Genomic DNA, 285,195 nt, shown 5'->3' with positions numbered 1-285,195 from the left:
AAATGTCTCTATGTGCTAGACAATATATGCAAAGGCACCAATTATACAGAAATAATAAAATAAGGTTTCTGTATGATAAGGGCTCAGTTTCACTGAGAGAAAATTATATAATAACTAGTGGCCCTGCGCAAGAATCCACGCATGAGTAGCTCGCTGCCCCGCCCTCCTGTAGCTCTCCACCATTTGTAGCTCGCTGCCCCGCCCTCCTGCTGATCAGTCGTTATGTGATGGCGTCCCAACCAATTTGCATATTACCCTATTATAAGTATAGATTATAAGCCAATGTGATAAGTATGTGGACAGAAATGCCAGGCGCATCCCTGGAAAATAGTGATCTGAGTCCAATTTTAGTGATTGCTTTTGCTAAGAGTAATTTTCAAACTACTTTTTTTGTTATTGACTTCAGACTACGGCCCATTCTTCCTCAAAGTTTCTGTGGTAGTGAATGTTCATCTCTTAGAGACAGGTTTGACTTTTGGAAATAATTAAATGTTATTTAAAGCCAAGTCTAGTGAATGAATCAGGCGTTTATCATGCTTTGGGGATTATGATTATGTAATTGGGGTTTGGGGCTCCAAGTGGGACATGATTACAATGTTATCAAGTTATTAAACCAATTTTTATTAAGTGGCTACTTACACTTGATCCCACTTGCTCTGTGTCCTGTAGGGTGGTAGCTTTCAAACTTTTGACCCAATCCAGTGGGAAATATATAGCACAGTGGGAAATAGTTTTTACATCACAACCCGGTAAACACACACACATACAGTTGAAACAAAAGATTTCACGAAACAACATACTCTTACCTGATACAGCACACTCTAGTACAGCGGTTCTCAACCTGTGGGTCACGACCCCTTTGGCGGTCGAACAACCCTTTCACAGGGGTCGCCTAAGACCATCCTGCATATCAGATATTTACATTACGATTCATAACAGTAGCAACATTACAGTTATGAAGTAGCAAACAAAAATAATTTTATGGTTGGGTCACAACATGAGGAACTGTATTTAAAGGGCCAGAAGGTTGAGAACCACTGCTCTAGTATTTTTTAATTCTATTCTATTCCTTTTTTAAAATTGCTGGAGTGACACTAAATTGATTTCATGTGCCACTCATAAGTCATTATGTTTTGATAAACACTACTCTAGATTTCAAATCAACTATCTTTATTAATTTGGCTCAACTGATTTCAAGGAATTCAGGAAAATAAAAGAACCTATTGATTTTAAATTATTTAACTGAATTGATTATTATTGCCACATGAAAGAAATGGATGGAAATTGCAATGACTTGGAAATGCTACCATAATTCCTAAGAGTTCCTTCAATTCCAGGTTTTAGCCTGACTCTCTAAATAGCAGCTTGTGTGGCAAATTAAAGAAGCATTCTAATCTGAATCTAGCATACAATTATCAAGCTGCAATGTATTTACTGATAACCACAGGTAATTATCATGATCTGTATAATTACCTTGTTCTTAAAACATGAGCCATGTGCTCACTCTTGCCTTTATTTTTTTAAAATATTGGTTATTTTGTGTATTTTAAAGCTCTGCAATTGGGTAAAATGTTGGAGAATTTAATAAGTTTTAGTTTATAATAGTAATAATAATAAGAATACAGCCTCTTGTATCCAATCCTATGCTTACATATTATCAAAATGTAAGGAAAATAAGTTAAGAATGTGAAAAGACCTTGTAAATTGTAAGAATGATACTTTTAGTTATCATTTATTCATTCAATGATATGTATTGAGTGCCTACAAATACCAGGTACTGGATAACACACCAAATTTGATTGATTTCTTTTCAGAAATTATCCTTTCCCTGGAGAAAGTAATTGCAACTCAGTAACTTCAAATTTGACATGATAGATACTATGAATAAAGTTCTCTTAATAGCACAGAGGGGTATTTGATTTTGACTTTGGGAAGGTATCATGAGGAGGTTGGTCTTGAAGGACAAGGAATTTTCTAAGATGATAAGGAACATGTACTTAAACAGGAAACAGATAGAAACCCGAAGGCCTCATCAAAGAGGCTGGCCCATGAAATAATAAGCATGGTATTAATTAAAGCTGTGCTACTTTGAGGAGAGTAGCAGGAAGTAAACGAGAAAGGTAGCAGATGTTACTCCGTGTAAGAAGTTGATTTATTTTAAGTCAATACGTTAGTGTGGCATAAAAGGCAATTCCTTAGAGAAAAGAAATATTAGAGGCTCTTAGGCAGGGAAATGACATAATCAGATTTAGATTTTAAAAAATAATTCTAACAATAATGGAGAAAATGAATTTAGCAGGTCTGATGTCAGGGAGACCAGTTGGGAATTCTTTTGAAACAAAGTAAAAGCACTTGAAGGCTTGTACTGGAGTAGAATAGTAAGAAGTGCATCAAGCTTTACACAGGTTACCTAAGCAACCTATGGTATTAAGTGTACAGGGCTTTACATAGGTTGTCTAAGCTTTTATTCTTTCTTTTTGTGGTTGTTGTTTATATTATTTAATTTTAAGTCCTATAATCAACCTGTGATGTAACTAGTACTTACCTGTTTACCAAGGAGGAATCAAGGTAGAGAGGGTAACTTGTCCAGCCACATAGCAGGCAGGGGCCTCTGGATTCCAGAGCAAATCCATCTGATTTTGGAGCCCAGGAATGTGAACTTGTGTAACTGCAGCTGGAGGAGGGGCTGGAGTTGTGAGATTTTTCTGAGAGAAAACAGTAGAGCAAAGTGGAAGCAGAATACAGCGATGGAGAGCGCAGGAGTTAAAATACCTCGATTCAATTCTGTGTGACTGAAGCAAGCTAGGTAAAGCCCGTGAGAGAATTATTCAAATACGCTGAGCCTCAGACGCTTCATCTCTAAAACAGAGATAATAACAGCACTCACAGGCTGTCATTAACGGCTCTTATGAGGATGAGATGAGGTAATGTGTATAAAGGGCTTTTGTAGAGCCCTTAGCTCAAGGGCTGGATAAAAAGGCCGTCATAATAATACTAACAGTAATAATAATAAACGTATTAATTATTTTTCAAAGCCTTGGTGACTTAGTGGATGGCAACACAGAGAGAGAAGAGAAGAATGGGAGCATGGTTTCTAAGATGAGAGGTGGGAGGTAACGCAGCAGCTTAAGTCGGGGACAATTTCAGCAGCTGAGCTTCAAAGTGGGACATCTAGACAACACCCAGTAGACAGTCTAAAACTTGTTAGAGAACCAGGTAGTTAAAGAATGAGACTGGATGAGATCATTCCGACTGAGTGTGTAGACTGAACGAGAAGTCCAAGAAATAGGACCGTAGAGAACATTTAAAGGCCAGCGAGGAAAAAACGTGGGAGGTACAGTCCTTGGCAGTCCTGTTAAGGCTCTGCTTCTACTACTTACGTGCGCAGCCCATGCCAGGTCCAGATGAAAGGTGTGCCTGGCAGACGTCGTTGGATTCCATTGGGTATTGTTCCCTATATATTTTTATTTTCCATGACCTTAGCAGCGTCTCCAGCTCCAAGGCCATGGTGCCCGCTCTATTATCAGTTCTGGCACATCCGATTCTTGGTTTTGGTGTCTTCACAGTATTGACTTTGGTTGTTTTTTTACTTCCTTTTTGGATCAAAAGCTGAACCAACTCACCACTCACAGCTTCCTGCTACTGACCTTGCATTCCATGACACACTGGCTATAAAAGAAACCGAAATCAGAAAGAAAAAATAAGATTGGAAATGAACTAGAAAGAGTAGCTTCCAAGATGCACAGAAGGAAAATGTTTCAAGAAGGAGAATGGTCAAGTTGTCAACACAGCAAAGAGGACAGACAGAATGAGGGCGGAAAGGGGGGCTTGGATTTGGCAGCGAGGAAGCCCCCGGGGCTTTGAATAAGAGCAACTTAAAGAAAATGGTAGGGAATATGTAATTATAGGGAGAACCAAGATGGCGGCATAGGTTAACGCCGGAGTTTGCTGCTTTGAACAACTACTTCAAAAGTGAAACCAAAAAACGGAAGGGACATCACCCAGAACCACAGGAACGCTGCCTGAGTGGAAGTCCTACAACTAGGAGGAAAGAGAAACGCATGCGGACACTAAGAGGAGGCGCAGTGCTGAAGTCAAATTCTGAGGTGCGGAGTGCGCGGAGCGGGCTGGCGGCGGAGGGCGCGGTTGGCGTTTTCAATCGGGAGGGAGTCGCAGACTCTGAGCTCCAGATACAGGCGAGTCTTTAGGGACCCTGACTCAAACGGGAGAAGCGGGACTGTCTGGCTTCGGTCAGAGCGAGTGCAGCTTTCTCTCCGAGCTTTGCAGCGGGTGCTGGGACTCAGAGAGGCAGAGCCCCTGGGGACAGGACTGAGAGCCGCCATAACTGCTCTCTCCGGCCCACCCTGTTGATCCTGTGCGACCCGCCCCGCCCAAGCCCTGCACACAGGCATTTGCCGGATAGCCTCAGGCAAACGCCAGATTAGCACCTCCCTAGAGGACAGAAGTTCTCTCACTGCTGACACAGCTGATTCTCATAGCCACTTGGCCTGGAGGTCAAACCCTCCCTGGAATTAGCTACAACAATCAAGATTTAACTATAAGACTGTGAACAAAGACCACTAGGGGGTGCACCAAGGAAGCATAACAAAATGCGGAGACAAAGAAACAGGACAAAATTGTCAATGGAAGATATAGAGTTCAGAACCACACTTTTAAGGTCTCTCAAGAACTGTTTAGAAGCCGTCGATAAACTTAATGAGATCTACAAGAAAACTAATAAGACCCTCGATCTTATATTGGGGAACCAACTAGAAATTAAGCATACACGGACTGAAATAACGAATATTATACAGACTCCCGACAGCAGACCAGAGGAGCGCAAGAATCAAGTCAATGATTTGAAATGCGAGGAAGCAAAAAACACCCAACCGGAAAAGCAAAATGAAAAAAGAATCCAAAAATGCGAGGATAGTGTAAGGAGCCTCTGGGACAGCCTCAAGCGTACCAACATCAGAATTATAGGGGTGCCAGAAGATGAGAGAGAGCAAGATATTGAAAACCTATTTGAAGAAATAATGACAGAAAACTTCCCCCACCTGGTGAAAGAAATGGACTTACAGGTCCAAGAAGCGCGGAGAACCCCAAACAAAAGGAATCCAAAGAGGACCACACCAAGACACATCATAATTAAAATGCCAAGAGCAAAAGATAAAGAGAGAATCTTAAAAACAGCAAGAGAAAGAAACTCAGTTACCTACAAGGGAATACCCATACGACTGTCAGCTGATTTCTCAACAGAAACTTTGCAGGCCAGAAGGGAGTGGCAAGAAATATTCAAAGTGATGAATACCAAGAACCTACAACCAAGATTACTTTATCCAGCAAAGCTATCATTCAGAATTGAAGGTCAGATAAAGAGCTTCACAGATAAGGAAAAGCTAAAGGAGTTCATCACCACCAAACCAGGATTATATGAAATGCTGAAAGGTATCCTTTAAGAAGGGGAAGAGGAAGAAAAAGGTAAAGATACAAATTATGAACAACAAATATGCATCTATCAACAAGTGAATCTAAGAATCAAGTGAATAAATAATCTGATGAACAGAATGAACTGTTGATTATAATAGAATCAGGGACATAGAAAGGGAATGGACTGACTATTCCTGGGGGGGAAAGGGGTGTGGGAGATGCGGGAAGAGACTGGACAAAAATCGTGCACCTATGGATGAGGACAGTGGGTGGGGAGTGAGGGCGGAGGGTGGGGCGGGAACTGGGAGGAGGGGAGTTATGGGGGGAAAAAAAAGAGGAACAAATGTAATAATCTGAACAATAAAGATTTAATTAAAATAATAAAAAAAAAATAAAATATAAAAAAAAAAAAAAAAAAAACAATTAAAAAAAAAAAAAAAAAAAAAAAAAAAAAAAAAAAGAAAATGGTAGGGACAGAGAGTTCTTTAAAATGAATTGGAGAGATAAACTTTATGCCCTCTCATGTTCCTGTGAAGCAGAAAGATCTATCCTCTGATAGATTTTAACAGGAAATTAAAATTTGCAGTCCACATAAGTAATTCATATATTTATATATACATATAATTCTCACAACCATCAACTGGGAAGGGTATTATTATCCCCGGGTTATACATTAGACAATTGACAGAATAAAGTCATGCAGCTAGCATGAAGCAAATTTAGAACTCAAACCCAGGTCTGTCCCCAAATTTATATTCTCTCTCTCTCTCTCTCTCTCTCTCTCTCTCTCTCTCTCTCTCTATCTATCTATCTATCTTTCTCTCCTGCATTTAGATTTAGAGCAGCCACTGAATGTGAAGTATTGTGTAGCAATAACAGAGGTAGTATTACAAATATTATTACTTAATATTAGTATATCAGAGTGGTAACATGATGAATAAAATGAATCAGATGATAACAAAGGGACGAATGCTTCTGCTGCTTAAAATTTAACTGCAAGAATAGCCTCATCCATAACTTTATGCCGTAAGACACAGCGCCCATGAGCACCTACAACTAATGATGTTACTGAATACATGACTTTTCTTAGTTCCCATTTAGCTGCAAAGCATCATTTATAGACTTTCCTTTGTTGTATTCTACATGTATCTTTAAAATATTTATAAGCTCTGAATGATTCAGATGTATTTTTATTTCTAAAGCTGTGAAAGATAGTCTGAAAGTTGTAAATATGTAAACTACAAACATTTCCCTCGAACCTTGGACTGTACAATACAAAAAGAGTTTTACTTGTTAGATTAGCCCTGCTTCCTGAATTACAGAAGTCTACGAAAGTAGTACCCTTTCTATCAAAAATGTAATTTTTAAAAGTGGTAGCTATAAAGTTATAGAAAAAGCCATGGAGCAGGCAGCATGAGTATCTGAGAGATAATAAAGTATAACCAAGCTATACAGCAGGGAAGTAAATAGTTTTAAATGACAACGTTTTTATGTGGAATGGAGGGACTTGCCATTTAAGCAAATGGCATTTAAAAATCATTTTGTTGAAAATGTTTTTAAAGTACATATTTACTTCATAAAACAAGTGATATTCAACCTGAACAATATTGTAGTGATGAATGCAATCATATGGGGTATATTGAGGATTAGAGAATGACCTCCTCCTACATTAAATGGCTTCATATCTATGCCATCTGCTTTTTATAGATATTTTAGTCTCCTTTCTTGTCAATGTTCATATCTCATGGCAGCCCATGTATTCACACAGACTCATTCATGCCTGTTGTAACACTAAACCAGCCCATCAAACCCAAACACAGGTAAATAAGGTAAAATTTGCACATGCCTGAGCTTATTACACACGTGCTCCTTGGCAGGCATCCAAAGAATGGACACGCGCGGCAATACTGGCCCGCGAAGGTACTCATTGCCAAGGAGGAAGGTTCCTCAGGAATGAAGGTCTGAGTCGCACCACTGGGGTGACAGAGGTGAGAGCTGAAAGGGAGGGTTGTTTAGGAAGGACAGTGGAGGAGCGAGACAATGAATACCAGTTCTGAGACCAGCTGCCGCACCTAGGTGTCTAGCTTCTCCCACTAACTTCTCTCTTCGAAGTTTCCTCGCAGGAAGAGCGGCTCACAGGAACCATGGAAGAGCTGCTCCCCACACATATGTGGCTAAGTGTATCTGAGAGGCACAAAGCGGTGGGCCAGAGCAGCCATGCAGGTGTGCCGCTCAGATCTGCCTTCCAAAGAAATTGCCATGAGGGTGTCCTTGGCTGACCATCTTCAGCTGACCTGGCATAGCATTCATGCTGAGGCCAGTCCCCCCACCTCCCTACATCTAGCTAATCACTAAACACGATGGGGCTGCTAAAGCTGGGCCTTTTCTCCCCAACACTTGACAGCTCCAGCAATCTTTTTTTTTTTTAAATATATTTTATTGATTTTTTTTTTACAGAGAGGAAGGAGAGGGATAGAAAGTTAGAAACATCGATGAGAGAGAAACATCGATCAGCTGCCTCCCGCACACCCCCTACTGGGGATGTGCCCGCATCCAAGGTACATGCCCTTGACTGGAATCAAACCTGGGACCCTTGAGTCCGCAGGCCGATGCTCTATCCACTGAGCCAAACCAGTCAGGGCAGCTCCAGCAATCTTGCTAGGGCCCTTTGCCATTGACCGTACTGCCCTGCAGTCAGAGGCTCTGTCTACAAGACCCTCCTTGCTTTCTTCTCTCCTTTCTCAGGGGTCAGACTTCTATTGTGAACTGAGAGCCCCCCCCCCCCCCCCCCCCCACACACCTACCTATTCCTGCTCCCACCCTCTTTACCCTTCAAAGGCATTTCTGTCAATAAATTTCCTGCCCATCTCATTCCATGTTGATGTTTTGCTTCTTGCAGGACCTGAACTGGGACAAATTGTGTTTTCAAGTTTGATATTTAGGACTCCTTACAAAATTTGATATATGTTTATCTTTCCGTCTTATCCCTCTGCCATCTTATATAATCCGCCTCAGTTTTGTCCCTTTAGTCTTCAGCCTCTGGCACATTTCCATGCTGTGTTTGTCAATCTATACTGGAATCTGGCATTCCAAGCACACTTTTAAGACCGTATCTAATTAGCTCAGTCCTGACAACAGTCTTATCATTGATTAGTAATGGATTATAGTCCTTGGACAATTATTGCTTTTGAAGCCAACTAACAGGTGCTTCGCATAAATTATCTTGTCTAATTTAGCAGAAAGTTAAAAAAACAAACAAAAAACAACAAAAACCAGCATGAAACTTCCCTGCACAGATTCAACATTTCCAAGCCAGCTGAGCTGGGAGTTTTCTAGTTAATTCTTCCCATACCTTCCCAAACATATTGCTGGATCTAAATTCTTAGGATTCTCTAGTTTAAGCCTGAATTTCTTATATAGAATCGTTAGCATTCAGGCTGCCCACTCAAAAGGAGTGTTCCTACAACTGCCTGCTTCCAGCTAATTTTACATCCCTCCGTTTTGCTGTATTCCAGGTCTCTTGCCAGCTCTTCCATTTCTTTTTTTGGGTTGTGATATTCCATTACCCCTTCTGCTTTTGCATTTAGTCATCCATTTACGGGCAGCATTTTGCTTTTATTCATCCAGTAAGAGAAACCAAACCTTTGAAGTTGTACCATTCTAGAATAGTTTTCACATGAGCACAGGTCTTTTTCCTAATATACTTTTCAGCTGGTGCACTTATTTCTAACAGAAAAAAAAGATTCCAAGACAGATCATGGCAAAGAAAACCCGAGGAAAGTAAGTAGGTTAGTGCTAATTCAGTATGCGAACCTGTTGAAGTTTCCCAGGTGTCCATCATTACAGGATCCTGTATCTTTGATGCGAATGCACATGTAGTGCAACTATAAATATTTCACTTTCAGAACGTCCACGCACAAAGTTCACCCGAGTTGTCATTGAATTGAGTCTAACCCAGTACAAGCATGTCTAGCACAGCCTCATAACGACCACCTTAGAGAGCCCTGTGCCCGAAGGAGGCTTAGGAAACCAGCTCTGCTGTATTCTCCTGCCTCCGGGCAGAATTGTTCATAATGCAACCCCGACAGGAGGAAAAGCTTCTCAGGAAGGAGTCTGTAACCTCGCTCTAGAGTTTAACACTGAGCACAGAGAGGAATTTCTCCTTTGAATATAGAAGTCCCTCTGTGAGAGCTCAACTCCATTCTTTTCATTGTAAGTCTGATACAGAGGTTCGAAAATTCTTCTTGTTTCTTGAACACAATGAGCGAGCCTATTCCCCAAGTTGCAACTGTTTACTTCCCAGAGTAGACATTTTCATGTAAATGACCAGATTTCTCTTTGAATCAAAATACGACTTAGTCATTCATTGAAGCAAACCTTTTCTATTTATTACTCTCAAACCCTCTTAGCAATTTTAAAAATCGCTTCTACCTTTTGAAAATCACCACATGCTTGTGGTCACTTGACAGACTCAGTATTTTCCAATTCCTGTGATCCCTGCAAATGTCACCTTTGGCCCAGTGACTAACCTTTCCTGTCTGCGCTGTCTCTAACATTTCAGACACTTAGGAAAACACCTTTTGTTTTTGACAACAACAAGGTGGATTTGGCTCCTCTTGCTCTCTCTTCCACTAAATTCTGGTACCGTGTACCTTCCAAGGAGCCTTAGTTCCTTTACCAAAGAATTTTGTAAGGAGGAAACCTATGAACTCCAGGGGTTCACATATTTCCCCCATGTCTATTAGGGTCGTTTGTTAAGACCTATAGGACAAGTAGGAGTTAGCCAGTGTGTTTTAGGCAAGGGGTGGGGTGGGATGGGGTGGGGTGGGGGTGGGGGTAGGTGGGCATCTAATAAGGCAGGGCAACAATGAACCAAAATAATGTATGCAAGTTGATATGAAAGAGGACTTCAAGGGACAATGGAAGCACATCACAGCAACATCTCACCTGGGAACTGGCAAGTGTGGGTGAGGAAAGGGTAGCTGCATCCTCTATTAAGTTAGGTTGTAGATCCTTAGCAGAACTTCCTGATCTGCACTGTCAAATTTCCACTCTTGGTTTATATCAATGGTGTGGCTGTAAAAATGTAAACGATTTACAGTCTATTTTAGTGCTGTGTTTTTATCAGCCCAAAACCCACTAAGTTAATTCTCCTAAACCCATGAAGTTAATACATCGCATTTCTCTCGATGTAACACAGATAATACACAGAAAAGTTCCAAGTATATTTAACTGCATAATTACAGCTCTTAAAATCCTCTTGACAGCCCAGCTGCCGTGGCTCAGTGGATGAGCGTTGACCTATGAACTAGAACAGTGGTCGGCAAACTCATTAGTCAACAGAGCCAAATATCAACAGTACAACGATTGAAATTTCTTTTGAGAGGCAAATTTTTTAAACTTAAACTATATAGGTAGGTACATTGTTATTAACTTAATTAGGGTACTCCTAAGCTGGCCTTTGCTAAAAATGTTTCATTTTATAATTATAAAGCCACCAACACAAAATAAGTACGATTCTTAAATTGATGACAAAAATACCTGTAGGATTTGCAGCTGGTTGGAAAAATATAGGTAACTTTATGCTTCAAGTAGGTACTTTTGTCACCCGCGTGCGATTTGTGGACGCGACTAGCACTAACCACTGCACAATGAGTCTGCTGACTGGCTCACTCAACTGGTGCATGAATCGCGCGCCTCCCCTGCACTGCGTCTCCCGTCGCCCAACCGACCGACCGACCGACACCCCCCACTTCTTCTAATGCCACTTCTTCAAAATAGACTCGCCTAGGCCGAAAACCGACTTCTGCGCATGGGCCACGAAGTTTTAATCGCACTGTACGTGCGCGCCTGCACGTGGTATTTTGTGGAAGAGCCACACTCAAGGGGTCAAAGAGCTGCATGTGGCTCGGGAGCTGCGGTTTGCCGACCACTGAACTAGAAGGTCAGGGATGGATTCCAGGTCAGGGCATATGCCCGGTTGTGGGCGGGCTCTATTCCCAGTGTGGGGTGTGCAGGAGGCAGCCGATCAATGATTCTCTCTCATCATTGATGTTTCTATCTCTCTCCCTCTCCCTTCCTCTCTGAAACCAATAAAAATATATTTATAAAGAAATAAAATGTACCTTCTTCCCATTAAAATGTAAACTCCATGAGGGCAAGGATGGTTTTGTGTGCTCCTCCTATCCTCAGAGCTTAGCACAGGTCGGGGCACACGGTAGGCATGGCAATACATATTTGCAGAGTGAATTACTCGTAGCTGCAATGAAGAGAACAGATTGGAGTTCGGTGAGACTGGAAGCAGAGACTTCAGATGGAGACCACCGCCGTTCTTCAAATAAGAGATGAGGATGATTCAGACCAATGTAACCACAGGGGGGGATGGCGAGAAATGAACAGATCTGAGACAACTTTAGAAGGCAAAGTAGAAAGGATCTGGCGGTGGATTGGATGTAAGGAGCTATGCGGGAGCAAAAATCAAGATTTTCACCTGGGACAATGGGATGAGAAGGGGAACCCTGAGGAGGAGTGGGTTAGGCAGGCACACAGGTGAATGGTAATGAGTCTAGCTCAGCCGTGGGCAAACTACGGCCCGCGAAATGAATAAGACTAAAAAAAAAAAGACCGTACCCTTTTATGTAATGATGTTTACTTTGAATTTATATTAGTTCACACAAACACTCCATCCATGCTTTTGTTCCGGCCCTCCGGTCCAGTTTAAGAACCCATTGTGGCCCTCGAGTCAAAAAGTTTGCCCACCCCTGGTCTAGCTGGTGTGGATTCCCAGGAGCTATCCAAGTACTAAGGCCCAGTAAGCAATTACGTATATCCAATTCTGTAACTCAGAAGAACGGCCTGGGCTTGAAAAACAGGTTTGGGGGAAAGCACAGCCATAGAAATGCTCAGGCAGTAAACATATGAAAGCATGTGAGAGGAGGACTTAGCGTAAAACCCCGAGGATCGCCCACATTTAAGATTTTCTTTTTTGAGGAATCAGAGCTTGTTTATTGAATTGGTTGGACTTGGCAGGGTGCACAGAAAATGGCTTCATTTCTCTCCCATCACTGTCTTCAAACCATCCACCCTGGATGATATTATGAGCACGTTCTGTTCGTTTTTGTTAACTTCTCAATATTCAAGTCGTCCTATTTTTATACACTAAAACGTTCCCACCAGTCTAAATGAAACTTCCATCTAAGAGCCTCCACCAGTTTATGCTTCCTTCCCTCCTCCAGCTTCAGCCCGACTCGGTTCCCCCAGTCTCGGATTGGAGGAAGGGTGCAGTCTGTTTTTTCAATCTGTTTGTGCCATATTTACCCAATTCCTCCTCTGGCTCTTGGTTTCTTCCAGGCTAATGTAGGAAGGTGGGATAAAAGAAGTGGCAAAAGGCCGGTTGGCTGTCAAATCCCTTTTCCGTGACAGATGTTAATGCTCTTCTGTGGGGGCTTTGTGAGCTCTCTGAGGGCACTTACTTATCCCTCATCCTCCCCTAAACAACTGGGGACTTGTTCGGTTTACTCTTCCTTGACTCAGAAAATCCAGTATCCAACTGACCTCTCACTATTTCCCTCAACCTCCATCGTATTTATTAATGTATTTATGCCTTTATGAGAGAGAGAAAGGAAGGGTTTGGAGGGAAGGGAGGGAAGGAGGGAGGGAGGGAGGGAGGGAGGGAGGGAGGGAGGGAGGGAGGGAGGAGAGAGAGAGAGAGAAGAGAGAAAAGAGAGGAGAGAGAAAGAGAGAGACTTGTTGTTGTTTCACTTATTTATGCATTCATTGGATGTGCCCTGAATGGGGATGTGACCTTGGTGTAATGGCACTCTAACCAACTGAGCTACCCAGCCCATCCTTTTTGTTGTTTTTCTGTTGAAGTAACCACTCCTACACAGCCCACTTCTTGAGCTGGATCCTTGCTAGACGGTGCTGATTACTTGTATTAATCAAGGAAGCCTCAGTTATGCTAGAACAGCTCCTAAATGGACTCAGGCTCTGCATCCATCGCGGGTTAGCAGGGGACTCTGCTTACTTTCAGGAACCTCGTCTGAGAGATTCTCCCTCTTGACTCATGTTTCTGCGCTCACCACGGCAGGTGGAAAACAACAAAAGACACGATGAATTCTGCTGACTCTTCAAGCTCCTACTCAGAAGTGACACATGACACCTCTCTTCTGCCCACATTTCTGGGCCGAAGCAGGGGACATTCCCAACTCTAACTTGAAGGAGAGTGAGGAAGTACAGTCACGTGCTCAGATAAAGAGAACTGGGATATTTTTAAGCAACAGGCCAGTTGGCCTGCAGGAACCATTCCAAACCTTGGTAGTAGAGGCTGCTCCCCCGTCTCTCCCCATCCTCCCCACTCCTTCGCCGACAGGGCCTTTCCAGCCAGCTTCTGTCTTTATCACATAGACCGTTAAACTCTTTGAAGTCCATGTCAGGCTCTCAAAAAGCCGTGCTTGGCTCTGGGACCGGCTGGAAGTGGAACAAGGAGTGTTTGCATGTCAGTGAGCATCCAGCTGGGAGGGAGAAGCCAGTGTTCATTTCTGGAAAGCACTCGCCCTAAATTTCTCTGCGTGTTCACTGACTGCCTCCCTGGCTTGGCTGGAGATGAGGTAGCGTGGCCCTCACCTTCTCTGAGGGAGGAGAGAAAATGCCTCAGCACTCTCAACTTGGCCAGCCATGCTTTTCTAAGAAATCCTCCAGATTCTAGAGGAGTCATGGGGCACAGGACAAGATCTGCCCACTCTTCGCAAGTTAGAAAACAATCTTTTGAACACTGGGGTGCATGCCATTTCTTTTCAGCTTTGGGTTACAGCTGAAACTGGAGACACCAGGGAGAGTCCCATTTGGCATTTATTCCATCTGTTAAGTGGGCCAGGGGCAATCTACCAAAGAAGTAGAAAGAAAACCAGGAGCATATATGGCCTTGGAGCCAGTGAATGTTTCAAAAAGATGGAAGTGTTCAACAGTCTTTTAACCCCTTGAGAGACCAAGAAAAATAAGGACATAAAAGTGTCCATTGGGTTTGGAAGGAAACGTGATGACCTCACCAAGCGGGGGGGGGGGGGGGGGGCGCGGCGGGGAGGAGCCTTGTAACAGGGGCTGAGGAGGGAGAGGGAGGTGAGGAGGTGGGGACAACCGTCCCAGAAAGCACCCAGCAAGAAGTGCAGCTGTGAAGGGAAGAGGGCTCAGGTGGTGCTTGGGGGAGACCTGGGGACAAGAGGAGGGTTTATTTTATTTTTTTATTTTAATCTTTTTAAATATGTTTTATTGATTTTTTACAGAGAGGAATGGAGAAGGATAGAGAGTTAGAAACATCGATGAGAGAGAAACATCGATCAGCCGCCTCCTGCACACTCTCCACTGGAGACATGCCCGCAACCAAGGCACATGCCCTTGACCGGAATCGAACCTGGGACCCCTGAGTCTGCAGACCCACACTCTATCCACTGAGCCAAACCAGTTAGGGCGGGTTTATTTTATTTTTTTTTAATGAAGGACTTGATCATGTGTAAGTGCTAATAAAAAAGGAGCTGGTTGAGAATGAGAGATGAAATGGATGATGAAATGGTTTTCAGTCAGTAACGTTTCGCCTCCAAAGGAATGCATTCTCTGCAGAGGTGCTAAAGGAGTGGGAGCTGCTCGCTGTATGGGTGGGGGGGGGGGGGGGGGAGAAGGGCTGCAGTACTGTCTCTGGGTGAATGACAATGATGCTTGGACAGCTGTGGTTTTCACTCAACAGAACAGGTATGCTCCCGGAGCTCTAAAAACGTAGAATCCTCAAGTGCGTACTTTTATTTTCCCAGTGGTAAATGAGAGTCCCAACCTGTTCTCCTGGTGCTGTTTACCCAGCCCATGAAAGCAAGTTTTGATTTATTTTATTGCTTATCATAGGGAAACCCCTCTAGGCACCAGTTGGCATTTGTGAGGAACCGATCTGCTAAGTGCTATTTGTTTTCCAACTCCCACTCCAGGACTTCGTTGCAGCACCGACCCTCTCTCCCTTCTGGAGGTGGGAGCTTTTTGCACATTTTTAAACTATTTAATTTGGGAGGACGTTTTTAAAAAACCCTGTGCTGTGTGTAAAGAAGAGGTGTTTCCACAGCTCCATTTCAAACTGAGTGATGTGGGTTGCTCACTTCGCTCTTGAAATATTCACAGATCATCATAAAACACCAGGTTAGTATTTTCATTTCAGCCCCTGCCGTGCCCGCCAACGTCCCTCCACGACAACCACCTAACACTGTGCCTAGAAATAGTAGGAATTTAATCAGGGTCAGAGGAAAAGATGAACGAATAAATGGGTAGTGTATGTGCAGCAGATAATACAGAAAGTCTCACTCCACGCCTCTCCTACTCCCTGGTAACGTGCTTTGCTGAGCAGCCAAGCCCGGACAGCTCAGAGCTACCTGTTTCAGACTTCCTTACATCATTCTCCTCACACAACCTCACTCCCACCAAGCAGGGGCATCTAAGTCAAGGTGCAGAGAGAAGCGACCCTTGTGAGGTGAGAGGCAGGCGTCGCCAGTTCCCTCTGGAGGCCTCTGATTTTTCTACCACAGTGGGAGCCGAGGTTCTGGTATCCAGTCCTTAATGCTGAGGGAGGGTATTTGGAAATTGAAAATGTTCCTTGAAAGCCTAAGAAAGAGTGTTTCAAAAACAGTGTTGCTGAGCCCTGGCCGGTGTGGCTCAGTTGGTTGAGCATCGACCCATGTACTGAAAGGTTGCCTGCTTGATTGCCAGATCGATTCCAGGTCAGGGCACATTCCCAGGTTGTGGGCTTGATGCCTGGGGGCGGATGGGGAGATGCAGGAGGCAACCAAACAATGTTAACTCTCACATCAATGTTTCTCTCTCTCTCTCTTCCCTCTCCTTTCCTCTCTCTCTCTCAAACTGAATAAACTATTCTTTAAAAACATAACAAAAAAGCTATGTGCCTGAGGCAGTGTGGTTCTAGAATCACAATCACATCAGAGGCAGCAGCACCTCTGACTGGTCAGCTCAGAGTCATTTGTGGAAGATCAATCTAGATCTCCTTCCTCCAGTCCTTCCATGGTAGGCAATTAGCACTGCTTCCTGGCCCTATGGTAGGACTGCTCTAACCTACCCCCTTGGCGTTGGGTTCAGCTATGAAACTTGCTTGAGCCAATGAAGTGAGAGAAACATCATCTCTCTTTTTCTACCACGGCTAACAGCAATGTTCCGGAAAGCGGTCTCTGTATTAGCTCGGAATGACGATGCCACAGAATAAAATCCCCACTCAACCTATGACGTTCATGAACCACCAGTGAGAAGTAAACCTTTGTGGTTTTCTTTTCTTCTCTTTTGTATCTTTATTGTTGAAAGTATGACTGATGTCCCCTTTGTTTTTTTTAATTTTTTTTCCCATTGACCCCCTCCTCCCTGCACCTTCCCCTCCTAAGCCTTCACCACACTATTATCTGTATCCATGGGCTATGTAAATTGTCCCCTTGGGAGTTCAACTGACTGGGAGTCCAACCACTCGCTATGATGTGTGCTGACCACCAGGGGGTGGCGCAGAATGAAGGCAGGCTGCGGCCAGCAACCAGAAGGCCCTGATCGGCCCTGATCGTCAGCCAGGCCTAGGAACCCTACCCATGCACAGATTTTGTGCACCGGGCCTCTAGTATACATATAAATTCCAGGTTAATCTCTGCCCTCCAGCCCCCTCATGCCCACCTTCCCTCTGAGATTCGACAGTCTGTTCCATGGTTCTATGTCTCTGGATCTATTTTGTTCATCAGTTTATTTTGTTTATTAGATTCCACATATGAGTGAGATCATGTGATACTTATCTTTCTCTGACCGGCTTATTTTGCTTAGCACAATACTCCAGGTCCATCCATGCTGTTGCAAATGGTTTTTAATACTCATCTGAGGATATTATTTTCCACTGATTTTTAGAGACAGTAGAAGGGAGAGGGAGAGACATAGAGAAACACTGATGTGAGAGAAAACATCAATTGGCTGCCTCCCGCATGCCCCCAACCAGGGCTAGGAGCCTGCAACCGAGGTACATGCCCTTGACTGGAATCAAACCCGGGACCCTTCAGTCCACAGGCCAATGCTCTATCACTGAGCCAAACCAGCTAGGGCGATGTACCACGGCTTTTTTATCCACTCATCTACTGATGGGCACTTGGGATTTTTCCAAATTTTAACTATTGTAAATTGTGCTGCTATGAACATAGGGGTGCATATATTTTTTTCTGATTGGTGTTAAAGGTTTCTTAGGATATATTTTTAGAAGTGGGATCATAGGGTTAAATGGGACTTCCATTTTTAATTTTTTGAGGAAACTCCATACTGTTCCCCACAGTGGCTGCACCAGTCTGCATTCCTACCCACAGTGTACTAGGATTCCCTTTTCTCCACATCCTCGCCAGCACTTGTCGTTTGTTGACTTGTTGATGGTAGCCATTCTGACAGGCGATACCTCATTGTCGCTTTAATTTGCATTTCTCAGATGATTAGTGACTTTGAGCATTTTTTCATATGTCTCTTGGCCATCTGTATGTCCGCTTTGGAGAAGTATCTGTTTAGGTCCTTTGCCCATTTTTTAATTGGATTGTTTGTCTTTCTTTTGTTAAGTTGTATGAGCTCCCTATATATGTTGGAAATTAACCCCTCTGCAAGTGGCCCAAAATATTACTCTGCCCTTGGCTGGACAGATTTTATGCAATCCAGTGAGATGGGCTGGAAACCTGGAGTTTCTATCAGCTCTCTCATGTGGGGAAGGTAACAATCTGGCTCCCAGGGATAGTGGGGACTGAAGGTCCCTCCCCCAGTCTGGTCACTGAAGGTCCCGGAGACTGCTCAAACCCATAAATAAGCTTGCTGTCTGCTTTTGTTTCCTTTGAAAAAGTCAAAATGCAGGGTGTGGTGGGCAGGGCTCCTGGGGGTGGGGCAGGGTTTTTTTCTTTACCTGCCCTTTGTCTACTGGGAGCCACTAGCTCCTCTCAGGAAAAATGGCTGTTTTGGTTTGGGTGCCTATGAACGGCCAAATGCAAGATTCCTGGCTGCTGCTCTTCCATGCCTCCCCACACTGCTTCCCACCCCAGGCTCTCCTCAGGCACCCTTAGTCCACATCTCTCTCCCTGCACCAAAGCCCCGATTAGTAGCTGCAGATGAAAACTCCTGTGCTCTGGGTTTAGAGAAACAAAACAAAACAAAACAAAACAAAACAAAACAAAACAAAACAAAACTGCAGCGTTCTCTCTGACCAGCTGTGGTCTATGGGCTCCAGACTCTGCTGTGGCCAGCAGCCCTGCGGCCTTTCACGGCTGGGTGTTACGTGGGCTGTGGGTCTCGGCTCTGGTGCTTGGGCTGTGGGGCCCAGCCTGGGTTCCGGGCCTCTGTCTGCTGAGGGAACAGCCCCTCCCGTAGCCCAGGCTCCCCCCTCACTCTGGGCCTGCAGGCTGGCGGCCCCGGGAGCTGGGTCAGCTCCTCTCTCGACCTCACCTTCCTACCCGTCTCTGGGTGTTTTCTGTCCTTCCTTTCCGTGTCTCCTCCTCAGCTGGACCTTGGTTGGTAATTCCAGGTGAATGTTCTCCAATTTAGTTGTATTTCCGGTCCGGCCCTGGGAGGAGGTGCCCCACAGGCCTGCCAATTCCGCGCCATTTCCCCTCTACCTTTGCTGGTTTATAACCATGAGATTTGGGGGCCGCGGGTTACTCAGCACAGCCCAGGCCCAGGCCTTCCTGTTGGCCCAGCGAGTCAATCCTTTCTTCTTAAACGATCCTGAGTGAATTCTGTCGTCTTCGATTGAGCCCTGAGCAATCACTTCCAGGAACAGGACACTGACACAGTTTAAAGACTGAACTCTGGTAAGCTTATGAGATCATTATTACTCCTCCAATGAGGGGAGTCGTCTCTTACTTCTCTCATTTCCCCCCTGTACCTGGCAGCCAGCAGCAGGCCCACCCACCGGCCTGCACACTCCCGGAAGCATTCTTCACAGTGAAGTGGTGCCCTGAGGAGACAATATTGCAGATGATTCTCCGTCCAGGCAATGCCGAGGCCCCCCTGGGCAGCGTGCTGGAGGCGCAGCAAGAATCAGCTCATTTGTTTGGCCTCACTGGAAGGAAGTTAGGGAGTAAACAAAACCCATAACCATAACATAATGTTTCACTAAATTATTAACTAGATTAATATAGTTATCATGACAATAACTCCCTGAAAGGGAGGACGAGTGATCTGGAACTTTTTATTAAAATGCTCAATACAATTCTTGCTTTTTATCCTGAGGTCTTAAACCTCAAATTCATCACTTGAGAGAGGGCAGATGGTATACTTGCTAGGATTAGGTCCAGCTCCCTGTGGCAAAAGAATCCCAAATAACATTGACCTGTGCAGGACAGAAATTTCTTTCTCTGTTACTCAGAAGTGCAATCGGAGACAGCCCAGGGTCGAGCAGTTTCGTGAAGTTGTCAGGGACCCAGGCTCTTATCCCCTCAACATGTGTCTTCTGTTCTAGTCCGAATGGCTGCTCAAGTGAAGTCACCACGTCTGCATTCAGGAACCAAGGAGGAAGGAAGAGGAAGAAGAGCATGTGCCTTCCCTTGAAGGACTCACTTCACACTTCTGACCAACCAGAGCTTAGTCCCTGATCAGGCTTCCAGCTACAGGACTAGGAAAGGAAGGTGTTTTTGTTTTTGTTTGTTTTTAATATCCTGGACGGCCCTATGGCTAATGAGAAATAGAGGTTTATAATGCAAAGGAAGAAAGAACAATTTGGGGGATATCTATATCACAGACGGCTAGTGTCCCTCCAAAATTTATGTCCACCATTCATTCTTTTTGTGTGTCCACCATTCCTTCTGAACCGCAGAATGCGACCTTATTTGGAAATACAGCCTTTGCAGGTGTAACTAGCTAAGGACCTCAGGATGGAATGATCCTGAACTTAGGACGGGTCCTAAATGCACTGACTGGTGTCCTTATTAGAAGAGGAGAGGACACAGGGGCACAGAGAAAAAAGCCGAGTGAAGACAGAAGCAGAGACTCGAGTTAGGCTGCCACAAGCCAAGGAACACCAGAGGCCACCAGAAGCTGGAAGAGTCCAGAACCTCCCCCCGCCACCTCCCCCCCCCCCCCCCCGCCCGCCTCCTCCCCAGCGCTCTCAGAGGATGGGTGGCCCTTCTGAAACCTTTAGTTCAGACTTTTGGCCTCTGAATTGTGAGAGAGTACATTTCTGTTGTTTTAAGATCACCAAGTTTGTGATATTATGTTACAGCAGACTCAGGAAACTAGTACTGTGCGTTAAATTTTGCTTGTAGCTATTATTGGCCTTGAGGGCTATGAGAGCATAGCTATAATAATAATGGCAGTATTTCATTTTAATGATGATCCCTAGAGCATTCCAGAGCCAGGGTGGCTTTCACTTTGGTAGCGTATCTGTGGTGGAAAATCTGGCCTCTCACTATTCTCACCATAGAACCACGATTTTCAGCTCCACACAGAAGGAAATGGAGATACAGTAAAAGCAGTTTACATGTATTTAGCACCTTCCATGGCAAGCACCCAACATCCATTTCTTACTTAATCCTGACAACTATCCTATATTTTTAGTGTTATACCCATTTAACAGGTGAGGACGTAGGACAATCAAGGTTAAGTATGTGGTGTCCATATGGTCAAGCGCAGAATCAATGCTCATACCCAGTCTGTCTGACTCTCACACACAGGCTCTTTCCCAAAGGGGTGATAAGGCTGGGGAATATCTGACTCACCGACCTAACAGAACGCTTTGTGCCAAAGGCCAGTTGATTTGCAGAGGGGATAAAGCTCTCCAGTGTTTATGTGTTCACGCCTAGGCATGACTCCCATGCCAAAGCAACTCATCTCAAATAAAGTCAGCAAATCTTTTATGTGCTGGGCACTGAAGGGGATATAATGATCAGGACGATAATCCTTCTTCTAAAGTTCTTACCACCTTAGCGGTGGTTAGGGACTAGAAGTCTATAATAGGACTCTGTGGATGTCTCTGTACACGGGCACTTATGATGGTTATACACCAGAATCAGCTGGGCACACTTTTAGAAATTAGGACTCCTAGGCCCCACCCTAGCCTATGGGATCAGAATGTTTGATCCTGGACTCTGCATTTTCAAAAAGCTCCAGGTGATTCTTATCTAGCCACTCTATACCCCATTTTAAGAATAAACAGTTTCCTTATAGAGTATCTTAAATATTAGTGATAAATAAAAATGCTAGCTATAGCCCAGCTGGAGTGGCTCAGTGATTGAGCATTGACCTATGAACCACCAGGTCACAGTTTGATTCCGGGTCAGGGCACATGCCTGGGTTGTGGGCTCGATCCCCAGCAGGGGCGTGCAGGAGGCAGCTGATCGATGATTCTCTCTCATCATTGATGTTTCTCTTTCACTCTCCCTTCCTCTGAAATCAATAAAAATACATTTTTAAAACGCTAGCTATATATGATAAAATATATTATAATTTTTCTTGGTAGTAATTGAATACTACTTATATATCTGAGGAGCTAAGTTTAGGAGCACTCTTTAGACAATTTTTAATGTATTTACAGTGCCCCTCTGAAGAAGGAACAGCATTTCTTATTCCTCTGATAAATACGAAAATAGATTGCAAAGAGGTCGTATGGTCTTATTCACATGCCTCCAACAGCATCAAGCAATAGCCTCACTCTATGCCATCAAGATATTTCACATGGACCAAGCACTGAGGCAATGGCATTTTCCACTTTAAACTAGCCTGTGGTGAATTCTGAATTTGGAGAGACAGAAAGACGGGTACGTCAACTGCTATCATAGTTGGATTCTTCACAAAGACGTTTGAATCACAAAGTTATAATTAGACTTGAAGTTCTTGCCCATGACAATATTATCTATTCACAAAGAATCCAATGGCTATTACTTTCGCTTGAATTATGTGTAACCTCTTCACTCCCCAGGCACTTAGATTGGTTTCCTTTAAAATTCTTTCCCCTTAGCAGTGAATGGAATGCTCTAAAGATGCACTCTATTTAATGGGCACAACAGCTGCCAGACAGGCCTACTGGCAAGCTTATTTAAATTTTTAATCATTGTGGAACACAGAAGAAAAGAGCTATATAAATTCTCTCACTAGTGTAGCAATAAAAATATATAAATAGCACTGAAAAGACCAATTTTAATTTTGTAGAAATAAGTTTTTCTGGGTACATTGCACCACTTTTTTCTCAGTCAGAAACTACTTGTAAGGTGTATATATTCAATTTGGTATTACAGGTTATATATTCAATTTGGTTTATTATTAACAAGAATATCAGTGTTCTCTTAAAAACATTGTTCCATTAATTCAAAAATGATTAAAATAAAGTAAGAATTTGATTTGGGAAAGTAGGTCATTGAGGGAAATACATGAATGATAGGTAAATGCTGGGAAAAATAGAGTATTTTCCCCCCACCAATAAAAAAAAGCAAGGAAATGGTAATGTAGTGAAACAAATCTTTACAGATTTGATCTTTTAAAATTCCACAAATGAAAAAAATCCTATATAATAAAGAGCTAATGTGCTAATTAGACCAGATGGTGGAATGACCTTCCAGAATGACTAGTGGGTAGGGCCGTGAGGCAGCTGGGGCCGCGAAGGTTGAACCCCTTGCACAAATTTCGTGTATCGGGCCTCTAGTTTCTAATAAATTTTTAATATGCTGATGATAGTGCCAAGATGAGGCCATGCCCACCTTCAGCAAATATTGGTCCTGCTACATCTACCCTCTACAGCCTTGTAGGGACTTTGCACCCAGAAAGCATGTGCTTCTGAGAGATGTGGAGAGTAGTCATGAAGACAACAGGTTGTCTGGGTTCCAATGCTGACTCTGCTTCTCAGAGGCTGTGTGACACTAGTCATCATCCTTAACCTTCTGTGCCTCAGCTTCCTCCTTCATACTGAAGACAATGATAGCACCCACCTATAGGGTTGTTATGAGAATTAAATGATCTACTGCACGCGATGCCCTCAGAACAGCATCTAGCCTAGAGTGAGCACCCAATAAATCTTTAGCTGTTATTTCTATCCTAACTTATCTAAGGGTTATTATCTCCTTCCTAGTATACCAGAAGAACAGGGGTCAGCATGAAATTGATGAGTTGCTACGGGACCTGGATAAAATGCACCCTATAATAATGGGGTAATTCAATAATAAATACTATAAGCTGGCACTGTTGTGGACACCCAGAATATATCAGTGAACAAAAATAAAAAGCTCTGCCCTTGTGCGGCTTACTTTCTGATAGGGGCAGATGAAAAATCTCTCTATATATATAAAAGGCTAAGCAACCATCTGACCGTCTGACTGGCCAGTAGGTATGATGTACACTGACCACCAGGGGGTAGACACTCAACACAGGAGCTGCTGAGCTGTGGTGACTTGGCAGCGGCGGTTCTCGGGTCATGCACCCTGGAACCAGAGAGAAGGGAGGCTGATTCTGGAGTGCATCACACGAGAACCACCCTCTCGTAATCCAGGACCCCTTGGGGGACATTGGAGAGCTGGTTTCAGCCCGATCCCTGCAGGCCAGGCCGAGGGACCCCACCTGCTGGAGAGACCCTGCTCACTCCACAGATGCCCTTTGAGCCGCCGCAGCACCGCCCCAGATGCGACCAGCCTGGGAGGGACCCTGGGAGGTTGGCTCCAGGGTGTGTCTGGCCCATCTCACCCAGTCCTGTCCCACCGGCCACCTTCTAATTAATTTCCTTTCAATGTGCATGAATCAGTGCACCAAGGCAATAGTAAATAATAGCAAATAATAAATGAGTAAATTATATCTTATGTTAGAAGATGATAAGTATTTGGTGAACAAAATAGAGCGGGATATAGGGAATTGAGAGTTTAGGTGGAGTAGACCAGCTGCATTGAGGTGACATTTGAGCAAAGGCATGAAAGGGGTAAGAAGAGTTGACATAGAAGGGTATCAGGAGGAAAAGCGTTCAGCAGAGGAACCAACCTGTGTAAAGACCCTAAGAGCACAGAGCAGGCCTGGCATGTCCAAGCCACAGCTCTCTGTCTCAGAGTAAAAGCCAAAGTCCTCCAAATGGGGCACGAGGCTACACACTCTGCCCTCCCTGCACCTCCTACTTCTTACCTCTAACCTTGTCACTCCTCTCAGTTTTTCCCCCTCATTCACTTTACTCTAGCCACACTGCCCTAGCCTTGCTGCTCCTCACAGAGCCACCCAGTATCCCCTCTTAGGGCCGATCATTGGCTATATCTTCTGCCCAGAGGCTCTTCCTTCAGGACCCTTATCTCCTCCAAGTCTTTGCTCAAATCTCACCTTCTCAATGAGGCCTACCCTGACTACCCCATTCCTGAAAATTTCTTTTCCTTAGCACACCTTGTTTTTATATATGTATACTTATGGGTTTTGTGTGTGTATGTGTGTGTGTGTGTGTGTGTGTGTGTGTGTGTGTGTGTGTCTTAATCCTTACCTGAGAATACTTTTTCTATTGATTTTTAGAGAAGGTGGAAGTGGGGGGGAGGGAGAAAGGGAGAAACATTGATGAGAGAAACATTGATCAGTTGCCTCCCACATGCACCCCAACTGGAGCCAGGGATAGAACCTGCAACCCAGGTATGTGCCCTTGGTTGGGAATTGAACCCTTCGGTGTGAGGGCCCACACTCTAGTCACAGAACCATGCCAGTCAGGGCTATATACTTTATATTGTTAAAAAATTTCTTTCACCCAGTCAGTGTTGCTCAGTGGTTAAGCATTGACCTATAAACCAGGAGGTCATGGGTTGATTCCTGGTAAGGGCACATGCCTGGGTTGTGGGCTCAATTCCCAGTGGGAGGAATGGAGGAGGCAGCCAATCCATAATTCTCTCTTATTAGTGATGTTTCTATCGCTCTCTCCCTTCCTCTCTGAAAGTAATAAAAATATATTTTAAAAATTTATCTCTTCCCCGCTAGAATATAAGCTGTACAGTTTTGAGAACTTTGTTTTGTTAGGTTCCTAGCACAGTGCCTGGCACATAGCATGCTCAACAAATGTGTGTGGAATGAATGAGTGCCACATGCTCTAGCTCCATTTTGTATAACGTTTTTACAAGAAAATTGTTTCAGTTTTGCATTCAAAGTATTCATAGTAGTAGACACACTAATATTTCTCTTGGCAGTATTTATCCTGATAATATTTTCTCAGTTTTGATTAATTTATGACAATATGTGAGTTAGGTACTATTTTAATAGGCACCAGGGATTTTGTTTTTATTCAGGTGAAGGCAACAGATCAAGAGATGAGTGCTATTGAAAAGATAGTTGATGGATGTTAACTAAAGTTACTATGGCAGTGATGGCGAACCTTTTGAGCTCGGCGTGTCAGCATTTTGAAAAACGCTAACTTAACTCTGGTGCCGTGTCACATATAGAAATTTTTTTATATTTGCAACCATAGTAAAACAAAGATTTATATTTTTGATATTTATTTTATATATTTAAATGCCATTTAACAAAGAAAAATCAACCAAAAAAATGAGTTCACGTGTCACCTCTGACACGCGTGTCATAGGTTCGCCATCACTGTGCTATGGTAATCATTTTGCAACATATACATATATCAAGTCATCATGTGGTACAACTAAAACTAATGTTATATAATGACTATGTCATATGTCAATTATATGTCAATAAAACTGGGGAAAAATATAGTTTGTTACTCACAGTTGCCAAGAGTGGGGGGCCTGCCACACCATGCAAGGCCACCTGGGGAAACACCAGGGTTGGGTAGGAGGTAGAAGGAATCTTGGGCAGACATGAGCACCAGCCTTTGTTGTGGTTTCTGTGGGAAAGGCAACACAAGGCAGGGTAAGCAGATTTAGGATTGACTAGCTGAGTAATTTCAGCGGGCTCTGGATTACAAGGGTGATTTCTCATTGTACCCGGCCTGAGGGTGGTTTAGGGCAAGGGCATAGTGTCTGGACTGCAGGAGCCTGATAAAAGGAGGCGAGGAACGGTATGGACCCCAGTTTGGTTGGTTTGCAATCTGTAGGAATTAGCAAACCCTGGGAGGGGCAGTCTCCATGGCTCCAAGATGTCACAGCATCATAAAATACAGAAAATAAAAAAACTTGATTAATATAGGTACATATTGAAAACTATAACTCAAGAAGCTTTCTGTTTTATTCAGGACTTCTAATGTGCTCTTCCTTTGCCTGAAACACCCTCTTTTCCCTGTTCACATGACTATTACTCATCCTTCAGATCCTAACTTGAAGGTCATTTATCAGGATGACCACACAAGAGCAGAACTTGTCCTTTTCATTCATCACCACATCACCAGTGCAAAGCACAGTGCCTGGCGTGTGGTGAAGGCTCGGTGGACATCTTCATGATTGGAGAGAAACTTAAAGTATTAACCCTTAAATTATCTGGCTCTGTTTGATGACACGTCTATTTCCCAGAGTTAAAGCTAATGCATTTAAAATATTTGCATGGCTGTGAATCACAGAGTTTTCTTTTTCTTGCTATTGGCCCTGCCAACTTCTCCCTTCAGGTTTATCTACAATAATAAAAGAGAAACAAATTGGTGTCACTCTGATACGCCCACCAGCCAATAAGAGTGACTATGCAAATTAACCCATCAAAGATGGCAGTCAATTTGCATACGCAGGCACGGCGTGAAGACTGAAGGCTCTGGCCGGAGTGAAGACTGAAGGCTGAAGACTGAAGAGGATTGGCTTCTCCACTGCGGCCGGACCAAAGGCCTGGGTCCCAGGTGCCGGAGGAAAACTGGTGCCAGCAGCCAGAGGAAGGAAGGAAGGTCTATTGCGCGAATCTTTGTGCAATGAGCTTCTAGTATAATTATATAAGTGATTGGTGTGTTAGAAGAGTTTTAACTTAGCAGTTGACTTCATCAATTAACAGCCTGACATTGTGATTCCAAGGTAGCACATCACACAATTTCCAGAGCCTTGAAACCTCCTATTTAAATTTAGTAGGTCAGTTAACTTCTTAAGGACTTCACACTGTTAACAACATTCACTGATGCTGTTCGTAATGCAAGTGGTTTCTCAACTTTGAAATATATGCTTCTATTTCCAGAGTAAGATTTTGGAGTTGTTGGAAACTTTAGAAAGTTGACCTAGTTTTATCATTTCAAAAAAACCCAGACTTTTATGTTACCCTACTTATGTACCATAACATTTTGTCCTATTGCCTTGAGAGAAAAGACCCAATTCAAGTGATTCTGCACTTTCTCCCTGTAACTCACCATGGTGTTTAATACAGAGAATGGGCAGGCAGCAAGTGGCACACTGTGGCTGCTCTTGACTGTCTGACAAAGAAATAATTTGTAGAAAGTGCCATTTGATTTATACATTACTTGGCATTTTTTTCCTTGGATGAGAAACTTTCTGTATTTTCCAAATGAAGCTCTTTGCCCAAAGCAGTTACGGAGAGGTTTTCAGCTATGCCCAACCTTTAATTACAAATGAAATTTGAGAGCCAAATCAGTGAAATTTAACAGACGATGACATTTTCCAGGCCACGTATATTGAGTATTTTCCAGTAGAAGGAGAGAGGCTCAGAAATTTTCTTTTCATGACCCCTCATACAATAATTAATTGAGGATGTAGAGCAAGTAAAGCAAAAGCATAGCAATATATCATTCACTACAGGCCCGGTGCATAAAATTCGTGCATGGGTAGGGTCCCTTGGCCTGGCCAGCGATCAGGGCAGATCAAGTTCCCCGCCTCTCCTGCCTCTCCTTCCCTCACTCCCTCAGCGCCCTGCTGCCGCTGGTCATCCACCATGTTCCGCGTTGCTCCCTGGTGGTCAGCACATGTCATAGCAAGAGATCAAACTCCCATTCTCCAGGTTGAACTCTCAAGGGGACATTTTGCATATTAGCCATATATATTCTTCCAGGCTGTCAGACAGTAAGCATGTGTCAAGCACCAACCATATGCCCAACACTGGGCTACATGATAGAAACCTGAGTTGAGAATGTAGTCCTTGTCCTTACAGAGTGGTATCATCTTGAAGCTATTAATAAGCTTGGTTTCACTCCTTATGCTACCAAAGATATTTGTATTAGAGACACCTTTGGGTTTCAAGCAACAGAAGGTAAGTCGATTCAGATTAAGCATAAAAGGGAAATTTCTTATAAGGGGCATGGTTACCTTATGGAATTTCAGGGTAGCACCAAGGACCTCAGGAACGATGGGAAGTGGGGTCGCCTATGTCACGGGAGCCTGGCAACACTTTGTTGTTATCTGTTTCTCCTCTCTGCACATTAACCTGCTTTTCTTTCCTCCTTCGTCCATAAAGCTGAAAAATGATCACGCTCAAGCACTGAAGTTTATATATCTTCCATTAGAAAAGACATTTGACTTGAGAATCCTTTTACTCTCTACATTTTCAGGAAATGTAATCTGATTAACCTCGCTTGCATCAGATGCCTACTTATGGACCCACTGGCTGTAGGTGAGGGGACGGCATCATTTTGTACACGTGGGTCCATGACCTTCTAGACTTAGAGTGGGAGTTTGGGAACACATCTCAGACAAGTTGTCTAGCTAGACAAATAACTTATGTGTCCAAAATAACATTGTAAATTAACTTTTTTAAAAAAGCAATAGTCATTGTGAAAAGTTTGGAAAACAAAGAAAAATGTAAATATTTATAGTTATGACATTAAAAATCCACAGTAAACATTTTAGTATATTTATCTATGCAAACTAATCTCTTTCTCTCTCTCTCTCTCTCTCTCTCTCTCTCTCTCTCTCTCTCTCTCTCTCTATCTATATATATATATATATATATATATATATATATATTAAATCTGGTATTAAACATACAATTTTGTATTCTTTTCACAACTTAACATTACATTTTGTACATTTCCCCATGTAATCATATATTTTTTAAACACAATTATAAATAACTGTAAAGTATTCTGTTGTATAATTTTTAATCAATTCTCTAGTTTCTCATTTCTGATTTTTTACTATTAAAATAATATAATAAATAGCCTTGTAAACTAATCTTCATATACTTCCATAGCTATTACCTTTAGTCATTAAGAAGGGGACAAGAACATAAGAATTTAAGGAGAACTGTAGTCTTAGGGAAGTACACTAAAAACTAAAAGGTCAATTGAACACATAGGCTTACCACCATTCATTAGCAGCATTCCTAATATAGACACGAGGAGTGTAGAATTGTAGAGAATTAATCACCATCTACCAATCATCTCCTTTTTTTCAACCTCTGTTTGTAGACTGTCACTGGTAAGCCATTTCTCCAGCCCTCCCACCTGTGTACTTGCATTACACACGCACTGGGCATTCTCCTCTGATAACAGTTATGACTTGTGTTATAGTTGTTCACATGAGCTGGTGAGTTCCTGGAGGGCAAGGGCTGTGCACTTCTGTCCTTTTTTATCCAGTATCTAGCACAGAGCCTGGTACACAATATATGATCAAGGAATTTGTGAGTCAATAAAGCAACGAGTGAATAAGGAAATAAGTGACTTGGTTGGTTAATTTCCTAACTTCCCAGCAAACACAAGGATCTTCTTTACAGGCGTTTCTTGAATCCCTCCAGTGTTCTAGCCTGTGGGGAAAAGTGATGGAGTGGATGCACGGGCATTTATTCACTTATCCAATAAACATCACCCTGTGTCTATCACATGCCATCTGGACTCTTATTTCTCTCATGACTCGCACACAACACACCTCGCTTTCTGCAGGCACGGAGCTCTGAATAATGCCTATAACCTCTGAACATGTTTTTATTTCTCCCACATAATCCCATACAGACAGTCCTCGGGTTACGTCGGACTCGACATACGTCGTTTCGTGGTGACGACACCATCTCCCATTTATTTATAAAAAAAAAAATTCTGTCATTTTGACGTATGTACATATATGTGCTTTATGTTTTTTATTATTACCACAAGTAAAGGTCAGGAATTGTTATCTTTCTTTTAATTTTTTTTTTACTGTTTCACTTCATTACTGCTGTGTATGTGCTCCATGTGAGTGACATAGGTGCTTATTTAGGTGGGTTCCGACTTGTGAAAATCGCATTATGTCGTGCAGTAGGAACAGATCTCTGACGTAATCCGAGGACCTACTGTATAATTAAAGGCTGATATGCAAATCAATGGAACAGCAGAACGACTGGTCACTATGATGCACACTGACCACCAGGGGGCAGACTTTCAATGCAGGAGGTGGCCCCTGGTGGTCAGTGCACTCCCACAGGGGAAACACCATTCAGCCAGAAGCCCTGAGCTGGGCTCATGGCTGGCGAGTGCAGCAGCTCTGAGGATGTCCGAAGGGGAGCAGGCCTAAGCCGTCAGTTGGATATTCCCCTAGGGCTCCTGGACTGCGAGAGGGGGCAGGCCAGGCTGAGAGACCCCTGTCCCCCCCCCCCCCCCCACCCCTGAGTGTACGAATTTCATGCACTGGGCCTCTAGTGTTTAATAGTAAAACATCTCACATAAAAAAATTTAAATTTTTGGCTTTTCTTTTAAAAATTGGCCATCTGTATGGCAATAATGTTAAAGCTGGCTGCCCTTGTGTTGCTGGGGGGATTTGTTAATTCACATATCCGAGGAGCACCTCGTCAGTGTCTGTCTTGTGCCTGTAGGCCTTCGACATTATGACCTCTGCAAGAGCCTAATTAATCTAGGTAGCTAGAAAGAGATGAAACAGAACAGAGTTTATGATGGACACAATTCCTGGGCGACTGAGCTCGTGATTAGGCATCAAGAAGTGTGGGTTTGCGCTCCAGCTCCACCCTCACCTGGCCCTGTGGCCTGGAATAAAACTTTTATTAGGATCAGTTTCCTTTTCTGTACAAATGAGGTGATGGGAGGTAATCTCGAAGGTCCCTCTAGCTGTCATATTAAATTATGGAATTGTCATTTTGTGAGTCAGGGGAGGCAAAAATCACCAACATATTTGGAGTGATGACAAGTTTTGGAAACAGCAGTGACGGTTGCACAACATTGCTGAGATCCTTAATGCCACTGAATTGTACACTTAAAAATGTTTAAGATGGCAAATTTTATGTTATTTTATCATAATACAAAATTTTTTTATTAAAAAAAGAAAAGTATCCACATAGATTTGGGCCCAGTCCTCCAACACCGAGGACCAGCCAGTTGGTTCCTTAATGGATGAAGTTTAGAAGACAGTGGGGAGGGGAGAGAACCCATAGTGCAGCCTAGGCCTAAAACTTGGCCGGCTCTGTGCAAAGGCGCTCTGGCCTCACGCTTCCCTTGGCTTTCTTGGCTGGATGCTACTGCACTGTCTGCTTCCCACAAGGACTGGTGGGGCCTCCAGGCTGTCTACACCCCCCCCTCTCCAACCAGGGGAGGAAACTACCATCTCCCCTACCAATCTGGACTAAATTGTAAAATTGTTCTTCTTCCTTTTTGCCTTTCCTTCCAGCCGAGATAGGCTGGGTTATAACCTGCAACCTACAATTAACTAAGAAATGTCTGCAAAAAAAGCCAACGTAGTCTGAGTTTTCATTTGCTTCATAGTATTACTGCTCTGGCTGCAGCTGCTACAGCTAGATAACATTTATGACTGCTATTTAATGCCAGGGTTTTTTTCTAATGCAATGATTTATTTAATCCTCGTGCCAACTCCCAATTATTTTACATTTTAAATCTTGTCATTCATTTGGTTGAAAGTTGGAATCCCTGGCTAGGAATCCCAGACATCAGCCTGCGAGGAGAGTATCTGCCCCGATCCGCTCCCCACCCTCCCAGCATAGGTCCCACCTTTGCTGAAATGGCACCTCAGCATCCCAGTTCCTATAAAATATGAAGAAAGGACTTGATCTGAAAGGCCATGGCCCTTTGGAGGCCGGCAAAGAACTCTAAGACTGCGTCTTTCTCTCCAGGCCTGCTGCCCATTTGCTCTGTTTCTTTGCCCTTTCCAACTTTTCCATAATTAAAAGGCTGAGCTGGTGTCCTTTTCCTATTCACTTATGCTGCTTCCCATCTCTGTAAACTGATTCCTGAGCATGAAACACAGGCCGATCAGTTAGCCCAGTAAATGACTACAATTCCTCTCCTTGGTCCCCTTCATGGGACTGGCCATGCAACACAACACACATTCTATGCAGATAAAAACACCAGCCACCCACCTGCAGTTAACACGTGTAACACCTTCCTCTCCTCCGTGCACCATGCTCCTGCGTGTGGCCAGAGTTGCCTGGCCATCGTCCTGGGGGGTCTGGCTGAGCTCGGGTGACATAATCAATGAGAGGATGGCAGAGAAGGGAACTAGAGGCTGCGCATGTTTGAGGAAGGGCTGATTAATTTGGGGCAAAATGAAAATTTAAACGTTGTACCATGACAGAAAACTAGACGCTTATTTTTGTTCATTTTTTGAGGTCAACTTTACATACATTGAAATGGACATACCGCAACTGCCATTTTAACAAGCGGATTTGCCCACATGACCCACCTTTCCATCACCATAGTGCCCCTCACCAGTCTTCCCGCCCTCAGAAGAAACCACAGATTTGATTTTTTTGGATGCAGATTAGTTTTGCCTGTTCTAGAACTTGATCTCCATGGACTTACTCAGAATGCAGTCTCATGTCTGGCTTCTTTGCTTAGCCTATTGTCTGTGAGATTCATCCAGGAAGTTTTGTGCATCAGTAGTTCCATTTCTTTGTATTGCTGTGTAGAGTCTTACTCTGGTGCATCTAATTATAAATTATTTTAATGGTACAAAAACGATAGGATTACATTTTGCCTTGCAAAACTTTTAAACATCATCCATCAGAAGGCTACTATCGTTGGGCCACTCTGCCCTTTATTCTCACCTCCTGGAGATAATTACTGGGATCTGTTGGTGCAGGTCCTTTGAGTCTTTTTCTCCCCTTCCTATGCTCTCACGTACCCACATAAGGCAGGTATCCCATTCTCCATATCGCTCTGCGAATGGTTTATTTTATTTATTTTTTAAATTGACTTCAGGGAGAGGGAGAGATAGAAACATCAATGATGAGAGAGAATCATTGATTGGCTGCCTTCTGCATGCCCCCACACTGGGGATTGAGCCTGCAACCCGGGCATGTGCCCTGACCAGGAATCAAACCGTGACTTCCTGCTTCATGGGTCGATGCCCTACCACTGTGCCACGCAAGCTGGGCTGCAACTGGCTTTTTAAACTCAATAGTATGTCTTTGCAGACACGACTGTGTTTGTGCACAGAGATCCACCTTCTTTTTAGAGCCGCTGCATGATGTTTCATCACATGGATATTCCACATTTTAGTTAGTTAGTCATTATTGAGATAGTATCCAAACCTTCCATTTCAACAACTGCGTCAGTAACCGTATTTGTCATGCTTCCTTGCGCACACAGGCATTTCTGTAGGATACATATGGAGAAGTGAACTTCTGAGTCAGTGTGTTGGGCATTTAAGTTTCCGTAGATTTGCCAAAATACCAATATTAATTTACATGCCCCCACTATTGCTTAGAAGCAGCGGTTCTCAACCTGTGGATCACGACCCCTTTGGCGGTCGAACGACCCTTTCACAGGGGTCGCCTAAGACCATTCTGCATATCAGATACTTACATTACGATTCATAACAGTAGCAACATTACAGTTATGAAGTAGCAACAAAAATAATTTTATGGTTGGGTCACCACATGAGGAACTGTATTTAAAGGGCCAGAAGGTTGAGAACCACTGGCTTAGAGTGTTATAAAACTATGGGGGGGAGGGGAGGAATCTTACCCGTTTTTATTTGTGCTTCGTTAATTCTAGAAAGGTGGAACATTTTTTCATATACTTATTGTCTGTTTGTTGCTTTTTTTTTCACTAAGGAACTCCTGGCCTGATTTTTTTATTGGGTAATTCCTCTTTTACGTGATAGTTTTATTAGGTTATTATTATTAATAGCTTAGTTTTATTATGCATTCTTATTGGCAGTGCCAAGCCTTTGTTCTATTTTTGCAATTAAGTTTTTGTTGGTTATTTTTGTAGTACAGACCAACCTTTGAGTTATGACTTTTGCTTTCTCGGGTTGAAGAAAATCTTCCTTTCTCCAAGGCCATAAGCAGAGGGATTTATTTCCTTCTGGTATTTTTGTAGTCGATGGGCTGATTTTGATGTGCTCATGGGACATTCTGATAAGGAAATCTCAATCTCCTCCTATCTTTTAACAAGTGAACTTATTCCTATCACTTTAGGCATCTTGAATTTTGAACTATTTCCATTTTGGGGGAAGGGTGCTAAATAAAAAATATGAAGTTATCCCATTTTAGTATCTTTTATTCCTTTTTTTAATCCACTTTAAGTGCTGGTCAGAAAACAGTCTATTCACTCAGCAAGTATCTGTAAGTGCCTGCTTGTGGGAGGCACCAGGCGCTGTGTGAGGTAAGACAGAGGCCGGACTGCGAGCTTAGTCTGGCCTGGAAGGCAGACATACAACAAGAACTGAGATGTGACGACAGCAAGCGAGCGAGGTGGTGTCGCCGGCAGCGGTCCTCAACCTTCTGGCCCTTTAAATACAGTTCCGCATGCTGTGACCCAGCCATAAAATTATTTTCGTTGCTACTTCATCACTGTAATGTTGCTACTGTTATGAATCGTAATGTACATATCTGATATGCAGGATGGTCTTAGGCGACCCCTGTGAAAGGGTCCTTCGACTGCCGAAGGGGTCGTGACCCACAGGTTGACAACCGCTGGCCTATAGGGTGCTGCGATGTCAGCGGAGGTCAAGCTGTCTTGGAGATGTCAATAAAATTCGCTTGGAGCTTTCGTCCCATGTCCTGTAGGAAATGCAATGTCCTTCCCAAGATCCCTGGGAATCTCTGGGGGCTCTTGTAACCTGTGGCTGAGTTTTTGTTTCGCTCCTTTGTTGCCTTTGCCTCTCACCTCTGCAACTACTTCCTTCTCTCCTGTCCTGTCCTGTCCTGTCCAACTTGGTTCATTCTCCTCCATTTCCCCTGAAGCCACTCACTGACGCCTATGTCCATGAAACTCCAGTGAAGCTGCGGGGAGAGGGGGTGGAAGTGCAATAGCCAGACTGAAATCTGACACCCTCTGGCCTCCTGCCAGCTGGTGCCTTGTAGGACTTCAGCTAGTCACCTTTCTCTGTGGGGACCAGAGCCTTTACCTTTGGTGTCTTCTTTCTGCCTCAAGACTCCCCAGGTATCTTGCTTTCCTGGTCCTTTTGGAAGCTCCATTTACCCCTGTTTATTATGCAGATCAATTTCACAGACGAGTCTCATCTGTTCTCAGCACAGAAAAACTGGCGGAGGATTCAGAGCTTCCGCCTTTGTCTTCCCTCTGTAAGCCTAAGATGAAGTTTCCCGTTAAGGGTTATGCTGCCCTCTCTGTTAGCAGGCAGCAGCAGCCATAGTCAGTTTTGGGTTTAAATAACTTTTTCCCCTAACAGAGGGATGTAGCTAACACCATGTGGGTAGTCACTGAGGAAGTGGCATCGAGGCTGAGCTCTAAGGAGGACCATGTGAGGGCTGGGCTGGGAGGGGTGGGCTTGGAGAGGAAGTATTCCACGCAGAGTGAGCAGCACATGCAAAGGCCTTGAGGTAGACTAGAACAAGGCTTATTCAAGAAATTAAGAGAAGACAGCAGGAATGAAGAGACTGAGGGTAGCCCAGCTGGCATGGCTCAGTGATTGAGCATCAACCTATGAACCAAGAGGTCATAGGTTTGATTCCCAGTCAGGACACATGCCTGGGTTGCGGGCTCGATCCCCAGTGTGGGGCGTGCAGGAGGCAGCTGATCAGTGATTCTCTCTTATCATTGATGTTTCTATCTCTCTCTCTCTCTCTCCCCCTTCCTCTCTGAAATCAATAAATATATATTTTAAAAGAAGAAAGAGACTGAGGGTAAAATGGGGTTAGGTTGACTTTATCCTAAGGGCAAAGTGAGGGTGAGGGCAATGGCAAAATATTTAAACATGGTAAGAAGTAACAGGTTTTAATTTTACATTTTAAAGAACATTGATCTGTCAGATATAATCCGCACCCATTAGGATGACTATACTTTCTTCTTCTTCTTCTTCTTTTTTTTTTTAAAAAGGAAAATAAGTGTTGGTAATGAAGTAGAGAAATTGGGACTCTTGTACATTGTTGGTGAGAATGCAGAATGGTGCAGCCACTCTAGAAAATAGTCTGGTAGTTATTTTCTTTTTCTTTTAAAAATATTTTTATTGATTTCAGAGAAGAAGGGAGAGGGAGAGATAGAAACATCAATGATGAGAGAGAATCATTGATCAGCTATCCCCTGCACGCTCCACATTGGGGATCAACCCGCAACCCAGGCATGTGCCCTTGACTGGAATCGAACCCAGGACCCTTCAGTCCACAGGCTGACACTCTATCCACTGAGCCAAACCAGCTAGGGCCTGGCAGTTCTTCAAAATGTTAAACATAGAATTATCACATGACCAAGCAATTTAGCTCCTAGCAACATAGCCAAAGAAATTAAAAATTGGCATTCAAATAAATACTTGTACACAAATGCTCAAAGCAACACTATATACACAATTGTCCAAAGGTGGCAATAACCCCAATGTCCATCAAGTGATGAATGGATAAAGAAAATGAGGTATGTGTGTATAATAAAATATTATACAGCCAGAACAAGGAGCCAAGTGCTGAAACGTGCTATAGTATCGATGGTGCTAAGTGAAAGATGCCAGACACAAAATGTCGCATATTGTATTTACATGAAATGTTCAGATCAGGCAAAGCCATAGAAGCTACAGTAAATTTGTGGTTTTTTAGGGGATAGGGAAAAGGGGAGTGACTGCTTTTGGGGCACAGAGGTTCCCTCTGGGGCAGCAAAAATCTTTCGGAACTAAACGGAGGTGATGGTACTATAACATTTTAAATGCACTAAATGTCACTGAATTGCATAGTTAAAAATGGTCAGTTTTTTGGTATGTGACATTGACCTCAATAAAAATAAGGTTATTTGGAGAATGAACGGGAGGCGGCAAGAATGGAGATGGGAGGACAATGGACACGCTGCTGCATCCGTCCAGGTTAGAAATGATAGTGACTCCAGGGACGATGGCACCTCTGGTGCTGGACCACGTGGGAAATGTCCGTATACATTAGGCAGGGGACCAGGATTTTAGGAAAAGGAGAGGGAGCACCGAGAGTCAGGGAGGAGCGCTTCTCCAGCTTGTAGCTAAAGTCACGCAAAGGATGAGCACATGGGGAGGGCAAGCGGCAAGGAGACTGCACGAGGAGGCCAGGATGAGGTCTAGAGGCTTTTAGATTAAAAATGTAAAAAAAAAAAAAAAAAGTTTCAATGTTAAAATATTGATCCAGGACGAGAGAGGAACATCTAACAGTAATCTGAGGGGAAAGCCATGTTTGGGGAGGTTTGTATTGTAGGCGAGGGGATAACTGAGTGCTTTCAGCTCCAAGAGAAGGAGCCACAACTAAGGACAGGTGTATTTGATGCAACTAACAAGACCAGAGTCTACCAGTTGGCTCCAGGGAGGAGGAGGAAGTCAGAGATAGAGGATGTGGGAGCACAATTTTGTCATGTGAGGTACAAGCGTTGTGAGGCTTCTACCCAACCGCGAGGGAGGGATGCGGGCTGGACAATGTAGAAACGTCTGGGAACAGATTTTGAGGAGAATGTACCAGAGAGTAAACTGGGTCTGCATAAAGGCTTGCCAAGGAGTCCTGACAGTCAGGAACATACTTCTGTAGAGGAGCCAAGCTTTTTGTTACGTAACTTATTTATTTTTTCTAAAAGCACCAGGCCAACATAAGAACGAAGACAGTGATCCTGGTGGGTATAGTGTTACATAAAACACTCTAGTCAGGCAGCAAACAGAATGGGAATAGTGTCAAAGAAACACAAGAGGTCTCAGAAGAAGTCAGATTTGAAAACTTTCCACATGTAAGCTCCTTCTTCAAAAGAAATGCTATTTAAAAACTATATTGGACTAGAGGCCCAGTGCATGAAATTCTTGGACTCGGGGGGTGGGGTGGGGGTGTCCCTCAGCCTGGCCTGCGCCCTGTTTCAGTCTGGGAGCTCTTGGGGGATGTCTGACTGCCGGCTTAGGGGAGTGGGCCTAAGCTGTCAGTCGGACATCCTTAGTGCTGCTGCGGAGGTGGGAGAGGCTCCCACCACCATTGCTGTGCTCGCCAGCTGTGAGCTCGGCTTCTGGCTGAGCAGTGCTCCCCCTGTGGAAGCGCACTGACCACCAGGGGGCAGCTCCTGCGTTGAGCGTCTGCCCCCTGGTGGTCAGTGTGTGTCATAGAAACCAGTTGTTTTGCTGTTTGGTCAATTTGCATATTAGCCTTTTATTATATAGGATAAGTAACTACACATTTAAATTAGCCAAGAGGAATTAATTGCTCGCTTAGATGTGTATATGTGTCACTTAAATTGTTATAATAAAATATAGGTAGCCTTTTAAAGGCCTATATACTGAAACTACGTTTTAGGAAGTTGAGAGTTTTTCTATCAGTGGTAACATTAAAAAACTTCCAAACATGTAATATTGTATTAATTGTTAGTACAATATACTAAAAAATTGTTGTACTCAAAAAACAAACAAAACAGTGAGCTCATGGATATAGAGAACAGATTGGTAGTTGCCTGGGGCGGGGAGTGCAGGATGGGCAAAATGGGTAAAGGGGCTCAAAAGGTACAAACTTCCAGTTATAAAGTGCAGAGGGCATGCGGATGTAATGTACACCATGGTGACCATAGTTAAAAAACGGTGTTACATAGCCGAAAGTGGCTAGGAGAACGAATCTTAAAAGTTCCTATCTTGAGAAAAAAATTGTAATTATGTATGGTGATAGATGCTTACTGGACTCATGTGGTGATCATTCTGCAATACATACAAATATTCATATACACATGTATAAACCATTAGGGCGCATGACTGAAAATAGTATGTCAATTATACCTAAATTTTAAAAAGTGTTGCACTAATTGACTAAGCAAGTATTTTGGAAAAATCAATGTGTTTCATCTACTACTCTAAGTACTGTATACATTATTATATGCTGTAACTAATTCATGGCTGCAGTTGACACTCTAGAAATTTAATCTTGCATTACAAAGAACATCTATATATATCAACACACACCTTAGCTATTAAACAGACCTCTCCCTATTTCCCCCACCCCCAGCCGCTGGTAGCCACTTTTCTACTCTCTTTCTGTGAGTTTGGCTTTTTTTTTTTTTTAGATTTCACACATAAGTATGGAATCTATGCAGTTTTGTCTTCCTCTGTCTGGCTTATGTCACTTAGCATAATGTCCTCAAGGTCCATCCCAATCTTTGCAAATGGCAGGATTTCTTTTCTCGTGGCTTTTTGTTCACACTTTTTTTTTAAAAAAATCTACTTATATGTTCTATTCAACTCTTAGGAGATACAACTGCTCCTCTCACCTTAGCAAGTCTCAATTCAAATGAGACTCCATTCTACAGCCAGGCTCCTTAACCCCACTCACCCGTTTGTACTGATAGGAAGTGAGGTCTGGCCCTCCGGTCCTCCGGTGTGCTTACTTATCACCCTATTCATGAGCCTCTAGTTCATATTGGCTTGGACATTGGCTGTATTTTTTTTTATTTTAACTTGAATTTTTTTCAAACACAGTTTACATTCAATATTATTTTGTATTAGTTCCAGGTGTATAGCATAGTGGTTAGACAATCATATACTTTACAAAGTGTTCCCATTGCATTTTCATATCAACTTTAAAAAAATATGCTTTTATTGATTTTAGAGTTAAGAAGGGAGAGGGAGAGAAACACTGATGTGAAAGAGAAACATTGATAGGTTGCTCATGCATATACCCCGACTGGGGACTGAATCCTTAACCTGGGCATATGCCCTGATTGGGAATTGAACCCGAGACCTTTTGGCGTACAGGATGACACTCAACCAACTGAGCCACACCATCCAGGGCTTCACATGAACTCTTTTATAGACTCAGCTAGACTATTTTTCTAAGGGAAAGGACTATTATTGTTCTTATATAGTTATAAATAATAGCCATAGAGATATATTTTTCAACCTGATTCTTTTTCCCCCCTGACAATTTAGAAAAAAATTCTGAATATGGCATTGTATGGTAGCCAGGAAAATCACCACTCCTCTGCTCAGAAACAGACCAAAAGGGATACTGATGAGACTGGGCTGGCCTGTTTTGATTATTCTACCAGATACACATTTTAAACACTGTAATCATTAGAGGAGTCCATTGCCAAACGGAGGCAAGCTTAAGTAATCTTCCAGGACTTCTTCCCACACACACCTGTCACGCTGACATGCAAAATACTGGTAAACCTGTCTGAATACATCTGACAAAGTTTTTCAAAGAAAAATATTAATGAAGTTTAGTTGAGCATTCAAATTAACTCAAGAATAGAGGAGGAAAAACTAATGTAAAATGAATGTATCTGGAAAATAGATAAATATAGACTATGAGAACTAGTATGGGTCTGAACCCTGATTTTTGGGGTCACAAATAGGAAATTTCCTTTTCTTTTTTTAAAATTTAATATATTTTTATTGATTTTTACAGAGAGAGGAAGAAAGAGAGATAGAGAGAGAGAAACACTGATGAGAGAGGAACATCATCAATCGGCTGCCTCCTGCACGGCCCCTACTGGGGCTCAAGCCCACAACCCAGGCATGTGCCCTGACTAGGAATCGAACTGGTGACCTCTTGGCTCCTGGGTCGACGCTCAACTGCTGAGCCACATCACCCGGCCGGAAACTTCCTTTTCTAGCTACATAAAATGACCTGGAACCCCTAGCTCTTGGTGCTTATCAACACTGACAAGCAATGTTGGTTATGGGAATTAGTGAATGAAAAGGCATTCATAAGACCTCCCTCCAGGGTTTCAGGGAAGACTAGTGTGTAACAAAGCCATGGTATTTGGGGGGGGCGGGGAAGAGGGCAGCAAAAAGAAATACAGTGGGCCTTGACTTATGAGTTTAATTCGTTCCGTGACGGAGCTCGTAACTCAAATTACTCCTATGTCAAATCATAAAGTGAACGAGTGAGACATGTGATGCTGGGCTGATGTCACTGTGACGTTCGCTGCTCCAACTAGCGGTGGGGTATCTGAAGCTGGCTCATAACTAGAATTTTAGCTCGCAACTCAAAGCAAAAAATCGGCCGAGAGACGGCTCGTATCTTGAAAAACTCGTTAGTCGGGACACTCATAAGTCAAGGTCCCACTGTAATACTGGTCATCATGAAAAGTTTCCCGAAACACATTATTCCTTTTAAATAACAACAACACAAACAACAAATGATTAAACCACATTATATGCAACCCTTAGGGAAGAAGACAAAAGGTAACCCCAATTCAAACTTCACAGACCTGGTTGTCCTATATTCCACAGGAACTGTAAAACACAGTTATGTTTTCTTACTCAGGTATAAGAATTCAATGGTTTCCCCCCAAAGTTCAGGATAAGGGAGATTCTTATCACAAAAGACACAAATCGCACTTCTGTTATTATGTCTGAGTAGGCTGTACCATTTTTTATTTTTAAGCTCTAAGTCTAGTGATTCTTTTCTTAGAAACACCAAGTTCCCCTCCCCCTCACTCCCCATCAAGAAACTAGTGTCATAACATGAAGGCTCTTCACTTTAGAAAAAACACACAACCCCAGTATTCCAAGGAGAGGTTTAATTTTCCGGGAAGTCAGGAAAGCCATCCATTCTCTCCAGCAGTTCAAGAACAACCATTTATTCATTATTAATGACACTGATTCAGATGCTCAGGAAGGGGAGCTACGTCCCACACACATTAAAACATTGGCTTCTCATTTTATCCCATTGCATTCTTAAAATTTCTTTGCATATTCAAGATGGTTCAGGAGCCCCTGACCTTGACTACAGCCTAGCAAGGAGGCCTGCTTTCAGCCTGGCGACCCATCCGCTAGGGCACAAAGGGGGAACGCACCTTGCCTGGAGGCACGAGCAGTGGTACATGAACAAATCACTATAACCATGAACACTGTCCATTCATACAGTTTATTCCACTAGACTGCCATTTCATACACAGTACGAAGGGATTTCCTGATAGCACATGTAGTTTGCTTCCGGTACTGCGGACGAGCCTTTCTTTCTTTCTTTTTTTTTTTAAAAAAACATTATATCATAATACCCTATCATGAAAACATTATTCAGTGACTTTTTTCCAACTACACATAAACGGAGATTTACCACACACACGGTGCAAGAATGTCTTTATATCATATTGGGATCACAACGGGTGAATCTAAAATACATCACTGTCATTGGAACACTACTTTCAACTCCCAACGCCATGTTCTCGTAGCCCGATCTGGTTCATCTCTGATTATGTCACAAAGCAGCTTGGCGGGCAACTTCCTGCATACCCGGCAGCAGCTTTGAACGATGATGTCAAAAGAAATCTCTCACGCACAATCCAAATTTCCAATTTTAAAAACTTCTTCCTTTATGCATTCAATATTCTCCGAATCGAAATAGGGCATTTTCAAATTTCTCGTCTCTGAAACAAGGAGAATGAAACACAACCTCCCTTCGCCGGAAGGCTGGGGTTGTGTCAGGAGGTTTCCTAGAAACCCAAGAAAAGCATTGCATGGGGAGTGGGAATGTGTTAAAAAGGAATACAATTTTCTTTATAAGTTTCTTGGATTTCTCTGCCCCTCCCCACCTCTGTCAAGCCCAGAGAAAGAATACTGTACTGTACTACAAACCAAGGTATGCGTGTCCATGAAATGATGGTCTAAAGGAAATGGATGTAAACATGTCAGAGAGAAAGATTTCTTCATTTTCCCATTTGCTGGAGTGGGGCGGGGGTGGTGAGATCAGTTAAATAAGAAATAGAACTCCTTAGTCAAAGAACCACTTCATTACACACAACACAGCTAGGGATCACTGCTGGAAACTTCTGTGCTTCCTTCTCTTTCCCCCAAAGTTTGAGAATGTTTGCAAGTTCAATAAATAGTAGAAAAATAATCCTTTGCTTAGAAATCTTGAGATGCATCATTTAGAGCTTCACACGAGTCCCCTACGGCCATCGTGGTGTCTGGGTACCGCCGAGGAGCAAAGCTAAGTCTTCAGCGCACACGCTGCTCCCGGGACAGGCCGTGCCGCGTTCCCCGGGCGCATTTTTCTCTCGCCCGGTCCCATCACATTAAGGAGAGCCGAGTGTTTCTGGCTCCTCAGCACATTCCTCTGGCTCAGCTTAACGAAGGCTCCCAATGTTTCCTGTGTAGGTTCCGTCTCTGTGTTTGGAGGCTTGCCTTCAGTTCCATTCCGTGTGGGTCACGGCCGGCTCGTTTATCAGGCTAATTTCCCCTCCGTGGCAGAACCAGCCGGGCACCTTCCCAAGTGTGACTGGGTCGTTTCTCTCCTTCTCCAATGGATTCGCAGGCAGGACATGAGTTCGATCACTCTGGACCAAGCCCAAAGGCAAGGGGTTTCTTGCTGTGGGTTTTAGGCTGGTTCTTTCCCTCTCCGGAGCGCCCTGCACCTCCCAGCCCCCGTCTTCTCACGGAGGTGCGGGGTGGTTAGCACTCCGCATCCACCGTGTGCACGGTCACCGCCGCCTGGAGGTGGTGGCTGTGATGGAGCGTGGGGTGGGGCAGGCGGTAGTGGTGGAACTTGTTACTTAGTAGGGCCGCGGTCTGCGGCGGGGCGTCCAGGTCCAAGTCCTCATCGTGGTTCCCCACGTCGACCCCTGCAGACAAGGGGTCATTGTTGCACGGAGGGTTTTCACTGTCTTCCTGCGGGCTCATCGTGCTGTAGCCTAGAAAACGAACAAAACAAGTAAGCTGCGGGGAGCTTCCAGACGCAGGGAGGAGATGTCACCTCCGATCGCCAGGGCACAGGAGACGGTCCTACCTTTGTGCTACGCAGGTGCCAACGCTTGCAGGCTGTCAGCAGAGGGCCAGGTGACCCTTTTAAAGAGATCTTGTGTTGACTGTTATTTTCTTAAAACAATTACCCAAGAAATACCTAATCATTTCAGACAACCGAGAAAATCTAGACCAGAAAAAAAAATATGCAAAAACCCTTTCCTTAAATCAACAAAATAAAACCAAAATTATCTCACGCCCCATCTGATCCATAGATAACCGCCAGTGACATTTGTGGAACTCTCCTCCCTCCTACACTTTTCCTTGAGATGAGATGAAGGTTTTTATTTATTTTAAAGGAAGAGAAAAAGAACGGTAGCTTCACCCAGCTGGCATGGCTCAGTGGTTGCGCATCAGCCTATGAACCAGGAGGTCACGGTTTGATGGCCAGTCAGGGCACACGTCTGGGTTGCGGGCTCAATCCCCAGTATGGGGCGTACAGGAGGCAGCCAATCAATGATTCTCTCTCATCATTGATGTTTCTATCGCTCTCTCCCTTCCTGAAATCAATAATATATATATTTAAAAAGGCAGCTTCAAGGAAAAGACCCTAACAGGTCTCAGATCAGCTGGGGACTGGTGGGCAAAGCTGGGCTTCAAAATGCCCGAATGTGATGCAACAGTAAGAACAAAAACAGTTGCCACCGTATCTGCACACCTGCTCCACGGCAGGCACGGATGTCATGTTATTCCTGCATCCCAACAAAGCAGGCATTTTAATATCCATTTTACAGGCGAGGGAAGCAAGGTTCAGAAAGGTTAACGAACCTGCCTGAGGTTCCAGTACCAACTCCACACCCCTACCGGAGCTAGCAAAGGAGTCAACTATTCTCTGTGGGCGCTGGCCCACTGTATTTAAAGATTCATTTCTTCTGGTATTCTAAGTCATACATGTTTCAAAAGAAAATACCCTTGCTGATCAAAGGATTCCAAGAACGCTGGCATGTTTTTAAATATTGCAAAAATCCCCTTTAAAATGTTTGAGAAGTGACAGCTCATTAATATTTCCGCTGCATCTACAGTTAGCATCCATCAGCACTCACCCGTGGGCAGCGCTAGTCACAGTTGTGGCTTTGCAATTGATGTGCCCGCATACGGCCAAGCCGGAATAGTCGGTGGTTGAAAATGTGTGCTTCGTGCAAAAGCGAGAAAGGCAATTCTCTGCCCTCAATGAAACATTTCCCAAATGACAATTAGTTAAGTCAGTCCAATGCCACAAATATTTATTGGGCGCCTACTAGGCCCCTGCTGGAGATACCAAGATGGAAACCTGGTCCCTGTACAAGGAGCTCAAAAGCTAGTGCTTGAGAAATCAAACAAGTATAAACATAACTCAATTCAATTACTCATTCATTGAAGACCACAGTGGGGCTGGAGACTATAAAACATACATAAGAGATGTCTTTTATCCTTAAAGATTTCAGGAGACAGATATTCATGAAGCTAGGCTTATTGCAATGCAGATAATGGTAAGTGCTATCATCGAGGTATAGTTAAAACCCAGAGTAGGGAATGAACTACGTCTGGCTGGGGGAATGAGGAGGTGCCACAGAAGAGCTCATCTTTCAGTTGGGCTTAAATGGATGAACAGGAGTTGGGTAAGTGGATATGAGCAGATGAACAGGTGAGCACAGCCACAGAGGTGTGGAAACCTAAGGATATACCCGTCCCATGTGGCTAGGATGAGTGCCAGCAGGTAGCTGGAGAACAGGGCAGGTAGAAGCTGGGATGGTGAGTTCAAGTCACATCATGAAGGCCATGCCAAAGCACAGAAAACGAAGGGACAATACATGATTTTGAAAAGACCTTAGGATACCCGACTATTGACACTCCAGGTGGCCCTCATGGGACAGGAGGGATTTATTAGGAAAAGGAAGGGGCAGAGGAAATGTGCCACAGAGAGGGAGACGAGCATATGCAGACAGAGCAGCCGGAATGGCCCTAGTGGACTGGCCAGTGGTGAGAAGCCTGGTGTGGGGGAGGACGATGTGGGAGATGCCGCTGGACAGGGAGGCTGGGACCAGATCAGCAAGGCTGGCTGAAGCTACAAGTTAGGATTCAGTAATGGGCAAGGGAGGCAAATGGCAAAGACTTATCGTGTGTTAAGGTGATCCCTGTGGCAATGAGGAGGCTGGACAGAAGGAAAGAGCGATCAGACGCTCAGAAGACGGGGCAGGCGTGTCAGCCCGAGGAGATGGTGAGGACCTGACGTGGGGCAGCCGTGGGCTTCGTGAAACTCTTCAAGTGCAGAGTGGGCTGGATTTGGTGACTAAATGGACTTACCTGGTGTGTGTGACAAAGGAGTTATTACCTCTCGGAGAAGGTCAAGGTTTCTAGGTTCAGAGGCTGGGGAAATTGTGATGCCTTCTCCCAAGACTAAGAGATTGGGAGCCACAGCAAGTTTCTCAGTTTTTCAGCTTTGGCAGTACTGTGTCTAGACTATAAGACTGGATGGCAGAATGAAGACTGGTGCAGCCACTGTGGAAAACAGTATGCAGTTTCCTCAAATAATTAAAAATGGAACTTCCATTTGACCCAGTGATTCCACTTCTGGGAATATATCCCAAGAAACTAGAAACACCAATCAGAAAGGATATATGCACCCCTATGTTCATAGCAGCATTATTTACAACAGCGAACATTCAGAAACAGCCCAAGTGCCCATCAGTAGATGAATGGATAAAAAAGCTGTGGGGCATTTATACTATGGAATACTATGCAGCTATAAAAAAGAGAGACTCTTACCCTTTGGGATAGCATGGATGAACCTGGAAAATAGTACGCTAAGTGAAATAAGCCAAACCAAGAAAGACAAATATCACATGCTCTCACTTATTTGTGGAACCTAATGAACAAAAGGAGCTGACCAACAAAATAAGACCCAAAGCAGGGAGGCATGGAACAGACTGACATACCTCAATGTGGGGTTGAGGGGACGAGAAGAGATAAACCAAAGAACTTACATACTTATATGCATAGCCCATGGACACGGGCAATAGGGTGGTAAAGATGGGGAGGGGGGAGGGACTCGTAGGAGGAGGGGAAGAGGGAGAAAATGGGAAATATCTGTAATACTATCAACAATAAAAAATATATTAAAAAAATAAACTGTGGGGGGAAAAAAGACTGGATGGTAGACTCCCAACCTCAGTTACAAAGTGCTCCATATGCTTACATCACCGTTTGCTCTACATAGAAGGGATGAAGTGGAAAACCTGGTTTTAGTCAAAGTGCAGTGTCTGTGCTGATTATTTCTGGCCAACCTTTAGAGCTACGCTGTCTTCATCTTTCCTCCACAAACTCCTGGGAGCCTTCTGTCTCTGGTCACTGGCACACACCCACAGTAACTGATAATTCACTTTCACATTCATGATATAAAACTCAGGGGGGTCCATCTGCCTGGCTCCCCTTCCCTCCTCTTGCTATTTGCTCCAGGCTTCAGTTTGAGGGTCTTCTCTGGAAGCATCCCCAACCAACACCCCCAGCCCCTAGCCCAGTGTCCCTTCTGTGAGTTTAAACAGCATTCTGTGTACATCACTATCTTAGATTTCACCGTGTTATAATATAGGGCTGTCTTGTCCATTAGCAAATTCTTTCTAAAAAAACACAATAACTTATTTATCTTTGTACTTCTAATATTCAACACAATACTCACACAATTAAAAAAAATCACGTATTATATTCCTAAAACAAAGGCATCAATGATTTTTTTTTCCCAATTATCTGTGGTGACGTTCAACAGTCTTATCTAATAAGGAAGACAATCGAGGATACCCCGGGCCCTGCCCAGGTGTTCTGACTTCGGGTCCAGGGATGCCCTGAACCTGACTGGTCACAGACCCAGGGTGGTGGGGATGGTGCAGGTGTCCCCGAGACAACTTGGGGCACCCCCATTTCTCTTGATGCTTTCTGATGAGAACCCCAGCAGAGGCCCTTTCAAAGTGAACCACTCACTGCGGGGCCATCCTATTTCACTTGCTCAATCCCTCTGTAATGTAGGCTTCCCTTTATCTCAATAATTAATAAAAATCTGCAGGGAGGAAGTAAGTTGTGGACAAGCAGGAGAAAGACAAACACATATTCTCACTTAACAAATTAATTGTTCACTTGGTGCCATGCAACTCCGTTGAGCACAGGGAAGAGTGATGATTAAGACAGACTCAGTCTCTGACTCACGGCGGGAGCCCTATTTAAAACACAGAGGATATTTACCAATACTTTCAAAGGAAAAAATTCTTTACTGTCCAAAGGCGTATGCAGAGAAATGTCTGCAAAGATGATCTCAATCAAGAAAAAGGTTTCAGGAAGGAGGTCAGGTGTCCATTAAGAACAGAAGAGTCAAGATTAAGCTTCTGGTCTTTGGTATCCTGCTTGTATATCTAGCTGATGGTTTCTAAGAAACCTCTCTTGATGGTTAGTTAAGGATGTTAGGTCTCTCCAGGGACTCACTCACCATCTGGTGGCCACAGAGAGTAACTGCAAGACAGTATCTGCACCTAATGGTCTGCTGCACTATACAGGTTTTGATCAGATTTTCAAGGTTCAGCATTTGCCTTTTGAATGTTTTGGAATTTGCTTAACATGGGGAAAATTTCCCTCTTAAAAAGAAAAAAATGTTGCTTCATATACATATACATAAAGTTTCTAATAAGATGGTAACCAGAACTGATTCAAAAGGAACAAATTATTGGTGGTTTTTATCTTTAAAAAAAAAAAGAAAAGCCAGTAGATGATTAGATAAAACATGATAGCTTCAAGAGAAATAATGGGCAAAGCAGATATATAATTAAAAGCACAGGTAGGTAGTAACTGTTTTAACCTGCTCGTGGCAGTAACAGTCCATAGTTGAGTGCTGAAAACAATTGTTCCAGGAGATCTTAGAATATTGACAAAGATGATTTCACTTTTCAGAAACCATTCTTAGTTTGAATAGAATTTTTTTATTGAAATACAAGAATTAAAATGAGATTCCTTTGAAATACAGAACTCTGTTGGTCACACTAAATATTTCTAAATAAAAAACGTAGCCTGAAAGTTTCCAAGGTTAGTCTGGTAACATTTAATTTTAATTCTAGAAACATCACAAGTCTGAACCGTACCACGAAAGTATATCTGTGTTACTGTTTTGAGTTTTCTCTTGTGTATCAGACCCCCAAACTCTTGTGGAACTATGCTCCCTGGGTAGCAAAGAACCATGGTCCTACAACCCTACCAGTTCCAGAGCCAGCACACGCCACTTTCCCCCTGGGGCCTTCCATGATTTCCCTGCAGATGAAAGAGGAATATCTAACCTTCTTCTTTGTTCCACTCCTTTAAGGAAGCTGTCATAGTCAGTCTTTTATCAGTCTTAGGGAAACATGCATTCATTTACTGTTTACTCCTGGACTGTAAATTGCTTGAGGGCAGAGTGGGTCTGTAGGTGGGGAGGTCAACCCTGAGCTCCTGTCTGCCATACATTGTTTCGTTATTCCCCATAACTTCACTGGCGAGGAAGCTCTAATCCTGTTTTAATAATTAAGAAACTGAGGTCCAAAGTAGCTTCGCTAAGTCTCACAACTTGTAATGAGGAGGAGCGGAGAGATCTCAAGTGAACTCTGCTTGACCTTCTCCTGTAAGCCTTCTACATCACCGCTGCCTGGCTCACATAAATGACACCTCCCCTTCTCTAAGTTCCCCCCCACCCCCACCCCCCAGGCCCATGCCTAGCAAATAGCAGATGCAATATAGTCACCATATAGGACAATAAAGATGAGCTGGAAGCGTGCTGACAAAACAAGTAGATTACTAGTAGATCCTTGTTTTAATGTGGACACATGGCTTTATCTTCTATGCATGACAGGGACATTAACTCAGTGCCACCAATTTTACTGACCGACCATACGGGTGCGGGGATATGACAGCATGCAGTTAAAGGGTATTGATTTGGCAGTGCATCTGGAATTACGTGGAATGTCAATGTCTCCCACTTCTTTTTGTGTTGCATTCTGTCTGCACGAGAAACTATTTTTTATTCCTTGGGGATAACAGGGCTCCAATTATTGTGAAAAATGAAAGAAAGCAAGCCCTTAGCTGGATTCCTTGGCTTTCAGGTACCGACACTGCTCCACTCCTTTTATCTAAGCGGTTGCTTCATATGCCATTTTACTAAGACAATGGGCGAGCTAATGGGGCATTCTCAACGTCACTCAGAATTCCAATTTAGTATTGAAGTAATTTCAACTGGGGGAGAATAAGGGGGAGGGAGGGGGAGAGAGGACAAGGGAGGGAGGGAGGGAAGGAGGGAGAGGATTCAGTATTTCTGCTGAATAAGAAATTATTTCTGTTGAACTTCAGCAGCCTCAAACCTGTTTTATTATTCAAAGGAGAAGAGGCACAGAACTGCCTGGCAGAATGCATTTACAGAATGTTCAAAGGTTTTTAGGGAAAAAAGGCAGAAAGTCAAAGAAGTAGAACAATTTAAGTTCTGCTTTGACTCTCCATAGAAACGCAATGTTTCTGTTTCGTTGGTGGGAACAATGTCATTCAAAGCTCAAATTAACAGTCTCCAATTTACAATCAGAGCTTTAGCTCTTTCCAAAGGGAGTCTGAGGACCTGGCTGTCGGGGAAAAGGCCAGATCGGCTGCTTTGACAAATACCCACTCCTGCATTTCTCAGCCCAGGTGTGGGAGCACGGTGTTTGAAGACATGTTTTTCTTTTCCTTTTCAGGATAGATGTGCAGAAAGCAGAGTCAACTAAATGCATTATTCATGCATTTAAAAAAAACCCACCTGATTCTGGGGAGAAAATAAGTATTTCTGGAGAATTAAACAGCTATGTGAAAAATAAAAAACTGCTGTCCTCTATGACAACAGCCACATGGACGCCGGGCCGGGAAGGTGAGCAGCTAAGTGGTACAAATTCCTGGCTCATTTGGCACTCAGCACCTTTTCACTACTCAGCCCGGATCCCGCCTTAACATCCTACAAGGACTCTGTACAACACCAGGACTGTGCCCACTAGTCCCTTTGTCCCTAATGCTCTTTCCTCACCCATCAAGGCCCAGAGTAAACGCTGCCTCTTTAATGAAACTTGCCCAGAGCCTTCCAGGCAGGGCTGGAGGCCAGGCCGGGGAATGCCAGAGGACAGCATGGACTCTTGCCCTGTTCCTAACGTACGTGCCTGGGAGAGCCTTGATGATGCTGGTGTTTGCCAACTAGCAACACTGGGCGGTAGGACCTATTTAGGCTGCCGAATTACCGGGAGTCATGTGGGCGGGAGAAGCTTTCACTCAGACATTATTCAGGGCGAAAACCTAGGCAGCCACCTGTGTATCAGAGTTCATCTCACTGGGCCCAGGAGCGCGGAGACACACGCAAGGCCACCCTTGGGCTCTTATCACAGTGTCATGTTGGAATGTGACTTTTTGGAAAATCATGTCAGAATAATTGCCTTGAGCACAGAACAGGAAGGAGAGAGAAGAGTGGGCATGAGCGCTGGCCCGCAGGGGTCCCCCGGGGCCCGCAGGCCCTGGCGCAGGAATCGAGACCTTACCATGATCACTCTCGGTTCCCGAGCGGCCCCAGTAGCGACGCCTCCGCTCCGGACTGTGTGCGTGCCGCTCCATGACCGCGGCTATAAACCGAGTATTGCTGACTGTGGAAGACAAGGACAGCGAGTCACGCCTATGCCATGTCCTTACTGTATCAAGGACATTTACTCTGAACAGGCTCATTTGCATGTTGGGGTTGCTCTGTGGAGAGCTAGAATATGTAATTTTTTTTTTTTTTTTTAAAGCTGAGGATTAGGGGAGCTGGTTTTAGAACTGGGCAGGGAGCGGTTCCTAATTACGTATCTCCACGGGCATCAAGAAGATAGGCTCTAAGTCATGGGTGGGGAACCTTTTTTCTGCCAGGGGCCATCTGGTTATTTATAACATCATTTGCAGGCCATACAAAATTATCAACTTAAACATTAGCCTGCTATTCTTGCTCAAACATTTAATTACCTCACCCCTAACACCTCGGCAGGACCAGACCAAATGATTCTGTGGGTCTTATACGGCCCGAGGGCCAGACATTCCCCACCCCTGCTCTAAGTAGTTGAAGCCTACAGTATCTCAACACTAGTGGAGTTCTCTTTTAGTAAAGAGCTGCCCCTTTCCCCAGGTTGTGTACATTAGTTTAGGGATTAAAGAAAATGCATCCAGGACTATTCCCTTTCTAATACACTATGTTGGACAGTAACGAGGAGGAGAAAGAAATGGAAGGGTGAGGCCAAAGCAATGAATTCCAAAAAGAACATCATGAAAGCTTTTGAGATTTCCTAAAACAAAGCAAACACCTATACGTATTCCTAATGAAAATGGGGGAGAAGACCTCATCATGTCAAAGCCTCTTAAATTTTAATACAAGCCAAGAGGATATAAAAAGGAATATTTATTCCGGATTAGCCTCCTGCTGACACCTCTGCGCGAGGCAGCGGGATACTCACTGATGCCTCTGTCTTCGTGGCTGTCGTCGTCCCTTTCATCTCTGTCATTCTCCAGGTTGGACATACGCACTGACATTTCTACCCATCATTAAAAAGAGAGAAACATGACTATTTAATCAAACAAAACCAACAACTTTAATACCCTGCAGCGGGCTCGCTGGATGGCTGGGTGACAGCATTCCATCAAGAAGAACCCGATTTTGGAAAAGAAAAACGAATACCCCCCCCTTTTTTAATAGAGGAGAGAACAGGAATCAGAAGAGGGAGAATAAGTGAACAATTGGACCTGACACTGATTTCTGAAGAGAAGAACTAACTAACTCTGCTGAGACACCCAAAACAGAAGGAAACGGTCTCAAACCCCAGCCAGCCGACCGCGTGGATAAAATGGTGCCACACAATCGTATAAAAGGTCAGGCACAAGGCAGCCCTGGATGGCAGCCGCCCTCAGTGTACCCCACCTTACCGAGGGGGGAGAGCCTGGCGCCGAGCCCTGTCACTGAATCGGGCAGCATTACCCCATGATCCCCCCATCAGGATCGTGGCCACAGTCAAACAGGCCGACGCCCCTATGTTTCTGGCTGCCAGGCGAGCTCAGTGGCTCCTGACCCGGTCCAGGAAGAATGATGGGTCAGCCTCAGCTCCATACAGCCCGCTGAGCATACCCCTGGGAGCTTTACGGAATGGGTGGGGAGGGGTGTGTGTGTGTGTGTGTGGCCCCTTAAATGGTTTTGTCCCTTGCAAAGGAACACAGATACCACATTTAACTCTTGGTATGGAAGCAGTAATTACAGACTAATCATTTTATACCTGGCTTCATTTACCTATCCTGTCTTAAGAGATGTGATTATTCCTTTGACTGTGTGCTCATTCACAAAATATATAATAAAATAGGTAACACCAACAGAATGGTTCCTGTTCTTGCCCATAGTGATCTGGGGCCTCTGTGTTGGCCAGTGTTTTGGGGACAGCAAGGGCAACACATTTGAGCTGGGTGAAGAAGAACGTTTCCCACTTGGCATTCCAGCTCCCTGGCTGGCCTGCTCCAGAGCCGGTGTGGCGGGCGAATGCTGCGTAAGGGAGAGGAGCCAGGAATTTCCCAGGGACTCAAAAGGGGCTAGAGGAGCCAAGCAGGCTCGGGGGCCCTCTGCACCCCCTCTGGAGAGGCGGGAAGTGCAGCCCTGTTCTTATCAATGCTCAGAGGCCCAAGATGCGCCACCATCCTTCGGCCCTGGAAGTACCTGCGGAGGCTGCTGCCCCTGCGGGAGCTTTGAGATTCTTTCCCTGCGAGCTCACCTTGGGCGGCCAGAGGAGACATGTGCTGATGGCTCCGGCGGTGAATCTGATGGCGGTAGGCGTACACGGCGAGGACCAGCACCATGATGCACCCCATGATGCCTCCGGCCACGGGGCCCACGGGGGCACTTTTAATCATGTTCAATGTGATCACCTCATCACCTTCATGAAAACAAACAGATGTCCCTTGTCAGGAATAGAGCGGGGAGGGGTCTGGTGAGGGCAAGGAGAGCTGCTCTCACCTTTGAATTCCTCAAAGATGACCCACAAGAATGTGGGAGCAGTGACTTCGTTTAATTCCTGGTTCTCAAATTAAATTTCAACGGAGTCAGAACACAATTAGCAAGATCTAGTAAAATGAGTGTGTCGATGAGAACCACTTAAACACACGGTGGCCAGTGCTGGGAGCCCAGCTCCCTGGGGTGGGGCTGCTCTTGGAAGAGAGATAAGAGTAGTGAGGGCAAGGTGGGTTTTTTGGGGTCATGTGACTGAGTTCACAGGAATAAATGGCACCCCGTATAACCAATATGTGTTCAGAAAGATCCCACATTTCAAAGCTTGTGGGTTTCCTTCAAAACAGTGGTCGCCAACCCGTGGTCCGTGAGGTCTGAAAGGTTGGCGACCGCTGCTTTAAGGAAACCTTTGCACTTTTTATTTAATTTTTATAATATATTTTATTGATTTTACAGAGAGGAAGGGAGAGGGATAGAGAGTTAGAAACTTCCATGAGAGAGAAACATTGATCAGCTGCCTCCTACACGCCCCTTACTGGGGATCAAGCCTGCAACCGAGCCTTTGACCAGAATCGAACCTGGGACCCTTCAGACCACAGGCCGATGCTCTGTCCACTGCGCCAAACTGGCTAGGGCCACCCTTTGCACTTTTTAGACAGAAAACTGCAGGTAGGTATACAAAGTGACTTAGAACAAGTTCACGCCCCCTCTGTCTAACCTGCTTCAGTAGTCATATGCGAGCTTTTCTTCTACTGATGGGCTAATGTGGGGAGTTGCTAGTAAACAAGGTATTCACTAAAGGCTTAAATATTTGCCTCTCCTGCCAGCTAAGCTTTAGGCATTTGTGCTAACTCCGTGAAGACACTGAGATCTCACCGTGGGATGCAGGTAGAATTTTTGAGGTCTTGGAGCCCAATTCCCGAGGCTTTCTCCCCTACAGTGATCCTGTCCCTCACCCCAAGCCACTCCAGCTGCATTGGGAAGCTCTGGCTTCTGTTGACCTCAATGGCCCTAAATAATGATTTGTAGCCACACGACTTCTCGCTCTGCAAACGTAGTGAGGGAAATGGATGTGTGGCGGTCCCTCCACCCACCATCAGCCCCGTGCTTCTGACAGCTGGGACTCACATTCAAACAGACTCTGGGGTTCAGCCACGCGGAGATCAGGCCTGACATTTATCAGAACACGCTTTATGAGAATGAATTCCAGGCTTGCAAAACCTGGCAGGCCCGACGGCTGCTCACTCTGCACAGAATATCTCGCCAGCTTTGGAGGAAATCAGTGGCCTTGGTTTTGTAATGAAAAATGACTGGCAAAGGAATCAGGGAAGCAGCGTAGAGGATCGTTTTAAGGTTTCTGTCCTTTTTAAAGACAGGAAAATGTGTCTTCAAGAATCAACTTATTATGGGTTCCCAGCAAACATACCTATGGCTCCCAGGTCATCAGCGTAGGGACTTTTGGCTCCCACGATCCCCCCAAAGCATTCTTTCTGGGGCGCACAGTAGGCCTTGTCCAGGTGAGTCTTTCCATCGCTGTCCACCATGCACCACTCGCAGTCCAGCACACCAAAGCAGTCCCTGCCAGAGAGACGAGGCTGAGTGTTCCAGGAAACAGTGCCAGGCGGGGAGGGCACATGGGCTGGGGCACCCAGCTCTCCAGATGTCCATTACTTACGAGTGCTCTGACTCCTCGAGCATCAGTTTCCTTTCCTTATAAAACCAGAATAGCAACAACCTGCTTTATGTCCCTCAACAACTTGGAAATGAGAGAAAGAAAACTGCTCTCTATGAATCCAACCATGAAATCCATGCAAGCATGGATGAGTGCGGGATTATTTAAAATCATCTTAAAAGGCCGAGTGGCCCCAAGGTTTGTTGGACTTTGGTTGGCCTAATACCACCCAAGTGTCTGGTCATAAAAAAAAAAAAAAAAAAAAAAAAAAAAAAGAAGGAAGAAAAATATGGTCAAATAACTTTGGGAAATAGAGGTGAGTTAAACAGATTTTCTTACTGTCAATTTCTTAGAGCTTTTAATAAGTTAAGTGTACTATGGCTCTAAAAGAATATTTTCTCAAACTTAGTTGACTTTTGGTTACTGTATAACATTCCAATTTATTCCTAACATTCCTCTGCCAAAATCTACACTCAAAGTAGAACTGGCTGCCCTTTCTATCCACTAACTGTTTCATCAAATGGACGTGCAGCTCTATATATAATAAATGAATCACCTCACTCCCATCCCTTTAGGTCACCACAGCCTCTAGCATACTGTCTAGTCCCAAACACCCTAGGGAGGAGGTGGAAGGAGAAGAGGGCACACAGTTTTCAGTTCTCAAAACCACCCGGAAGCATTATCTGCTTTCTAAGAAATAAAATGGATAAGCTTCAATGCATCGCACACAGAACCTTGACTGCTGGGTTCTGGAGCCCATGAGTTCCTGTCCCGCCCTCTTGCGTCTTCATGCCATGTCCCCTCATTCATTTATTTTCACACTTTATCTCAAGAATAACTTCCCCACTCATGTGTCACATACGGTATAAATGCCAAGTAGCTGTAACATGTGAAAACTGGATGAGCTTAAACCTGGTGGATAAATAAAAAGCTTATGGAGTATCAGTTTTGGATCTGAAAAAAACAGATACTACTTTTTAAAACACCAAGAAGACGCATAATAAATACCAGCTGGAAAAGCTGGCTGAGGCCGCTGGTCACTATACTTTACTGGGTTCTATTCTCCACACCATCACGTTGACGTGAAAGCATCCCTGGGCCCTGCTCACCCGCTCTCCATCCTCTGACTGCACCTGCTGTTGACACACTGGTGAAGAGCATCTTGCAGGCCAGGGTCCGTAGCTGTGTATGTCACCGGCTCCTGGTGGACCTCGCAGCTTGGGTTTCTATTCAGGAGCAAGTCTGGAGGTTAGGACCACGTACATGCCAAGCTCATCATGCCCCTGGCCCCTACGGTGTCAGACAGATCTGGGTTTGAATCCTGGCTTTGCCACTTAGCTGTATAAAATCTTGGGCCAATCACTTAGCTATTCTGAGCTTCAATTTGTTCATCTTTACGTGCAAAAGAAATATCAAAAAATGTAGGAAAGCATAAATATTCAACAAAATAGGAATACATAAAATCGAAAATGGATGTTACCTCCCCTCACTCACCATTCTAAATCTTACTTTTCAGAAGTAACCACTGTTGTCGGTTTAATGGGGGTCCTTTTATACTTTTTTTCTATGCCTAAATAAACATATACAGTTGACCTTTGAACACACAGGCTTGAACTACATGGGTCCATTTATGCATGAGATTTTTTTCAGTAGGTACCTGTCTTGTTTTTGATCCATAGCTGGGAGCCTGCAGACACAGAGGGCTGACCGTCTGCATTGTTCTATGGCATTTTATACAATGGACTTGAGCATCTGTGGATTTTGGTATCCATGGGGGATCCTGGAACCAATCCCCCATATATATCGAGGGACAACTAAGTTTTTGGGGAGTCAAAAGTTATACACAGGCCCTAACAGGTTTGGCTCAGTGGATAGATCGTCGGCCTACGGACTGAAGGGTCCCAGGTTCGATTCCGGTCAAGGGCATGTACCTTGGTTGCAGGCACATCCCCAGTAGGGGGGTGTGCAGAAGGCAGCTGATCGATGTTTCTCTCTCATCGATGTTTCTAGCTCTCTATCCCTCTCCCTTCCTCTCTGTAAACAAAAATCAATAAAATATATTAAAAAAAAAAGTTATACACAGATTTTTTTACTGTGTGTGTGTGTGTGTGAGGGTGCATCCCCTAACCCCTGCTTTGTTCAAGGGTCAATTGTACTAATATGCATACACACAATATTCTTTCTTTTACGTTCTAGAAAAGGGACTTACCACAATTTATTTAACTAGTCTTAAAATTTGTAATTTGACATAAATAATGCTATGTTATGTGTGCACATGTGTGTATTAAATATACCTACATATTTCTCACACAGTTAATTAGAAAACTAAGTGACTTAATGTACGTAAAATAAACGCCATAGGGTAGGCACTCAGCACATGCCTGTAACAGTCTCATATTTTTTGTGTATAGCACATATACTGTTAATCTTCCACAGCATTTACATTTAAACCTGGAAGTGGACCCCATTTTAAGGCGCTATGGAACTTGAAATGTGGCTCACGAACAGTTAAATCAGAAGAATGAATCATCTTCTTATGCCCCAACCCAAAACAAATCTATAAACAAGACTCACAGCATCTATATTGTCCCACAAAATGTATATATATATACTTTGAATAATTATAAAGATAGTGTTTGTTAAAATACATTTTTTTTACCGGTTTTCTGCATTGGTGAGGTTGCCAGTACACTCATTGACCTCCAGAGGGCACTCACAGGGACATTCACATTCGTTTTGTTCCATTCTGAAATGCAAAGAGAAAGTGACCATGCAGAAGGTCAATAATAAAGTACATGTTGTTCACATACCAGGGGAAACAAAACAAAACAAACCAAACAACACTTGAGCTAGTTAAAATAGACAGTAACGACGAAATGATGGCCAAAAGTTTAGATACACAATTGGCCTCAACCCACTGCCCTTTGGATAAGGCTGCTGCAAACAACATAGCTCTAAATGCTTCTGTAACCAGGACTTCCTTTTTCTCCAGGACACACACAGCACTTTCTGTTTATTCTGCAGATGCCCCTTCAGAACGACTGGCATCAGTTAAATTATTCAACAGCATGATAAGCAGAGACTAGGACCCATAGCATATTTACCGGTGACAGTTGAGGCAGAGCCGATCCACCATGCTACAAGCACAGAAGGCAAGGGAGTCGCACGTTTCGTTGACAATGCCCACAAACGCGTTGGTTCCTGGGATCCTCGCCAGTCTGTACTTAGAACAGTGGCTGCCGTGTACAAGGTTCGTCAAATCCCCCTGTAGACAACCGAGGTGTCAGAAGTGACAGACAACAATGCAAAGACTCAGCCCTACCACGGTGAAAACAACCTCTGCACCATCTGCTGAAAACAGCGTACAATAACACTTTGTCTCTGATTACAAAAGTAGGACATAGTTATGTTAAAATGTTGGAAGATAAAAATTATTTACAATCCCATCATAGATAATGCTCATTTAACCGCTGTATATACATCATTTATTCTTTTAGCTACAATTATAAAATAAAATTTTCATGATTGTTTTTATAATGTTCTTTCCTTTTTAACACACAGTAATATATCATACAATGAAAATAAATGCAAGAAGCAATAAAAGACAACTCTCCGGTAAGGAACAGTTCAGAATTTATTCAAAGGCAAACCTAAATAATCAGAAAACAGGCATTTGCACCCTCCCTTTAGATAATAAACATCTGTTCTTTTAGAATAATAAAATTATTTTAAAACCAAAGCCTCTTTAAGAGGCCAGGGTCCTGCTTCCAGAAATGTTAAACAATGCAAGTAAAGCAAGCACCCTTTTCTTCATTGCATAACAAGGAAGTGTGATAGCCAGTTTCTTGAGTTGTCACCATATTAGAAAATCAAAGATTCAAAGGTGTCATTGTCACACTGAGTGTGGCCATTTTTGCCTCCACGTGTACCCTATGCAGTAGGCCAATTATTTAAAGGCACGCTTGTTTCCATGCCAGCATGCCCTACACCTGCGTGGTGAGGATAAGCCTAACTGAGAGCCGCGGCACTGAATGGGTTCTTAGAGGTCTAGGCAAATTTTCCACTGCCTGGAAAATGCCGGCCTCTACAATATAAGCAATAGTAGAGGCTTTGCATCCTGTTAGCTCCAATAGCCAGGAATGCTCCAGGTCCATTTTGGAATAACTGATGCCATTAAGAAATGATCCTAATTCATACAGGGGTTGGCAAAAGCAGGTTTACAGCTGTGAGTACGTAAAACATAGTTTATTCGTGCATTATTATTTATTAATTATTGTATTATTTTCCATGTGAAATCTTGGTACAAATGATAGTAGATACCGGGTAAGTTAGACTTCCATAGGACAACCTTCCCTGGCAGCTTCCCTCTGACTACGCTCAGGTTTGTCAATGTCCCCTCTGGAGAGCGCGCTCCTCAGAATGACATGGGTTCTGAACGGAGGAACAACACTTTTCTTGTTCTGAACACACTCTCCTTTTCACATATTCATTTAAAAAATTCTTCTGTTCCTCCAGAAAACTGTTTTTGCTGTTGCTTTTTTTGAGACTAAGTAGAATTAGGATTTTCATTTAAGCTATCATATCTTTAAAATCACTTTTAATTATACATTTAGTGATGTAAATATCTATTTCAAATAAAAAGCTTTCTTCTTTTGGATAACTTTTTGTTTTAATTGTTGGTTCCAACATTACCTGTTTTAGTGCTCACCCAGCTAGGATTATTTACAAATTTATTTAGGTAAGTTTGCAGTCCCTCAAATCATAGAGTATTCTAAGCTAAAGAAAAGAAAGGACTTTTGGATGATGTACATGAGAACTCCCATCTTACAGGGTGGAAGACCAAGAGCTGACCTAAGTTAGCTTTACAAATTTTAGGAGACGTAGTGATGTCTAGAAGACAGGAAGAGAGGAACACGGTGCCGCATGTATTCAGAAAAGAGAGTGGGACAGGCGTTAGCAGACATTCAGTGTCTTTAAGCAAACAACACCGAGACAAAATACCCGGTGGGAGCACTTACAACAGTCACTTCTCTACTCTGGGCTTTATATCCCACCGTTGTCATATTGGGGGGCTGGACTCGGGTCCTGTCCTGTGATTCTATAATTCTAATTCAATGGAACAGCCAAGAGCAAGATAAACACCAGCATTACTCTACTTTATATTCCACAGTGGGAAGGGATGCGAGAGTGTTAAGGAATAGACTTACCACAAGGCTAGTGTTGAACTTGTAAAACCTCTGTACTGTCCTGTCACTGAAGCTGTTGCACAAGTTTTTCTTGACGAAGTTGGGGTGGTTCAGGATGTCATTTGCTACCAGGGGCTCCTAAGAAGGCCAAGCAGAAGACACAGGCCATGTAATTAATGAGCTGCAGGCTGCGGGAGAGCTGAGCTACCTGCTTTGCAACAAATACCTTGTGGGTGATGTGCTGCTGTTCCACAGGCGCGTGGCCTTTGGGGTCAATGAGGGTCGGATGTGCCACCAGGTAACCCCTGTCCTCCATGATGAAACACCTGCACCAACACAAGTGACAACCCTCAGTCGCTGGAGCTGTTTTTCTGTGCTTTCACAGAGCATTGGTCTTGCTAGCCCTAAAACAAGTTGCATTTATTCCAGGTTCTCAATAAATATTCATTGATAAAATGGAAGACGACTGGCAGTCAGGTAAACAGGTACATCCTTCTTGAGGGGTGGATCAGTTTAAGATGAGAGCGTTACATCTGCCTCTGACGTCACCTACAGTTCATACAGAATGTGACCACCCAGTCCAAGGAAGATGGGCTCGAAGATCTTTGGCAAGGATGTATAAGCAAGAAGTTAATTCTTTATTTTGAGGAGGGAGATTCTGAAAAGAGTGGCCTTGAATGTTTACAGGCACACACTTGAAGTAAACCATACAATTTCTCCTTTCGATGATAAGCATACATAAAATATGACATTCGGGAGACATAAAAAATATATTGGATGGAAATACTAAATAAGTAAAGCCAGAACTGCTTTAATCAAGACTATATTCTGCTCTATTTTACTCTACACTCTCCAAAACAATTTGCCATGAATCCTGTATTTCCCCATTAAGGGCCAATGTGAATCTTAGCGGTGATATGAAGCATGGGTCATGAGATTGAAATAAGAACGCTATTTTTAAAAGTGGCCTGCATTAAATCAAGGGAATGCCTTTGCTTTGATCAGACATGTTCTTTTGAAATTCAGGCGGAAAAGACTTTTAGTTCCATGAGCCTCTTTCTGGGGAAATGTGAAAGGAACAATCTAAGCATCTGAAATATCTCACAAGGACTTTGGTTTAATAACTAAGTTAACATCAAAAGTGCTACCCAAGAGTACCCTCTGGTCTTTCTAACACCCCAGACATAGGAACCCTCTAATTACTGACTTCTAAAGAAACAAGAGCTTTCAGAGAATCCTGTGCCACAGTTACGCTCTCTGTTATAAGCCAGGTCTGTTTGTCTAAATCACAACTGGCGTCTTAGAAAAACTTTCTTAATAAAACACTCAGACCACGGATTCAATTTCTGGTCCTGACCATGACACTGTAGTTGCCATTCAACTAGAGAAACCTGACATCATTTTCCTTGTATTTTGCACTAGGAAGGAAATGGTGCCCCCCAAAAGCTTACCTTATTTTGTTGCCGCCATCTTGGTTACAAACAGGCAATAAGTCCATCAGAACCTTGTAGAAGTATCTAAGCGTGAAGTCAATGCCCATCACAGCCACAGTGTGACCAGAAGACATCTGTGTACTTCATGTGAACAAGATCAAGGAGAAGAGGAGGCATGGTTATTTAAAGGTAAAAGCCACGCTCATCATAAGGACATTGTATGGTATGGGAAATGCATGCCTACTGTTCCTCCACACTTTCCACCCCTATAAAAACCATCAATTAAATGACTGAGCTAGCGTAACATGGAGATGTGATGAGAGGAAAAGTTAGGATGAAAGGTAGAAGTTTCTAAAAAAAGAGACCAGCCCAAATAAGGTGCAGCTGTGGAATACGGCTAGTCCTGACTACAGGTGTTCAGACAATGACTGGACTACTCTTTGGCAAGAACATGAGGGTGGGAGGGAATAGGCATCAAGTAGCAGGCTGGATGCAGGGCTACTATGGTTCCTCACAACCGGGAACCTATAGACAAGGAGCCTGAGTCATCCCCTTAATTATAGGTAGAGAAACTGAGATCTCCCAAAGGTTAACAGACTAGTGTTAAGGTCACAAAAAAATTTAGTAAAAACAAGTTTTCCTTCTATAATACTGACGTTGGCTCCATGCAAAACACAACTCATATTTTAGAACAAGACTTTCCTGGTTCATAGGCCAGATCTTTCACCTAGTCTCAAAAACAGGAGTGCCAAGGAAGACAAAGTTGGGCAGTACAACATGATGCTACCCTTTTAGCTCTGGAATCAAGCAGATCTGGGATCAAATCCTGACCCTGTTGGCTTCTATCTTTGTGGCTCCTGGGACAATATTTCACCTTTTAAGCTTCAGTTTTCTCATCTGAAAGTGGGGATAATTATCTAGTTCATAAAGCTATTAAATGAGGTAGTATATTTACAGTACTTAGCAAGCTGCCAAACATATAAAAAAATACCCAATAAGGTGTTTTAGTAAAAGTTATTCTAAAACACACACACACACACACACACACACACACACACACACACACACACAACTATATAGGGCTTAAAACTCAGCTGTGGACAGTATGAATTCATTATTCTTTCAGAGAAATTGCCAGATATGTATCAGAAGCATTGGCTTCTCACTTGGAACCTAGGTTCTTAATCCATGTTCACGAGCAGTTGAAAGGGCTTGGTTACGTGGCCCCTTTTGTGGCTGGGAGTTTTCAAGGTTTACCCAACATGGCACATTCCAAGAGTCCATAATTATCATCGTCCACCCAACTGATCTCTTTATAAAGAAAACACCAAAAGAAAAATGGCAATGCTATTGACAAAAATCTTAAAAATTTTCATTGGAAAGTTCAGAAGGAACTTCCCCAAGTGAAATCCTCTTTTGGAAAATCAGGATTTGGGAGTGAAATTAGCCGTGCCATGTAGACAACTGACTCCTCCTAGTTACTGTCAACATTGAAACTAACTTTCTATCACCCCAGACCGCATCCCCATTCCAAACCCCCTTCCCCAAAATAACCACTGGAAAAAAGGGGCCATAACCCATACTAAAATTTCTATCAGAGTTTTGCTATCAAAGTGTGTTTGGCATGGGATGGGGGAGGATCGTGTGGGATTATCTTTGAGAGGGTATTGCCTCAATAAGAGCCTCATTATTACTGAAGTAACTTAAATTCCACCCTGAAAGAAATTAATGAGTTAATACCTTACATGGGATTTGTGCTTCATAGCAAATGTTTTCCTGAAGAATCAGTCAAAAGAAATTTAAACCTCTTTTGGCTGTCCAGGAGAGTGATGAGTCTAAATAACAGCCACCATTATGATAATAGTAACAGCTTCCATTTATTGAATAGTCACAACTGATAGGCACTCTGGTATCATTTCAATGATGTCTTCACAGAAAACTTATGAGGCTTTATCATTTCTAGGAAACTGAAGCTTGGGAAGATTAAGTATTTGGCCAAAGTCTCACAGTGAACAACTAGTGGAAGCAGGAATTTAAAGTCAGTGTCTGCAACTCCAAAGTATATAATGCCCCTAACCATTAGGTTACACTGTCTCCTTAAGAGGTTTCAAGCAATTTTACATGATCTATTTCATCTCCTGCAAAGTTGTCAGAAAGGAATTATAGTTCCTACTTAATGAATGAAAAATTAGGTTTAGAATGGTTAGACGACTTAAACAAGATTGATCACCTTTTATTTATGATACAGAGTCCAGTATGGAAATCTGGCTCTTTCTGCACTACTTCAGCTGCCTCAGTAAAAAATACAACTCAGGTTTTTCGGGACAAGTTAAGATGATGTCCTCTGTTTGACTGTCATCTGCTCCAATATGATCCACATGCTGAAGTAAAAGCATGCATACTGCCCATGTAAGTCTAACATTCATATTTTACCTGCATTTCAAAAATGTACACTGTTACCATAGCAACTCTCAAAGATTACCATAGAAAAATCAAACAACGCTGACATTTCTACGTACAATAGACCACGCTGTTTGTGAGATTTTCTCTGCCAAGGACTCAAATGATCAGTCCCTAATCGCTGACTGTACTTCATCACCTTTATCAGCATTATCATTCTCCAAAGAGGCACACCTCAATTGCCAGGCCACTAACGATGTTCTTGGAAGAATCTGATAAGTGAGCGTTGAGTTAGAAAAGCTCCTCCCCAAGCTATCAGCCAAACCACTGCCATAAACCAACGATAAATGACGATGCCTCCTGATAAGCTGAACATCAGCTTAAATTCTCTCCTCTGACCTATGAAAATGCCAGAAATTTAAAGCACGAATGGAATGATGATAAAAATAACTGCCACTTATTTGGGATTCGATACTGTCAAGTAGAGGGCTAAGCATTTTACACACATCACCTCATTCAACATGGGCATTATTGTCTCTGTTGTGCATACGAGGCCAGGAGGTCAGGGAATAATAATAATAAGTATATAACATGTATTGAGCCCTTACCATGTGCCAGGCACTGTTCTAAGAGTTTCACATGCATTATTTAATGTAATCCTTGAAGAATCTTTTGAGATTGAACCAAATATTCCTTTCATAGGTTAAGAAACCAAGGCAAGAAGGAACTTGTTTATAGTCATACAAATAGGAAGTGGCAAATCTACTTTTTTAGAGCAGAATCAGATCTGAGGAAGAGGTTAGGCTCTCAAACTGGCATGTGAGGCCAGATTCACTAGCAATTATTTGAAAAAAACTGCCTTTGCAGAGAGCCCATCTACACCCATTAAAGCTACAGAGGCTTTGCTTGAGAACCAGAAGAGGTGGTTGACTTGCATGATAAACTGTGTTGAATGAAAAATACATGGCTTTAAATAAGAAAAGCACGCTCAGCTGAGAAAAATGTTCAAATAACAAGTCCCCAAGACTGTACATTGATCAAGGAAAGAGCGGGTACTTATTCCTGGAATTCATTCTCACTGAGGGACTGGTGGACAGAACGCAGGATTTAAACGGCCATTTAACTCTTGCTACACTCAAATAACTAACCTTGTATAGTTTAAACACACTCTAAAAACTAACCAAAATAAGGAAATTGAATGCAGGTATTTCTCATTTGAAAGCTCCATTTGGACTAACGCCGTAAATATTTATAAGTAAACTCAATGGAAATTCTTCCCCCCTTTCAAACCCCAACAAAAACATGTATATGTGCATATGCACATGAGCATAAAAACCTGCACCTTCCTGTGGCAACCCCACTCCACCAACAAAAGGAATACTGTATAGAAGGTAGAAGGGAGAGCCAAGGGGTGTGGAGGAGTGGCCAGGTGGGACAAGCCTGATGGAACGCCAGAGACTTAGGAAGAAACACACGGGTCGTTGTTTGCGACCTGCCTCCCAATAATATCCTTCAGAGCCCATTCCATTGTCCTCAAAGGCCAAGGTGACTGCTGTCCCCTCAAAGAAATCACCTTTGTTTACTTTTTCTCAACTGATCAGTGTAGGAGGGATGCTAAGCCTTGCTATTCAGACAATAGTAGGTGTATGCCTAGCAGACGGTCTGTTAATGAAAGCATGGGAAAAAATCTGTTCTAACTGAGCATTTCCTTGTTTACATGTGAAATACTGTATGATGGGAGCAGCCGAATGAGCCAAACAGATACAGTGCCCTGCAAAGGAATCAACACTTGGCTGGCGGCAGGGCCCTCCTTTCCACGGAGACACAGGTCATGATTGAAATTCCACACAGAGCTGCTTCCAAATTCTTACTCCCAATGAACCTGCCTTAGAAGAATTTACCGAATGTCAATCACTTGGTATATAATGAGCACCAGTGAGCAGCATAAGGTTGAGCAAGGAAATCTGTCTCCCATAATTTTAAGGTATCATTACAGGTACTCGTCAAAATATGGTCTTTCTTGGTCACAAGGGAAAAACAGCTATTTGTATAATGAAGGGATTAAAACAGTTTAATGTGTTTGACTTGCCTCTCCACCCAACATTTCACTGACATTTGTAGTTTAAATACTGAAACTTCAAAAGCAGGAAATGTACAGCACCCTAAATATATTTACAGTGATACTGACATTTTATAGCATTCCTGGAAAATCAATTTTCAAAATGCCTTTTTATTTTTCAGGAGGCAATGGGAGGACAAAATAAAAACAACAGACTCCTATATGGTTCTAGAGCAGTGATGGCGAACCTTTTGAGCTCGGCGTGTCAGCATTTTGAAAAACCCTAACTTAACTCTGGTGCCGTGTCACATATAGAAATTTTTTGATATTTGCAACCATAGTAAATCAAAGACTTGTATTTTTGATATTTATTTTATATATTTAAATGCCATTTAACAAAGAAAAATCAACCAAAAAAATGAGTTCGCGTGTCACCTCTGACACGCGTGTCATAGGTTCGCCATCACTGTTCTAGAGTTCGACTGCAATACAAGAGGAAATAAATGTGATGTCTTGACACTTTTCTCCCTTCACTGAGAACGCTCCCTTCTTTCAGAAAACACTCTCTGGTAATGATTAATTGTCAGGCTCCTATTGCTATTTCTTTGATTGGGGTAAGCCTGGCATTTCTACAAACTGCTCTAGTGAATCTAACATCCTTCTTTTTCTTCTTCACAAGCATCATCCTGGCTGCCAAGAACAGGGTAAGAGCTTTTCATGACTCAACCATGACAGCCTTGTGAGGTGTTATTATCCCCATTTTACAGATGGCAGAGGGAAGCCCAGGGAATCCGAGAGGACACGGCTAACGAAGACACTCAAGCCCTGGCCGGTTTGGCTCAGTGGCCAGAGCAACAGCCTTCGGACTAAAGGGTCCCGAGTTCAATTCTGATCAAGGGCACAAGCCTGGGTTGTGGGCTCGATCCCCTGTAGGGAGCGTGCAGGAGGCAGCTGGTCCATGATTCTCTCTCATCATTGATGTTTTTATCTTTCTCTCTTCCTCTCCCTTCCTCTCTCTGTAATCAATTAAAACATTTTTAAAAAAGACAATCAAACCTCAGCTTGCTTCACTTCAAAGGCCACACTTTTGCCATTAACCTATTTAAATTTTCAAAATACCCTTGCCATGTTCAAGAAATGACTAAGAACTAATGAAAATATTACCTGGATGAATGAATTGTATGGCTAATAGTCACCACGTAGCCAGCTCCTCCAACATCTAAGTAAGGGCCAGTCAAGGAAATCAACCCTGGATTAGCTACTGCATGGAGATACCTAGTAGAGACCAAAGAAAGTTACATCACTTTAGGATATGAACAACTCTGTGAATTCCAAAGAAAAGGGAGCTGGTAACTCAAAAAAATATTAATGGGGGACTGGGTGAAAAAAGTGAAGGGATTGAGAAGTGCAGATTGGTAGTTAAAAAATAGTCATGGGGATGCAAAGTATAGCACAGGAAATATAGTCACTGACATTGTAATAACTGTGTATGGTGCCAGGTGGGCACTGGAAATATCAGGGAGAATGCTTTGTAAAGTACATGATTGTCCAACCACTACAATGTACAACTGAAGCTAATATAAAATAATACTGAATACAACTGTAATTGAAAAAAAGTTTAAAATGGTAAAAGTATTTACTATAAATAGTGCCTATGTTACAATAAAATTCAAAAGGGTTCATATCTTTTATGTCTGACCATAGTAGCATCAATACAAGAGGTCAAGAAAATCTAAAATTTTCCTTTAAAAAAGATACGAAACTCAGGATATGTCTGAGCTTTTAACAAGACCTATAGTCTAGATCAGTGGCACCCAACCTTCTTTTTGGCCATGCCCCACCTAAGCATCTCTAAAATCCTGCTGCCCCGCATGACATATAATTCTTATTCTTCAAAAAGCGAACTCCTGTTCATGTGGAAGAAGTCTAACCATTAACTTGATCTAAACAAGCTTCCAAAGAACGTGGCATCCATGAAAGAGAAAAATAAAAGAACGACAGCTGAAGTACCGAGGAAGAAATCACTAAGAGATTGTTAAATAATAATAATAATATGAAGTGATATGAAAAAATAGCAAATAGTTTCAAAACATATAATAGAGAACTGAAATGCATAAATATGTCATAATATATATTTATATGCTGTTTATGAGGCCCCTAGAACCATAACAAATGCAAAAAATTCACTGTTAATACCTCTGGAATTGCCCCTCTTAAAAGTCAAATTGCCTCTCTGTGGGGCGGGTGCCCCACCTTGGGAACCACTGGTCTATATATTTTAGAGGCTAAAATAAAAATAAATTAATGAATGAAGTAGAAACAAATACAATTGGGCACGTAAAAATGCATCCTGGATTGGGAAGGGTGGGGAAACAGGCAGTAAAACAAGAGCCGACTCATGAGTGACTTAGTTACCAAGCAGCACAAGACTAGAAATCTTGTCTTTATGCCCAAATTGCTCCCCTGCTATACCATCTGACTAGCATTTGTTTTTGAAAATCAGAGAAAAAGAAAGCACAGAAGTAAAAAAAAAGTTTTTGAATTCACACTTGTTTATTTTCCATAGGTCACACCTGAGCTGTAATAGGATGCCATAAACATGCGCAGTGACATTAAGTATGCCCACTATAGACACACTGCACACAAGGTAGAATCCAACGAACTAGGAATGGAAATGGCTGAGCATAAAGCATTTCAGTCTCAAAATTTCAATGAAGAGATGAAAACACTGAACACAGAGGAAACCCACAAAGCTGTTGCTAGTACATTAAAAACAACAACACACTATGCAAAAACATGTTTTCACTGCCATGAAAGCACCTTCTTTGGTGTGACCGCCTGAAGTTGCTTTATAGTATGTACTTATCATGTCTCTCCAGGGTTTGGGGGGGAACCTTTGATAATGGAAGCCCCGAAAACTCACCATTGTCTCCTAGTGGGATCAAAGGCTTTGTCCATGAGGGAACCAGGATAAATTCTGAGGACGCCATTGGGTGTTGCTATGTAACGGCGGACAATGTAAGTGTTCAGGCTACTCATTTCCATTTGTGTCATCCATTCATCTGTGACGTGGCTGGTAGCCATTACTTCATTTCTGACAGAGAACTGGGAGACAAAGGAAGACATAGCGGGGATCCTTTAAGATGCACATGAAAGGAGAGGGGACCGCTGGCAGCGCTGCCCAGCGCTCTCTGGCAGGGAAGCCAAGCCCAATTACTTCTTCCAAGTCTTGCCCCAGCAGATGGGCACAGCCACACTTGGGGGAAACAAAAGCTTACTGAAATGCAGTCCGTGGATGTGGGAATGGGATTTACTCCATTGTTCATTTTAGCGAGGCTTTCTGCGTTTAAGGGGACAGATCCTACAGAAGCATCACACACACAATCACACACACACACACACACACACACACACGGCAGCTAAATCTCTGCTCCTTAAACGTCATCATAGTGATCTCAACAGACAGTAGGGGCACTTTTCTTCTCTCTCCTGGGAAAAACAGGCCTGGGAAAGTGTCACTGGTCTCTAACTCTCACACCCTCCCTCCCCCCTAGAAAACCCTCGTGCATTCTAAGGCCTGAAAGGGCTTGTTCATCTGGCTCCCGGGCTTCTTCATCCATCAGAAGGGGCATCACCGACCAACCTCCCCCGGCCACATGCTGTCTTTCTGGCTCTCCAGCCAAGAGGCACAGATCCAGGCCTGGGCTTCCCACGTCCAAGGCTCACAGTCAGCAGGTCCTCCAGGCCTGGGCACAGGGCGCCCGGGATGGGGCCCCAGGCCAGCACTCACTTTGAGCCCCGGGTTGGCAATGAGGCGGGTGTTGTCACTGAGGTAGGCTGTGTAGTGCTCCACCATGCGCTTTGTCTCGGGCTGGCTGAGGTGCTCGTAGGGGGAGGAAAAGCTGCCAGCAGACAGCATGACGGTTGGACTCTCTGAAAGACAGCAGACAAACAGGCCTGAGAACACCAGGCCTTCTTCTCAGGCCCCCACAGAAGCGCCCCTAAGGCCCCGCCACCCTGTCTGCCGTGGGGGCTTAGAGTCTCCCAGAGGAAAGCAAAGAACTCGACGTGGGGCTACAATCATGAGCGAACCAGAGGAGATACACATACAAATATATGCAAGTGCTGATGTGGCCAATGTGCAAAATGCCTGAGGGCTACACATACGTATGAGGATCGAGGAGGCAGCACAGGACACGGAGCCAGGCTGGGTTGAACCTGGGCTCCACCGTTTGCCGGCTGCGTGATGTTGGGCAAAAGTTGTACTGTACGTGGTGTTTTTATCATCTGCAAAGGGCGGCGAGGGGTGGGGAGGTGGGTGAAATAACTGCACCAACCTTACAGAGCTATGGTGAGAATTATATCAGCTAATATACTATGTAAAGCAAATGAGTTAAATCTAAAGCACGCAGATCGGTGCCCGGCACACGGCAAGTGCTCTCAGTGCTCACTATTAGTGTTCACCCTGGTATTAGTATCTAGGAAGAGAAATGGCATATTGGAGTCAATGCAAAAATAAAATAAAGTAAGATCCTCACAGACGGGTACAGCCAAACTCGGCATAAACGAAAGCCTGTAGAAAGGTAGTAGTTACCTAGACACATGTCATTGTTGATCCTATCTAAGTGGAAAAGCCCTGCTCTCTATTAAGACAGAAATGCTCAGTGAATTACACGATAAATCATGAACACTTCATTTTCGGCTTTGACATTTTTCATTGTTCTTTCTTATTTTTAAAAGCTTTAGAATCCTGTGCCCTATCTCATTTAAATCTATGGGTCACTTTCTATTCCTTTTGTTAGTTCTCAGTCATGGTGTCCTGTTCCCTTGTGGCCTAGTTATTTCTGACGGTGCTGGACGTTAGACAAATTAGTAAGAATAGTTGAGGCCTAACAGGACGGGAATACCTTCCTCCAGAGAGCAATGTTGTGTGATTCTGCCAGGTGCCCCTCCCCTCGCCCTCCAGAGGGGGCAGGTAGTAAGGTCAAAACACATCCCAATAAGGAGACTGGATACTAGCCTAAGTGATGCATGGTGGGACTTTGGTATTCAACTAGTCCACGACTAGTTAATGCCTGAGATTCCTTAGACCATGCAGATGACAGGAATCCCAAGTCAAGGGTTGATTTAGTTTCAATTCATCCTTACCCTCAAGATGAAGTCTGATAAGACCTCTGCTAAAAGCATGTATATGGAAGAGGAGGGGCGTTATTTATTAGTCTCCACCTTCTGGAGACCTGGGATTTGATTTCTGCCTCTCCCCTCAGCCATAAGCAGCTACTTAATGCACAGTTTAATTTCACAGTTGTTTCTTCTGGATTGGTGAATATGTTCACTGCAAAAGTGGCTTTAAGGTGTTCACTTTCTTCTCTGAGTTCTTAGAGTTTCCTATACGTTGACCCAGGACCTAACTATCATGTCAGTTCTTTGATGCTTTTCAAGAAGAATTTCTTAAAAAGGGTTTCCATCCAGGAGTTTTGTTGTCCTCAGAAGGATGGGTCAGGGTTAAGTAGTTCACCATTCCCAGAGAGGGTGCTTCTAGGAATGCTGTCTCACCTTATTCTCATGCTACCAGCAGGGGGTAGCCTGGGAGATTATTATTCTATTCATATCTAAGAGGCTTAAACAGGGTAGGCTGCCTAGCAGTGTGCTGTGTTCATGGGCCTTCGTGTAGGAACGTGCCAGAGAAAGAGGACTGTCTCTGAACTCAGAGAGCTTAGGACCCAGTAAGAGACAAGGAATTTTAAAAAGGAGAAAGAAAACAACAACATAAGAATCATGCAATAATATAAAAAATGTTAAAAGGTAACATAGTATTTCAGAGACAAAAGAGTAGGGTCAGAGGTAAGAGGAGGAGAGGCACCTTGGGGATGGACCTTTCTTGTAGTGACAGAGACTTGCATTTTAGGAAAGCTCGCTGCAGTAAGAGGGACTGAGGGAGAGAGAACCAAGCACGAGAGAGGACACAAGGCTTTATGTCTAGAAGGTACCCATATACTTGTATACATACATGTATATTTAACCACAATGGTTTATATACACTGAAAAGTTCTTTACTTCTTTGTGTACCAGGAAAGACAATGTCCCTCCGTCAGCTCTCCCGAGGGAGCTCTGATACATATTGGACACATTGCCTCAAAATCTCCTCATCAATAGAATTAGATGGAAACCGCTTCTTTGCCATTCCCTTTTTATTATAATTATTTTGTGTCACTTTCATTACCAAGTGATACTAAACTGCTCTCGAGGCCCCTCCACATTGTCCTGGGGTGAGAGGGGGTTCTACTGCCAAGGAGAAGTCGGGTGGTGAGAATGTCTAGTGAAAATCAGCCACTGGCCTGAGGTCTGTCTGTGTGACGTAGGATCAGTCCATTCATCTCATGCAAAGTATGTGAGCTGATAAACTACATTTCTGACTATCTCTACTGGGCAGCACTAGGCAACTGAAATACAATGCAATCCCAAATCTAATTCAAAATTTTCCAGTAGTCTCATTAAAAAAAGTAAAAGCAAACAGGTTAAATTAATTTTATCAGTATATTTTATGGAATCCAATCTATCCAAAACATTATCACTTTAACATGTAATCAATATAAAAAGTTAAATATTTTACACTTACAGTGAATCCCAAGTTGGACTAGTCACATGTCCAGTGCTCAGTAGCCACACGAGGCTAGTGGCTACCATACCAGACAGTGCAGCTATGAGGGTTATTCCAAAGCACGTGAACAGTCTAGGCTAGAGCTTTTCTCTCATCTAGAAAAACTGCTGCACGTCACCATCTCAAATCTCAGAATAGTGACCTCATATTCACCAGCAGTCATGCTTACCTTGCCCCCACAGCACTTAAGAGAATCACGCACACCCTAGCACTTCAGTAAGCATTTCTTAAAAATGTGAATTAAAGGGCATACATACTCCGCTGCATGAAAACCAAAGACAAAACCTAAATTCAACAAACCCATGTCAACTCAAACCTTTTCTGATGGACACCTCTGGCCCTTTCCCAGAGTCTACGCTGCTGGACCGTGTCCTGGGAGAGACTGCTTGGCTGCCCTGCTCCCCTGATCTCCTATCCAGACAGAAACTCCATAGGACAAAGTTTAAACAAGGAACCCAAACACAAGCGCTCTCCCATGTAACCTTCAGCCTGGTGGCTTCTATCCTTCATCCTCTTCCCACCTGTGCGCCCTCTACTCAGTGGGATGACGGTCCAATGATTCTTAGTCATGAATTTTAAACCCTAAGTATTTCAACAGTGGAAAAGAGAAGTTTACAGTACTGTGAGCACACTGTGTTGTATCAATAGTACACACTACAAATGCCCAGCATGGGCCTGGCACATGGCAGCGTGCGATACAGGAGGTGGCATCATGGCCTGGGAGGAACATGAGTCACATCACAGCCTTGCTGCTTTCTGTGCTACCTTGGGAACAGTCCGTGTTTCCAATAAACCCGATGCCCTCATCTATAATAGGTCAACTCAGATGATGAATGTCCAATACCTGGCACATACAAGTATGAATTCCCTTTGGCTTTCTTTGCCTATTTCCTAAGCTCTTTGGAAGACAGGGGCCTGTGGCAGACACAGATATGCGATATAGATATATAGGGATTCCTTTTACTATTTCTCCACCTCCTGCCCTCTATCCCCCCAAGTCCCCACATATGATTTTAGCAGGCCATCTCTGCAACTCTCTTGGGTGGACTGTCTCTGGGCCACTAACAGCCCTTTGCTGGCACTGGCAGAAAGCTGACAGTGACTATGGAATAGGGAAGTGCAGCACCTTTCTTGAGTCTGGGCAAACCCTACAGTATAATTTATACTCCAAAGCCCCCTTACAGGATCAGGGTTAGGCTGAGGCTGGGAGCTTACCTAAAATTAAACTCTTGCCTGCTCTCTCCTCCTTCCCTATCCTGTTCCCCTCACTTGGTCACTGGTTTCCTCCGAGAACCCACCAGTAATAAATCATCCACACACGCAGCCTCATCTCAGTGTCTGCTGGAGAACTCCATCCAAGGCCAGGCCTCAAAATGTTTTCAGGTCTGTATCCCGAAACTGGCACTGCAGGCCTGCACATTTTTAAAAAATTCAAACTGATATGTATAGTGAACTGTTACGAGTAAGACCACAGAGGACGCTGAGCAGTGCAAGGCTTTACCTAGAGTGGCCAGCTGTTTGAAGTGGAGGCACGCACTGGGCTGGCCCAGGAGGTCGAGCCGGTGGTACAGCAGCTTGCTGCTGGGCACGGTGTTGAGGTTCTTCAGTTGTCTGACAGGTATTTCTGGTTGTATCACCACAATACAGAGAATAAAGGAAGTGTCTTGTACCTGAAAAAAATTGATAGAGAATTTCTAATACAGAAAATGAAGGTCCCTGCGAATTCCGCTCTGTCTTCTATCCCACATGGAAAAGTATTTGATGAGGGGATGAAAGACATGAAGATGGGGTGATAGACACTATCTCTGGCAAAAGATTACATTTTATGTTTCCTACTTTCCTTTCTTACAGAAAGAAATGAATGTATGGGACAGGAAATCACAGAGCTAATGAAGGGATTAGAAACTCGAACATGAGTCCCTTTGACACAGCGACCCCGGCCCTCCTTTGCTTATTTAAGCAGGAACATGGCATGAGAACACGACTGTTATGGGGTTTGAGATGCATTAAAAAATACATAGTTGCTTTTGCAATGAGTATTTTTATTTTTATAAAATATATTTTTATTGATTTCCGAGAGGAAGGGAGAAGGAGAAATAGAAACATCAATGATGAGAGAGAATCATCAATCGGCTGTCTCCTGCACACCCCACACTGGGGATCGAGCCCACAACCTGGGCATGTGTCCTGACAGGGGATCGAACTGTGAACTCCTGGTTCATAGGTCGACGCTCAACCACTGAGACACGCTGGCTGGGCACAATGAGTGTTTTTAGAGCTGCCTATTTTAAAAGCAAATTATGACTCCACATACACAGCCCATACCAAATCTGGTTTATTCATTATATTCTCCACTTTCTCTTTGTTTAGTTGGAGATGACCAGGATCTCCCACTCATGACAAGTACACATCCTGTGACTCCCTCACAAAGCCGCCTGACCTGCCACTCCAGCCCAGGGGAAGCAATGTGCTGTAGCTTAGCCTAAACTATTACGCGCACACATCAGAGCCCTTCCAAACGCACTTTGCTCCTAGAAATGAATGCTCGCCTAAAATTTACTGGGAAAACTGTCCACCAAAGTAGCAAAGGCAAGTCGAGCTATTTAGTCCTTGCTCCTTAACTTAAAAACAGCAGAGAGCCAGACTACTTAAGTCTATTACATCAGGAGATGGATGGAATCTATCTAAAAGGTAGCTTGCAAATAAGTGAAAAGAGTGATAACCAGCTAAGTCAGAAATAACGCAGCTCAGAGGGTTTACTTAATGACCGCGGAGAAAATGCTAACGAGGCAGGTTAGCATTAAGTGTAATTTAGGGTTTGTGAGGATGGTGGCAGAATCTTTTTAAACACAGGAGAAATCTGCATCTCCCTGGTATTGCTTTCAAGTACCCCTGCCAAGGATGTTCAATTAGATTCTCAAACTGAATCCTTTTCCTCCACCCACAAAATTGGAAAATGACAGGGTGTTCTGAAGGGGCATTCACGCCTTCCCCTTTCCCTTTTCACTGAGTCATCCTTTGAGTTTGTTTCCTGGGTTGTGTGTTCCAAGGAACCAAAAGATAAATACTTGGCTGACGGGCCAGAATATCATTTTATAATTGTGTCTATTCTGGAAGAGAAAAATAAGAAGTTACCCAAGTCTTGGACCTATTGGGATTATCACTTCATAAGGTATATACATGTCGAATCACCATGTTGTTACACCTAAAACTAATATAATGTTGTATATCAACAGTAATTAAACAATTAGAAAATATTAAAGACAAAGTTATCCCAGAATGCTTTATAACTATTTATGTTTATAAATAGTTCTTAACTAGAAAGGAAAACAGATTTCAACACAGGCCTTTCTATTGTGTTCTCATCAGGACTATGATGCACCCAGAGAGGCTCCCCATGACTGGGAGTGGTTTTCTCACTGACTGCCCATGGGATTCATGTTTTGAAGGGAAGCAAGGCTGTGCAGTGCAGGAACACTGTGATACCGTCTTATAGTCCGTACTTCCTTCCATCCCTCACAGCATGCAGCCTCCTCAAATGCTTGAAGATGGACTTGGGTTCCACAGTGACAGAGTCGTAATCTCTTAACACTCCTAACATAATCCCTCATGTTCCATTTAAATTAATTCCATGAAATAATCCATCCATATCTGTCCGCTACATGTATGGATGCTAAGCAATTTAACCAATTAGTCTCAGCATGAGCTAAGTCTATTTGGATTATATTTAGTAGAGGAATTCATGTTATTCCTGAGGACATGATGAGCACCTTCTCCCTAAAGTAACTCAAATGTAACTCAAAAAAAATATTTACTCTTCCTGCTGGGTAACCAGGCCAGTCTTTTAAACTCCAATCTCATTATTTATTATTACCGCTTTCATTTTTCACTTAATAGTGATGTTCTTGACAATTTCAGAACTCTGAGAACTATCTGAAGTGATTTCATGATTACACCTATTTGGCAGAGCAGAATGGCCAGAATTTACCAGTAACACTGAAAAAATAACAACATCTATCTTAAGAAGATAATACTTTTTTTAAAAAAATGTTAACACTGGGTTTATTTACTCTACAAAGAAGGTTTTAAAGAATGCCTACGTTTCCTTCTTTCTCTTTCAATGCCAACACATATAAAGGTAGATATTTTCCAGGATATAACTGAGTTGCTTTCATTCAGGTTGCACTGCAGGTAACCAATCTCCAATTTCAAATATAAAAGTATTTTTCAATGAAGTATTCTGGTGCCTGGCTCACCTTTTCTGATGTGAAAATTAAACAATTCATCTTTATTTAAAAACTCAATTAATACAAAAAATAAGGGCAGATGGTCCAATCGTTCTCAAAAAAAAAAATTCCTGAAGATGAGCTGACTCCGAATTTCAAATCTGTACTATCCTATATAATAAAAGCCTAATATGCTAAGTGTCTGGTCGTCTGTTCAACCAATCAAAGCATATATGCCAATTATATGCTAAGGCTGCTCAACTGCTCACTATGACATGCACTGACCATTTGGGGGAAGACAGTAAACCGGTCGCTATGACGTGCACTGACCACCAGGGGGCAGAAACTTGACTGGTAGGTTAGCTTGCTGCTGGGGTCCAGCGGATCGAGACTGAGTGAGACACCCTGGAACTCTCCCATGGTCCCTCCCCAGCAGGCCAACCTCCCGGGTCCCTCCCCAGCAGGCCAACCTCCCGAGTCCCTCCCCGCCCTGATCATGTACTGGTGGGGTCCCTCGGCCTGGCCTGTGCCCTCTTGCAATCCGGGACCCTTCAGGGGATGTCGGAGAGCCAGTTTTGGCCAGATCCCGCAGGCCAGGTCGAGGGACCCCACTGGTGCACGAATTCATGCACCAGGCCTCTAGTCAAACAATAAAATACCAGTAGGATTAGGCTTGTAAATGTACGTTTTTCAAAAAGTTTCATTTAGTATTTTGTTGCCTTTTGTTTCCAATGTAGAAATCACTGCTGCCATTATGATGCTTTAAGAACCAAATGAGAAGGTTAGAGGAGAGTCATGTCTAAACCACAGTGGCTACTCCTAATCCTTGTGATTCCTAAGCCAGACACAGACCTGTCTGAAGCTGTTTAATTGTCTGCATCCACCACTAGGCTGGACGCTCTATGAAGGCAGAGAGAGCATCATTCTTTTTCATTCTTCTTAGCTCATAATAAATGTTCAGTAAGAAGTTTTTAAAGGGATGAATAAATAGCCATTTGGAATCAAAAGGTTAAACACCAGATATGGCCATCCAAAGGAATCCAGGATGACTGCATTTGAGGTTTAGTGATTGAAATTTGATGAGAAAAAAAAATACAAGTCCACTCTTCCTTTGGTCAATTACAATATCAAGGCCCCATAACAGCATGTTATGGTATGCTTCCAAGAGGGAGTTAAGGACAGGAACATAAATCATATGGACAGTGTGTTTTAGATTCAATTACTTTGTGGCGCCTTCTCTGATTGAGGCTGGTAAAAAAAAAAGCTGAAATGGGTACCACACGTTATGGCTAATGTGTCAACGCACTTGTGATGAATGTGAATTATCCAAATTCTAATATGAAAGTTCCTTTCCCTTGGAATATGTTAGCAGAGGGCATTTATGTTTTCATATCTCTTTTTTAAATTCCCAACTTCCACAATTTGAATTTAAAATGATAAAAATTCACTGGATATAACCTAACTGTGCATACATAAGGGACTGTTAAAAAAAACTGTGTCCATTTATATAAATTACATAGCCATTAAACGTGCATGCACACTAACATAGACATGTACACTGATCTATATGCCTGTGTGTGCATAAAAATTTTCTGGAAATTGACCAAAGTGATTATTTACGGGGAATGGGAGGTCAAAGCCAGGAGGGAGGGAAGGGCACAGTTTACTGTCTACTGCATATTCAGTTTGATTCATTTATCATGAATAATAACTGGCTTCATAAATAAAAAAGGGAAAAAAATTATAAAACATCTGGAGTATCTCTTCTTTTTCCAACCACTTTAAAACTGATTGGTAACATGATCCGACCCAAGGTGCCTAGAATTCCTGTACCCATGGCTGCTCAGGCAACGGCGCGTCCTCTCACTCACCATCTTCCAGGCGTAGCTAACGTTGTACGCCTGCTTCCCGGTCTCTCTCAGCTTGTTTATGTGCCAGGACAGGGATGAGTTCACAGGCACTGCGATAATCTGACTGCCCAGAGGGAGGCTGCGTTGGCAAACAGAATGAAATATTTCAGGCCAATGATAAAATTAAGCACTTAATTAAAGGCTGGAAGAAGCTGTGAGTCAATGGCCACCTCCTGAGTTTGAAAAGCAATGAAGCTCATCACTTTTGAAAGAGATAATGTGAGATTTTCAATTTTGTAAAAGTATGCTGTCGGCTCTGCACTAAAAACATTCCTGACTCTCTACCCCTGCACCCCCCCCCCCCAATTCTAATTCTTTCCAGAAATGATGTTGTCTCAGATCACTCAGTTATTACTTTAGAACCAATGAGCACAAAGACCCGTTTCTCTATAGGTTACCATCTGCCAAAATAATGGATCATGGTTGGAAAAAATCCAACCTGTTCTTTATTTTAAGAGAAAATGTTGTGTATGATGGTGCTGTCAAGCTGGAATGGACACCAGGTTGCCAAGATATTTTCTGGCATGTGGGAGAGCTAGGCCTCAACTTTACCTTTCATTTTGCCAGCATTTTTCAACTTGGTACAATGGGAGTATTCTTTTTAAATGAGATAACATATATCTGATTTTACAATTAGAGGCAATGTAAACACAGAATTTGATTTACAAGACATTTCTCCTAAATAACAGTTCTAAGAGACCTTACCTATTATTCAAAGTAAACATATCTTTGGCTATTATTCTTAGGAAAAAAATTACTGAGTATACTTTTGATAACATTAAAATAATTTATATACTTGTTTCATATCCTGTAATAAACACTCGTATTTGACCTCAAAGGATACTATTCTCAGAGAAAATCAGTACTGCAGCCCTCACCTTTTCCTTACCTTAGAATATTTTGCCGAACCAAGTCAAATTTGGGGATATTTTCATAATGAATGATGTCAGTATGAAGAGGGGGTTCTGATAGTAAATATGGCCTGGTAAGAGATGGGTGCATAAGTGTATACCCTGAAATAAGAAAACAAAGACACAGGCTAAGGAAAACATGTTGTAGGAAGTAGTGAATCTAATAAAGTGCCTATCGTAGGTTTGAAATATGGAATAGTCTGGGACGGCTGCCCAACACTCAATTTCTCAGTATGTAACTCACCAGTCCAATAAAAACTGAACTTGTTTTATGTGTTCTTGTATAAAACTCCTGAAGTGTAGAAAGATGTCTTAAATTATCGGACATCTGTTTAATCAAGACTATTTTGGAGGTACTGGTCATTTGGTTTTCATTTTATGAAATGTCCTGATCTATCATATAAACCTTAGTGCTAGTAAACCCAAAGATAACAATATAGACCAAAAAAGTCCAAAGGATCACATTCTGTGTGTCATTCAATCCTCAAGTCTAATTTCCCGACATTACAAATAACTGTTACCTACCCCTCCACACAACAGAGGCACATGTGCATACTGTTTGGATTCATTCTGCCACCTTTACGGTGTTCTACTATAAATAGTAGTCCTAGTTACACTGTGTTTGTAGAAATACTATCATATCTTTCTTGGTTAGGATCAGAATAGCTACGAATTTTTTTTCCAGGTTGCTAAAGGAATCACTCTTTCCCCTGATTAATTTTAGCAGATTACCTTTGTCATCTATGAGAAAAGTATAGGAGGCCAAAGAGTCTTGGTAATACGTCACATCTTCAAGGATGTAAGCCAGGTTCACGTCCACACCTACAATTCCCAGAAGTAGGTTTCCAAAATAACAGGGTTTACTCACTGTCATTATCAAACCTATGGGTTAAAAAAAAAAAAAAAAAAATCCAAAGAATAGCAGACAAGGACAAAGGCGGGACTTGTGCTCTGGTGAATCATAAAGGCTCCTAGCAGCCATCCAAATTCTGCTGGGAAGGAAAGCTCCCTGTGTGACCCGGGAACCAGCCACTGCCTTTCCAGACAGTGTCAGGGAGGGAGAGTACAAGGGAAATCGAGTCTGTTGGGGGTTCAGATATCTCAGTTACACTGAGGCAATGTGTACATTTTCCACTATTTTTCACCTTGAAGGACATGACATTCCAGACCAGTGCAAATCATCAGCGGCACTTAATACATCATTCTACTTCCTGGAGTAAGGAAAATTTAGCTGAACTTGAAAGAGCACTGTGGACAGGGGATCCAAAAATCTGGGTTCTACCCAATTGTGCCCCTTGTGTATCATACATCTCTCATTGGACATAACTTCCCTGCAGCTTGATTTTCACATCTGTTTGAAGGACACAGTAATAAGTGCTGTACTGATTTCTAGGGGTTGTTCGATGAAAAGATATTATGGATAAAGGAAAGCCTGTAAGGTACTATGTTTCACTAAGGCATCTTATCCAAAAACAGACTAATGGGGAGAAAAAAACTTAGAAAGGCACAGAATCTTGTTATCTGACCACTTAGAACTCTGACTAGCTAAAGGAGACACTTAAAGCAGTGGTTCTCAACCTGTGGGTCGCAACCCCTTTGGCGGTTGAATGACCCTTTCACAGGGGTCGCCTAAGACCATCCTGCATATCAGATATTTACATTACGATGCATAACAGTAGCAACATTACCGTTATGAAGTAGCAACGAAAATAATTTTATGGTTGGGTCACAACATGAGGAACTGTATTTAAAGGGCCAGAAGGTTGAGAACCACTGACTTAAAGGAACATATTTCTTGTCACTTGGGCCAGGAATGTGCAAACTTTTCTGTAAAGAACCAGATAGTAAATATTTTAGGCACTGTGGGCGATGTAGTCTCGGTTACATACACTTTCTTTTTCTTAAATCTGAGCTTTAAAAATATAGAAACCATTTTTGACTCACAGGACATACACAAACAATGGAATGCTTACAGAAAGAGAAAAGTGAAAGGGGAGAGAGAGACAGCAGTGAGCCAGTGACTGGCCCTGGGCAGAAGGGAAGCTGTGCTTTACTCCTATCTTTACTCCTGTGGTGGGTAAGTTGTGCCACCTCTCTGAATGCGACTCTTCATGTGTCAGATGGGGAGGTGACACAAAATGATCTCTAGGACCCCAAACAACTCTACAATCCTAAGGCTCTAATTCAAACCCCAAACAAAACGAGGGATAGCTTCTCTCTACCATCCTCTTGTATTGCCCTGTGCTCGATGGCACTTCATACCTTAGCAGCATATATCAGAAAGCCATCCTTTTATGAACACGTGGGAAAGAGCTCTGGATCTTCTTCAAGATTTCTACAAAGAATGGGCTTCCACCCAGAGAACCGTGCATGATGCCCACCCCAAGTATTACTGAGCTGCTGTGATTGTCAAGGCCAGGTACATGCATCACACGGTAGGGGGGAGTGGATACAACACTGCAAAACGTCCTGAAAGTTATGCCCAGCTATAAGGTAAATAACCATTGAGGATGTAGTGTACAGCATGGTGACTAGAGTTAACGATACTGTATTGTATATTTGAAAGTTGCTGAGAGAGATCTTAAGAGTTTTCACTACAAGAAAAAATGTGCAACTATGTGGGATGATGGGTATTAATTGATTTATCTTTATTTTATAGACTTAAACACTTACTGAGGATGGGATGTGTGCCTTACCCACTACTGCCTGAAATAACGCTTGGCTGGCACTCAGTTAATGTTGGTTAAATGAACAAAGGGCCATTTGCCTGTAAGGCTTGACATTTCCCCAGAAGAGAAAGTAACCTTACCTAAAGGTGGGCATTTTTAATGTATACACTTCTATGGGCCCTGCCAGAAATAGGAAGGATAAAAAAAATTTGAATGTAGCAGCAGCTACCACATTTCTTCCTTACATAAAAAACATGTTTACCTAATTCTAGAAAACACACTCTGTATAGGCTTGTTACTTTTTATACACGAGTTTCCTCTGAACATCTGTATTCATGAGAATCCCTGGTTAATGGAACATGAAAATAAAATCTCATGTGGTGATGGTGTCTGGCTCTTCTATCTTTTCTGACAAGGAAGAATAGGGAAAAGGGAAAAGAATAGGCAAGAATATGAAAAGGAAAAGGAAAAGATTGTGCTTCTCCTGAGCACAGGCCATTGGCCAGGCATTATTCTAGATGCTTTACAAATATTAGTGCAATTAATCTTCACAACTGCCTTGAGGGAAATATTATTTTTCCCATTTTACAGACCAAGAAATTTAATCATGACAGTTAAACACTTCACCCAACTTGTGATATTGGGGTGATGATGATAATAATAGTAATACTGACAAAAGTAAAATAACAAATTATGGGTAACTGTGACATTAGAATGATAATGACAATAGCAATAACAACAAAGGTAAAATAAATAAATAAAACAAGAACAGTAATTATTATTGAGAGGAATGCCAGGCACTAATAAATCTCATAATTACAATGACTTCAAAAATTTAGACTCAAAGATAGAGAGCTGTCTTGGCAGCTGCTGGGGGTGGGGGGAGGTGGAGGAGGGTATGATAAATGGAGACTTGACTTGGGGTGATGAACACACAATACAGTGTATAGATGATGTGTTGTGGAATTGTGCACCTGAAACCTGCATAATTTTGTAACCAGTGTCACCCTAATAAATTCAATAAAAAGGGGGGAAAAAAGATACTACATTTTGAACCAGTGACCAAATGGGAATTAACAAGGTTAAATAAGTTACCAAGAACAACACCTCAGCTGTGGAGTGGATTTAAAATCCTCTCTAATGCTAAGCCTGTATTTGTTGCCTACTCCATGCTGCTCTGCCGTTGAGGCTGAATCCTAAGCACTCTGAGCTTTATGTACCACCAGCTCTGCAAAGTTGCTTTTTAGTTCCAAGTCTACCTCTTTTCCCTATCTTTTAGCAGAAGGCTCCTCCAAACTCACCATCTCCCATCTCATCGGAGAAGGGGAGGCTAAAGACAGCTTCATCGATCATCCGGTTGGGAAGGTTGGTATAGAACCTGCCGACTGTGGTCTCCAGGTTACTCAGCTGGTTCAGCACCATCATGCTGCCCTTAATCACGGGCAAGGCTGTCCGGTCCGGCACGCCATACTTTCCTGAGTTCTGTTCAGCCAGATCTCTTAGAAAAGCCAGCTCTTTCAAACCAGTCACCCCATCTGAAACGGAAAGCCAAGGGAAGACAATGTAACACAACATGGTATAAATTCCTACAATAACTCTGCCATTTAGATCTAATAAAGGCTTGGCCGAGGTCTTGTAATACTTCTGCCAAATGAAGACCCCTCTGCCAAAGAGGTCTTTGCAGAGACAATCTGGACTCACAATGGAGATACCGGTTCTTGTTGAGGATCAAAGCCTGATGCATAGCCTTTCCTCAAAGAGTCAAGAGGGCAAAGGGGTTCTTCAAAAGGCAACAATGTAAAACACACGAGTAAATAAAGAAGCTCCACCTAGCAAGGATGTGTTCTCCCCTAAAAATTTAATTATATTCAACTTATTTTTCTGCAGTTAATATTTGAAAGCAAAAGTCATGACTAAGAAGTCTGCATTTAATTTACATTAGATGAAATTGTAAGAGTTTTAAAGGATAGAGGTTTACCATTTCATTTCTTAACCTCCTCGCCTATTAAACACTTGCCAAAGTCTCATGCAACTAAATGAAAGAATTATGGATTGCATTTAGGATGCCTCCAACCCTTGTGCCTTTAAGCTCATTTTAATTACAAATGTTTTCATGCTTGATATTGTTAGGATAATACTGGATTTGATTTATTTAATGTATATTTTTTATGTTTAGATGGTTTTAAAACTTTGTAAAAGATTTAGGCATACCGGGATGTATTGTTCTACAACATCTGTAACCCATAGCACAAAAATAAATTTAATAAAACTTTTAAAAATTCTGGTTTGCTATTGTTGGAACACAGTCAAGAGGATTAGTAACTGATCCCATATGGGTACCACTGTAAACAAATTCAAATGATTTCAATCACTACTGAGATTCTACCAATGAGTTTTAAAAAGGCTTTGCCTCATGTTCTTCAGTCATTTAAAAAAAAAGTGACATTATCATTTTTAAATAAGGAATGTACATAGTTCTAACCTTGGAAGTATATTTCTAGAGTCATAGCAGGATCTAATGGATGTTATTTCTTTCTTAACATATTGTGTTTTAAAAACTTGGCTTTTGCTCCACTCATGTAATGCTTAAGGAAAGTCAGAACCAGATTATTAGTTCCTTTGCTTGACACAAAGTTGAGATGGAGGGGTGGGAGTGGGTAAGTGGTACATTCCAAGTAAAAGATAACACAAAAGATACGCTGATCCCTACTCTCTGACCTTATACCCTTGAGAAGCTCAGAAGCTCCCAGAGGTGAATGATAAAAGCACACAACATAAGGCAATAAATACATTTCCTTTCTTTGTCATCTACTGCTTGGTTCTTTCAAAATGTAAAAGAAAAGCAATAAACAGGAACATCTAATAGCTAAAGAAGAACAGTGTGGGATGCAAGGCTACCAAAGATTGGAAATTTTATATCACTCTATCATGAAATGTTGTTATGTAGGCCTGGCAGTAGGGGAGCAGACTGGTTAAGTATGTTGTATAGTTCTATCATCAACATAGTCATACTGGAAACTACATTTCCCACAATTCCCTTTCCATTTATGCTTCCAGGTTAAAGGTGACCAAAAGTGCAGTGTTGTGAAATTTAAGAGAAGTGAGAGAGGGTGAGAGACAGACACAGAGGGACCGAATGTCCTGGTTTGTCCAGCTCACTCTGATCTGATTCAGTTTCCTTTCCCAGCTGTTGGCTTGCTCACCCAGGGCAAGCCCAGACGCTTCACTTAGAATTCCCAGGGGTAGGAGCCAACGTCCTCCCACAGACTTCTGCACTAGCTTCTAGATATCCCTAAAAGCTCCAACTTGTCCACCCATGCCAGAGCTGGCTACCAAATATTGTCAACTCTTCTTTCTTTAACTCTTCTTTATTTTTCTAGTTTCCCCATAATTTTGTACACTGTAATCCTGAGGATAAAACTGTTACACCCAAATTCTCAGGGCGGTTCTGCTTCCTTACTTGAAGCCTGGCTGGTCGAGGAAGGGGATGTGGCAGTGCCACTGAACAGTGCTCGGAGATGGACAGCGTTCGGAGAAATGGGCAGTGAGCACCAGTGTGTGGCTGGATTAAAGGGAGAAAGAGGAGAGATGGGGATGGTGGGACGGAAGTCACCAGAGGTTTTAAAAAAGGAAACTCTCAGGGCACAGCGGGTGCGTAAGAGTCTCTGGTGGGAAGACTTAGGACCAGTGAAGAGATGGGCGATAGCAACGAAGCTTCTTTTCTCAGTGTCTGCCTGAGCAGCCCTCCAAATCCAATGGAAAAGAGGATGTGATCCCTTCATTTTACGTTTCCTCACTGCTGTATTGTTGCACTGAATTTATCTGCCGGGTGGGTCTGTCTTTCTCACTAGGTTATAAGCTTCCTGAGGACAGGGGCTTTGTGTGATACAGCTCTAAAACCTCAGGGCACGGTTACATTGTAGGCTCAACACATTTTCCTTCCTCTCCTGTCCCCTTTCTTTCTGTTCCTTCCAGTCCCCTCCCTCCTTTCCTTTTCCATCCTTGCCTTTCTCTTAAGTGTGAAAGAAGCTAAACCATATGAAGAAAGAGTGATGGGCACCCAGAGGTAACACCGAAAGATATGTGCCATAGGAAAAACCGGCCATCCCTGCCCGTCTCAGCTGTGCTCAGCACACAAAGAAAATGAAAACCCTGTTCACGTCTGAGAAGCTCACAGTCTTGTGAAAAGTGAAAGGAGAAGGAGACAATAATACGGAGGTGAGCACATCGCCGCAGTGTTAACAGGCAACATGCACAACACACCGGGGAACAGAATACGGACAGAGAGCTGGCCGAACCTGCCTCCGAGCTGTACTGAGACAGGGAATCACACCATCTTTCATTCTCCTTCAGGTGGCTTTGAGGTCCGGTGATTTACCAGGTACTGTGCCAGGAACTTTAAACGCTTCATGTCTTGTTTACTTATTATCCTGGCAAACCCTCTACGCATTTTATTATTTTCATTTTACAGATAAAACTGAGGCCTAAAGAGAAAACATTACTTAGAGCAGCAGTTCTCAACCTGTAGGTCGCGACCCCTTTGGGGGTCGAACGACCCTTTCACAGGGGTTGCCTAAGACCATCGGAAAACACATATATAATTACATATTGTTTTTGTGATTAATCACTATGTTTTAATTATTTTCAATTTGTAACAATGAAATTGGGGGTCACCACAACATTAAAGGGTCGTGGCATTAGGAAGGTTGAGAACCACTGACTTAGAGTAAGCCACGCAGCTAATACATGGAGACTGGAACTCAGAACCTCCAGACCACACACTGTGCGCTCATCCATGTGTGTGGAATCCACAAAACACCTGGGAAAGAATCCTGCTGGCCAAAGCTCAAATTCCGGGACCTCACCTAAGAGGGTCCAAACGGAAACCTGAGGGAGTCTGCATTTTACAAAAACAACTTAAAGTAATCCTTAGCACATTAAAATATGAGAACCGCTGCCCCTCATGCCATGTGGTTCTACATGGAACTCTGGAAGGGCCAGGAAACACTCGAGGCCGTAGGTGGGCAGGGGTGCTGGATCAAGACACGGTCTTTAAAAACAAGAGCCTAGGACAGTGATGGCGAACCTTTTGAGCTCGGCGTGTCAGCATTTTGAAAAACCCTAACTTAACTCTGGTGCCGTGTCACATATAGAAATTTTTTGAATTTGCAACCATAGTAAAACAGAGACTTATATTTTTGATATTTATTTTATGTATTTTAAATGCCATTTAACAAAGAAAAATCAACCAAAAAAATGAGTTCGCGACACGCGTGTCATAGGTTCGCCATCACTGTTCTAGGGCCACCCTGAACAGGGACCAAGGGGCCTGAAGAAGGAGATGCTTGGGGAGGAGAGTGATGACTGACAGGTGGGGAGACAGGACACAGCAGAGAGGCTAGCTAGAAGATTGAGTGCAGTCAGGCTGGGGGACGGGGGAGAGCAGAAGGAAAGAACAGCAAGCTTTTCCTCAGAGGGGCCAACTGACTAAACACTTTCACATAATGTCTGGCTTAACAGCAAAAAAGAAAAAAAAAATCAACCTGAATGAGCACCTTGCAAACGCCAGGCAGTGTCCTGTGTCTACTATGCATTAGGCCTAACGAATCTGCACCACAAGCCTGTCACGGAGATGCTTATGTCTATTCCACAGCTAGGAAAGCCGAGGAGGAGGAGGCAGCAAAGAGGCTTCGGGGGCGATGCTGCAGGGAAGTGTGACAGTCACAGTCCTGCACACCAATCTAGGTCAGTACCTTGACGTCCTGCAGCTTAAAGCAACGAAAGAACAAAAACAAAAAATACTTAGTAACCTCGATGCTGTATCAAAATCCCAGACTATGAGGGAGAACTGAAAACAAGGGAGTCACACAGAACTCTGGGAGACCACATAACTGGAGACGGTTTAGAAACGAGCTGTTGTCTGGAGAGAGAGAGGAGAAAGCACCTTCTCACACACGCCCTGAATACCAACAGCAGCTGCAGAGAGACGGCTGGGAAGGAAGCTGCTCGGTTGCCTCGCTGCTTAAGGCCTCCATCAAAGCACACCGTTGTGGTTCTTTTTTATTTTTTTTTGAAAGCAGCATACATTCAGAGAGAACTTTCATCTGAAAGAAAAATCGTGAAACACTACCTACCGTTCATGAGGGCATAGGTGAGAATCATCACGGAGTTGTTTAGAAAGCTATTTTCTTCATTGATGATACGGAGCGTCGCCTTTTTATCTTCTTCCTTTGATGTGAGGCCAGCCGACAGGTAAATGATGACCATGTCTGTATCTAAACAAAAACATACAAACTGTTACACTGGGTTCTGGCTCAAGGCAGCAGTGCAGTTTCTTTGTCGTTTCCCCTCGGACTGTCCCGCCCCCAGGACCTGCCTGGCCCACCGTTCCTACTCCTTCCCATTTGATGCTGGGCCTTTCATCTCCCTGCCTCTGCTTCGCGTCCATCCTGCACTTTGTGGGCAACGAGGCCTCATTTATCCGCTGTCAGGTGAAGAGAGGCTCCTAATATATTTCCAGATAAAAGCAGATCTCCTTAGAGCGCCCATGGTTGAAAAAATTTAGCCATCCCAAATGGAAAGCTCTTCAGCCTTCTGAAAATGAAGATTCAGAACCCAATTTAATCTTTTCCTCCGTGACTCAGCAGGATATATATCTTTTTTTTTGGGGGGGGGGGAGGGGGCTAGGCTTTAAAAATGGTGGTTCTTTCAAGACCCTTGAGACATATACAGTTCTTTTCCCTACACTAAGTAGCTGCAGAACATGTTTGTTTTGAAAACTCATCAGGAGCCTGGTTTGATTCCCAGTCAGGGTACATGCCTAGGTTTTGGGCTCGATCCCCAGTAGGGGGCATGCAAGAGGCAGCCGATCAATGATTCTCTCTCTTCATGATATTTCTCTCTCTCTGAAATCAATAAAAATATATTTTAAAACACCTATCTCTCTTTCCTTCTCCTTTCCTCTCTGAAATCAATAGTATATATAAACAACAATCAAAAACTGTGTCAGGAGCCAGGCTGCCTGTGTTCAACTTGCAGCTCTGCTACTTCCAAGCTGTGTCTGGGTGATGTAGGCAGATTTCTTAACCTCTGACAGCTACATTTCCTTGTTATGGGGCACGGCTACAGTGTTTTAGCCAGGTTCAAGCCTCGGACTAATGAAAGGACAGAGTCATCTCATGGCCACGTGCAAGTCCCAGCTGGAGGGCAGGGCCCTCCCAGCACAATTACAGCCAACAGCTATGGTTGTAAGCTTGAACCTATGGTCCAAACACGTGGCCCCACGTGCCTTGTGCTAGAGTTCAGGTGCATGTAGTTGAGTAGGGTTGGAGCTCACGAGAACGCTGTAAACAACTTGATCACGCCCCTACTTTGCCTCGTGGCATCTGCTATAAAATAAAGACACGGCTTGTGGGCGCCGGCGCTGTCTCCTCATCAGGGAGCAGTGTCCCACCGAGACCCAGCTTTCATTCTCATGTCTGTCTTTTCTCAGTCCTTTCACCCCCCCACTCAGGATCACCTTTGGCTGTAACACCTTGTCCATAAAATGGGGCTGACACTGCTTACTTTATAGGGTTGCTGAGAGGACTAACAAGTTAATTTGCATAAAAAGTGAGAGCAAAAGAGTTTGATGGCCAATAGAAGGCAAAAGACAAGAGAAACACAAAAAAACAAAACGAAACAAAGCAAAAAACAGGTGTAAAGCAGCACCTGTGACCCTAATGAAAACTACTCTCCATCGAGGGCTAACGGGTAGAGTAACTGAGAAGCCATTGCAGGTCGGTGGGAAGAACTTTTTTCAAGTGGATTTACTCAGAAAGAGTAACCGCAGATTCCCTGCACTAGGATCATGGTGATGGGAGCGGAGGCTGAGCTGTGGCTTTCATGGAGCAGGGGAAGGAAGAGAACTGGGTTGTTATCTTTCCTTTCTAATATGAGATTCTTTGATTTGATTATATATTGTAAGACATCCTATATATGAGTTTATCATTTTATTAAGAAATACATGTTTATACAATATGTTATATGCTTATTTCTTCAGGTCCTTATTGTTGTCATTTAAATGAGGTTGTTCATAGTTACTGTGGCAGGCGAACTCTGCATGGGTTCCCAATGATCCCACCTCCTGATATTAAGATTTTTGAGTAGCAGTGTCCCTTTGACTGTGGGCTGGAGTTAATGGATTTACAGCAGAGGTGGTGAGATGTCAATAGAAAGATTAAGTTAAAGAAGATGGTGGCGTCTACCTTGGGTCCTCTCTCTCAACTCTCGGGGAGTCCAGGTAGCATGTTGAATGAGTCCAATGGAGAGGAATGGGATTGAGGCCCTGAGAATAGAACCCCACCAACACCCATTTGAGTGAACACGGAAGCGAATCCTTCCCAAGTTGAACGCTGAGAGGACAGCAACCCTGGCCGATAGTTTGCAACCTCATGAGACACCTTTAGCCACAGGGACCTGGCTACACTGTGTCCACATTCTGGACCTATACACACTGAGATAATAAATGCTTATTATTTTAAATCACTGACTGTTGGGGTAATTTGTCAACTAGCGACAGATAATGAATACAGTTACTCTTTTTTAAAAAATATATTTTTATTGATTTTTTTACAGAGAGGAAGGGAGAGGAATAGAGAGTTAGAAACATCGATCAGCTGCATCCTGCACGCCCCTTACTGGGGATGTGCCTGCAATCAAGGTACATGCCCTTGACCGGAATCAAACCCGGGACCCTTAGTTTGCAGGCCGACGCTCTATCCACTGAGCCAAACCGGACAGGGCTATAGTTACTCGTTTAAACAAGTATCCTCAGTGTTGAGGATACAATGCTTGAAGTTCCTTCAGTTTGTAAGTTTCCAGTTTAGACTTTGAAAATATCCTTTATTGTGCAGCATGGAATAGATAATTTTATGTTGCATCAGTGTTGTAGACAAATGAACTGATTTCATAAAATCTGACCCAAAGAAGTAAATCCATTCAAAGTTGCTATCTCTTACTTATAACTTAGTATCTAAGCAAGTCTGGGTTTTTTACCTTTTCAGATATTATATGTGTATGCTTCTCTCCTTCAGTCCAATCAATATATTTGACTTCCCCATTACATAAACATGAGTAACTCTTATTGTTAGTTTCCCTTTTTTTAGTTTTCTAAAAACCTTTATTGTTGAAAGTATTACATATATATGTCCTTCCCTGCCCCCCCCCCCCCTTGACCCTTCTAACCCACCCCCAGACATCCTGTCTTTCCAGCAGAAGTGAATGAGGGAGTCATCCGTCTACTGAATGTACACAAGCCTTTTTCTTTTATTTGGGGTGACAGTTCCTTTTAATGACATTTTTCCTGCCCGAAACTCCACAGGAGCCTGGCACTAGGCTTGGAAACAGAGTGCCTAAAGTCGCCATCCTGGCCAATGCAGAGACTCAGCTGAGGGATCTACTGTGTGTGATCACTCTTCCTTTGTAATTGATTTCTAATTGTATTCCACAGTGATCTGAGATGCTTGATATGATTTCAATCTTCTTGAACTCGTAGAGACTTGTTTTGTGTCCTAACATGTGGTCTATCTTTGAGAATGACCCATGTGCACTTGAGAAGAATGTATATTCTGCAGCTTTGGGTTGAAATGTTCTATAAATGTCAATTAAATCCATCTGATCCAGTGAGTTCTGTAGAGTCACTGTTTCCTTGTTAATTTTTTGTCTGGAAGATCTATCCAGTGAAGTCAGAGGGGTGTTAAAGTCCCCTACTATAAATGTATTGCTGTCTATCTCTGCCTTAAAATCCCCTAGAAGTTTTAAAATATATTTAGGTGCTCCTATATTGGGTGCATATATGTTTACCAAGGTTATATCGTCTTGTTGGATTGATCCCTTTAGTATTATGTAGCGACCTTCCTTGTCTCTTGTAATGGCCTTCATTTTGAAGTCTATTTTGTCAGATATAAGTATTGCTACACCAGCTTTTTTTTCATTTCCATTCGCATGGTAAATTTTTTCCCATCCTTTCAAGCTCATCTTGTGTGAATCTTTTGTTCTGAGGTGGGTCTCTTGTAGACAGCATATAGTTGGGTCATGTTTTTGTATCCATTCAGCTACCCGATGTCTTTTGATTGGAGCATTTAATCCATTTACGTTTAAGGTTATTATGGACAGGGACATTGCTATTGTAATTCTTTGAAACTGATGACTCTGAATAGAGAGAGGCTCCAGCACAGGACTGAAACAGATGACTCTGAGTGAAGAGTACCTCCAGCACAGGACTGAGACTCTAAGTAGAGTGGCTCCAGCACAGGACTGAGATTATAAGTAGAGAGTGGCTCCAACACAGGAGTGAGTTTGTAAGTAAGAGTGCCTCCAACACAGGAGTGAGTTTGTAAGTAGAGAGTGGCTCCAACACAGGACTGAGTTTGTAAGTAGAGAGTGGCTCCAACACAGGACTGAGTTTGTAAGTAGAGAGTGGCTCCAACACAGGACTGAGTTTGTAAGTAGAGAGTGCCTCCAACACAGGACTGAGTTTGTAAGTAGAGAGTGCCTCCAACACAGGAGTGAGTTTGTAAGTAGAGAGTGCCTCCAACACAGGAGTGAGTTTGTAAGTAGAGAGTGGCTCCAACACAGGACTGAGTTTGTAAGTAGAGAGTGCCTCCAACACAGGAGTGAGACTCTAAGGAGAGAGTGGCTCCAACACAGGACTGAGTTTGTAAGTAGAGAGTGCCTCCAACGCAGGAGTGAGGCTCTAAGTAGAGAGTGGTTCCAACACAGGAGTGAGTTTGTAAGTAGAGTGCCTCCAACACAGGAGTGAGACTCTAAGTAGAGAGTGGCTCTAACAAACAGGATCTAGATTCTAAGTAGAGAGTGGTCCTGGCACAGGACTGAGACTCTAAGTAGAGTAGCTCCAGCACAGGAATGAAGTAGATGACTCTGAGTGAAGAGTGGCTCCAGCACAGGCTTAAATAAGATTTTTGTCTTCTTTAATCTACCTCAAATGGCTGGATTCAGTGTTTATTATACCATCTCGAATGAGTGTATGCAGTTTTGCCCACAATCCAATAAGATGAGTCAGGCACAGGACTACATAACATTTCTTCCTGGGTTAGATGACCTCATAAAATGAACCTCAGTAAAATGACTCAAAGTAAAGTGTGGCTCAGGCACAGGAGTAAATCAGATGTCTTTGAGTAAAGTTTCCATTTGCATGGAAATTTTTTTCCATTTTTTCACTCTCATCCTGTGTGAATCTTTTGTTCTGAGGTGGGTCTCTTCTAGATAGCATATAATTGGGTCATGTTTTCATATCCATTAAGCTACTCTATGTCTTTTGGTTGGAGAATTTAACCCTTTGAGTGCCAACCAATATCCTAGGAACTATGCTAAAATTGCCAAGGCATTTTTGCTGATTTTATAGCAGTTTAGGAAAAAAATTATGAATCATAAGTACATGAAGTTACATATTCAAAAACTTAAGGAAACCTTTACTACATTTGTTTTCTGCACTTAGGTACCATCTGTCAATAAAGAGTGAACTACTAGCATCTAATAGTGACACTGCAGGAAGAGTGCAATAACGCTCCTGGCACTTTTGGTGAAAGACAGGAGGAGCGCGATAGATCGCACTCCCTGGCACTCTAGGTTTTAATCCATTTACATTTATGATTATTACTGACCAGTACTTATTTATTGCCATTTTAATTCTGTATGTCTAGGCTTCTCTCCGTATATATTTCTTCTTCTCATTACAGCAGTCCCTTTAGCATTTCTTGTAGTGCTGGTTTGGTGGCAATAAACTTCTTTAGCCTTTTGTTTTTGTCTGGGAAGCTCTTTAGTTCACCATTTATTTTGAACAACAGCCTTGCTGGATATAGTAATCTTGGTTTCAGATCCTTGCTTTTCATTACCTTGAATACTTTATGCTATTCCCATTTGGCCTGTAGAGTTTCTGATGAGAAATCAGATGACAGCCTTATGGGAACTCCTTTGTATGTAACAAATTGCTTTTCTCTGCTGGCTTTAACATTCTCTCTGTCTTTAATATTTGGTATTTTACTTTTGATGTGTCTGGGCATGGGCCTGTTTGGGTTCTTGAATTTGTGTGACTTTTTCCTTCACCAGGTTAGGGAAGCTTTCTGCCATTATTTCTTCAAAAATGTTCTCTATCCCTTGCTCCCTTTCTTCCCCTTCTGGCACTCCTATTATACGAAAATTGTTATGTTTCCTGTTGTCCCACAGCTCCCTTAAGCTGTCCTGTTTTTTAATTGTTTTTTTTTTCTTTTTGGTTCTCTGATTAAGTGATTTTTTTTTTCTACCCTGTCTTCTAATCTATTGATCTGATCCTTAGCTTCTGCTAATCTACTGTGTGTTCCTTCCACTGTATGCTCTTTATTAGTGCTATGTCATTCTTCATAATTATATCTTTTCTCATGCTGTTGAACATCTTTGCCATTATTATTCTGAAGTCTATGTCTGATAAATTTCTTATCTATATTTCATTTAGTTCTTTTAGAGAATTCTCTTGTTCTTTCATTTTGGGCTTCTTTTTTTTGTCTCCTCATTTTGTATACCTGTTTGGGTTTGTGTCTCTGTATTAGATAGATCTGCTACTCCCAATCTCTAGCATAGGACAATGTCAGACGTGTTTTGTGACTGGCCCTGAGTATGCTGTTTGAAACTATCAGCACTCCACAGCTTGTAGCTCCCTCTTCTGGGGCTGGGTGCCTTTGTATAGGACTTATAAGCAAGTCTTAAAACTAATTTTGATGCTTGAATAATTCTCTAATAAATACTAAACTGCAAATTTATGATGCACTATTTATTTATCAGAAATTAGGAAGTGAATACTGATGCAACACACACACACACACACACACCCCCCAAAAGGTTCGGAATATCCCTGTCTTAAATTAGCTGGTAATAATTCTCCATGTTGTAAATACACACCTGAGAACACCTCACTTAAAGTTTTAAATTGGAAAAAAATAGTGTGTATGTGTGTGTACAAATATATCATGAGGCTGCCCAATGCCAAAGGTACCATGTGTGATAAATTCCTGGACACACCTGTAAAACTGACTTAAAAGAGAACCCACTGGATCTTTTACTTAGCTTTAGGAATTTGGATTAAATATGTTGTCACTGAGAGCTAGTTTTAGGACACAGGCCCATATTTGGAAAACTAGAAGGTCTGCAGCCTGCAGCCTTCAGCACCCAGTGTATTTTCTTTCCATCCCCACAATAAGATATATACTTTGTAAGTATCCTCACTGTTTTTGCCTCATCCCTGACTCCATTCCTGTCCAATGCACAATCAAAATAGAGTTATTTTTCTATTTCTAGACAGCAGACCTGCCAAATTTGGTCTGATTTATTTATTTATTTTTACTTAACAGATATTTTCTCTAGTCACTCAGTTAGAAGAACTTTAAACTTTGTGATTAGTAATGTTAAGAATGAATAATTATAGGAACTTGGGCAGAACAATGACATAATATATACCTAGAAGAAAATGCAATGGCTTATGTAATACATTAACAATAAAGAACTTAAATTAAAAAAAAAAATGCAATGGACTCTCCATTTGGCAAGCCCCTGACTAAGTCACATGCATGCCTTAGGGTCAACATCAAAAAGGAAAGAGCTACTCAAATTAGACTTTGCCCATGCTAATAGATCACCACTCCTAACCACCTTATTCCTTCTGCTATAAAGTGACCCATCAACCAATTACCCTAATAATAAACCCAGAACAAATAATCCAAATGTACTGATGTTATCTGCTGGGAACCAATTCCAGCATGTCATAATTTCAAGAGTTTCATCAAAAGGGTGATGAAACTTGGGGACTCTACAGGGTTGAGTCACACATATAGTCACCTGTTGGAAATGGCTAAAGGCATTTCCCCAAACCTGAATAGGAAACTGATTGTGGCTGCCAGACAGCTAAATGGCATCTTAATCTACATGTTATTGCCTCCTACTGGCCAAACACCTGAACAGCCATAGGCTAATTCCCTCATTCTGACAATGCTTCTGTACCCTTTGAAACCTTACCCTTTGAAGTGTATTATCTCCACCTTGCCTTAGGACAAATTGTGTTAATAAAAGCAAGGGTCCAAGACAAGGAGGGAGTCTTCAGTTCCTTTAGCTGAAGGTCCTCTGACCCCCAATGCCTTTCAAAATTATATCTCCTCTCTGGACTCTTTATTAGTCTCTGGATTTCTATGCCATCTACGCACAGCCCCTTTTCCAGATTCCTGAACCCTTCTTGATGCTGGGACAAGAACCCCGGCAGTTATCAGTTATAAATCTACCATAGGCTTGAAAAAGAGCCAGCACAGGATAAAAGTTTTAGATTTTTATGATTAGTGCAAAGTTATAATAATTTCTGACATGTAGCTTCTGTATCTTATTATCACTAATGGGGGGCAGATACTTTACTCTCATGCACAGATTAATTCTCATGATAATCCTACAGGGTAGGTCTGCTTTATTAGATTAACCTCACCCCATGGCCTTCAAACAGTACCAGGTACAGTGCAGGTGCTAAATAACTGTCTGCGGAATGAACAGTGGTGTGTATATATAGTGTAAGCTCCTGGGAGGAGTATACAGACCCCTCACTGTGTTGTAGCCAAGGCTACTAGTGGTCCTTGGCCTTGTTTGGGCCTGAGGTCAATTTAGGATACCTGGGATATGCTCTATAGGTTAGCTGGAAGTCTTGTAGGAAACTGAATATCATAACAGCCATAGCTACATTTATTTAATATTTATGATGGAATCCTGGATCTTATTATCACCCCCAGGCCTGGAGAGATCAAATAATTTACACAAATAAGTTCACAGAGGTTAGAAAAATTCCAGAGTAGGAATTTGAAACCACATTGGTTGAAACCTAAAACCCACACATACTTAAAACACTATGCTATGTTGCTCGAGAGCACCTCAAATCATTCATTAATTAACCAGACAATGCTCATTCCTGAAGTAAATACTTTAAGCAACTCATTTGGGTCTTTTTTTCCTTCGAACTGCTGGGAGAAGCTTTAGGTGGAGGCCTGTGAAACACATTACTTGGCCTAAAAGAGACTCCTCTGGGCATTAAAAAAAACAAAGAAAAAAATAGTACCATCAAAATTTGTCCCAGTCTGTGATGGTCACTCTTCTTGTCATGCTTTTGTTTGCCAACATTAAGAAAAACGAACAGCCCTAACTGGTTTGGCTCAGTGGATAGAGCATTGGCCTGCAGACCAAAAGGTCCCAGGTTCGATCCCGGTCAAGGGCATGTACCTTGGTTGTAGCACATCCCCAGTAGGAGGTGTGCAGGAGGCAGCTGATCGATGTTTCTCTCTCATTGATGTTTCTAACTCTCTCTCCCTCTCCCTTCCTCTCTGTAAAAAACCAATACAATATATTTTTAAAAAAAAGAAAAGAAAAATGAACAAAGAACACAGAAGACAAATGCTAGCCATCAAAACAGGCTTCTGCTCAAGTGCAGTGCAGGAAGATTTGTAAGAAGAGGTTTAATGAGGTCTCTACTCACAGTTTTAAAGCTGGAACAAATGTCAGCATCTGAAAATCAAGGGGTTTCACATAAAAATCCAGATTTCTGGCTTCTCTTGAAACAGAAGATCTGGCAACACAGGGCAGGACTTCCTGTCTGGCAACACAGGCTGGACAGAAGAGCAGCTGCCTCTCTGCTGGAGTATGTGCTCTTGGGCTAACCACACCCTGCAAACATCCTCCTTACCTCACCCTGGGGGCTTGCTGAGTCACAGTCACTGCCTGGCCACTGCTGGGCTGACGTTCCTCTCCACTGTTTAAATAGCATCACCATCAAAACTGGACTTAAACTCTAGAGCTGGTTTGATGGCTGAAGAATCAAGTAGAAACACTTCCACTGAGGTAGATGGCACCTACAGGCAAATGGCATCCACCAACTAGCCAATCCTCTTGAATACTTAAGAGGTCAGCCTTGTCTACTGACCTTACTGCATCGTGGGAAACTTTACACTCAGACAGCCTGTAATATTGGTCAGTTTCTATGCTGGTTGGCAAATTCTAAGATGAGCCTGATGACTGACACCCTTGCATAATCCCCTCCCCTCTTGAGTCCAGGCATGACCAGGAATTCACTTCTAACCAATCGACTATGGCAAAGGTGATAGTGATTTTGCAGATGTCATTAAGGTCTTAATGTCAATCACAAGGGAGAGCTATCTGATTAAACCAAAAGGGAGGGTGGGCTTGATTAGTTCAGAGGAGACCTTTAAAGCCTTCCCTGAAGTCAGGAGTTGAAGAGGAGGTGCTCTCCTGCTGGCTTTGAAGAAGCAAGTGGACATGAGTTCTACAGTTGCAAGGAAAGTGATTATGTCAACAATTAGAGCTTGGAAGAGGACTCCAAACCTCTGATGAGACCACACACCTGGCTGACAGCGGGATTGCAGCCTTACGCAATCCTGAGAACCCAGCTAAGCTGTATCTGGACTCCTGACCCAGGGAAACTGTGAGATAATACAATAAACGATGAGATAATAATATACAGAAACACAAAATGAATATGCTACCTACCCCCATTAGTTGCAATAGTTACAGTAACTTCTTTCTTTCAAGGTCCCACCATATGCCAGGCACTGTGCTTTGCATTTAGCAATGCTCTTAGTTTTAATGCAGATACTATACAGAGCTTAAAAATATATTCTTTAAATTTATCTCAAGGATACATTCACTAAAAACCACACACACACACACACACACACACACACACACACACACACCTACAAATAGATTTTCAAATATAAAAGGGAAAATAACAGAGATCCTTTCAGTAGTTTCAAAGTATGTGTCTTATTTCAAATATCCTTTCCATTAGCATGCACCCTATTTCTAGATCTTCTTTAATACACAAAAATTAAATTAGAGTGCCTTTGTACATTTGAAGAGCTATGCTCATCGAAATGACAGCTGGTTAGAGGATGGAAGGATTAAGGCAAGAACTCCTGTGGCCCCATTTTACCTGCACAGGCGCACAGGTCCTCCATTCTAAGTCAAAGAGGAGGCAAGGTTGACAATTAGCATTAAAAAGGATGTGGGTATTCCCTGGGGACGTATATGGGATGTGTCCCTATGAAAGGGGCAGGAAGAGGAGCCTCTGGGAGTAAAGAAATTGTGCAGACTGAGCACTTGGATTGGGAAAGAAGAGAAAATCCAGTAAGAGCCTAGTATTAGATGACATTATGACAACACATGAAAATTTTATCCCAAGTCAATTAAAAAAAAATCCCTGTAGACATGGTTGTGTGATGCATTTATAACATATTCCTATCGCCACCCTTTACCCACTAGTTTATCAGTCCTCTGGGGAAATGCGCTTACTTGCTTGGGACTTTGTGTTGTTGTTTGTGCTCCGAATCAGCTGAAATGCCTTTTGAAATCCCACGGCGTGCTGGGTTGGACTGTCCAAAGATTTGACGCTGCTGACGAAGGTGGACATCTTCCTTTTGGTCTCACTGGTGGCTGGAGACAGGAACGTCTTGTAGCACTGGTCCAGGGAGCAGGTCCTCACCGTGTCCGCCACAGTCAGCACTGAGATCTGGGTGGAGGAAAAAGGAAACCCCTTATCCTACCATGGAAAGGTGTGGATGGCTGTCTTTTTATTTGTTTTCTAAATTCCAGAAGAGCCCGAGGAGAGAGAAAGCTTACAGATTTCTGAGAGTTTAAAAATAAATGCCTGAAGGCACACATCTATCAATTTTGAAAAGGATTAGTTAAGGATTGGTAAGAGGGAGGGACCCTAGAGTTTGGTTTTTGTTCCAAGGTGAAGTCAGCAGTATGGTGTTCACATATAATATTAAAAAAAATTTTTTTTCATGCAAAGAAAAGTCTTAGCAAGTACTAACCATCTTGGTTGTCCAATTGGAGGTGGGGGGCGGGGAGGGTAAAGATATAGAGGAGGTTTTAAACAATGACATTAGTGAGTAAAACTTTAGGATTTGGAAAAGTCAAAATGATGAAGCAGAAACTGCCCACAGGTGGACTATCATTAGCTGCAAACACACCTGTCTCTGAGGTGCCCTAGAGGTTAGTAAGCCTCCAGTGGCCTTCCCTTCTCCCTTCCCTCCCAAGCAATCTTCAGATAAAGTAAGCCATCCACCAGCATCCAAACCCTGGCCCTTTTGCTCCTTAATATAACTTCCACTGTGAGAGTCACAGCTAATTAGAAGTCTTAAGAGGAGGCAGAAAGGAAGTGCAAGGCTCAGCTGAGTGGGGGCTAGTTTTACAAGAGATTTGGAATCTCAGTTGGCAGCTGCTTTCTCAAATACCAGAGTGAAAACTATATTGCTCTCTTCTCCCAAAGTCATCTTAAAGACGGATTCCAAACCATATGTCATCAAACACAGAGTGCTTCTAAAAAGGTGTTCACGGCAGATCCAAAGCCACGTAGGCCACGGGGATCATGGTCACCTTATCGTGTTCGTCGATGGCGCTGAGGATGACCTGGGCGGCATCCTTGGCGATCTGGAGCTGGGTGTCGGTGACGGAGGCCCCGTGGTCCAGGATCACTACTATGTGCTTGGACTGCGGCCGGACTGTCGAGACGTAGATAGGTCTGGAAGGAGGAGAAGCTCTCTGCGGTCAATCCTGCATTAAGTACAAGGCCTCACCCTGAGCCAGTTGTGAGCAGGTGTGCAGTCATGCTGGTGCCTAGGTTTCTCCACAGAGGGCAGGAGAACGCGAGATCAGCCCAGCGGGAGAAACTATCCTGGGGCCCTGAAAACAACACCCCGAGATAACAGCGTGGGTCTGCAGACCAGGGGCTGGTACCCTGTGTCTCCCAAAGATGAAAGCGACTGGGAGACGGTTTTAAGCAGCAAACCCTTTGGAAGGCTGGCTTTTCCTCACACGACAACCCTCTCCTTTGCTTGTGGTGGTGCTGCTGCTCAGTGCTACCCAACATCCTGCTGCAGGAGTCGGACCGGTGGCTGCCTCAAGCTGCAGACACAGCCTCAGAGGGAGAAAGGTCTGCTTGCCTGTACTGGGTCCTCCTTGGCAGATGACAGAGTGGGACTTTGGGAAAACCTAGGCAGCCTGTACTCAGTGAGCGTGCTGAGCGGCTCGGAATACAGGTCTGGTTTCTCTCTCGCAAGACGAGGACCCTGCGAAGAGGGCCTTTTAGGATTGAGGCAGCTCACGCCAGTCAGCCACTAAAAGGCCCCTTATCTACGCACTTAACATTGTTGCCACCAGGGCTGTCCGAGCCTGTGATAGCCACTCTTCTGGCTGGGTTTTTGTTTGCCAACATTAAGGAAGGGGGAGGGGTGGAGTCCCAGGGAGAAAGGCCTCCCATCAAAGCAGGCTTCCGCCAGAGTGCAGTACAGGAAGGGGTGTGAGGGGAGGCTTAATGAGGTCTCTATTCACAGTGTTAAAGCTGGAACAAATTAGGGGGCGCTTAAGAAAGCAAATCAGCCTCAAGAGAATGCTCTACTTTATGGACACCCCTAAAAAACACTAGATTTTTTTTTCCTCTCTGGGAAATGTTAGATGCCAGTTGAGTCACAAAAGCCTGGGCACAAATTAAGAAATCTAGGCAAAATACCAAAACACCTGGCCAAGTCGACACTCACTGTTCTCCAGCCCAAAGTCGTGCATTAATACTAAGTTACCACTATCGATACCATTGAGCCAGTAGGGAAATGGGATTAAAAAAAAAAATCCAGGAGATGTGGCTCCAGAAATGAAAGAGAGAATAGAAAAGAAGAAAAATCTAACTCTCCCAACACTGATGACTGTGTTACACATGGAACTTTTTAGGTACTCCAAGATAGGTAAATAGGTTTTATAAAAAAAGGACACACCTTCTCCATTCCAACTCAATTCGCATCCTATTTATTAAAGAGGGAATATGCAAATTGACCATCACACCATCACAAAATGGCGGCGCCCACAGCAGAGGTGGGGTTTCCGTAATACAAGATGGCTGCACCCACAGCAGAGGCCAAGTTCCCATAACGAGCCTTAACGAGCAATCAGCAAGGACCTAAGGCTGCGTGACGCTTGGCCGTGGCAGGGGACCTGAGGCTGCACCCTCCCGCCCGGTGGGGCTTGATAGGAGACCTCAGGCCGTGCCCCCCGCCCTGACACCAGGCCAGGGAACCTCAGGCCGCACCCCCCACCTGGTAGGGCATGATGGGGAACCTCAGACTGCACCCCCCACCCAGTGGGGCTTGACGGGGGACCTGAGGCTGCACCCCTGCCCCAGCACTGGTCCAGGGGACCTGAGGCCGCACCCCCACCCTGTGGGGTTTGACAGGGGACCTCAAGGTGCACCCCCCACCCCGATGCTGGGCCGAGGGACCTTAGGCTGCTCCCCCCACCCTGGGTGACCTCAGGCCGTGCCCCCCACCCCGGTGCTGGGGGACATGAGGCTGCGTCCCTCACCCAGCAGGTCTTGACAGGGGACACCGGCTATGCCCTCTGAGCAGGCAGGGCTTGACGGGGGCCCTGAGGCTGTGCCCCCCGCCTAGCACTGGGCTAGGGGACCTGAGGCTGCACCCCCATCCAGCGGGGCTTGACAAGGGTGGGGCCAGCTGGGTCTGGGTATCACACGATTTTGAGGCACCATAAGTGGCCGGGGACTTGACACTGGATCCTGTGGCGCGCCCCAGACTCTGACAGTAGAAAGATTTTCATACACATTTTACTAAGTTTCTTTCATCTCTGACACTTCTATTATAGAGAAAGGGCAAATAGCAATGTTAAAGTATTTCCTCTAATTAATCCCCTTTTAATGTGCACGAATTTTGTGCACTGGGCCACTAGTAAATAATAAGCAGCATATGTGTTCACAGTGTCATAATGATGAGTGCGATATATAAATAGCAACATATTTACGATCAAGATACATGAAACCTGCCTGGCTGGCATGGCTCAGTGATTGAACATTGACCTATGAACCAAGAGGTCACGGTTCGATTCCCAGTCAGGGCATATGCCCGGGTTGCAGGCTTGATCCCCAGTGTGGGGCATGCAGGAGGCAGCTGATCGATGATTCGCTCTCATCATTGATGTTTCTCTCTCTCTCTTTCTCTCCCTTCCTCTCTGAAATAAAAAAATATATATATTTAAAAAATCAAAATAGCATGCCATCTAATTTCTCTTCAGAGAAGCACGTGAAAATTAGGTGAAGAGAAACTCAAGCGATGGCTCATTTAGACTCGGCAAAGTGGGTGTCTTGTACTAACTGCAGAGGTTCTGGCATCAAACATCTGACACTGCAAAAGGGGAACTGTGGGGATTCCCAAGGAAAGAAGGAATCTTTGCCTCAGGGGTTCTGTGAATTGATGAGCCTTGTCCTACACACGATCTCTGTCACTGCCCTTCTGGCTAAGTGGCACAACTTCAAGTCATTTCCACATTAACGATGGATCTTTAATCCAATGTTTCCTAGACAACCTTCACACTTTGAGTAGCTGAGATATGGGTGTAAATTTCAAAAGGATGGCCAAGCATAATGTCCCAGCAGGAACAGTGAGCATCACAACCTCTGCTCGGAGACACGCTACCAATACGTCTTCCAGGGCTGAACTGTAGGCAAGGTATCACCGTGTTTGTCTCACCAAAGGTGTCTGATGCTCAGAACAGTTTGGGTACTGCAAGCAATTTAATTTCTTTAGTAAATATCTTGTTCTATTTTGGCATGTTAGGTAGTTCTAGAAAAGCTCTGGGCTTTATCATGTGACCTTCCCTAGCATTTCCACAGTCAACCTAGTCCAAAGGCGAAATCATTTCAGAATAAATTCAAGTTTCTAAAACCGCAGCCTGGAGGCAGAGCCAGGTGTGTAAATGAGGAGCCAGTATTTCATGCAGATCGCCGTCAGGGGCAGTAATTACAAGGTTAGCAAGTACGTCAACATACCTACTGCGATGCTCATAGCTGCCCTTACACCGGAACTTGTGTGCTGGGAAGACAGTGAATATCCCCTCTTCCGAACTGAAATACTGCCACTTGATTCCAGGGTTGGACTTCAGGTTGTCTGCAAGAACTGGAGGAGGGGAAAATATGAAACACAACTGCCGAACCCACAGGTGCGCGTAGGCATCACTCCGCAGGCATCTGTTTTGCATAAAATGCTTGTCGTATGAAGAAATTCCACTAGATAGAAGGCTGTAAATTTTCTACTAAACATTTTCTTTCTGTCCCTTTAAAAAAAACACATACCCCTGTTAGAAAATGAAATGAATGTTTCAGTCAAGCGACGCAATTAATCCTAACTTTGAATGGTGACACTATATGTCCGGGATCATTTTTTCCAGCGTCAATGATTCATTTGTACTAATGCCTCCCCTCACTGGGCTGGTCCCTGTTGGGCCAGCGTACATACTGGCTTGGATACATTCTCTAACTGTAGAAAACAGTGATGTTAATAGGCCTCGTCTCCAGAGGGACTAGATGTGTGACCTTGACCTTGCTCACTGCATAATGAGGGAAACAGCACCGACGGTACTTGAAAGGCCAGAACCATAATCATCCGATGATCGCTCTGGAATGATTCCACGTGCCAGCACTGGATGGAGGCTCTCCTTTATGTTACCTCATTTAATCCATACAACAACCCTAGGATCATTATTTCCTACATTGGAGTTGAGGATATACGCAAGTGTAGAGAGCGTAAGCGATTTGCCTAAGGCTTCATCAGTAAGTCGTGGAGCTGGCATCCAAGCCTGGGTCTCTAGGCTCCCGTCTTCTTTACATCGTACATTGCCTCCTGTCCTGTGTACACTGCATCCCTGTCACTGACCGGCAGCTGGAGTGACAGCCACCTTACTGTGTGCAATCCTGTCCACAAAGTCTTTCTTAACCTCTTTCCTGGACTCAAGAGTTCTCTCCTTTCTCTGATGCCCTTTTGCTCTGTTCCACACCAACTCGGTCGAGTATTATACACTTATTATGTGTAGGGTGCTGCCTTACATGCTGCAAAATATACAAAGATGACCCAAAAGCAAACCCTACTGTAATAGCCACGATACCAAAAGAATCACACACAGGGACATGGAGCAGAAGGCAATGCAACAGAGGAGGAGTCTGAGCAAAGCCAAAAAGAAAGTGTGAGGTGTCTTTGAGAAAAACATAGAAAAACACGTATGCTCTGAGTGCCACGTGACCAGCCTTTGGTCTGGCTCAGGGAGTTGGCAAACTTCTGTAAAGGGCCAGATTGTCAATGATTTTGGCTTTGCAAATCACATGGTCTCTATGGTATCTCTGCCACTGTAGTGTGAAAGCAGCCACGGACATATGTAAACGGACTGGCACTCACCAATAAATACAGACATGTTGGTGTGTGTGTGCTAATCAAAGCTTGTTTACAAACATCGGTGGCAAGCTGTATCTGCCACAGCACACTCAGGGCCTCACACCTTCAGCAGTTACCCTGCCCAACACACACCAAGGAGCACATTTCATCCTCATAAAAGCCCCAGGAGTGTAAAAAATGACCATCCCAAGTTGCAGGTAAGGAACCAGGATCAGAGAGGTTTTGGACCTGCTTCAGGTTTCAGTGGACCACAATGCCCGTCCCCTCTCCACTCTGCCCAGCGGGCGACCTTCTCAAGGTCGTCACCTGGACTCGGGGACCAGGCTCTCTCCTGAGATGGATGGCAGGTGGGAGTGTGTGTTCACAGGGGAGAGGCTTTTCCTTTGCCTCATCTCCTGGGGGTCTGAAGGCTCAATCTTGACCTCATATTAGCCCTGTTCTCCAGGCAGCCCTGCCAACCCGGCAAGAAAAAGGCAAATGGCTGCCTTTGGAAGTAAAGGCAAACTCCATGACCTCATCTAAAAATAACATCTGTAACAATAAACAGGCTACAATGAGACTATTAAAAGGGGAGCCATTGAGAGCAAGAATGTTTTAAAAATAAATCACAATTCCTACAGTGCATGATACATTGAGTCTCCACCACCAAATAGCATGCCGGCTCCCTAGCATCACTGCAGCAGGAGAGCTTAAGTATCAGGCAAGGTTCCGCAAATCCTCCCCCTGAGAACTCCTTTGGCATCTGATTAAATTTCATCCCTTATTCGGTACTAGCAGAAGATGATGGATATGATGGTAATGAGGACCCCAGAGCCCAGAAGCAATCTATCATCGTGGTGCGCACCCCAGGAGGGCCCCTCGCTGACCCAGATGTGCGGTGAACGAGAGCCCCATTATCCCCGCGGGCAGCCCAGAGGGGGCTTCTCCATTCACAGGAGTCAGGGAGGTGTTCTGGTCACTGGAAAACTCGGGCTGGGGTCCCGCACACTCACTCTTTCTTCAGAAATGCTGGACAGCATCCAAGAAAAAGCTGGGCAGGTGCCCAGCAGTCGGCCCAGGATGCACAGCGTTAGGCCTTAAGCTATTCCCGGGCAGGTCCTGTATCTGTCAAAACTGCTCTGCACACCTACCTCAGACATACCCGTGGAGGAGGCAAGAGATGGTTTTTTTCCTCACTGAAGCGTATTCCCGAAACAGAAGTTATCATACCCGCTGAATCCCTCCAGCCTTGATCTCTTCCCGCCTTCTAGTTCATAGGATTGTGGTGAGGGTAACTTTTCGCTTCTCTGTCCCTGGATTCCAAGATCCCCGAGGGCGAGGTCTCTGTCTGAGCCATCTCTGTGCCCCTGGGCAAGCCTCCAGTGCTTTCCACATCCAGGTACCCACTCGATGAGGGCTGCAGAGGTGACACCTGCAGGACCCAGGAGGGGGAGGGGCTGCACGGTCCTATTTCTCCGCTGTTCCCAGATACTGTTGCTGGATCAATTCCAAAATCTTATTTTCCTCTAATGCCAAATCCAATTAAAAATAAATTAAATACTGTGAGTACATCAGCATAGAGCAATGATCATTCTAAGTAGGTTTAAAAATAATAAATACTCCCTTCTCCCAACACCAACACCAACTCAATAGATACAGAATAGACAGATAAGGGGAGGGATAAAAAGCCTGCTTGTCTGAAGATTTCATGGGATTATCCATGCCAGAATGTATCAACTGTATATTTTGAACATATAAGTTTATTAGATGTCAATGATACCTCAGTCAAGCTGATGTGATAATAAAATAGTAAACATTTATTGAGTGTGACATAAACCAGTTTTATATATGGTGTGCTGCTTTTCATAATTCCTCTGTGAGTTTATTATACCCATTTTACAGAGGCGGAGCGTGCTCAAAGCCACCAGGGTGGAGTGATGATTTGATGTAGGCATGTCTGCCCAAAGCCCTTGCTGTTGCCAGAATACCACAGTGCTTCTACCTGTCAATAAATGCATGCTGAGATGAGTCAGCAATCCTCGGATAAAAAGCACACTGAGCATTTCCTGAGAGGCAGAATAGACATATATAAACATGCTGGTGTTGCTCAATCAAAATAACTGGTTGCATTAGCTTGTAAAAATATAATGCAAGTAAATACAGTTAAGGAGACACGATGCGAAGGGATGATTTCACAATTGAAGTAAGGTGAAAGGCTAAAGTAACATTTAATCACGTGCGATTTAAAACAAACAGCTGAGTTGCTGAAAATGGCACCCCCAGTGGGGAGGCCGATGTCGCGGGGTGTGCCCCTGAGCCCACTGGGCTGGCTTAACTGGAACGTGGCACAGACACAAGCTACGGCTTGGCAGGCAGAGCCAACAGGAATGACAGCACTCATGATTCTGAGCGACATCTAACGGAGAGTATATTTTAGACAACAGGAGGAGGTTTTATTGAACTGAGAAACTATCTAGCTGAGACCTCTGAATTACTTTGTCGGTGTTTTTTTCTTTGCCTGTCCATGGGAGAAGCCTACGTAAGCCGTTTGGACGCAGGCCCAGTGCTATTCTGCACTTTCTATTGAATCCAGGTAGGCACTTAGGAACTAGAAGGGAGACCTGATAAATAGGAATGGACTCGGAATAAGAAGCCATGGGTTGAAGTCCCATCTCTAAGACTGGCAAGCCCTCTGACCTTAAACTTACTCTCCAGACCGCTTGCAGAGGCATCTTTCAAAAATGGAAACCAAATCACACCATGGATTTGCTTAACACCCTTCAGGGATTTCCCACTATATCAGAGATTTCCCACTATACCACTCCTAGTACTAAATCCAAACTCGATAGGGCCCTCTGCCACCTGGCCCCTTCCTACTTTCCTACCTCACCTTTCCCCTCTCCCCCTCACTAAACTGGACACACCAAGAGCTATTTCTTTCAGTTTGGCAAATGTGCCAAGCTCTTTGCACAAGGTGGTCCTTAGGTCCCGAATAACTCTTTTCACTCTCAGAGAGACTTCCCCTCCACTAGCCTCCTCCCTCAGAGCACCCAGTGTTTTCCTTCATAGCAAAACTGGGTCATGTTCATTGTATTTACCTTTGAAGGTATTGGATTCAAGTCTCTGGTGCAGAGGAGCTGTAAGCTCCAAGAAGGCAGGAGCCAGGTCAGGTCTGTTCTTCACATTTCTGGTCTCCTGGCACGGGCCTGGTTTTTAGGAAGTGCTCCGTCAGTATGTACTGAGTGAACTAGTGACTGATGATCTTGGTCAAGGCTTTTCACCTATGTCCCTGCCACCTCCCCAGTTTATTGCCCCCTCCCCAACCCCCTGCCAAAAAAAAAAGTCAGGATGAGAGATAGTAATAATAGTGATCCAAGATTAAACAAAATGTCCAAACAGCGCCAAGAAACACTTAGATGAGAATGATGGAGAAACTTAACCTTGGCATTTAAAAAATAAAGAGCTACCTGTGATGGCACCTTACTCTTCAAAGGCAAACTCTACCCCTTCCATCCCCCTCAGCATAGCCTTCAACAAATTGACTATTTCTCCCTCATACAGTTTCTATGTGAATTCTGAGCAAAGACAAACAATTGTGTAATACCTACTGGCTTATTTTTCTTCAACTATCACACACAAACTTATCAGAAAAGCAGCTAAAAAGCATGCCTTTCCCCTTTTCAGGTGTTCTTTACAACTCCCATCACTGAGGCTCAAGATCTGCCTGCACACAGTGTACTGAACTGTCTGAGGATAACTCTAACCTATGGGCCCCAGAGTCCACGGCCCCAAGTATCTTCCCTCCAATTTCACCATCTACATCTAACTTGTTCTAAACGTGTTGACCTCTTCAGTGAAACCCAAACCAACAATGTTTCCGTACTCTTATCTACGCTCTTTCATGCTTCTGTCACCCGGCTGATGAGAAAGGGTTGGGATACAAACGGCTTGTAGTTGGGCTGTGACTATTGTTTTTCTCAACATATTCTCCACCAGGGGGTAGGCACAAGAAGAAAATGCTCTGTAAGAGAAGGCTTGCTGCTTCCCACCTCAAGGAACTCTGGGCTTTCCAATGCCCAGCCCAACACCACCAAGCAAAACACCCACAGCTATCTACCTCCCACGGCTTACCGAATACCAAATACAAGAGCTGTCCTAAATACACAAAGTTGCAGACATATAAAAACACTCCGACTTCCCCAACAGACCAGAAATTACATAGCACCTTTCAGTAATATTCTATGCAATAGCCCTCATTTCGGGGGTGGATAAAATAAATTAACATTCTGAAGGCTCCTAACAATTTCTGGCATTATACCCTATCACATCTTTCCAATGCCTACTCCTCGCTCGCATCCGGGGTATTGCTTTACCATGTTTTCAGGAGAGGCTGTATTTCATGGACCCCCCAGACATCGTTTATGCTGCTTCAGAAGTGGCAAACATATCCAGCATTTAACCAAGTAAAGTACCAAGCACTTCACTAAGCCTTTCATATGTATTACCTCAGTTAGTTTTACAACAATCCTAAGAGGTAGGTTTTATCTGTTATTCAGGCAGCTGGCGAGAGCCAGAATGTGGAGGTTCAGCCAAGAGATATTACTGTTCCCGTTACAGAGTTAAGGCTATTCTGACTCAGAGAGGGAAGTGACTTGAGCACTGAGCTGAATGAATCTGGAGCATGTAGCACAGTGATTCCACCGGATTATACTCGCTAAAGCCCATCACCCAAGTTACATTAATGACCACGGACCCACCTACCTCACGGTATTTATTTCAGTATAATGTTAAGTAGAGGAATCCTCACAACTCTGGTTCTGTTCCAAGCTTGTCATGTCTGTTCTAGGCTCATTCTATCATGTAAAACAACCAGTCCATTCTGTCCTTCATCCAGTTGCGACAGCCTGGTCATGGGCTCAGAATCCAGAGTAAACTCCTGGGAAAATCCATAATCAGTGTGGGATCTACTACTCTACCCTCTTCCTTTCTAGCAGACCATTCCCAAAGGATCCACAGGTCCAGGTGGTCTTCAAACATTCCCGGAAGGAGTAAGGGAGAAAGAATAACAGGATGGAGGTCTCAAGCCTGGCTGACCATCACCATCAGCATTGAAAAATACAGATTCCCAAGCTTCACCAAGCCAACATCCTGGTTCACTTGGTCTGAGCTGGGGGCCAAAAGGTAAGTGTTCTTAACAGTGCACTCCAGCTGACTCATGATCACTCAGGTGGGACAACTGGACCAAGACATTAAACTTCATTATCCTGTTGCCTCAGTTTCACTTTCTTTCTACACTGTTTCTCTGTCTTTGGCATATAAAGACTAAGTATTCCCAATTTAAAAAATATTAGCAGCAGCAAGAACAATAAAACCCTTCATCTCTCCAACCTTTTCCAGTGACTTTTCTTAGCCAAGCAGCTTAGAAGAGTGGTGTACACTGATTCTCCACTTCTTCTTCTTCTTCTTTTTAATGTTTTTATTGATTTTAAAGAGAAAGAGGAAGGGAGAGGGAGATAGAAACATCAATGAAAGAGAACATCGACCCGGGGTCTCCTGCTCGCCCCGCACTGGGGATCGGCCTGCCACCGCAACCGGGCATGTGCACTGGATTGATGGGCGACCTCCTGGTGCATGGGTGGATGCTCAGCCACTGCGCCACACAGGCTGGGCTGATTCTCCACCTCTTGCCATCCCACTCACTTCTCCCCTGGTCACTTGTTTTTTGCCACAGCCTCTCCCCACCACTCTCTCCACGTCTGGGGGACCTTTAATAGTCTAGCCTGGCTTCTCCTTCTTCCAGGCCAACTACACTTCCATCCATTCTCCACAAGTTCTCTTATCTCCCCTGCTTCCAATCTTATCAGTTGGTTGATTTCAAGCTAAAAACAAGTAAAAACAAAAACCAAACCCCAACAAAACCTTTAGGCTGGCTTAACGCTATCTTCATTTTATGTTCCTTACCCCCTCTTACACAGTGATCCCTACTATCTGCACTTTTTTACAGATTCGGAAATGGGAAATGTGCTTGCCACAAGCCTATCTCCTGGATAATTCCTATTGTCTTTTAAGACACAGCCCAACCTCACAATCTGGGTCAAGTGCCAGGGCTTATCCTCATCACGACAACACTTAGCACTGCATTGTGTCTGTCAGCTGATTTTCCTCCTCTTCCAGACTCCCACAACACACACAAGTATACAACTGGCTGTGAGCTCTCTGAGGGAAGGAACTCTCCTAATTATCTTGTCATAGCACCATGTGACTACACAGCTGTCAGCTGAGAGAAGCTCTTCATGAGGGAGTGCAAGGAAGGAGTTGGGTTTCATCCTGGGTCTCAGGCTTCGGTGAAAAGTAAAATGAAGCTGCTATCAATCGACATGAAACATGAGCTGAGGAGGCGGTTTGGGTAGGAAGAGAGAAGGTTATAAGTTTGGCTTTAGACATAAAGGGAGTGAAGTATCAACAGGCAGGATGCGGTGGTGGAGCTATCTATCTTTATCTACAGCAGTCTATTGTGGGGAAGCCACTGAACTAGGAGTCAGGACACAGTGTTTAGAGTCATGTTGGTAGCAGTAGTTTGTTGTTAGACTTTAGAGAGATCAGTTAACATCTCTGGGCCTGTTTCTCAGCTATAAGATAGAGCAGATTCTTTCTTTGGTAAGAATGAGACAAATGTATAAAAAGGTTTGTGAGGCCCTAAGAAGCGATGGGTTGATTTCTTGTGTACAGTGTGTGTCTGGACTCAGCACAGTTGGTTTCATGTGAATGACACTATTCACCTGCATAGTCTGTGTCACTCTATACGCCTGAGACATTTATGTGCGCTGACTTGCTGCTAAGCTAAGGAAACTAGTGCTACCTTACAGCAAATCACATCCGCATTTCTTTCTTCACTAAGGTCCTTCCAAAGTCTTGGTTATCCTATCTAATAAAGAGGGAATATGCTACTTGACCCTCATGCTGTTGCAAAGATGGCAGCAGCGCCCACAGCCAATAAGGAGGGAATATGCTAATTGACTGCCCCACCCTCAAAGATGGTGGTACCCACAGCCACAAGATGGCAGCGCCCAGTCCCCTTAGCCCCGCTGGGGTGGCAGATGCACGGCAAGGCTGGGCCCACCCTGAGGCGGGCCCAGCCACTCCCCACCTGCCTCTGGAGTCCCCCAGTCCCCTCTGCCCCCCAGCCACCCAGGGCCGGCCTGAGGTGCAGGCAAGCCTCAGATGGTGGCTGCCCAGCTGCCCAGGGCTGCCCGAGGCACAGGTAACCAGGGCCAGCTGAGGCTTGCGCTGCCGAGTGGCAGCAGCAGCAGCGGTGTGATGGGGCGTCACCTTCCCCTGATCGCCAGGTTGCCTCCCGCCCCTGAGGGCTCCTGGACAGTGAGAGGGGGCAGGCCGGGCTGAGGGACCCCCCTCTAATGCATGAATTTTCATGCACCAGGCCTCTAGTTCCATTATAAAAGCGAGGTGACAACATTATGAAGAAGATCCTAGTTTGTTTCATTTATTCATTCACTCAATAAACATTTGCTGTGTACTTGCTATGGGCAAGGCACTGGATTTTTTTTTTTTTTTTGTGAGCAGTAGGCACACAAAAAACAAATTAACTAGAGCAGAGGGTCAAGTAGATGTCCAATATAAAAAATTCAAATTCTATAATGAGATGAGCCACATAGTAAAGTAATAAACAAGAGTTGTAGCTGGGCCACCACAGCCTTTGGGCTCTCTGGATGGTGGCTGGGGACTCCGCTGAGACTGTAGCTCAGCCCGTTTCTCCCACTGCTCGACCCTGCTTCCTTCTCTTTCCCCACAGGCTGCCAGTCCCCATCTCTGAGTCGGCCTCCTGGTAAACCCAACAAGCTACAACAGACAAGGAATTCTCATCTTTGACACAGGGAAGGTGGAAAAGGGTTGGAGGTATGAGCAATATTTTATAAGTCAGAGAAGGCAGGAAGTGCATCTTAGGATGAAACAATAATATGAACGAATGTATGGAGGAGGGACAGAGACTGGTGATTTGAAGAAATGAAAGTGATTCCCAGAGGGTAGAGCTCAGAGGGCTACAGAGGAGAAAGAGGAACAGAAGATGGAGTTGAAAAGCCTCCACCTTTATCTTAGAGGTAAAGGGAAGCTGCCAGAGGGTTTTTGCAGGGAGCCGGTCCATGCTTGCTGTTTCAAGGGACCTGGCATATATAGCATACTGTTCTTAATATGTTTGCTCACCTTCTTGGCACTATGTGTTTTAACCAAGGTCTCTGAGAAAGGTTGTTTCCCCAGGTAGGGATTTTCCCCTGAAGTTAGGGAGGGAATAAAACCTCTTAACTAAGTGCCAGGCGGGTAATTAATCACTTTAACTATGAACAATCATGCTTAAGCTACATAATCTTTACTCCCTGGAATGGAGATAAGAAACGCCCTAACCTTTGTAATAGAGATTGATAGGATTGAATCAACTGGTATAAATACAGATGTAACAAGACAGCAAGAGTCAGAACTTAGAATACAGAGCTTAGAACACAGAACTTAGAAGACAGAACCTACACAGAACCTACAGACAGAAGAACTTCGCTGGAGAGAACATGGCAAAAGATCCTGGACTGAACCTGACTACAGAAATTGGCAAGAGAACCTGACTAGAACCTGGTGACTGAACCTGGCTGGAGAACCTGGACAGAACCTGGCTGGAGAACCTAGCGAGGGAACATGGCTACAGAACCTGGCTGGGGAACCTAGCAAGAGAACATGGACACAGAACCTGGCTAGAGATCCTAACCAGAACTTCGCTGGAGATCCAGACCAGAACTTGGCTGGAGATCCTGGCTAGGCTGCTGATCAACTGAACGCTGTCTCCGTGTCATTCCTTCTTCGCCAACTCTGTCTACGCCTTTGGGAACCCCTGGACCTGCTGGGGTTGGACCCCGGCAGGTTTTGAAAAGTGGAGTTACAGAGCAGGTATTTTCAAAATACCAACAGTACGCAGGATATACTGAAGAAAAAAAAGAGGGAAGAGGAGCAGGGAAACCTTTTGGGACATAGTAAATAATTATTCCTCTAGAAAGGCAATGAGGACCTAAGTGTGTGGCATCTGCAGTGCAGAAGCCAAAGGAGACTCAAGACACATCTGTGAACTACCAAGTCTGAGCCAAGTTTCCCCTTCAATCAAGGGAGGACAATGAGACCTATGTCACAAACCGGTGTGATGAGCAAGAAGAGGAACACACAGGTAAATGTCCAGGGAGGGATCTTGTACACAGTAAATACCTGACAAACATTCATTCACTCATGCTTTTATTTGGTCACTGACTCAAGTTTACTCAAAACTGTTAAATAAAACCTGGAGTTGCACTGGGTGGAAAAGGCAAGAAAGAGTTCCCAGTATAACCAGGATGGGGTTACCGATCATTGGGATAATGAGCCAGATTGGGAAGTAAGTTTAGAGGAAAGTTTGTGTTTTGTTTAATTTTTGAGTTAACTACAGGATAATCATAGAGAGATGTGTGCCCTGAAGTTGGTTACACAATAAATAAACCCAGAAATAGGTCGTGGGTGGAGATGAAGATCTGGAATTCAGCAGCATGTGGTGGGAGTGGAGACGCTGGCTAAACTGACAACATTCAGGGAGGTAACAGGGACGTCAGGACAGTGGAGACATCGACCCTTCGGGACAGAATAATGGAAAAGGAGCCAAGGAGAAATGGGAAAGGACTGAGCAGAGAAGTAAGAGGATAAATGGAAACCAAAGGATGGCAGTGAGAAGTTTACATGTCAACTGCCACACAGTGGTCAAGTAAAATTGTGGGCCATTTAAAATCTTTCAAGGGAGCAATGATATAGTGAAAAACTGGGACATTCTAAATGTCGAAGTGGAGTAGATTCATTAATTCAACAATATTATGTAGTCACTGCTACAGTGATACAGAAGTATATTTATTTACATATTAGAGGCCCGATGTACGAAATTCGTCCAAGGAGCTTGGCCCTTGCAGCCCTGGCTGCCTCGCGGCCCTGCCCGCTTGTCGTTCAGAAGGTTGTTCTGCCATCCGGTCTAATTAGCATATTAGCTCTTTATTATATAGAATGCACAGAAGAATGTTCAGATACTTTGCTAAGTTAAACAGGCTGTATCCATTATGACCATATATGTTATAAGAGAGTATCCTATATACTAACAGCCTAATATGCAAATTGTTCCCTCGACTGGGAGTCCGACCACTCACTATGATGTGCGCTGACCACCAGAGGGCAGCACGGAACATGTCGGTGACGTGACACTGCAGTGGGCGGCAGTGGAGGCGCTGCTGGCCCCGAGGGCCCCGCTGAGAGCAGGACCGCGGTGGGATGGTGGAGCAGGTGAGTGAGTGGCGCCAGGCCAAGGCAGGTGCAAGCGGGGCCTGATCACCGTGCAGATAGCGACCAGTGGCGGCAGCGGGGGACGGGGCTGCTGCCTGGCTCCCAGGTGCTGTGGGAGCTGGGCGGGGGCCCGATGACTCAAGTGGAAGGGGACTTGGGGGGGGTCTGGGGGCCCAGGTGCTGCCCAGGGCCCAGAGGTCAGCTGGGACCTACCCTTCCGTGTGTGTGTGTGTGTGTGTGTGTGTGTGTGTATGACTATATGTGGCAAAAAATCTTGTAAAAGCAATATAATAGGATTTCTGTGAGAAACTGTAAGACTAGACTTTGAAGTAGATTGCAGTACAGGAATAGAGCTTGAAGGGGATCAAGGTGAAGAAAAGGGCCCTCAGTGTACTTAATTTTGTATTTGTGTATGTCACAAACACACACACACACACACAGAAACTGAATCACACAACCTTGAGGACCTGGAATTCTAAGTGACTGAATAGTTTTTAGATATTATATAAATAATTGCCACATTTTTTATGGCACACATGCAGTCATGGAGCTGGGGTAAGTAGGCATGAAAACAAACCAGAAATTCCTAGTTTGATTGATTTTTATTCTTTTAATTTTAGTTTTTGGAGGTAGAATGCATCTTTTCACTGCATTGGTATTAGCATATTTAACAGCTAACTTCCATAGTATTTTAAAGAAAAGAGAGAAACCTCTGTAGCACACGGCCAATGTTTGCCATTCATAGAAGGAAGTGATGAATCCACTCCAGCCTCCAGGCCCACCTGTACCTCCTGCACATTTAGTGCTGTAACGTGACTTGCAAATGCCCCTTACACCCCATGAATCCCATTTCTCAGTGAAGACTGCAATGCTACCTAGATCGAAGTTTGCAACTTCAAATGCTCTTTAAATCAAACACAATAAAGTCCAGACACTTGTTCTTTTGGTGAGAAAGACGAACTCCCAGCTCCACTCTCACCTCAATTGCATAACTCAAGAGAGCAAGAGGCAACTTTCCTTGGACTCTTCAAATAAACTCTCTTTAGGGATCAGGCTATGCACAAGAAAATAGCTCAGCAGGAATTTTGAAGAAAAAAGAGAGAGTGAGAAACTAGGGATAAAAGCAGGAAAGAACCTGAACGAAACATTACCAGCACCGTAATATAACACATGCACTGTCAAACATTAGTTATTTGAATGGAATCAGGGACAAGGAGTCAATTTAGAGAGTAGAGATCTGGCAGGAGTGGTTTTAAGAAAAAGAACACACATGTGTGTTGGATGGATGGACATATGACCTAGCTTTGGATAAATGAACTTAAGAATCGTTTACAATTTATGTGAGCCTGTTTCCAGCAAGTCTGAGAGGCAACCTGAAACTGTGTTATCAATTAGGGACTCATTGATGGATTATATACAGTCAGAAAGAGCCTAAGGCTGGATATCTTGCAGATGTAAATATCAGACATGTGATAGCCGATGAAGTCCATTAATTCTGCTCTGAAAAGGGGCATGAGCTAGAGAGGAGGAAAAGAAGGAGTGCTGAGGTCACCCTTCAGCATCTACCGCTCCTCTCCTGTTACAAATGATTGCTCAAGAATGTGGACTTTGGGATGCAGCCACTGCCTGGTGGAATGTCACACACTTGACGTGCAAGCAAGTCCGTTCTCAAATACCTGAATATTGCCAAAAGCTGCCTGTAAATCTAGCTACGTCCACTGTGCTGAGAACATCTCTTGTTAGGTAGTATGTTATACTTGAGACGTGCTCTGAGAAATAGCAAAATTCAACATCTCATCTTTATATACCTCCACCCTCACGACCCTCTTCCTTGATCACATAGAAGATGCTTAGGAAATATTTGTTCAATGAATTTTTATTGCACTTATTCATTCTAGTTAGTAGGTGGGAGGCCATTACCTGGCAGAAAGAATGGCTTCTGTACTTACTAAGAAAAAGGCACAATAATGTGACTATTAATGATGGAGACAGATCTCAACAACGTGCTCATTAGAAACAGATATAAAATAAGGGAATGAGGATATAGCCACGTGGGCAGCAGCTTCCGGATCCTCCAACGTCTGGCCCACGGAGATGAGTGACCCTGGCAGGGGAGTATTGCTCTGGCTCCCAAGTGAGTGTGCAGCCCCTCCGTCTACCTCAAACTACCTTTCTTACTGTCTCAACCACACAGCCAGGAGAGTAATGGAGCTTCATCTAGAACCTCAGCACCAGACAGGATTGAGTACCAGGGACTTGCTATTAAAGGTACTGTCTACCAGAAAGGATTAAAAATGCATTGGAAAGTAGTCTGTAATTCCTTCTTGTTTTATTTTCTCCCTGATTATAAAGCAAGACATGCTTAGTTTAAAATTAATAAAATTGGGAAGTAAAAATAGCCTCCTCTTTGTTCCATCACTAAAAAGATGCATGCTATGCAGTAAGATTTTTATTAATTCAAATGGCCCACAAATTAACTTGTATTATAAAAACCTCAACTACACATATTAGTGGATTAAATTGTGCATTTCTGGGACACATTTAAATCTGATCATGTTCAAAGTTTGCTTCTACCTCAAGTTTTCACACCCAGCAACATGTCTTACGTTACTGTGCAAACTTGAAGTTAAGGGGGTAAATATTAAATTTGGGAACCAGGGAACTCAAGTTCTAGCTTTATGCTCTGTGCCCGCTATAGACTCTTCCATAATTCATTTCTCTGACCTTCTGTACTCTCTTCAATTAAGTTTTTTTATGAAAATGATTTTCATTTAGCATCTTTTCTAGTAGCAAACCCAATCTGCTCCAGAAGTTTTCCAGATTCTCAGAACAATAAAAATAATGACTGAATCCATTATGTATTGGTCCAGACAATATGTGCCTAGCTGATTTAGGTTGGACACTTATCTAGCAGCTATAGTTTTATGATGTTTAAAGCTTATAGTTCTCTTTCCAGACCTAATAGGTTGGCTAGTTTGTGGATACAAGTCCCAAAGACTACAATTCCTCCCCTGAACCAAGATTGGCTGGCGCTCTAAAAATAAATATTCTGGTCCTCTGGCTTTTCTCTTGGGTTTTACATGTTTGCAAGAGACCTGGAATTTGGGAAATATAGTTCATATTTAAGGATTAGGTCCTTCATCTCTCCAGCGGTAAAGGAAGTCTCAGGACCCTTCTGAACCTTTGATTCTTCCTTGGTAAAATCCGAGAATTGAGGCTGGTAGGCGATTTCTGAAGTCCCTTCCAGCTCTGAAAAGGTGAAGCCTTTAGGTTCTGAGGTCCATCAATCAACAAGTGTGTATAACAAAACCAGAGGGTGAGACATGTAAACGGAAACTCCAGGGCAGGAGAGCAGAAATAGTATGTTGTCACGTTGGAGTTGTGTACATACAGGTGCCCTAGTAATTATTACTATTGCATATAACAGAGTTCCACTGCGATCAGGAAGAAAGTTCAAACTCAATATAAAGCACCATGACACTGTATTTTAATTACTAGAAAAGCTCCTTCGTCATTCTTCCAAAACACTCCCCAAAACAAATTAAAAATTATAAACAGGAAATACAAAGGAATTCAACACCTCCTATTGCAAAGATAACTGAGTCTCTAAAATATCCTTTACAGCAACACATGTAAAACTCCAGCAAATGAGATACCGAAGAGCCTAGCGAGGTACCATAGAGTAAATGCTCAATGCGTGGCAGCTCAATTTTCTTCCTTCCTTCCCTCTTCTGAATGTCCACGTTCCAGCAAGAAACGTCCAATTTTAAGTATATACTTATCTTCAAAAGTTAAAGGAAACTGTCTAAAGCAATACATCTATTCATGTACTTAAAGTACTTAAATGTGGTGTGATGCAGTTTATTTGTATAAAACTCAAAGGTCACTGACCTGAATTTAAGTCTCGTCCTGGATTGAAGGCCCGGCTATTCACAGTAGTAGAAAGTCGATCACAACTAATTGTTCTAGATACATTGGTATTGAAGTTCCCATCGAATCTGGAAGAATAAGAGAGTTGGCAATATTTATTTGGTGGTTATTCAATCCAGAAAAACAAACCAACAAAAATAAGAGTTCATACTGTATATAAATTAGGTCAGCTCCTAAACAGTAAAATTGTGATTTAAATTTTAAATATCAAAAAATTTACTGCAGAAGAGTTTTTTTTTTTTTTTGGGGGGGGTGGGGGGACAACATTTGCATCTATAAAGTTTTAGAAATCAAGTTCTATTCTAAGGACACGAAGAAATAACCATCCTTCGAATCAACTTTTCTTCCATGAACCTGAGTCAGGCACTATTGATAAAATCATGCAGAAATAGATTCAGACTAGAATTACAAAAATACAGACGTGAGCTCTGATGTTACATATGAAACAATTATTTAAATTATCCGATCTGAAAAATCATGATCAAGAACCAAAATAGAGAGTAGTACAGGAGAAAGAATGGGTATGGAGTAGGAAAGATCTAGATTTGAATCTCTGCTATGTCACTACTAAATGTATGTTACTTGGACAAAATTGTTTAAGTTTTCTGACCCTGTTTTCTTTTCGGGGGGAAAAAAAAAGGAAATAATAAAACTTATTTTCCAAAGCTGTAAAAAAGATGATAAATAATGCATCAAAGTTCATTTTATTGTACATGACATATAGCTTCCACCTAGACTGTAATGTAAATAAGACCAAGGTCTTTTCTGATTTCCAGTGGTAGTACGATGCAAGTACTAAAGCTAAAACGGTGTTAGTGCTCTGGCCAGCAGCGGATCAATGAATACTAGTCAATCAATGACTTATTTGTCAGCACTACCAACAAACTGCAAGAAAATAACAGGAAAATGTACCAACTCTGTCACTAAGAGTATTTTTAAAAGAGAATTTTAACCCAGAAGTAACAAAAGGGAAAAAAAAGTGAACTTCAAATAACCTATTTAGGATTTCAGATACTAGGAGGACTTAGGACGTTTCTTGGACCCCCCAACCCTGATAAATTCAGTCTGAAATTATGTTTTTTAGCGGTCCATTGCCTTAACCATTCGGCCACCTCGTCCACATGAAATTATGTTTTTTAAAATGTGTGAAAATGTGTCCTCAGATGAGAAATGCCATTAATGGAATTCCATTACCGTGGGTAGAGAAGCTGTCTCCCCTGTATCACCTAGGAGAAACAATCCTAAAACTCTAGATCCACTTGAGTATTCCCATGAACTTTGATTATCTGTTGATCACATCCCATAATACTTAAGAGCTGCAAAACTGAATGGATTGTATAAGCAAGGGGCTAGGTTTTCACAGGGTGTGCTGGGTTCCAAAAGCTAAATGTTTTGTTTTGAAACATATCGTCTCAAAGAAGGAGGGAGGCTTCCGTCCAGCCTCTAACCCAGGACAGAATTACATCAACATCGTCAACTGTGCCTCCAAGGACACAATTGCTTCACCAACGTGGTCACTCTTCCTTGGACCTGCTCCCATTTGTCTACACCAGAAGACCGCTGCCTCGAAAGCCACAGATGAAGAGAAAAGAAGAGATTAATACATCAGCAGCTGGCTGTTTTCCTGCCAGCAAAGCAATATAATCTCACTTTCCCGCTTTTGTTTTACACTTGACCCTCCGTAAAGTGAGAGCAGCGTTACACAAGTGACTCACCTGCTCTCCGTGCCCTAGATGCCCCTAACATACTTTTAATAAGATCAGGTAACATTTAGGCTTTGGGGGCGATAAGGTCTGCCTGAAACTCACATCTGGACTCTGCTGTACAAATTACAAACCCCTTTTAGACCTACCCATTTCACAGATGAGAAAAGTGACATTAAGGATCACACAGAAAGTCAGGGACCTAAAAGGAACTTGAATCCCATCACTGTCCAACATGAGCCAACTACCACACTGCTTAATTGAAATGACACATAAAGAAGAACTTGCCAAGAGGGGTAACTCAAGAGTCACTGAACTTTTCTACCCGGTGAGGTGTACACTTGCAGAGAACCCCTGCCTCCCAGAGGAAGTCTCCCCAGCCAGGACCTGTGCTGTTAGCCCCTCGCCCCAAGAAGGTCGAAGTCCCGTATGGAGCACAGAGAGATGCCCTGGGCCTTTGTGCAAGGAAAGCTTGCTCCTGGAGTGGAGAGGCCAGGGAGCCAGTTTTGTAGGTTGTTTTCTGTACCGAAAAGGTCATCTCTACGCGCTACAAAGAAAACATTTTCATAACAAAGAAGATGGAAGAGACTCATTAACAAAAGTAGGTGCTCAGCAAATATTTGTCAGTCATAAAAAGGCTTCACAATGTGGTACCGGTTATCAATAATCTGCCCAACCTTTCCCCCCCACTACCTCTCAACCTATAGTTCTGACCAGACCAGTCACTCAACTGCTGGACCCCAATGCTCTCCAGTGTCCGATGCACCCACACAAAGCCCACCTCTTCACATTCTCCTCCCTGAAAATTCTCCTGCCGGTTCCAGCCTATGATGACGCCTGCCTCCTCCAAACTGACCAGCGCCATTCTGTGTCTTAATTCTAGGCTTGTGTCTCTCTTCCTATCTGTCACGTTGCCTTGAAATCAGGCCTAACATAGTGTCATCATAGTTGATGCCCATTAGACTCAGATAGATTGGTTTAAGATTCCTTTTATACCAACAACATACTAATCAATAAAAGTTTAAAAAGAAGATCTATAATAAAAGCGTATTATGCTAATTAGACCAGATGTCCTTCCAGATGACCTTCTGGACTAAGCTGGGGCTGCGAGGGAAACACGGGTCCCGGGTGCCTGCCGATAGCCCGAGGGAAGTCCAGGTCCCAGGTGCCAGAGGGAAGCTGGTGCTGGCAGCCAGGGGAAGGAAGGCCTACTCTTGCACGAATTTCGTGCATCGGGCCTCTAGTATAATCTCGTACATAATTTACATTTTCTAAGCCTCTGTTTTCCTCATCTATAAAACGGTACTAATAATAGTGCCTATTTCATAAGGTGTTAAGAATTAAATCAGAAAAAGGTTCTTAAGAGACTAGTACATAGTACACTTTTAATAAATAATAATAATAACAAGTATTGAATGTCTTAGTAATGCTACCAAATGCTGATCATATGTCAAGTATCTTTCAAGTGTGGTGCATGGATTAACTCATCTAATCTTCTCAAACTCTGAGGGAAATACCATTATTATAGCCATTTGAAGACTAGGAAAACTGAAGCCAAAAAAATTTAAATTAAGAAGCCCAGATTCACAGCTTGGGATTAGCAGAACCAAGATGTGAACATATGCCCTGGCCAGCTGGTGTGGCTCAGTTTGTTGGACGTTGTCTGGTGTATGGAAAGGTCGCTGGTTCCATTTGGGGTTCTGGCACATGTCTGGGTTTTGGGCTCAATCCCTGATCCCTGGTAGGGGGTGTGCAGGAGGCAGCCAATGGATGTTTTACTCTCACATTTATGTTTTTCTCCCTCCCTCCCTCTCTCTCTCTCAAAAAAAAAAAAAATCAATAAAATGTCTTAAAAAATGTGAACACACGAGTTTTCATTCATAATGAATACATTACATTGTATCTCAATATATCAACAAATAAATCATCACCAACATGATCTAAAACAGCTGAAGAAAAATTCCATTCTCTCAAAGAAAAGGATTATGATAAAAGATTGTAGGGCTTAGGGGAGATTTTTGCTTTTTACTTAATAGAAAATGACAGTAGCTAAACATAAGGCTTTCACAATGGATAGCTACAGAAAATGAACTCTGTGGACAAAGATGTGGATGGGGAGGAAGAGGAAGAATATATTAAAGACAGGTGTTCTCTATTAATTATAAATAGATTGAAACATGCTCACCACTGGCACAGCTATGGAATTGGCCATTTTCTGTTACTTTTTATTATGTCATTCTAGAAAAGCCTCACGCTCCCTTCCCATTCCCCACTGAACTCTGAGAGGTCTGGGATAGAAGAGTGAGCATGTATGCACGTCTGCATGGAGCAGAGACAGCAGACCTGGTGCCAGTTCATACTAGTTTCTCCTTTTCCCGGTTCCAATTTTCTCCTCTGAGAAAAAGACCCTGGCATTTTGGTAATCTGAGGATCCTGAACAAATAAATGCCTATGTGCAACAAAGGTTACATAAAATAGAAGACCAAGAAAGAGAAAATTGCACTAAATTCTGAAAAATTCTCCCATGGGACAATGAATACAGGGTGCTGGAAAATGTGATGGACAATGGCCATGTGGGCAAGGCATGATACACAGCTCAGGGAAACTCCAGCTGACATGGCGCAAACACGCAGCCTTCCAGAGATCCAACTTGATCCAAAAATGAAACGTAAAATACACAAAGAAGTCCCTTTTGTGAAGGAATCCATCTAATTTTCCAGATGCTTCAGAATGAATAAATAACCACCTTGCAGGAGGACCTCCGCCAGGTCGTCTGACCCATCTGCTGCTAGCTCAAGGACATCTGAGATCTGTAAGTTTACTGGTAAGGAGTGAAAACAGATTGTTATTTCATTTCAGAAGATAATTTAATTCTTGCTTCCTGAGTAATCTGCATGTAATGAATGCTGTGTTTTTAAAAAAGATTTTTAAAAAATATATTTTTATTGATTACAGAGAGGAGGGGAGAGGGAGAGAGAGATAGGAACATCAATGATGAGAGAGAATCATTGATTGGGCTGCCTCCTGCACGCCCCTGACTACGGATCAAGCCACAACCCGGGGTATGTGCCCTTAACTGGAATCAAACCCGGGACCTTTCAGTCTGCAGGCCGATGTTCTATGCACTGAGCCAAACTGGCTAGGGCTTAAGAAGATTTTTTATTAATTTTTTTTTTTAAGAGAGAGTGGAAGGGAAAGAGAGAGACAGGGAAAGATCAATGTGACAGTGAAACATCAATCGGCTAGCTACTCCACGCCCCTTACCAGGAATCAAGGAGGCAGCCAGTGCATGGGACAATGCCCAACTCACTGAGCAACACTGGCCAGGGCACTGCTGGTATTTTTAAGTTAATTGACTCCTATCAGACCCCCACATTCTGATATTCCAGGAATTTAGAGGCATGCCAACCACTCTCCTTCCGCCTGCTTCCTGCTATTCCCTCACACGTGCTGAATCTCAGCCATGCAGCATGCACCCCTCAGCTGAGTTTACACGAAGTGCCTAGGAATGACCGTCGCTCTGTTGCTATCCCTGCCCACGCCACTGATGCCTGTCAGGTAAGGAAGCAGGTGTCAACAGAGGGCTTCAGAGGTGCAGGAGAGCAGTGTGTCCTAAGCTGGTGAGCAAGCTAGGAGAAAACCATTACAGGAGCCAAAACCCTGTGACTATCTCTTCACCTACACTCACTAGGGCCTGCTTCTCTTCTGGATGCCAAACACAGGAGCAAACCTTGCTTAGCCATCTCCTTCCATTAGCTACCTCCAGGCCCCTGAGGAATGGCTGCCTTGCCTAAGACAGGAACACATTTAATGAATGCGTGCCATTGATAAAAAGAAACATGCCATTCACTCTGATTGGAGGCTATGAGAAATATAAAGTTCATGCCTATGATACTTTATCAAAACACGTCATTTAGTCTTAGTGGTTACCTAAAAGACTTTTCATTGAGAAGTATATTAGCTGCCAGTCACGTTTATATTAATTCTAGGTTTATGGAAAGGTCAGGAACTGGTATACTAATAAATTTTCACATTAAATGAGCAGGCAATTCAAATTATCTTTATATCTGTGCTTTTAAAAAGCAGTAACACTAAGAGAATAATCTTCTCTAAATCTTCTGTAGATCCTCACTCTAAAAAAAAAAAGGTAGATACTGCATTATGATTGCTTTCTATACTGATTTTTATAACATAAAAAACAGTGCCTGAAATTCAGTTTCAAGAGAAATAACTCCATCTTTCCTACCCCCTTAAGTTAAAAAAAACACACACATACAAAAAAACCTACTTCCTTCTGGATTTACTTTCATGAACAACTGATCGAAACTGCATCCCGAGGGAGAAAACAGAACTGTGACTCCCACTTTGATCTCTTCCCCATGGAGAAATTCACTCCCTGCCTGGCTTGCAAGATGTTCATTTGATTGACGTTTGCTCTGATGTGCAAACTGCTTTGAACTTCAGACATTTAATTCCCATCAGGCTGCAGTCATTTTTATTCTCCTTCAACAGGATTTACAAGCGGGAGATCAGCAAATGTAGAAGATAAAATAAATTTGCAGAAGCTTTGAATCTTACATCAAAACTGTTGGAGTGAGTTCCAATTGGATTTCATTCAGCCTCGATTCACAGTGTAAATCAACTTTTCAGTGGAGTCCCAGTTTAGAAGAAGGAAAAAAAAAAGACATAAAGGAGAGAGACACATAACACCAGTTGGGGTTTACTTCCTGAATCTCTTGGTCTGTTTAAATTTGCAGTGGATTTCCCTCAACATTTCCAGGGAAGGCTGCCCAAGTTATCACATAGCACATGAAAGCCACACCCACAGTTCCAAGGGCGGTGGTGAAATGCAGTCTTATTCATGGACACATTTTTATGGTAAGATTTAAAAAAGCAAATCCCTGTGGATATCTCCGAAGAGCAAGGCTTAAATTGATAATGGAGTCCATCAACAAGGCCACTATGATGACAGTTAGCGGGTAGTGGATGTTTTGTACTTATTTGTAATCAGTGCTAAAATGCCGAGATGGGTGCAAAAGGTTAAAAAACACACAAAACCCACCATTTCTTCTGAAGCAAACCCTGGTATCGGCTCAGAATCCGGTGTGGAACAGAGGGTGCAAGGCTTCTGATAGAGTTCAATGCACAGGGCAGGCCCTTGCTTCCGGGACTGCTGAGCTAGCGGGTTCTGTTTGAAGAGCAGCACACATTGTCTCTTCCTCGGTGCTACCTATGGCTGCCCTCGGACCCCGTGTGAAACCCAAGATCGTCAAAAAGAGGACCAACAAGTTCATCCGGCACCAGCCAGACGGATCTGTCAAAAGTAAGTGGAACTGGTGGAAACCCAGAGGCACTGGCAACAAGGTGCACAGAGGGTTCCAGGGCCAGACCCTGATGCCCAACATTGGCTATGGGAGCAACAGGAAAACCAAGCACATGCTGCCCAGTGGCTTTCGGAAATCTCTGGTCCACAGCGTCAAGGAGCTTGACGTGCTGCTGACGTGCCACAGATCTCGCTGTGCTGAGATTGCTCACATGTCTCCTCAGACCGGAGCCATTGTGGAAAGAGCAGCCTGGCTGGCCATCAGTCACCAATCCCAATGCCAGGCTGCGCAGCAAAGAAAATGAATGGACAGATTGGGTACACTTTATATTTATGTTAATAAAATCCTAAAATTCTGCAAACACCCCCCCACCCCCAAAACAAACAAACACAAAACACAAAACAAAACAACAACCAAAAAATCCCACAACAGCTCACATTTTCCTGGGAACCAAAGGAGGCAAAGCCCCCTGACTAGTAGCTGCCAGAGCCTGTAAAAGATGACCTGGACGCTGAGAGAGGCCCAGGCCTCCCAGCCAGTCCCTCTCATCCTGGGAACAGCCCCACAGTGTCTGGCTGACTACAACGTGACAGGGGGACATAGCACTTCACCTCCATTCAACCAGGTTCCTGCTCATTCTTTCTGGGAAGTGTCTGCTCTCCAAATATTTGAGCAACACCAGTTGAGAAGAATTAAACAAGAACCCCCTTATCTTCCACTTAACCATCCCCGAGAATAAAGTTAAACAAAGAAAGAGCTAAGATAAAAATCAAACATCTGTACTGGCAAATATTTAAACTCTGTTTGAATGGTGGAGGAAGGGGTACGAGTGGGATCACTTCAAAAAGGAACTACCACATTCATAAAGTAAATGATACTCCCCCCCTCCACACACACACATAACTGCGTTTACTCACTCAAACACCTAAATTAATGGACAAACTGAAAAGCTGTCAAATAACGCCTAATCGTGTCCCAAGAAATGGTGTTTCCTTCCATCTCTGCAGAGATGGGAGAGATAAGTCACATTCTTTTTGTTCTTATCAGTAATAAGGATTAAACCTTCAGGGTTCAGCAACTCCAACTCCGCCAGAGTAGACACAAGGGCTGCTTTCAAATGCCCTTGGAAGGTAGGGCTTTCGGAGCAATAAAGCATCTCTCTCCCCATTACAGTCAAAGTATCATACAAACCAGCCATATTTCTTTTTCGTGGTCTTCCCCCTCCTCCACCCCCGCTCCCCCCCCCCCCCCCACACACACACCACAGATCACGGAGAGGCCAGAGTCCAACTATTATCCACTTAATCCGCTTTCTCACACACGCTTGGGAGACTGCAGAGGTGACATCCAGGGGGAGTGGAGCTGGATCCAAAACCCCATTAAGTATTTATATTTATCTGTATCTTCCTCATCACCCGGTTGGGGCAGGGTGCATGCAAAAGAAGAAAGAAGGGTATCTGGAAAGATAAAGGGGAGAACAGGAAGGTGGACAGCAGCCTGGTGGGGGTGGGACCCCCGGCTCCCTTTGTGTTCTTCCGTAGCCCTTGTCTATCCTGCCACTTGAACTCTACAAAGGACTTCACACACTTTGCAGCTGCTTATTTATATACGTTCCCCCTTGCTAGTTAAGACACAGAGAGATACTTTCCTGTGGGGATCTCTAGGGCGCAGCCCTGTAAGGTGCACACATTTAGTACATGTCTGCTGAATGAATACATGCGGAGAACCCAAGAGGCGTGGCTTTCTAGGACTAGAGAGCAGAGATTGTAGATGCAGGCTCACTGCTTAGTTAGTAAACGGGCAGACAGCTGTGAGTGGAAGGACACAAACATCAAGGGAAGCACAAACCACCTCAGAGGTAGCAGATGACCTTGAAGATGGGCTGGCTCACTCTCTCGGGCACATACGCATTGAGGGGAGAGGCCTGTCCAAATCATCCTGTTCCACAGAAGACACATGACACATAAGACTGAGTATTTGTGGCTAATGGGTCCTCAAAAGAAATTACTGACCCAATAGTAAGAAGTTAATAAAGCTGTGAGTCTGAAGATAGAATTGTACACCATCATACCAAACAAGCCATGTCCCCTGGGAGACATTATAGACAGAATGCTTTTTGAAGTCCTGGTCTTCTTTGAAAACACTGAATTTTTGCCCAAGAAAATGCTTCAAAATCTCAAAGGAAGTTTCTGGTCCTCTGTTGAAATCGGGTCTATTTCTTAAGGCTGGCAATTTCTTTCAGAAACCAGGTTTTCAGGAAGAGAGGGAGGGTGTGAGAGAGGGAAGGAGGGAGGGAGGGAGGAAAGATGGAAGGAAGGGAGGAAGACAGGGAGGGAGGGAAGGAGAGATGAAGGAAGAAAGGAGGGAGGGGTGAAGGGAGGGAGGAAAAAAGGGAGGAAAGAATGAAGATCATCAGAGGACCATCTCTTTTTGAAATCCATAAAGGCCACTGGTGAAATTCAGTATTCTAAGCAGAGTGGCAGGTCTCCCGTCCTTGCTTCAGTGAAGGTCACACGAGGAAAATTCAGAAAGCAGGACTGTCAGCAGACCCAAGTGCGGGTGCTTTCCGCTGTGACGATGCTCATCAGCAGTTCTAAAGGTAAAGACATCTACACACACACACACACACACACACACACACACACACACACACACAAACACACACACGCACACACGCACACACAAACACACACACGCACACACACACACGCGCGCGCACACACACACGCACACACACACACAAACACAAACACACACACACAAACACACACAAACACACACAAACACACACACACAAACACACACACAAACACACACACAAACACACACGCGCACACACAAACACACACAAACACACACAAACACAAACACACACACACGCACGCACACACGTAAGTGGCACAAACTGCTGCAGGAACATGTTTTTAAGGCTGAGAAACCAACTAATCAGACTATGGGGGCATTATATTCAGCCCATTTAGACATTTCAGAGGGTCATACAACAGCCTCAAGTAAATTTCAAAGAAGGAATATATAGTTTAGTGTTTCAAGGGCCAGATAAGCCATTCCAATTTTACCACTGGCCAAAATACTTTATCACCAAAAGAAAATTATTTGCATTCAGGAAACCCTGATTCCAAACCAAGTTCCCCTGAGCCCTAACACAACTTCTCTGAGCAAATTAGGAGTGTGGGGTGGAGAGAGGACAGTATCTACCCTACCACCGCTGTTGAGAGGATCTAAAGTAAGTAAAACAATGTTTACAGAAGTAAAAGCCCAAGAAAGTATTTTACTGAAGTATAAACATATGTAACTCTTTTACATACGTTAAATAATGTAATAGAGTGGGCCCTCTATAATGTAAGCATTCTGCAAAATCTTTGTTGAGTTCTGAGCTCAACTCAAGTCCTTTGGGCAGCAATAGCCATAAAGACTGTACCTGTAACGTTCTGCATGCCTGCAGGTAATAATAATTTCTAAAAGGACTGGAGGTGGAAGTTTGAGATAAAGCAGGGAGAATGACTTGAAAAGCTAAGATTTACTTTATAGTACTGGAAGGGCAAAAACACAAAACACATCTTTCTGGGGAAAGAATGGGACCAGAAATAAAATTAAGCTCAGTTGTCAAGAACTAAGCTTGTCCTATTATTTGACCTTGTGACATTAAAAGAACAAAAGAACAAGTATCCTAAGTGCAAAGCACCTGGCTAAGTCACAATGCTGTATTTTTCATGAGAACAGTAATAAGAAATAAATTGTCTCTAGGGTTAAACATCTTACATCTTTTTTCCCATGTGCACTATCTTAAAATAGCACTGGGGAAAAATAGGAGTTGCCTACCTGTGGGTCAGCTGTTACGTCTGGAAATACGATTTTATACAAAACTCAGTTGTGCATTAGCACATTAAACTATACATTTCCACTTTCCCCTTGCTCCTGAACTGCCATGCACATAACATGATTATGGGGGTGAAAATATTTGTGGGATAAAAATAATACAACAGGCTAATCTCAACTGTTTGCCAGACACCTCCCACCCAAAAATGATCCACGTGCAATTCAAAATTAAAACTAGATGGTTATACCAAATTCATCATCTTCCTCTTAAAAAATCTCCCTTTGTTCTGATTTTTACTCTTTCGTTTCCTGAGATACACAATTTAAAATTTAGAACCATCTTTTAAAATCTCCCACCCCATCCAAGTCTCCAATAAAAACGAGTTGGGCCCTAGCTGGTTTGGCTCAGTGGATAGAGCGTCAGCTTGCGGACTGAAGGGTCCCGGGTTCAATGCTGGTCCAGGGCACATGCCTGGGTTGTGGGCTCGATCCCCAGTATGGGGCGTGCAGGAGACAGCCAATCAATGATTCTCTCTCATCATTGATGTTTCTATCTCTCTTCCTCTCTGAAATCAATAAAATATATTTAAAAACAAAACAAAACAAAACAAAAAATAACGAGTTGGCAGATTCCATGTAACCTACCACCACCCTAATAGCTTCTGCCTCCCTACAATCCTTCCTTCAAGTGTCACTACTTTTCTCCTGGATTACTAGGATGGCCCAATTTGACAAGCAACATGCCTTTGCACCACAATTTGTCTTTCACTTGCCAACTAATTAATCTGCCCAAATTGCAGACAGGACCGCAGACCTTGCTTTAAAACCTACTGCTTAATGCGAGAAGTTTGTCCACGTGACCAAGGACTTTGAGCCGACCACAGGACACCTCTTACCCACCTCTCCGGCTGTGTGTCTTCCACCTCACCACACTCAATGTGTTCTGGTTAGAAGCATCCTTCCCCCAGATCTATCTGCAGAAGTTCCACTCTTCAAGGCTGCAACTGCCAGAGCCTAAGAAGCCTGTGTTCATAACCTTTCTTCTCTACAGGAGTCGCTGGATTCCTTTCCTGACGCTTGGCTAGTCTCTTGGCTAAACCTGCCTTAGCTTATTCTACATGTCCTATGAGTTTCTGCAGAGTGTGTTAATCATCTTTGTCACCAGACAGTATCTAGTACAAGGTCTCGTATATGAACTCCCTTGAACATGATACAGACAAGTTGAGTTGAAAGTGACATAGAGGGGTCCCTCCTTATCCACAGTTCTGCTTTCCACAGTTTCCATTACCTGTGGTCAACTGCGGTCTGCAAATATTAAATGAAAAATGCCAGGAACAAACAATCATAAGTGTTAAATTGCATGCCTTTGAGAAGACCATGATGAAATCTCCTGCCTTCTTGCTCCTTTGCCCCAAGACCACAAAGCATCCCTTTGTCCAGTATATCCAGCTGGGTACGCTCCCCGCTCCTTAGTCACTTAGTATCCATGTTGGTTATTAGACCAACCATCACAGAATGGCAGTGTTGTTCAAAACAAGGGCCCAAGCACAGGAGTAATGATGCTGGCAGTTTGGATATGCCAAAGAGAAGCTGTAAAGTGCTTCCTTTAAGTGAAAAAGTGCAAGTTTTTTACTTAAGGAAAGAAAAAAAAAATTGTATGCTGAGGTTGCTAAGATCTACAGTAAGAATGAATATCTTATCTTGAAATTGTGAAGAAGGAAAAAGAAATTCATGCTAGTTTTGCTATCGTACCTCAAACTGCCAAAGTTACAACACAGTACATAATAAATGCTTAGTTAAGATGGAAAAGGCATTAATAGATCCAGAGACACAGAAACATGCCACAGACTGATGAATCTCAGAAGCGGGGGGCAGGAAGAGATTAACTAAAGAACTTATATGCATCTATGCACTGCCCATGGACACAGACAATAGTTCAGTGAAGGCCTGAGGAGGGCAAGGTCGAGGGTGGTCACGGGACAAAAGGGGATATCTGTAATACTTTCAATAATAAAAATAAATTTAGAAAAAGAAAATCAATCAGTATAATTCACATTATAATAATAAAATTTAAATTTAAAAACAAAGAAGGCATTAAATTTGTGGGTGGAGGATATGAATGAAAAATGTGTTCTGATTGACAGCAATATGTTGCACCAGAAAGCATTGAGACTATACAAAGACTTCAGCAAGGGATTCCCTAAAACAAGGGACCATGTTCACAAAACTTTATTACAGGATACTGTTATGATTGTTCCATTTTATTATTAATTGTTATTGTTAATTTCTTAGTGTGCCTTATGATAAACTAGAGGCCCGGTGCAAGGATTTGTGCACACTGAAAGAAAATAAATTAGAAGAAACATTTTAGAGGCTGGGGAGGGACCATGGGAGGTTGGCTCCAGGGTGTGTCTGGCATGTCTTGCCCAGTCTTGATCAGCTGGACCCCAGCAGCAAGCTAGCCTACCAGTCGGTGCATCTGCACCTGGGTGGTCAGTGCATGTTATAGAGACTGGTCAAATGGTCAAATGAACGGTCGGGCACTTAGCATATTAGGCTTTTATTATATAGGATAATAAACTTTATCATAAGTATGTATGTATAGGCAAAAACATAGTATATTACAGGGCTCAGTAATTCCTTGGTTTCAGGCTCCCACTGGAGTCTTGGACCATATCCCCTGTGAATGAAGGGAAACTACTACATATAAGTATTTGGAAATTTTGTGTCTTTAAGTTCATACTACATAAAATCAATTATGAATATATCATAATAACTATTCATATCCATTAATATTAATGATAAAATATAGCTGATAACTGTGATGCCTAAGTCAGTATCAACCTGTTTCATATCAGGGCTTGTAGCAATAGAATAATAGTCAGATGAAAACAACTATTATGAATTGGCATAAAAGTACTTGAATTTCTGCCTACAGGTAAAATAGCTCAGAAATTCTGACATCATCATCACCACCAGTCCTCAAAAACTAAAGACAAAAATCAGGTTTGCTACCACAGAGTAACTCCTTCAGTAAATATTTATCAAGGACCTGTTCAAGCAAGATACTGAATACAAAGTTAAATCTGACAGGGTCCCTGAACTCAAGTGTAACTAAGAAGGATGAGAGAACACACAATGTGAAAATACGCCTTAGAGCAGTGGTTCTCAACCTGTGGGTCGCGACCCCTTTGGGGGTCGAACGACCCTTTCACAGGGGTCGCCTAAATACATCCTGCATATCAGATATTTACATTACGATTCATAACAGTAGCAAAATTACAGTTATAAAGTAGCAACGAAAATAATTTTATGGTTGGGGGTCACCACAACATGAGGGACTGTATTAAAGGGTCGCGGCATTAGGAAGGTTGAGAACCACTGCCTTAGAGCCTGGTATCAAGCACTCTCGCAGTTACCCAGAATTAACCTCAGACACCTTCGATTCCTCCCTCTTCTAACACCCAACAGAGTGGGTGCCAACAGCCAAGTTCAGGCCTCCAGTCATTACATGGCTGACAAGTAAAATCCCATAAAACCTCGTTGCATCATTTCATTCCCTTTCTCAAAAATCTTAAATTAATTATCCCATTCAAGAAACCAATATTTATTTGGTATCTACTGTTAGTCAGAGAGTAAAAATAAAGTAGCAAGAGAAGGACATTGTCCTCAACTTCCTTTACAGAGCCTAAAGTCTCCTGAATAAAGTTTAGTCTTCAGTCTAGCATTTGGGAGTCTCTCTGATATGATATAAACCCAACTTCTCAGCTGCCTCTTCCATCACTTGCTCCAGACTTCTAATGTTCACTTCAGTGCAAGTGGCCATTTCCAGCCATGGAGTTTTCTTCATATTGACCTTTCTGGAAATCACTTCTTTCATATCTGCATACTTTCAAATCCTTTTCCTACTTCAACACTCACTGAAATGCTTCTCCCATAGACCATTCCACAAATGATTATTTTTAAATGAATGAATGAGTGAAATGAGTGAGTGAGTTAACATCTGTTGGCCTTGCTGAATAATCTCTCCCTCTCTCCCCTCAACCAGATAACTCAGAGAGAGAGAGAGAGGGAGAGGGGGAGAGAGAGAGAGAGAGAGAGAGAGAGAGAGAGAGAGAGAGAGAGAGAGAGAGAGAGGAAGGAAGGAAGGGAGGAAAAATCAAAATTCCCCCATGAACTTCAGAATGCCCACTTTTGGGCAGTAGGAAAAGATGCCGCTAATGGCAAATGGCTCCGGTTAAGAACAAACCTCCTAAGAAGGCGGAGGGAAATTAAATTAACGACTCTTGAGAGCTGGGTCTCTGGAGTATACTTCAAACTGCTCATGTTATCGTTGAGGAAACTGAAGGTGAAACGGGTAAGTGAGTTTCCCACAGCAGAGGGCCACCCCGTTTTAGGACTATATTACTATGATAAAATCTGCATCACAGCTGAACTTACATGGAGAGGAAAATTGTCTTTACTGCTTAAGGTGATTCTTTCCACCATGGTAGAGACTGAGCTGATTTAAAAGAGGAGGGGAAAAAAAAAAATCGGGCCCTGGCCGGGTGGCTCAGTTATCTGGAGCATAGTCCAGTACCAAAAAGTTGTGAGTTCAATTCAGGGCACATATCTAGGTTGCGGGTTCAATCCCTAGTTGGGGCACATAAGAGAAGCAACTGATCGCTCTCTCTAAAAATCAGTAAACATATCCTCGAGTGATGATTTAAGAAAAAAATTCAAAGAAGCTTGTCTTTTCTTAAAATGAAAAAAAGTTAATGTTTGAGTTTGAATTAGAAAAGAAAAAACAAAACCGAACACAAAAACCTGACCTGAAGCTAAATCCCCGAGGAGAGCTTAGCACAGGAATTTGAACATTATGGGTCAGGAAGTTAATCACAAAATTAAAAACAACTCTCTAAGTAACTTATTTCTGGTTCCAATGATGTTGATAATACTTAAAGAACTTGAAATGTGACTACAGAAATCTGCACATCTACATCATGACACAGAAAAATGCAACCAATTCACATGGAAAAAATTTACTCAAATGCCAAGATTCCTTTCCAGGTAGCCCATTATCATGAGCATTAACTCTTTTTTTCCCCCTAAATTGAGGTATAATTAACATAGTTTCAGGTATACAACATAATGACTAGACATTTGTATATGTTGTAAAATGTTCACTACAGTTAGTCTAGGCAACATCTGTCACTCTCCATAGTAACACAGTTTTGTTTTCTTCAGATGAGGACTTTAAGATTCACTCTCTTAGCAACTTTGAAATATACAATATGGTATTAATTATAGTCACCATGCTATACATTGTGCCCCCATGTCATATTTATTTTGTAAATGGCAGTTTGTACCTTTTGACCCCCTTCACCCATTCTTCTGGCCCCTCACCCTCATCAACTTGTTCTTTGTATCTATGAGCTAGTTTTTTTTTGTTTTTAAGATTTCCACATATAAGTGAGATCACATGGTATTTTTCTTTCTGTCTGACTTATTTTACTTAGCACAATGCCCTCAAAGTCCAACCACATTGTTGCAAATGACAAGATTTATACTCTTTTTTATGGCTGAATAATATCCCATTTTGTATAGATAAACTGCTATGTCTTTATCCATTCATCCCTTGATGGACATTTGGGTTGTCCCCATAGTTTGATAATGCTGCAATACATGAGGGTGCAGATATCTTTTCCAGTTAGTGTTTTTCTTTCCTTCAAATAAATACTCAAAGTGGAATTGCTGGATTATATGGTGGTTCTAATTTTTCAAGGAATCTCCATATTGTTTCCATAGTGGCTGTACCAATTATATCTCCACCACCAATGCGTTCTGTTTTCTCCACATTCTCATCAACACTTGTTATTCTTTTCTTCTTGGTGTTGGCCATTCTAAGAGATGGTATCTTGTTGTGGTTTTGATTTGCATTTCTCTAATGATTAGTGATGTTGATCATCTTTTCATGTACTTGATGGCCGTTTGTATATCTCTGTAAATATGTCTACTCAGATCTTCTGCCCATTTTTAAATCAGATTTGTTTTATTGCTATTGAGTTGTATGGATTCTTTATATATTTTGGATATTAACCCCTTATCAGATACATGACTTGCAAATATTTTCTCCCACTCAGTAGGTTGTTTTTTCATTTTGTTGATGATTTCCTTTGTTGTGCAGAAGCTTTTAGTTTAAAGTGGTCCCACTTGTTTATTTTTTGCTTTTGGAGTTGGATCCAGAAAATCTTGGCCAAGACTGATGTCAAGTAGCTTACTGCCTAATGTTTTCTTCTGAGAATCTTATGGTTTCAGGTGTTACATTCAAGTATTTAATCCATTTTAGGTTTTTTTCTGTGTGTATAGTGTAAAATAGTGGTCCAGTTTCCCAACACAATTTATTTAAGAGACTGTTCCTTCCCCATTGTATATTCTTGGCTCCTTTGTCATAAAGTAACTGACCATGTATGTATGAGTTGATTTCTGGGCCTCTATTCTGTTCCATTGATCTATGTCTCTGGTTTTTTGTTTGTTTATTCCCAAAACCACACTGGTTTGATTACTAGAGCTTTGTAATATAGTTTGAAATCAGGGAGTAGATGTCTCCAACTTGGAAAGCTCCAAGGAATAAGAGTCTAACATCCTCCAGTATAAATATAAGGGTAAATAAAAATTTAACTTCAATGGTAGGTTTTCCAGCCCAATTTTCCATCCGTTCTTTGAGGGGGGAGGGTGTGGTGGTTAATTTTATGTGTTAATTTGCTTGGGCCATGGTACCCAGATATTTGGTCAAATACTATTCTGGGATGTTTCAGTGAGGGATTTGGGGGATGAGATCAACATTTAAATTAGTGGACTTGTGGGTGGGACTCATCCAATTAGTAGCAAGATCTAACAGGATGAAGATTGACCTTCTCCAAGTAAGGAATTCTGCCATCAGACTGAAACTGCAACTCTTTCTTGAGTCTTCAGCCTGCTGGGCTACCTTGCAGATTTTGGACTTACATCTCGACAATCACGTGAGCCAATTCCTTACAATAAATCTTTCTCTCACCATATTGGTTTTATTGCTTTGGAGAACTGTGAGTAATACAGAGAGTTATAACAGTGGCTACTTATGGGAATTGTAACCAGGAGCCTGTGTTCTTCATCAGAACCCATGCTAGTTTGCTTTGCTTACAGCACAGTACCCCCAACAGGTCGACTGATAAGACCCGACTCCTGAATCATATAGTTCTAATGGACACCAGCTGGGGATGCATTAAATTTGGCTTCTCAGAAAATGAGATGAGTCCGACTGGCTTTCCCCAGTGACTGTATCAATCTCAGTGCATGCCCCATCTAAAAAAGCAACTAGTAAAATAGCAGGGATCCAATTTCACAACAGTTCCAAAGTTTCTGCATTTTTTTGGAACTAGGAAAGCTTTTAAAATCTTCCCTGGCGAATATGAGAAGTCACTATAGAGCTACCGCCAGGTGGATGGCTTCAGAAAGCTTTGGAAACAAGTTGCTTACGTACTCTAGCTCCATCAGAGTTCACTTTGTCATCTCAACCCTAGTCTAGGTGCCTTTATGCCAATTTGTACCATTAACTAATTAACAAACATTAACTGAGTGAGGTGAATCCACTTGGAAACATAAAAAAGAAAATCTAAGTGCATCTTCCCAGTATTCCCTCCCTAGTTCACCCTCTCTATTGTTCACTTCTTAAAGATTGACATAAAAGAATAAAATAAATAAAAGGTCAACAAGCAGGATCATCTATAGAAGAGATTGGGTTAAGAGATGTGGCAAATAAAAGGCCAAGGATTGGCAGGGCCTGATGACTAAACAATAGCTTCAGGTGCACACAGCGGAGCCCCATGCCCGGGGCAAGCCAGGTTTCTGAAGTAGATATTCTTACTGCGCGCATAAAGGAGCTATATTCTTTAAATGTGAGAGAATGCGAATGCATGCTTAAGTAGGCAAAGAAGGAAATGCCCATGGACAAGACATTTCCTTAAGTCAAATTTATTTACATTAAATAGTCTTTTTAGATCATGAGTTGCAAACTCACATGCAACAATGTGGGCTGAGCAGGCAATGACAGTCTGGGGCATGGGTTGGACATGATGCAATATGGACTGGTTCCCATGGTGAATGGAAGAATGTCTTCCAAGGGGAGCTGCTCTTCACAGAAGCTGTTGCCCAGAGGGAATGCGGACACACCATTGCCAAATCTTCTATGTTGAGAGAAGACAGAAATTTGGATTTTTAACATGTGTAACCTTCCGAAGTTTAAATGTTGGCAACAGATTTTAAATCTTACAAATTTAAAAACCTTTAAAACATCTTATGGGGCCAAAAGAAACACATCTGTAGGCTAGATACAGGCCGTGAGTGTGATTATGTGTTTGGGTGTCTGCACTTCTTGTGGGAGAGCCCAGGATCTCGTGGGCCCTCATCCCTTGACCCAACACAACACACAGGGAGCTGTTAATTAAATTACACAATTATATGAACTTTTTCCCCCAAAATTATGTTATTTTAAGTGATAGCAATAAAAATGAGTTTGTCTTAGATTAAGGCTTAGCTTAGCCTATGTGTTTTTTTCATACTGAGAATGTTAATTCTTCAGAGAATTCCTTCAACAAATAACGATGGAGTGCCTAATTATCACGCAGGGTCCTGCACGAAATAACTTCTGGGCTCCTGCATAAGGACTTTAAGAGCTGACTAATTTGAGAAGGAAAGTATCAAAAGTGTCTAAAAAAATCAAATTTTCTGCTGCTTTGTAGGTTCTCTCTGTTGTCAACAAAGTATAAACAAAGTGTAATCTGCAGAATGCTCTGTAATAGAATGCTTTACAGCCTTTCTCCTCAGCATTAGGCATTTGTTTAGTATTTATTTATTTATTTATTTATTTATTTATTTATTTCCTCACCTAAGGGTATGCATATTGATTTGAGAGAGAGAGAGTAGGGGGGAGAGAAAAACATCAATGTGAGGGAGAAACATTGATAGGTTGCCCTCCCATATGCACCCTGACAGGGATCAAACCCACAACCTAGGTATGTGCCTTAACTGGGAATTGAACCCACAACCTTTTTGGTGTACAGGACAATGCTCCAATCAACTGAGTCATGCAGCCAGGGTGGGAATTTATTTTAAAAAATATGCATTATTAAGCCTTAGAGAGGAAAACCAAATATTGACTATAATTCAGTATAAATGAAATTATAGGGCCAAACAAAGGGTGCACATTTTCTCCCCTAGTATCTGCTTATCTTTAATACATTTGAAAAAGAATCAAAGTCAATAGCCACAGGCACGTAAAATGTTAGTGACAAGTAGGTAGAGTGCCACTGGGCCAATGCTGAGTTTTAAAAAATGCTTATAGGGCCCCTATATAAAAATGGGCAAGATCCAGGTCTAAGACTGAAGCTCCTTCATCTCAAGTCAAACTGCTTATATTTACTGTAATAGCTGTTTTAACACTTGTGCATGTGGCCAGATACTGGAAGGACTTTAGCAACTATCTTGAGTCCATTTTTCATAAACTTCAATCATTATCATATCTATCACCTTCACACTTTTGGTCACATTCACTTAATATTTTTATTTAACTTAACTCACTTTTTTAATTCAGTTATATTTATTTTTTAAGAAGAAACTTGTGTTATTGCCATAAGAGAAAAAAACAGTATATCCCTTGACATAGAAGATAATACTGAAATACATAATTATCAAATTTAAAAGTTATAACCTAAAAACATCCCCAGATGAGGTAGGTATTATCATTCTTTTCATCTCACTGATAAGGAGATAACCCTGAAAGGCAGGTACTAGCTCAATGATAAGGAAACTGAAGCTTAGAATGAAGTGACTTCCCAAGGTCAACTATGAATGAAAGAGGTATAACTCAAAACCAAATGTGCCTGGCATTTAAAAAAAAAAAAACTTTTAGTCATGTCCTTATATTACTTCCAAAGACTGGGAGCCTTCCTTTTCGCACTGAACTCCAACGTGAACTTCCTACGATTAAAAATGTAGACATTTTCAGAGGGATTGGAAATAGGAAAGAAAGGACTGAAAATGTGGTCAGTAGACTACCACAAAAGTTATAAAATGCAGATAAAACTGTTTTATGAGGGACTGGAACAAAAGCAGCTAAGCATGCTTACCCTCCTTCACTTACTATAACTCTTTCCACTTTGAATCTTCATTAAAAAGGTGGCAGAGTATGTAATTTTAGAAAGTGTTATTGCTTAAGCCAATGACTAGAAAAGCTTCAGTTGAGAGTTCACTCCAAAAATTCCTACACCCATGTCCCTAGAAAGTGAGCTCAATGCACAGCCAAGGAGACTCCGTTAAGACAAAGGGAGCCATGACTTGCCAGTTCTGGGGCACACAGGTTTTATCAGATATCGCCCTAACATTACACCAGAGGGACCAGTCTCTCGCTCATCTGTACATCTTCTGAGTACTCAGCTGTAGAGTCAGAACGGCTCTGGTTTTACAAGGTTCATCCCAACTGGCAGTTCTCAGTTCTGTCAATCACTAGTGAGGAGAGAAGATTGCATCAGAGCTCTGCAAAGTCCCCATTCAACATCCAGTTCAGAAGCCCAACCTCTGAAGGAGGAACGGCCTTGCACACTAACTTGTTTGCTCAGCATGTATCCTGGTAGGAGTGCACTTAAGCTCTCCTGAATGTTAACTTCACTAAATGAAAAATTCCTGGGGGGTAGAAACTACATTTTACGTTTTACTGTATGCACTAAGGGTAGACCACTGGGTTTTACCAAACATCTGGATGGCCATCTCAGACCTTGACCCTTATCTCAGCATATGCAAAATGGAAATCACTGTCTTTACCCCAAAACATATTGGTGTAACTCCTCCCAAACTTTTAATGCGTGCATGTATGTGTATTATGAATGTGTTTGTATGCGTGTACGGTCATTTTCACAAGTGAGCAAATACTCGTCTACAGCATGGTTGTATTTTATCTTCTCACTTTAATATGATACAACTGCCTTATCGACTCCCCTATTGTTAGAAATGTTGGGTCTTTACAATATTCTCTATTCTAAATGGCACTACAATGACCTTCTTTACACGTTTCTTTATAAACATGTCTGATTATTTTCTGTGCTATTCCTCCAAATGACCAGATCAAATACAAAGCATACTTCTAAAGTGTCTAGTCTTTTGTGATGCCATTCACCTGGTATATTTCTCTGCTTCGAGGAACCACAGCACCTCCCTGCTGTGTCACATTTTGTCTTAACTACAAATTATGTTCAGCATTTGCCCCTCACCCAAGAATTTTTGAATTTCTTTCGAGTGGACATCCCCTTACTCATCCCCATATTCAAATCAATTCTGATTCCAACCAATAGTAATTAAACCCAACTGGCAGGTGCTGGGGTCAAAATGGATGAGGTGTAATTCCTGCCCAGAACAGCAGGGGAGGCAGACTCACCACCAACAATGCATGATATGTTTAAGCTCTACATTAAAGGAAACATTAATAGAAATTCAGGAAACATTTACTCATGACTTACTAGTGGACACATGCAAGTGATAGAAACGAGACATATTCACCAGTCGACACCCGTCTATTTAAGCTTTTTGTTTCATCTACAGCAATAGGACCACTTAGGAAACCATGAAGACCTCTCTAATCTTCTAAACCAGGGTTTTTAACCTCTGCACCAGTGATGTCTTGAGCCAGACAAGTCTCTGTTTTGGGGGGCTATCTTGTGCATTATAGGGTGTGAGCAACATCCCTGGCTTCCAGTCACTAGATGCCAGCAGCAACTCTCCCCACCTTCCAACCATGACAACTAACTGAACATGATTCCAAACATTGCCAAGTGTCCCTTGAGGGGGAAACAAAAAAAAATCACCTCTGGTGACTAAGAATCACTGGTTAAGTATAATTCTAGATCTAAGGGCTTCTCCCTTACTATATTACCTTTTCTCTAAGTCCTAAAAGTGACTTTTTCTTTAGTTCAAAACCTACTGGACCCTAAATTTATTTTTAGGTAAGAGATAAATTTGCCAAAAAACATTGTTACTGATGTCAATTATAAATATGGGTATCTCCTTTGATTAAGCCCAGTAAGCAAAAAATAAAACGTTCACTATGCAATGGGCGCATAAAGGTATCGTGACCAGTATGTGTTCAGAACACTACAGTTTACAAAGTATTTTCACATTGACTTCACTGAATGTTCACGCTGTCCAGTGAAGTACTCATTATTGTTCCCATTCTAGAGATGAAGACAGGGTGGCTCAAAGACATCAAATATGCAAGACCATCTGAGTATTATGCGCTGTAGGTAGGATTTATATCCAGGTAGTCTTGTTCCAAACTGTATACACTTTCCAGTTAATTTAGTAAACAACTAATGTGAGCTGTTTTGGGCCACAGACAGGGAAAAAAGCCAGAGAGAAGGCTCATGATAATATTACATAGATGAAGAAATAAAATATCTTAGGGATGCCCTGCTACCAATGTAGCCCACCAAGAAAATATAAGTAGTAAAAAATTGCTTGTAGAAACAAAGCATCATTTAACCACTAAAAATATACATTGTATCCATCCTTTACATAACCTCAAGAACATTTATTGTGCAAAAAGAGAAGTAATACATGCTAATTATGGTAACATTTCCACTCACAGTGTTTAAAGTATGGTAACACCTTTTAAACTTTCTAAATAGCCCAGGAAATTGGTATAATAAAGATTCTTATCCACTGATAGAAAACTGCACATAAAAATAAACACTAAGTAACTGGATTAATATCACAGCCAATTAAAGGCCAAGTCAAATTGAAAATTTAGTTCTTTGTACCTCTAGAGGAGTGTTCTTTTCACCATGAACAATTCCCAGCATCACATGACCCTACACTCTTCCAGATATAAATATCATAGCCCAATAAAAATATCTGCAACATACAGATACTAATTCTGTTTCAATATCATGTGAAGCCACATTTCCCCGGTAGTTTTAAAGGTGGTATTGACACTACAATAAGTAGGAATTTTTGCTGCTCTTATCAAAGATGAAAAGTACTCCCTTAAATCAGCCAAGATGACCTTATTCATGACTTACTAATTGACACATGACAAAATGTTTGCAATTTTCCAGACTTAGTCAACTCTGCACTCAAACAATATTTGATACTTTTGAACCTGAATTCCAGCATGGCAAAAAGATGAGCAGGGAGAGTCCAGGAATTCCCTGTATATAGAAGAGTGAGTCTTTAAAGATTACTTGTCTATGTAATAGTAAAGGACTTATTTAAGATAGGAATACTATACATGTTGCAATACACAAACACAGGTATTTTGAAGATGAATGGAAAACAGTTCAATTCCTGCTTTAAAGAACAACAACAAAATGTTGAAGTCTTACTCCATCATGGAGGGTGGGATAGTACAGCAGTCTTGAATCGCAGTGAGGGGAGAGGTCAGGTGAGCAGTATAAGACGCTTCTACAACTTGCTTGTTCCGGTTGACCACATCCAAGTAACGGTTGAACTTCTCTCGGATTTTTTTGGCCAGCTGTGGGACGACAGAGAGCAAAATAAATTGAAAGCCCAAGACAATAACCTACTATACTTTTTCTATTAAGCTAATGTGTGTCACAACCAGCATGTATTAAACTTCAGGTAAAACAACACACATCCAAGTCTTATTCCACGGTGTACACTGAGATTAAAACTTGCAAAATGCCCAGAAGGATACTCAGATAACAATCAAGGAATATCTTCTGTCTTAAAACAGAGGATAATGCATTAAGAACTTTTCACGTGTCCAAATTCAAATAGAGCAGCAGCAGTCCATGAAATGCCTTGCTAGATAAAGTAAAACAAAGTTTATTGCTATGGTTGTCAGTATGACAGTGGGCATTGGGAGTTCTGGAGCAACAATAATGATTGGAAGGAAAAACCCTACTACATGTGGTTCTGGATTCACATAGATTTTTTTTTTCAGGGGGAAAATACATAACAGGAAAAAAATGACATTTAGTGTCTCGGCCTACACAACTTCTGTGGTCACCAACACTGTCTTTCATGTGAAGGGCAAGTCCCTGGGGGTGTGGCAATGCAGACATCCATACAAAACAACATGTAGAATTAGAAATACACTCATTTGGTCTGTTCCACCTTTAAAATGGACAAATGTCCTTCTTAATTGCTATGTACAGAGCACTTCATCATAATTTACTTTCATGTGGGAAAAACAAAAGCAAATGGATCCGCATACTGCTTTTCCCTCCATTGTTCCCATCAAACATCATAGCTTAATTACAGCTCTCCAAGGAAAACAGTGTTGTTTTCCTTCCCCTTAAACAGAATGTTACCCAAATGAAATAACTGAGAGAATTATAGCTAATTGGTTTTGTAGAGCTATTCATTATCAGTGGCGAACTAATCATCTCCTTTGGGTCATGCCTCTCACACAAATCCAATAGCTTACAGGCTAAGAACATGGAGCCAACTCAAAATACCTTCATTCGTTATTTTCAAGTCGATTGTAAAATGTGATGTCGTTCCAGTGATATTTGGAAACTTTTAAGTTTCAATTAGATAACTGAGGCTCTCTCTCAGCTTTGCTAAATACGGCACAAACTACAACATTTAGAAAACTTTCTGGACTTAACGAGAGTATGTACGAGTGTCATGTGTAATCTGATAATGGATTGTCCAAATTCATTTCAGCATTTTGAAAGGAGGAATTTTGTGACTCAAAAATTAACAACTCTACCTGCAATTCTATTCCAAGCTAGAGTTCTTACTATGAAAAAGAAATGTATGTTTTTTGTCGCTGGGGTCTTTGCAATAAAATGTAGAGAAACAGTTTCATTTCCCATCTTAACTTAGACCACTGGTGGTTTTACCCCCCTAGGGGACATGTGGCAAAGTTTGGAGACAATTTTGGTTGTTGCAACTTGGTGGGGTGCTACTGGCATCTAGTAGGTGGAGGCTAGGATGCTCCTAACATTTTACAATGCACAGGACAGCCCCATAACCAAGAATTATACAACCCAAAATGGCAATAGTGCCCCACTTGAGAAAACCTAATGTAGTGAAAAATCAAAGAATTATCCCAATTTTGGAATTCAGTCAATCAGTTCCAGGCTGTTTTTCCAGGTTAGTTCTCCACCCATTCAAAATGGTACCTTAAGGAGGAAAAAAATCTAACCAGTTTCAAGATTTACAAATTTCTACTTTGATCCTTGTTTTTCCTTCCTCAAAGTAATGTGAAAGAGGGGTCACATATGCCTACAGTTCTTTAAAATGTAACCCAAATACAAAGCTATAGGACTATCCACTCATCAGCAGATGTATGGACATGTTTTTTTTAAAGAGCAGTTTGCATTATTGTAACCATCTCTATTTCCTAGCCTCTCACATTCAATGGGCAGCTGAGGGACAGGCAGAGTAAAAGTTCCGGCTTAAAACCTAATATATATTCTCACAGTGCCCTGTATTCCCCCCTCATAACACATATTACACTTTCATGCTATCATCCATTTAACATCTGGTTACCCCACTAGACTGTAGGCCCTGTAAGGGCAAGCACTACATATAAGTTGTTGTTCATTTCTTTATCTTCAGCATTTAGTACACTGCCTGGTATTCTAGCCAGACAAAAATATTTAATAAATTAATAAAGATCAAAAATATCTGATTCTTGAGAGTCCTCATCACCCTTATCTTTTTGGTCCAAGGATCAATGGCCTCGTTAAAAACATGGAGTGCTTACTTAAAAAATATACAATAATATGTATTTCTGGAAACTCCAAGACTAAGTTCTCTTTTCTATGTTCTGAAATAAATGTCATGAATTTTCCACCTGCAAGCATCAAGAGTGTAGTCTATCATTAAAGATAAGGTGTACTTGAAATAACTGCCATCCTAAATATCTTCACAGATTCATTTCTAAAGGGAAAATGAAATTCCCAATCATTTCCTTCCCTCACATACATAGAAACATTCATAAACACATGAAAAATATCTATGTGTTTCTTCTACATATTTGGAAAATTCTAATTTAAAAAAAGTCAGATCTAGCTAAGCACTGCCTGTTTTTGTAGAAGCTAAGAATGACTTGCAGGTTTATTTATTTATTTAGTTAGTTAGTTATAAATATATTTTTATTGTTTTCAGAGAGGAAGGGAGAGGGAAAGAGAGAGATAGAAACATCAATGATGAAAGAGAATCATTGATTGGCTGCCTCCTACACGCCCCGCACTGGGATCAAGCCCACAACCTGGGCATGTGCCCTGACTGGGAATTGAACTGTGACCTCCTGGTTCATAGGTTGATGCTTAACCCCTCCACGGTGGCTGGGCGAATGACTTACATTTTTAAATGTCTTTAAAAAAGGAAAGGCATTTTAGGCAATGTAACTATTTGAAATTGAAATTTCAATGTTTGTAACTAAAGTTTTACGAAAGCACATCCATTTGTTTACATATCGCTTATGGCTACTTCCGTTATACAACACAGAGGTTAAGTAGTTACAATAGAGACTGTGTGGCCTGCTTTGCTATATGTAAATGTCAGAAGCCCTAACATGTCCCAAGATAGGAGCCACATCCCATAATTTTATCAAAATTGGCTGAACACGCCTCTCTGTGGACAAGTGGGTCTTCGTTCCTTCTACTCCCACTGCTTGAATCTGGGTGGGCTTCTGATGGCTTCTACCAGGGGAGCATGGCAAGAATGACGCTGCAACTTCTAAGGCCAGCTCATGAAGGGCCGCGCGCTTCTGCCTGTCTCTCTGAGAATGCTCTCAGCTACCATGCTGTGACAAGGTCCAAGACACACGGAGACCACAGTTCAGAGCCTGGTTGGCAGCTCCCGCTGTGTAAGTCTTCAAGTCATCCAGCCCAGGCTCCAGAGATGAGTCAGGGAGCCTCCAGATAATCCCCGCCCTCGGTCTTCCCTCACGGAGCCCCAGACCTCACCAAGCAGAGATAAGCCATCCTTGCTGTGCCTGGCCCAAATCCCTCACCCCCCAAAATCCATGGACATAAAGGCAAAATTGTTTATGCCACTAAATTTGGGGCAGTTTGTTATGCAGCCACAAGTAAGTGGCATCGCTAGAATAGGCAGAATTCCATGAAGCTATACCCGACAAGGCTGCTCAGACCCACGTGCCTTATCTAGATCATCAGCGTGATCAGGATTAGAGCCTGAGTGTTAGAAACCCACAGGGTCCCTCAGAAAATTATAATCGCTGCTGGAGAATGGTATTTACCATATGTTAGACACAAGGACCCTATAATGTAGGGATTATCATTTTTATAACAATGAGGTTATTTTGTGGCCCAAAGCTGCAAAATAAGTAAAAGGACCCACTTATTCAAAATCAGAGCTGTCTGGTCTACAAAGCCTGGGTATTCATCTGCTCAGCTACGGTGCTCCAGACAAACCAAACTTCAAAGAAGCTGCAAAGGTGGCTTGAGATAAAAAGTATACGACAAATCACAGATTGTGTGAATGGAACTTCTGTTAACACCATCAGCCAAGGCCAGAGCTACAGGATGTCTGCCGGTTAGGGTGGGCTGCAAGCTTCACTCTTCATCACCAGTGGAGACAGTGCCTGGCATGCAGAACCCAGACACACATGACAATGACCACATGGTCTCAAGCTCAAGCTCTCCCAACCTGGTTCCCCACCTCTGTCAGAAACCCCTCAGCTTTCACATTGTGACACCTCATCTTGCTGTATTTACAAAAATATAGTAAGTGCTAACTCTGCGTGGAGCACTATTTTAAGCACCGGACATGCATACAATTAATCCTTCAAAGAACCCTATAAGGTACACATCTCCATTTCCCTGAAGCAGACACCGAAGGTTAAATGACTTGCTCAAGGTCACAAAACTAGTAAGTAGTAAAGCTGGGACCTAGACCCAAAAGTGTTCTAACTTCAGAGGCTGAGCTTTCAACCAGCATGAAATATTCTGTAATACGCAGACTGACAACTTCTCCCCCATTTCTGTTCAAAGCCATTTAACGAATGCTGTGAAATTCTTGGCAGAATACCATAAGCGATAAACAGGCTTAATACTGTATAAGAATTACATTTAAAAAAATTATTTCATTTCGAATTCTTCATAATTCCTATGAAAATCAAGACACTGAGGAAGTTTAGAACTGCCAAATTCTACCACCAATATGAAAGAATGTATTCTCCAAAACAATGCCTACCTGTTATTACCTGACTGCTATGGTATTAAGTTACATCAAACTACCTTGAACCATTCTAATGACTCCAGGGGGGTTGTCCATTTGTTGGTAGCCTGGAAAGAGAACGGAGTGGATGTACTGTTCCTTTCCTTCAGGGAAGTGAATTTCAGAATTTAATATTTTCCTCTGAATGGATTTATCTGCCATCACCGTGTTGAGATAAAATTATAATTCTCATTTTACAAGTGAAGAAACTGAGGCATATGGAGCTTAAGGGTCTCTTGACTCCCAGGGGGTGAGCTGGCCTCCCTTGACCCCACGGCCTGAGATGACCTCCCTGTGCCCTTCAGACAAGACATGTGATAGCGACTCACTATGGAAACCTCAACCCAGGCTCCAGTGCGGGGTATTTTCTCTCTCTAAAAGCAATCTCTTTCAGCACGTCAAGCAAATCCAGGGTGCTCGGCAGGCGTAACAGACTCTATTAGAGGGAAGATAGCCCGCAGAGAGATTAAATCCCGAATGTGTCCGTTGCACTGAAGGGGACCGGCTACCAGCACAGACCTTTCCAAGAGGCCAGACAGATCCTGGGTCCGTATCCTGCCATGGTCTCTGCAGACAGGAGAAAACAAAGGCTGTTCTCAACAAAAAGCTACAGGTGGACCCACAATCCTCCTCAGTGTAATTAAAAACATTTTTCTTTCCACAGCTCAGCTTTCATCTTTTATCCTTCTTTATCCTCTTCCTTTCATCCCCTAAGGGGTTCCTGAATGCTGATGAGGCAACGGGACTAAAACCATCTTGTCATCTTTTTGGGTCAATTCTTTGGCTAGCCAACATCCAGCCATGGGTCAAATGATCAGTAGGTACTGCACTGGTCCCCATGGGAACGGATTCTAATTTGTCATCATCTCCAGTGACAACGTTTCATCACAACATCAATGAATTTCTTTCTTGCTGAATTTCACTTCCCCTAATTTTCCCATAGACAGTTCTGTCATTTGCATACTTCCCCAGAGCCCCTCTTTTTTTAAAGCTCTTTTTACCTTAGCTTTACACTTCTGAAGATTGGGGGTGGGGTTGGCACATGGTTAGAAAAAGGTAAAAGCAAACAAAAATGCAAAGGCATAGTACACACTTTATTTATGTCTGCTTCCTAAAAGGAAGGGCCAGAGGAGTTTTGAATGTTAGGGAAAGTTTTATTTAAAATATAGAATGATGAAGCTGACAGGCACAGACAGGGGAGGTACCCCAGGGGACCTAAGATTCATAGCAAAATTCCTACTGAATGCAGAAGAGTTTAACATTTGACATTCAAAAACCTTTGTGCCATGGTAAGAATTTAATAGCTGATCCCCCGTCCTTCAATTCCAGCCCTATTACTCAAGAATAAACCTTTTGCTTTCCAGCAAGTTTCAGGATTTGGTTAAATATTTGTGATAGAGACTATTTCTAAGTGTAAGCAAGCACAAATATTTAACATCTCTGAACAGACCATGGCATTCCAAAGTTCAAGTAGAAAACATCCTATCGTTTCATGTTGCACACTGTCTATGGGCTATAAGAAATGCTCTACCCTTGCTATTATTTCTATTAGTAGTAGTTCTAACATTTCAAACAGTTCTCTAAATTATTGGTGGGAATTTGGGCAAGTCCTTTGACTACCCCTAGCTTCAGTTTCTTCATGAGTAATATATGAATCATATCCCTTTCGAGAGGTTATTGTGATCATCAAATGAAACAATGAATATATAAAGCCCAGGATAAGTACAGGCATTATTCTTATTGTTATACCCCAGTCTCTGGATTAGAAAGTGTATGTTCTGCTGATAGGGAAATGGGGGGGAGGGGGTGTCTACATTTTCCAATAACAGAGCTATAAGTAAAAGCAGAGGGATTACCTGGACTACTTGAACATTAACCATTTTTTAAATCCTTACCCAAGGTTATGTTTATTGATTTTTACAAAGAGAGGAAGGGGGAGGAGAGAGAGAGAGAGAAAGAGAGAGAGAGAGAGAGAGAGAGAGAGAGAGAGAGAGAGAGAGAGAGAGAGAGGTGAAAGAGAAATATCAGTCGGTTGCCCACCAAATGCACCTGGACCAGATCGAACCCACAATCTTTTTGGTGTATGGGACAACACCCCAACCAATTGAGCCACTCAGCCAGGGCTGAGCAGTAACCATTTTATTCATTTAACTCATCCTCATGCTTAATCCTCCACAGGAAACCTGGTACAGGGTCTGGGGGGATAGTAGGTATGAACAGCAAAATGGCAAAAGGGGGCTTAAGCTTTGGAGTCAAATACCTTTGAGTGAAATCTAGTCTATCACTCACTAAGGGAACCAGGCAAATTATGTCTCTAAGCCAATTTAATGGCCTCTACACTGGAAATAACACTAGTCGCTTCATGATGTTGCTTGAGAAATAAGATTTGTAAAGTATTTAGCAGAGTGTGGAACATATGGTTAAGTGCCAAAGAAATGGCCCTGGCTGTTGCCTTCCTATTGTTGTAACTGCTATTTGCTATTATTGTAGTTGTTGCTATTGTCTGGAGGACTTGATCTACTGACTCAGGTCCTCTGGATGGAGATCCCAAGAAAATATTTTCAGCAATTGGAGAGGCGTCAGGGTGGATGTGTTAACAGTGGGCTGTGACCTCCCTAGGGTTGTCAGTGCTTCTTCCACAGCACTGTCACGTAGGTCACAGGATGACAGTTTTAGGGAGCTAAGGAGTCATCTGGGATCCCCTCTTTCTACTCTTAAGGGTCCAATAATGAATTCCCTCTTAGGTTGCATTTTAGCATTTTAAAGCAATTTTACAGAACTCATCTCCAGTGTCCCTTCTACTAGACCTGAGAGCTGGGGAGAGCAGGCATTCTCCAGCCCCGTTTTTTTTTACAAGCAGGAAGTCGAGGCTCAGTGGTGTGCCCAACTCATGCTGAATAAATGTAGAAAACAGAGACCACTTCTTGTAATTGCTACTCTATTCTCTTTCTGCTACACAAGCTCCCCCAAAATGCTGAAAAATGTGAACTCTCCCAGATCAAATTAGTTAAGTTCTACTCATTCTTCCCGGTACCAATCTAATTTTGGCCTCTTTGAAGGCTTGTTAGACCCTCTTATTCAGTAATTGCCTAGGATTCACCATCTGTGCCACTCATATCCTGATTCATACTGTTGATCTTTCCTTATTTTAAGGATTATATTTCCCCCAAACAAACCAACTTACTGATTGCTTACTATGCGCCAGGCACTTTGAAAGTGAAATTTTACATGATGCCTTTTTATCCTCACATCCCTTGGTAATCACTATATGCTATTTTTATAGACGGTTCTGATAGATTAACTTGCCCAAGGTCACTCAGCTAATAAGCAGAATAATTAGATCAAATCCATAGTCAGGAACCACTCTGCACTATGCATTTTTATTTAATATAGTGCCTAGCAGCTAGAAGATACTTAAAAGCATTCATTACTGTGTTCATTTGCTCCCCGCACAATATACTATTATTTGCCATACTGGGAAATCTGCTTCCAGTTCCAGAAAAGGGCAGATAACCTATGAATGTTGCTTATGTCTGGTTCAAGCCAATCAGAGATTCTGGGCTTGTCTAGTTCTGCTTTGAAGTAAGTCTTGCCCTGATGGCAGTTGGCCACAGATGTGATGTGGCTACTCATCCACTATTGGCTTGAGCTTCATGAAATCACCCAGGAGAGCCAAGCCTGGGCATGGCAGGCAACGAAACAGGGCAAGATAGATGAAGACCCAGAGCCAGAACAGGACCGGTCTGAATTTCCAACGGCCTGCAGAGGCCTTGGGGTTGACGGACAGGGTGTGTGGGAATAGCACATCCAGAGGAGAAGCAGGGCAGCTGCTGACAGATGAACTGCAGGTGGACCCGAAAGATTTATGTGCAAGGCTCCCTGGGCTCCAGGGTCACATACCCCAATCCTGTGAGAGGTGAGGCCCCTGTGGCTGAGCTGGGGAGCAGTGCAATGGAAAAAACAGAAGACAAGTGCTGACATGCCAGAGAACCAGAGGCGGCTGAGCTCTGGGAACTGGTTGAGAGTGGCAGCTTCTCTCTTTCAGCAGCAGAATGCAAGGTTTGCTGTAAAGGTCACAGCGGGGCTCGGCTTGGGCAGCAATTTGTATTAGGTGTTCCGGGAGAGTCCTGGAAACACACACCCAAGTCTCCTGAAAGCCAAGGTTATCAACGCAAGGGCTCAATGGACTCTTGCCCTGGTTTTCACCCCACTCTACCCTTAACAACCAGATCATAACAAAAGCAGCAAAGGGAAAGGCAGGCTTTAACCCACTTCTCCTCACTTCACTCTGTAACAGGAGCCCCGGAGCTGAGGTTCCTTTAAACTAAAATAAGCAAGTGCTCAGACCTTGAAAGTTTACAGCCTGTTGCTTCACAAGGAAGAGGAAGCTCAACCTAGTCTTGACCTTACAAAGAATCAAGAGGCTGAGAGAGCTGTGGAGCGGGGGAGAGGCAGGAGCCACAGAATACAGAATATTCTCCACCATTTAATTCACAACTTTTGAGATCAATTTGTATAGGATATTAATCGAGGAGGAAAGGAGGAAACATTCTCCAGGTTCATAACTTAGAACTTCACTGGTGGCCTTTGAAGGACACGATGGTGGAAAAGGAAAGAAAACCCTGTCCCTTTACTCTTACCATGGAAAGCTCTTATTTAGAATGCAAATATAAAACCTATAAACACCAGGTGGAACTTAGAGGCATTCCAAGTTATGGGGGGTGGGGGGAACGAGAGGAACCAAGGATCCGTTGGGAGGGCTCTTGGAACATGCAAGTACATTCTAGCCCACACGATTTCCCCCACACCCAATGCAAATACTACCTCATCCTGAACCTAGCTGACAACCTGGGCCAGAGCCCGGCACCCTGCAGGCACTCGGGAAATGTTTTCTGTATAAACGAAGGATGAAACCAGACCTACCCTCCAGTTAGGGACTGACCAGAGCGTTTTAGGGTTCTTCACGCGTCCTTTGAAAGCATATTGACCAAATACTTGCCAGCGAGTATCAGTTAGCTCAGCAATGAAGTGGTAAGTCACTGGCGGGGACACTGCTGTCACTAGTCACTTCCTCACCCTCAGCTTGGCCAGTATCTTATTAAATCCAATTCCTTTGAAGACAATCTTGAGACACAATAAAAACAAATAAAACAACCACCCACCCAGATATTTCCATTTCTCCTTTCTTAATAATATGTTAACCTGACTTGCTTTTCCAATGGAAGATAATACATATTGTACCATTTTAGGTCGTCATTGCTACATAGCCCTTGTAATGGCAGTACAGCTCAATTATAGTAAGTATAATGTCACTCCTCATTCCCCATTGCAAAAAGGTAAGTCAGTGCAAGCCACGATGCACTGTGTATTCCCTATTTGTAGTAACAAATTTTTGTAACACAGATTCCCTTTAAAACTAACAGAAAATAACAGTACGAGAAAGCGTCTTGTAAACACGTGATTTCTTCAGCTGTTGAAGACTAGCTGTGACTATCCAGAACCACCTGAATCTGGAGTATGGCATGACAACTGCGGGAGGTGGGAGCACGTCCTCTCCTCATCCTACCTTCACACAATGAAGCCAGCTTGTAATGTGCTTTTCTCTGTAGCTTGAAAAGGCACTTCTGGGCTTCAGTTTCAAGACACTTGAGTAGTGGCAAAGCAATCCCTGAGATCTAGGTGCCTTTATAATGCAGGCATATAACTCTAAGTACTAATAGAGAGGTTCCATTTTTACTTATTTTTTATTGAGAAAAACAACAACACTCACACGGATCAATTAGATGAGGTGCAAATGTTCGGTGCAAGCAGAAAGGGCACTGCTATTAAGACCTGCTAGAAACAACAACACAAGTAATCTTTCCCATGTGGGTCCCAAACCAGAGGAATGAGGATATTTGCCTCAGCCACAACAATTTTATTATATCCTCCTCCGAACTCTTCTGTGTGTTCCCTTGCCAAGCTGCATCTGATACCATTCTCTAACTCACAGTTGGATTTAGCAAGGTCTTCTCATCCCCGGTCTGATGACAGGGAGGATTGCAAACAGAAGAACCAGGGCGCGGCTACTCTCCATGGGCTGTGTGTCTCCATGGGATGCACTGCTAACGCCTTCCAGAGGGTGGTCCTGACATGGGTGTCAGCGGAGGGGACAGTGACATTTCTTGATGACTTTGAAAAAGAACCAGCACAGACTTTGGAGCATATAAAGGACTAAAGGCTGCTTAAGTAACAACCACTGTGAATGCCCACAAACAGGTATTTCAACATGATCCCTACCTGCCCTGTCTTCTAATATGAACATAATTTGTAATTCTTGGTAAGCTTCCAATTTGATCATACCATGTGTTATTTCGTGGGTCCAGATTTTCAAAGTGTTTAGCCAATCCAGGAGTTTTTTATATTAGCAGCAATTAATTCCTCCACATCGTTACTACAAGTATTTTCTATGGCACCGAGGAATATATGAGGGATGAGCTGATCCCTGCTCTTAAGTTTCTTACCTGATTTTAAAATACACTCTGAGCTGAGTTTCTGTTTATGCATTCTGCCAGTGCAGGTGATTTGAAGTTATTTTATTTTTCTAGTAGAAGCAGCAGTTTTGAGGATGGGGAGTTGAGGGGGTGGGGTAGGGGTGGGGTGGAGGTGGAGTTAGCAGGGTGGAGATTTGGAGAAATCTTGGCTGTTAACCTTTCATCAGCATTTCTGAGTACTAGCCAACCTTGAGATGCTGGCAGTGTGCGTAAAATGAGCTTGTTTCCATTTTCAGTGGAATATTCATTTCTCATGATGAAGTCTTCCTGGCCTTTAGAATGGCAGCTCAATCTATTCCCTTCCAGTTAAAAGAAGCTTTGAGGGTTTGAGTCCAAAGCTCAGGGTCTGCTTCACTGAAAGAAGGCATGAGCACACATATGAACAGCAGTTACGTGAAAAGCTTCAGTTCCAGCTGGAGCCGGGAGAGATGCATGGTGGGAGCTCACATGTCTTTTCCTGCCCCAAAGGCTAACCCGCCCCTCGTCTGGCTGCAGCCCTGCCTACCTGCAACACGCCCTTCTCCCCTGCCTTGGTCACAAACAGCAGAACACAAAGTGTGGGAATTAAGAGAACAAGGAAATGGACTATTCTGGGTTTTTTCAAAACAACAACACAAGAAACCTATAACCAGGATTTTCAAGCTTAAAGTACTAGTGCCTGGTGGTGGTGGCAGACATAAGAGAGTTCCTTCTCCTATCATTGCTATAGGTTTATATATACAAATGTAAAAGTGAACACTGTGCTGTAAACACTATAAATATATGCAAAGAATACAATTGTATATGTAAACAATAGATATATACTGCATTTTTGTCTTCAAAGGGAGTACATTACAAAGAATGTGCAGCAAGTATACAGGAGGGGGTGGGGGTGTACGTAGGCAGGATTATCTCAGCTTATCTGGACACCAGGCACATACATTGGCTAATAATGTACAATACATACCCTTGAAGTCAGCTGGTCTATATTTAGTACAGGGATTAAAGCCTTCATGCATGCATACACACATACTTTAACTTCCAAATACTATACACAGGCACGCAGAACATAGGCTGCATATATTTTTCCTTAACCTGTAAACAAGAGCGGTAACTACTTTAAATTCAAAATAGCTATTCATTAAATATGAGACAGGGAGCTGTCAGACTGCTTTCTCTCTCCTGGCCCACCCTGTTTTCCCCCCAAGAGGCTGGCTGAGCAGCTCTCCCAGTATCCCAGTTATTATCAAAGCTTTATACTGGAAGAGAGCCTCTGAGTTCCACGAGGGAGCGAAGGGTTTGCAGCATTCTTCGGGGAAACTGCACTCACAAAAGCTTTACCAACCACAGCTCTACATTAGGGAAGGCAGAGTTACCAGCTTTTACTCCTGTGTGATGAAAAGAAGCTCACGATGTTGTAGTGTAATCCTACCGACTGGCCCACGGCTGCAATTTTTCACTCATTCCATTAGATAAAAGTTCTTATGTAGGAACCATTTACTTACAAACAACAACAACAAAAACGCAACAACAACAAAATCAATAGCCCACAGAAATTCCAAAATGATGCAAATTAGAACCAACAGCCTTAAGTGATATTAATAATGGAATAATACATTGTGAAAAGAACTAAAGTCTTCTCTTCAAAGAAATCAAGGACTTCATTGTTTTTATACCTTGTTTATGCTCCTGCAGGATGACCCATTAGTATTGGAATGCCCTTCCTCATAAGGCCCATTTACTTGAGCTAAAAGACTTTTCCCCAGTAGCACAGAAGGCACCCCCATCACTGTTTTACCCATGTCAACTGAGCAGTTAAACTCCATCTTTTCATCATTCAGCAGCTAAGCTTTCATCATAGTACTTAAAATGTTTAGACATATTATTTATATTACTTTGGTTGATGTGCAATATTCTCAGGAGAGAATAAACCACCTTCAATAAAAAAATTGAAAATGTAGAAAAATTGGCAGCGGAAAAAGTATGAAAAGTAACATAGTACAGTGGTTAAGAACATGGGGTTTAGAGTTAGACCACATTTATTATTTTTTTAAATATATTTTATTGATTTTTTACAGAGAGGAAGGGAGAGGGATAGAGAGTTAGAAACATCGATGAGAAAGAAGCATCGATCAGCTGTCTCCTGCACACCTCCTACTAGGGATGTGCCCGCAGCCAAGGTACATGCCCTTGACCAGAATCGAACCTGGGACCTTTCATTCCGCAGGCTGATGCTCTATCCACTGAGCCAACCGGTTAGGGCAGACCACATTTATTATGATCCTGGTTCTACCTAACACCTAATTCAAGAATGATTTTGGGAATGGATTAAAGACTTAAATGTAAGACTAAAAACCATAAAACTCCTAAAAAAAAAACATAGGCAGTAAACTCTTCGACATGATCTTAGCAATATTTTTTTGGCTATATCTCCTCGGGCAAAGCAAAAATAAACAAATGGGACTACATCAAACTAAAAAGCTTTTGCACAGCTTTTGAAAAATTTCTTATTGAAAATCATCAATAAGAGGAAAAGACAAACTGCTGAATGGAAGAAGATATCTGTAAAGGATATATCTAATAAAAGCTTAATATCCAAAATATACTGTATGAAGAACTCATATAACTCGACATCAAAAAATCAAATGATCCAATTTAAAAATGGGCAGAAGACCTAAATAGATATTTTCCCCAAAGAAGATGGAAAAAGAAAAAGAAAAGAAAAGAAGATATACAGATGGACAACAGACACAGGAAAAGCTGTTCAACATCACTAATCATCAGGGAAATGCTAATCAATACTGCAATGAGATATCACCTCACAAATGTCAGAATGGCTATTATCAAAAAGACAATCAATAAATGTTGGTGATGATGTGAAGAAAGGGGAACTCTCATGCACAGTTGGTGGGAGGGTTCAAAGGGAACTAGTGCAGCAACTATGGAAAGCAGTATGGAGACTCCTCAAAAAATTTTAAAAAGAACTACCATAGGACCCAGCAATTCTATTTCTGGGTATTTATCCAAAGAAAACAAAAACAATGATTTGGCAAGATATATGCACCCCTATGTTCACTGCAGCATTGTTTACAACAGCCAAGGTACAGACACAACCTAGGTGTCCATCAATAGATGAATGGATAAAGGTATAATGTGATATGATATATGATATGATACCTATACTAATAAAAGGGTAATATGCAAATTGGTCAGGACACCCTCACAGTAATGACCAAACAGCAGACTGCATGGGGCGACAAAGGCCAGCAGGGGGGCAGTGAGTGGCGACCAGGCCAGCATGGGGGCGGGGGGGGGGGCAGTGAGTGGCAACTAGGCCAGCAGAAGGGGGCAGTTGGGGGCAACCAGGCCAGAGGGGGGGCAGTTGGGGGCCACCAGGCCAGCAGGGGGGCAGTTAGGGACGATCAGGAAGGCAGGCAGGTGAGCAGTTAGGAGCCAGCAGACCCGGATTGTGAGAGGGATGTCTGACTGTCCCAATTAGGCCTAAACAGGCAGTTGGACATCCCCTGAGGGCTCCCTGAGTGGAGAGGGTGCAGGCTGGGCTGAGGGGACCCACCCCCTCTGTGCATGAATTTCGTGCACCAGGCCTCTAGTGATATATAATAGAATATTACTCAGCCATAAAGAAGAATGAAATCTTACCATTTGCGACAATATGGATGGACCTAGAGAGTTTTATGTTAAGTGAAATAAGTCAGACAAAGAAAGACAAATACCAATATGATTTCACTTATACTGTATGTGAAATCTAAAAAACAAAATAAGCAAACCAGCAAAGCTAAACAGAAACAAACTCATACAGAGAATGAACTGATGGCTGCCAGAGGGAAAGAGGGTGGGGGAATGAGTAAAAAAAAACAAAGGAAAGGAAATTAAGAAGTACAAACTTCTAGTTCTAAGTGTCAGGGATGCAATGTACAGCACAGGGAATAGAGTCACTAATATCATTACAACTATGTATGGTGACATGGAAATAAAACATATTGTGGTGATCACTTTGCAAGGTATAGGAATGTCTAATCCCTATGGTGTACACCTGAACCTAACATGAGATTACATGTCAACTATAATTAAAACTAAAATTTAAACATTTAAATGAAGGCATCTGAGCCTTCTAACTATTAAAAAAAGAATAACTTTGAGAAATCACTTAATACACCCGAGTCTCAATTCCTTGGCTCTAAAACAGGGAGAGAAATTACGTCTGTATCACAGGATTGTGGTAAAAATTTAATGAGATAAAGCACACGAAGCAGTATTTGTTAAGTAGACATGAACTATCATGTCAAATAAATAATCTTTTATAAAAATATAACACAAACTAGGAACATACTAGTTCTTGTATTCATCCCCCATATATTAAAATTTTAGAAAAACATATGTAATTTTAACATAACCAAACATACTACCACACTAAATTGGGTCCAGCATCTATTTAGACCACCGTTCTGCCTCTCCTAAATGTCCAGGGGGCATTTTCTGTCCTTCAGAGCATCATCTGCAAGAGATTAGCAAAATATACCAAAATGAGAACAGTCTCCTGTGATTTAACTATGTCCTTGGGATAAGCTCTTTATTTCTCTTCCGACAATGCCAAGTAGAGTAATTCCTCAACAAATGTTTGCTGAATTCAACTGCTTACCACTTACCAGAGGTAGGAGGGAACCTAATTTTTATTTTTGGAAGAGGTAACAAATACCAAACATTTTTTCTCTGCTGTAAAAACATTTATTTAATATTTTCTTACTCCTTCCAAAGTTTAAGGAGTATCCCCTCTAAACACAATATTTTTGCAATTCTTTTGAAACAAACTCAAAGTCAATCCCGCATAATTTTTTGGGAAAGCACCATGAGATAGTGTAATGGTTTATGAATCTTTTCTTTTTTTAAAGTGTTAGACCATTAAAAGAACACAAAACACCTCAAACTAAACTCCAATATATTAAGCAAGCAAGGTGAATTGCTAAAAAAGGGAACAGAAAAAGAACAGAACCTGGTTCTTTGTGCCCTGTAACAGACTCTGCAATACTCCCTCTATCCCCTGCCCAACACATCATGTATTGTGAACATACATAGGGAAGCATTGAATCTAAACATACTTGAATTCAAAATCAGGTTCTCTAACATCTTAGGTGACTTTAGACAAAATATTTCTTTGTGCATAGATTTTCTTGTTAGTAAACCTTGTAAAGTTGTTTTTGAGAATTATTAATTCATGCAACAAATATTTTCTGAGTGCCTACCCTATACTACTTGGAGATACTTTTTTCACAGTACTGGGGACATGGCATGGAATGAAACAGACAAAAATCCCCACCATCATAGAACTTGTATTCTATTAGAAAAGATATACAATAAAAAAAACAGATACAGCCCTGACAGGTTTGGCTCAGTGGATAGAGCATCGGCCTGCGGACTGAGGGGTCCCAGGTTCGATTCCAGTCAGGGGCATGTACCTTGGTTGTGGGCACATCTCCAGTAGGGGGTGTGCAGAAGGCAGCTGATTGATGTTTCTCTCTCATCGATGTTTCTAGCTCTCTATCCCTCTTCCTTCCTCTCTGTAAAAAATCAATAAAATATATTTTTTTAAAAATAGATATATACTGGTATAAGTTCTAGGTAATCAACTATAAGGATATTTTAAAAAGCAGAGAAGGAGGAAGGAGTAAAGAGGGGTGCAATTAATAAATTTATAAATGGGTCTCCAAAGAGGGCCTCACTGAGTGTTAACATTGAGCCAAGACTGAAAGGATATAAGGGAACAAGCCATGTGATTAAGGAGAAAAGATTTAAGGACAATGCTTAATTAGTAATATATATTAATTAGTAACATGTATTCAATAAGTGATGCTAGTTATTATCATAGCCCATACAATACAAACAAAGAAAGCACAAAACTGGGATTAAAAATTGTCTCAACCACTTTAGCACTTCTGTGAGGCCTTAACCACTTATAACATCTGTATGAAATATACTTTTCTCATATGGAAATTGGGTTAATAATACTTGCACATTTTACAATGTCATTAAGGGGATTAAATGAGAAAATATACATGGAAACACTAAGAAAATAAAGAACCACAAAAATATTACAGTTATCGCATCCCCTCTTATACCATCTTTCCAAAACGACAGACCACCATCCCATCTTATTAACAAGGCATCCTAAGACATGAGAGGTAGTCCCGGAAGAGGGTTGTCTAAGATAAAAATTAACATATTTTCTGGAAAGTCAGACCAAGAACAGTAAGAGCTGAGACAGACCTAGATTGATTTCCAACCAAGGAAAGCTAAACACTAACCAGCTAAACTTGCTGGGGCTGTGGTTTGAGGGAAGTCATTTGTTTGCTCTGATCCTTGGTTGGTTCATTGTAATTCCCCACCTGGGCAGCTTCAATACCTCTCAACCTTCCTTTTGCCTTTCTTCAGATTTAGTGCCTTTTTTTCACCCATTCTACAAACATTTAATGAATTCTTACAATAAACACAGAGTGAAGTGTAGATTTGGGTAAGGGGGTGAACTAAACCAGGACTCAGCCCAAACAAATCCCCTGGGAACATATGGGGAAAGGTTGGGGGCAAAGAAAGAATGGAATCCATCCATACCACCTCCGGATTCCTTTGGTCTGGACAAGTCTGAGCCTTGAACATACTTCACAGGTAATTGTAAACAAAATGAGAGCCTTCGGGCTACCACCACACGAGACTACACTTGGCAAGGCAACCCCAAAACAAATCCAGATATTGAGATGCAAGAGTATCTCCAGTCATTTTTTCAACAAATATTTACTAACCGCCTACCTAGGACCAGGAACAGGAAGCCATTAGTCAAAGACAAGATTCCTAAGGGCCCAGCTCTTCCAGACCTCCTATTCTTGTCCCACCCTTTTCCCTTTTCTCCCCGTGGTCCAAAGCATAGTTTGACAACATACCTAAACTTTCCTACAGTGGACAGTTTCTAGGAGTAGATATACAGAGTTCATACAGATTCAAAGCCAATATAAATCCCATGTCCAATCTCACATTTCTCAACTATTTATAGGTCCCACGAGTCCCTCCCAGGGTCTTTCTGGGATCATTCTCTCTTGGAAATTCTCCTTCTAAAAACGTTTATAGATCTTTCCTTCTAGGCATAAGTTACTTAAGAGGATTAAATAACAGAGTAATCGTCTCACTAGTGTACCCTTATATTTACACTCTATCACCACTTTGTATTCTGAAAGCAGAACACAAAATACTTTTCTTTTAAACAATCTTGCAAAATAGACTATTATTCACATTTTATAGATAAAATGGATGTAGACACTGAGTTAAATATCATGCCCAAAGTCAAACAGATAGTCAATAACAGAATCCTGTCTGGAACTCAACTTTTCAAATTGAAAGATGAAATTCTTTAATTCTCCATCCTAAGCTACAAGGAGGCTGTCCAAAAAAGAATGGAGGGAATTTTCCCAACCTTTCTGGCCTTGTACCCATAGTCTCTGGGATCTCTTTGAGCTTTAAAATCCTAAAACATCATGCTAGTTAGGATAGATTTTAGCATATAAAGTACCATAACTTTAAGACTGACTGATAATCTCCTTGAAGAAAGAGCTATTTAATTAAGGCCACAAGTAATTATTCTGCTATAGAATATATTTCTTCTCCTATGAATAAAGGAATATAATTTTGTGCAAGATCTGTATCTTCCTTTTTCAGATGGCTTCTAATCCATTGCTTTGAACTGGTCCAAAATCATCATAACTGGGGCCTCAGATTCATATTTACATAAAAATTTGGACTATTAATACCTAAAAAGCATCAATTTCTTATAAAACCAATGTTTCTCTTTTACCATGTCCCAGTAAATAGTATTTGGTGAAGCAAAATGTTAAACTTTAAATCTTACAGGTAGAATTATTAGCATCAAAAATTTATACAACTAATTAAGAAAAACTAGATTCCTGTCAGAATGTATTTTAAATACTAGCATGTTTTGAAACACCTATGGGGGAAGAAAAATTCTTAGATCTCTGAACTATACATGTATGTGGTTAACTATCCTATCTAATAATAGTCAAACATGGTAATTGACTGTACCTTCACTACACCTCCCATCGGCTAATCAGCATGATATGCAAATTAACTGCCAACAAAGATGGCGGCTAATTTGCATACTGCAGGCAGGGCAGGGCAGCGCAGCCGCTAGCATGAGAGCTGCCATCCAGGCCCCCGTGTACGACCCCAGAAGCCGCCTGCCTGCTGCCGTGATCGGATCCAATCCGGGCCGAAGGCTGGCCCCAGAAGCCACCCAGAAGCCGGTGATGGGGGGGAGATGGGGGTCCCCTGTCCAGGCCTGACAACTCTGGCGGAGGTGTCAGGCCTGGGCAAGGAGCCAATCTGGCGATCAGAGGGTGATGGAGGTCGACGCCTCTGGCTGAGGTGTTAGGCCTGGGCGGGGGGCAGAACTGGCAATCGGAGGGGTCTTGGGGTCCCCTGCCCAGGCCTGACACCCATGGTGGAGCCGTCAGGCTTGGGCAAGGGGCCGATCTGGGGATGGGAGGGTGATGGGGATCACGCCTCTGGCCAAGGCGTCAGTCCTGGGTGAGGGCGGAGCCAGTGATCAGGAGGATATGGGGATCTCCGGCCCAGGCCTGAAGCCTGGGCCAGAGGTGTCAGGCCTGGGCCGGGGGGGCCAAGCCAGCGATTGGTGTGAACTACAGAGGAAACACCTTTTCTGAGCGCTCATTAGCTAAGCTCCCTGTATGCCACTGGTAATATTCTTAGTAACTTGGGGAATAAGAATCCAAAAAGGTGATCTAGGGTTTTTCACCACACTCCTGGTGAAAAAAATGAAGGTCCACTGCTGGAGGGCTAAGAAATGTCATATCCTGCCCTAGCCACTTTGGCTCAGTGGATAATGCCTTGGCCTGCTGATGGCAGGGTCTGGGTTCAATTCTGACCAAGGGCATGTACCTAGGTTGCAGGCTCCTCCCTGGCTGGGGCCCAGGTCAGGGTTCATGCAGGAGGCAACCAATCAAAGTGTTCCTCTCACTTTGATGTTTCTCTCTGTCTTTCCCTTTCTCTTCCACATTCTCTAAAAATCAATGGAAACATATCCTCAGGTGAGGATAAAAAAAAAATAATAAAGAAATTATTATTATATGAAAGACACATCTTGAAAATGCCTAAAGAAAGTTGTCATTTTTTCATGGTGAAGGGACTGGAGTCTGTGTTGATGAAAAAACCTTGGTGGTTGTGGTGACTGGCAGTGGCTGCAGCAGCAGGGTGATGGGGCTGGTGCCTTCCCCTGATCAGCCCGGTCACCTCCCACAAAGGGAGGCCAGACTGCGGCTTAGGCCCACTCCCCAAGGGAAGCAGGGAGCAGGCCTAAGCCGTCACTGGGACATCCCCTGAGGGCTCCCAGTATGTGAGAGGGGGCAGGCTGGGCTGAGGGACACCCACCCAGTGTATGAATTTTGTGCACCGGGCCCCTAGTCTATATAATAAAAGCCTAACGGCCATTATGGAGAAACAACCAGAACAACCGGTTGCTATGATGCGCACTGACCACCAGGGGGCAGATGCTCAATGCATGAGCTGCCCCCTGGTCGTCAGTGTGCTCCCATAGCGGGGAGCACCACTCAACCAGAAGCCAGGCTCACAGCTGGCAAGTGCAGCGGCAGTGGCAGGAGCCTCTCCCACCTCCACAGCATTCCTAAGGAGCAGTGAGCAAAGCAGTAAGGAGCAGCAAGCAAGCGGTGGTAAGAAGCAAGGGGTCCTGGACTGCGAGAGGTTGCAGGCCAGGCGGAGCCCCTCCCTCATTCGCCCTGCCCCCCCAGTGCACGGCTTCTAGGATCTAAATAAATAACTAAGCTGAGATTTTAACTGTTCATGCAGATATAAAGTAGCAATTTCTGTCCAATGAAGTTAACTGCCTACTAAAACAAACAAAATAATCAACACTCCTCACAGGAATATAACAAAATCCAAAGTTTTTCACAATCTCTGATATTTTTTACACATAAAGAAAAAGCAAAGTATGACCTATTCTCAAGAAAAAAGACAATCAACAGAGATCATCTTAAAAAAAATCGCAGATGTTAGAAAAAGCAGACAGGAATCTAAAGCACTTATTACAACTACTAGTGATCCGGTGCATGAATTCATTCACATTGAAAGGAAATTAATTAGAAGAAATATTTTTAATATCGCTATTTGCCCTTTCTCTACAATAAAAGTGTCAACCAAATTCATGATGGACAATGACAGATCAAAACACATGTGTGCGACTTGCACCAGCAAGAGCTTTATATGTATTGCGCGTGTGTGAGTCAACATAGCCTTTTATATACATCCTAGAGGCCCAGTGCACAAATTTGCACACCTTGAAAGGAACTATAGACCGCGAGGCTGCGGTGGGGACAGGGATGGGTCTTGGCCTATCCTCCGTGCCCCTGCCTGGTCCCTCCCTCCATGGCCCCCAGTCCCGTGTGCTGGCAGCCCCGCCCTCACTGCCGCTCGCACCCGCTGACAGAGCAGAGCAATTGGGGCCAGCACCAGCAGCAGGTGCAAGCGGGGCCGGCACCGTCAGTGGGTGCAAGCAGTGGCTGCCACCCTGATCACCCCTCAGGAGCAGGGGGAGGTGGAGAAGCCCTCAGGGTTGATGGGAGCCAGCAGCCGCCACTCGACCTGCTGACAGCGCTGAGTGATTGGGACTGGCGCCGAGGGCTGGCAGTGGGTGTGAGCAGGGCCATCCTCGGCAGCAGGTGTGAGAGGCAGCAGCTGGTCCTGATCACCCCTCAGGAGCAGGGGGAGGTGAAGAAGCCCTGAGGGGCGCTTGGAGCCAGCAGCTGCCTGCTTGCACCCGCTGACGGCACTGAGTGATCGGGGCTGGCAACAGGCGCCAGCAGCAGTGTGAGCAGTGGTTCTGGTGCCAGCAGCAGGTGTGAGTGGGGCTGGCGCTGGCAGCAGGTACAAGCGCCAGGTGGGACCGCAGTGCATGGGAGCCAAGAATTTTCAGTAACCACCAGAGGCTCACCCTGATGACAGCGACCGGCACCCTGCCTTGGTCTGGTGCCCCAGCTCACCTGCTCCACTATCCCGTCACAGCTGACACCCACCATGTTCCGCACGCTGCTGCCTGCTGCCAACACCCGCCATGTTCTGTGCGTGCCCCCTGGTGGTAGGTGCACATCATAGCGACCGGTTGTTTGGTTGTTCTGCCATTCAGTCTATTTGCATATTAGGGTTTTATATCTAAAGATAGAATAAACTTGCTTAATTAGGCCTGCTTTCTGATTTAGCTTAACTTTTTCCAGCACAGTGAAGCACCCCAACTTCTCTTTCAGGTAATTATCAGCAACGCAGCAGTAAATATCAACACAAAGCACATAATTATTGTAGATCATGCAGGGAGAACAAAGGGTAAAATATTTAACTGCAGCAGTGTTGGACTATATTCTGTGCAGTGAGAAAACCTGAAGTCATTTTCAAGGTTCGCCATTTCTTACTTCTTTTCAGTTGGGTCAAGTTTCTAAGCTTTCTAAATCTGTTTTCCGGCTAATGAAAAGAAAATAGTATTCTACCCAATCTCCTATCTACCTACTCCAGGACTTCTGTGAGGATCAAATGAGATGAGCCACGGGAAAACGCTTCACAGACATTTGGATAAAGGGTAAAATGTTTCCACCTGGCTATAAAGCAAGTCATGTTCCTGGGTTGAAGAAACTTCAAGGAGGCTAGTCGCCAGGGAGAGGAAGCTGGACATTGCTACGTGATATCATTACCTGGTGCCTACAGGCACCGTTTCTGGGCTGGGCTGGGCTGGGCTGTGGGCCACATTTTGCACCATGGGGTCTCGGTAGCATTGGCTGTTATTTGGTGGGGTGTCGCTTGGGGGAAGCTGAGTGTTGCTTTGTAGGCGCCAGGTCTGTGGTGCTGTTTCTCTGTAAATGGCCAGTGAGCATCATGGCAGCTCCTGTGTTGAGCGTCTGTCCCCTGGTGGTCAGTGCACATCATAGCGACTGGTCGGATGGTTAGACACTTAGCATATTAGCCTTTTTTATATAGAGACTCTCAAGGATATAAAGGAAAATATGTTTGCAATGAATTGAAAAGAGAAAAATCTCAGTAGAGAAATAGATAATCTATTAAGAAGAAATAAATGGAAATCCTAGAGCTTAAAAATACATCAGAAAATTTAAAAATATATCTGGAAAGGTTAACAGCAGAATGAAGATAATAAGAGTAGAGTTAAAGATAGACCAATAAAAATGATCTAATCTGAAGGTCAGAGGGGAAAAATATTAAAAGAATAAGAGAATAGGAGAGGCCATCATCTCAGGAACTTGTAGTAAAATGTAAAAAGACCTTGTAAACATATAAATGGAGTCCTAGAAGGACAACACAGAATGTAGTAGAAAAAATATTTAAAGAAATAATGGTCAAAGGTCCTCAAGTTTGATGAAAGACATAACTTACAGATTCATAAAGCTCAACAAACACCAAGCAGGATAAATATGAAGACCCCTATGTCTAGGTAGTCAAAGTCAACTTACTGAAACAAATATATAAGAGAAAAATCCTGAGAGCTGCCAAGGGGTAGAGGTGGGATGATGACATTGCATAGAGCATAAAACTTTAACTGACTTCTCATCAAAAACTCTGAAGTCCAGTACACAGTGGAACACCATTAAAAAACTGTCAGTTCAAAATTCAATCTCAAGCCAAAACATCCTTTAAGAGAAAAGACAAAATAGAGACAAGACATTTTCTAAGTAAAATATCATAATGTAATTTGTAACCAGGAAATCTGTATTACAAGTAAATATTAAAGGAATTCTTAAGACTCAATATTAATTGGTATCTTTAGAAAGAAATGATGAGCACTGGAAATGGTATGTAGGATTTATTTTTTCTTTTAATTGTTAAATTATTAAATTCATATAATAGTTTAAAGTAAAAACAATAACACTCTTGTGAAGTTTGTAATATTTGTAGATGTACTAGATATGAAAACCCTAGCATAGTCATGGGGAAATGGACCTATAAGGTTATGAAGGTTCTATATTTTACATTTTACACAGTGATAAAATATTAACTCCAAACAGACTGGAATAAGTTAAGAATATATAACTTTTAGAGTATACACTTAAAATATATAAAAATATATAGCTAAAAATAAAATATATTGACATGAAATTTTTAAAAATATTCAAAAATCCAAAAGAAGGTAAGAAAGGAGGAAATAAGAGACAAAAATCAGAGAAGAAATTGGAAAACAGTAAAATCATTGACCCAAATCCAACAATCAAACTTAATATTAACTGACCAAATATTCCCAATTAAAAGACAGAAATTGTCAAAATAGCTTTAAAAAAATCTCAACTATATTCTATGTACAAGAGACACACTTTTAGTAACACAGACATTGAGAGTAAATGCTTATAAAAAGGTACACCATGCAAATGGTAAGCATAAAAAGGCTGGAGTGACTATGTTAATATTAGCTAAAATAGACTTTAAGAAGAGAGATAAAGAATGACATTTCATAATGTCACAAGTAATTCATCAGGAAAACCTAACAATCTTAAATGTATACATGCCCAATAAGTAAGCCTCAAAATACATGAGATAAAAATAGAACTAAAGGGGAAAATATACAGTTCCACTATTACAGTTGATGATATTAACCCTCCTCTCGGCAAATGACAGAATTAGACAATATAAAAATCTGATCCAAAATAAATGATCTGAACTATCTGCCAGCTTAACCTAATGGTTATACTATTATAAAGAATTCAACAACTGACAACTCTAGAACACACATTCTTTTTAAGTTCACATGGTATAGTCACCAAGATAGGACATATGCTGGGTCATAAACTCAAGTTTTAATAAATTAAGAATGATTTAAATCACACAGATTATGTTCCCTTTCCACAATGGAATTAAATGAGAAATCAGTAACAAAAAGATATTTAAGTAGACCCCAAACGTTTTGGAAACTGGACAACACACTTCAAAGTAATCCATGGGTACAAGAGGAGATCACAAGGGAAATTAGAAAATATTTTAAAAGGAAAGGAAAAGGAAACAATATGATATCAAATTTTGTGGATGAAACAAAGTAGTGCTTAGAGGAAAGTTTAGAGCTTTAAATTCTTGTGTTTGTGGAAAAAAAAAAAAAGGTATCAAAATCAAAGACCTAAAATTCCAATCTAAGAAGCATGAAAAAAGAGCAAGATTAACTTAAAATGCAAGGAACGAAACAATAAAGATCAAATCTGTGAAACAGGAAACAAACAAAAGAAAACTAGTGAAGCCAAGTTCCAGTAAAAGTTCTTTCACCAACTTGCCGATTTCAAAAGATTCTGTCTTCTAAAAGTAGCTGCTGCCAACAATCAAAAGTTTATGAAATACAGCATTGATTATGAAAATATGCTTGCCATATTATTGAATAAAAAATTACTAGCGCACTTGAGTAAAAGAACAAACTCTTGAAACAATATGCCCAAGGTGATTGATTCCTTCAGCGATCCAATCATGTGCCCCTGGGGCTCCTTGTCTTTTTGTTATGGACTGCTTGTTTTTATGGACCGTTTTTGTTATCTTTTGGGGCTCTTGATCAAACATTTATTTCTCTTAATTCAGGTTCAATTTTATATAATGACTTTATGTGCTCACACAACTTAATTTCTTAAAGTATTCAAAACTGGAGTCTATGGAAGGTGTTCCACACAAGAATGTGTTCATGGGATTTGTATTGTCCTGAGGCTGTTGCCATAGTTTTTTGGCACCAGAACTACATATACTGAACTAATTAAAGATTCAAAACACATTATTAAGCAATTTTGAACCACATTCTGAAAGTTAATTCAAAAGAAATAACGAGAAAAAACAAAGAAAAGTCTATACCATAGAGAGTTTTGCGGCAAGAGTCAAGAATCACAAAATGTTTTATATTAGTTTTAATGACTTTGCTCCCCTAACCAGAAGACAATGACAACATGTTAGATTTAATGCCAAGTTATATAGTATGCGCAAGGCAGATTCAACTCTCAATAAGATTTGATTAGTAAGAAAGAGGGCAAGAACCCACGGGGCTCTAGTATTCATTACCCCAGAGAAGAAATAATGGATAAAAACCTCAAGTCAGGATTCCAGATACGAACAAATATAAAAAAGCATGCATAAATTTGTGGTTCCTTTTCAACGAAAGATTGTTGAGCTAAAGAGCTAAAATTAAGAGCACATAGGCCAATAATCTAATTTGAATAACTAGTCTGATTTTGGCTTATCAAAAAAATCTTACAGGCAGTTATAATTGTTCTTGTAATTATTAAGAGGCTGGTGTCCTGAATGAAAACCAAAACCACTGTTAGGGGCACTGAGTCCCCAAACAAGGGAGCACTAGAAATCTGGGAAATAAGCCAGTGCCAAACCCTGCTTTCACCCTGAGAATGTGGGCATAATCTGGAGACCTTGAGCTTCCACTTTCATGATAGCCCAGGGCACCAGGACAGGAGACAAAGTTTAGGACTTGGCCAAGATGGGAAATCTGATAGAAGACACTGCAAAAACTTGTAACCCAAAGAGCTCAGTATAACGGGGAAGTACAGAGGAGACGGCTAGTTTAACTAGAAGGACTATTTAGATATGTGGAAAACTAAAAGCATCCTTCTAAATAACTAACAGATCAAAGAAGCAATGATAATCAAAATTAGAATATATCTAAAACTAAACAATAAACATCATACATGTTTTGTGGCTATTATTACCATACTTATGCAATACTTATCTGGAGGCGAGTATAGCAAGACACTGAAAAGAAATAAAAGGAATAAGAATTAGAAACAGGGCCCTGACTGGGTGGTTCAGTTGGTTGGAGCATTGTCCCATATACCAAAAGGTTGCAGGTTTGCTTCCTAGTCAGGGCACACATTTAGGCTATGGATTTGATCCCCGGTTGGGGTGTGTATGGGAGTCAACCATTGATGCTTCTCTCTCACACTGAAGTTTTTCTTCTCTTTTCTCCTCTTTTCTCCTCCTCCTCCCCCTCCCCCTCCTCCTCTTCCTCCTCCTCCTCTCCCTCCTCCTCCTTCCTCTCTCTCTCTCCTCTCTCTCTTTCCCTCCCTCCCTCATCAATAAAAACATAAAGAATTAGAAAGAGAATCACCAAAACTGTCTTATGTGCCTATATGACCATGTACACAGAAAAATCCAAAGACGTGCAGATAAATTAGAATGAATATCATAGTTTAAGAAGATAACCACATGTAAGATAAACACATAAAACTCAAATAAGCAACAGTTAGAAAAATATAATTTTAAAGGTATTATTTATAATGTAAATTTATATCTAGAAATAAATCCCACAGGCATGGATTTTCAGATCTTTTGTGAACTTATCACCAAACTATCTAAAAGACATTGTAAAATTACTAAGTACATAGAGAGCTATATCATATTAGTAAAGATGTTGTCTTCAAATTGATCTATAAATTGTTGTAATACCAATTAAAATCCCAATAAGATTTTCTTTCATAATTGGGACAAACTGATTCTAAAATTCATATGTAAGAGCAAATGCTTATGTAAGAGCAAAGAGCAACAGATGCTCTCTGGAAAAATAAATGAAAATATAGTATCACCCTACCAGACATGTGGTACTGGCACAATGAGAAAAACTACCAACAAAACCAAATCAAATTCACACATACATGGAAACTTGACTAATGAATGAAAACAAAAGTGGGGAAAAGGACAAATTTGTTCAGTAGATAGTGCTAGGACATTTGGAAATACACATGGGGGAAAATGAGAAATTAGATATCTACTTCACATCCAACACCAAAATCAACTCCAGGTGGAGAAAAGTCTTACATGAGAAAGGAAAAAGTTTTAGAACACAAAACAGGAGAACTTTTTCACATCATTGGGGTAGAAAAGAATTTAACAAAACATAAACAGCAGAAACCCCCCAAAAATTGATTTAAAAAACATTTTAAATTAAACTTTATTATTTTAAAAGATATCATAAGTAAAGTGAAAAGAAAAGCCACAAATTAGAAGAATATATTTATTCTGCAAGGGAATCTAATATGATAACAACTGGCCGTGTGTAGCCATTTTAATTACAACTGAAATTAAATAAAATTTAAATTTAATTACTCACTAGCTCTACCCACATGTCAAATGGTCAGTAGCCATGTGTGGCTAGGGGGCTGCTCAATCAGCACCAATATGGAACTAGTCATCTCAGAAAATTCTCTTGGACAGCAGTGATGTAGACCATGAAGAGAACTTTTAAACTTCTAAAATAACCAGGCATCCCAATTGTAAAAATGGACAAAGGACATTAGTAGAAATTTGACAGGACAAAAAAAAAAAAATAGACATAAAAATGTATCATAAACATGTGAAAAGTCATTTCAACTTCATTAGTAATCAAAGTAATCAAATGAAACTTATTAGATACCATTTCAGGCACCCCAATTGACGAAAGATTAAAAATCAGTAACACCAAGTACTGCAGAGGATACAGAGCAGCCAATCTGTAATACACTGTCTGTAGGAAGGTAACCGTGTTGATCACCAAGAAAGCAGTTTGGCATCATCCAGTCATGTTGCAAACTCTGTACCTAGGAATTCTATTCCAGGGATTCTCCATCTGAGAGAAAGCCCTTCTCCCCACCTAGGGCATTTGGAAATTGTGTGGATACACCCACCACCACCACCACCACCACCATTCAATTGGCAGAGGCCAGGGATATTAATGTTCCTTCTATTATAAGAATTACTCCACCTAAACTATGCACCAGGAGATATGAACAAGAATTAAAAAATGAAAACACTATAAACAGCCCAAGCATTATCAGTAGAAAAATAGATACATACTTTGCATTAAATGGACCATCCAGAATTGAAAATAAATGCACCTTAGCTATAAATCTGAACATAGCTGATTCAAAGAAATATAATGCTGAATGAAAGTAAGAAGATACATGAATATAAACAATATACTGAAAATTTATATAAAGAATAAAAATAGTCAAACTAACTAATTAATTTGGGGGAACAAATCAACACATATACATACACAAAAGCGAAGGAATGGCTTCACAACCAATCAGGATAAGGTTATCTCTGGGAGAAGGAGTGAGATAACCTCTGGGAAGGTCACACAGGTCTTGCTACACAATGGTCATGCTTTGTTTCTTTAGATGGGTAGTAGGTTGAGGTATTCATTTTAATTTATTTACTCTCTATGTATATACTCTTCACATGTTAAAAACAACAACAACTTCACAATTGGGGGGGAAAAGCCAGCTTAATTACATATTAGCTGGGACCCTTGACCTTTCTAAGTTAAACATAGTAACTCCTCCTATCTTACAGAGTTGTTCTGAAATTCAGAGGAGATAACAGGTGTGAAAGTGTGAGTGGCTGTGATGGGGGACCTATTATACTAGAGCTAACACAGAGATAAGCAGTTCCCTAGAGATTCCATCCTGGCACTATCCAGGATCTCAGGGTCCAGAGTCCTGTGCAGTTATTAATCAAGTCAAGAAGACAGTAGGACTCTCTGTTTCCTCACTACAGAAGGGGGAAACCCCTGTCCTGTTCAGTCCACAGGCGTATCATAATGAAGTGAGAGCACAGTATTCAGTACATATACAAATCAAAGCTCTTATTGTTATTGTTATAGGGAATGGAAGTCAAAGAAGAAGAAATTATTTAGGACCTGAGTATTTTATTTTCTTTCTCTTTCAATTTTATTTTTAATTGGTTTCAGGTGTATAGCTTAGTGGTGAGACAATCATATACTGTACATACGTGTATATATCCAATATCCCAACTGGCAACCTTCCATAGTTATCACAATATTATTGATTATATTCCCTATGCTTTACTTACATCTCCATGACTGTTTTGTAGCTACCAATTTATATTTCTTAATCCCTTCACCTCTTTCAGCCACCATCCCTACCCCCTTTCCCTCTGTCTATGAGTAGCCCCTGGGCATTTTTAATTTTAGGCTAAAATGATAATGATAATGACATGATAATTATCTCCAAATACTGGCTGCAAAAGAGGCATAAGATCTATTTGTCCAGGGTTCTTCAGAGGGCAGACTGGAGAGACTAGAGAAAAGTTAAAAGTACATTCTGGGTATCAGAGAGAACTCTGTTGACACTCAGAGTGAGGAGAGATAGAACTGACTATGTGGTAATTCTCCTTAGTTTGAATTATTCAGATAAAAACAGAGCTAGCCCCACCAGTGTGGCTCAGTGGTTGAGCGCCATCCCATGCACCAAGAGGTCACCAGTTGGATTCAAGCTCAATCCCCAGTAGGGGGCGTGCAGGAGGCAGTCCATAGATGTTTCTCTTTCTCCCTCTCCCTTCCTCTCTCTCTAAAATATACTTAAACAACAACAACAACAACAAACCCCACAAAGAAACAAAGAAACAGAGTTAGCAGAAACTCCTATTCTGGATGAAAATATAAAATTTTAAAGTAAATTCTGTTAAAATAAAAATACAGGTAACTTTGGGTCAAACTTATTTTGAAAACTAGCTTACTTAAACATCTTTTTTTTGAACATGTAATACTGTTTTTATTTAACTTCAAAAACATTTCAGCATTCTAAACATACAAAAATTAACAAAACATTGCAAATTGTGTTTAGCACAGAAGGTTCTTGAACTTTCAGTGATGCAGTGACTCTTCACTTTGTTGACAATGAAGGGTTGTAGTTTGTTTTAAAACAACAGTTTAAAACTACCACACAACTAAAAACGATCCAAATACTTCCCATGCCAGGTGACCACCCCCCCCCCCTTTTTTTCCACAGCTAAGAATGGCAGGATGCTGTCACTATACACAAAAACAAGACAACCTGCAGCTAAATAGAGGCCCACTGCAGTGTCCGCAGGTCCAGCCTCCCAGTGCACGCCCTGAGCCACAGCCCCTCCGAAAGGCCTCTCCCTCACAGCCTCAACGCCAAGCAAACAGCATCAACATTTTGTCTTGGTTGGTTGTTCTTTTTACAAACTACAGACGTGTACAGCTTACTTACACATCTTGAGACTACAGGTAACTTATCTTTTGGAGCTGCAGTGTTCTCATCTGTAATAAGGATAATATGTTTCCTTCATGGTTATGGAGGAAAATCGCTGTGATAATAAGTTGAAATTGCGTAGCACCAGTATTAAGTGCTCAATCAGCTGCTATAATTTTAAAAATTTATTACTGAGTGCTTCCGAACTTGTTCACAGTTAAATAAAGCAACTGACATCGCTACAAGAAAACAAACACTACCTGCGCATTTGAAAACAGCTGAAGGGAGAACCTGTATCTGTTACTTAAGGGAAAGCAGCAAAACTGATATCCCTGGCTCAGTTTCTTTAAAATGTTATCAAGTGGCCGTTGGTCTCCCCAGGAGTGTCCTTGAACATGGCCTCTGTAGAAATCTTCCCCTGTAAAACCATTTTAAATGCCATGATCCTAAAGCACTTTCCAGTTTGCTGGAATAAAAATAAGACAGGGATTACGAAGATAAGACTTGATATAGCAAACTGCTTCATATTCATTGTAATTTCAGGTCATTCGTTTTTAAAAATACTTAAACCTAAGGAAAAAAACCACAACGATTCAGAGCTGCTTACACCCTATAAATTAAACCTGAAGAAACCAAAATAAAAAATTTAGTGACTATAAACAGGAAATGCTGAACTTGAAGACTAAACCTCGGTAACTTATTATAAATAACTAACTATCCCCTATATGACACTTGCGAAGCTTTTGGCTCTTGCATGGCATTTCTCAAGTTCAGATCAAGTCAAGCTGTTTTCCATGAATCAAATAACGGCAGCGTCTCCGAGGTTTAAGTTATTATGTCTTTCACCACAGTGATCTCTTCACTCTGTGGATGTTCTCTGCTACCCCCTGGCTTTTCGCTTGGTCGTGTTTATTACTTAAGTTTCCAACCCAGCTTCAAATTACCCGGTGACGGTCACAGAGTGTAATGAAGTGAGTGGATTAGCTGAAACTGAAACCCAGGAATCCTCTTTGCCACCCTTCCTTCGCAAGTGCGGATCAATTATTTAAGACCGAGTTCACCAACACTATGTTTTAATTTAGGAAGCAGTCCATTTGAAGCCAGCTCTAAATAAAGTGGGCAGAACCTGGCTTCAGAACTTTTTGACCCTACAGAGGATGGAAAGAAGATGGGAGGAAAGAAGCAAAGGAAGAATACAAGAGGAGGGGAAGAGAAAGAAAAGAACAAGAGAAGTCAGTATCTACTGAGCTGCTTCTATGCCCAAACTTTCCACATAAGGGTTTCATTTATGCTCAGTTAATTTGCCATGATTTCATTTCATTTTCACAATCTCATCAGGCAGATATTCTATTCCCTCTATGGAAGACTGGGAACCTGCAGCTCAAAAAGGCTACATCGCTTACCGGGGGCCCCCAAGTAAGTAAGAAAACCAGAATTTGATGTGCAGCCTGTCCGATTCCAAAACCTGGGCACTTTTTCCTATATCAGACAAAATAATTTCCTAATACTTTTAAATATGAGCAGTTTAGGAATTTCCAAAACAACAAAAGGAATGCAAAATATTTCCAAAGTACAGCACACATAAAAGAAAACCATCCATATCACCACTGTGCTTACGATGCCTATGGACTCATACACAGGTCACAGGAAACCCCACATGGAGGTTGCGTGGAAAGAGTAACGAAGCCACATCCAAGAGCCAAGACCGAGATGGAGAATGTCAAGCAGTAAATAACCTCTTACCTGCTGTACTTCACTTTCTCCATTTGAGATTTTCTCAGTGTAAACAAAGGAGTTGAATATCCGCTGCAACAGAAAGAAAATGAACACACATTAGATTTTCTAAGTAACACAGCCATTAGATTAGAGTGTGTGTGTCTGTGTGTGTGTGCCATTTGTTTACACCACAAATAGAGTCAAGCACATAAACTTTAATTAAAATACAGAAATTTTACATAGAGAAATCCAAATATCAGCCAAAGTCAATCACACTTACATAAGCAATGCCCAGGCACTTCTGTAGTGAAATAAACCAGATGTTACACTATATTTTTCATTTTCAAAAATACGTTTAATTATAGATTTCCGGAGCCTATGCCATTTTATCCGAGCGGTATAATCTGACAAAGTTGTGTTTCTCATTTAAGTCCTGAACTCCCTGAATGCTGCGATTGTTTACAGACACCAACATCCAGCGTAATAAGGCTCTTTAAAGAGGATTCTTTCCATATTCTCTCATGCCCTGTCCAACCAGGACCTGCCCATATTATCCATCACCTTCGCTACCTAAGCACCCCCTTGGGAAAGGAACAAAACAGGGCTTTGCCAAGTATGTGTGGCCTTAAGAGAAGATGCAGTTCTTACAGGCCAGGGAATGTGGCAGCCGTGCCAAGACATGAGTCCAAACTGTGACACACAAGCACACATTCTTCCACTGGTTTCTGCCTAGCCAGTCCCCCTGCTCCCTCCATACATTGCCGGCATTGAAAATGTCTGCAGACTTAGGACTTTATCAAGCCCTGCCACTACTAAGCAATCACAAGTGATTGATATATAACAATGGGGGGGAAAAGAGAATCTAAGATATGTGTCTGGGAGAGGCGCGCGCGCGCGCGCACACACACACACACACACACACACACACACACACACACCCCACCACCAGCAGCAGCCACCTCATCATTTACCCTAAAACTTTAAAGATACCTCTGGAACTCTCCAGGTAAGTAAGGAGTCAGGCCTGGAGACGTCAGCCAACAGTTCCCTTTTGCCTTTCTATCTGACTGCCAAGGGTTTGTCAGCCTCTGGGACAGCTTCCCAGACAGCCTAACACACCTGCATGGTTGTGATGAGGAAGACAAGTGCCAAGTTCATCAAGCACTGTGCAAATGAAGGAAGATAAAGGTTCTGGGTGGTGATGGTGGCAGGGAGAGAGAGGGAACAAAGAATCTTGGGAAGAACTGGGATGGAATTACAGTCTAGAACAGCCGTGGGCAAACGACGGCCCGTGGGCTGGATCCGAATAAAACTAAAAAAAAAAACTAAAAAAAAAAAAAAAAAAAAAAAAAAAACTGTGCCCTTTTATGTAATGATGTTTACTTTGAATTTATATTAGTTCACACAAACACTCCATCCATGCTTTTGTTCCGGCCCTCCGGTCCAGTTTAAGAACCCATTGTGGCCCTGAGTCAAAAAGTTTGCCCACCCCTGGTCTAGAACATTCTAATTATGAATTAGTATAATTTTCCAATGCTCCACTCATTCATTCAATAAATATTGATTTTCTCTTTCCTAAAAATGACTCTGCTGACAGGAAACGTATGGACTTTTAGTAACCGCGATGATAATGATATTGGCTACTATTTACTCAATGCTGATGATGGGGCAGTCACTATTCTAAGCACGTGACATCTATTTACTTATTTAAGTCTCATAAAACATCTCTGTGACACACATTATTATTATTTCCCTTATACAGATGAGGAAACTGGTGCATATTTTAGTGCCTAATGTTATACACACATTGTACTTCACATGAAAACCTTACTTATTAATCTTTATAATCTGCAGCCCCACAGATGTAAAGGTAAGACCCTGGGGAAGTTAAAGAATTTACCCAAAGTCACTCAGCAAGGCTGGAATTTGCACCCAAGCAGTGTGACTCCAGAGGCGGTGCTTCTAACTCTATTGTCTCATAAGAAGTGGCTACCTGCCCATATAAAACTACTCCTGCTAGGAGATGACACTTGGACACAACGCAGACCCACAATCCCTTATATGCAATTCTAAAATTCAAAAGCACCGAAAATCAAAAATTTTGCAATGACATGTATGTTAGTAAAATATGACATGACCTAAACTTATTTGGTAGTAAATCTCAACTTCAATTGCTGTATAATAATAGCCTTCTTTAAACCGTTTGGTGTGGGTATTCATTCACCTTATTCAGATGTATTAATTCATTAATGTATTCATTCATTAATACAGATGTATTAATGCATCTGATTATAGGGTTCTGCTACAGATCTTACTGGGGTGTCCTATCATTAAGAGGCATCAGGATGACCCTGGCCAGTGTGACTTGGTTGAGTGTTGTCCTGAGCATTGAAAGGCTGCAGGATTGATTCCCAGCTAGGACACATACCCAGGTTGCAGGTTCGATCCCCAGTTGGGGTGTATGCGGGGGAGGGGGGCAGCAACCAATTGATGATTCTCTCTTACATCAAGTTTCTCTGTCTCTCCCTCTCCCTTCCTCTCTTTCTCAAATCAATAAAATCATATTCTTTTTAAAAAAGAGGCATCAGGATCTTGAATCCTAAAAGAGACTGTTTTAGGAAAGGGATTATGGACTTGTAGACTTTCATTCCTATAACTCTAAGCTCCCAGTTTTCTGGTACACACCTTATAATGCTTTTAGAGTCTCTGTCAATGTCACTGCCACCCACATTCCCAGACCATATTCCGTGTTCTTATAGAATTTGATTTTTAAAACCTGCTCAGGACCAAGAAAACACTTTTTATTAAAAACTAGTGGCCCAGTGCATGAAATTCATGCACATCAAAAGGGAATTAATTAGAGGAAATATTTCAATATTGCTATTTGCCCTTTCTCTATAATAGAAGTGTCAGAGATGAAAGAAAATTAGTAAAATGTATATGAAAATCTCCCTCCTGTCAGAGTCTGGGGCATGCCGCAGGACCCAGAGTCAAGTCCCCGCCCACCCGTGTGCACCTAGAAATCTCAGGAGACCCAGACTCAGCCGGCCCACCCCCGTCAAGCCCCTTCTGGGCAGGGGGCACAGCCTCAGGCCCCCCAGCCTGGCCCCAGGCTGGGGGTGCAGCCTTAGGTCCCTCATCAAGCCCTGCCGGGTGGGGGGCGCAGCCTCAGGTCCCCCGTCAAGCCCCACCAGGCAAGGGGCATGGCCTGAGGTCCCCCATCAAGCCCCGCCGAGTGGGGGGCACAGCCTGAGGTCCCCCACCCCGGCCAGGCACCACGCAGAGTCAGGTCCCTGCTGATCGGTCCTTTCGTCGTCGCAGCGTGATGACCATTTGCATATTAGCCTGTTATTATGATGATTAATATAATTCATGTAGTGTCTCAAGATTTTGGTGAGTGTGGTCAACTTTGTATTTCATTCCTGGCAATGACATTCCAGTGTTAAAAGAACAGTGGATTCCTTGGCAGTAATAAGGAATATATACGGGGACGTGTCCGTGAGGCTGTTTCAGTCCCTGTTTTACTCACTTATTATCGTAACAAGTATTAATGATGATTGCTAATACTTTTATGTGGTTGTTTTTATGCCTTGTAAGCATTTCTACATATCCTACACCTAGTAAGTATAGATGGGTAAAATAAAAATTTAAAAGCAAGAAAGAAGTTACAGAGATGAGCGGGAGTGATTCTGCAGACTGCCTATTTCATATGGCCCTCTAGCCCCTCCTCCAGGAGTGAAAGGCGGCCTGATCATAGTCTGGGGCTACCACCAAAGCAAAAAATTTTGTCCTTCTCTCTTCGCCTGTGGGGAGGGGTGTTAGTGAGAAGCCAGCAGAACCCAGACAAGTAACTCATAACTAAACAGGTCAGCCAGTGGTGTCTGGTGCAAGGTTAAAAGTTCAGGCTCATGTGTGTGCACAAGCTCTCAAGGTACAGAGGGAGTTTCCATTACACTGCAGCTCAGTGATTTTCAACCAGTGCGCCACAAGAATTTTTAAAACATGCAATATCTGGCTACTTAGTCAGGGGCACTGACCTCTTCTCCCTTAGATTGTCAAATAAAAAAAAAAATGACAACAGCCAACACAACAATAGCCATATGGTGTGAATGAAACAAAATTATACCTATTTTTGTCAGATCTGCAAAAAATACGTATTTTTTTTGGTGTGCCGCAGAATTTTAAGAGTTTCTGTGTGCCAAGAGATGAAAAAGGTTGAAAATAGCTGCTCTAGGTCAACGGACAGTACTCTTCCTTCTTAAAACACAGCGCCTGCTAAGCCCAGCTCCCAAAGGCTTAGTTTAGTACTTTCATAGTTCATAATTTCACATAAATGGCTAGATTTGATCCCCACAACAACCCTATGTGGTAGGAAGGGCAGGGATCCGAAACCACTTTTACAGATCTAAACATCCATGGCTCCAAAGTCAGAGAATGTTTCACAGGTATAAAATTCAAGCACTGGGGTCGGAACCTGGGTCTTGATTTAAAAACAGGCATTGCTTTGAGCAGAGCTGTAAAGTTTATTCACTTCACCTTTTTGTTCAGGATAATCTAGGAATCTTAATGCCTGCATGTAGGAAAAAAAAAGGATTTAGGTGTTTTTTATCCATTTATTATAAGCAAGATCCAATGTGCTGGTATGACCTTATATATATGACCAATATCAGGAATAATTAAGAGGCCCAGACAAAGGTCTTTATTTTTATTACTTTCTATTGCTATGTAAAACTGTGAAAAGAATAGAATACAGGTTTTTTTTTTTTTTGGGGGGGGGGGGCTTTGTTTTTTATTTGAGCCCAAAATTCCAAATGATATACATAGCTGACATTTTGGTGACTTGGGAGTAAATAATTTCTTGGTCACTAGAGAACTTAGAAAATGGAAATGGAAAAGTTTTCCTAAAACATAAAAAATGATGAGCAATCCGAAAAGACCAGCTTCTTCAGTCCTCGGGGATGACTTAGACACAGCAACAGGGATAGGGAACGGGTGGGTGCGTGGGTGGATAACCTGCATTCTATTTCCAAGTTGTCACGTTCCCTTATATCAGCTCCCTGGAGGACAAAAGGAATTCCAGAAATGTGAACTCTTCATTTGAGCACAACCGGCCGGGAGAGTCTGAACTCTCTCCTCAGTGTACAAATGCCGCCAATGGCAGAAATATTGCCCACCTTTGCCCATGATTCTCTCACACTCCTGTCAAATACTAAAAGTAAACATATGTTTTTCTGCATAGTGAAAAAATCATTAAAATGGGTGAGGAGTTTCCAAAAGTTATTTTATGCCCTGACTGGTTTGGCTCAGTGGATAGAGCGTCGGCCTGCGGACTAAAGGGTCCCAGGTTCGATTCAGGTCAAGGGCATGTACCTTGGCTGTGGGCACATCCCCAGTAGGGGGTGTACAGGAGGCAGCTGATCGATGTTTCTCTCTCACCGATGTTTCTAACTCTCTATCCCTCTCCCTTCGTCTCTGTAAAAAAATCATGAAAATATATATATTTATAAAAAGTTATTTTACCTAGAAATATTTCACTGAATCCTGTTTATTAGTTACATTTATTTCCACAATAAAAAAAAAAACAAACAGTAACAATGGCAAGATGCCTTATTCTTACACTCATGAGAACGAGGACTCGGATCTAAAGACAAGCTGACCTGTCTCTCATTAACACACACACTTTGGAAAACTGCCAGTGTCTTCTAAAGCGAGTGATGTGCGTATCCCATGACCCAGCAGTTCCCATCCTTGACGTGTACTGAGCAGAAATGTGCTCATTCGTTTATCAAAAGAAACGCATAAAACTGTTCATAGCAGCACCACTCGTAATAACCCAACCTGGAAAATATTTTAAAAATGCGCATCAGCAATAGAACAGACAAATAATGGGTGGTGTATTCACACAACGGGATATTCAGGGATGGAAATGCACATAAGATTGCACCATGCACCAACATGACGACTCTCACAGACATCATAGTATTGAGTGAAAGAAGCCAGACACCAGAAGACAGAGTGTACGGGTCCATTTGTACCCAGTTCAAAAACAGACAAAACTAGTACCCTGCTGGTAGTGGCTACCCTCTGTGAGGTGAACAGCATTGGGCGTGAAGGCCGCTCCAGGAATGCTGAAACCTCCACTTCCTGGTCTGGGGGCTGCTACAGGCTGTGCTCGCTTTTGTGGGAATCCTTCAAGCGGCACACTTATGACTGTACACTCTTCCGTGTGTCTGCCACACTTCAATACGTTTACCTTAGACATACATTCCAGGCCGTCTCTTTAAAATATACCCTGGCCAAATGTTTCTGCATGTTTTAAAAACTATACACTTTTTAAAAGGACAAGAATCTAGTAACTGGGCTATTATACACACTCAAAGAAAAATCAACACCCCAGTCTGTAATCCAAATGAAACGGGGACTGTACCAACCGGAGAGTCACATAGGAAGTCACAGACAGGATCTCCTAAGCCCTCCCTGAGGCCACGTATTAATTGCTCCCTCAAACTCTTAAGTACATAACATAATGCACGTAGTTCTTTAACTTCCCACCCGATGGTACTGTACAAACCTGAATTTTCAGCAAGAATAAAAAGGTGTCTTAGTGAGAGTTTCATCCAACCTGGATGCTCTAAATCTATATAACACAATTTAATCAAACCTCCCTGTTGCATATTCTGTTCCTTTACTCCCTAAGCACCGCCTTAACCCTCGTCCCTCAAAAGGGAAGTTCAATTCCAATAAAGTTAGAAATTAAAGAATCATGTTACAATTGAATACAGTCCCCCTACCGCTACTGCAAGAGAAGAGAAGACATCCTGCTCTGCCTGTATCTGGGTGTGTGTGCTGCGGAGCCTGCTCTCCCCCACCTACGGGTGGCACCATGGTCCCCACGCCCTGCTCCACTGACCCACCTTCCCGACCCCATTGCCTTCCCTCCCAAATCTCTCTGTTTAATTGAGCCTGCGTAACAGATGGCAAGAGAATTCCACTTTGCTGGAACAGGAACAATTACATGAGTATTTAATAAGATGATCAGTCCAGACCGTTGGCCCCACCTTCCCATTTCCAACAGCTCTGCCAAATTTTAACTAGATATTTAAATGAATGGTATAGCACACCACCACTGTGAAGAAATAAAAACCTTTGTAAAGCCTAATGAGGTTCTGTTGGTCTCCTTCCCTGATCTTTGCTAAGAAAATGCAGGACTGAATTTCTATTCACAAGATTATTCTCTTGATGTTTACAAGGTTTCTGTCCCAAGCCAATTTGGCTGACAGCTCACTAATAGCTTAATTCTGCTCTGGATTTCTTCCTGTGATCTAGGAATTGTGGCCAAAGGGGAGGAAAAGATAGATGACCACTGCTATCTCAAGAAGCTGACCAACTTTAACCGTTAAAAGAGAAAGTGCTGTCATTAAAACAAACTCCAACAATCAGTGCACAGGGAATGAAAGGCAACTTAATTTAAGTGTTTCAGGAAAGAAAACATATGCATGACTTTATTCTGCCCTGAGCATGAATAATCTTTTACTAGGTTTTAAGGGCTCCCTCCTGCCCCGATTAAACATTGTCTGATTTTTACCAGACTATTTCACCTCACACTGTTAAACATATGGAATGTCCAGAAGATGTCATTACCTTAAGGAGGCTCATCATTCTGCATTCTGAGTTTGCAAACCCGGTGCTATAAATCCCCGTCATTTTAAAAAACCCCTAAACTTGCCCATTCTGAATATAGGCTTAAGAAAATAGTTTACTGAGAGTATTAAAAAGGTTACCACTAAAAAGAAAAATCGAAAATAACCTAAATGTCAACAACAACAATAGGGAGGGGACCGATTAAATTACTCTTTATTCGATCAAGAGAATATTGCACAGCTATTATAATAATTACTTTCATTGCTAATATTTTAAAAGCATTTGCATATACAAGTATTGTTCTAATTATGTATGTGTGTGTGTGTGTGGGGGGGAGTGCACAACACATAATAATGTTACCATGTATATTATCAAGGGTCCAGGATGGATTCAGATGCTTTATAACACATTATCTCATTTAATAGTCACAACAACCTTTGATAGCAGTTACTTTGTCCTCATTTTGCAGAGGAGGAAACTGAGGTTCTGAGGGGTTTAACTTGTCCAAAGCTGGCCGTTAGTAAGTGGCCAAGTCAGATGCAAAATTGGTCTTACTTCCCAGTTTATGTATTATCTTCTACGTGAACACAATGTAACAAAGAAAACTTATGTAACATCTAGAAAGTGGCCAAAATAATAACAGGGCTTGACCATGACTAAGGAATACAAAATATAATTTCTTTCTTCCCTATCCCTCCACCTCAGTCTCAAAATAGAGCATGTATTTCCTGCACAATGGAGAGTGACATTTTTCAAAGAGTTGTCACACTCAAAAAAGGCGGCATACACATAGAGTTACAGCTACACTCTACAGAGAACCATCTGCACTGCATCCCCACCTGCAGAACTTTCAGAGGAAAAAATAAACCCAAGGGCTTCTGCATGATCCCTATGAGAAAGGTTAGGTCTTGAAAACCACAGTGACTTGCAAGAAACAAGGCTATTCCAGGTTTATGACAAAGGGAAATGCTTAGGTGCTGAAAATCACGGCAGAGGAAGAGGCCTCGATTGGGAATTGAAAACAAAACGAACCAGCACACAATAGATGACCTTGTGCAAATGGTACACTGGGTGCCTGTGTCCTGGTCTAACAGACTTCCTTGTTGTGGTGTAAGGTTGCTATATATAAAAATGGTAATAGCTATTGTTTAATATAGTGAGTGCTCTCTGTCCGGCACTAGGTACTTTACATGTATTAACTCAACCTCATAAATGTGAAGAATTTATATAGAGTGCACTAAAAACATTATGAATATATTTCACATAGCATTGTGATAGTTACCCAAACAGCCTCGGTAGTTATTCTATGATTGTTCTCTTCTAGTTAATCTTTAAAGGCTAATTCTCTTATTGATAGTTATTCTATGATGGAGGAATGGGGAGAACAAACATATCTGTATTGACACTTATCAACTTCAGTCCCACTTCATTCTTAACCTCTCACCAATGGTAATCGCTCCCTTCTCTGGGCTTCTGTAGCAAAGACAGTCTCTGCTACAATTTAAATAATATGTTCACTGTAAAGAAAAAACAACAGCTGGAAAATATGTAAAGGAAGAAGAGGGAATAAAATCTATTTCTGACTACTCAGTAAAAACCAACTACTGTTTACACATTTTACTTTATTTCCTTCCACTCTTTTGGAATTCTAGGTCCTAACTTTTGGCTATGCCAGGGAATTCTTACCACAGTGCATTGTACACACTGAGCATAAACAAGCATTTGTGTATCCATTAATCTAGGCATTAGATCATTCAGATCATTATTATGGTTGGTTACTCAACCAGCTCGCAAAAAGATGGAGAAAGGTATCCTTTCTCTTTAAGATAAAAAATGTTCCCCCTTCACCCTGTTTTCCTTCCCTGTCCTCTAGGGGCTCTAAACATACACACACGGCTTTGCAGATACTTCAAACTCACAAAAGAACCAAATTATTAATTCCTTGGTGTGATGGCATTTAACTGAACCCCCTTCAAACCAACATGAACTCTGAATAGTAAGAAAGCACGTGGGAGAGCCACAAGTCCGCGACAAGTGTCACCTTGACAAAGGGCTGCCTGTTTGGGTCCACTCTACCCCTCAAAAGAAATTACAAAAAGGAGTAGCTTGCAGTCTTGAGTTAGCAGGGAAAATCTAAAGCAATCATCTCAGCGAGCAACCTTTCTAGTCTTGATCACTAGATTTCCTGTTGTAGCATTCAAACCCAGGAGAGGGTGGGTAACTATGAAGCCAGAGAACAAAGACAGGCAAAACAAGACAGAAACCCTTCTCTAAATGCAATACAGCTTCAGGGGGGTTATTGGACTTTTTTTTTCTTTCTTTCTCGTCGTTGTTGTTTTGGCTTTCAAAGGGGGTAAGAGGGGAAAAGGCGAGTAAATCAGTTCCACATGTTGGAAAGATCCAGCCTTTAGCCAATGTAACTTGACTATAAGTAATATTCATGACAATGCACATGGCAACCTCTCAGAAATGGAAAGCTGAGTTGCCCAAATGCTTTGCAGATGGTGCCAAATTTCCACTCCCCGAACTCCTCATTCTCCCACTCCCCACCCCCAAGATCTCCATTAAGGCTTCTTTTTGTTTGTTTGTTTCACCTTGAAAGAAATAAAGAAAGAGAGAGAGAGTTATTTAAAGGCTGTGTGTTTATTTTTGGGGTGGGGTACACTTTAAGTGTATAAGCCTTCAATATTTAGTGTTCTGTGGGCGCCCAAACCCACACAAATGCTCAGGTCTTTGGGAATCTACCCACTAAAGACAAAGGGACTGGAAACCCTGAAATCTTATTATCCTTCCAGACCTAAGCGACGATGTTTAATTAATAACTCAGTCAACCAATCATGTCCTTTCTGAAGGAGTCAGAAACCAAGTAAAAGATGGCCCCATGTTTTTAAGAAGCCGATTTTAGTTGGGAGAAGAAATTAAGAATTACAAAGTAAGAAGGAATATGAACAACGCAATACGGAACTCAGTGTGAATGCTGGGCTTGGCAAAGGCTCTGGTGCGGGCGGAGTTGGGAGTGGGCAGGAAGAGGGAGTGATAACTCCGAAGAGATGGGACTTGGGCTCGACTTCGAGGTCAGATTTAAACAGGACAAGAGAAAAAGAGCTTGGGTGAGAGCATTTCGGAGCCTTCCCGGAGAGGGTCTGTGCTTAGCACATTCAACCAAGCCCTGTTCTAGATGACAGGGATACAAGAATGAGCATAACTAACAAAACCCGTCTATGTGAACCTATATTCAAAGTCCCTTGGCCTCAAGAAAATCCTTATAAAGGACTTACTAAGCATTGGGCTGTATACTAGGAGGGGTGTTCAAAGCTGAGGACATTGCTTCTTCTAGGAAAAGCTCACATTCCAGAAAAAGACCCCAAAATCAATCATTACAATGCAAAGTCAGTTTCAAGAGGAGCTTTTGGAAATAAAACGAAACGAAATGGAATACAAATAATGAGGCTACACTGTGGAGGTATTTCAAGCCAGGAAGAAGAGTTGTATTTTATTCATAAGGTAGGCACTTAGCAAATATTTTCTAACTAGGGGCCCAGTGCACAAATTCGTGCACCTTGAAAAGAACTGTGGGCCATGAGGCTGTGGTAAGCACAGGGATGGGTCTCGGTCCACCTTCTGCACCCCCACCCAGGCCCTCCTGCTGCAGCTCCTGGTCCCCTGTCCGCCTGCAGCCCCGCTCCTGCTGCCACTGCTCCCACTCACACCTGCTGATGGTGTGGAGTGATTGGGGCTGGTGCCAGCAGCAGGTACAAGTGGCGGTTGCTGCCCCATCACCCCTCAGGAGCAGGGGGAGGTGGAGAAGCCCTCAGAGGCGATCAGAGCCAGCAGCCGCCGCTTGCACACACTGATTGTGCCAATTGATTGGGATTGGCACCGGGCACCTGCAGCGGGTGTGAGCAGCAGCTCCGGTGTTGGCTGTAAGTGCGAGTGGGGCCGGGGCTGGCAGCAGGTGCAAGCAGCGGCTCCAGAGCCGGCAGCAGGTGCAAACAGGTCCGGCGCTGTCGGCAGGTATGAGCACAGCACGCGGGAGCAAAGAATTTTCAGTAACCACCAGAGGCTTGCCCTGATGACAGTGACGGGTGGCCCCGCCTTGGTCTGGCACCCCCATTCACCTGCTCCACCATCCCACCGTGGCCAAGACCTGCCATATTCTGCACACAACCCCTGGTGGTCAGTGCATGTCATAGCGACCGGTTGTTCAATTGTTCTGCCATTCGGTCTATTTGTAAATTAGCCTTTTATTATATAGGATGAGTACATGAATAAATGTATATTCCCCCCAATATAAATTTTTAGCTGAGGTGTTTTATGAAGGTTTATATTCCACATGCTCAAAACCATGCACCCACTGTCCTAAAACTGTTCCTCCACTTAGAAACAGTTACCTCCCAAAGGTGGGTGACAACTTTAAGAACCAAATGAACTGCATCAACTTCCAGTTTGACACTCCAAGGACCTTGTATTATCGCCTCTGTAAAATTATAAAATCCCCTGAGGGGCTATTCATTCACTTTTGCTAAATCCCTATAGCAGCTACCAACGCTATGGGTTGAGACTGAGAAATAATTGTTAAAAAAATAATTTAGGAATAGTTTAATGAAAAACAACTGCTGTGGGTTACAGCACAGTTGCGATGTTGCATCCTGAGGTGAAGGCTAATTTTTGACATTTTAAAATATGCTACTGTGAAGCTGTATGGATGTTTTTCAAATGAAATGTTCATTGCTCCCATATCCAAATAGAGAGAATTTTTATAAATGCAATTTCTAGTATGTCTTTAAATTTAAAGAGATGCCTTTTTTTAAGTAAAAGATACTATAAATCAAAACTTATCACAAAATTATCAGTGTCGAATTGCAACTCTACACACTAGCTCTCTGCCTGGGTGAAGTCATTTAGCCTCCCTAGGCCTAGTTTCCTTCCCCTATAAAATGGAAAACTGGGTTAGATTATACAAAAGCTCAGTGATCCTAAAATTTCCACTCTGTTATTGTGCTAGAATTTAATGGGAATGCCAATTGTTGGACTTGTGAGACACCACTAATGCTGGGTCTTCCTGCCTTATGGCTGGATATTTCAAAAACTTTATACTTGCTGATATAATCTGAATTAAACTGTGTTTTAAAAAATTTTATATAAACTCATCTGTCAAACTTGTTGCAGGAGGAGTGAGTGGTCAAGTGTTGAAGGGATACATTTTTTAAGATGAAAATTTAAATAAAGAAAGCCAATTTGGAGAATGGTGAGTTTAAACGTGGACAGTTAAGACATAAATCAAAGCAGTTAGCCTTTTATGGAATAAATGTGATACTAATATGGATGCACACATGTCTCCCAGGTCCTCCTGGCCATTGTTTTTCAGGCCCTCACAGGCAGGGTGCTTGTCACGTGCGGCAAATGCCATGGTAACAAGAGGCTCCAGCAAGACATGCCATGAGTCTCAACAGTAATCACTAATTCACATCTTGGTGAACGATGGGTCTCTGGGCTCAAATGCACAATACAGCTTTAATAAATAAATAAGTGCTGGTCAAAGTTTGTCTTCAAGTTTTTAGGGCTAAACAAACAAACAAACAAAAAACACCAAATAGGGATGTGGAAGGCGAGTTTTAAAAACTCCTGTTGTTACCTTGGAAAGATGAGATTTGCCTATTTCCTAATTTGTAAAACAGAGGTGTTGATAACAGGCACCTCCTGGGCATTTTGCGAAGCCCGGTCCATGTACAGCACCGATTCCTTATGCACAGTAAGAGCTCAAGATGTAGTCACTTTTAAAACTCCTTCAAAAGGAACAACTATTCCCAGGAACAAAAAGTCATTTGAGATTATCCGTGTCCCCATCCGAATGCCAGGAACTTTTCCAAGTCAGCATTTCCGAGGCTTTCCAAAGTGACAAGACCTATTAAAAAGGCTGTATTTCCAGGAAATGGCTTTCACATTAGTTCCCAGCGCCTTCACAAGCTTGGCTCCCAGTCTCAACAAACTGACTTCTCCAAGTTTCTTTAGAAACCCACATGCAAGGTGGGTCCTTGAGAAAGTGACTTTTCCCCTTGATTACTGATTGGACCTGCTGGGGAACACCTGGCAGAGCCCACCCCAAATCTCCAGTTTACTTGAGCTCAAGGCTTTATAAACATGCCAAGGCCGAAGAAGTAAATTGAGGTTGGAAAATAGGTTGCAGAGGTGCTAGCTGGTGCCCCCCAATCTAGTACTGCTCCACACACAGGGCTCCCTACCCCCGGCAGAGCACTGCAGGAACCGGAGAGGTAAGCAGTCCTAAAAACTCAAACCTGCACATCCTGAGCTATAGGTCCTGCAGGAGAGGGGGAAATGCAAGTACCAGCTCTACCTCCAACTCCTTCCCAGACCTACCCAAACAGAGGCAGAAAGGTTGCACCCCCGTTAGTGCTGTCATTAAATATTTACTTTCAACATTGTATTGCAAGTATTTGTTTATAAACATGAGCAGCGACCTCTCAGAGGTCAGGACACATCCTGCTCACCTGGAGAGGAGGGTGGGGACGACGTTCTGGGCTTTGGATCATCCAGACCTCCGCTATCTCACTGCACGGCAAATTATTTAAACCTTCTAAGCCTATGTTTTCTCGTGGGAATTTAAGCAAAATACCTCCCACTCCACAGAGACAAAACAAAGTGCTCATTGAATGGGATGACAGGCTAGGACGGTGCCTGGCATATTGTTTTTGCCCAATTAAGCACAGCTCGCATTAAAATCCTTAATCATTTGCCCTAGCCAATTTGGCTCATCGGATAGAGCCGGTCCTTGAATTGAAGGGTCCCGGGTTTGATTCTGGTCAAGGGCACGTACCTTGGTTCAGGCTCAACCGCCGGCCCTAGGAGGTAACCAATCGATGTGTCTCTCTCACGGAGATGTTTCTCTGTCTCTCCTCCTCCCTTCCACTCTCTCTAAACATCAATGGGAAATAAAAAATAAATTCTTATCACTTTCTCGGAATATATAACGTCCAGTGTAATACCATCACGTGCCCAGCAAATGCTTAGTGAATATATAAAAGATTTGGTACAACTTCCTCATTTGACAGAAGAAGAACCAAGGCTCAGGGAAGGAATGTGATAGGTCACCAACCAGGGACTGAAGCAAACACCGGCTCCTCCCAGCTTTCTGTCTCCCATTATTACACTTTTTAGCATGCTGATTGCTCATGTAATTTCAAAAATCCGGCTGCACTGGGTCCTGAACTAAAGACTAAGCCCCACTTATTTAGCCTACAATTCCAGTTGGAACAGGAAGGGAGAGCATATTATCTAAAACTACCGAACAAGGATAAAACCAAAACATCAAATTCTTCTCCCCAGTGAGTAAATATTTAATTTGGCTTGAGTTCCTGGAAGGAAGCATGGTACAGTGGAAAGAGCATGGCTTTTGGAAGGAAGGAGGTTGGACTATGGCCCCCAGCTCCACTACTGACTGTGGGGTGGGAGGCATGTTGTTCAAATGTCCGGAGCCTCCACGTTCCCATCTCTAAGAATGGGTGTGATAATGACTACAAGTGGATATAAGGTTTCTTTCTGAGATGGTGAAAATGTTCTAAAATTAGGGTATGGTGGTGGTTGCACAACTCGGGAAATATACTAAAAACCACTGAATTATACACTTTCAATGGGTGACTTTATGGAATGCAAACTTTATCTCAATAACATCCACCTTATGATCACAGCAGTGAGGACTTAGTTACTATCTATGTGAGGATTATGACAGAAAGCACATAGTAGATACTCAATTAGGTTATATAAAACGGATTTGTGTTGCTAAAGTAGTGATTATCAAACTTGAGAGGGACAAAACAAATCCTGGTTTGCTTGTTACGAAATTCAGATTCCTGGGGCCCCACCTCCATAGATAATGAGTCCATCAGCCTTGGGGAGGCCAGTGGGTATAAGAATTACTGAGGTTGTTCTGATGAAAGTCCTGCACTAGGGAGTCTTTCACATCATAACACTTCCGTGAGTCTCCTTGATATACCAGTGACAGTTCCCTACATTGAACTTCTGTACTAGTATAAATCCAAATTTCCATTAAGTATCATTTAAAGCATGGCCTGGCTAAAAGAAATGTCTTTAAAAGAAATTAAGAAAAAGAGGAAAGGAGAGGAAAAGAGAAATACCCACCATTCCTGGCTACTTAGAGGCCGGGAGGTGGGGAGGGGGACGTATTTTCCAAATCTGGCACTAACAGCTCTCCACCTGCAGCACCATGTTTAGAATTAGAGATGAAATAGCTGAAGGCAGGCAGGAATGAGCGCTTGGATCTGCCAAGCCTCTGCCTTCCCACCAGTGGAAAGGTGTGCCTTAGTCTCCTGCTTTACAACCGGGGAAGCTAAGGCTCACCATGATGGAGCAACTTCCTTCAAAGTCCCACATCCATCCCTGGCAGGGTGGGGTTGCTCTTCCCACTGCTCTAGGCTTCCCTGGGGGTCATGGCTTGAATCTGGGCTCAGATTCTCTTGGGCATTCCAGTGGCGGGAGCGGCTGGTGAGCTTTCTTTGTCGGAGCTGCAGCCTTCTCCAGCTGCATGTTCCGGGAATGTTTACCTGCCCCTCCTGGCCCAGCTCAGTTGTGTGACTGTGCACAGACGACGGGTCAGTGCTGACCTGGCTCTGGGGGATCCAGCGCTAAGACAGTCCTCGCCTTGAAGAACTGACAGTGGAGAGGAGAAGAGGGAGGTGGAAGCAGATGCTGCAGAAGTTGCAGGCAGTGGCCAGAGTGAGGCAGGGACCCAAACACAACAGTTACCTGGAGCCTGAGTCTCAGCATCCAACAGGGGATAAAAACGAAGGCCTGATGGGGACAGCAGGAGGGTGGGCTGGTGGGTTGGTTGGTGGTTGTTGTTTTTTTTGACCTGAAATTCATATTCATCAAGAGCCTTAAACTTATACTTTTGATTTCCTCAACCAAGGAGACTTTATCCCACAGAGATAAAATGACAGTGGAAAGAAAAAACTACCTATCATGAAATGTGAATTTGTACCCCACTAACAGAACAAACCATGCATATGCAGTATTCTCTCAATTAATTCTTTAAAAATAAATACTGAAATTGACTCCAATTATACTGCATTTTTGTGCTGAGTTAATTTTTAAGTGGAGATATATATACAGTAAAACAGTGTTGAAAGCTGTTTGGCGTTTCTTCCTTGTTGACACACGGCTTCAAAACTAGCTGGAGTAGGCTGGCCTGCTCTCCCTCTCTGAAAGCCCAGCTGCTGTAAATATTCATGGTGGAACTCTGGCTATTTGCATTATTCCTCACCTAAGGCAACACACTCTGCAAAGCCTCCCTTTGGAGCTCTGTTCAGAACCCCACCTCTCAGACTCAAGTAGCTGCCCTCACTCTGCTGCATTGGCTCTCATTCAAACCCTGCCCCTTTCTCTACAAAAGATACCAATAAACAAAAACAATCCTCTTCCTGTTATCTGTTACTACGGCTACTATTGCTGCTACTACTATTCCTTTACTCCTCATTACATAACCTTTCAAGGTCAGAATAATAAGCCTCATTTTATAGAAGAGAAATCAGAGTTTGTGAGTGCAGGGCTGCGATTTGAACTCCGAGGATGACTCTGAGACCAGGGACGCATGTCACTTCCAGGCCAAAGCCCTCCAGTAGCTTCCCAACCAATTCAGAGTAAAAGCTCAAGTCCTTATCCTGGTTTCAAAGCTTTAATCACATGTGCACCCTTTGACCTCCCTTCTGCCCTCAATCTGCTTCAGACACACTGACCTGTGAGCACTTTCCAGCCACAGGGCCTTTGCACTCCCTGCTCCCTCTTTTGAAATACATAGGCTCTGGATAGACTTACTCCCTCACTGCCTCCAGGGTTTGGCTCAAATGCCACTTGATACAAATAGCAGCTCTTGTCACATCTGACATGTCCTATAATTCACTCTTTGCTGTCTGTCTCCCCATATTGGTATGAATGCTACATGAGCCCAGGGACTTTGTTTTGTTCCCACAGTGTCCCAGTGCCAAGAACCACTCCATTAATGAATTCATGAGAGAGGCACAAGCTGTACAACTAGCAAGAGGAAAACATAGCCCACTGGGAATTTATACCTCAGGGAATCATTCAAAGAAGTGGTTTCCCCCACCCAGAATGCACTTTGCCTCTAGTTTACCTGGTAAGTTCATCATTGAGATTCTCTTAATTTTCACCTCCTTGGAAAGTCCCTCCTGATCTCTGTGCGATGAGAGCATCCCGCTGTTCTAACACTTAACAATATGTATTGCAATGATTTGTTGACATACCTATACCACCTCCCCTTCCCGGCACACCCTGTGAGTCTCTGGAAGTGTGAGTTCTTATTCATCTTTGAATTCCCCAGCCCTTCTAGTAGGCACGCTATTTGTGAATACATGGTGTAATTCTAATATGTCTCACAGAAGCAACATTTGGGTAACAGTCTTCGAGTCTGGCATTAACCTAAACCATGACATGGAAGATCTTCTGGCCAGAGAGAGCAGTATCACCAACCAAACCAGTCAGTGTGTGAACCCGCTCGGCCTGCTTGAGCAACAGAGAGGCATCATTAATAAGCAAATTAACAAGCTGAGAATCACTCTAAACACATTTCTGTTTGTAGATACTTGAGTTCTGCCAGACTTTATGTTCTTGTTGACCTTGTTTACCTCCCCAAGACAAATCCTTCACGGCGGTCTTTTTTTCTGTCTCTCTTGTGCATGTGTGTGCATGCAGACGCATGTATGTGCATGTTCACACCCTGCATATACATCCACATTGACCCCAAGTCACTAACAAAAGCAGAAGCAAAGGGACAGTAGAAGCAGTGGTATTTGCTGGAGTCCTGGGATTCAGTTCCTGGCAAACCAGATATTTGCCTGGATTCCTGCCTTCTCAGTGTCTTCAACCCTAATTGATAATCGGAAGAATCCCTAAGTGCTGTAACAATGCAGGCAGGTCAACATTTTGCCTGATGCCAGTAGAACAGTATTAGGCTGCAGTGAACTGGATTCCCTGTAGCTGTCTGACTTTCAGATTACATAAGGGTGCTTTTCATTGTGTCCACAATGGATTAATTCCAGGTTTAAGCAACTAAGGCAGCAGAGAAATACTCCATGCAATGAACAGACTTGCTCAGATTATAGAACCAGCTGCATGTGACATACAATTAATTGCTAATAAGATTTCCTTAGGCTTTATTTTAAAACAAATTTCTGATGGAGAATGAGGCTTAGGGAAGACCTATTTTATTTTTACTTCATTCTTTCCCACAAAAGAGGATGGAATAGCGACACACATGTGAGCTCATTCTTTCCAATTAACTGCTCAAGGGCAGGAGTCAACCCATTAATAATGCAGAAAAAGCCCTGTACCACTCTTCACCTTGGGCAGGTAAGTAAGGCTAAATGTATATCTCACTGGATATCTTCATGATTTTTAAACTTGTTCTTTCTGCAATTAACTTTTTATTTTTACAGATGGGTACACAGGGAATTCTAAGATCTTGTCAATGACTTTGATTTTCTTCTCAAATGTCATTTCATAAACATAAGTTTTCACTTATCTAAAAGTCACTATTCTTGTCCTTGCTGGGTAACTCAGCTGGTTAGAGCATAGTCCCCACTGCCAAGGTTGCGAGTTCAAACCCTAGTCAAGGAATACACAAGAATCAACCAATGAATGCATAAGTAATTGGAACAACTAATTGATGTTTCTTTTCTCTCTCTCATCAGTAAATAAACTTAAAATAAAAAAATAAAAGTTGTTATTCTTAAACCTCTAGGAAGGAATGTTGAGACTCACTGTGGAGCTAGACTGGGAAAAGTCCACTGAGCGGGGCAGCATCACTGAAGTGCCCACTGTTCTTCCATTTAAACCTCAAAGCAAAATGTTAAGCATAATATTAAATTTGAAAGGACGAGTTCTGTACTATTAGACATTAACCACACAGAACACCTGACTCTTCTTGTCAGGCACTGTGCTACTTCAGGAGACACCAAATGATTCTAATTATAGAGTCCTATCAATGTTAGTCTCAAAGACATCTTTCATTTTCCTTCTTGCTTTTACTCTAGCTAGTCAATCCTTATCAATCATAAACAACGACCAGGATAAAACTATGGCGGACCTAGACGCAAAATGGTGAAGACCTGGAAGTAATAAGGAAATAAGCCTTTGAAGAAATGTTACAGAACAAGGGAATGAATTGATCTGAACTGGACAGGTGGTAGAATAATTTGTCAGCCATAGATGGAAGAACCATTACTATTATTAGCAAACTAAAACATAACATAGTGTTTGTTGGGCATGGACACTAGGGTCAAAGGCTGTTGTGGATTCAAATCCCCGCTCTGTCAATTACTAACTGAGTAGCCCAGGGCACATTACCTAACCCCTAATAGTCTCCGGCTCTGCATCCAATTTTCTACTTCGTAGGATTATTATTAGTATTAAGATAAATGTATTTATAACACAATGTAAATGTAGTAACAGAGTAGACAACACATGGTAAGTAATCACTAAATGATAAGTTTTGTTGCTGTCATTGTAATAAATGAGAGTCAGACAGACAGACAGACAGACATGAAGGACTAGAATAAGGTAGATGGCTCAGGAATCAAAATAAGGAAAATGAACACGGGGCATTTTTGAGCTCTCGGTTGCTGATTGGTTGTGAGGTATTGAGAGATGCATCAAAAATGCCAAAGAAGTTTGAAAGCCGGGTAATTACGGGACCAGCAATGATAGGTTCCATTTTTAGGGTGTTGGTTTTACCTAGTCAAATGGAAAGAAACAGGAGCGAGAGAGAAACAATATTCTCCATAATCACTGCCGCGGCAGAAAAAATTCAAAGCAGTTTCTTGAAAGTTACCCTATCCTTTCAAATAGGATACAGACATGAAGCTGTTTCTTTTAGAAAAGAGTGTTCTCAAAAAAAAAAAAATTATTTTCATGATATTAAAAACAATTTTTGGAAACATATAATGTATACTCTTACAAAAGTAAGCACCAAGACTATAGACTCATACATTCAAATCCCATTTTCCCAATTCATAACTGACTCTTGGGATAACATGAAACTAGAATAGAATATAACCCAATGAAAGGTAGGAAAATATGGTGAGAAAATATAGGCATGACTTTTTTTAATGTCAGCATTATAAAATAATTCAAGAGTCTTCTATTTAATTCTCATGTCATTTAATTAGGGGAATATCACCAATTATTAAAATACTAGGGGCCTGGTGCATGAATTTGTGCATGGGTAGGGTCCCTCAGCCTGGCCAGCAATTGAGGCCTATTGGGGGGCCAGCCGGCAGGGGGTTGGGCCATGGGAGGTTGGCTGTGGGAGTGCACTGACCACCAGGGGGCAGTTCCTGCATTGAGCATCTGCCCCCTGTTGGTCAGTGTGTGTCATAGCAACTGATCGAATGGTCGTTCGGTCTTTCTGGTCGTTTGGTCTTAATGGTCGCTTAGGTTTTTATATATATATATAGATTTTTAAATAGAAAAAATCATATGTGATTACAAAAATCAATGTCAATAAAGTTACTCCTAAAATAACAACAGTAATAATGTGGGGGGGAGGGGGTTACATTAACAATGACAATGCTTTTCAGAGATCCCACAAAAATGTTTATAGTACTCTATAATCTCATGAGTCTACAAAAGTAAATAAAGCACTAGTTTTAACAAAGCAATAAACCTAGGAAATATTTTTTCTGACAAAGGCATTTTCTCTGGTCATAGAACTTTACTCTTAACTTTAAACAAAAAAACAAAAAGGAGGCAGTTTTGTCTCCAGAGATGGAACTAATAATTTATTCCAAGTAAATCTCTGCTGTGATATTATTTAGAAGAATCCTATTTATATTAACTCCATTACTTAGGGTGTCCCCTTGCTGATCAAATATATAATGTCATCTTCATTAAAAATAATTAAGATTCTCTAGGCACACACTCACAATTAAGATGGGGGTTGGGGGGGTCTCAATTTTTTATACCACTGCAAGGTTTTCTAAAACTCATTCATATTTAATTTTTAAGAATGCTTTGCAGCCCATTAAATATTTAACAGTCAGAGGGATTTCAAACCAGAAAGCTAAATGTCAACCGATTCCTCCAAAATACTTTTTATTTCATTTGCAGCAAATTAGCTGGACCTCCCCTTCAGAAACAGGAAAGAAAAACAAAAAGCCTTCAAACTTATCTCACATTAGGACACTGAGGTAATAATATCTATCTACATAAGTAGACCATGTAAGAGATTTGATTTGAAATACCAGGCTTATTAAGTATTGTAGAATTCTAAAGCAGGGCAGCTCACATTATAAATGGAGATAATCTTTCAGAAACTCATCCCCCTCTCCTTTCCAGAATTCATTCTGTGTTGTGCAACATCCACTGACATAGAGAATGGATGTGACAAATCAGCACTAGCAAGAGCAGAGACAGTGAGATTCCACAGCACTGAGCCAATTAGCAATACAGAATGACAACGGAGAAACACGGCTCACCACCGGGCCCTAATTAAGAAGGGGTCTTAGAAACCCATTTTGACTTTTTGTAGGGAGGTAGTATTGTAAGGTCACAGACCAGGTGGTCATTAGTACTTGCTAACCCTCGTTACAAAAAAAACACCAACTAGTCTTTTTACAGGTTTGTATACTCATACCAATATTATAAATGACATAAAATCTGCTTTACTTAAAACAGAGAGAAGGAAATTGGTCTTAAACCATGATGATAAGGAGAACAGGTATTAAAAGGTATTTTAAAAAAGGAAGGATAGAACATCTCTAAGACAGAGAGAATCCATGAGACTGGACCACGTCAGGTCAAAATTCAATTCCTCCCAACCTTAGTCTCCGGACAAAGACCATGACACAAAACTGTTTCATCATCGCACTGTGTGAAAGTGTGTTCACACTATTACTCCACAAACACATGATGATGAAACTTCCTGAGGAAATCAAGAGGAATCCAGTGGCTTCACAATGTTGCATTAAGAAGTACATAGCACACTCTAGAAATGCCTACAAGGAGTGCCGTCTAGCTGTCACACAGGCTGCCCTCAAGGATGCCAACTTTCGGGTGTCCTTGATCTGTAACAAGTTCTGTAGAGATGAAAAGGGAGACAGGGAAACAGTCTTCCATTCACACCCTGCTCCGCTTTCCTGCACTCACCATCTTATGCCATTTAATAAGAATCAAGTAATTTTTCTGACCAGTTTTGAAGATGTCCTTGAAAAACACAGCCACCTCTAACTCATGCTGTTCTTCTGGTCTACCCAACAAGAAAAAGCAGGGAGGATCTACTGACTCCAAGTTGCTCGCGACACCAAAGGCTTCCTAAGTACCTAGAAAAGTTCCACCAATGAATTCACTCATGACCCTGAGTCTAGCTACATGACTTGTGTGGCTGTCCTTTTCCTTGGAGGGAACGAATCATGGTAATAAATTGGGGCCTATATTCGACAACCCAGCAACGTAAACCCAAACCAGAGGTTGTTGGGGAAGGTAGGGGGGATGAAGAAATGGTTGCCTCGAAGGGAATGGCAAGAAATATTCAAAGTGATGAATACCAAGAGCCTACAACCAAGATTACTTTATCCAGCAAAGCTATCATTCAGAACTGAAGGTCAGATAAAGAGCTTCACAGATAAGGAAAAGCTAAAGGAGTTCATCACCACCAAACCAGTATTATATGAAATGCTGAAAGGTATCCTTTAAGAAGAGGAAGAAGAAGAAAAAGGTAAAGATACAAATTATGAACAACAAACATGCATCTATCAACAAGTGAATCTAAGAATCAAGTGAATAAATAATCTGGTGATCATAATAGAACTGGGAGGAGGGGAGTTATGGGGGGAAAAAAGAGGAACAAATGTAATAATCTGAACAATAAAGATTTAATTAAGGAAAAAAAAAAAAGAAATGGTCGCCTCGATCTGGGGCTCTGACGTCGCCGGGCTCCACACACTCCCTAAGGAAAAGAACAAGTTTCTGACTTACAAGTTTCTGACTTAAATAAATAAATAAATGTGGAGAGATTTTTGCATTAGGAGGAATGGGACATTGCTTCACTTCACCAATTTTGAAACTTCAACTTAATTGCTTTCCCGAATGCCCTCCTCCTCCCACCCCAGTCTCTTTTAACTTCAGAGCCTAAAAGAAACCCTGTTACATACAGGGCAGTCAGCCCTCTGGGAAGTTTTCAAATTCCAAAACAAGTCATAGCAGGCTAGAACTTTTCTTCCGGGAATAACATTGTTATTGTTATTAACTACATTTGTTTGTCTCTTTCTCAAACCGCTTAAAAAAAAAAAAAAGTCACTCGAGGTTCTCATGGTCCCCACAGACATGGGGCATGAATCATTTCCCACAGTTTTTCACCACTAGCAGATGAATGAAAAAGAAATGGGCAGCTGGGAGGAGAAACCACCCATAACTTGGAATCCCATACATGCCATAAATATGGCTCAGGAGCCCATACCGCGTAAAGAGTCTTAAATAAAGAGACATGACAGCCTGGCTGGTGTGGCTCAGTGGCTGAGCATCCACCTATGAACCAGGAGCTCACAGTTTTGTTCCCAGTCGTGGCACATGCCTAGGTTGCAGGCTTCATCCCCAGTGGGGGTGTGCAGGAGGCAGACAATGATTCTCTCTCACCATTGATGTTTCTCTCTCACCCTCTCCCTTCCTCTCTGAAATCAATGAAAATATATTTTTAAAAAAGAAAAAGACATGACAGTTCATAGGGGCAGACACCATTGCAACTAGGCCCACTTTACCAATCAATACACGTGAGTCCGAGGGGTCACTGCTTGCCCTAAATGAGTTGAGCGCAAACTCAAACTCCCATCTTCTGACCCTAAGCTCCAGGGAATTGCATAGTTCTGATTCTAATAAAGCAGTGCTTACACAGGTTTTAATTTGGCTCTAAGGGTAGCGCTTAATGATGATTCACTGCTTCCCAGTTCCTAAATCATCTGTCCATTTGAAAGCAACACTAATTTTTTAAAGCAAGCTCACAGCCAGAACAAAAACAAAAACATCAGTGCTTACATCCCTCGGATTTTCATATCACTACATGAAAACTGAGCAGGCAAGTGTCCTCATCCTCACCTACAGTTTTCTGGGAGAGCAGTAAGGTTCGCAATGGTCAGAGGTCCACTTAGCGGGGTTCTCCTTCCTCCACTCCCCTTCTGCACACGGGTCTCTGCAGGGAATCGCACAGGCGGGCTGAGGAATGCAGTGCTGCCATTACCTAGTGAAAACCCAGTGTCCAGAGAGACAGCGCCCACCAGTTAGAGCACACTGCACATGTGGGATCAATTAGGTGGAGATGACCTTTACATTTAGGAAAACACTAAAATACCAGCCAGCCCCCTTAATGTCTGACCTACATCTGAAACTAAGAAACAGCAATAATGCTAAAGACTTAAGCACTTCAGGCTACTGTACTTGATCAACAGTGATGCAATGTGGTAGCGAAAAGCCAGGGTAAGGAATTAAGTGAACTGCACTAAGAACAAGTATGTGAAAACTGGACAAGATTTTTCAAAGCATCTAATTTAACCCACTCATCTTAAAGGGGAGAAAAAGAATGGTCAGATATGGTTATTATTTTTTAACTAGTGACCCATCGTGCAAAATCGCATGAGACCCGGGACTCCTCCCCACCCCAGCCATGGGACCATCCCAAGTCCTGGAGTCCCGCCCCATGTGGCCAGTGCGCCGTGTGATGGGCCCAAGACCTAGAGTGCCGCCCCGATACCCCGCCTCTGGGCAGCACGGAGCGCAGCCGAGACCCCCACGGCCCCGCGGGGCCACAGGAACCTTGGCGGAAGCCATGCGGAGCGGCCGCCAGCCCCGTCCCCGCTGCCCCACCCCTGCTGCCCCGCCCCCGCTGCCCTGCCCCTGCTGTGCGTGCTGCCATTTTGTGATGGCATTACGACATGATGGTCAATTTGCATATTACCGCTTTATTATATAGGCTTTGGGGTAAATATCTAGTTGACATTCTTTGACTGTGTTTTAATAATTGAGAGGTTCTTTACTATCTCTGTCATTTTAAATCCTTGGAGGATCCTATGTTATTCCCTCTGTCTCTGGTCATGAATACTAATTTCTCAATGCCCTTTTTTACAGCAGCCCTGATACCTAACAATTCTTATCTAGACTTTTAGGAGTTTCAGAAGAATTATAAAACAGAATACAAAATAATATTATGGTTTTATAATTTGATTATATTGGTTAACAGCAAAGAGAAATGAGTGGGGAGACATTTGCTGAGACTGTCCACCAGTGGTGGTATTATGGATGTACTGGGCACAGATGTCAGAAAGGTAGTCAAGGCTCTTCGGTGACATAAAGTTCAAATCCTGGCTCTACTCACTAACAACGTAACCTTGATCTGGTTACTTGGCCCTTCTTGCTCAATTTCCTCATCTGTAAAATAGGAATAATAATTCTCCCACCCATGGGAATGCTGTATTTATAGCTGTCATCAAAAAACAATAAATGGTATGGAAAAAGGGAACCCTCATGCACTGCTGGTGGGAATGCAGACTGGTGCAGCCATTATGGAAAACAGTATGGAGTTTCCTCAAAAAATTAAAAGTGGAATTTTCATTTGACCCAGTGATCCCATTTCTAGGAATATATCCTAAGAAACCAAAAACACCAATCAGAAAGAATGTCTGCACCCCTATGTTCAAAGCAGCACAATTTACAATAGCTAAGATTTGGATACAGCTCAAGTGCCCCTCAGCAGATCAGTGGATAAAAAAGGAAGTACACTGTGGTACATTTACACAATGGAATACTATGCAGCAGTAAAAAAGAAGGATCTTTTGCCCTAACCGGTTTGGCTCAGTGGATAGAGCGTCAGCCTGTGGACTGAAGGTCCCAGGTTTGATTCCAGCCCCGGTTGCAGGCTCGATCCCCAGTGGGGGGCATGCAGGAGGCAACTAATCAGTGATTCTCTCTCTCATCATGTTTCTATCTCTCTCCCTCTCCCTTCCTCTCTGAAATCAATAATAAATCTATGAGAAAAAAAAAAAAGAAGTATCTCTTACCATTTGAGACAGCATGGGTAGACCTGGAGAGTACTATGCTAAGTGAAATAAGCCAGTCAGAGAAAGACAAATATCACATGATCTCATTCACAAGTGGAAATGAATGAACAAATAAACTGATGAACAAAATAAATACAGAGACACAGAAGCATGGAACAGACTGTCAAACCTCAGAGGGAAGGTGGGGGTGAGAGGGTAGTGGGGAGTGATTAACCTGAGAACTTATATGCATATATGCCTAGCCCATGGACACAGACAATAGAGTGGTGAAGGCCTGGGAGGGGTGGGTGCAGGGTGGAGGGGTTCAATGGGGAAAACAAACAAACAAACAAACATGCAAAGGGGACATCTGTAATCCTTTCAACAATAAAGATAAATTTAAATGAGTGTGTGTGTGTGTGTGTGTGTGTGTGTGTGTGTGTGTGTAAGTCAATCAGTAGCCAGGATGATAATAAGCACAATAAGTGAAGCTCTAATAACCACCATCACCATCATCATCATCATCATCATCATCATCATCATCATCATCAGTGTCTCAGTTTCCAGAGTTCTTCTGCACTGAACATGTTATTTTTGTAATTTAAAAACACGATTAAAATTTTTTCAAGGATAATTTCTCCCTAAAAACTGTCATTCAATTGTTCTTACAAAACAGAAAGTCATCTCTGGAACCATCCTTTTCTAAAACTTTGCTCTGGATTTTAGTAGTGAACTACTAGCTGCCATTGCCATAAATTCAGTTAGGTGAGTAGTAAAGTCATGTATTTAAAGGACATTCCACATAGTTAGATGCTAAGTGGTATATTATTCCATATGCTCTTCTCATGAGCTAGCAAACAGAACAATAATGTGAGCAATGTCACGCAGGCAAGGGTTAAAAACCCAGTGTGTGGTGCTCTGTGACCTGAACTGTGTTGCCTAACAGCAGACCTGGAGCCAGATATGACAAAACCCTACAGTGGGTGTTCTGGAGAAAGGTGCAAATCTCCCTCCACCCAAGTGATCCATACCGAGGTCACTACTCAGTCTTACACTTGCATATTATCATTCAAAACGGTAAAATAATCTGGAGCTGCTCAAAGTTGCTGCTTTCAGCTAAAACTGCACAGCTAGTTTTGTTGAAAACATGTAAAAACAAAAACAAAGAAGTCAGCAAAGCCTTTACAAGTCCTTTCAGAGCCTGGCACCATTTACATCACAAAGTCCAACAATTACGAGAGAAGTTGGAATGCTCGTGTTTTATTACACTAGCAAAACCAGAAGAAAGCATAGAATAACTTCCAGATGGTGTCCTTTTTTTTGTACAGATTTTTCAATTCAACATTGTTCTGAAATCTTTAGTCATCTGAATACAGAGCTGTAACAATGCTATGCAAGACCCTTGTTCTTGGGTAAGGACTCATATACTACATTTACTGGGGTAACTAGCCCTTAGAAAGAGGGCAAGAGAGAAGAAAGCCTGTGCAAGTCTCTTCTACAAAGACAGGAGTCAGTGGTGGGAAAGACCAAATTCTCTATAGACTATTTCTGACTTTTTCTAGTTATCGAATGTATATATACCCATATATGGACATTTTACATATAAACTTCCATTTAAAAAGTCCCAAGATTTACAGAATCATGGGTCTTAAAAGCTTCGGGAAAATAAACTCACATAACTATGAAACAAAGGGCACTGCAGCCTAGCATCTGTAACATCCAGAGCCAAAAGGGCGCTATGAGCCACAGCTGAGCTTTCTTAGAGCTCGGCAGCCCTCAGCTGGGTGCCAGAGAGCCTCTGTAAACTGAGGCTTGCCTTGGAGAAGTGTGTTCCAGTAACTTCTCCGAAGTGCTCCTCTCCTCCACACCAGGGTAGGCACCCAAACTCAGAAGACCCACTTCTGTGTAACACAAACGCAGCTCCAAATGGAAATGCCTCTCAAATGCCTCCACTGCTGGATTAAAGATAAACATACCCCGACCCAAAACTATTTTTTCAAATTACTGAAGCATATAAAAGACAAAATAGCATAATACATCACTGCGTACCCATTCTGTAGCTTCCATCATTACCAACTCACAGTCAGTCTCATACATCCATGTGTCCACTTTCCCCACCCTGTGAGAGCATCCACAAATAGTTTGTATAAAAATCTAAAAGATAAAAGATTCTTTTTGTTAAAAGGAAATCACAATACCATAACCACACTAATAATAATAATTCCTGAAATCATCATACCTCTAGTCAGGTTCCAATTCAGCTGCTGTACTTTACAGATGCGCTACTGAAAAGACTGGGAGGAGCAGTGAAGAGGAGCAGGACATCACGGCAATGCCAGCGCTTCGGGCATAGCGTGACCTAGTTTCGTGGACACAAATGATCCCAGGCTTTCCTCTGAGTCCTCTCTTTCTCTTACAGCCCAGATGTGAGGCTCTTTCATTTGGAGAGGAGGCCACACCAGAATAAAATACCGGAAGCCATTTTCCTCACGGTCTTTTCATAATTAGGAGGAAACTATTAAGTATACACAAATTTCCTAATTTTTGCGTTTTCTTTTGAAAAAAGAAAATCAGACATACAAGTTGCAAATGCAGTACAATGAGTTCCCATGTGTTGCCCACCCACCCTCCCAGTGATAACGTCTTACATCATAGAACTTTTAAGAACCTGCACCAGTCCATGCATCTATGGCCCACTGATTTTAGAAGAGGTGCCAAGACCATTCAACAGTGAAAGAAGGGTCTTTTCAAGAAATGGTGTTGGGACAATTGGATAGTCACATGTAAACGAAGGAAGTTGGATCCTTATCTCATACTCTATACAAAAATTAACTTAAAAGTTGATTAAAAAAACTTAATACCCTGTACAAAAATTAACATTAAAATGGATCAAATAACCTAAGTGTAAGAGTTAAAACTATAAAACTTTTAGAAGAAAACATGGCAAATCTTTATGACTTTGGATTTAGCAAAAGATTCTTAGATATGACACTAAACACATGGCCATCAAAAAAAAGTGTATCTAGGACTCCATCAAAATTTGAAACTTTGGTGCTTCAAAGGATGCCATTAAGAAAGTGAAAAGGCAGCCCATGGAATGGGAGAAGTTACTTTAACTCATGTATGTGATAAGGACCTGGTATCTAGAACATATAAAGTATTCTTACAACTCAATAAGAGAAATAATTTTAAAATAGGTAGAGGATCTAAATAGATGTTTATCCAAGGAAGATAAACAAATGGCCAATAAGTACATGAAGAGATGTTCACATCATTAATCATCAGGGAAATGCAACTCAAAAGCCACAATGAGATGCCACTTCACCTCTACTAGAATGGCTAGACGCAGTCACTTAACAATAAATGTCGGTGAGGAAATAGAAATCAGAACCTTCATACAGTGCTGGGCAGAATCCAAAACAGTGAGACCACTGTGGAAAACAGTCTGGTAGTTCTTCAAATGATAAAACAGAGTTACCATATAACTCAGCAATTCAGGCTTAAGTATACACCCAGGAGAAATGAAAACATATGTCCACACAAAAACTTGTACACAAATCCTTACAGCAGCATTAGTCAGAAGAGCCATAAAGCGGAAATAACCCAAATGACCATTAACTGAAAAATGGACAAAAAATGTGGTATATCTATACAATGGCACATTATTCAGTCATAAAAAGGAATTACGTAGCAATACACATTACAATATGGATAAATCTTGAATATTTCATGCTAAGTGTAAGAATCTAGTCGCAAAAGATCACTTATGATTTTATTCATATGAAATGTTCAGAACAGGGATGTCTACAGAGACACAAAGTAGACTGCTAGTTGCTTAAGGCTGGAGGAAGGAGCAGGAGGGTAGGAAGGTGACAGGTGAACAGTACAGCGTTTCTTTTTGTGGTGATGGGAAACATTCTAAAATTGACTGTGATATTGGTTGGCAATCCTTGTGAATATAATGAACTGTAGACTTTAAATGGGTAAAATGTATGATATGTGGATTATATCTCAATTAAGCTGTTTTAAAAATAAAATCCATAGATATATTTAAAAAGAAGATGATTCTGCACTACTGGCCTCCAGTCCTTAATTCTGTAGGTGTTTAACTATAGTCTTTCTTTCCTGGCCTTAGGCACACATCTCTTCCCTACAAAAGAAGAAAAAGGAAAGGGCAGATGGCTCTTGGAGATATCAGTGCTTTTCAGAAGTTGTAAGGAGACAGACAAAGGGCAACATCAAAACTTTTCATTTACTGCCCTGGCCAAGTAGCTCAGTTAGTTAGTGTCGGCCCCTCGCGCCAAGGTTGGGGGTTCAATCTCCAGTCCGAGCATAAGCAAGAATCAACCAGTGATTGCATAAATAAATAGAATAACAAATAGACGTTTCTCTCTCTCTCATTCTTCCTCTCGCTCTAAAATAAAAAAATAAAAAACTTTTCATTTACCACCTCAAAAAATAAAAAAAGTGCCTGAAGCACACAAAAAAGTTTTATTCTTTATATGATATACCATCAGATTTAACAACAATTCTTTCTCAACTTGTTTAAAATTCTCTGTTAAGAGTGATATATATGATGGTACTCAATATGTATTCAACGTGTTTGATTTGATTGATTTGAGAACAAAACTGACTTGGGCTAGAAAAGTACCAATCGGTGTTCCAGAATCTTGTGCAAGACGGCACCTTGTATGTACCTAGTGCTGCCCATTAAAAATGGTCACTAGGAAGAACTCCAGTCCAAGAGTACAGTATCTTCTGGAAGCAAGAGGACACAAGTGGGAGTTAGAAATCTGGGTTCTCCTGGCTGCATGGAAAGCAAGTCATGAGATCTCCTTCTCTGTCTCCTTTTTCTCTTTCTGTGACCAGTAGTACCTCTGGGAAGAGGGATTAACTAGAAAGGGGCATAGGAGAGCCTTGGGGAGTACTGGAAATGCCCGTCACCTTGACCTAGGTGGGAGGGTTACACAAGGGTATACATATGTAAAATTTCATCAAGCTGAACATTTAAGATTCACGAACTTTACTGTATGCTGTATCTTGTATCTATCTATCTATATATAAAGCCAGTGACCCCAAAACGACCATAATGACAGGTCGCTATCAACTGGCCCGATCGGGAGGTGGGGCCAGGCCGGCCAGACCCCACCTGTGCATGAATTCGTGCACTGGGCCTCTAGCTAAAAATAAAATCAGAAATAATGGTTTATGTGAAAACATTTTGTAAATTGTCAGGCGCTGTGTAATAAAAAGACATCATCATTTTAAGAGGTTGTTTTGTATTTTTTTTTTAAAAAAGGTAGTAGGTTTCTAAGGGAGAACACTTTGAATAAGAAAGAAGTAGTCATACATTCTCTAATAGTCCTCAATCCAAGAATATTTACCATGCTAAGAGTGTGTTATAGGTACTGTGTGAGCACTAGAGATAAGTTACTGTTCAGTGTTCTTAAAGCTCTGATCCCATTGAGGCTGGTACCAGGCTCCCCACAGCATAGCAGGTCCTCAAATAATGTCATTTTGTTCAACACTCTTTCGTTGTAATATTGATATGCCATAGGAACTTAATATTTGTTCACAGCAATTAGCCTATGGTAAAACTGGTTTCATCATATGCCATTTCGCTTAAAGCTGCAGAACCTATTGGTAGGGTTAAGTGAGGACTTACTGTATTAACTTTGTGAAATAAAACAAAACCTATCTATCTAATAATAGGGTAATTAATACGCAACTTGGTAAGGACACCATCACAGTAATGACCAATAAGCAGGCTGCGCGCACAGCAGGCACGGGTGGGCGGGGACTTGCAGCGTTGGGGACAGGAGTGGGGACTTGCACCATTGGAGACACAATGGTCGCTGCTGCTTGTCCAGGGCCCGAGGCTCAGGCAATAAGGGCCGGGCGAGGCTAAGGCCAACCGCAGTGGCTGCAAAGGCCAAGGCTCAGGCAGCCTCACGAATGGCAGTGGCAGCAGCAGAGGCGTGATGGGGGCATCGCCTTCCCCTGATCCCTGGGTCGCCTCCTGCAGAGGGAGGCCAGAAGCAGCAGCAGCGAGGGGGTGATGGGGGCGGTGCCTTTCCATGATCAGCCAGTTGCCTCTGGCAGAGGGAGGCCAGTAGGACATCCGCTGAGGGCTCCCGGCCTGTGAGAAGGGGCAGGTCAGACAGAGGGATCCCTCCCCCCAGTACACAAATTTCGTACACCGGGCCTCTAGTCTGATAATAAGAAATGAAGCCCTCTTCCCCAGCTCATTTGGTTCCTGCCTAGACCATATCCGAGGTCTGCCAGTGTATGGTGGTGTTTAGGGTCAGCTCTAGGCAAAAGAGTGAAGCACAAAGACTGTTTTACCTCGCGTCCCCGTATTTGGGCACTGCAGCCTCAGGTTGGTCCCTTCCATCCCCCATGACAAGGAGCCCCACTATGACACTAACTCTGGGTAGAGCTCCAGCTCCTCTTTCTTTCCCTCTCTCTTCCTTCCAGATCAGAATTTCTGAGCAGGGTTTGGTAGGTGGAATTCTAACATGACCCCAGGATTTCCCATCCCTGCCTAACCTCTGGGGTTGAAATTGTACTCCATCATTAGGTGATGTTAGATGCCACAGTTGACTTCTTTTTAAATTGATTTCAGAGATGAAGGGAGAGAGACAGAGAGATAGAAACATCAATGATGAGAGAGAACCATTGATCGGCTGCCTCCTGCACGCCCCACACTGGGGATCAAACCTGCAACCCGGGCCTATGCCCTGACCAGGAATCGAACCATGACCTCCTGGTTCATAGGTCAACACTCAACCACTGAGCTACGCCAGCCAGGCCACAATTGACTTTAAAAAAAAAAGATTAACCAGTGGACCTAACCTAATCATGTGAACCCTTTAAAAGCAGAGAGTTTTTCCGTGGCTACTGTCAGAAGGGACAATCAGAGACAAACTCTGCCTGGGCTGGAGGGAATCAACACTCATGGTGTGAACTGCCTATGGAAGCCGTGTAGCAAGGTAGTGGGTGGCCTGTAGGAACCACGAGCGGTCCCCCATTGACAGCTAGATGGAAAGCAGGAACTCTGATCCTACCATGCAAAGAAATGAATTCTACCTATAACCAGTGAGCTTGGAAGTTGACCCCCAAGCTGACATGCTAATTACAGCCCCAGCTAGCACCTCAATTTCAGTCCAATGAAACCCAAAGCAGAGAATCCAGCCATGCCATGCCCAGACTGCTGCCCTAAAGAAACCATACTATAATAACCTGGTGTTGTTGCAAGCCACAGACTGTGTGGTGATTTGTTACGCATCCATAAGGAACTAATGCAGGGGCGATAGGACAGCACCGCCTGCAGAGACAGACCTACGTTTAGGTAAAAGCTCCGCTGCATCTCCTTCGCCTCAGTTTTCTGTCTATGAAATGGAGCTGTGTCTCCACTTCACAGGGTAGATGAGAGAATAAGCAGAAAGATGTGCATAAAGTGCCTGACGTGTATGATTTCCCACCTGTGACGAGAGAGAGAGTTCTGAGTATGTGGAAGTTAAGCAATACTTTTTGAACAAAGGAATCCTGACAAATCATTTTAAAATCTAACTCCTACAGAGTACCATTAGTAACAGTGGTTTCCGCCATGGGGCTCCCAAGGCAGTGTTAAGATGCCTAATTAACTGAGCAATAATGCAGTATAGGTAATGTGATATCGTGTGTGAGTTAATTAGGTTAAGCTACACTCAAATGCAGTTGGCATTATATTCAGGAAGGCCTCTCCCGGCGGGCGGCCGCTCGTGTTCTAATCACGAAGCCCATACTCCAGAAAGAGGCACTGCAAATGTTTCCATTATCCATGTGAATCAACACCAAACCCTTTGCCAATTAGCAAAGTGAATATCAGAGGTGGAGGACTGAGCATGTGTGTGTGCGTGTGCATGCGTGTGTGTGTGGTGCGTGTGTGTGTGTGGTGTGTGTGTGTGTGTAACGAGTGGCTTATGAAAGGGCATTATGAATGCTAGAAATGGCCCTCACCGCTGAGATGACAGATATATCCAAGCTATAAGAATAGGCCACAATATTTTGAGCTGTCCCTATCCTTGAATGAACAAGAGTGAAGCCTTGATCAGCCTGTTCTCTAAAAGGCCCCGAGACCAGTCACGATTGGAAGATTGCCAGTTGCTTGATGCTGATTATTAAGGATAACAGAACCTCCTCTGAAATGTTGTCACCTCTAGGAGTGAAGTTTTCATGGTAGGCGGTGATCAGAGCAGTTCAAAGAAGAGAGCTGAGACGGAAGCATGCAGTGTGATTCCGTGTGAATGGTTTTGTGCCCGCTGGATGATGTGTGGCCGTTAGTCATTGTGTGTATGTGCAGCAGAAGCGAGTCTCAGACTCGTCTGAGTTATAACCAGGTGGCAGGTTGTGGGATGAGTAGCTAAACCTCACTCACCTCATGTAATTTGGCTGCTATCAAAACCCACCCCTCGCCTCCCCCCAAAAAAGCACCTAGGAGTTTATGCACAACCAAATTGGCTTAGGTCAGTTTACAACAGGTGGCAATGATTGAGAGCTGTTTGCAATTTTCTTAAAAAGTTAAAACTTGCTGGTCATAAGCCTAAAACATCAATTTTTTTGGTTAGCCCTGGGATTATGCTTAGTATTATAATTATTTAACCTGAGCTGCTCAGGGGATCTGATTGACAGTTAATGGCAGTCACTGATAACTTTTTGCTGGAAGGAACAGATGAGTTAATTTAGACTTAAAGAGTTTGGTAGGTATTTTTAAAGTATTAAGAGATAATAATGAGCTCTCTTATTACTGAGTTAGTCAATCCTTTCATTTTTGAGATAAGGAAACTGAGGCCTAGAGCAGATGAATACTAATTTTTCTAAGGTGTTCCACATGTTTCCATTCCTGAAATCGGATCTTCTTAGCATATCTGATGTGACTCTCTTGGGTAGCAATTCCTGGCTAGGCCTCAAACAAAAGGTTCCGCTGCCTTAACCTGCTGCCCCCAGATTATGTAGCATCTGGAATTTTCCCACATTTCCATTGCTGTAGGTAAAACATTTATCAATCAGGCCCAAAAAGCTATTTGAGTCTCTTTTGAGACTTTTGAGCAAATTCTTCCATTAAGTCTGTTATCTAATAGTAACAAGGGGTTTATAAGATAAGATACTATTCTTGCTAATGAGTAACCCCTCAATTGTAAAGCTTTAACTCAATTAAGTGATGCTTACCTCCAAAATTACCCCAAATAATTAACATAATTAAGAAAGATGGGGTATTGTGAGTGGCAAAAATGATATTAGTAAGACCACTAAACAGAGGGGACAAGTCTTGTTAGAATGTGGGTTGGAAGGCACAGGCTGATGGTCTAGTCAAGGCCATTATCTACAGGGTTCTAGAGTGCAACTCCTTGCAAATAACTGAAATAAAGTAAAAAACTTCAACTGGCAGGGAATGAGGCAGTGGAGAAATCCTCAGGCTTGATATGTTGATGTTGACTACAAAAGGTTACACAATAACTTCACCAGAAAATTTGTTTCCAACATTGTGACATCTGTCTACCTTATCCCATGAAGCAGAAAAGATACCTGTGCCCTTAATCCATTTTCAGAGCTGGGGAAACTCAGGCTCAGAGATGTCCCAGTTACACAGCCACTTTGACAAAGCCCAGGTCCTCGAACTCCAATCCCATGTGGTCCTCCGTTAAATTTTGCATCATGACCCACTCCCATCCCACCATCCCATCTACCATTCCCTAACATCACCACATTCCCCGGCATGCATTCAAAAAAGTAGATTACAGATTCACTTGGTTGAGAGTAACGAGACATGATTAGAACAGTGGAAGACTGCCCGGGACGTTGAAAGCCCGGTTTAGAAACCATTGATTCTCACTGGAGACACAGCACAGAAACGTTTTCCAGGGCCGAGTGTGTTGAGAGCATGTCCGCTCTGTTATCAAGGTGGAAAGCAGTTAAGCATAGGTCATGAGCTGACAAATGAGGACACTTAAGCTCTTCCTCCTACCCCATAATGGAGCCTCCTCACTGTAAGAAGATACAAACATCTAAAAACACTAAACCGACCAACACCTCCCAGGATCCTCTACAAGGGTTTCCTGGGTCAGCCGGGGAAGCCTGGAAGACATCAAGTCATGTTCAAAGAGGATCCCAAGCTGTGCTGCCACAGGATTCTACTTCCCTCCCCTGTTAAGACCTAATCATTTCCTTTGTTTCCCAAGGATTACAACCATTACAGCCACAGGACTGCCAAGTTCAATCAGTGACATGGAGTAGGCAGGGCAGCCACTTGGGGTGGTGGAACACACTCTTCCCCCCACACATGTGAAGTGTAAAAGGTTAAGCTAATAGGAGAAAGAGGAGCAAGGAGCCACACTGCCCACCCAGCTCCCCCTCCAGATGACAGCAGCCTGTTGAGGATGATGGTGCCACTCCTCTGCTGGGGACCCCCCACCAGCTCCCCATGACCCTCATAAAAGCCTCTAAGATCCTAGTGGTCCCTCTTACTGTCCTCCTGGCACCCTGGCCTCCTTGCTCTTCTACCAGCTCTTCCCAGAGATCCACATGGCAAACTCCTTCAGCCTCTTCAAGTCTTCGCTCAAATATCGTTTTCTCAGTGAGGCCTATCATGAATATGCTGTTTGTTTACTGGCAATCTCGAAGGCCACCCCAGGCCCTTACAAACTGTCTTGATCCTCCTTACCCGCCTTTATTTTTTTATTTAAGAGCACGCTAGCCACTCTCCAACACACAATGTAACTTACTTCCTAATATTTATTACGTCTATTGTCTAGCTCTTTGCTGCTGGGATGCAACTTGAATGTAAATTCCGTGCAGACAGGGGTTTTTGTTTTGTTTTGATAACTAAGGAATGAATGGGACCCAAGAGTGCCTACCACACACATTCGCACTCAAATATTTGCTAAATGAATGCATGAATAAAATGCACCCCTGTGCTAACAGCACGTAGCACTTGAGAAATTATGTCTCAGACACATAGCAAATGCTTTAATTTACCTCCATTACCTCATGTGAAATGGGCACTAATGGTATCCCCAATTACATAAGACAAAACAGAGGCATAAATGACTTGTCCATGGTCACATTGCTAGTAAGTAGAGAATCCAAGATGAAAATCCAGGTCTTTCCGATGCCAGTTAACTCCATTGCTGTTTCCCATTCCAGCTCTGCTTGACAAGTCTCTGCGGTTCTGTTTTTGGTGGAATTCTACCAGTGTTTGTTTATTCAGGAGAAGGGTTTATAAAATATGAAAAGGAATTGCTCTACTAAATTCAAGAAGAGAGAAGTCTCTAGAAAAAATTTTCCTAGAAACATTACTCTATTAGAAAAGGCCCTCCTGTGGTACAGCGTAAGAACAATGATCAGAGGATGAAACCTGGGTTCAAATCCAGACCCCTCCTCCTAACCAGCTCTGAGACCCATGTGGGGGTCGTAATAAATAAAACAAGGATAAGGATGCCTATTGTGCAAGACTGTTGTAAGGATTGAATACCACAGTGTTCATGGCAGTGAAAAGAAAATCTGGCTTGTTATTTGATCCTTCCTTCTTTCCAAAGTTGACAACCTCACTGATAGAACCTTTTGTTTGTATATATATCAACAAACATTTATTAAGCACTCAGTGTGTGCCAGGCACCAGGCCGGATGTTGCAGTTACAAACACAGCAAGATAGACTGTTACACAGTCATAAGCTCCCAGTCCAGAGATAAAGCAGATAAGCAAGGCAGGTATTCTAGAACCACAGGAGAATGATGCCACAGAGCTAGGCACTGGACTTAATGCTGAAATGAGCTGCTTCGGCTCCAATGAGAATACAGAGAGACGAATACCGATCACTGCCAAATCACCAGGAAGGAGAAAAAAGACTACAGAAAGGATAGGTAGATTCAAAATTGGTTCTACACTGCTGAGTGAAGGGGCTATGTTACATTATCCTTAGCTTAGAATGAATAAAAAATGTTCAGCATCAGTCTAATTTAGCTGCTACTCATTAAGAAAAAGACTACTTGAATAAATAAGTATTTTCTTAGATATGTGTAGCCTGTATGTGAGAATCCTATTACAACACTCTCTCCCACCACTCCTCTGTGAAGAGCAGCCTAAATTCCAAACACCTAAAGGTCTCAAAATCCCAGGCTCATACATGCTTTATGTTCAAGGATGGAGCTAGGTAAGGGAAAGGGTGGAACCAAGGCTCTCCCCAATTTCGTAAATTAAAACCAAAAGAGTTGGAACCATGAATCCCAGCCACTTTTCTATTAACGTAGGAAGATTAGCACGTTAGTTTAATTTCTGTACACCACTTCAGACTACCTGCATCCCCAAACAGTGTCAGATAGGAGGCCTTTCTTCAGACATTAATTTTACATTACCCTCTCTCCCAGGCAACTAGGGAGCTAACAAGCAGTCCCCGCAGCTCAATCTGAACAGAATTGGCATGCATTCAGGCAACACAACTACAGCTGTTGCATAACAGCGTGTTTCATATGAGGAAGCCATACTGCCACAAATACCAATAGTCAAAATGATTTAAGAAGAGAAAAAAATGCTTTGAGATATTCTGAACTTGCACAGATAGAAACTCATTTTCGTTTTTAATTGCATCAGCTTCTGTTCCAAAGGTCCTAGACAAATGTCAAACCAATCAGACTGGAAATGCATCTGGGCCGAGGAGACTCTTAGGGTGATTTACATTCAGTCTCTCACACGAAGGGGTAGCGTCTGTATTATTTCCTAGCTGTTTTCATTATGGCCTGAAAGTCTGTAACTCCCACAGCTCCCCAATTCTAGTTTCCAAAGTATATCCCAAAGAAATTAATTTTTTAAAGTATGCTTTTCACAGGAAGGCCGGGGAGGGTGGGAGGGCACGAGGGGGGTGGGTAAGAGATCAACCAAAGGACTTGTATGCATGCATATAAGCATAACCAATGGACATAAGACACTGGGGGGTAGGGGAGGCCAGGGGATTGTCAAGGGCGGGGGGAAAAAAAAGGAGACATATGTAAGACTCTTTGTAATACTTTAAGCAATAATAAATAAATAAATAAATAAATAAATAAAGTATGCTGTTCAATTCAGATGAGTAGACATTGTTAAATTATTAATGTTTGTATTTAATAAACTATTTGTAATAACAGTTCAAGATTTATTAGAAAAAAAATCCAAGAATTCATACTATCTAGGTTAACCTAGAGCCCTAATTTTTAGCCTTCTATGCCATGTGTGCGTGTGTGCGTGCGTGCGTGCGTGCATGCACGTGTGTGTGTGTGTGTGTGTGTGTGTGTGTGTGTGTGTTCTCATCCCATACTATAATGTGACAAAAGCCACATGGATACCAACATACCAATGAAGCGCTCCAAGAGCTTGAACTGGGGGAAATACCTCCATTATGACCAAGGAGGAGCATATGAGCTCCAGAGCCTATAAACTAGTCAACTTGCTCAGCATAATTATAGAATAGATTATTTAATTATAATTACCAAGGACAAGTAAGAATTCTGTAAGGGCAAACCAGGCCAAGATGTGCCATTCGCTTTATTAAACAAGTAGAAACTGTATGAACTAATATACATCTTGATTTCTTCAAGGTATCTGACCAAGTAATTTTATACTTCATCCTTAAGAACGAGATGGCGTGCACTGAGCTAGATAGTCCCACGTGGAACTCAGATACCACCACAGAAAGCTAAACCACCTCTGGAGACTTAAAAGAATACACATAGGAGTTATCACATAGGTTTACTGCTGAGGTACAAACCAATAATCCTATGGTCAACTAGGGATCTGGCTCTGCTGCCTGTAAACACATTTCTTCCTCACCCCATAGTTCAGGGTTTCAAAACCTAGGAGTAAAAGGAGGAGGAATTCCTTCCCTACAATGTTAAAACTGAAAGACTACTATGTAAAGCTACCAGGAGGAGGAGGAGGAGGAGGAGGAGGAGGAGGAGGAGGAGGAGGAGGAGGAGGAGGAGGAGGAGGAGGAGGAGGAGAAAATTCACAGTAAAGCTGGCAAGAGTCCTTTTTAGCTAGATAGTCACATAGCCACCTTTTTGAAAAAAGCCATATGGTTATACTTGTTATTTTTGGCCTCTTTACCTTTAACTTCTTTCTTGTATATGGAGGCCTCTAGTTATTACCAGCAAGTGATAAATCACTTTAAATTTCCAAGGCTACAAAAGGCATTTGCTGGCAGCCATTCCAAGTTTCACTTTTAGCTGAGGACCCAGGAGAATTCTTAAGTGGAGGATGCTCGTGTTTTCCAAAAAACGTTGTTTTACTTAAACTAGGTCATAATTTTAGATCTGAACTTTATCTTGATAGGTAAGATTTAAATGGAGAAAGTAAAACATGGGTAGAAATGAATAGTATACAGTAAGAAGGAACATGCCAGTTTGACATTTCCTCTGATAGCTTTTTAAGGGAAAGAATGAGAGAAGCCTCCCCCCAACCCCTTAAAAGATGACCTGGAACAGAGGCTGCAAACTGGCAACCTCATTTGACCTCCATTCGGTCTTTTGTTTGGCCAGCACAATGTTACTGTTGTTTTCAATTGAGCTAATGTTAAAAATTTGGGAAATTTCACATTTTACAAAAATCTGCATTTTCAACATCTTTTGAAACACTGGAAGATCTGGCAACACCAGACTAACATTCCTGCCCCCAACAACTGTGGCCCCTGTAGGTGAGTCACACAATCTCCCAGTTTGTCACCTGCATTGAAAGCCTACTTCTCAAATTTCCATTTTCTGACAGGCAACCTATCAAAAGACTAGAATAAAGCCCTAATTCTTTGTTGGGGGTCCTTCCCTATTCCTACAAGTGCAACTCAAATGCCAAATGCCACCTTGTCTTTGATATGTTAATTCAACCTTGCATATTTATCAGATTCTACCTTGCATCACCATTCCCCACCATAACTGCTGGGAAGCATGGATAGTAACTTGCACATGGTTACTTTTCTCCATAGCACTTAGCACAGTCCTTTACTTGAAGTAGACATTTAATGAAATGTCTAGTAGTTACCTTCAGCGTGCAACCCTTTTACATATAGAATAGTGTTCCACCTCATAGCAGTGTTTCTCAGGTGGGGGTTGATTATGTCCCCTCCCAGGGGACATTGGGCATTTTGGGGTATCACAACTGGTGTGGGGTAAAGGGGAGTTGCTGGCATCTAGTGGGTAAAGATGAGAGATGTTAAATATCTTAAAATGCATAGGACAGACCCTCTTCCGCCACCACCACCCCCCAGTGTCATTAGTGTCTAGGATGAGAAAACCTGCCTTAGAACCATTCTGGTAAGAAATAGTGCAACAATTTTGCAGATAGACAATCACAGGCTAAACGAGGCTTACTCAAGATAAACTAGTCTGCAGTAGAATCAGGGATACGAACCCCAGAGCCAGGCTCTTCAAGTCTGATGACAGCAATTAATAACAGAAAAACAGAACACATTAAGGGTGGAAATTTGTGCCTCTGGCATAACCGGTCCAAGAATATTGACAGGCCAGAAATTAACATCCAGCTAACATAAAATATATCTCATCTTTTGTAAAACATATAATGTGGCCTGATTGTTCTATGTTAGAGCCTGGGACACACGTGGTGGAAATAAACTTAACGATATCCCATGTTACATTTACTGTGTACAAATACTGAAAAACAAAGTTGTCCTCCCAAGAGACTTTTTATATTAGCTATTCAAAACAAGTGCCTGAAGTGACACCTGACCCAAGTGCTGATGAATATAAATGAATGGAAAAACATTTCCAAAAGGAAATTCTTTTTTCATGAGAAAGGAAAAAGGAAAGTACAGCAATCTGCAGGATATTTTATTTTGTCTCAGTGACTCCAGTTGGCCTACAGCAGCCTTTCTCCATTCAGAGTAGGGGAGTGGTGGGAAGTGTTAAGATGGAAAGAGCAAAAGTTAAAATTATTTGCTCTTGAACGTCATGGTTTCCACTTGCTTCTTCTGCGACTCTCAGGAAGCTCCATCAGTTTTCAAGATCTGGAAAATGGGAGTGATAATTCCTACCGGAGGGAGGTATGGAAAGTAATAGCAATCTGTAACCTTATAAAACTCACTGTGTGCCAGTGACTATGCTAAATGCTTTCTCTCATTGGATCCTCATAGCAACGTGAGGTGGCCACCATGTATGAATGAGGAATCCAGGGCTTAGAGGATTGATTGCATGGGACTTGTCCAAGGCCCCAGCTAGGAAGTAGAGGAACTGGGATTCAAACCAAAGCACTTTGATTTCATGATCACATTGCTGCCTAGCTTTATCAATTCAAAGTACTAATTATCATTTTTAGTTACTAAGAGGTTGTTACTGGTAGGTAGGCGAACTTGGAGACAGAGGGAATCCTAGGGTTCATAAAGAATACGTTTCTAATAGCCGGAGCTGTCCACAGAGAGAACAGACCATCTAATCCCCCATCACTGTTGCAGGAAGAGGTTGAGTAACCATTTTGATAAAGGGGTGATCACTTGGAGAGGGTGATGAGCTTTATTCCTTTAAGCTCTATTCCAATCTTGCAATTTTATGATTCCTTGTCCCTTGATGTTTCAATAATCTATCTCTGGAACCTAATGCTTGTTTATTTTCCTAGGTAACCTCTAGTCCAGTGGTTCTCAACCTTCCTAATGCTGCGACCCTTTAATACAGTTCCTCATGTTGTGGTGAGCCCCAACCATAACATTATTTTCATTGCTACTTCATAACTGTAATTTTGCTACTGTTATGAATCGTAATGTAAATATCTGATATGCAGGATATATTTTCATTGTTACAAACTGAACATAATTAAAGCATAGTGATTAATCACAAAAACAATATGTAATTATATATGTGTTTTCCGATGGTCTTTGGCGACCCCTGTGAAATGGTTGTTCGACCCCCAAAAGGGTCGCGACCCACAGGTTGAGAACCGCTGCTCTATTCCTTTCTCTCTTCCACGTCCTTTTTTTATTCTCCCTTGATCCTATAGCACGAATAGCATGGAAAGAACCTGGTAGGCTTTGAAATAGAAAAGGCCTGGGTGTCAATGTCCAATCTCCCATTTAATTGCTAATTGATACATGGACATCCGGCAAGTTACTAAGTAAGACTTCCTCTCAGTGAGGCTTTCTAAAATAAAGGAGGTAACATCAAATGAGAAAAAAACAGATTCAAGTATAGTGCCTTCTCTACAGAAGCTCAGGAAATATGAGTCTTCTCTCAACCCCACCTGCTACCCAGTCACACTCTCACTATCAGCTTTAGTCCTGGTGTGCCTGTAGAGATGGCAGGCACACAAAAAGCAAGCAGTCACAAAATACCTATGCATTTTACCTACCACATAGTTAAAAGCAGAAGGAAAGTGTCCTGCATGCTGGTTTATTGTGGGCTCTCCACTACAAGGACCAGAAACTTTACCGAATTCTGTGCCCCTTCTTCGGCATTCTAAATCCCACTATACCCACGGCTGTATTAATCCCATAGATTCCCCCTCATCAGAACCGCCAGGAATAACAAGCTTTGAGTGCACAGAACTTTCCAGCTCCCCCAGCTCCAACCTCTCATTTATAAATCATACAACAATCTTGCAGAGAGACTTACAAAGGCACTTGGCATTATCTGAAGTTACTTGAATCTTAGATCCAGTGGGCCAACTCTCTTAGCCAATTTCTGGTTTTTATAGTTTAAAAAACTGTGCAGTGCTAGATGAATACCACCAGAAGAAAGCAATATATCAAGATGGGAACTAACTTAATTAGAAAAGGGAATGATTAGAAACACAGTAAGAGGCAGAAACTTAGTGAGGTTAGATAGCTGAGAGCATTCCCCAGGAGATCAAATCGTCCAGCCTCGATGGAAAGCCACCGTGGACACCTGGCTGTCCTGTCCCTAGAATCCCTTCTCTATAATCTTAAAATCATTAACTGTCCTTGTCTATTGCTGCCTGAATGTTTAACATCCCAGACAGGAATCTCTGGGAGTCTCCTAGTGTACACACCACAACCATCACCCTCTCTGCTTGGAGCGGGGAGAAGGACCAACTGCCCTTCCTCAAAAAGGGTGAGCAAGCTGCAGGGCAGCCCAAGCAGCAGCAAATATCCAGTCACTGAATCTTCATCAGAACCCCATGAGAATGAGTCTACTGTGCATCCCCACTCCGTTTGTGACAAAAGATACTGACTTGCTCAGGTTCATGCAGGTGGTCAAGTGCCAGCATGAAAATTCATCCAAAACTCCTGGTTCTCGACTTCCAGTAAAAATCTGTTTATCATAGGCACAGACAACAAAGCAGTGGTTACGAGGGAAAGGGGGGTAGGGGTGAGGTAGAAAAGGATAAAGGGGCTCAAATGTAAGGAGAGTTGACTTTGGATGGTGAACATACATTGCAGTATGCAAATGATGTATTTATAATATTGTACACTTGAAATCTATATAACTAATATCACCCCGATAAGTTAAACAAAGTTTTAAAAATATGTTAAAAAGCAGCGTTTACAGGCACCCTAATTCGCCCTAAATGTAGGTTGTTGTTGTTTTTAATGAAAGTTCTAATCGCTCTTCACTATTTGGTTATAAATATGACTTGTGTGTATGTGGAGCATAAACACTACCCAGGTTGTCAGTCTTTCAGCAACCTTTTAAAAATACATTTTTCTGCCTGGCTGGCTTGGTTGAGTGCCATGGTTCCATTCCCAGTCAGGGCACATGCCCAGGTTTTGGGGCTTGATCCCCAGTGGGGGTGGGGGGCAGGGTGCAGGAAGCAGCTGATTGATGATTTTCCCTCATCATTGATGTTTCTATCTCTCCCTCTCATTTCCTCTCTGAAATCAATAAAAATATATTGAAAGAAATACATTTTTCTGAAACCCATCATTTCTTCATAATCCTGAGCTTAAAAAACCTTAACAATAGTTGTGTAACACAAATATATATCCAAGAGTCTTTGTTTGAGAATCATTTGTTTCTACTCTGTCTTAGATTAATCTTTTCCTATTATGAATAAAGTGAGAGCAGATGCAAATGTCACTGGTTTTAAAACAGGTGCATATATTAGGTTTTGAAAAAAAGATGTTTTCCTAAAATCCACCTGATAGCTTTAACTTTACATTTATACATATATAATGTTGTAGTCTTTTCTTCTACCCTTAGAGATTTAACAAAACTTCCCCCCTTTAAAAAGCCCCCTAGGGCCAATTTCATGCTCAAAGAAAAACAAAGCCTTATAAAACAACTCAATAACTTCAGTGTTTTAGCCTAAGACCCTTTTCCTTCCTACCCATTTCTTTAAGCCAAGAAAGACAAATGAACTAAGCTGTTCATCTTTAGTTGATTCCAATCTACCTTTTTAATAGCAAGCGGCTGATGCCAAAGAAAGGATTAAAGACGGTGTTCTTTCAACAATTCCTCATTACGGCCTGGGATTTGCTGTGCAATTAGTCTCTCCTGGACAGAGCCGAGGCCAAGTGAACTTGTTATTACCCTGTCTGAAGATCTCTAAAAAATGAAAACTCCACACTTGCAAAGGGGTGGGTACCACAAGCATAAAGGTGTCGAGGTGGAAGACGTCATAGGCCTTTGCTAAAGGCAGTTCAAAGAGGGGATGAGCCTCAACCCTCAGAAATAAAAGCATGGACCATTTTTCCATATGGTTAGGAACGAGGCAGCACAGAAAAGGAGTATGAACTTAAGTACATTTTGAGTCCTGTGTAAGTCTCAGCGTAAACTTTCTATTATGCTGCCCTACTACGTTCTCTCTTATAATTAGCAATAAAGGCCTTAAAAGGCGGGGGCAGGGAGGGGGATCTCTTTCCTTCGTGCTTGACTTCTAGGCAGCAAAGATGTGGGGAGCAGCTGGCCAATCATGGGCAGGAGGGAGAAGAACTGTGAGCAAGAGTGAGGGGATGGCAGGGGACAGACACCAAAGGAAAGGCAAGTGGCTGGGAACCCAGGGCCTTTTTCAAGCTTAAAAGTAAGAACCAGGGAGGCAACTTATCCAGGTTAGAGAACTTCTCTAGATCTTAACATTTAAAAAAAAAAAAGGTTTGTGGAGGTTTACCAGTGTCAGACCTGGGGTTGTCAGGTCGGAACACTGAGTGTGGTTCTCTAAACAAGTCACACTTCTGTTTTATGGAGCCCGCTGATCAGCGAGGGAAGCAGCTTACAACTTGTAGGCTTGGTAGGAACCCATCTGTGTGAGAGAGTAGCAAGCATTGAATGTCAATCACTGAAACAAGCTTTCTAGAAGGGTCCCAACTGGAATATGTTCTTTTCCTAGCAGGTCCATGACATGGAAGACAGGCGTTACCATCCTCATTTTACACAGAAAGACACGGACACTGCATATGCTCTCAAGTCCTTGAGCCTAAATCCAGCACTCTTTCTTCTCCAGGAAGCTCTCACGGCATTTGTGTTGTGCTTCTCACTGAATACCTGAATGCTTCTATACGCATCCTTATGCAATTCCTACCAAAATGTGTCAGGGAGGAGACAGGGTATATCATTTTCCCCGTTAAAAAGAAATGGAGGCCCCAACTTTAAATCGCTTGGCCAGGCATATATACTAGGGCACTCTTCAAGGCATGCTCTTCCCTTCATCACATTTTTGACATATCAAAAAGAAGTTATTTTCTCTCTCTGCTATTTCCCATGGAGCTCAAGTTCTCGGCTCGCTCCCCGCTTCTGAAGGCTCATCCTTGTCTTATTTCTGGCTCATCTCCCTAATTCAACCTGAGTTTCCACATTCCCTGTCTCCTGGGCTGTCAGCAGATTCTTCCTCCAGCTCCCCCATTCCCCTGCCCCATCTCTTCCCCAGAGGCCTTCAAGCCTTTGCTTTCCATGTCTGCGCCTGATGTTCGTTTTCAACCTCAGAGAAGAAAAGAAGAGCAACAAAACTAAAGCCATCCCCTTTCATCTCAACCTTAACCTGGCAGCCCATTAGTTTGATTTGATCAGCATGTGCTGTACGCAGCCTCAAACTCAGAAGCAAAAATGAGAGGACAGTGCTTGAGTCGAGGAGCACATAATCTAGTGTGGCAGGCAGAGTGCATACAACCAACTAATGCAAGACTCTGGTTAGTGGTGACAGGAGCTGTTTCTGGCTGGAGAAATTTAGAGAAGGCTCTGACCCTAAAAATCTGTTCCTGTCCGATCTTAGCACATCAGGAACAACCTTCAGAGCAGGACGCATGAAGTCATCCTAATTTACAAGTAATGATCTTCCAACAACACCTTTCTGCCTAGGCCCCCAAAGAACCCACATATCACAAGAGCAGATGGTAGAGTTATTATTCACCCCATTTTATAGATGAGTCAGTTAAAATCCTTGCCTAACAAATGGTCCTAAAAGAACTGAAAAGCAAACTCAGCTCCTGTCTAGCGATGTTTTTTCAACCACTTCGGAACTATAACTTTCCTAACTGCTCCAAGGAAACATGCTCTCATAGGGGGGAGTTGGTCCCATAAAGTGCAGGCAACTTGAAGTCTTTATTCAGGAAAATTCCAACCAAAATACTAAAGAGTTTTATCTCCATTTGAAAACATTTTCTGGGTAGTCTCTGAGCTTCCTCTATAAACCAGGCACAGTGTGAACCATCACTCTCCAAGTAGGAAAAAACACCTCCTCCCACTACACCCATTTATATTCTGCCGGGCTTTGACTTGGCGGTGGCTCTGCAGTTGTTAGGACAAGGCCCTGAGTAAAGTCAATTCATCTTTGCCCCTCCCTATCCTCCTCTCTACTCACGATAACAACCCCACCTACACCTCCCCGGTGGCTGGGAAGATTAAGCAAATGAATACACATCAACTGTTTAGAACCTTGCCTGACACATCATAGGCACTCAGTACATGGCACCACTTTACTAGTCTTGCTTGGTGCCTGGGTTTAAAGGCTGGCTCTTGCATTCGTTAACTGTAATTACAGGGTCAATCTTTTATCTACCTGGTAGCAAAGTGGTGAGGATTACATAAGATAATGCAGGCAAGAGTATTTAGCACCTAGTAAGTGCTCAATAAATGATAGTTACATTACGTGTCTGCATTTATGAGGAGCTTTGGCCTCTGTAATTTAATTTTTTTATTTTTTTTATTCCTAGAGCCCAGCACAACACCCAGCACAGCGCTAAGTACTTAAGCGCCGTAAATGACTGAGTGGCGGGCAGGCAGCCTGGTTCGGGCAGGTGAGGCCCATCACTGGCTCCTTCTTGGCCTTGTTCGTCTGCCACCCGCTGGCACTCAACAGGAGCAAAGGAAATAATGACAAACCGGCGAAGGGCCGCAATTATCCCGCGGTGCCCCAATTCACCGTGGTGTTTTCCATGGAAAGTCCCCTCCTATTTAAAAAAGCGCCTTTTTGTTTGCGTTTGTTTGTTTGTTTAATGCCACCTCAGTCACTGTGGTTTAAAAAAAGAAAATCAAAACAAAAACGTAGCCCGAAGTGGGTACGAGTGGCAGGGGCTGGAGGAGCAGACGCGGAGGTGGCGCCCGGGAGCAGCCCCGGGGTAGGCTGGCAAAGTTTAGTGGGGTCCTCAGGAGAAGGAGAAGGGCCAGCGAGGTCGTGGCGTGGAAGACAAAGGACAGAGAGCGCGGAGCGGAGAACGGAGTAGGGCGCCGGGGGCGCAGGGGCACCGGGCGGAGGAGCCGCACAAAGCCCCTGGGAGGGAACAAAGGGCTGGGAGGCGGGGCGGGGATCCCGGGCCGCCCACGGGGAAGTCTAGGCGGGGGAGGCGGGGGGAGGGGTGGGAGGCCCAGGGAGAGGGGCGATGCCTGCAGGGGGATGGTTGGTAGGGGGCGAGGGGCGGCCTGGAGGCGGGCGATGGGCGGGGCGCGGCGAAAGGGGAGCCCGGCACGCAGAGGGGAGGCAGGGCGACTGGGCGGCCTTAGGTCCTATTTCCCGAACAGAGATGATCTGCACCTGGTAAGGCTTCTGCGCTAACTGAGCCCCTTCCCGGCTCACAGAGGCTCAGGCTGGGAAGGGGCTCAGTGAGTTGTACGAAAGCATAGCGGCTGGGACACAGACACGCCTGCGGCTCCCTGCACATCCCGAGTGCTCTATCCCCATCCCAGGTCCTTTGCAGTGAGGTGAAGGGCCTATGACCACGTGTGGTCAGTGGGTTGCGATCAGGACCGCTTCTGGGGCTGCTATCCAGGGAGCAAGGACGAAAGTCTCCTTTAGACCTCGCCAAACAGTCATGGTGGTGAGAGGAATAACTAACTGGATGACAGCTTTTATTTCTCGAGTTGGACTTGACGGCCAGCCCACGAGAAAAGGAGGCAGCCTCCAGCTTGCAGGAAAGAGGGCAGAAGCCCTCTTGGGGTGTACAATTTGGGAAAGGGTGTCAGTGCCTGGCGCTGGGTCAGGTTTCTGTCTCGCACTTCAGATGCATGGGCTGCGCTGCCCTGGCAGTAACACTTGTGGCTCCCCCGGCTGAGCGTGCGCCTACCCATGGGCTCACCATTGCTCTGGACTCCCCTCCGGTATTTTGTCTCTTCCTCCTGCACTGAGGATAACGACCCTCAGAAGACCACAGGCTATTCTTGCCTGGACACCCAGAACTTAAAATTGAGTGATGTTGCAATAAAAAGCTCTAGTTTTACACCTCGTTAGGACCCATGTATAGAAGAAATCTGACCTTTAATCAGAATAGAAATGCTGTTCTAGTTGAACAACAAAAAATTTTTAGAAAAAGAAATTTATCAGTCTTAGTCTCAAGAGTCCAACAGCCTCACAAAATACCACGTCATGGAAATGAAACGACAAGAGCTACTACCAGCCTGGCCGGCTGTTCAGTGGTTAGGGCGACAAACCCTGAAGTGAAGGGTCAGGTTCGATTCTGATCAAGGGGACGAACCTCCATTGCAGGCTCAATCCCAGCCGGGCTGGGGCGGTGTGGGAGGCAACCAACTGATGTGTCTCTCTCACATTGATGTTTCTCTCTGTCTCTCCCCCTCCCTTCTGCTCTCTCTAATAATCAATGGGAGAAAAAGAGCCTTGGGTGAGGATTAACTACAACAACAAAAAAGCTACTGCCATTTATTGAACAACTACTGGGTGTTCCTGGTGTCCATCCTCGGACTTTGTCCTCACAATCCATCCTTTCAAACATCTAATGGGTGTCTTCCATGAACAGGCACTGCACTGGGTGGCTGGGACAATAAATGGAAGGAGGAGGGTGCAGGTCCCAGGCCTCAGGCAACGTGCAGTGTACCCAAAAGTGGGTACAATTTGCAAAGGAGGAAATTTACAATAGGTAACTGGCCCTTGGTTATGCCCATATCAGTTGATCCACTACTACACCCCCCCCCCCCCCCTTAAATACAGTTGGATTTCAGTGTTAACATCTGCTTCACCTTCTACTTGGGGAAAACAGAATGAAACCAAGGATTGCTACCTATAAACAAACTGCAAGAACTAAACCTAACAGGTAAATTGAACAGGTGTAAAACTAGCAGCGATAAGGATTCCGGTAACACACGCATTAAATCAAAGACCACATTCCTCAAAATTCAAATGTAAGGATACTATTAGGTATAAGATATGATAATATGTAATATCTCTTAAGAAATAGATATTCTTCCTATTTTTAAATTTTAACATTTTTATATGCATTCCTATCATGCTCGTCACTGTTAACCTCTATGTTAGGAGTAATTAAAGCCTGACTTACATTTCAAAATGGCACAGAATAGCAGAGCTCTTAAAGGACTACCTCCAAGCTCTTCATTTACAAGAAATAAGGGAAGAGTCTCAGGTTCCCATCATGAGTGGATGGCTGGCAAGACCAGAAATCAGAGCCCAAATCTTCCAACCAATTATCTTCTAAATAGTATACTGTATGTCTAGCAAACCCCTGGCTAATTCACATAATTCTCCAGAGAAGCTCTTCAGCTGCAACATACAACTGAAGCCTAAATTTATGTGTGTGTGTGTGGGGGGGGGGGGGTGTGGAGACTAGTCAATAAAAACATTTCTAACTGAATGTCTCAATTTATTTAACATGAGTTACAGGTATTTTGATCCTCCCAATAAAACTCATCAGCTCTACCCACTATACTACCCAAACCCATGTTTAGAGAATGTGGACTGAAAAAAAATCCAGCAGGTGGTCTCTCTTTTCACACGCAGAGTGCATGGAAGGCATCTGACAAATACGAAATCATGCTTTGCATGAACAAAAAATGATTCCTAAAAGGCATCACTTAGTAAATTTTGTTTTCTTTTTTGCTGCTTGTTTTTTTGTTTTTCCACATAAATATTTCCTGTATTTTCTTTCAAGTATACCAGTGCTTTCACAGAATTTAGATTTTTCTCCTTAACTAGAGGCACTATTCAATTTCCATGTCCTTGGAGTGTTTTATCTGGGGATTAGACAACTGTACCAAAACACAGCTGTTCCATTTTTTTTCCTCCTTTATTTTTCACATTAAAAAATTCTCCCAGTATCAGCCAGTCCAATTAGTTACTCACTATCAAAAGCCGGCTTTGGTCTTTCATGTTCTGGAAAACTGGATCCAAGTGACAGGGTGTCATGGAAACTGTATCTCAGGTCATTTCCTGTTTCAATTGTTTAGCCACCAAAAAAAGAAGAAAAAAGTTCAGCTCTATCAGATGGAAATTAATGAATGCTTGCTGTTGCTTTTGAAGAGCATGCAACTAAATGAAAAAGTAATTATCCTTTTTGACCAAGTTTTCCCACCAACACCAAGGAGTAAGGGGAGATCAGTGCACCCGAAATGGGAAAAGAAAAGTGCTTTGATTGATGCAATGAACCTAGCCTTTTTCAGTTCGGTTCCATAGTTCAGTGGTCAGTTTTAAGGCTGTCCTTGGGTTTGAGAAAAGTAACTACAGGTTAAGTGGTTTTAATTGTAGTTAACTTTGTTCTTACTCTTCCAACAAAATTTTACCTCTCCTCACCTATTCTACTTAACCCAAATTTGTTTTGTTTGTTAACCCTCACCAGAGGATTTTTTTTTTTCCATTAAGTTTTTAGAGAGAGTGAAAGGTAGGGGGAGAGACAGAAAGAGAGAGAAACATCGATGTGAGAGAGATACATCAGTTAATTGCCTTCCACATACACTCCAACCCCCAACTGGGGCTGGGGGATCAAGCCTGCAACCAAGGTACATGCCCTTGCCGGGAATCGACCCTGTGACCCTGTAATCCACAGTTTGATGCTCTATCCACTCAGCCAAACCGGCTAGGGCATACTTCACCCAAATTTTGACATTAACTAGACAGAGCTGGTATTCTCCTCTTTGACCTGAAATCCACTCCACGTAAGGGGGATGTGTAAATGAAACAAAAACTGTAATATAATCTGAAAAGATTTCTTGCTGTATTTATTCTCTGCTAACAAAAGAAATACACACACACACACACACACACACACACACACACACACACGAGTGCGAGAGAGGAAAGCAGAGCTTAAGGCCTACAAGCAATACCAGACGAGCACATGTGTTTAGGAAATGAAGTCCTGGCTGGAATTCAGTAATAATGAGCCCCTCAGTGATCTAATGTACACCAGCGTACACTGCGGTGGAAACAGAGTGGCAGACAGGACAATAAGGAACTCAACCCAGTGTTTAATACGTTTCAGCTCTGTCTAAATAACTGCTGGCAAAAAACCGGGAAGCGATACAACAAATCAATTTTAGGGCTCAAGAGGATTTGCTCAAACAGAAGATAGCTATGAAGTGTACATTACAGGGTCAGTTCACACCTCCATTACAGGGAAGGCACCCACTTGCAATGCTGTCCTTTTTAGGTTGTGATCTCTCCTCTCTATTCCAAAGCAGGAAATATCTGTGCTGCTTCTTTTTCTTAGACGTAAAGAAGAAAGCAACTGGAAAACATCCCCCAAACCAATGAACTTTAAATATTATTCAAGTAAGCTAAGCCTTATATTACTTATATCGAAATTACTATTTGGACAATTGGGAGAAGGTGGTAAAGGAAATAAAAGGGACATCTTTTAGTAAGGACCCCGAGTTCTAGACCTTTAACCTGTCATAAAGTCACTGTGTTTATTTAATCAGTGCCAGGAAAGAAGCACCTAGGCCAGTGATGGCGAACCTTTTGAGCTCAGCGTGTCAGCATTTTGAAAAACCCTAACTTAACTCTGGTGCCATGTCACATATAGAGATTTTTTGATATTTGCAACCATAGTAAAACAAAGACTTATATTTTTGATATTTATTTTATATATTTAAATGCCATTTAACGAAGAAAAATCAACCAAAAAAATGAGTTTGCGTGTCACCTCTGACACGCGTGCCATAGGTTCGCCATCACTGATCTAGGCCAACCTTGTGCACAGTTTCTCTCCTAATCGCTCACACATGCTGCCCAGTTCCTCTCTCTAAATCTACACAAATGCCCTTAAGACACCAACTATGTTTTATTAAAAATAAGGTGGAGCTGATGATTTCTAATTGGTAGTTGCTTCTATTTCTTTTTGGTTAGCCTTTGAGGAAAGGAGAATATCCATACTTCTATACCTTTTGGGGAGAAAAGACCCTAATTTAGGAAAGTTACTGGTAGGCAATCTTTCAAAGTGTTTATATTATAATCACTATGGTTTGGTTTTTATGTACACAAAACAACAGAAGTAGAAGTAATTTCACCAGAGACAATATTTGCCAGAGGTAGAAGTTATTTCTAGAAGCCATTCAGATAGTATTTTCTTACAGAAAAACCAGTTAAAATATGGAAGTAACTGCTGAAGGCATCAACACAAAAGGCATAAATCAGTTCAAAGGGTGAACCGAGACTAAAATACATCCAAGAATACAGCTACAAACCAGACTTGAAGGCCTCTGGTCATGATGCGTGAAGTTGGTTCTATCCCAAGAGAAACAATACATAAAATAAAGATGGAGCTGGTACAGGGGCTGTGAATTGTAAGAGAGGCAAGAAATACAGTATCAAGACAGACCATCTTTATATTCTGGTCATAACTCACTACTTTTCTTTTAATTTCTTTACCCTAGGAAATACAATGTTAGTGCGCTCATTGCACTTTCTACCTTACTTATTTAAATGGAAGGGGAGGAAATAGAGACTCTTAGTTTGTAAGGAGCAGCTCAATTACAGAAGAATTCTAATAAACTTTCACTGTCTCTACAGGAATAGGTTAATTCTTGACATTGGTGGATGAACTTCAATAGTGGATTCGGTGAAAATTTCAACTCCGGGTTATATCTGCTTTGTTTGCATGCCCAATCAAAGGTATTATTTAGAATATAGCAGCGGTTCTCAACCTGTGGGTCGCGACCCCTTTGGGGGTCGAACGACCCTTTCATAGGGGTCGCCTAAGACCATCGGAAAACACATATATAATTACATATTGTTTTTGTGATTAATCACTATGCTTTAATTATGTTCAATTTGTAACAATGAAATTGGGGGTCACCACAACATGAGGAACTGTATTAAAGGGTCGCAGTATTAGGAAGGTTGAGAACCACTGGAATATAGGTAAATGTATTAGGCACCTTCAATGTCACAGATACAATGCTGTTTTGGACAGTGAAAGCATACTACTGTGAAACAGACATGCATGCTGCTTACTGGACATCCTGCGTGCTCTACCACACACCCAGGTCCTTTCCAGGTACGTGGGGATCATACGATCAAGCATGGCCAATGGGTTGTGGTCAGAAGTGACCTGTGACAGTGAACAGACACCCAGGACTTCAAGATGGCATCAGTGATACTAGTAATGAAGAAGAAACTCATGGACGTCAAAACAGGGGGAGCTGCCAAACTGGATAGTGATGCAGGTTTCACCCCTAAAGGCATCGTTGGAGCATTTCAAAGCTGTTGCTACCGGTATTACCAAAAGTATGTCACTGTGAAGGAAGGGGGCATCTCTGGGGTTTCTAAGGTGCGGGCAGCTCACATGTTTAACTGCTGCCTTTCTTACAAGGAACTCAAATGTGGATAGTTACACAAGCACCACAGGAGAGGAGAGGACTACTCAGTATTCCTGACCATGACTTTCTTTGCCTTTAGGAACATGATCATTACTGAATCCTTTCATGGCCTAATTGAGAATTAATGCCCCCAAAAGATGACTGGCATGTGCAAAAAAATCTACTTGTCACTGCCTACAAAATGAAGGTGAGTCCTCTACGTCTGTCTTGCCCTGTTAAGGCAAACCTAGAAATCACAAGTTGAGATGTCAAGGTATCAAGATAGAGAAAAGACACATCAATCCCCAGGAGACATTCATTAAACAAATAATCTGTGTACACTGAGGTGTAGGGATCTTTTCAGTCCTGCAGCCTGTCCTAGGCCAGGGATTCTTAGCTTTTGTGTGTGTCCTGAAGCCCAGGGATAGGGCAGTCAAGTGTGTGATGCTCTTCTCAGAATCGTGTACTTAAATGCACCAGATAAAACACACAGGACTGTAAAGAACATCAATTACAAAATGTTTTTTAACTTATGATATATATATTTTTGCATGCTTCTTTATTAATGCACTAGAGACCCCGATGCACGAAATTTGTGCAAGAGTAGGTCTTCCTTCCCCCGGCTGCCTGTACTGGCTTTCCTCCGGCACCCGGGACCCAGGCTTCCCTCGCAGCCCCGGCTTTGTCTGGAAGGTTGTCCGGAAGGACGTCTGGTCTAATTAGCATATTACGTTTTTATTATTATAGATTAATCAACAAGATAAGATCCAGCAGTGTGTCTAACAACTACTATAATTTCAAAGTTGTAAGGATCATGTCATTTCAACTTATCTATGATACTTAAAACAAGTTATATCTTTGATATGTTTTGATGACAAAGTCCCAGGTACGGCCAATACTATTAGGATTTATTGTCTACATCATCATCGAACAAGATGCCAAATTTCTGTTAGAGGTTTGTGTTATAATTGTTTTTGAATTCTATAGAGCACAGAATAAGAACCCCTGAGTTTTGTCCTTTCCTGATTAATACAACCACACTACAAACTCACAAGCAGAGTTCTACTGGGCTGTCTAGAGTTGAGTGTACTGCAGTGCATGAGGCATGTTCTTCTGTGGCTTTTCTTCTGCCACTGAGTTTCTGTCATTTATTTTGCGTTCTCACCAATTGTTTTCAACATAATGGCAACTAACTAAAGTATCATTCAGACTGTTAAAATGCAATTTTATGGAAGCTTAGGTGCCCTTCAAGGCAACAAAAACTGATAAAAATCATCCCATAAAAAGGGGCTGGTCAAGGCTTTTGACATCATAAACACCACACAGTCTGGGAAAACTCACCAACAGTTGTACAAAAGGCAGCTGATAAAATACTCTGTCCAGAGACTTGTCATGACTTCAAGAAACATGAAGGCACATGGAGATAGCCAATACAGGATGCTGGGGTCACTAGGTCAGAATGCCATCCAGTCCTCAGCTGGTCAGCCCTACACACTATCCCTGGGTATACACCAGGAAGGTGTATCCCAAACTAATTGGGATGTCAGGTCTATTTAATAAGCCTATGAAGGCTGGGTAAAACAAGACTGAAATAATTCATACATCTTGTCATTCCTCTATTCTATAAGCTGGGAGAGGGGAGAGGGGAGAGGGGAGAGGGGAGAGGGGAGAGGGGAGAGGGAGAGGGGAGAGAGGGAGAGAGGGAAGGAGAGGGAGAGGGGGAAGGAGAGGGAGAGGGAGAGGGCGGGAGAAAGAGGAATTAACATAACATAAACCATCACTGCACTTTCTTAAATCATCCTAGCATAGTAGTCAACACCTTACTCAAAAGTATGTGACACAGAAGACAACTGAGCTCTCAGCCCTGATAGGGAGGCAAGGATTAGAGAATCAAGAAAGTATTTTAAATCAAGCAATAAATCCTGCAGACAAGATCTGAGAACCAACAATGAATGAATCCATCTTGCTTCATGTGTCAAATACTAAGAGGTTGTTTAGTATACTAGAAGCACCACTGACTGGATGGCAAGTCAGGAGACCTGACTTTTAATCTGGACCCTATCTCCAATTAACCTGAGGAAACGGGGCAATAACTACATTTCCAAGGGCCTCAAATTTCCCTTCTTTCAAATGAGATTAACTTTGAAGGCACCTTCTCACATAAAAATAAAGATTTGATAACTTGAAATCTCAGGAAGATGACAAAATAAGTAGACCATACTGTAACAATATAATCAAATACAAATTTAAACTGAATGTTTTCTAAAACAAAGAGTATTTCTATTTCTCCTTTTTTTTATTGTTGTTAATCCTCACCCAAGGATATTTTTTCCGTTGATTTTTAGAAAGAGAGAAAGAGGGAGAGGAAAAGGGAGAGGAAGAGAGAGAGAGAGAGAGAGAGAGAGAGAGAGAGAGAGAGAGAGAGAGAGAGAGAAACAAAGAAACATCAATGTGAGAGATACATCCATTGGTTGCCTCCCGCATACCCCCTACTGGGGCCAGGGATTGAACCTGCAACCCAGGTACACTGCCCTTAACCAAGGATCAAACCAGAGATCTTTTGGAGCAGGGAGGAGGAAGGGATGTGCTCTAACCACTGAGCACACCAGCCAGGGCAATATTTCCATTTCCTATTGTGAGGTCCCTATGCTTTCTCTCAGGTAGGCCTCTCTGTGCTTATTATATACCTAACCACTGATTTAACTGTCCATGAGTCTTTTGAAGGTATAACACTGTCTTATTTAGGGATATATATTCTCCCAGCATTAGAAGAATCAGGGGAAAGTCTTTTTCTGGAGAAAAGAAGAATGTGGAAAGACCTGTCAAAGGGTCTGAGATCTGGTGACTGTACCCTGCCCCTTTATGCTGCCCGGTCCATCCTGTTGCTACTTCGATTGCTTTCTTCCCAGGGGCTCACCCGTTTACTAGCAGTGGAGGGCTCTTCAGATAAGCAGGAGAGTAAGTCAGGGTCTAATGCAGCCGTGGGCAAACTATGGCCCGCGGGCGATTCGGCCCGTTTGAAATGAATAAAACTATTGAAAAAATGAATAAAACTATTGAAAAAAAAGACCGTACCCTTTTATGTAATGATGTTTACTTTGAATTTATATTAGTTCACACAAACACTCCATCCATGCTTTTGTTCCGCCCCTCCGGTCCAGTTTAAGAACCCATTGTGGCCCTCGAGTCAAAAAGTTTGCCCACCCCTGGATGTCTGCTGATTCCCGGCTCTTTCCCAGGTTCTGTTTCCTCTGAACTATATAATCCCAAATTGCCTCATAACCATTAATTTCATCAGATTTGGAAACCTCTTTATTCTTTCTGACAACAGGTCTCTCTCCTTCCCTGCCCTTCCCTACTGTACTTGCCAACCACTGCTGGCTATCATTATGGAAGTGGCATTTCACAACTAGGGAAGACTTGCAGATTTCGCCCAGCCCGCTATCATGGAAAGAGAATGCATGGATGACGTCCTTTTCTACTTCTACCCCAGAGGCACACATAGTACTGGCTAAAATTATTGGCTAAATGAATGATGCTCAAAGGACCATGGGTGGCCAAAGCCTAGCAGCATTACTGGCTGATGCAAGAGAAAAGAAGAAGAAAAAAAATAGTTCTACCTTCATATTGAGGAGAGAGGCACTATAAAATCAGATTCTTTCTCTTTCTCACTCTCTCTTTCCTGCAAAGTTCATAACTAATCAGTACCCAATGGGTTGATCACTCCTTGACTCTCAGCATTTGGGAAGAGAAAGCAAACTTTCCCAAACAAACAAAGACACATGTAACTTGGGGGAGGGGAAAAAAAGACTAAATTTCAACCCTGCTTTGAAACACACATCTTAAGGCCCCTCAGGTTAAAAATGACAGCTAGAGTCCTTTAATCTTGAAAATGTTCTCTCCATGGAAACCTTAAGGACAGGAAACCACTTAGGCAAAGCTCTTTTCTTTTTCTTTTTTTTTTTTTCTTTCTCTTTTTTAGGCAACTTCTAAGAAAAATCTAGGTTTTGAGGAAACTGGGCTTCCATGAACAACTATCCTATAGGAAGATAGTCCAGGTCATGTGGTTTCATTGATCCATGAATTAACCCATAAATAAAGCTTCCCCAGTCTGGCTCAGCTGGAAGAGACAGACTCACTTCATTCACTTCTCTAAGATTCTTGTCCTCAATTCCCAATGCACCATCTCCACTATTAAGATCCGAGGTAGGGTCTTAGCTGGTTTTGCTCAGTGGATAGAGTGTCCACCTGTGGACTGAAGAGTCCCTGGTTCGATTCTGGGCAAGGGCACATGCCCAGGTTGCGGGCTTGATCCCCGATGTGGGGCATAGAGGAGGCAGCCAATCAATCGATGATTCTCTCATCATGGATGTTTCTCTCTCTCTCCCTCTCCTTTCCTCTCTGAAATCAATAAAAATATATTTAAAAAGAAAAAGATCCTAAGTAGGTAGAACAAGGATTCTATACTGTGGTCCAAACCATTTTCACCCAAAGCCAGTGAATTTGGTAAGCTGTAATTTTCAAGTTCAACAAGCATCTATTTCAATGTGATGCTTTGGACTACAACAGCCTGGGAAAATTCGAGTTAGCACATAACCCTAGAAAATTCTACCTGGAAGATTACAGGAGGAAACTACAGCACAGAGAGGTTAATTGATTAGCTTAAGGTCCCAGCAGATGTCAAACATAGTTTCCTAACTCAACGGCTGCTAGATTTCTCTGGACTCGCTAGCATACCACATCTTAAGACATTCCAGACTGACTAAACTTAAAAATAATAATAATATTTAGCTAAAAAGCAATCAAAATATTTTCAATAAGTGTAAGGTGAGGCAATTGTGCAAAATCTTGCCATCATTTATAGAATCTGGAGCCTATTAGCAGGAGTGAAATAGCCCACATATTTCAAAGGATAAGTCTAATGTAGTTCAAACAAGCTCCAAACATCAAGTCACTTTCACAACCATCCAAGTTCTAGGATGCGTTGTCTGGGCCATCAGCCAGGTTGGCAAACAAATCATTATAAAACGCAAAGGCATTAAGTGCCCTCTTGCCTTTGGCAGTACACTCAAAGCTATTCAAATATATTATAGTGAAACTAAACTACAGCTACCAAGTCTCAGCCAAAAAGAGGGAGTGAAGTCTATGCATGTCTTTTTAAAAAACCTGTTTAGGTATTCCAACTTTTGTTCTATTTCCTTGTGAAAGGCAAACCTAGGAAGAAGTGGAGGAGGAAGACCCAGCCATAAGCTTGTAGAAAAAAAAGGAGGAAAAAGTAGGCTTTGATGAACACATTTAAGGATTTCCGTGCTAGGGACACTTTGAAAACTCATTATAGAAACTCAAGATCAAAATGGGTCCAAAAAAAAAAAGGCTAATTCTCTTAGGTCTGAGTCAATAAAAAGGAAACGTCATGGCCTCTCTTTCTGTCCATGTATATCCTTCTCTCTTTCTCCCAATCAACAACTATCCAGGCAGACAGATCAGCCCGCTGGGCACACACCCTTTTGTATGGTCGATCACTTGGAAGAGAATGGAGAACTGAACAGTCTTTCAAGTATATGAAGAGACTGTATGTACAATGGCAGCAGCCACTTTATCTGTTTTAACAGAGAAGGCCAAGAAGAAATAAACTTCCTATTACATAGGATAGCTTTTCCTGGCACATCAGGAAGGATTCCAAAATATAAGATAGGCTATCTGAGACTGGGATTTGGCATTCTGTTGTCAGGTGCTCTTTCTTCCGCCTGCGCCTCCCCCCTCCCCCCCCCATTGATGATAAGGGTAACACTACATTTGCATCCATTTCCAGTTTTCAAAAACACTTCTACATATATTCCATTCTCTCCAAGAGGTGGGGTGGGGGGCATATTTGCCCACTTGGGACAGAGAGGTGAACTAAAACGAATGTGTCTTCAACCACTGGATCTGTTACATATTTCCTGGTGACTAAGGTACAAAAATGCCAGTTTCTGCCATTACCCACTCTCATATTCTCTAGAGTCCCTACACAAAGATTCAAGATTTACCCAGGCAGCAAATATTAAGGGGCTCATTAAATGCTGAATCAATGAATGTAACTAAACTGTCAGGCAGAAGCTGACATAAATTTGAATCCAACCTCTTCCACTTTTTAACTTTCCAAAAGTTGTTTTTAACTGCATTAGAAAGAGAACTCGAAACCTTAGCATAAAGCCTGGCATGTTAAAGAAGCCCCCAAAAGTGTGCTATTGTAAGTCCTACTTACCAAAAAACAAAAAAACAAAAAACAAACATTGCCCTATGGAGATATTTTTTCCTTTCCCAGCAATTTAAGGAACCATATCAGGCAAAATTCTGTGGTTTCGTTGATAGTAAATAAAGCAGTTTCCATTCGGTTACATTCTAAGATTCAAGCTTACAAAATAAATGGAAAGAAAAAGAAAGTGTAAATCCTTTGTCTAATTAAGCTTTGGGGTGTCGCTGTCTGGGAGCTGAGAATTGCCATCCTTTATAATTAAATCTTCTTTGTGACCGGGTCTCATGATATGTAACTAATACAGCTTGACTTGCCCACAAGTAAGAATGTTAAAATTCCATTCGAATTAGCACAAAGCAGGGAAAGAAAGAGAGCTGGGACAGATGAGAAAATTTCACTTGTCTTAGAGGACAGAGCCGGAGCCACACTTGACAAACCCCTACCTGGTCTGAAAAAAAAGTTATCCAAAGCTTAAACTAAGAGGATAAGAAGCCACCATTGTTGGTGGCTTAAAGCGATCCACTTTCCCTGGGACTCCGGCAGTGGGGCCCTCATTGGAAATGCAAAATCCCCAGCTGGGGGTAAGAAGAAGAGAAAATGTTTAAAAGATGCTCAGGTCTGGAGTGCCAAGACCAAGGGTCTCAGAATCCGAAGCTCAGTCTCCTCCCTCCACACCCACCCCTTCGCCCCCCCCCCCCCCCCCTCCCATTCTTTGGGAGCAGCTCCTTCCCAGCTCTGCCATTGGGTGTCAGGGAGACTTGGGAAGTGCCCCGGGAACTGCTGAGAGATGGAGAAACACACAAAGGCTCCCTTCCACAAAGCATGCTTTCACAGAGGCGGCCGTGTCTATTAAACACATCCCCTGACCGCGCATACACTTCTCTAAGGAGATTATGAGGGACCACGAGCTCACTCAATTAGCCCCACAAAATGTTGTTAAACCCACTGCAGGCAGGAGAAAAAGGTATGCATGGCGAGGAGGAGGGGAGATTTAAAATTAGTGGCACGGGGCCTCCCCTCTCCTTGGTCATTCCCAGGGGAAAAGGTGTGCAAAAAACTGTCCCTTAAGGCTGCTGCAGCTTCTGGGTGGAGCCAGTTAGCATCCGTACAATTCTTTCCCTCCACTTGCATTCTCATTGTGCCAGCTGTGGGGCCGTAACACATTCAGAGTGTCCCTTCCCATATATATGTCATACGAGAGGCATAATTCCCCGTGCGGTAATATGTGCTTTTCAAACTGCTCTGCAAATCTTTGGAAGTTGGGAGTACAAAATGTAGTAATTTTCCAATAAAACTTATGATACATTTTCTCAAAATATAACAGTATAAATACGGTGCCCAACTTTAGACACTTAAAGTTACTAAACCACTCATGGGCTGTCGTTGGCTAAATGAATGATTAAATTTTTCACCACATTTATTTCTTCATGATTACTTCCTTCCTGGAGAATGAAGTAGTTACGCAAAGAACAAGTCGACCCAAAGCAATAAATGGAATGTCCTTTTATTTATCTAAATGTATGAAAGATAAAATAAGAGATCTTTCCCTCAAAAAGTACTTTTTAGCTCTTATAATAAGATATGTAAGACTTTATAATTCACAAAGGGATTTTAGAGACAGTTCATTTGATATAACAGCTCTGTGAAGTGTTACTCTCATGTTATAGGTGAAGAAAGAGACCCAGAGGGATTAAGGTGGAACTCCGGGTTATTGCTTCCAAATTCACCTCACCCCTACTCTCACCCCAGCACTTCCTGAGAGTCTACTCTTGCCCTGGGCACTATATAAGGTATTGAAGAATTAGAGCAGCGGTTCTCAACCTGTGGGTCGAGACCCCTTTGGTGGCCGAATGACCCTTTTACAGGGGTCGCCTAAAACCATCCTGCACATCAGATATTTACATTACGATTCGTAACAGTAGCAACATTGCAGTTATAAAGTAGCAACGAAAATAATTTTATGGTTGGGTCACAACATGAGGAATTGTACTTAAAGGACCGGAAGGTTGAGAACCACTGAATTAGAGAAAGCAGGCTTAGTTTCTTCCCATAAGTAGCTCACAGAGCAAGTACAGAGTTCTAAGGGGGTCACAAAGCAGCCATAACTCAACCCAAATATAGATGTAAAAAAAGGAGACAACCTTTCAGTATTAGAAACTAGACCTAGTTGTCCAGTATAGACAATGGAGGAAATACCATAACTGAATCCTCAAGGACAAGCCCAGTGTTCTCTTCACACCACAATGCCTTCCATACTCACCAGTATTAAACGAGGCTAACAAAAACTGGAACTGATGAGAGTACTTATTCCAGAAGATAAATAATTGCCTCCTATACTCAGCAAGTCCAGCAGCAGGGCTGTCTGTTATACTTACGTTAAGTCTGAAGAAAAGGTAAGTGACATAAGGTAAGTGGAGTGCCATTGGCACAGGCAGGTACTCCATTAAAGGTAGCTTACTATTCCCGTGTGACAAAGAATTTCAGAACAGGGGGAGTTACCCCTCTGATGAGCGGGGAAACTCCTTCCTGTGAGATGAGCCTGGAGAGACATGGAGCCACGATCCACTTGGTTCAAAGGCACTAAATGGACACATGGCCTAGGAAAGGGGATGAGGCCAGGCTGCTGGTCAGAGGCCTGTTTCTGAGAAAATAATGGGAGAACCCATCTCCCTGCTACCAGAAGAAAGGCTATCCTTCCCTATATTTTTCTAAAGTTATAAAAAAGGCATTATAACTCAGGCAACAAAGATTTCCAGTGGCCTTTGACTAAAGATAAAACATCCCCAAATACAGGCTGTTTATACTGCAGCTATAGAATATCCGGAGCTAAAAGAATAATGCTACCCAGATTTTTTTTTAATTTCTTCATTTTTTAAAATGTGAACTTGTTTTTTAAATATCCCAATCTTTTTAAACTCATGGAGAAATATTTTGAAAGAGTCCTAGAGTTTCAAACCATCATTAGTCAAAAAAGAAAACTAAGGAACTGTCTTTGAAGAAAATCAAAGACAGTTTGTAATTTTAACACACACAAAAGGCTAGTCTCTCACTGTTCGTTTTTAGTGATAATTTCATAAAGTGAGAACTGTACCCAATCCCCCATCGCTTTGGGTCGCTACATAGAGGACCTTGACATTCAGGGACTGAACCTTTAAAGTTTGGACCATTGTAAAGCAAACCCTACCCAAGCCCTAAAGCATGGTAATAAATTTGAATCATTATTAATAGTATAGTCATATCATACTGGTCTCTAGGGATCATAAGATAGGCTTGATTATGTCCATACTTTCTAAAAGTTATTTAAGCAAAGTTTTTCTCGACTTCTCTTTTTAATTTTTACACAAAGACCTGGGGTTGTAGGTATAGGGAGTTTAAATTGGCAGGAGCGTTCAGGCCTACATTCCCACCATCAGTTGCTGTTGATCCCCCTGAGAATAAGAGGTGACACCTGAAAAGTGTGATAGGAATCGATTTTACATACGTGCTTTCTTTCAGTCCTCACTACATTCTTTGAGGTAGCTAGTACTCCCCATTTTACAGATACAGCACTTGAGGCTAGGAAGCCAGGTCACACAACCTCTGTCCGATTGCTTTGTGATTGTTCTGGAAAGACAGAAGAGTTCTGAAAGTCACTGAATGGGATCACTGTGGGAGGGCAGTGCTTTGCTCACCCAACGTGCAGGCTCTCCCGTCAGATGTCTGAAGGGCACACGCGTCTTCTGAGAGAGGGAAACTCATCAGTTGGAGGAGAAAATGCCAGGTTTAAAGTGAGGCTTGTTAGAGAGGGAGCTATCACAGATTATTAATTTAGCCTTCTCTCCCAGCCAGTGTTTGATGTAAATGGCAAGGGTTCAAAGGTCAAAGAGGAAGAAGTATGTGCTTTAATTTCTGCCCCCTAGAGGTGCGTGGATGTTTTCTATTAACAAAAACCCTGTAGCCAACAAATCCCGGGCTTGGATCAAACGGCCCTCCATCTTTTAAGTTACAACATCACAGGGAGGCGTTTCAAGAGGAAACGGGCCCCAGCAGACCTGCGCTACCAGGGAGAAGGCTGGTCTGGCCTTTAGGAATTCGAAAAACATTTTCCTTTTTGCTGAAATTGCTTAGTGACAGACAAAAATGTCCCCAAATCGGCGTTCTTGATCTATAGACAGGGACAAAATTGGGAAAAACAGCAACACACACAGAAGAAGTGGGCAGGGACTGAAAATAGAGCCATTAGGACATGAAGAACCAAGCCCTCCGGCCAAGGCTATTAGGAACAGACATTTTGGCAGCAAGCTTAGTCCACAGGGCTCTGTCTGAGTTCAATGAAAATAGTCAGTACTTAATCTGTATTACAGTGTACCGTACATAGCAAATGCTCAATCAGTAGTAGGTAATATTGTATAACACTTCCCTTTTCCCAGCCATTAATAATGTAGGAGATTCGTCCTACTCATTTCTCATCCCCACACACCAAAACCCTCACTGCTGCTCAAAACCTAGACGTGAGGGTTGGACCGTGAAATTCTGATGAGCAGCAACATATCCCTTCATAGAAAAAGGCCAACACTTCGTGAGAACTCCGACATCAGCCACTGGGCCAGATATTCTCGTAGACCTTCTCTCATAACCCTATCACCATGAATGTATCCCAGTCTTTCACAGTGAGAAACCTGAGGCTCGGAAAAACTTGCATTAAAAATTAGTTTCTGGAAACAGGCTTCTGCGAGTTGGCCTGGGTAGTGGGTCTATATTTAATTTTTTTTTTTTTTTTTTTTTTTTTTTGAGAGAGAGAGAGGAAGGGAGAGAGGGAGAGAGGGAGAGAGAGAAACATCAATGTGAGAGAGAAACATCGATCAGCTGCCCCCGATACTAACCCGACCTGGGGATCAAACCAACAATCTGGGTATGTGCCTTGACCGGGAATCGAACCCACCACCCCTTGGTACATAGGCCAACGCTCCAATCAACTGAGCCACACTGGCCAGGGCTGGGTCTGCTTTTATAACCCCTTTGCATGAATGTTGTTTCAAACAACAGACTTTGAAATGGTATTTGGAAGCCAAACTGTTGTAAACTGAAGATACCTGGAAGCATTCAGATTTCTCACCACTGCTTGGAAAGGCCTCTGCACTACCTATAAATGCCTTTTACTTGAAGCACATCCACAAAGCCTCCAGGAAGGTAAGCTTACCCCTTGCCCGACAGGACAGTCCTAGGAGGCTGGAGAGTGGGGTAAGTCCCAGGCAGCTCAGTTAGAAAAAATAAATAAAAATCCAAGCGCAGGGTTTATGGAAAACACACAGAGGAAGAATAAAGCATGGTAATTGTTTACAGGCCACTTGTGAGTCTTCTAAAAAGGTCGTAAACAAGAAATGTGGCTTGGGAGAGACTAGCCTGAAGTGTTTATCCCTCAGGCAATCCCTCCAGTGCCTGTGAGTCCTCCACTAAAGTCTTGCCCTGGCCAGGTGGCTCAGTTGATTGGGGTGTCCTCCCATACTCCAAAGAGTGTGGGTTCGATTCCCAGTCAGTGTGTACTTGAGGCAACCAATCAATGTTTCTCTCTCCCCTCCCCCTTCCGCTTTCTCTAAAAATTCAATAAAAACATATCTACTCCAGGAAGGCAGAGCTGTACTTTGTTGACTATTCTACCTTCAGCATCTACAAGAATGCCAAGCTAGCAGTAGATATTCATACATGTGAAATGAAAGATGACTTATTTCACCATTTACTTCATTGTCCTGGTTAAACTGTTTAGATACAAGAATCATTCCTACAGTTTTAAAGGTGTCATGCAGCGACATGAATGTTTTAAGGAAAAGTGTATTTACAGAATTCTAATGTGATCATAAAACTAAGAAGAAATGGTCCAATGTCTACCTATACAACTTTGATCTTAGTCTCATTAACTACGAGAACCAGTATGTGAAAATCAAATTCTAATAAAATGGAAGAGACCTAAAATTACAAAATCAGGCACACTGCTTGGTAGATGGTACGCAGGCTTCCCATCCCTTGATTCAACGTTAGATATTATGGGAAGTAGCACCACGTAACTTTTACTTCAATAACCTATGAATGTGCTAAGTAAAAATTCTGTTATATTCAAGTCCTGTAATGTTTGAATCAGATCCAATGGAAGACAAGTTTCTGGAGGGTAAATTTAAAAAGGATACTTATCATACTTTATCTCCTTGATATATTTTACTATGTCATAAGGAGATTCCCTTCATAATGAATTCTTGATAACTTAGTCCAAAATAGATGGCAATTATTTTTGTAAGTACGAATGTCTCCAAAATCACTTATTAAGATCCAATAAAATGGGTGTTTATGTTCATTTGAAAATGTCTTAACTATTACTTAGTTTCAATCACTAAATGAACTAAATGCAGACTGTTTAGTAACCACATCCTGGATGCAGTAATTCTCTTCATGACTTTTCTAAAGGTCATCATGGAATAGACACAGCCAAACAAAAAATAAGGGATGGGCAAATGGAGCTTGGTCTGAAATTTTCAAAACACAAATTATAAAGTATCTCCTACCAGGTGCTTAGAAACATAGTTCTGTCCGAAACATGTTATGCCATGAAACATATGACATTATTAGGATGTATCTGTAATAATAGGTTTGTAAAATATAAACTCCACCAGCATAGGTAATTCCAAACCATAATCATTTCACATAAAGCTAACATTATATTCTAATACATATTAGAACTGCCTTCCACACCTTTTACTAACCAAATAGATTAAGCAGTCCCAGGTTATCATGCCAACATGACACTGTCAAGTACTTCCTAGTAAATAATCAATTAAATTTTTAAAAGGAGGTGGGGGAGAGTCCAGTATAACTAAGATGCTAACCAAAATGATCAAAGTTATTTCCATGCCCTGGCCGGTGTTGTTAACTGGCTAGAGCAGTGGTTGGCAAACTCATTAGTCAACAGAGCCAAATATCAAACAGTACAACAACTGAAATTTCTTTTGAGAGCCAAATTTTTTAAATTTAAACTATATAGGTCGGTATATTGTTATTAACTTAATTAGGGTACTCCTAAACTGGCCTTTGCTAAAAACATCCTCAATCTGATTGAGGTACATTCGCTGAGATTGACCCCTTCCAACTCTCCCATCCACACTCGTCTTGTATACTTGTTTCATCCATCTCCTTTCATTCATCCTCTCTGTATGTCCAAACCATCTCAACATACCTTTCTCAATCTTCGACACTACATCTCCTTTCACTCCACAACGTTCCCTAAAATTAATAACTTTACTTAAAGTTTTAAGTCAACTTCGCACTGTAGGTGCGCGCCCGCATGTGGTATTTTGTGGAAGAGCCACACTCAAGGGGCCAAAGAGCCGCATGTGGCTCGTGAGCCGCAGTTTGCCGACCACTGGGCTAGAGCATCAGCCTGTTCACCGGAGGGTTGTGGGTTTGATTCCCCGTCAAGGGCATGTACCTGGGTTTCAGTTCATCCCTGGCCCTGGGAGGCAACCAATCAATGTGTGTCTCTCTCACAGATCTCTCTCTCTCTCTCTCCATTCCACTCTCTCTAAAAATCAATGGAAAAAATATCCTTGGGTGAGAGGTCTGGAACCACTGCACTCATTATACAACAGGCAAGAGCAGCCTGAGAATTACCTAATATCGGGTGACAGAGCCTGGAGAGTAACAGAGAACAAGTGGAGCCAGGGCTCTGGTCAAACTGTGCCTGAAGCGCACGCACACTATCGGTAAGCCTTCCAGCTACTTAAGCCAACAAACTCTCTTTATCCTCTCAGGCAGTTTCAGTTGGCATGGGTTGTTACTTACAATTCAATATATCCACTGACAACAATGATGATGATGACAATGAGTCTACAACATACATATAACCGTGACTCTAACAACCACCCAGGGTTGAGACAGGTATGATTTTTCTACTTATAGAGTGAGAAAACTGAGGCTATGAAGAGGAAAACGGGGACTTGTCAAACTTACACTGCTAATAAGCTAAGATCTCGATTGCCTTTATTTGTCAATTGCTCAGCAGAGAATATCTGTAAATGTGAAGATTATCAATGTGTCTCATTTTCTATATAGAACAGTCTTATTCTCTTGAGTCTTTAATCTATTGCAATTATCCTACTAAATCATAGCCTTGGCCCAGTGAGCTTTTGTTGATGTACATCAAGCATGTCAAACTCGCGGCCTGCGGGCCGCATGCCTCATTTTTTTGGTCCATGTTAGCCTTTGAGTTTGACATGCTTGATGTACATCATTAAACAATACAATTTTATCAAATTTAAATGAAACTGCAAAGGTAAATGTGGTGCTACCACTCCATGAAGAATAAATGCCTTCATTACTTTCCCCACCTCCATTTTTGTCTCCCCCACCTCCACCCCCACCCATACCCCATACAACCAGGGTACCCAATAACCAGAGGGATATTTCTAAAGCAAAAGTCAATCACATCGCTCTTATGCCTAAAATCTTCCAATGGCTTCCCATTTCAGCCAGAATAAAATCCAAACTCTGCTCTTCCCAGGGATCCTATTCTCTCTCGTCTTCCTCCCTCCCACCCTCTTTCAGTGCCTTCTTTCAGCCCCTCACACACACCTCATCCCCCTCTCAAGCCCAGTGCATCCTACCCCTTCCCCCAGCTCTTCCCAAGCGACTTCAACACCATTCAGGCCTCAGCTCAGCTCAAACAGCAGACCAGCCCCCCAGGAGGCCTCCTTTGAAAACCCGCATTAACCTACCTTTATCTCCCTCAAAGAACTAAGCCAACGTTATCTTTAATTTTTGCATATTTAAATATCTACTCCCCCTCCTCACCCCCTTCTAGAATGAAGGCCCCTCAAAGGCAGGGACTCTGTTCCTTTATCTCTGTACCCTCCTCAGAGGAGGAGTTCAATCAGTGGTTACTAACAGATTGATTGCCTGAGTGACTTAATCTAAGAATCCACAGGCCACTTAAACCAGGACTTTTAAACAATGCTTTGTTTTGAGCTGAAACCAAGAACTGCAAAGTCCACGACTCCCTTTGAAAGATGTGTATCTGGATTACACTTTATTCTTTCTAATCCGGGGCATCACTATCCTTTAAGTAATAAAATCAACTTCCTTGTGAGAATAATGTCACCTCAATAAACGGAAAAGAGAAAACAGAAATGTTACAAAACTGAATGGTGGTGATCATTGTACAAGTCTACACACATAATAAAACCAGTAAATTGTTTTTAAAAATTAACAGTAAGAAAAGAACCCAATTTAAAAATGGGCAAAGGTGTTGGCATTTCACCAAAAAACCAGATCTATAGATTAATGGCAAACAGGCACTTGAAAAAATGCTCGGCACCATTATTCACTAGCACATGTCTATTAAAACCACCATGAGATATCACTTCACACAGGTACACTGGGTGACATTAAAATGACTGACCCAATCAAGTCCTGGCGAGGATATGGAGCCACCAGGACTCATTGCTGGAGGGAATACAAAATGATATAGCCCCTTTGGAAAACAGACTGGCAGTTTCTTACAAAGTTTAACATACTCTTTTTTTAAAAAAAAATATATTTTATTGATTTTTTACAGAGAGGAAAGGAGAGGCATAGAGAGTTAGAAACATCAATGAGAGAGAAATATCAATCAGCTGCCTCCTGCACACCCCCTACTGGGGATGTGCCCGCAACCAAGATACATGCCCTTGACCGGAATCGAGCCTGGGACCTTTCAGTCCGCAGGTCGAGGCTCTATCCACTGAGCCAAACTGGTTACGGCTAAAGTTTAACATACTCTTACCATATGACACAGTAATCCCAGCCCTAGAGATGGGAAAACATATGTTCCAACAAAAACTTGTACATGAATAAACATATAGGAATGTTTATAGATTTATAACCTCAAAAAATTCCAAATGTTTTTCAACTGGTGAATGGATAAACAAACTGTGGTACACCCACACCATGGAATTCTACTCAGCAACAGAAAGAAATGAACTGTTGATATACACAATGTAGCTGAATCTCAAATGCATGAGGCTAAATGTTAAAAAGCCAGACTCAAAATGCATACCATAATGCATCCATTTATACAGCAACCTGGCAAAGGTGAAATTACAAAGATGGAGTTCCAGGTGAGGGGCCGGAGGACTGACTGCAAAGAGAATTTGGGGGCCTGATGAAACTGCTATGTACCTTGACTGTGATAGTTACATGGCTGCATATTCACTAAAACTCATGGAGCTCTACACCAGAGAGTCCATTTCCAAACTCATCAGGATGGCTATTACAAAAATAAGAATAAAAAAATGTTGGCAAGAATGTGAAGAAATTATTCTTGTCCATTGCTGATAAGAATATAAAATGGTATAACCACTTTGGAAAACAGTATGACTGTTCCTCAAAAAATTACACATAGAATTATCACATGACATAGCAATTCCACTTCTGGGTAGAATGCAGGGACTCAAATATTTGTACTACCCACGTTTATAGTAGCGTTATTTATGGCAGCCAAAGGATGGAAGCAGCCCAAGTGTCCATCAGTGGACGAATGGACAAGCAAAATATGGTATATACATACATTGGAATATTATAGCCTAATTTTAAGCAAAGAAATAAAAAAGCTGACATTTTTAAAGGCTCTCCCTGGTACTCTAATAGTCCTTGTTTCCTTTATAACACTACTCAAAATCTGTAATTTACATTTCTATGATTATTTCTTTAATGTCTATTTCCTCTAGTAGGTGGTATACTCCATCAGAGTAGGGACCATGTCTCTCTTTTTTTTAACCACAAACTCAAATCCAAGATAGTACCTGGCATATAGTATGTGCTCGATAAATATCTGTCACGAAAATTAACCAATGAATTTAACCTCCAGGGCAAAGTAGCTCTAAGCACATAATTTGCAAGTATACACACATTTTTGCATTTTTTAATATTCTTAAATGTCCTCAATATACGTTCCCCCCCCCACTTTCTCTAACATGAAGAAATTAAACATCAGAAGCACCTAATATTCCGAGTCCTAATGTGCTTGATACACTTTCACTCATCAGAAACATTTAAATCTTCAGTAGCAAGTAATGGCTCAAGACAATTCACTCTAAGACTAAAGTAATGAAATTAACACATGAAACACAGTAAACTTTGTTATAATAACTATTGGAAAGTTACAAAGTCTACTGTTAAAAGACGAGCACACAATTTCTGTAGTCCAGACATTTCCGAGCCTTCACCATATACCAGAGACAGTGCTAAACGTACCAGGACTACAGATGAATACATCTGGGCTCTTTCTGGCAGGAGCTCATACCCTAATAACTCGCACCTGTACAAAGCTTTACTGTTTGCAACTCTTGCCCACATTTATTATCTGAATATACATGTATGCAAATAAAATGTTCCAGGCCTCCTTGCTGGTCACCCTGAATTTATGCTGACTCTAGGGATCTCGACCCCTAACAAATGAAATTGTTTCACAGTCAGCACAATCTATTCCCTCCCAAGACTACCACGGGGCAAATATCCCTGTTTCACAGAGGATCCAACCAACTCTGGATCCAACAGCCAAGACTGTCAAACACCTCCGTTCTCCCAGCTTTCTCCAAGTCTGCCCAGGGCAGCACCAGCCAGTGCCAGGTTCCCAGGGAGAGAGCAGCAGCAGCAGCAGCAAAGAGCCAAAAACTGGCTCTCCTGCCTTGGCCAGGGGCAGCTCTCACGCGGAGGACACGACCCAAGACACACAGCACCCACACTTCCGCACCCCGTGCCTCTGGGAGAGACCCTGGCTCTGGAGAAAGCCAATCAGTAAACATGGATGGAATTAGGACCAATGAGTCCAATATCCTGGCAGGGGCCAAAAATGTTCCATGAGGTTTCCTCTGAGTTAGCAAATGATTGAGGATGGACAAAAAAAACCAACAGGGCCCTAACCGGTTTGGCTCAGTGGATAGAGCATCGGCCTGCAGACTGAAATGTCCCAGGTTCGATTCCGATCAAGGGCATGTACCTTGGTTGCAGGCACATCCCCAGTAGGAGGTGTGCAGGAGGCAGCTGATCGATGTTTCTAACTCTCTATCTCTCTCCCTTCCTCTCTGTAAAAAATCAATAAAATATATATTTAAAAAAAATTTTTTTAAATAAAAAAATTTAAAAAAAGACCAACAGGTCTTTCTACATCTCTCATTTCCCAGAGATAAATGTGATGACCACAGTAAAACTTATATGAATATTTACAGAACACATATAGTCCACCAAGAAGGCCATAAAAGTATCCTCAAGCCATTTATAAATATTGTAACACACATCAGGGAGGTGATATATTTCAAAATTTCTTCTTCCAGTATCTCTTTGTGGTTAAACACAGCACAGTAATTCTCAAGGTTATATGGCTTCCCTGTGATTTCTTTTCCATATAGAACCCCCTCTTTATTTTCAAGTGACATGGAAATATGAACACTATTTTAAACTGGTTATTATTTTATCCACGGCGTCAGAGCAGACCGATGGATCTGTACTTCAGTGTATTTATGGATCATTAATTTCTAGCCCTTCTGCCTTTGAATTAAATTTTTTTAAAAAGAAAGTTGGCCATCATATACGAGTCTAGGTTTGTCTGGTTTCCTTAACATACGCCTTATCAGCTCTGCCACAGCCGAAGTGATTCCAAATTGCTTCATGACACACTTGGATTTCTTCCCCCTAATAATTCCTGCTTCCTGCCCATGACTGGCAGGCTTCTTCCACGAGGCAGTAACGTGGGACAGCTAATTATCTACCAATCCACCTTGCTATTCCGCACTTGGCAACTTTTATCTGCACAGGACAGCTGCACTCTCCCCGTTTGAAGTAAAATGTCAGTCTCTGCTAATGCAACAAGACTTACATCACTAATGATGGCTCCACACTTTGAAGAAACAACTCAAAGCCTAATTAAAAATTCAGAATCATTCTCACTGGCTCACCGATTTTCACTGCCCTTCCACCAGGGCCTCAGAGTAGCTTTTAAAATACTCCATGCAAAAATAACATTTAAGAAAATATCCAAGGGGAAATCCAGAAAAAAAGTGCTGCAGTCTTGGTCTTTGACAGAGTCTTTAAAATAACTATTAGGGTTGGCACAGAACCAATACGTTATCACATATAACAGATAAGAATTTACTCTACTGGCTTCTACCCTGCAATTACAATAAAGCACAGTCTTTCCAGGGAAACTATGGACCCAGCTACCTTCCAGTCGATCCACTCTGGTCTTTAGGTGTTGGAGCTTTTCTCAGTCATTAACTCAGAAGTTGTCTCACTACCTCAATCTGAACTAGAGGAAACTTCTTTTGAACTCAGAACAAAGAGGGAGGACAAGGTAAGAGTCCTTCCCATGACATGATGGCATTTTGTTTCATTATGGAGTCAAATAAACAACCCTTAATACTATTGCAATTTTTGAAGGAAAGGAGGAGGAAAGGAAGTGGAAGAGGAGGAGAAGGAAGAGAAAGAACAAACTTACTTCTTACTCCTAGTGACTATGAAAAGATATGCAGGTCCTGAAATTCAATTCCAAAATAGAACTTTGCCTGAAAATTACAGGTGAAATTTCCTTCTGTAGCTTTTACACACACACACACACACACACACACACACACATGTTCCTCACCTAAGTTTTTGTTTATTTTTTATTCTTTACCTTTTTAATAAAAAAAATTAATTTTGGTGGTACAGGTTCACAATTATAAATAGCTATTGACCATTTACATTTGCTCTTTTAAAAATCTGTAAAAACACTGCAATAAATCTCCGATTTTTTGTGTTCCTACAGTGGCTCACTGGCTTTTAGGTATTTAAATAACAACTTAACTTTGAGAAAAAAAAAAACCAGTCAGCTGACAAATTAGACTATCAGCTTTAAGTTCTCAGCCATAAAATAACTAAGCCAAACTTTTTTTTTTAAATATATTTTATTGATTTTTTACAGAGAGGAAGGGAGAGAGATAGACAGTTAGAAACATCGATCAGCTGCCTCCTGCACACACACACACACACCCCCCCTCCCCCCCGGGGATGTGCCTGCAACCCAGGTACATGCCCTTGACCGGAATCAAACCCGGGACCTTCAAGTCCGCAAGCCGACTCTCTATCCACTGAGCCAAACCGGTTTCGACCCAAACTTTTTTTTTTCAAGAGAGGAATGCAAAGGCTCTTAATTAAGTCAAGGTTGCTTCCACTTTAAGGGAATCTTGTCTTGGAAAAATGGAGCTCCCAAAAGATACTATAGTATTGTTTTTTTTTGTTAAATATGTTTTTATTGATTTCAGAGAAGGGAGAGGGAGAGAGATATAGAAACATCAATGGTGAGAGAGAATCATTGGTCGACTGCCTCCTGCACACCCACTACTGGGGATCGAGCCTGCAACCCAGGCATGTGCCCTGACTCAGTGCCCAGTGATCTCCTGGTTCATGGGTTGATGCTCAACCACTGATCACACCAGTCAGGCAGAATAGCACAGTATTGTGAAAGGGCTCAAGAAGCAAGAGCCCTAAGACTAACACTTGAGTTCTAAGTCTACCACTTACTACTGGTGTGTCTCAGAGAGCCACTCTCCCACAGGGTCTGTTTCTCATCTGTAAAATGCGGGAGGTAGATTTGACTTTCTTTCTGGTCCTTCCCCGTTCCCAGCCACCCAGTGATCTGTGGGCCTGGGAGGTCAAGGAGACAAGGCCTGCTGAGCCTGGATTCGTACAGCCCGTCAGGGAGACCACAAGACCACAGTGGGAAGCAGACTAGCCAGTCTGCGAACCAGAGCAGGAAGACCACAAAGGCCTTCCTTGAAATGAACTCGGGGAGGCAGAGCCTCGATATGGTGCAGGCTCTGTCTGCTGGTGGCTGGATCCTAAATCGCTTCGTGTGAGTTATAGGTACCAGGCTTTCTCCAGATGTCCAGGTCCTCTCTCCCAGAGCACATCTCCAAATACAAGAGACTCGGGCACAAGCAGCAGCCAGTTCCCAACTCAAACACTGGTGAGCTACTGCCAGCCATGGGCATGCAAAGAACGAGAAATAGGGTACTGGCCACATTGTTTGAGCCCTAATCTGGCCCTGCCCCCCAAATCTACCGCATCGTTCGGTTACATAAGGCAGTAGGTTCCTTTCTTATTCAAGTCAATATAAATGGGGTGTTCCGTTACCTGCCATATAAGTCGCAACTGACAGGTAAGACCCAAGGATCTCAGGATGCGTGACCTCTGTCACCTTCTCTGACCTGTTCGCACCCATTCTTCCCTGTAGCTCTTTAACCTCCAAACCTGAATGCCACCTTTCCATTCCTCGGAGGTGCCATTACCAAGGAGACTTGTGGGAACTCCATTCTTTGACTAACCAACTCCTATTCTTTCCACTTTTTCCAGGAGGACTCCCAGAATCCCACCCCATTCCACCAAAAGGTTCACATACTTTCTCTAAGCATCCAGAACCTCATAACCTTCATTGTGTCAGAAATGAACCTGGCACCAAGTAAACATCCAACAACTATTTCTTTTAAGTAATTATGATGATGGGCAGCCCACCTCCCAAAGCAACCCAATTGAGAACTCTTCTATCAGAATGTCTTCCTTTCTATTACACAGAAACTTGCTTCCCCATAACCTCTACACACAAGCACCAATGTCACCTCCTGGAACCCAGTGAATCATTCCAATCCAGTCACGGTGAACAGTGGCCTCTGGCCTGCAGACATGTTTGGTTTGACTCACACAGTTTATTGTTTGTTTGCTTTTTAAAATCTGAATTAGTAGCCAATTCAAGAGATTCCGTCTTAAAGACTAGATATCCAGCTTCTCGTGAAAAAACAAAACAAAAACAGAGTCATGTGGCAACAGTGGACCCACAATGCCAATGGCAGTAATTGCAGGAGCTGAGCAGCACCTGCTTCCCTGGCACGTGCCCTCCAGTTTACAACAGCAAACACCAGTCTTTACTGGCCGACACCTGGCCCACATCACTCATGTGTCTTACTGACCCCTTATCGATGTTGGATTCAGCGACTCTGCTGTAATCTAGATCCCATATTTTAGAATTTCCTTCTCTACTGTCTTGACCTATCCAGTGGTTCTCAACCTTCTGGCCCTTTAAATACAGTTCCTCATGTTGTGACCCAACCATAAAATTATTTTCGTTGCTACTTCATAACTGTAATGTTACTACTGTTATGAATCGTAATGTAAACATATGATATGCAGGATGGTCTTAGGAGACCCCTGTGAAAGGGTCATTCGACCACCAAAGGGGTCTCGACCCACAGATTGAGAACCGCTGACTATGCAAACTGGCTTAGCCTCCCTGATAAGGCCTGAGCTCTCAGAGGAGAGGTGGATGTCCTATACGTCTCCTGCCCTCTCCCAGCCCCCAATTCTGCAAAATGAGGGGCCCAGTGAATATTTGCTGACTGACTGCTTATTAGACACATATGCATCTAGTCCAGCTTTTCCTTGTCAACCCTCCCCTCTCCCCACCTACAGCTTACCTTGTCTTGTCCCTTTTCACTCCTCCCTCCTCTGGGAGGGGGAGGGAACAGGAGTAATAAGCCATGCTTCACACTGCATGGCACTAAGAAAACATGGAACCTCACAGCCTTGTGGGGAAGCCCAGCCTGAAAACCAAGGCCAGACGCATGTATGAGGGAGGAAGAAAGGATCCCAGAGGAGCTCCCCGAAAGAAGGTTGGGAATTACATCTGGAAGGCTGAGGAGGTTGCCGGGCAAAAACACTAGCTGTCTATAAAGGGCTAGACATATCATCGCAAAAAAACTGTAAGGATGCACCCTCCAAAATATTTGTATTTATTTGTGGACTACAAATTCTTCATGCTGATATACCAATACTATGTATACTGTAAAACATTTAGAAATATATAAACTAAAGAAGGATGCAATAAAAAATTTTATGGATGAAATGATGTGCTATCTGGAATTTACTTCAAAATAATCAGGGGAGAGGGAAAGAATGGGGGTTGGCAGAGATGAAACCAACCTGACCACAAGTTAATAACGGTTGAAGCTGGATAAGATAGAGGGGAATTTTAATGCTATTCTCTTTACTTTGGTGTATTGTTTTTCAAATCTTTGACATACAAAACTTTAAAAGTAAATAAATAACTATGATTAACAGGCCTAATATTTTCTTCACAAACCCCAAGGGATGGTTTTGCACCACATCCCTGAGGTCTGTGAGCCACACTTTGCTAACCCCTGGGACAGAGGACTGACCACGTTGAAATATGCGGGTTCTAATGACTAGAGTTCAGTTTCATTCAGGCCTGGGGGCTACATGTTTGTTGCCTGCCAGGTTCTGTGCCCTGGCACTACACAGACTGTCCCATATGAATGTCTGCTTACTGACTGTTCCTATGTTAGACCTTGTGCTAGACCAGCCGTGGGCAAACTACGGCCCGCGGGCCGGATCCGGCCCATTTGAAATGAATAAAACTAAAAAAAAAAAAAAGACCGTACCCTTTTATGTAATGATGTTTACTTTGAACTTATATTAGTTCACACAAACACTCCATCCATGCTTTTGTTCTGGCCCTTCGGTCCAGTTTAAGAACCCATTGTGGCCCTTGAGTCAAAAAGTTTGCCCACCCCTGTGCTAGACACTTTTTAAATATATTTCTCCCCATTAACCAAATGAAGCATGAAGACACTGCTAAAGTTCAGGGCAATTTAGTAACGTGCTGGAAATTAGGCAGTTAAAGATGAACCGACTCAAAGCTGTTGTTCCTGAATGTCAACTGTAACTGAAAAATAAGAACTTATTTTTTAAACTGTTGCCCCTTCAATATTTTGGATTTCAACACGTTTTTACGCCGGGTCCAAACAGATGCAAAAGTAAACCCCACTGCACATAATCCCAAAATTCCAGAGTTCTGCAAGGTTCCTGTCTGCTCATCCACTTTAAGCTCAAGGAAGGAACTCCTCAAGCAGCAACCAGAAATAGCACCAAGTTATAAAGTGTGAAGCCACCTCCTTCCCCTCCCCCGCACCCCTCCAGACTCAAGTATGATTGGCAGGAAAAGCATAAGCACAGGCGAGGATGCCAGCTCTAAGACAGGTATTAGTGGAGAGGAAGGGAAGGAAGTCCTAGCACAACAGGGATACTCCGTCAGAAGTCATTCCACATGCTTTTCCTTGGGCTCATGCTTACCAAGTTCAACTCAGTCACCCATCAATCGTCAACGTTCTTCTACTCCAAATATTCAATTTCAGGAGAGAACAAGTCAGCAGGTTTTCCACTAGGGCTTATACTGTACACAAGGCATAGACAGAATCAAACCATATTATTTGCAAATACGGTTGATTTCTCACTCCTAAAACATTCTATATTGCCTAAGTAAACATTCAAAGCATCCAAAACATGACATTCCTGGTATAATGGACATTATTTTAGGGAGAATACAAACCTTACCTAATATCACTGTCTATCAGCATGCAGTTACAGGAAAGGCATCAAGATATGTATGTCCAGTAACCACAGAAGCTCCAGGGGTGATGGCCAAAGAAACAAGACATGGGATCACATGAAGACATATAAGAGTTACAGCCACCCCCTATTCAGGCATTTAAAGATATGCCAACTACCTTGTCCAGGGCCATCAAAGGGGATTAGAAATGCCTGATGAATTACTGATTTGGATACCCTTCATGGTTGAAGCTGCTGCTGCTTTCAGGATTGGCCTGTGTATGCAGACAGTTCACTGAAAGACCTATAGAGGAATAGCCACCTTCTGCGACCTCACCAGATGGGCTTGGACAGCCCTCTTCTGTACTCCCATAATGCCCTGTTCCTCTCTCCACCATGGCTCTAACCCACTGCATTCTAAAACCTCTCTGCCTCTCACTAAACTCCGGTATCATAACACCTGCTTTTGTATGTCTCCATCATCAGTTGAGAGCTAAGGGCACGGACCAGGCCTTATTCACCTTACTTCTCCAGCTGAGTCTAACCCAAGGTCCCTCGTAGAGCAGAAGCCCCCCTTCCCCTCGCCCCAAAGTTTGCTGAACATTTGTTACAGAAATGAACAATGCACTTAAGAAATGCTGTTCAACTGCATACAAAGGAGGCCACCTTTTCACTTTCAGCTGCAGCCACTATGTACAGTGCTCTGTATTTTCAGTGAACATCACACCCCAGTTGAGCCCTTCAGTTTCTGAAATCACATCTGTCCTGGCTGCTGCTCTTTCTGCAACTGGAGTGGAAGCTCTAGTTTGTGCTTCTGGTATTTCTTCTGCCTCTACTAGTGGGACCTCCCACCACCCCCACCACCACCCCCTTCCAGGCCACATACAGCAGCTGTCTGACCAACCTGCTGGTGTGCCTGCCAAGTTCACAGTGACCCTGCCCAGCCCAGCAGAGCTGTGTTAGAGCTAACATCAAGGCGGGCACACTGGCTGTGTGCCAGGCCCTCGCTGTTAGGAAGCCTGTATTGTCATATAATGTTAAATGGGCCTTATAAGTGCCTGGTGAAATGGTTCCCAGAGCCAGACATGCCTCCTAACAAGCAGGCATTGTTGCTGAACTGTTTTACCTGTGCAATCTTACCTCCTCCTCCAGATTATAAATGTGCGGGGCTGTGCTGGAATACCTCCTTGTAAATCTGCTAAACACCTAGCATAGTGCTCTGTGTGCAGTAAGCTTTCAATGAATATTTCTCCATTTAAGAACAACCACACCCATCAACAGTTCCCAGCCCCAGCCTCCCATGAACAGGTGCCTTCACATGCACTCTTCCCATTAGGTCCACAGAGAAAATCTCTGGGAAGAATCACCATTCCCAAATTTGCAGAAGAAGATCATCCCACTTGCAAGGGGCGATGCTGGAACCCAAGGTAGAGTTCTTTCCCCTCCACGATGCTGCTTGATAAAAACTTGTTGCATGAGTGAATAGGCAGAAGCAAGTCTCCCTGGACACAGCCACTCTCTGCTCCCCAGATCACAACGAAGATGGTTTCACTCACCCAGACCCCTGAGGAAACGATGATTAGGTTTTTGAGTTTTACCCATGATGTATGATGCCTGCTGCCAGGGGGTCAGTATTCAGTGACAGCTTTCCTAGGGCACTGGCAAAATTGGGTGGTACAAATCATGTCAAGATTTTTAAAATATTTTCACCATTACTAAAAAGGAACAACAACAACAAAACAAGAACAGGCAGCCTCCAGGAAAAAAAACCTTTCCAAGAAAATCTTTTAAGATGGACCGCTTTTCAAACTGTCTTCTCTACCAGCAAGCGTATGAACTTGTCATGGGAAACTACAGCGCCGAAAGAAGGCCTGGTTTTTGTTTTTGTAAAATTACCCCTTGCAACCTCCTGTGAGCAGTGTATGTGCTGCCATTCGAAATGTGCAAGCAGGCCTCGCTTCAGGACTGACTTTGCCATTTCTCAAAACTAAAAAAAATAAAAAGTCTTTGGAGAATTTCAGCCTCAACAGGAGCAATTTAAAAGTCTGAACGTAGGCTTTTTACATATATACTTTGACGTTTCTCATCAAGTAAGATGCTGTCCAGAAAGGTCTGCACTGAGCTGGAAATGCCAAGGTCAAATGAAAGGAGTCAATCCCTTCATCACAGGAGGGCATATTTTTCTTTCCTACAAAGAGACACAAGCTTTCCCCAGCCCTCTCACAGGGAAGTCTGCCCAGCTCACCTTAATGGCCACATGAGGCTTCCTACCTCGAACAACAGATTAGCTCTGCAGCTATAAAATTCAGCATTCCACAGGGAGGGCTATATAATCTGCACTTTAGGTCACTAACCCCACAAAATTTCAGTCCCAGGGAACAAATTCCAGAGGATTACAGAGGGACATGTGAGGCTCACAATCTTTGTTCTATTGGTCAAAAACCTAACCTGCCTTAGATTTTATTTTATAAGTACCCCTCACCCCCACCCACCCCCAAAAAAGCTGGCAGTCTAACAAAATTAAAAAGAGACTCTCCCCAATTCTCCCAGATAGAGGCAAGTGGCAGATCAAGGTATAGCTCAAGAAGAGGAATTTAAATATTAAATACAGTATGTGCTTCTCCTTTCAAAAAAAGGAGAGAAGCCACTTCACATTTTGCCAGACAAAACCCTGTCCCCAGGAGGCCAGTTTCCACAATGAGGTTGCAAAGGTGTTAGAAAGAGGCCAGTTGGGAGGAGATAAAGGGCCATTTGGGCACAAACCCCCCACTGATCGGGGCTTTTTTCTAAAGTGTCTCCTTTTCAACAGAGAAGCCTTTTAAAACTACATTTGCTTTGGATCCCTACCTAAATGACAATGTGTTAGGATCCGATTTCACCTTTTGTCAAGGATCGGGTGAGAAACACTAAAACTGCTGTCAGCATCTTAGAGAAAGCAAGCCCTTCGCTTATATGGGGAAGGGGGTAAAAAAAAATCCTAGGGTTCCCTTGTCCAGCCCCAGTTATGGGCTGAAGGGGACAAATGCCTACTGATCTTACAAGCACAGTCCAACACAGCAACATAGGAAATGTCCTTTATTAAAAGAGGTGCCTCTATGCAAAAATGCAATTGTTTGTGCTCTAAATTGAAACACTCACCAGTGTTCTTACTAACATTTTAGTTCTATTTCCTCTCACAGCGGCTTCATCCTAAGAACTCTCAACAATCATCAGAGATCACAAAATGTCTATGGAAGAAAATTACAGCTAGATCTGAAGTTGAAAGTTCTGCATAGAAAAGGACAGTTAAGTGGGGTAACTTAAAAAAGCTTGTCTGTTACTATGCAAATGAAGAACCCGACACTATGGCCCTTCAGGGCTGCTATCTACGAAGAAAGACTGTACAGAATTCTCATTCAAGCTAACCAACCACTCTTCAACCTCACCTCACTGTTAAAAAAAATAATAGTAATTCTAATTGTCTTCCACTTTAGTGTAAAAGGACTGCAGAACTTGCTTTAGGAAAACTGCATCATCCTGGGAGGAGACTGGGGAGGTCGCAGGGAAGAGGGTTTAAAAAAAAGGGGGGGGGGGCGTCAGAAACCTGAATCCTACCAAAGCGACACAAAACCCCGCCTAAGTGACTCAAAACACCTCTCCCTCCTGGTGGAAGGTGGACTGGTGGTCACTGTAAAATCGAGCTCTGAAACCTATTCCAAGAACACATTCCTGGAAACTTCGTTCTTTCGAAGACCACATGCATCACCATTGTTGCTGTTAGAAGGCATAAGAGGTTGTTTTCCTGAAGAACATTACAGCAAAGGTTTCAGACTCTCCATGTCATCTCAACCTCTCCTCATCGAGGGGGCCTTATCAGCCAAGTGCGGGTTAAAATAACGGCGGGACAGACTCTCCAGGTGGTGGCTGTGCAGCAATGTTTACTAAGTGCTGTGTTGCTGGTTATTAGTAACATCGTCAGGATTCCCTATTAGACACGCTCATTCTTTTGGAAGCCCCCTCCCCGTCCTGGGGAGGAACCGCACTGTAAACAAACGGGAAACATAGGAACCCCATTCACTGTGTTCCCACTCCCCACCCCCAAAAGGCAGGTACAAAACAAAACAAAGCTCGTACAGCGGACAGCACGCAACGGACAATAGCAATAACAACAAAAGTCTCCCCCACAGGACAAGAGTCGGGAATCCACCAGGAATCTACCAAGCCAGCCCCTCCCCCAGGGCACCCGGCAGGGACAGGGAGCTCGGAGTCCGCTCAGAGCCTCTCTCGGCAGGGACCCAGGTGGACCGGGAGCAGCTGCGGGTGCCTCCCCTCCCGGCGCCCCTGAATGCGCGCGGTAGGGGTGGACACGAGGAGGTGGTCCAGGGGTAGACTGGGGGCCTCGGAAACCATCCGAGCCAGGCGGGGCCGGCTGCCCCGGGATGGGTACACAAAGAGGGAAGGGAAGTTTGCAGGGGCGGCGGGGTAAAAACCAGACTGCGGAGGAGAATCGTGCACATTAGGGAAGAAGGTGCGAGGGAACCGGAGAATCCTTGCGAAGATAAAAGAGCTGGGTGGGAGGGAAAGGGGGTCCCGTGCAAAGAGCAGGGGCTTCTGCAGAGGAAAAGGGGAGGAGTACCTGGTGCAAGGAAGAGTGGGTGTGCATATGGGCTTGGGGAGCGGGGGGAGCCCTGTGCAGAGAATAGAGGTAGCCGGGGGAAAGGGGAAGGGGGAGGGGGCTGTGCGTGCCAGAGAGGTCGGTGCACGGTCAAGGGGACCTGCACTGGGGAAGGGGCTCTGCGCAGGAGAGGAAGAATGCCTGGCAAGTTTGGGGGCGCCATGGGGGCCTCTTACCTGCATGGTGACGACCCCCAGCTCCTCTGCCGCTAGCCTCCGCATCTGGCTCGCCAGCACTTGCGCCTCGTCCAGGATGGAGAAGTCGGCGTGGGCCACCGCGCCCAGCAGCCAGCACGCCACCAGGCAGAACAGCCAGAGGGACGGCCGCAGCGCTCCCGCCCCGGCCCGGCCGGGCAAGCCCCGGCAGCCGCGGGCCAGGGCGGCCGCCCCCGCCCGATCCTCTTCCTCCGGCTCGCGGGCCATGCTGCCTCCCCCCACTCCCCGCCGCAGGGCTCCGGGAAGCAGGGAGAGAGAGCCACGGGAGGTGCGCCCAGGGCCCGCTCGGCGCACCCCGCAAAACTTTCTTCCCCGGGTCCAGACGCCTCTGCGCGCGCCGCGGCGGCTTCCAAACTTAGGGGGCGCCCGGCTACAGCGCGGGAGCGCGGGCGGCCACCATCGCCAGCTCCGGCGGCGGGCGGGAGAGGAAGCGGCCCCCCAGCGGGTCCCCGGGACACTGGAGCAGCCCCCGCGACGCTGTGGCGTCGGGAAGAGCGGCGGCGCCTGCCCCCGGGGGCGCGGGCCGAGCAGCCGCGGGGCTGACAGCCGGGGCGCAAGCCGGGAGCCGCCGAGCTTTCGCTTCCCGGAGTCCGGGCGCAGGCAGGCGGCGGCGGCGAGGGCGGCCGGCAGCACCCAGAGGAGGCGGAGCGGCAATCGGGCTGCTGGGCCAGGGCAGCCACCCGAGCGAGAAGGGAGAGGGGAAGGTTTGAGAGAGGAAAAAAAAAGAACAGAAAGAAAGAAAGCGGTGGGGAAAGGGAGGTGTCTGGTGCCACCACGCTGCGCTCCGGCTCCGCGCACTTCCCGGCTCTGCCGCCACCGAGACTGCGGTGATTTATGGAAGGAGCAAGAGAGGCGGGGAAATTCCCCCAGTCGCCCCTCCTCTCTTTCCCTCACTCCCGCCCCAGAACTGGGCCCCCGGAGACGCCAGAGGCAGGAGAAAAGGCTCTCTTCCCGGGTACCAGCCCTGCCAGGGCTGGGTCACTTGGACCCTGGCACTGCGACCCACCCCAGCTCTCCCCGCCTCTGCCAACGCGAGGGACTCCAGGATCCCACCCGTTCAAGGTTTCCCCCCTCCCCAAATCCCTTTAAGTTCCAGGACCCTGGCCTTCTGCCCGGCAGAGCTTTGGGAAGGGGGGGGGGGGGGGGGGGACTGCCCTGTATGCGTCCTCTGCTTTTCTTCGATGTTAATAACAATAGCTAGCACTGGTTGCATCAACAGATTTCTTTTTTTAAAATCAGCTACTTTGTGCCCTGCAATGTGCTCTGGGGCTTGTAACATTATCCTTTAATCCCCACCACATCCCTATGAGGTACATATCTTTATCCCAAATTTTTAGGTAACAAAGACTGAGGCTTAGAGAGGTGGGATCAATTGCCAGAAGATCACCCAGGGGATAAGAGGCAGAGCCAGAATTGAAGCACAAGCCTGACTCCTAGGCTCTGGCTCTTATAGATGACAACGTTCTTTCAGTCTCTCTTTGAAAATGAACCATCTGATCCCATCAAAAGCAAAAACAAAACAAAAAACACCAACAACACTGCTGAACCTGAACCGGAGCTTGCCCCACACATCTATCTATTTCTCTGGAGCATGAGAGGCAAGAAAGGTTAACCTTCCTATCCCCGCCCCTACCCCCCACCCCCACCCCCCCACCCCCCCCCAGGTCTGGCTGAGCCTCTCTGGGGGTTATTAAAGCTGCCATTCTTCCTTCCTTCCAGACGTCGTGAGATTGCTGCTTGTGGGTTCCTAGAACACAGAGCCATGACCAGGAAGATCAGGGCGACCTGGACGGGTGGTAGCAGGACTAGAACCTGGAGGTAGTGCTCTCTTCTCTTTACAGCAAAACCTTTACTGCTTTACTTCTTTGACTAGATCGTCTTACAAACACAGCTCCTGCGAGCCTTCCCTGGTCCACCGTACCTGGTTGATTGTGTCTGTCATCTGAATTCCCAAATCAGTGCTGCCTGAGCTATATACTCTGTTTTCACTTTGTGGCACTCTCCACTCTGTGCCCCCTTGAGAGAGGCAAAGCAGACTCTTGCACAAGATCACTTTATATCTGCCATGTTTGCTGTACACAATTCACACATATCAGAACTAAGGTGAGCCTGCTTGGGGCAGGCACCAATCCGTCGCTCCACCATCCACACTTAGTTCAGGACCAAGCCCAAAGTAGGTGCTGTACCAGTAAAAGTGATTCTTGAATTAATAATAGGATAAAAAAATCTATATGTTGCCTTCTGTCCCCAGAGTTGAATTGACATTTGGTAGAGAGATGATCCTGTAACTTCTGCTTTTTATTGTCATGCCATTTCGCATGATTGTGAATCTATCCGTGAAGCAAAAAAGATTAGCCAGATGGTAAGTGGAAGAGAAACAAAACAAAAATAATCATGGCATCCAGCACTATTAATTTTTTGTATTGGAGTCTTCAAGGTCATTGTCGCCAAAGTTGTCACACGTTGCTAGGCTATCCTTCTGAAACTCCTTCTTTGGCTTCTCCTTTTTTGACAATATTTTTGTATACCGCTATGAGGGGACCCGTTTTGGAAGGACTTTAACTCTATGTTCCTTTTTTTCACCCTCGGGTTATTCTTGAGAACTCTCGGTGCACCATGCCTTCAATTATCACCAAGACATCAGACTTTTTGCAAACTTCTAAACAAAGCTCAGTCTCCCCTTGGAGCTAGAATGAACCGATGAGTCCTACTATTTACCGACTTCTCTACTAGATATACCTGAACTAAAACTCATTCCTGTTTTTTCCTACTCTCCACCTAAATCTGTATGTGACTGCATACGCAAGGTGGATGTCATCCTTTTTCCAGCCTGGTGCCTCACTCCCTACACACACTACCTGCTGCCTCTCATATCCATCCCCGTTCTCCATCTGTGTCCCTTCGCCTGGCCTCAGCGCCTCATTGCAATTCACCTGTGGTTGTGACCACTGTCTCCTCTCAGGACTCCATGCAGTTCATCTCACCCCCAACATTCTATTCTCCACACTGAAACCAAAATCACCTTCCTTAAAGTGAAATCTGAACCTGTCTCTCACTAACCTAAACATTTCTGATGCCCCATCTCAGAGACATTAACTTACAATAAACAAGGCTCTCTGTGCGCTGGCTTATCTGTCTTTCTGGCCTTATTGAAGCTACTCTGCTCCCAAATCCTCACCAGCCCCCAGAAAACACCTTTGCCCTCCCTTTCTCTTCACCTGGTAGGTCCCTACTGAGCGGGGAGTCACCTCCGGGAAGCCTTCTCTGGCACTGTCCCCCTAGTATTTATTGCCCCTCCTCAGGTGCTCCAAGCTCTTGGTTCCTCTCTCTGCAGTATTGTCCCGCAGCAATTAATAAGCAGTATTGTGATTATTTGAAAGTCTTGTTCTCTCCTCCCTAATCCTTCTCATTAAGTTCCTTGACCACAGGTAGCCTTAGGGCACACCTACTGCACTGCAAATCCTGTGCTTCATCTCAAGTCAGCCAGAGCAGAACCTCTGGAGGTGGGCTAGGTCCCAGGTGTGTATGTCACAGACCCCACCACCCAGATGAGTCTTATGAACCATGTTAGACTGCAAACAAGCTCCCCAGATGGTTACTCATTCATCTGGGATCTCTAGCATTTTCGTCCAGTGCCTACACCCAATAGATTCTCAATACCCAGAAAGGGCTCTGTGATATTTATGTTGTCAGTGGGGAAAAGTTTCAGAGAAATAAAGTCATTAGCCCAAAGTAACGCAACTTTTAGTTGGTGGCGCCAGTGTAGAAACCCAGGTCTTCAAATGGCAAGCTCTGAGCTACGCGTCTGGTGTTAGAAAAAAAAATGTTTACACACATAACATATACTGGTACATGATAGACCAATAAAAGATTGTTGCCTAATAAACTGCCAGCCTTAATGTCCCCAGCCCACATAAGTGAAATTGCCCCACCATCAACCTCTGCTCAGTATTAGTTGAGTGTGTCCCAGAGGGGTAGCTTGGACCAGGGTGGGCATGTGGCATGAAAGTAAGCCAATCTATAGCACCCATGGCATGGCCAACAGATCAGCTGTTGAAGCAAATTTTCATTCTCAAAAATTTTACTTTAGGAAACACTAAGGGGAAAAGGCAGTTAGAAGTGGTCATTGCAACCAGAAGACATAAGAAGGAGTCATAGGGGCCATGAGTCTCTCTGCCGATCGGAGAAAGTGCAGCACATAGAACCTGTGACCAGTGAGAGGTCACCACCAAGACTCAGAGCTAATTTTCCCATTCCAACTCCAGTCCACATGTTCTACTACTAACAGACTCCGTTTTTCTCTCTTGTCTTGATGTAACTCTCAGGACTAAGTTCAATCACAAGCTCTATACAGCGAGGACACTACAGACTGTGTAACTATTTAAACTACAAAATAATGAAAGGACTAGTTAAGTGGGTCCCAACTGTGCCTAGAAGACAGTAGACCACCATGAAAATTATCTCGTGGTCTTCTTGCTTGTGACTGAGCTGGACACCTGTTCGCTAGTTGTTTCCTTTCCATAAGCCCAGCACTTAACATGCAGCCTTGTCCTTGTCCATTCGTAATTCCTTTTTCTCCATCTTAATGTTTTTCAAAGTGTGGTCTACAATCACCTATGGCAGAATCACCTGTCCGGGACCCTGTCTGCTTTATTCACTGCCACAGAATCTAGCACAATTCCAGACCAGAGTAGAAACCCAAAAGAGTGTTAGACCAAACAACTGAGAAAAGGGTGATCCTTGAAGCATTCGTTCTGTGCAAAGAGGAGCACAAGCAATTTTATTCTGTGACTGCTAAAGAAGAACAGACCAAGATGCCTCATCAAATTGGCAGCTCTTCCATATTTTTTTTGTGGGGGGGGTGTCGGGGGGTATAAATCCACTTAAGTGATGGACCACCTCATGGTACTTTTTGGGCAAGATTCTCACCACAAAGAAACTCCATGTCAAATTGCTTTGAGGAACTCTTGGTCAGATTTCCAAAAATGTGGTATGGAGTTTCCAAGCCACCACAATTCCCCTTTGCATGCTCTGAGGTGGAGACAGGGCCAAGTTAACAACAGATTCTCAGCCTAATGCTGCTGGCAAGCCTCCCATTCAAAACAATACTGCCTGCAAACTATACTGAACCTGTGAACTCAAGGGAGCTTAGGAGAATAGAACCATGAACTCCAAGGGCAGAAATTAGTGCTCGCTCATTAACTTCTACAATAATTCAGGTCTCAACAAGTGTGCTTTACTGTTAAGTAAATGGAAATGACTTCTGGTCCAAGCAAAATCTTAGAACAAAGATCTTCCATGTTTTTCATGTTCTTCCTGCTTTTAAAAATCATCAGATTTCCCATTCCCCTTCAAATTGAGAGCTAGCAAAAATAGAACAGCAGTATGAGATGTGTTTCCAACACCCAACCATGGGTCAGGTATAATCTATGGCGCACAACATATCATTTCTTGAACTTTTAGTATGTTTCCTACATTTTATCACTTAAGCATCAAAACAGAGAAGACAAGATTATTATTACAATTTCATGCACAGGCAAATTGAGGCTCAAGGTTACAGGCTAATATGCCACAAAGCTGGGATGGAAACCCAGATCTATTCTGCTCCAAACTCAATTCTTTTGCCACTCTGTCATGTGCTTCTCACTGAATGAACGAAAGGAAATAGTAATAACTGGCACCGATAAATCTCTGCCTAAGAAACATTCTTATTTCCAAGGCAACAACTATTTTTTTTTCCTGTTCATTCCAACAAACAGCTATTGAGAATTTGCTCTGTACCAATAATTTTACTGGGCGCTAAGGATACACAGATGAATAAGATGAGTTATCCTTAAGAACTTTCCAGTAATTGGGGAAGTCAGAAAATATTAAGACAGATAATTTCACATACAGCAAGTGCTTCAGGCCTCTCCACTTGCTGTTCCCTGTATCTTGAATGCTCCTCTTCCAAATATATGTATGTACATCACTGTCAAGAACTGTGAAGTCTGAGAAACTTTACCTCATTTGCATGCCAATAAGTCAGCCTACCGCAGCCTCAGGGACACTGGCAGAAGAAACAGCCTCCTGGGTTAGAGACAAAGGACTTCATTACTCACAGCAACAGCAGTAGCCCTCATCATCTGTGCCAACTCCCCAAGCCCCAATTCCCACAGGCACCGCGACAAGGGCCAGGTGACACCTGCTCACATCAGGTAGCACTGAAGAATAGGAACCCCAAGCTTAGATAACCCACATCTCATTTATAATAAAATGCAAACAAAACTGCCATTTGTCCCAGAGGGAGATAGCTTTAGTATGCTGGACAGAGAGTAATTTTTCCCTTTGCTCCAAAGAGAGACACAATCACTACTTGTTCACTAAATAAACTCTGTGAAAAAAATGGTGCAGAACAATAGGGCAGTTCATACCTTGCTCACAAGGCATGCAAAAATGCAAGAAACCCAATGGAGAATTGTTTCCCCATATTACCGTTTTCTAGTCTGGACTCAAATATGAGGGGAGGTCTCATTCCATTTAGGATTATAACCCCCTAAAACTCTCCCTCCAGGAACTCCCTCTATCCTACCTCTTTGTTGTGCTTGTACCACCTAACATCATATATATTTGCACACTTATTTTGTTTACTGTAAGCTCCATGGAGGCAACGACTTTTGTGTGTTTTGCTAACATATCCTCAATGTTTGACATAGTACCTAGTATAGTAACTACTTAAGAAATAGTTGTCGAATTAATAAGTATAATATGAAGCGTTCCAGAGAAGGAGGTTATGCATTAGGTACAATAGAAGGGGCACTTAATATAATGAAGGGAGAGGGCAGAGAAAACTCCACCTGAGAAATGTCATCAAGAATAGGTGGGAGTTACACACACACACACACAATGGCATCCCTGAAGGAGAGAAAAACTTTTAAAAATGTACAAAGAGTAAAACAAAGTGAAGAAAGGAACTAGAAATTTACAGTTTCTATAGCATTAAGTGGGAAGGGGCAACTGATGAGAACTTTTGGTTAAAAAAAAAGGGGGGGGGACTTGGACTTTTCTCCTGTGAGGGACGGGGCAGGAAGGGTGTTAAGGAGGGGGAGATGAGAAAGATTACACTAGTTGTGTGGAGGATGGTTTAAGTCAGGGACTCTTTACTCAGATTTATTAGCTGAACTAAAGAGCATCTCTAAAGTCTCTAAATAATTCTACTCAGGACATTTCTAAGGGAAAAGTCTAAGTTTTCAGTTAAAACAAAACAAATGACAAAAATTAAAAATACCCAGAGTTTTAGCAAAAGCCCTCATGATTTTTATAAACATAATAGTGAAAACTTAAACATAACTTAGGGAGTCTTAGAAAGCAAAGAGGAAGAATGGGCTGTAAGTTAGTCATTTCTTTATGCTGAAATCGGATGACCCTTTCCTTTCGTGGGCTTGGTGACCCCTTACTAAATATAAACAGTATAGTTTTCTTTCCATCTTACCAAAAATTTAAAAATTTTCTGAAAACTATTTAAGAATAACAGAATTATCAGTTCACCAAATCGAAATAACGATAGGGTGAGCACTTATGTGCAAGTACCATGCTACTTGCTCTGAGTTTATAGTCTGGCTAGGGATGCAACATTAAACATATAAAATATGCAATCATGCCCTAGCAAGTTTGGCTCAGTGGACAAAGCATTGGCCTGCAGACCGAAGGGTCCCAGGTTCGATTCTAGTCAAGGGTGGCCCGGGCTCAGGAGGCAACTAATCAATGTGTTTCTTTCACATTGATGTTTCTCTCTGCCTTTCCCTCTCTTTTCCACTCTCCCTAAAAAAATCAATGGAAAAATATCCTCGGGTGAGGATTAACAACAACAACAAAAATGCAATCACAACAAGAGATGTAAATCACAGATCAAGACTGCAACTGAAGCGATGGAACAAAGCAAATGAATTAGGCAAACAGTTTTTTGCATAGTGAAATGATGACTATATATGGAAATAAATTAATAGCTAACACTTTCTGTGTGCTTATAAGGTCCTAGGTGTGATGTTCTATGTTTTAAATGAAATTACCTCATTTAATCCCTAAAACTATGTGGCACAATAATTGAGCTCTCACTAGGTCCCAGGCACTAGGCCTAGTGTTTAAAAAGGATCATTTTATTATATCTTTGCAAAGATCCTATTTTGGAAGTATTTCGTTCCCATATTACTGATTAGGAAACTGAGGTTTAGCAAGATTGAGTTCTTTACCCAAGGTTTCACCAGTGGTATGTGATGGTGCCATTATTTAAGTCCAGGCCCTCACTCTTACTTACAGTGCTCTCCTGCTTCGTAATAATGTGTAGGTATTTTTATCAAATCCATTTTACAATGAAGGAAACTAATCTCAGAAAAGTGGAGCCATGAACACATGTCTGTATAAAAGCCAAAAACACAGCAACATAACCACAAACCATCTTGAAAGCATAGATTTTATGTTATCAGTGTCATCCAGATGACTTGCTCTTGAATTAGTATATGAGTAACTTAGTGGTAAATGGGGCAAACCAGATTCAGATTTTTAAAACCTTTACCATTCGCTCACATCAGGCACTTTGATATATACTAGAAAGCAGAGTTGTGGCAAGCATACTTCATACCCTTAGGAGCTTACAATTTGGTGACAGAGACAGATACTGAACTAGCAATTGCAAGAACGAGTAAGGTAGAAACTTTCAGATCAGTGTGCTTTTTGTACCGAGGTCCCCACAATGCTAGCGAATTCTAGAATTCCTATTGCAGTGGATATGTGCATTGTAACTTCATCCTATAGCCCCAGGGGTCAGGAAGAGGGAAAAGAAAGAAACATGCCTATTTGTATTTCTGTCTCACCCCCCCCCCCGCCCCCCTGCCCCACTTTTAAAGGCCTAAGTAGCCCTTGCTAGTGTTGTACTAAAAACTTGCAATGGAAGTCTCAAAAACAAATTAGGAGACCTCTCATTTTACCTGCCATTCGTCACTCTACCTGCCATCACTCTAGTGTTCCCTGGTCTACTCAAGTCCACTCTTGACCACAGATTCTCACCTTCAGCATTCCTGGGTTTGATGAGCCATCTTGGACCCCCACTTCAGTATGTCACCTCAGAGACATTTGGGTCCCTCACTCTCCGGTGCTAGGCATCTAACTTTGGGTGTCGTTGCCCTCATATCACAGCACTGACTGGGCAGACCTGCTTCCTGCCTGACCTCAGAGGAGGGGGATCACATAAGTGCAACATGAGAGTGTCAAGGGTGAAATGAAAAAGCCATCCTTGAAGTCTCTTTTTTTTGAACTCAGTTAAATCACTTTATTTCTGCAACATTTATGGATCAATGAATCCACATATAAGTTTCAGGATGAAATGGAAACTCTTAGCACACCTGGACTTGCATGATCTGGACCCTGACACATCTCTCTGCTTCCCTGACTCCCCTCCTCCCAGCATGCACCTGCATCACAGGCAAAGCAAGCCACCTGAATCTCTGACACAATCCCTCATTGCTCTATCCTTCCCTGCCTTCCCTCTTTTGATTTAGCCGCTTGGAATATCTTTCGTCACCTTTCCACCTGGATAAGATGATCTCATTCTTGAAGGTTCAGGTGGAATCACTGTTAGCTGGGAAACCTTTCCTGACCACTCTGCCCTCTACCCCAGCTAGAGGTAAAAGCCCCTTCCTGCTGCCCTTAGCCCCTTCCAGTCATCCCTTCAGCACTGTGCATTGCAACTGTTAGCTCTTGACTGGCTTCTCAGAGGACAGTCACTTCATTTGGGGGGAAAAAACTTGTTTGTTTTCCTTTTGATACCTTACTTAGCAGCAAACAGCACATAGTAGGACTTAATAAACATTTATTGAATTAGTGAACATGAGTCCGCCACTTACTTCCTACTTAGCCTTTCGCTAATTTGGAGGCTATTCAGTGTTTGTAGAGACATCACATTTAAATGCTTCCAGGGACCAGGTAGGTAATGTATATGCATTAACTAGCCATGCGGGATGCGTGTTGTGTCTAAAGTGACCTCTGGTTTAGGCACATGGTTTTCCTTGGAGATGAAGAAGGAGCCCGGGCTAGTCGTCTGTTTTCTCCTCTGCCCAAAGAGGAAGGCTTACCTCTTTTTCATATTCCCAATTCAAGGGTTTCACAACTTTCCCTGAAAGTACTATGCCAATAAGATTAATATTAAAAGATCAAATTTACCTTCATTTTTCCTATTGAGTTTTCTACCAAGTTTCTCTGCCCATCGCCACGAGAGCAGAAATATTATTGTTCACATGTTCTGCTTACCATTTAGCACATGGTGGGCGTTTAATTAGTGTTAAAAGAGTAATCATAATATGCAGAAGGTGAAAGAAACAGTTATGTGTTTTTAATAAAAGAGTGTGACAATTCTTTTCCTTTTGAATATGCTCTCAACTTACATGTAATCAGCAATAGGAGACCAAAAGTAAGTTGCCGTATTAGTCAAAAAGGTATTTTGCTCCCATCTTCTCTATTTTGGCCACTTATTCATTCATCCAACAAATAATCCAGGCCGCTATGTGCCAGGCACTGTGATTATTACTCCAACTCTACTTGAACCTTGGAAGTTGCTTTTAGTTCACCCCTTCAACTTTCTTCCTTAAGAGTCCCTAGTCGCCTTGCTGTTCTCCACTGTTCCTCATTGCCGGCTGATATCCCATTTCTGGCCAACGTCCAGTTTGCTGCTATGAACCGGAGCTTATTTACCATGAATTTTAGCAACTGCTTCAGACTGGGAGTGGATGCTGGCTGGAAGCAGTGTAGCACCCTAAGGGAGCCCTCCAAAATCCTCTGTCTGCCTCCCGGCTCCAGGGATGACATGTACTCCCAACATCCCTGAGCTCTTTGTGGGTACCACACGCTCTGCTAAGCAGTCGACTCTCTTCCTCATTCAGCCCTTCCAAAAACCTGAGGAGGGAGACACTGTTATTACCCTCATTTTATAGACGAGGAAACTAAATGACAAAGCAGGATTTACACACACACACACTGTATGGGCCCAGGCACCAAATTTGTCATCACTTGGTTAAATGACCAAGAGTAACACTCTGAATAAATGGCTCCTTCAGTCAATAATAACAGTCAATAGTAACAATAATAGCAGACAATAATAACAATACTCTGTGTGTGGTAAAGACTCCGAGTGGTTCTTAACTATTGAAGCTCTCTCTTTTTTATATAATAAAATCTTCAATGTTAGCCAGGCAAATGGCTGCCTATAGAAAAGGGGACAATTCCCAACCCTTCTTGCAATTCTCTATAGCCACGTAACCAAGTTCTAGACAGTGGGTGAAACAGAGGTGGAACAGTTTCCAGAAAGTTTTAATTGTTTTGAACTCTTTGACAGCATTCTATAAAAGAAATACATTTTATGTTACATTATGTGATCTTATATATGTGTGCATACCTATATATGTCATGTGTACACTTGCATACTGAAACAGTTTTATGTAGAAATATTTGCCTTTACTACATGGTAAACACTCAGATATCTTCTGTTCTAGTCTTTTTTTTTTAAGTTATCCTTTATATTGTTTGATGACTCACGAGTGAGTCGTGACCCACAGTTCAGAACACATTGTTCTGTCAGACAATGTCTATGTGCTCCTCTCTCTGTTTTCCTTTGTCGGTCCTACCATCCTGACGCCTGAAACACAAAGCCTCCGCTCTGGACCATGAGGTCAAGGCCACACACAAAGGAGTATCAAGATAGAAGGCACCTGGGTCTCTGATGTCACGAAATGTCACTCCAGCCCCAAATTACCTCCTTGGGCCTTTGTGGGAGAGAAACACGAGCTCTTACTTAGGCCACAGATACTTAGAATTATTTTTTCCTCATGGCCCAAACTAATAGCAACTGATGGTGCGAATGAATTGAGTGTTGCTTTCAGACCCATTTCTCTCTGTCTTCCTGCTTTGCCTTTTAACACAAAGGGGTTTAGGTGGCAGGAGTGCCAGCGGGAGACAGGAGGGCAGAGGAAGCAGCAGCCCAGGTATCTCTCCTCAGGCTCTCTGCCTTGGATGGCACCTTCTCCAGGACCAGCTGTAGCTCCTGTCAGGCGAGTTCCCACTGGGTGGGGTTTCATCTACTGCTGGGCGATCTCAGTGCTTGGTCTCTGGTAACACTGTCCTCTCCCTTTATCTCTGCAGCGCAGGGATGGTGTCCTCCTGCTCTGACTGATCTCTGGGTTTCCTCACCTTCTCGCTTCAGCTTCCAGTTCTCCTAGCCCCCGTTTAATGAAGCCTCCTCATTACATTTCCTCTGTTCTAAATGCTTGAAATAGTTGCCGTTTTCCCGACCCCTCACTCACATGAACACATCATCCAAAACTCTTTGGGCAAAATGTCTCATTGCCTCCTCCCCCTGCCGGATAGGAACTACTGGCCCCCGCTACTTCCCTCTCCTTACAAATGATGAAACTTTCAGGGAGCTTGAGCTTCGTTTGGACTTTTCTGACTTTCAGAAAGTAATCATATTTCACCAGAAGCGTTCTCAAAGACACGAAAGCTATTTGAATGACATAACTCCATGTTATCAGAGTAGGTGGTCTCATCCCCAAGTGCCTTCCCAAAGCAGGCTAATGCCCTGTAACTTCTCTCTGCCTTAGGAAAAGGTTCCAGCCTTCCTCAAAGTGCTTTCCATCCCTTCACATCAAGTTCTTAATTATTATTCAAGGACTGCATTTACTTCTTCATAAAATGTTTATTGAGTGCTTAGTATGTGCCTTACGGCTAGGGTCTGGGGCAGAGCAAACATGAATGAGACTCAGTTCCTGCACTTAAAGAGCTCATTGTCTAGGAGGAGAGACAGGTACATGACACAATGAAGGCATACATGGGGGAAATTCTTTAGTAAGGCCCAGCACAATAGCAGCATAGTGGAGGAGTGGATCTTGAGCTGGTTCTTGAAGAATAAGGAGAAGTTTGGGAGGCAAAGGGGATTAGAGGAGCATTTCTGACTGAAGGAACCAACATATGCAAAGGTTCATAGGCATAAAATATTTCATTTGACTCAGATGTGGGTATACAGCTTACCCTTTAATATAAACCTTAGTACTTTTATATTTACCTGAGTGTGTGTGTGTGTGTATACAGGGTGCCCCTCAAAAAGTAACATACTTTAACAGCTGACAGCTCAACTAATGTTTCTTTCTTTTCAGATTTAACTCATTGGAATTAATAATTATTTCATACATATACACACACTTAATGACATACCAACAGTTTATATAGACATTATAAGTATGTATTTGGATGTAAATATACACTGACATGAGTAATATATTACTAGAGGACCAGGGCACAGATTCGTGGGGTCCCTCGTGCACCGGTGGGGTCCCTCGTGCACCGGTGGGGTCCCTTGGCCTGGCTTGTGCCCTCTCGAAATCTAGGACCCCTTGGGGGATGTCAGAAGCCCAGTGTATAGATTTGGCCAATCCCCACAGGCCAGGCCGAGGGACCTCACTGGTACACGATTCCATGCATCGGGCCTCAGTATGCATATAAGATCTTCGGTTAATCTCCCCCACCCCACCCCCCCGTCCCCCTCCCCTTTCCCTCTGAGATTCATCAGTCTGTTCCATGTTTCCATGCCTGTGCGTTGAGCGTCTGCCCCCAGTGGTCAGTGGACGTCATAGCTGCCAGTTGAAGGGTTGCTGAGGCTTTTATATATAGAGATATTTATACTATTATGCATGTAAATATAGACACACATATCATCTTTGTTTTTTTTGCCTTTTCCTTTTTGCCATTATATTAACCTAACTTATTGCATAAAAGAATAAAGATGGCCCAGCCAGTGTGACTCAATGGTTGAACATCGACCTATGAACCAGGAAATCATGGTTCGATTCCAAGTCAGGGCACATGCCCAGGTTGTGGGCTTGATCCTCAGTAGGGGGCATTCATGAGGTAGCCAATCAATGATTCTCTATCGTCATTGATGTTTCTCTCTCTCTCACTCTCCCTTCCTCTCTGAAATCAATAAAAATATATTTTAAAAAAGAATAAAGGTTAACAGAAAAATTAAAGTATTATTAAAGTAAGGAAATCTATTGCTTGGATTTTATCTGTAACTGTATTCACCACACTAACAAATAGCCAAGGAAAAATGATTGAAATATAAACCATAGGCACATAGCTTTGTACAAGGACATTCCTTCATAGGGAAAAGCCTAAATGACCCTTGCAGGCTCAAGTTCCTTTCTGGAATACTATTAAAGAAAGTGTCCTGTACTTGTTATGTTTCAGCTGAAAGTAAAATCTGAATAACAAAAAATACTTTCCAGCGGGCTAGAGTTAGTTCACATTTATCAGTATGCAAAATCACAATCTGTCCAAAATTCCTTTTGCTCAGGGCAGTACGACTCTGGGAGAATAAACATAATTAATATAATGATGTCTAGAATGCTCTAAGAATTCTTTTGCTAACCTACTGACTTCCTACTTGTTGTTCTCCTGGAGGTCCTCCATTTCGGCAGTGTTTTTAGGAAGGGAGCTTCTGATACTGCCCCCCAACCAGCTGAGCCAACCTCTGGACAGACTATAATATTTGCAACACTGGAGTAGCTTTTGCATTACTATATTTTTTATATATTGTCTAACCTCTCAGATTAGCTCATAAGGTTCCTGAGGACAAGCAACCTCTAATATAGTCTGTTCTGTGGGGAGAAATACATTGTTTTCTAAAAATATATCTCCCAGTGGGTTTCTATTCTTGGTTTTCCAGTTTTCTTTTGCCATTCTGGCCTCCGGAAAGGGAACATATACATCACCTTGGAGAAGAGAAGAAAATGCTGTAGGGGAAGGCCCTTACCAACAGGAGGAAAAGAAAACTAGTCCTTAGAAATAGGACCTTTGTGGCGAGGAGAAGAGTAAAAAGAGGAGGTGAGACATGTGCGTCTTCTCTGGCCTAGAGCCCCAGGGGGTAAGGGTGGGTGAGCGACTGGAAAGCAAGCAGATACATTGACCCAGGTAGCCTCGCAATGATCATAGTACCACCGAACCGGGAGTCAGAGATGGAGGCAGGCTTAGCAAGGTGGAAGAAGATCGATCTTGTGAGTTTCTTAAGGATCCCGGATTGGCAAGGAGAGGATTTCTAGGTTTGCTGTAGACCTAGAGAAGGCTGTGGAAGACAGGCAGCTGAGCCATAAGCACGAGCTTTTCAAGAGGTTGTGGGGTGAATCTGACCCTAGGAATCAGAGGGTTGACGCCTAGAGGTTGGGGAGGAAAGTCCCAAGAAGGTACTTGAAATGAGCCACCTGATGGAGCGGACAGCAAGATGCCATCAGCACCAGGCACATGAACATGTGAGGACACCAGCAGCTGGAGCCATCACGGAAGAGACCAGATGTTTCTTCAGCTGCAAACTGTAGCAGTGGGAGCCAGCCAGATGCTAGGGACAAGAGCAGAGTGGCCACACTGCATCAGGGGCTGGCAAAGACCCAGAGGACAAGATGGAGGCCAGGAGCCCTTCTGCCAACCAGAACAGGCAAGTTATCCTCCAACCAAGATGAACCTCGAGAGAAGGGGGAACGGATGACACCCTTGAAAAAGGAATAGTTATCCTAAAGAGAGCAAGTTTAAACTAAAGAAATTAATTTAACTAAAATATATTGCTGATTGATACATGTAAGTATATTTTTCCTTTTACCCAATGGAATGGTGGTTACCATGGTGAGGAATTTTAAATTCATTGGAGAAAATTTTAAAAGTTACAGGGTTTTCTCTCATTCTGAGTTTTGTGCTGTGAAATATTTGAATTGGTTACATTTTCTACTAGGGATTGCCTCAGAGGACCTTACATATATTAGGCATGCAATATTTTAGTAAATCACTTGGATGGATAAATAAGAATCCATAATTCACTTTGCCCAAGTAATTGTTAGATGGATATCAAATTTACTATCCACATCTAACATAGATTTCATGGCTTTCTAATTAACCAAATTTTAATGTCTGAAGAAAATCATTGCTTAAGTCTACACTTGAATCTACAAGTGTACAAATTCTGCGTTTATTCTTACATCAATTCCATTTCCAAAAACGGCTTTACATTTGTTTACTGCACTTGTCAACCACTCCCAGCCACTTTCTATTAGGTACAGAGGCGGGAAACAAACTACTCTCACAACCGTAATGTATTCTTCAGTTTTGCCTCTGTTAAGATCTGCCTGTCATCAACTGGCCGTCTTTATCTACCAACCATTTACTTATCTACACCAGCAGGCCTTAAGTATAAAGGTTAAGTACTTTTAACCACAATAATTAGTTGTAACAAAATTATCATACATTTGCCACGTTACAGTTCACAGAACTCTTCTAACATTTCAACTCTTCTAATTTGAACAACTCCAGATCTCTGGATGACCCATTCTGATCAAGCCTCTGTAGCTACTTCTCTACTGATAATGTTTTTGTCAAGATGGTCAGTGAATTCCATCTTGCTCCATTCAATGGTGTTCTTATCTTCTTGACCTCTTAACACCACTTAAACACTTCCTGAAATCATTTTTTTTCCCTTTGTTTTGAGTCATTTTCTGCTCATTTTTTCTAATTTAGTGGCTTCTCCTGTTCAGTATTTTTTACTTTTTCTTTTTGAAAAACATTGAAGGGCCCATGTTTCAGTCCGTGGCTTCTCTTTCTAGGGAACATTATGTCTTTCAATACCATGCTCATAAGCCCTAAATTCATTTCTCCAGATCCAGCCTCTTCAGTCTTGAATATCCAAGTCTGCTTGGCATTTCTGTTTGGATGTTCAAGAGGTATCACAAACTGAATAAGTCCACCTTAAGCAGCCCTCCTAATTTTCCTGGTTCCCACCTATCTTCCTAGATTTTTGCCTAATGCTTATCTTGACTCTACTTCTTTTATATGCTTTTGGCTTCACTACATGTTCTGTCTCTAACCTTAAACTGGCCACCGCTTATGATCTTGTCCTTGCTTCAAGCTGCTCTAGACTTGTAGTCTTGCTTTGCCCATTGGCTTCCAGGTTCTGCCTCTTATTTGCTCCTTTTCATGGCAAGAGGCCCTGTCCTCAACCACAGCAGCTCTTTCCCTATATCCAAGGCTCTGTTCACCAGTGACTCTGGTGTTACTCTCTACCTGACAGCTTACTTTTCATGAGAGCCTGGTGCCTTTTCATAAGTAGTAAATCCTGCTTCCTTTATACTTTCTCCTTTAACAGGGCAGTTAATGGCATGGCCAAGAGGTTACACATCATCACAGCATCATCAGAAAACGTTTACCAGGCACTCAATTGTACATTGCCTTGCTCTTGCCTTTTAGGTGATTATAATCAGCACTGGCTGAAATGTTCATCTTAATTACCATTTCCACTTGATTGGTATTAGCTACCTGGAGTGCAGTTGGGAAGGCTTTTAAAGTCAGTAAACTCAGCAGAAAAGAATGCTATGATCAGAGGGTAATGCTTAACATTGACTCTGCACAAGAGAACCTCATCATGTAATTGCTGTCCAGTGTAATCTGTTACTCGCTTTTCCAAACTTTTTCTATTCTTATAGCAATAAAAACAATTCATTAATAACACTAATAGTTCATTAATATTATTAACAATACAAATACTATTATTAATAATAGTTCATTAGTAACTGATTAATATAGTATTAGCGATAATACTGCTAATAGTAATACCATTCTAGACTACTTCACTCTTTACTCAACAATATACAAAAATTTTGCTCAACTAACTCATTTAATCCTTATAATTACCTCTGCAATTACTATTAACTCCTTTTACACAGAAGGAAGCTAAGATATAGACATAAGAAGTAACGGGCACTAGCTCTCTTCACGAGCTAGTGATAGAATTATTTAAATCAAAGTTTATCTGGCTCCAAAGTCAGGTCTTAAAGACTTTGCTAGACTGTCAATACATTTGTTTAAATAATTTTAAGAATTTGATGTGTAACATGCAAAAAGTGCACAAATCTTAAGTATATCATTCAATTCTTACAAAGACTAACACTCATGTAAGCCACCATCCAAGTCAAGATCTAGAATATTTCTAACACCCAGACAGCTCCCTCATGCTCTTTCCCAGTTGCTACTCCTCCCTAGTAATAGCGGTTCTGACTTCTATCACCATGAATTAGTTTTGCATGCTTTTGAGTCTCACATAAATGGAATCACACTGTCTGTAGTCTTTGTGACTGGTTTTGATTGCTAATCATTGTATCCATGAGATTCATCTGTGGCGAATAGACCCTAAGGTGACTCCCAATGATCCCCACCTAAATCCTGTGCCAAAGGATTTCTAAATGGCAGAGATCATTCCAGGCTGGCACAATCAGTGATACTGGAATGTTGAGAAAGGTTTGGAGGGACAGGTCAGGATCAGGGCAGGACAACTGATTCGGGCAGGGCAGGCCAGCTGGGCAAGGTGCTACCCAGCTATAGTTCCAACTAAGGTGCAGAAAACAGCAGACACGTCTGGAGATGCATTCCCTTTGCCCTAGAGACATGGCTAATGAGACACTGTAGGAGGCAGGTCTAGATAGTATTCCATAAAGAGACTCTTCTCCTCCAGCTATTTCAGTGATTCTAGTTTCTGGTTTTCAGAATGCAGCTTTTTTCTCCATTAATTATTATTTGCAAATTTTGAGAGTGCTTTCTTTTGGCCAGTGTTTTAGTTGTACATATCTTCCTCTTGTCCTTAGACCCAAGAACATGTTTTCTAAGAAACTGACATTGTTTTGGTATCCACTAAAGCAGTGGTTCTCAACCTTCTGGCCCTTTAATACAGTTCCTCATGTTGTGGTGACCCCCAACCATAAAATTATTTTCGTTGCTACTTCATAACTGTAATGTTGCTACTGTTATGAATCGTAATGTAAATATTTGATATGCAGGATGGTCTTAGGCGACCCCTGTGAAAGGGTTGTTCGACCGCCAAAGGGGTCGCGACCCACAGGTTGAGAACCGCTGCACTAAAGAAACATTCCAGTCACATCCAGGCAAGAAGGAAGCAAATGTCCTCATAAGCACAATCTGCCTGTACTTTCCCCTCATACCCTGAGCCTCCTACCTTCACAAGTTTCCTCCCAGATTCATTTCTTTGTGATGGACGTGAATAGTTGTCAACAAATGTATTAAAAGATGTCACTATTTACTAGGAGTGCCTTGGGACTGAAGAGGTAGCGTCAAAGGTTTATTTTCAACACAGTTAACCACTGAGAAACTATGAGGTACACCAAGCTTTTCAGAAATATGAAAACACAAAAGCCCACCCAAATCTTCTTAATGCAAATCTTACTTATGATAACAGAAATAATACAAAAAATTGGGAACTATTCTTGCATTCACCAACAGTTTAATAAAATATCTTCTGATTTATCCTAGTCCTAAAATGATCAGAATGCTCAAATCAGGTCAAACGGAGAACTAGATGGAGGTGGCAAGTTCTACCTTTCTAGGAAAGAACATTTCAAGCAAATAGTAAATAAGTTAGGAGGGACTAGAACTAAGTTTTCTGGCCCATCAGACAGACCTTTTATTCAGCATTTTTGCACGTTTGGGGCCTGCCCTTTCTGTGGGCAGTAGGTATCTGCTACCTTACTTATGTAAATTTACCTGTAGTCATATGCTAGCATGTGGTACACATGTATGTCTCTCCATGCTTACATCTCCTCTACATTCTCCTGCCTTTCCAACCCCTTCAGCTCACCTTCTCTATCCTTGACAACATGTCCTTGGCTCTTAAGCTCCTTCTCCTATAACCTGCATCATTCTCTCTTCGCTAATCCTTCTTTCTTTCCTGCATCCCTCCTGGCTTCCCTTATCCTAAAGCAGACTCATAGAGGAAACTTATGCATCTGATGGCCTCAGTGTGCGGTACCAGTGGGGTATGAGTTTCAGGGCTGTACACCACGAAGAAAAAACCTACTTTACTCTTAAAATGTGGAGTGGCAGGCTGACTTAAAGACTCATTTCCATCAGTTGTATTTGATCATCAGTTTAGATGGTTAAAAAGGAAAATAATTGGGAAGAAAATAAACCTCTTCCTAACTTCCCAGCTACCCGATGATCAATTTTTCCATGGGCAGAGTCTCAGCTCTTTACCTCACTTTTTATAATGAGATGAAAAATATTTCTATCTTGCCATCAGCCTTCTGCTGCAGCCAGACCATTAGATTCTGTCTCCGGAATAGTTATGAGTGTTCCAACTCAGTGTTTTCACTCACATCTGTCTTCCTGGAATTCCCTCTCAGCCTTTTCTATCTCTCCAAATCCTTCGCATTTTTAAAAGCTTATTTGAATCCAAGTCCTCTGCAAATCTTACCCTGACCACCCAGCAAAACTGAGCTCTTCCTCCTCTAAAATTGCTTGGATAAGTTGGCACTTAAGAATTTCAATGTAATAAATATTTATTGAGTGTTTACCATGTGCAAATTACCATATAAGGTACTGTATGAGACTCCAAGAGAAATAAAATACTTTTTCCCTAAGTACAGTATAAAATAAGTTCTCAAAATTATAACCAAATGCAGGACATACTACGTATGATGAGGCAGTATGGTAGACAGAGCTGTAGGGGTTTGGAGGAGTGGAAGGAGCTAACGTATGCTGAATAAATATTACAGGTTAGACTGATAATGTTGCATATTTTACACTGTAATTTAATCTGCACAACTCGTATTTATAGTGGTGAAAGATAGGGGTCAGAAAAGTTAAAAATGTAATCAAGATTACAAACCTGGTTAAGTGGTAACGTATAGTCAAAATCCAAATCCAGGTCTGTTTGGCTTCTACGTCCCATTTTTTCCACTATCTCTTATTTAGTTATAAATTTAAGAAAGTTTTCATGAAGAAGGAGGCATTTGAGATGAGGCTTGAATTATGAGTGGGATTTGATAAATTGGAGGAGGGGGAATACATGCTCCAATGCTTGAACTTCATAAGCAAAGTGTAGAGACAAGAAAGAACAGGATGAGTTCAGGTAATAGTGAGCAGTCAACTTGGGCTAGCTCAAAGAATACGAGGAATAGGTTAATACTATAAACATACCGATCTCTTATTGTGTCAGACACCGTTTTACACACTTTCATGCATACAATCTTATTTAATACTCCTGGCAACACTGTGAGGTGATATAACAGTTAAGTTTTCCTGTATAATATATGACCCCAGAATATAGTGGCTTCAATTAGCTCTCACTTCTACGGGTTGGCAGCTAGGACTGGGCTCCACTGGAGGGTTCTTTGCTAATCTTGCCTGGACTTGCTCATGCAGCTACAGTTACCTAGTGGATTAGCTGGAGCTTGATGGTCTAAGATGGCCTCATTTACATGACTAGTGGTTATCAGTCAGATGAAGGGCGAGCTGGGAGTTGTGGCTATATTCCACCCGGCCACTCCAGAAGGCTAACTTGAGTTCACTCACAGGGTAGTCTTAGGTTTTCAAGCATGGAGAATGGGATCCTTAAGATCTCTTGAGGCTGAAGCTCTTAAATTTCACAAGGCCACTTCCACGTATTCTGTTTACTAAAACGTCAGAACGAGGCCAGACCAAATTCAAAGAGTGGGGAAATGTAGACTAACTTCCATTGGGAGGGAGATGTAAAGGCTCTGTTGTTATCC

General features: G+C 42.6%; 1 protein-coding gene across 6 annotated transcripts; it reads right to left on the bottom strand.

The window, feature by feature from the left end:
• Positions 1-42,443: 42,443 nt before the first annotated feature.
• Positions 42,444-264,408, bottom strand: CACHD1 (cache domain containing 1). 6 transcript variants are annotated; one of them, XM_036347577.1, is made up of 28 exons: positions 263,546-264,408; positions 178,427-178,489; positions 150,625-150,672; positions 145,269-145,417; positions 120,978-121,084; positions 105,365-105,491; positions 101,914-102,058; positions 100,825-101,041; positions 89,595-89,735; positions 84,762-84,995; positions 81,524-81,673; positions 80,770-80,893; positions 79,842-79,959; positions 75,246-75,414; positions 70,874-71,016; positions 70,007-70,188; positions 68,248-68,358; positions 62,643-62,765; positions 61,418-61,517; positions 61,213-61,329; positions 59,110-59,270; positions 58,665-58,751; positions 57,115-57,231; positions 55,760-55,911; positions 54,101-54,262; positions 52,805-52,882; positions 51,866-51,967; positions 42,444-44,224 (listed from the first exon to the last, which is right to left on the bottom strand). In XM_036347577.1, the coding sequence occupies exons 1-28, from the start codon at positions 263,789-263,791 to the stop codon at positions 43,986-43,988; spliced, it is 3,912 nt and encodes a 1,303-aa protein (XP_036203470.1). In that variant the 5' UTR covers positions 263,792-264,408; the 3' UTR covers positions 42,444-43,985. The 6 variants fall into 6 exon arrangements, with proteins under 6 accessions (XP_036203470.1, XP_036203472.1, XP_036203471.1 ...); XM_036347579.1 differs by lacking the exons at positions 150,625-150,672; positions 263,546-264,408 and adding exons at positions 169,178-169,355; positions 178,680-178,934 and having other exon boundaries at positions 43,986-44,224; XM_036347578.1 differs by lacking the exon at positions 150,625-150,672 and having other exon boundaries at positions 43,986-44,224.
• Between the last annotated feature and the right edge of the window lie 20,787 nt (positions 264,409-285,195).

Source organism: Myotis myotis, unplaced genomic scaffold, assembly GCF_014108235.1.
Source record: "Myotis myotis isolate mMyoMyo1 unplaced genomic scaffold, mMyoMyo1.p scaffold_m19_p_2, whole genome shotgun sequence".
NCBI classification, from domain to species: Eukaryota; Metazoa; Chordata; class Mammalia; order Chiroptera; family Vespertilionidae; genus Myotis; species Myotis myotis.
The sequence above is the reverse complement of the archived record's forward strand: the minus strand, read 5'-3'. Positions and strand labels throughout refer to the sequence as shown.

What these genes read in the sequence shown, in the direction of transcription:
- CACHD1 (XM_036347577.1), bottom strand. Translation starts at nt 263,791, where the DNA reads ATGGCCCGCGAGCCGGAGGAAGAGGATCGGGCGGGGGCGGCCGCCCTG. An exon ending in GAGAAAGTGAAGTACAGCAG is followed by an intron (nt 150,673 to 178,426) that starts GTAAGAGGTTAT and finishes TCCTGTCTGCAG; the next exon opens with AGACCATGGCAGGATACGGA. An exon ending in GTCTCCTCTGGCCGCCCAAG is followed by an intron (nt 52,883 to 54,100) that starts GTGAGCTCGCAG and finishes AATGATGGGTAG; the next exon opens with AAATGTCAGTGCGTATGTCC.